The sequence below is a fragment of the Balaenoptera acutorostrata genome, chromosome 16, assembly GCF_949987535.1.
Source record: "Balaenoptera acutorostrata chromosome 16, mBalAcu1.1, whole genome shotgun sequence".
Classification (NCBI taxonomy): domain Eukaryota; kingdom Metazoa; phylum Chordata; class Mammalia; order Artiodactyla; family Balaenopteridae; genus Balaenoptera; species Balaenoptera acutorostrata.
This window is the reverse complement of record NC_080079.1, coordinates 20,152,312-20,416,247: the sequence shown is the minus strand read 5'-3', so window position 1 is coordinate 20,416,247 and position 263,936 is coordinate 20,152,312. Positions and strand designations below refer to the sequence as shown.

At 39.9% G+C, this 263,936-nt stretch overlaps 2 protein-coding genes and 1 long non-coding RNA gene across 8 annotated transcripts; 1 reads left to right on the top strand and 2 right to left on the bottom strand.

The window, feature by feature from the left end:
* Positions 1-75,357: 75,357 nt before the first annotated feature.
* On the bottom strand, positions 75,358-78,016 carry LOC130705051 (uncharacterized). Its single transcript, XR_009005679.1, has 3 exons — positions 77,925-78,016; positions 76,930-77,039; positions 75,358-75,696 (listed from the first exon to the last, which is right to left on the bottom strand). It is a non-coding gene; the product is annotated as an uncharacterized LOC130705051 (long non-coding RNA).
* On the top strand, positions 78,015-204,963 carry ADD3 (adducin 3). Of its 6 annotated transcripts, XM_057531112.1 has the most exons (16): positions 79,935-80,250; positions 171,967-172,028; positions 176,580-176,803; positions 187,528-187,666; positions 189,441-189,592; positions 190,556-190,636; positions 191,497-191,646; positions 192,131-192,274; positions 192,387-192,485; positions 193,942-194,124; positions 194,684-194,941; positions 196,239-196,358; positions 196,801-196,887; positions 200,083-200,206; positions 201,990-202,085; positions 202,690-204,963. In XM_057531112.1, the coding sequence occupies exons 3-16, from the start codon at positions 176,609-176,611 to the stop codon at positions 202,980-202,982; spliced, it is 2,121 nt and encodes a 706-aa protein (XP_057387095.1). In that variant the 5' UTR covers positions 79,935-80,250; positions 171,967-172,028; positions 176,580-176,608; the 3' UTR covers positions 202,983-204,963. The 6 variants fall into 6 exon arrangements, with proteins under 6 accessions (XP_007173126.2, XP_057387095.1, XP_057387094.1 ...); XM_007173064.3 differs by lacking the exons at positions 79,935-80,250; positions 171,967-172,028 and adding an exon at positions 78,015-78,114; XM_057531111.1 differs by lacking the exon at positions 171,967-172,028.
* Positions 96,638-96,901, bottom strand: LOC103003081 (ATP synthase subunit f, mitochondrial-like). The gene is given in 1 exon segment (XM_057531114.1): positions 96,638-96,901. A coding segment is annotated over 1 exon segment (264 nt).
* Positions 204,964-263,936: the final 58,973 nt, after the last annotated feature.

Below are 263,936 nucleotides of genomic sequence, written 5' to 3'. Positions count from 1 at the left end.
AATCAGTGGCTAGATCTTGGAGTCATCCCTGCCTCCTCTTTCACACCCCACGTCCAGCCTGTCAGAAAATCGTGTCGGCCATGTCTTCAAAACAGATCCCTAATCCAACCGCTCCTCACTACCCACACCTGTCCCCCCTCTAGGTCTGCGTCACTACCTTCTCACCCTTGTGATTGATTACTCAGGCTTCCCTAATGCCACGGGCACTCGCACAGTCTAGCCTAAACACAGCAGCCAGCTCAGTCGTTTGAACTCTGAGATCTTGTCCCTGCTCTGCTTAGGACTTTCTGATGGTTCCTCATTTCACTCAGGCTAAAATCTCTGCTTGATTTGCCCCTAACCATTTCCTGCTGTTCTCACACTGATCGCTCTGCTCCAGTGAATCTGACCTCCTTGCTTTCCTTGAAAAAGCCAGGCACACTCATGCCCCAGGGCCCTTGGACTTGCTCTTCCCCCAAAATCCAGGGTCCCTTCCTCACCTTTCCCTCCCCTTGCCTTCTAATCTTAGCTCAAGTATCACCTTCTCAACAGACCTACCCTGATCACCCTATTTAAAATTGTAAACCACCCCCAACATTCCTAATCCCCCTTAACCTGCTCAGTTTTTTTCTGTAGCACTTATTATCATTTAACATGATTTTAAAAATGTATTTATATGTATTGTATTCTGCCCCCTACTTTACACACACACACACACACACACACACACACACACTTCACACACACACACACACACACCATAGCCATCAGTGCAGGAATGGTATCTGTGTTGTTTAATGATGAACGATACCTGACATGCAGTAAGTTCTCATTACATATTTTCTGCATCAGTGAATGTCCCCAGAATGTGCAGTACTCAAGGGTAGGGATGGTCGCTCTCTTGTTCATTGTTCTGACCCTGGTGCTTAGAACAGCTCCCAGAACAGAGTCAGCACTTCCGAAATATTTGCTAAATGAAAGTGACCACATTTTTAAAAGCGACCTGCACCTCTTGCTTTGACCTTGGTGAACCCCTGATACACCTGTATCACAAGTAGGTTATGCGCCTGCAAGAGCTTAGAGTTCTAGTTGTTATTCGATCAGCATTTAGACAAGCTAAATTAGACCCTGTAGAAAAAGTATAAAAGAACTAAAAGATGTGGTGCCTTGGAAAGCAGCAGACCGTCTGCTTCATTTCCCCAAATTTATGGAGCCAAAAAAAAAAAAGAATGTAAATATAATGACTGGCTCCAGCCCACATCTAAAAGATGGTAGGAAAGATCAAGTTGTACGAAAAAAAGGAGATGTCTGAGAGACAGATAAGTGGGACCTAAAGGGAACAGGTATTTCGTAATCACATCGCCTAGGAGGAGGCTGCTCAAGATTTATCGCATCTGGCTTTAGTCGAGAAAGAGAAATACTTTGTATTCCCTGAACTGGATTTGAATTTCTGTTTGCAGGATAACAAAGCATCCCTCCCCTTCTTGAATTTCTTTCAGGAGAAACTCAGGGAGAAATTATTGAGCCGAATTATCAGCAGAGGGTGAGAACACTGAGGCTATGTCAGGCTCTTCTCCTATCTCTGCAGTCCTCACATGTTTGAAGAGGTGGAACAGTCACACTAACATTTACTGAGTGCTATGTGCCTAGCCAACAACAACCCAATGAGCAAAGGACTGTAATCCTCATTTTACTGGTTGAGGAGACAGATTTACAGTGGTTGAGTCACTTGCCCAAAGTCCTCAAGCTAGTAAGTGGTTGGAGTGTTGTACACATACAGGCAGCAGGATGGATTCCTAGCCCCCAAGCACTTAATCATCACTAAGTTATATGGAAGGGACCCTAGAGGTCACCTCATTCAACCTCCTAGTCTACACAGTGGAAAGCGGGAGGCAACTGGATTCATCATTCAAACTCAGACTGGATGGGTTTTAAATGTAGCCAGAAACATTGTGTGGAAACATGTTATGGGTTGAATTGTGTCCTCCCAAAATTCATATGTTGAAGCCTCAACCCCCTGTACCTCAAAATGTGACACTATTTGGAAATAGGGTTGTTGTAGATGTAATTAGTAAAGATAAGGTTGTACTGGGGCAGAGTGAACCCCTAATCCAAATTACTGATGTCCTTATAAAAAGAGGGAATTTGGACACAGAGAAAATGCCATGTGAAGATGAAAACAAAATTCAGGGCAATGCATCTACAAGCCAAAGAACTCCAAAGACTGCCAGCAAACCACCAGAAGCTAGGAGAGAGACATGAAACAGATTTTCCATCCTGGCCCTCAGAAGGAACCAACACTGAGGATACCCTGATCTTGGACTTCCAGCCTCCAGAGCTGTGAGACCATAAATTTCTGTTTGAGCCACCCAGTTTGTGGTAGTTTGTCACAAAAGCCCTAGGAAACAATACAAGATGACTTCTAAATGTCCAAGTGTATGAATTGCAGAACTGTTATTTTGGCCACACAACATTCAACCATTATTCTTCTGGTAACCCTCCTCCTATTTCCCTCTAAGGACCCATCTTTTCTTCCATCCCTCCCTCTCTCATTCTCAGTCTATGTTATTTGGTGAAACACTTGGATTCCAGGCACAAGCCACAGTGATAGGCTCAGAAATTGCTTTGGGACCAGTGCAACAAAATTTCCATGGTGAGTGCTGGAAGAGAGCCTTGTTCACCTTTGCCAGGCAAAAACCTGGATGTATCCACTCTGGAACTGCTGCTTCTACATGCAGCATGTGGATGGCACCAAAGCAGCAGAAGGCAGAGCAAAGAGAAAGAAAGAGAAGCGGAAACCTCATAACATCATTTGATCCCTGAATCCTGCCATGCCTTAAACCAGATCGCCCACTAGACTTTTCAGATGTCAACCAAAAAATTTCCTTTTGTGTCTAAGTCAGTTTGATATGGATTTTCTGTCACTTGCAATCAAAAGACCCCTCACTGAATCATTTAAGTAAATTATGCTTCATCTATACAACTGGATTTTATGCATGAAGTAGATATAATTGTATTAATATTGATAATCTTAAACTAAGAAATGGAACAAGTATTGATAGATTGTAAAACAATGTAATATCCCATTTTTATAATTTTATATAAATATGTCTATACTGATATAGATTTATTTTTTCGAATAAAAAGAAAACGATCCACAAAATATTAATAACGCTTATCTCAAGGTGGCAGAATTTGGGGTGATCTTAATTTTGCTCTGCTTCTTTGTTTTTTTTTGAGATTTATTTTTTAATTTAAAAGAAATTCAAAGTACTAATCATTTCTCTGAGCCTTTCACCTCTGAAGAGAGAATGAGGAACCTGTTCCATCCTTCAAATCTGAGCACCACATGCAATAGTAGTCCTTCAATAGTCAACTTGATAACTGGTTGATGCCCAGACCAATGATTGCGGCGAAGGGCAACATCCTTTTTCGTAAACACCCAGATGAGAGGACTGAAAAAAAAGAGAGATTCCTGTAAGCTATCAAACAAAATTACAAACTTCAGAGGATGGTTTTAACCTTTTCAAACATTTCAATTTGTTCTAATAAAATTGATAGTTATAGGAACAGTGATGAGTGAGGCTCTCATAAATTGTTATAATATGGTCTTATTTTCTGTAAAGTTAACTGAACGATAGGCTTGTGGTTACACCCTAGAAAGGAATCAGAGAAGAAAAGCCAACTTTCAGGATTGTAGAGTCTGCCAAAACAATGTACTGTAAATTAAGGGCGGGAGAATGCATTTGGCTCAGTTCAGAATCCACTCACCCTTTGTATTCAATGAAAACTGAACTCAGACCTTTGATATCTGAGTTCCATTTACTCTTGGCAAAGTTCAGTTCTCTGGTTCAAAAAAAAAAAAAAAACCTCAGGAGGCCCAGAGGTTTTCTTGGACATCAAAAGTTTCTTGCACAAACAACATATTGATGAGCTAAGTGTAAATGAATCAGAAACATACAGAGTAAGTGAATCTAAAACACACACACCCTCCCATGTTATACAAAAAACTTAGCACTCAGGGAAGCACTATGTTTGTTTCTTCCCTTAAAGAGGATTCCTTTTTACCATATTTTATCCCTTTCTCAAGAAGTCTTTGAGGGACCTTTGTAAAACGTAGCAAAAGAAAGAGAGTATATCCAGCTGTTCCTGATGTTGACTTCTCACAGTCCCTTCCTGGCTATGCCCTGAAACCTAGGCTTTGGACAGAGGTAGCATGGCCTAGAGGTCAAGGTCAAGAGACAAGTACTGGCCCTGGCTCAGCCACTGAAAAGTCATGTGACTTCAGAACTAGCAGAGCACCCTCTTCTCTGGTTTCCTAAGAATTTGGGTTGGACCAGCCCCTTCCAGACCTGCTATGCATTTGTTCAAGTCTTAATAAGAGGACTTGAAGTTGGCAGCCTGGCAGATAAGTTTTATGTGGCCCTCACTGTATTCTTTTTTCATAATAGCTTTATGGGTACATAATTCACGTACCATACAATTCACCTATTTAAAGTATGCAGGTCTTTAGTATATTCATAGAGTTGTGCATCCATCACCACAATCAATTTTAGAACATTTTCATCACACCAAAAAGAAACCTACACCCTTTACCATCACTCCCCAATTCCCTTCACCCTCTCCATTCTAGGCAACCACTAATCCACTTTCTGTCTCTGTAGATTTGCCTCTTCTGGACATGTCATATAAATGGAATCATAATATATGGTCTTTTGTGATTGGCCTCTTTCACTTAGCATATTGTTTTCAAGGTTTATCTATGGTGTAGTATGTATCAACTTGATTCCTTTTTATTGCCAAATAATATTCCCTATAATGTTTATCCATTCTTTAGTTGATGCACACATGGGTTGTTTCCACTTTGGGGATATTGTGAATAATGCTGCTATGAACATTCATGTATAAGTTTTTTTGTAGACATATGTTTTCATTTCTCATGATTATATACCTATGGAAATATTGAGTCATACCATCAGTCTATGTTCAACCTTTTGAGAAACTGCTCAACTGTTTTCCAATGTGGCTACGTGTTTCACATTCCCAACAGCAGTGTATGAGGATTTCAGTTTCTCCAAATCCCCACCAACATGTGTTATTATTTTTCTTATTGATTCTGGCCATCTTAGTGGATATGAAATGGTATCTGACTGTGGTTTTGATTTGCATTTCCCTGGTAGCTAATGATGTTGAGCTTCATTTCGTATGCTTTTTTGGCCATTTCTATATCTTTGATGGAGAAATATCTATTCAGATGCTTTTCCCATTTTTAAATTGGATTATTATTAGTGAGTTGTAAGCATTCTTTATATATTCTAGATGGAAGTCCCTCATCAGATATATGACTTGGAAATATTTTCTCCCATTCTGTGGGTCGTTGCTTTTTTTATTCTAATTAGACAGCAACATTTAAAAAGGAGATGTTCGCTATTTAAAAATCCACATCTTGGGAATTCCCTGGTTGTCCAGTGGTTAGGACTCCACGCTTTCACTGCCGACGGCCAGGTTTGATCGCTGGTGGGGCAACTAAGATCCCACAAGCCATGTGGTGTGGTGGCCAAAAAAAAAAGGATGTAAATTCATTCAAAAATAAATAAAAATAAGAATCCACATCTTCAGCTTCTTCTGGAAAATCAGAAGTTTGGTTTTAGCAACACTGGTCCTTCCTTCTTGTTGCTGGTTGTTTCAGCAACACCAGCGTGAATGGAGCACGGGCTACTCCCTTGAGATGGGACAGGGAGCCCTCCATTTGACCACGTTGTCTTTTCTGTTTTACCTGCTAGGCCTCTGTACACATCCCAGTTAGTGATTCCTTCTCCTAAAGAATTTGACAAAGCACGGACTGAATTTCCACTCCACTGAAATTGCCCTGGCAATTGAGTTGAATCAACTACTTCTTGCTAGAATGTTTTCACCTTTGGCACTTAAACACAGACTCCCCCAAACTTAGCACAAACAAGCAAGTCCCCCACTCTTCCTGTTTGGTGATTTAGATTGTGTAAGGTGTGAGGCAACTCACTGGGGCTTGGCAAGGCCTCCAGGGTTTTGGCAGCCCTGTTGGTGCTGATGTTATGAGTGTCCCTTTTGCCATAATGCATCCTTATTACTAACTCAAACCAGTTAAACTCAAAGAAATGGAGTTGAAAAATACAGTAACAGGCTGCCTGAGCTTCAAAACACTGCCTAAAAATACCAGAAAAACAATTTTGTGCTTAAGACCATAGCCAGGAGTGAAAATCACAATTTCTGACTGTTGACCATCCCTTTCCCTAATCATAATTTGCCTTCCAAAAGCAGCCCCCTCTTAGAATAAAATGAGAATGTCTAAAGAGATATATTAGTAACTTAACCTAGTCATATAACATTCTTTTCCCGTTTCTCATCAACCTTTGTTTAACTCTTTACTCATCCATTCCTTCATTTAAATATGTTTATCCTTACTATTCTTTTTTTAAACAGTTTTATTGAGATATAATTCACATACCATACAATTCACCCATTTAAGGTGTACAAATAAGTGGTTTTTAGTATATTCACAGAACTGTGCAACCATCAACACTATCTAATGCCAGAACATTTTCATCACCCTCAAAAGAAACCTCTTATCTTTTAGCATCAGTCCTCATTTCTCCCATTTTCCCCAGCCCTGGGCGACCACTAATCTATTTTCTGTCTTAGTAGAGTTGCCTCTGCTGAGCATTTCATATAAATGAAATCACACAATGTGACATCTTTTGTGTCTGGCTTCTTTCATTTAGCATAATGCTTTCAATGTTCATCCATTTTGTAGCACTTATCAGTGCTTCATTCCTTTTTTACTGCAGCATAATATTCCATTGTGTGGATATGCCACGTTTTATTTATCCATTCAAATGGACATTTGGGATATAAAAGAAACTCATACAAACCCATAGCAGCAGCAGCAGGAGCATCACCATCGTCATCATCATCATCGTCCAATTAAAACATGGGCAAAGGACCTGAATAGAGATTTTTCCAAAGAAGACATACAAATAGCCAACAGATATATGAAAAGGTATTCAATATTACTAATCATCAGGAAAATACAAAACAAAACTACAATGAGATATCACCTCACACCTGTTATATGGCTATGATTTTAAAAAATTAAAAACATAACAAATGTTGGCAAGGATTTAGAGAAAAGGGAACTTTTGTATCCTGTTGGTAGGAAGGTAAATCGTTACAGCCATTTTGGAAAATAGTGTGGAGGTTCCTCAAAAAGTTAAAAATAGAACTACCATGTGATCCAGCAATCTCACTTCTGGGTGTAGAGGCAAAAGAAATAAAATCACAATCTCAAAGAATAATCTGCACTCCCATGTTTATTATAGCATTGTTCATTATAGCATTGTTCATAATAGCCAAGATATGGAAACAACCTAAGCATCCATTGATGAATGAATGGATCAAGAAAATGTGGTATATACACACAATAGAATATTATTCAGTCTTCAAAAAAGAAGGAAGTGCTCCCACTTGAGACATGGATGAATCTGAAGGGCATTATGTTAGGTGAAATAAACCAGACACAGAAAAATAAATATCACATGATCTCACTAATACGTGGAATTTTTTTTTAAGTCAAGTTCATAGTAACAGAGTAGAATAGTGGTTACCAGAGGCTGGTGGGTAGGGAAAAGAGGATATATTGATCAAAGGGTATCTTAGTTATAAGATAAATAAGTTCTAGAGGCCTAATATACAGCATGATGAATATAGCTAATAATAAGCTATTATACAGTTGAAATTTGCTGAGAAGGTAGATCTCAAGTGTTATTACCACCAAAAAAGGTAACTATGGGAGGTGATAGATATATTAGTTTGTTGTAATCATTTCACAATGTATACATATATCAGAACATCACATTGTACGTCTTAAGTATATATAATTTTTATTTGTCAAAGATTAATTAATTAATTAAATTTTTAATCAATATGCGGGTTGTTTCCACTCTGGGGCTATTATGAATAATGCTGCTGTGAACATTCATGTATAAGTTTTTTTTGGTAGATATAAGTTTTCCTTTCTCTTGGATATATATCTAGGAGTGGATTACTGGGTCACACGGTAACTCTATGTTTAATATTTTGAGGAACTGCCAAACTGTTTTCTAAATTGGCTATGCCATTTTATATGCCCACCTGTGATGAATAAGAGCTGCAATTCCTCTACATCCTTGTCTATTCTTACTATTCTTGATTGATATGTTTGTCCTCCTTCCTCCATCAACTCTCCCCAGATTGCAATGAAATTCTAAATGACTTTTGCCACTGGGGAAGTGAAGTGGCACTTCATTTTAGAGAGAAGCCTTACTTAGCCTCTCTTTTCAGGGAAGCCATTGGAAAAAGTATACTTCAAAGGTCCCCATTACTCTAGTAAATCCGATTTATTTCTACAGTGTGTCATAAACCTGAGTCTCTAAGCACCTAGTCTACTTATTTTAGCTACAAACAAAAGAAAGTAATTCAATCACGTAAATTACAGCCATAGATTTATGGAATTTCGGAACTGGAAGCAACCCCCCACCAAAGATTTCGTTTTATAAATGAGGATGCTCAAACCAGGAGATTCATGTGAGCGATGCCACATAGTTGGTTTCTTGCGGAATGAGACTGGAACCCAGCTCTGATGATTCTCTACTATTGGTCTTGTCAGTGCAATCCGGTCACTCAGTGATCGGAGCAAACCCAGCTCAGCAAACGCTGGGGCAGTTATAATTTCAAGAGCAAGGGCTGCATCCATACACACACCAAGCAAAGTGAAGAATTAGGTGATTCCCTGGATAATTCCTAGACAAAAGCCACTCAGGTCAAAACCTAGATTGAAGGTCGTGAGTCGGGTACTTGAGGGCTGACTCTAGCCCACAGGTATGTTTAGCTTAGGCTACACGGTATTTTAAGATTTAAAAAAAAAAAAAGTTGCCAACTCATAAAAATGAAGAGATTTCACCTCCCCAAAAGATCTATTAACATTGGGCCTGTGGTTCCTGCTTAATTTTTGCAACAAACAGGCTGGAGCTGAGCAGCACCACCAAGAGCCCACCTAGTGGGCCCCACTCATCATGCTGCAGGCCATGTTCCTGAATGTATTTGAATTCAGGGCTCTTAGTCCAGATGACTGAGACCTGGGTGAGGTGTTGGTGCGTTTGCTGTCTGCAGGAGTATTCCCACTCTGTATGGCCCTGGTTAAAGAGAGAAGACAGACACCAGACAGACGGCTGAATACTGGTGGGCAACTGAGATCTCTGCAAGGCTTATCAGGGCAGCAGATGATCAAAACAGGAACACCAGAGTGCTGGGAGAAGCTGTTGGGCCTCTGCGGGGCCTCCTTTCGGCCACAGTTCACAAAATAAGCAGCAGATGCTGCAAGGCCGCCACAGATTTCAAAGAGAAATCAAGACAGCATGTAGCCTCAGAGCACAAGTCCCCACAAGAGAAAGTCTGGGAACAGCATGCCGCCTCGTGAGCTGGGGCCCTTCACCTCCCCCGGTATGAGGCGCTGGGCTTTGCTTGTTTCCAGGAAGTGCCATCTAGTTTGCTCTGCCATGCAGCATGGCAGCTCTTCTAATCAATTGCTAATTGGTGGCCCCGGGGAAAAAGAATACCTGAGACCCTAAAGGCGATTCTGAAGACTAAACAAAAGAACACAAGACAAGCACTTTGCACTATGTCTGGAGCCCAGAAAGAATACAAGAAATGTTAGTTCTATTATTACTGGTGAACTCCCACAGTGCATTTTAAAAATCTGATACCTATACATCTTCATAAAATCACGACTGTCAAAACCGCAGGAGTTGTGGAGACCATCTAGTTCACTAAACTTATGAGAAAAGCAGTCTCTTCCTCCCTCGGATGAGGTGGTGGCCCTGACCAGTGTGTGGTCCCATCAGTCTAGGGTTTTGTCAGTGCCTCTATTGTGTAAAGCAAGGCACACCTGTAGACTCCAGGGTCCATTGGCCCACGGGGTAGGCCTCACTGTTATGCTAAAGAGTCACCTTTCCTGGCAGTTTTGGCTCACTACTTAAGAGTCAGGACTTAAGAGGCCCTTGGGTGAGGCTCAGAGACAAATGAGCTCGGAACACATGTGGGAGGGCATGATTTACGTCCTTTCCCTCTTTGCTGGAGTTGCCCGAGTGTGTGAAGAGTGGGATGGAGGGCTCTCAGGTTGGAGTTCAGCACAGCTGTAAAAACAGCCCGTCCCCCTGGCCTCCCCCAGCTCTTTGGCACAAAGCAGCCATGGAGTGGCTTCAGGAAGTAGGAGCAAAGGAGGAACTGCTCTTCAACAGAGAGAGAGTAAAACAAAAAGTTTCTATTGTATGACCTCATCACCAACCAAGTCTTTCTTCCTTTCTTTGAAGTTAGGTGGAATTGGAATCATGTGGGTGTTAAGTAATAAAAAATAAATGTAATAGATTAAAGCTCTCTAAGGAAGATTTTGTTGTATGACATGATCACCTGTCAACTGCAAATGGGCTTTAAAAGTCTAAAAACCTTAAGCTGCTATGCTGGGCAAGGCTCTGTCCAACCCTTCACCTCACCAATGCCCTTCTCTCTGGGCTCCAGCCTCACCATCCAGTTCCTCAGAGGGACCTTCCCTTGTGTCTCAGGACCTTTGCACACTGTGAATGCCCTAAGAGGCTGCAGGTTCCCTGGAACAGCAACTGTGCTCCCAGGTGTGTGTGTGTGTTAGGGGGCAGGGGAGACTGGCATGGAGCTTAAAGAAAAGAGGATCCAGCTGATCTCTCAAGAGAAGCAACAGGATGAACTGGAAGAAGAAAGGGTCTTAGGAGACCTGCTTCTGCCAATTGCTGAACTGTGTGACCTCAGGGGTCATTGTCCCCACTGGGCCATAATCCCCTTATCTGTAATATGGAAGAATGGATGCCCTCCAAGCCCTGTCCCTGCTCTAGCATTTGGTGACTCTAATATCAAGTGAAGAATGACCACGATATTCTTCTCCTATGTCTGCACAGTCAACAGACAGACAGACAGACATAGGTTCACCAAAGGGCACATACAATTGCAGCACTGTTCATTGCAGCCCCAAATCAGAAACTACCCAAATGTCTATAAACAGTAGAATTGATAAATTGTGGTATATCCATACAACTGTATAGAATAAAGCCATGAGAATGAACAAACGACTGCTCATGCACAACGTGAATGAATCTTACAAACAGGACCCAGACACCTAAGAGGTAGATGTTGTATGAATCCGCCTTTATAAAGTTCAATAACAGGAAAAACCTATTTGTAACATTCGAAGTCAGGTTAGTGGTTACCCTAGCAGGAGAGTAGTGACTAAGGGAGATGAAATGGGGCTTCCAGGGAACTGATGATGTTCTTTCTTGATCTAGGTTCTGGTTCATGGATATGTTGACTTTGTGAAAATTCATGGAGCTGCACTATTACAACTTACACACTTTCCTGTATTATTCTTCAATTAAAATTTTACTTAAAGACACTTTTAGAATAGAATACAGAAGACTATCTTTAAGATTTTGGGGTAGGGAAAATTTTTTAAATAAGACACAAAGATTACAAATCATTAAGGAAAAATTGATTAATCTACTACATAAATTTTTTTTAATTAAGAGGGAAACAGAAACAACAGCAGTGAACCTGTAAATAGCTTCAGTGTAAGGAATAACATCATGAATAGGTAACATTTATTTTGCCATGAACTATGCCACACCCCTTGCAAACATTATCCATTGAACTCTCATGACTACCCTGTGAGGTCAACGCTATTATCATCCCTATTTTGCAGATGGGTAAACTGAGGCTTGGAGTTAAATTGCTCGGCTACAGGCACTTGGCTAGTGAGCCAGTACTTGAATTCAGGTGGGCCTGACTTCTAAGCTTCCCCACTCCCTGCTCAGCCACGGAGGTTTAGAGGTCAGGTCATCAGATATCCAGGCTGGAGGGAGAGGGAGGTCACAGGTCACAGGTCCAGATTCCCATCCCAGTCCATTCCCAGCTGTTTTTTCGAAAAGAGCAGATGAGTTATGATACCAAGATGCCTGTCTCCGGAGAGCAGGAGCTGCAGTCCCATCAGAACCCTCTCCTCCTGAGGGAGTAGAGTGAGTGTGAAGGATGGGATGCGGGGTTGAGAACTGAGAGGAGGGGGACAGCCTCCTCCCTTTCATTCCCTGTGCTGTTATCATCAGTGGTGATGGCTTCCATGGTTCCTCAAAAGGAAATCTCTGTCCCGCTAGTCCTCTTCCCCTGGGTGTTGCCCCAAACTGCCAGGTTCATTCCAATCTCTGAGCACAGTTTCACAGTTTCTCCCACCTGGAAGACCCTACCCCTCCTCTTCTACCTAATTCTGCTATCTGTCCAGGCCCAGCCCGAGCCATACCTATTCTATGAAGTTGACCTCTATTACTCTAGGCCAGCACTGCCCAATAGAACATTCTGTAGAGGAATAATATTCATTTGCTCTGTCCAAGAGGGTGGCCACTAGCCACATGTGGTTACAGAGCACCTACTATGGCTAGTATGACTTAGAAACTGAGTTTTTAATTTTATTTAATTTTATTTTACATTTAAATAGCTACATGTTGCTAGTGGCTACCATATTGGATAGTACAGCTCTGACTCCCTGTATTGCCTTGATTTTATTCCTCAAAGAACAGAATACAAAGTTGATTGGTTCTCTAAATATTTTATTTGCCTAAGTGTTGCCTTTGGAGCTGAACCATTAGCATAAAGAGGGAGTTAAAGGTAGGGAAAATCTACTTTAATGGCCCTACTATGCTCACGCTGAGCACAGAGCAGGTTGGTCTCTTGCTAAAATCAATTGTCGCCCAGAACAGGCAGAGATAGAATGCAAGGCCTGGAGTACTTGGAACCACAAGTAATCTGATGCTCCACTACAGAGGGGAGGTGCGAGGTGGTGGTGACTCCAGGGAAGAAGCAAATGCTCCCCTGTCACAGAAGCAGCGCCCAGTGTCCCGATGAGGGCAGCTTTAGTCCCAGCCAAGTATTTCAATCCCTCTGAGGCCTCCTGCATTTCCTGGAATCCTCTTCTTGCACCTCAGAAGTGGCTCACGCTTCCAGAAACTGCCCAGGTCTGAGGCCCAGTGCAGAGATGATTGCAATGCAGCAGGACAGTGAGTGCAGGAGCGCCTCTGGGCGCTAACTAGAGGCATTAATCTTAGCATTCCTGTGAAGCATTCCTCTGAACTCTCCCTTCCCTTCTCCAAGTCCCAGAAACACCCTGCTTAAGATTTTCTCTCTGAAGTGCTGACTGACCAGCACGGGCCCAGTCCCCATAGCTTGAACTTAGGCACTGCCCACTGGCCTAGGGTGTTTTCCATGGGGACAGGCAGTGAAGAAGTGGGTCACAGGAGTACTACCAGCAACAGCTAGAAAGGAGAAGGGCCTGTGAGTCCCTTGAGACAGGAGGATGAAAGACACGCAGGGGCTAAAGCCTATTAACAATGTTCATCAGATGCTGCGTCCCAAGGCCCAGATGCTCCCACAGCTCAAATAGGGATTTTTGAAACAGATGAAGGTTGAGCGGAGAGATGAAGATAGGCATGAAAGGGAGAGGACTGGGGAAGATCGGACATCGTGGGAAGTAGTCTACACACTAGACAATCTGGGAGGTCCTCGTATGGAGTTGGAGGAGGCTCAGTACTTCCTTTAGGGGAAGGTGGGAGTGGAGAGGAGTGCAGATACCCGCTACCACCCAGGATGTCCAAGCTGCCACTCAAAGATGTCCTGGGGCTGGTCTGGGTGGAGAGGAAGAGTAGGAAGTCACCTGGGTTCCTGGGCGCTTTACGGATGGTCACCCTGGGGCACCACCAGTCCTTACCTCATCTAGGAGAAGGAAGGATTTAGGCTCTGCCAGCTATAGTAGACCCCAGCCTCCACCTCCTATGCCCACACTTGCCCTCCTTGTCCAGAGAGAGGAGCATCAAAAGGTTAAATGGCCTGATACAAAAAGCACTAACCCATTTAAGACCCTGCCAGGAAAAAGATAGTCTTCTCCCTCTTCTCTGAGTTCCGCTCTAGCTCCCCCTGACCTTCAGAGACAGGCTTACAGGGTGAGGAGCCCTGTCACTGCCTTCACCACCTCCCTTCCCCGTCTCTCCTCACTGACTCTCTTCCACCTGCCGCATCCCTCCGCAGACCTCCCAGCTGCCAAACTGAGCACACACCGCTGAGGCCTCATCTAACTTGGCCTCTGAGATGATCCCTCCCTCCTCCGTGAACTACTCTCCCCCAGGCCTTCTTGATACAGTGTTCTCCTCACTTTCTCCAGTCCCCAGGGTTCCCTTTCCTTTTCCTACTTCTGTAGGTGTCAGGGTTCCTTCTCACTCACCCTGCACTGCCCCTGGGCACTGGCCCTGCACTGCCCCTAGACGCTCAACCTGAACTTACTTGTCTCCACTGTCATGTCCTTAACCACCTTATCTAAATCTCCAGCCCAAACCTGACTTTCTGAGTAATGAATGGGTCCTTATTCCTAACTCCCTACTCAACAGTACTGCCCAAATAATTCTGTGGGCACTTGAAACTCAGTATATCCAAAATTAAAATTATCTTCTCTTTTCTCCTTGAAATTTGATTCTTTTGTTGTAATTACAAATATTCAATACCATTCTATTCATTAATAAAAAGACAACCCCTAACGAGATGAATTTTTGCGTGTATTCCCCTTCCTTCTGTTGACAGATTTACACTCAGCCAAGACCCTTATCCACTCCCACCCCACAACCCAGCCCATCTTATCTTCCCCAGTGTCTGGGAAAGAGAGTGCCAGGTATGGTCCTTGTTTACCAGCATATCCCATCCTCCGGGCCACAAAGTTTGGTTTAGGAATAGGCAGTACATGTCCCAGTTTGAACTAGTGAGATGGGAGGAGATGCTCTGGGGAAAAAAAATGCCTCACCCTTATAAATTCCTTGGACAACTGCTTTTCTCCTGGTGGAAGTAAATAAGGAAGCATGTAGCTCTCAGAACATTCTGGCAGTCATCCTGTGATGCTAAGACAGCCAGCCTTAGGGTGAAGCAGACAGCCTGGAAGTCTGAGAAGAAAGAAGAAACTGGGTCTTTGGTGAAGTTCTGGATCAAACCTCACCTGAAGTCCACCTTACCACTGGGCTTATCAATAAATCTGTATTATATTTTAAGACCGTTGGAAATGGATTTTCTCTCCCTTGCAACCAAAAGCACCCTAAGTGATACAGCTAGTAATAAGTCCTCAATAACTATTTGTTGAATTGAACTGACCCCTGAAAAACATTAATTATACATTGGCCTCTAGGCGATGTAACGCCTTGATCCAGTTAAACTACACACATCTCATTAAGAAAGCACTTCAGTGGCACAAACTGCTTGTTTTAGAGGTTTCCAGAAATAGCAGGCCTTGAGAAGTGCCTCAGTCATACTGTGGAGGTAGTTAGCCATTGCTGCCTACACATAAGCCTGGTTTTCTCTCTTTGTTTCAGTTTCCTTGTCTCTAAATCCAGGTGACAGAACTTGCACTTCCTTCTACTGTTCCTGCATATGAAAAAGTTGGGAAATCAGAGGCATTAAATTTTGGTAAGGTTTTCTTCACATAGCAAGAAGTACAGATGCAATGTATATAAAGGAGGCCCTAGCAATCCTCTCACCTTTGGAAGGACAGTTTATTTCTTGGAAAACTTGTGCGAAGAGCCTTTAGGTTGGCTCCTTATGTTCAGAAAACCGTTAATGAGGTGTCAAAATCACAAATAAAACTTCAACTCATTATGTCCAAAAACAAACTTACCAAGCTACAAGAGTATCTGGAAAAAGAGAGGATCAAACTAGATCAGAGGTTTTCAGTCAGACTATTCTAACACCCTGGTAAATCGCAACCCATGTGTAATGTACGTTTTAAGTAATTTCTTAAAAATAATTGTCTAAGTATCATGTTTACTGTAGAGAACATCTGTTGGTTTTGCCCACCCAGCTTCCATTCTCCTAGTTTCTTATAACAGCCCTTCAATTTTCCTTTAGGGAATACCCCACACCCACTCAGTCTATGTGGTTCAGACAAGACTGACCCCACCTCCATCCCCCATCCCCCCATAGTGGAAAGAGTGGGAGACAGTATAGTCCCAGCCAATCAGCACCTCCCATTGGCTTGAACCCTGCAGCTGATTCAGGAAGCGGGCAGTGCTTCCAGGTCAACCCAATGAGTCTTAATCCTAGGATTTATGCCAGAATTACAGTATTGAGAAAATAAAGCTCTCTTTTCACAGAGGGTGCTAATCTTTGAGAATACAAACCTAAGGCTGCCCGCAGCCATTTATCACTCATGAAGCGATTCTGCCTGAAAATGTCAACACAAACTAAAGTAGAACCTAAAGATGGATAAATAGTCTAAGTCCCGATAAAACCATTTGTGCCTCTGGATCCAGCCATGACAGAAGCATCTGCCCCTGCATATGCTTATATGACACAAGTCAGTGCATTTTATCTTTTGCTTAAGTCAGTTTGGGTTGGGGTTCTGTTACTTATAAGAATCCCGAGTTTGCATTTTTGGAAAATAAATTGAATGAAAATAAATTGAGTGAAATCAAGGTTACCCTTATAATAACATCTCACTTGCTTGCATTCTGATACACTTTCTTGAGTGAAAGAGAATGAGGTGGAGAAAGAGCCAACACAGACAAAGGCATTTGACCTACAGTTTAGGCACCCCTTGAAGTGAGAGAGCAAAAATCTGAACCGACAAAAGAAATGTGTTCTGTTCATGACCACCATTCATCTGTCGTCTTCACAAGAAAAAGCTTGAAAACCTCTTTACTGTTTTATTTCTTAAATTCTTTCAAGAGTGTGTAAATGACTTTTATCATCACAGCACATTTCTGTCTGTAAGCATACCTCAGAGATATTTCAAGTTCGGTTCTAGACCATGGCAATAAAGTGAATATCACAGTAAATCGAGTCACGAGTTTTTGGTTTCCCAGTGCATATAAAAGTTACCTTTACACTATGCTGTAGTCCATTAAGTGTGCAATACCATTATATCTAAAAAAATGCACACACCTTAATTTTAAAATATTTCATTACTAAAAAAATGCTAACCATCATCTGACAACGCAGGGTTGCCACAAATCTTCAATTTGTAAACAACACAGCATCTGCGAAGTGCAATAAAGTGAAGCACAATAAAATGAGGTATGCCTGCATAGCTTTTTGGATTTCCCAAAGCACTTCCCTGCTTTGGGATACACAGGCACATTTGTACGTATCCAACCCTAAGCACCCAATAGCAATTCTGATACCACTTTACAGATGGAGAAACTAAACCTGAGAAGGGACTTGCCCAGACCCAGAGAAGGAGAAACTCAGGTTTGCTCATCCCAACCAGCTCCCTTTCCTCCTCCTGTGAGGGCAAAATGAGATCAAAAATAGGAAAGCACTTGGAAAGAAGGAAACTCTATCGATGCCAGATGTATTATTATAAAGCCAAACCTAAGTACAGAATGACCTTGTTATCACCCCTGCAGTGGGAATGCTTACAGATCAGGCCTGCTTAATCTCCTGGTACCCTGGGGAGAGCATCTGGGGCCTTCTCCAGCAGGGTTAAGTCTTGCATGTTCCTGACATCACTTTCTCCAGAGGGAACCCATCAGGAAGAAAAGAGTGACATCCCCTTCATTCCTTAAAAACATCACCCCCAAATGATGCCCAAGTCAGGCCAATCCAAATGTCAGAGGATAGTAACATCGATGTCAGGATTCAAAATTTATAGACGCTGTGGACATGTGCGATGTTCTGTTTGGGGAAATGGATTCTTCATGTGCATGATATATGGCACCAGATAAAACATGCTGACAAGATTACACGCTTGGGGAAGTGGGGGGATACACAAGCATATTATTTTGAAAGTACACTGTTATGACATTTAAAAATTCCAGAGTGAAGGCTGAGCAGATCCAGAGGTTAATGCGATGCGGGAGCATGCAGCTGTGCGGGACTGTGAAGAACCATTCATTTCGCATCACAGTGTGCATTTTCCATTTTCTTCTCTCTCAAATCACAGAGCACAGTGTATTTTAAGCAAATTTGATTGGGGGTATATTTAAAAGTGCATAATGTGAAGGTAATCATAAAGACATTTTTTTTGAAAATACTCGAAAATTAAAAATCTGTTCAAAATTGCAAAATTTTTCACCCGAGAGCCCAGTGAATTGGAAATTCTGCTTATTCTCTTGCCAGCTGGCCAACATGATGGCTGCTATCCTTTGCCAGGAAGAGTCTTGCTTCACGAAATTTGTTTGTTTTTTTACTTACATGAGGTCTTACAGAGTGCAACCCTCATATAACATGTAACTTCCTTATACTCAGATGCACTAAATGCTTTTAGAGGGCTCATTAAGTACAGGCTTTCACACATCTGCTATTTTAAACTTCACAACAGCCTAAGAGGTAAATAATACCACCCTCACCTTAACAGAGAAGAAAATGGAGGCTTAGAGGATTCCAGTAACTTGTCCAAGGTTACATAGATAGGAGGATGCAGAGCCAGAACTCACAGTCAGGGCGTCTAACTGCTCATACCACAGACACCACAACCCAAAAGAGATGGAGGACATTCATATGTGCATCCATTGACCTCTAGCTTGACCCAGGTGCTGGGCTAGGTGTTAGGTCAATGGGGACAGGATGATGCCAGGACCAAGATTTCCAAGGGGCAGGCAGAGGTACAAGATACAGGATCCAAAGTTCCAGGCTGGTTCCAGCTGGCTTCAGTATCTAGAGATTCCCCTGCCAGTATGAGCTGAGGGGTTGTGGGGTGAGGGTTGTTCCTCCTACCAACTGACTCTCTCACTTTCTCTTATTGAGTTCAAAGCTCTGAGAGAGAACATCTGATTGGTTTACTTAATCACTATTAATCCTCTTGTGCAGAACTTTTGTACCAGGCTACCTTATAGGCTGCTTTGGGGAGCCTGTAGACTAGCTGCCCTTATGACAAGTGTTCATCTGTGATCTAATCAGCTATGACTTTGGCGTAGGAGATGTTAGGGATGTTGTCCAGTTCCAAGGATAACTTGGTTTACAAGATCTAGGCACCAGGCAGCACCCCAGCACAGAAAGTACAGCGAAAAGTTTAAGCAAAAGCCCAGTTGTTTCAATTAGGCAAAGGTAGCAATAGGCTGCAGTTCAGGGAACAAGTGAGTCTCTGAGACATACCTAGTGCCATTGGGATATCGGACCCTGATGAGCACAACTAACTTGAAACCCTACTTCTACAGGCTAGAGACTCTGACTTACCATCTGCCAAGATAACGGTGGGCTCAGGAACCAAAGAGAAGTGGACAAGAGAGGGCTGGGCTTCAAGACTCTGACTGCTGTCTTTTGTCCAACTTTCCCTTTCTGGGGATGCTGGAGAGTCTAACCAGCCTGGACTCCCCAGAGTTGGAGCTGGGCATGGAGCTGAGAGGAAGACAGTCTGAGACATGGGTGACTGGGAAGCAAGAACCAGATACAAAATAAAGGGTCAGCTAAGCAGATCAGGTGAGATGGCAGGAGCAGCGGGGGAGACAAGGTCCAGAGACACGCTATGAGATACATGTCCCAGGGCACCTGCATCAAACCTGTGGCTTGGCAAGTAAGATTGAGGATCACCATCTGGTTTGGATTTTGGTTTGGCGTTTTGAATTTTTTGTACCATAATCCACACTTTATATACTGATCCAGTATACAAATAACTAAAACATAATTTCACAAAACAATGTTTACCATTATTAGAGGTGGCTTCTCTGCTTCTAATCTTTTTAATTTCATTTTTATGTTTTTAAAAGTGTGACTCACTAAATTGATTTCACAGCTCATTAATGGATCATAGCTCACAGTTTAAAAACATTGGCTTGACTATATTTATATGCCTTTTGGCTGTTCATTTTTTCTGTCACTAGCCCTTGGCAATGCCAATGCCAAATTCTTTTAGTAGATGCCATGGTTTGAGACATCTACCCTTCCCATCTAATACCTTCTCTCCCGTATAACCCCAGTGCCCCCATATAGGCTCCCCAAAAGGACTGAAATTCTGGATCCATGTGTCTATAACATAATGTTTCTAACTTGGGCATATCTGATTGGACAGGAATGAACAACTGACACACAATGGGTGACCATTTTGAAATTAGACCATTGAGATGACAGTTGGATGGTGGATGGTTCTTGAGATAGGTCTGTAACATATGGTTGTACAGGTTGTGGACTACACAACTCTAGGGATTACCAAGCACATAGACCATAGTGTAAAAGGTGCCCCCTAGAGCCACTTGGTGTACAACCTGTACAACAGTACATGACAGCCCTTCTGGAGCTCAAAGTTAATTGCGTTCCAGGGCTAAAAGGGTCATATTCCATCATGTCCATGTAAAATAAAGTGAAAAACATTTTTATGCTATTACCAGAATTCATGTTAGGGAAAAAAATTATCTCTGTATGGGAAAGTAACTTGATAAGCTACTTAGGGAATCCTTCAATGACAAACATAAGTTGGTGCCGAGACATCAGAGGAGGAAGAAAACCACACTGCTTGAGACAAAGGGAGATATTTCTTGGTTTTTCTCCTAAAATGGAGACAGTTAAGCAATGCTGTCTTAGGAGGAAGTTGGTAGGCCACAGCCTGGAATGCCAACCTATAAACAGTAGTGAAGCCTCACTATAAAAATGCCACTGGAAATGTGAAGGAAATGGGAAATTTGAAATTCCCCAAACTTCTCTCAGATACAAAAGTGTAAGTTTGTAACAGATACTCTGATAAGCCACATAGGTTGGGATGAGCCACCAGGAACATGATTGTATAAAAACAGAGAATTGGTTTTAAAACAACTTTTTAGGATAGTGGGTCAAGCTAAACACAATACTTTTATTTTACTCAGTGAGCTGTGCATGTTTGGGGCCAGAGTGGAATTGCTCAGGAAGACAAAGCAGAGGCTGAGTATGATGTTCCTCTTTTGTTCTCCCCCCATGCACCCCATGCAAGGCATTGCCTCCCCTCCAAAGATGGATTTGAAAAGTCATCCAATTATCAGTCTTCCCAGGGTGACAAATTGTTAAACTGTCCACTGTATCCAAGAGCTTTTGTCTGGTTCTTGGTGTAAGTAAAGGGGAAAGAGAAAGAGGAAGGGAGAAGAGTAAAAACTAAGGAGATAAGGTGAAGTGAAGGGCTAGTGAAACTCACCAGGGGTGGGTGGTTTAAGAATGGTGACACCTACTGTTTCATTGAAGTTTTACAGCTTGTGGTTGTAAGCTCTTCCTCCATTTCTTCCTCACCAATTTCTCTGTACAGCCTCTCATGCTCATAAAGAATTTGTGTGAATGAGAGGTGTGTGTGATGTGTAGGTGTGTGTATAAGTCAGAAAAGGGTTGAGTTTCTTGTCTGGTCACTATGGAACAGAAGAGAGAACTGAGGAACTCAAAAGGGAAAGGAATCCATAAGAACAGAAGCTCCTCTGGGAATTCAGAGATATCTTAGAAAAGTCTTTGGATAACCACAGGACAAGGAATTGAGAGTTCATTCCAGTTTCACCTAGAACTCAAGGAGAAGGGAAGCTCCAGCTAACATCTGAGTTACATACAGAGGAGCAACGAAAGCCAGTCTTCAGAGAGAGAAAGGGTTAAGCAGACACAGAGACTATTTTGTTTCTTGTATTAATTAAGTAGGCTAAGCTGGGGTGACAAAATTTCATAAATGCTCAAAAACAGTAGGAGTTTATTTTTCGCTTACTCAACAATCTGAAGACAGCTCTTTTCCATGTGCTGATTCAGAAACCCAGGCTCCTTCTAGCTTGTGGCTGCACTATTCTCCAGGGTCTAAGATCTCATTATTATCTATATCCAGCCAACAGAAAGGGAATGAAGCAAGGATGTGACATATGACCTTCTTGGCCTGGAAATGGCTTATGTTACTTTCACTCACATTCTTTTGGCTAGAACTCACTCATGTACTTGTGTTCTACTGCATATGTAACCCTGGAAGTGTGGTCTAGCTATGCATTCAAGAAGAAGAAATAGATTTTTAGTAAATAGCTTCAATCTATCACAGTCCACCCTTCCAGACACTAACTGACCATCTGCACCCTTCTTCCCACATAAAGAGCCTGCACTCATGTCCTTCTCAAGGAAGACGACCTAAAGCTCCATTTAGTCACTCCATTCACCTCAGAGTCTGGGATTCTTGAGGATGCAATGTTTTCTCAACCAGGTCTGTATGTGGCTCCTCACAGTCCAGTGATTTATTAACTAAAAGACCAGTCACCTGGCCTCTAACACACATCCACTATAACATGATGGAATAGGACTTGATAACCGCAATAAGACTCCAGTTCAGAAAAAGGAAGAATGGGAAAAACAGAGTCCTGGGTTAATAGCATGATGGAGCCCTGCTAGGTGGACAGTACGAAGACATTCTGTCTGGTAAGAAAGGGTAAGTTCCCTGCTTAGTCCTTTAATCGGCTCTTTGGGAGGAATTCACTGTCTACTTTTCTCTAGGCCCCTTTACTCCACCCTCCTGATATCCTTCCTTGCCCATTATTATTATTTTTTTAATTAATATATTTATTTATTTTTGGCTGTGTTGGGTCTTCGTTTCTGTGCGAGGCCTTTCTCTAGTTGCGGCGAGTGGGGGCCACTCTTCATCACGGTGCGCGGGCCTCTCACTGTCGCAGCCTCTCGTTGCGGAGCACAGGCTCCAGACGCGCAGGCTCAGTAGTTGTGGCTCACAGGCCTAGTTGCTCCGCGGCATGTGGGATCTTCCCAGACCAGGGCTTGAACCCGTGTCCCCTGCATTGGCAGGCAGATTCTCAACCACTGCGCCACCAGGGAAGCCCTGACCACTATTCTTTTTGGCCATTTCTGACATGCCCTCCTTGAAGACTGCACAGCCTTCATAGTCTACTTTCTACTCATGCAAATTTAGGACCAAAGGGTAAGGCTTGACCAGTTTAAGATTATTTCACCCAGGTTTGTGACTCCAGTAGTAATACAATCCCCTCAAAAAATTTGGTAAGCTTCTCATTTATTTGCTTCTAGTAAATTCCAAATGCCAATAACCACACCCAAAATTCTTTCCTGGATGTAGTTCTGAGTCTCTGTAGCTTTCTCACAACTTAATGGCAGCTACCTTGAGGCCAGCTGAACAATAGGCCCAAGTGGAAAGGCTACACCCTTAATCTGATCTTTGCTGCAGGGGTTGAACTGCTATATTTAACTGAGAATTCTTAATAGGCTTTTGTCCTTTCCAAGTCTGGGGTTTTAATTTTTTTCTTCTGGTCTTATTTCTTACTGTTTGAGACCCAGAATCAGGTTTTTCAAATTCAGAGGCTTTCTTCAGTCCCTTCTATTTCTGCTTATAAACTGGCCAATTATTGCCAGGGCTCATATTTTTCTAGTAGTAACTTGTTATAAGTAGCAAGGAACTCAACTCTAACACACACTAACATTCTGTCTCTTTTTAATGGCTTCCCCTAGAGCTACAGGTTCATCTTGGTCTGCATTCCAAATGACTGCTGGCAACAGCTGAACAAATATTCTGCCACTGCATGACCTGGGTCACCATTTTTGCAGCCCACTCTATTTTCTTGTCTCTCATTGCACAACTGCTAAATGAGTGCCACATAATGTAGGTGTTTCTTACTTAGCAGTCCCTTTCTAACACCAATTTCTGTATTACTTAAGGTAGGTAAACTGCTGTTAAAAATAGACATGAAGTAGATAATGATTTGAGCAACATAGAAATTTATTTCCCACTCTCCTTGTAGTCTGAGGCAGTTGTTCCTGGTCAATTGAGTGACTCCCCTCCACACGGTGATTCAGGAATCAGATTCCTTTATCCTGTGGCTCTGCCACTCCTAGAACTTCCTCATCATCTGTGTCCAGTCTCAGAGTGAGACAGGCTGGGACCTGGGATCCTCTACCGGAGTGCTTTGCACCTGAACAAACCTCTCCCTGAGCAATAGGATACAAAGAAACTATAAGAGACTAAAAATACTGCATGCATGCACAGTTGGGGCCATTATGAGCAATAAGATACAAAAAGGCCACAAACAAACTGCCATTTCTGAGGTGCCGGGAGAAAAAGCAGGGTGCTTCGCGTGATCCCTGCACACAGCACCACCAAGAGGGTGGACAGACCACCTGAGCTACACCTCCTGCCTAACCCATGGATTCACCCTTGTTGTTATCCCATTTAAGGACCCAAGCACCTCCTCTCGGGAAGCGGGCAAGGGTACCTGTTTCTTGCTTTCGCTCCCTTGTGCTGTAGCATGAGCCCCATTAAAGCCTTGCCTGAAATTCTCATTTGGTCTCATCAATTTCTGTTGATTAAAGAGTCCGAGGACTAGGATCGGTAACAAGAGGGTAAAGAGAGTGTGAAGGGGCATTGCGGCTTATTAAAAGATTTGACCCGGAAGTGGTCCACATAACTTCCACTTGGGTTGTGTTGGCTAGAACTCAGTCATGTGGCCACACCCAATTATAAGGGAAGCTGGGAGATTAGCCCCTGGCTGGGCAGCTATTTTTCCAATAGCAACTCTCTAGTTCCAGGGATCTGCAAACTATAGCCCACAGACCAAATCCAGCCCACTGCATGTTTTTTAAATAAAGTTTTATTGGAACACAGCCATACTCATTCACTTATGTATTATCTATGGCTGCTTTTGCACTTTAAAAGAAGAGCTGGAAGCTGCAACAGAAACTGTGTGGCCCACAATGCCTAAAATATTCCCCATCCGTCACCTTTACAGAAACGTTTTGCTGACCCCTGATTTATCCTATGGAGGCTAGAACTATTGCAGCCACCTTCCTACCACAAGGGGGAGTCTGGAACTGCTGGGGCCCACCACATGACTGCTGAAAATGAAGCCAGTCAAACAGAAGGCAGAGCCTAGAGATGGAGAGAAACCAAGTCCTGCTGACCTCATTTGAGCCGTGAAGCCAGCCATCCCAGAAGCCAGTTTAGCCTTGGGCTTTTTAGTTACTTGATCTAATACATTTCCTGTTTCATTTAAACCAGTTTGAATTGGGTCTCTACCTCAACAGAAAGGGCCCTATCTGATAACCTCTCCCACCCTAGAGTGGCAGACCACGGGGGAGAGAGTGATGCTTACCTTATAACTAAGAACAGTGACAAAACTTCAGTCTGACTTAGCACACCGATGCGTCAGACCTGAACTGTGGACAAATGCTACTGAGGTGTAACCAACATGTGACACGTCCCCAATTTAAACACTGCAAGCTGTTGAGACACTGGTCGCTGGGAGCTTCCTTTGAATATTTCATGTCTCTCTCTGAGTCGATCAAATTTCTCAAAGCAGGTGAAGTGAAAGGCAAGGGTTCAGCGAGGCAGCTGCTTAACGATCCCTCAGCCCTAGGAGACCTTGCGTAAAACCTGGCCAAGAAACAAAGCAGAGATTTTTTTCCGTCTGGCTTGTCCTGGAAAGGCCCTGTGTCATCTACACAATGAAACATAATAAGCGGCCTCTCTTCCAGGCCAAGCCCTTGGAGTTCTCTGCAGGTGTACTGGCAGAGCATGGAGGGGTTGGCAAAGGGCAGGTGGCTTTGTTCCCCCTGCTGCCTCCTCCTCAGAAGTTACTCATTACAGAGTGAGATGGTGGTGTTATATAACGCAAACTCGGCCTGATTCCACTGCAGCACAAGGGAGAACAAAATGTATAATGTCTTCTAGACACAGCAGACTGAGAGGCCCTATATAGGACCCTTTAGATTCCGACAGGCAATGCACTGAAGTCAGAATATGCCCTAGTGTATGTATAGCTGATTCACTTTGTTAAACAACAGAAACTAACACACCATTGTAAAGCAATTATATTCCAATAAAGATGTTACAAAAAAAAAAAAAAAGAGAATATGCCCTAGACTTCCTGTGAGGTGCCCCTTATGAAGGCAAACACTTGTATAATAAGAGTCTTCTAGAGTAGAGTCAACAATAGCAAAGCCTGTGTTTCTAATAATTCTTGGCATTGGCCAAGCAACCGCCCTTTGTGGATCTCCAGGAGCTTTGCAAACATTTGCTGTCAAATAACTTTACACACAGGCATACAACTATACTTAAAAATCTCCCTTGTGAATAAGCGAAAACTAATTATACATACTCCCTTTTAATTAATAAATATGCCCTTCTATAACCACATATATCCTGCGACATGAACAAGAAATACAATACTCAGGAGATGGAAATGAGTCCAGCTGCTTTTTAACCCTTTGTAAAAGTATGGGGACATTGTGTAAAGAATGTGGTTTCTGAGCAGAAGTATGTAGGACAAGAACGCCATAAGCCGCTGAAGCACAAAAAGGCAGGAGCCCTGGAGGCTGTGAGCATGTGGACAGTTGTGCGTGTACCTAGCTGAGTTCAGTCATACCTGTTCAGATCTCTTGGGGTCACTCAGTAAGGTCTCAGAGTTGGAGACAGATCAGAGGAAGTTTTATTCAAGGAAATAAACAGTAGCTGGGCCAAAAAGAAAGTTTAAATCTTGGTCATCTAGGAGAAAAACACAAGGTTGGAACTAGAAATGTAGAGGTGAGAAGTGAAGCAAGTTCATGTGCAGAAAAATAAGCCAGAAACTGAGAAGGTCACATAGGGAGGTCAAGTGCAAGGTGAGTCAGGGCAAATGGTCCAGTAGGAAATATATTTATCTAGAGAAAGAGGAGAAAGATTTATTTTCAGAAATTGACTCATGCATTTGTAGAGGCTGGCAACTCTGAAATCCATAGGGAAGCCAGCTAGCTGGAAATCCAAGTAAGAGCTGGTGTTGCAGGCTTGAATACTAAATATGTGGGGCAGGCCAATAGGATTTCAATTCAGGCAAGATTTCTACATTGTAGTCTTGAAGCAGAATTCCTTCTTATATCACAAGAAATCTCAGTCTTTGCTCTTAAGATCTTCAGCTGATTAGATGAGGCCCACCCGCATTATGAAGAGTAATCTGCTTTACTTAAAATCAACTGACTGTAAATGTTAACCATGACTGCAAAATACCTTCACAGCAATATCTAGACTAGTGTTGACCAAACACCTGGACACAAAATTAACTGTCATGTGTTGTTTAAAGGTACCCAGCAGAAACAAGTTCCTCACATCATAAAGATTCAGGGCTAGGAGAGACTCTATAGATGAGGAATCTAAGAAGCAGAGAATGGTGAAGAGTGACCCTGGGGCCAAAAAGGGAGTCTAGGATTTATGTCTCCTAAAGCCCAGTCAATGCTTTTTCTCAAACTCTGGAGCTAGGCACCCTAAGCCCTAGTGCCAACTCCCACACAGTTTCTTTTTTTGATCAAACTTGGTTGGGTATAAAAACAGACATGTGCCTTTAAATTAGTGCCAGCTAGATCACATTCTATTCTTCCAAATATCTATTTCTTCAATAACTTGAGGAGGAAGTTAGGGATAGCAGAAGGCTAAGGACAACAACAAAATGCAAGAGTTTCCAAGAGTCTGGAAAACATATGTGGACTTGGAGCCTTGCCCTTACGGGTTTTAATTTTGAGTCAACTGCATCTAAGCAGTATTTACTTTGGGAATTCTCATTTGCACTCATGTTCATCTATTTGCAAAAATGAGTTGTCTCAACATGGGCCTGCTTATCAAGATAGGGTTGTTCACTTTTCCATTTATTAGGGTTATAGTGGAAAAATCAGCTTATTTCTGACTTCTGTCAATGAAATAACAGTGCTTGCTGTGTGGAACCATCTGGCCCATGCAGAGCATGGATTGTTTGCACCAAACCCTGCCTGGCATCCCTCTGAGTTCAGAACCCTCCTGTGACTGGGGTGCCTCCAGGAAGTGCTTAGAGCAACAAAAATTTGGCAAAAATAATCCACAAGAGCATCATGAATACAAAAACTCTCCCCACAACAGAACAATTACCAGACAAGCCAAGTACTTTTCTATGGGAACCAGGGTGTACTTGAAGAAATCACCCAGAGACGAAGGCAGAGAGAAACAATCTGTTACCGTTCTTCTAATTTGGCCTGCTTTCATTTCTCTAAAATCACAATTTGCGGTGTGTGGGTGTTACCATGCTGTTTTTTCCCCCTAGCAGAAATGATGACCACGAGAACCTCCACCCTGCATTTGAGCAAGTATCTGTCAATTAGAGTGGTGTATATTGAATATAATAATAGCAGCTTCAGCGCTTATTATGTGTCAAGGAATGGTCTGAGCATTTTAAGTGAACCAACTCACTGAATCCTCACAACAACCCTACGAGGTAGGTACCATTATTATTTTTATCTTTTAAGTGGGAAGGTGAAACAGAGAGAGGTTAAGTTAAGATTAAATTTCCTAAACAAGTGCCGTTGTTCATCAATTCTAAGACAAATTTTTGTCATATTTTAACATCACTGAAATTAGGATATTTCCTGCAATTGATGGCATATTAGCATTGTGTCATAATTTGGTTGGCAGCTCTTTTTCTTAGTGAGGCTTAAAATAATGATTGTTTTACAGTCAATGTCATCTTAAATGTGATGAGATACAGAAGGTGAGAGAGCCAGGGTAGAGTCCAAACAGTTTGGTTCTGGCGTCTGTGTGCTCAGGCCATACAGTGAGAAGCTCCTGCTGCCCCAGGGAGGGGGTAGGGGAAAAATACACTTTGATTTCAACCAGGAGTTCAGAAAGTGCTGTGAATAGGATTTCCAGAAAGACCACACCACTTACCTAGTTCTTAAATTGACCATTAAAAAGCAAAACTTTACTTACTTGGTTTTGAAATGGGAAAAAAAAAAAGCCAAGACCGTCTAAGCTAGTTTCTCAGTCTTTTTTATTTTTTTAATCCTCAACACTTTTTGACAAATCTCATACCAGTTCCCTCCCTCTGACACCTCCCAGGAATTCTGATATGCTGACCCTGCCATCACCCCACTCAGAGTGAGAGTCTTCAGCCTGAAGATTACCCCAAAATGTTCTTGTTCTGTGTACAGTTATGCATGGGATTGGATCCCTTTCTCTTTCCCTATCTTCTCGAGCATAGTAATATTCACACAGCACTAAACGTAAATTTTTTTAAAAGAGTGAGGCTGAGTCACAGGGTGTGAGGAAGAGTTAAGTTTATGTGCGCGCACGCGCGTGCGTGTGTGTGTGTGTGTGTGTGTGTGTATGCTGTGTGTGTTTATATGCTGTGTGTGTGGTTTGAATTTTTTGTTTGCTTTTTGTTTTGTTTTATATTTTCGGTTGTTGGGCAAGAAATCCCTATTTTAGAAAAAGAAGAAAATCTGTAATGTAAACCAATTTATTGTTCCCAGTTTTTCTATCAACAACACATTGATTTTGTTGCCCAGGAAACTAGAGGGAGTTTCTGGAGAATTAATTACCTCATTCCAAACCAAGGGGTCACGAAACGCTCTCTTTTCAACTCTGTTTTCATAGGAAACAAAGGCCATTCCTTGTAGCTCACCTGAGTCTCTCTTGAGTCTGAAACCTGAGCCTCTACTCATAACTGGGATTTCGCACTTCCTGCTGCAAACCATATGTCAGGTTATAACGGGAAAACCCTATAGTTACAGTTCGGGGGAGGGGGAGGGGGAGGGGGGGAAAGAAAGGATGAGGTCACAAATCCCTGCAGGAGGCAATCACAGCTCTAACCCAAAGCTGCTAGAAAAACATGTTCCAATAAATTAAATAGATTGTTTTCATAGCCCTTCAACTTCAACATTTGGCTCTTTATGGTTGGAAGTGTCTTTCCCTCTACTCCTTGTCATAATTGGGCTCTTTCTAGACATCTGCAAAAGCAGCTAGCCTGCCCTTGGCCTGTAATCAGCCTGGATTTTGTTCCCTTCACCTGGAAAGTTACTTTAATTAGATGCATTTTTATTCCTCTTCTTCCTTTGGTGGAGGCACCATATACAGAGGATCTGGGGGCAGGTGGGGTCTTCAGAGTCACTAAACCAGATGGAGGCCTCTTAGGGGGCTTCCGTGGTGCCGAGGACCCCCCAGGACTCTAGAAAAAGATGCCTGAGGGATCCAGATGAAAGCACCATGGAAGAATTTGCCCTCCCAAAGGCACAAGGATGGGAGTGAAGACTCACGGACGTGCCCCACTGTCAAAAAGGAAGTCTTGAGTACTCAGGAGTAATCCAGTTACCAATCTGAGCCAAAGACGACATTCACCAGGAGTGAGAACATAGTCATTGTCACATACGTGGAGGACGACAGACGACAGGAGTGTTTCCTTAAAAATGACTGGCAGAGAACTGACTCACATGCGGATGGTGGAGGAGAAAGGGAACAGGACTGGAAATCTGGCAGACTTAAATCTGCAACCTGGCTCTGCCACTTGCTAGCTGAGTGATGTGCAGTGAAATATCTGAGCTCTCTGAACCTCTGCTTCTTCTTCTATAAAGTGAGGATTACAATAGACAATAAGATTCTTATGAGAATTAAATTATGCCTTGTATTCCACAGGCACTGAATAAGTGCTCTGCCCTATGCAATGCATCATGGGATCTTTAAGCAGAAGGTCCTTACTCTCCACAGGAGAGGGTTAAGGCAGCACCTTTGCCTATGAGGGAGCATCTTTCCACGATAGCAGTTATGCTCTCCCCTACCCCCTCACCCCCAACAAAGGACAAACTGCTCCTACTCTTCAGCGCATCTGAACTCCTTTACTCTGGGGCCTAGTGGGCCTCAGAGGTTAGAGCTGTGCTTATTCCACTTCTCCTAACAAGAGACCAGGAATGTGGACACCTCTGGCCTTGCAGGAACCGTGCTGTTTGAACACATCTGGATCAATGTCATGGACAACTTACCATCTTGTGCACTTTCAAAAACAACGTAAAGGGACATCTCCCTTTCTTTCAGCTCTGTTCTGTGAACTTATTTCCATAATAAGCACATTTTAGAAGGCACTTGGTCTATTGCTGCTTAATCCTTTCTTTGGCGTATAAGCCTTTAAAATGCCCATTCTGCCTGCTTTGGGAACCCCACCTCCTCTATGAGGCCCTCTCTGGTTGCCCAACACCCAATCTGCCCTCCCTTCTCAGGACTCCTGCAACACTTCTAATAAGCATCATATGGTTGAGCAGGGAACGCTCCCCCTCCCCCCTCCTCCTCCTTCTCCTCCTCCTCCTCCTCCTCCTCCTCCTCCGTAGTGCTGTGGTCACCTCTTTGACTGATGTTAAGTCCCTCAACTAAGGCTGCCAGATTAAATACAGGATGCCAGTTAAATTTGAATTTCCAAGAAGCAACAAATACCTTCCCAGTATAAGTGTGCCCCATGTATTGCATCCCGTATTTTTATCTGCTACATCTGGCAACAATAAGGCCAGACTATGATGCTTCTGCATCTACCACTGCACTTAGCATGGAAGTGAGACTATTCTGCACCAGGCAAAAATAATTGCTGGTAACAACAACAATAATAATAGCTAACATTTATAGAGAATCAACCACCTGTATTTGCTAGATACTGCACTAATTAATTTTATATAGCCTATGTTAAGGAGAGGGTACATATACATACACATGTTGTTGATACACAGGGTAGGATATGATCTTTTTTTAAAGGCAATACAGCTTAAAGATTGAGGGGAGGTCCTCTAAGCCATGTGACCCAGCTCTGTCATTTACTGTCCCTGTGCCCTTGGCTGTTTACCTACTCTTTCCTTATTCCCCTCATCTATAAAGTGATGTGTTTTTCTCCTGGAGCTGTTTAATGGAGATAATACACTAAAGATAAGTGAGATAATACACTAAGGATGAAGAACAGTGCCCAGCACATAGTAAGTTCTCAGAAACTGTCAAAGACATCCTGGTGATGGAGATGGTGTCACTCTTGTTGGAAGTGAGGAGGGAAGCTCTTCGGCCTGAGTAATCAATAGAACCCTCAAGGATAGGTAAGTTTGACAAGTCATGGGTGATTCCCAAGACAGCAGGAAAGTTGGAAGCAATTTTAGGAAATGTCGAATAGACTTGTTAGCCAGAAATCAGCAACCCTACTGCTTCAGTTTGCATGGGATTGATTAAAAATTTTCTTTACCATCTAAAGTGCTCTGTTAAACCTGAAGTCCTCATAGCTAAAAAATTTGCTATCTTGACTAGCGCAGTTTATAGGTCTAAAGATGCAAGTTGAATATTCAGTTATATGGTGGATTTTTTTTTAAAGAGGAACCACCAGGTACAGTTCTACACTTGATTTCTAAGCTTAACACAATGAGATAATATTCACCAAGGCACTGAGATATTCAATGACTATAAATCTATCAACTGATAGTCTTTTGGTAATGAACCTTGGGAATCCTCTCCAAAATATCTTTTTGCCCCCTTCTTTTCTACAGGAAAACTAGGGTACCAAAGCACGGGCCCAGCACTCGGGACCTTTGCAAGATCTGGGCTTCCGCTGAGGTTTCTACTCAGAGCTGGGGCTGTGGGAACGAAACCAGAGAGGGTGCCAGATGGCAGAGTGTGGGAAGTCTTGGGCTGGAAAGGGATGGCCAAGATAAACAAGCGACTGGAGGTCTGAAAAATGAATGGATAAACATCCAGACCAAAGTCAACAGTGCTGGAGAATCCAACCCGGTCTCCGCAGCCGGCGAGGTTTGGACACATGAATTCAGCCTCAAGTCCTTGAAAGAACTTTTGTGCATCTGATTCTTAAGCAGCCTTGCCTTGGGGCATTGGGGGTGAGGGCAATCACACAGTTCCAGTAGCAGCGCAGGAATTGTTAGATTTTCATCAGCATGACTTTCTGGAAGATTTCTGCTTAAAAATCAATAGATGACTGGATACTGGTTGATATTAAAGAGAGAACGTTAATTTTTATAGTATGATAATGGCATTGCGTTTATGTTTTTAAAAGAATCTTTATCTTTTAGAACTACATACTGAACATTTATAGATGAATGATATGATGTGGATTTGCTTCAAAATAAGCTAGGGGTGGAGGCTGGGCATTGGCCATAAACTTAGAGAGCGTTATATGAGTCTCTCTACCTTTATATATGATCCTTGAAATTTTCCATAATACAAAGGTTTAAATTAAAGTTATCACAGACATATTTATTTTGTATCATAGAAAAAGATACAAACAAGGATCTAATAGAATATATGTCTGGGTTGTTTTTAATTTATTCATCATAAGGGACATTGGTTTCAGGTATACATAGAACAAAATGAAATGGCACACTGGCAAAATTAAGCCATTTGGAGCTATGGATTAAACCTCTTGTATATCAGAATATTTCATGACAGAATGCCTAGGCTTTCCTGTAAATTCACTGATAAAGTGTTTATAGCACTGTTTGTATTCTCACTTTCCGGGATAATTGGATTGTGTAGACTTAATTTTGGGGAACAGTAAATTCAGGCAGTAGGATTTATGGTGTGGACCTAAGAGATGCTTCAGACTAGCAGTTATTCCTTGGTTGGCTGGTGTCCTGTTTGCCATGCAGTGGGATCTTGACACAGACTGGGGCAAAAAGTGGAAACAACTGCTTGAAAGTAAGAAGTCTAACACACTGACCAAAAAGTCCCTGCTGGAATTCTTCTCTGACTCAACTCGTTTCCTCCCAGGCTTCTGGTACGATGGGGGTTTTTTTGTTTATTTGGTTTGTCTTTTCAATCTCCGATAAATTTGAATTATAGTCACTCTATGATGTGTGTTATGGAAAAAAACAAAAAGGCAAACTCTTTAGAATCCTTGTTTAAACTGGAATAACGGATTCAACTTTGAAAGTAATACATGTTCATTTCCTGACCAGCAAAAGATCCCAAATCCTGTGTGACCAGAGTTAGTATTCATGCAACTGCAATGCCTCGAGTCTGTTTGCTGTTGTTGGGGGCTGGGTAGAAATGCCCTGCTGTTTCTCTAAAGTACGGTTGGCACAGTCATTGACTATATGATCTTACTTAGGTTGCAAATGTTGTTAGAAAACCAGCACATGTCATATCACATTGTTTTTAATGCAGTAAAGAATCAGATGATCCTGCACAGCTTGTGCTGTGCGGGAAGGCCATGTGCAGGCCTGCCTGCTCTGCTCACCGAATCCAAATCAATTATGCTCTAATCAGGACTGTTTCCGGAACTGGTCGGATGGAGGTTCAGAATGAAAAGGAAAAATTGCTATTTCTCTCCAGATCCTGTTTGCATCAGTGGACTCCATCTGAGACACATCCTGTTTGACCTCTGGCGTAGAGGGGGAGGGGAACTGTTCTGTTTGACTTTTGACTGTCACTGATCCCAGGACCTCCACTTTCTGTTGTTGTTTTCTTTTTTCTTTTTCTTTCTTTTTTTTTTTTTTTTTAGGAAAAGCTTGAATTAGTACTAAAACTCAGTCATCATCCTCAGTCCATGAGGATACACAGTCTGAGCTATTCGTGCTTCTCAAATAGTGGTGCATCAGAATCCCCAGGATGCTTGTTTAAAATTCAGATTTCCAGCCCTACCTTGAGACACAGTCTCTAAGAGGATGCTAGTCTAACAAACTACCCAGTTGATTCTGAAGTGTGGTCAAGTTCAAGAATTTGCATCAGGATGAGAACTGCTCAAATCCAGGTTCCTAATCTCAGACCACTGACTCCAGTGAGGCCTAACTCCCCTATTTACGTTCTAATGCTGGGAAAATTGTTTTGAATTTTGGGTGCCTAGAAGGGACAACCAAAAGAGATGCCTTCACTTGTGGGTCAGGCAGACTTAAGGACATCACATCTATACATTCCCGGGGAGTGATCAGTGAGAACTAGAGGGTCAGCTAGAAGGCTACTGTCAGACCCTAACCAAGTTTTCACCAAGCCATGTCAAAAAGAGAAAAATAAGGGTAAAGTTAAATTTATTCGAAGTATTTTGTGATTGTGTTCGCCATATATTTCTGGAAATGTTAAAATACCTGTCTTAGTCTGTTTGGGCTGCTATAATAAAATACTACAGACCGGGTAGCTTATAAACAACAGAAATGTATTGTTCACAGTTCTGGAGGCTGGCAAGTCCAAGATCAAGGTGCCAGCATGGTTGGTTTCAGGTAAGAGCTCCCTTCCTGATTCATAGCCTGCATCTTCTCGCTATGTCCTCACATGGTGAAAGGAGCTAGGGATCTCAAGGGAATCTCTTTTATAAAGCCCTAGTCCCATTCATGAGGGTTCTACTCTCATGACCTAAGCACCTCCCGAAGGCCACACCTTGTAATCACCTTTGGGGGTTAGGATTTCAACAAACAAATTTTGGGGAGACACAAACATTCAGACCATAGCAATATCTTTTCTTTTAGAGATTTATTTTGCATTTACTTACTTATTTTTGGAGTAGCTAATACATGAGGCCCCTAGCACAAAATTCAAAATGTGAGAAAACCTCCAATATTGATTATGTAGGCCACCTCCCTCCTACCCCAGAGTTCTAGTTCCCAAACCCAGAAGCAGCCACTGTTACTGATTTCTTATTCTTCAAGATATGCTCTATGCATATACAAGCAGATATGTTTATAGAAACTCATTTTTAATACAGCAGGCAGCATCCTGCATCTTGCTTTTTTCACTTAATAACAGATTGTAAAGATATTTCCATATCAATACATTTGGGAAATCTTTTTTTAATTAAATGATAGTGATAATATATTGTCATTGAATATATTTTAAATGTCCTAACGACTATACATGCATACACACACACACACACACACACACACACACACAGCAGCCTCACATTAGAGACCCAAAAAAGTTGAAAATTTTTTTCTAGTCCATGAAATCTGAAAGCTGAATCCACTGGCATGATAATAATAAATATGTAATATATATAATACTAATATAATAATTATAGTATTATAACATTTTATAATTAAATGTTTTTATAGTAATAGTTTATTAAACTATTAAATAATAATAGTAAACATTTCAGAATCAACTAGTTCTAAGCTTAAGCCTTACTTCTGTCATTTTCTAGCTCTAAGAACTTAGATGAGTTACTAATTTCTCTGAGCCAGTTTACTTATTTAGCAAAACTAAATAAGGGTGAGGTGGGAAATAAAACCTCCTTCCTAAAGTTGTGAGGATTAAATAAATAATGAATAGAAAGCACCTGGAGCCTTGAACCTGAGGATTGTCAGTATGTGGGACAGCTATCAAGAGTTGGCAGCAGACAAATGCTGCAGAGAGGTGACATTAAGTAAAAGCTGAAAGTATGCATTGACTTTAGCGGTTAGAAGATCAGTTAGAAGATTCAGGCAGAGCTCAGTAGAGTGTTGCGGGCAAAAAAGCAGAGCTGGCAGGAGGAGAGGGGTGGCTGGTGGCGAGAGGAAGAGGTTGGTGGTAAGTACATGCATTGTTGCTAAAGTTGGATGCTCGGTGGTCCAGGGGAGGTAGGGTCCTTGCCAAAGAAATACTGTCTGACAAATAAAAAGAAAATTCAGGAATTCCCTGGCCAGCCAGTGGTTAGGACTCCACGCTTCCACTGCACGGGTTCAATCCCTGGTCAGGGAACTAAGATCCCGCATCCCGCATGCCATGCCGTGGGGCCAAAAAATTAAAAAAAAAAAAAAAAAAATCAACCCTCTGGTCCTTTACTTGCATTTTCTGAACACCTAAAAGGGAAAACAGTGTAGAGTAGTATTTCTTTCCTTTTTTTTTCCCACCCAAATCCTATCTGTAATGGGAAGAAATGGAGAGTGGGTATCTTCTGCAACTCCACTGGGAAAAAATAAAAGTGGTATAAGTGTTATTGAACAAGTGTTTTTGAAATAAGTTTTAAGAAGTGACTTATGCCATCTTGAAAAGTGAGACATTATAAGATTTTTTTTTTAAACAGTGATGGCAGAACTGACACGTCATGTTCTCCTGTTTCTTCACTTTCTGTTTTGTTGAATTTTTTTTTAAGGAGAATTTCAAACATATACTAAAGTAGAAAGACAGCATAATGAACCTTATGATCACCTTCAACAATTATCAACTCATGGCCAATTTCCCGGTACATTCCCTGCACCTCTCCTCAGTATTATTTGAAGCAAGTACCAGAAACCATATCATTTCATCTCCAAGTATTTCAGGATGTATCTCTAAAAGATAAAGATTCTTTTTAAAACAAAACTGCAATACTACTAACATCCCTAAAAAATTAACAATAATCCCTCAACATCATTAAATGTCCAATAAGTGTTCCAATGCCAATGGTCTCATGAATGTCTACTTTCTTTTAACAGATTATTTGAATCAGGATACAGATAAGATCCACATTACAATGGCCTTTTCAAAAAATCAGTAGGATCTCCTTTCATTTCTCTTCCCCCGTTCCCCCTTGCAACTTATTTATTGAAGAAGTGTCTTTCTTTCCTTCAGTATGGATTTTGCTAATTGCCTCCCTGTGACATAGTTACCATATTCCTCGCACTCCTTCCTAACCCCTAGATTTCCTAAAAATTGAAGACTACAGACTTTTCCATTTTTTTTTACAGTTCAGTGGATGTAAAATAGTATTTCAGGTTTTCCCTGGTAGCGCAGTGGTTGAGAATCCGCCTGCCAAGGCAGGGGACGCGGGTTAGAGCCCTGGTCCGGGAAGATCCCACATGCCACAGAGCAACTAACCCAGTGCGCCACAGCTACTGAGCCTGCGCTCTAGAGCCCACGAGCCACAACTACTGATCCCAGGTGCCCCAACTACTGAAGCCCACGCACCTAGAGCCCATGCTCTGCAACAAGAGAAGTCACTGCAATGAGAAACCCATGCACCGCAACGAAGAGTAGCCCCCGCTCACCGCAACTAGAGAAAGCCCACGCGCAGCAACAAAGACCCAACGCAGCCAAAAATAAATAAATAAATAAATAAATTTTAAAAAATAGTATTTCATTATTTGCTTTTTCCTGTTTATTGATAAAGTTGAACATCTTATAAAAAATTGAAAATTACATCTGAAGCCTTGATTAGATTCAGGTTTGATTTTTTTAAAAGACTATTTCATAGTGTTTATTTTCATCAGAAGGGAATTAATGTCTAATTCTTTCCTTTCTGTGCTGTTAGCAGCCACTGACGTTTGATGCCAAGTCTCTTAATGTTTTTGGTTTTTCCATCTCTTTTGTTCACTGTCTTTTGGTGAGCTGTTGCTTCTGGGCAAGGCTGAGTCACAAGTTAAGTTCTCCCAGCTTTGGACCACTAACAATTTTCAGAGACCAATTACCCCAAAGTTATGCTTTTCCAGAATGATTTTTCTTTCAGTTATATTGAGATATAATTGACATACAACATTGTATTCGTTTAAGGTACAACCCAGTTATTTGATACATGTAAATATTACAAAATGATCACCACAATAAGTTTAGCTAACATCCGTCACCTAGCATAGTTACAATTTTTTTCCTTGTGATGAGAATTTTTAAGATCTACTCTCCTAGCAATTTTCAAATAAATAATACAGTATTGTTAACTATAATCACCATGCTGTACACTGCATCCCCAGAGCTTATTTATCCTCTAATTGGAAATTTGTACCTTTTGACCACCTTCACCCATTTCCCCCACCGCCCCTCCCTGCCTCTGGCAACCACCAATCTGTTCTGTTTCTTTTTTTTTTTTTTAATAAATTTATTTATTTTATTTATTTATTTTTGGCTGCACTGGGTCTTCATTGCTGTGCGTGGGCTTTCTCTAGTTACGGTGAGCGGGGGCTACTCTTTGCTGTGGTGCACAGGCTTCTCATTGCGGTGGCTTTTCTTGTTGCGGAGCATGGGCTCTAGGTGTGCGGGCTTCAGTAGTTGTGGCTCACGGGCTCAGTAGCTGTGGCTCGTGGGCTCTAGAGCACAGGATCAGTAGTTGTGGTGCAGGGGCTTAGTTGCTCCACGGCATGTGGGATCTTCCCAGACCAGGGCTCAAACCAGTGTTCCCTGCATTGGCAGGTGGATTCTTAACCACTGCACCACCAGGGCAGTCCCTGTTCTGTTTCTGAGTTCAGTTTTTTTAGATTCCACATGTAAGTGAGATCATACAGTTTTTGTCTTTCTCTCTTTGACTTATCTCACTCAGCATAATGCCCTAACGGTCCATCCATGTTGTCACAAATGGCAGGATTTCCTTCCTTTTTTATGGCCAAATAATATATATAATTATCTATTATATACATAATAGATATATCCCACGTTTTCTTTATTCGTTCATCTGTCGATGGACACTTAGGTTGTTTGTCTTGGCTGTTGTAAATAATGTTGCAATGAACATAGGCGTGCAGCTATCTTTTCTAGTGATTTCATTTCCTTCAGATATATACCCAGATAGAATTCCTGGGTCATATGGTAGTTCTGTTTTTAATTTTTTGAGGAACCTCCATACTGTTTTCCATAGTGGTTACACCAATTTACATTCCTGTCAACAGTGCACAGGGTTCTCTTATCTCCAAGGGAACCCTTGGAGATAAGCTGGAGTTTGGCCTGCTTTAATCCAACATTCATTCATTTGTGAGGAGACAAGAATTATTACACAGCAGAGTTCCCACCCTTTCCCCCCTCTTTACAGACAAAAAGGATTGTGTAATTGTGAACTCTTCTGCCCTTGGAGAAGGATTCTGTCAAGAGATAACAAGCATTGGTGAGAAACAATATTTGTTATCTCTTGCCTTTTTAGGACAGGTGTTCTGACAGGTGTGAAGTGATATCTCCTTGTAGTTTTGATTTGTATTTCCCTGATGATTAGTGATGTTGAGCATCTTTTCATGTACCTGTTGGCCATTTGTGTGGCATGCAGGATTTTTAGTTGCGGCATGCAGGATCCAGTTCCCTGACCAGGGATCGAAGCCGGGCCCCCTGCATTGGAAGCACAGAGTCTTAACCACTGGACCACCAGGGAAGTCCCTGTGTGTCTTCTTTGGAAAAATGTCTAGTTCCTCTGCCCATTTTTTAATTAGTTTTTTTTTGCTATTGAGTTGTATGAGTACTTTATGTATTTTGTATATTAACCCCTTATCAGATATATGATTTGCAAATATTTTTCCTCCCATTCTATAAGTTGCCTTTTCATTTTGTTGATGGTTTCCTTTATTGTGCAGAAGCTTTTTAAAGTAGTCCCACTTGTTTATTTTTGCTTTTGTTGCCTTTTCTTTTGGTGTCAAATCCAAAAAATCGTTGCCAAGATCAATGTCAAGGAGCTTACCACCTACGTTTTCTTCTAAGAGTTTTATGGTTTCAGGTCTTATATTCAAGTCTTTAATCCATTTAAGACTGGTCCTGGGTCTTCCCTGGTGGTGCAGTGGTTGGGAGTCCGCCTGCCAATGCAGGGGACACAGGTCCGGGAAGATCCCACATGCCGCGGAGCAATTAAGCCTGTGCGCCACAACTGCTGAGCCTGTGCTCTGGAGCCCACGTGCCACAACTGCTGGGCCCACGCACCACAACTACTGAGGCCTGCGTGCCTAGAGCCCATACTCTACAACAGGAGAAGCCACCGCAATAAGAAGCCCGCGCACCGCAACGAAGAGTGGCCCCTGCTCACTGCAGCTGGAACGAGCCCGTGCACAACAACGAAGACCCAATGCAGCCAAAAAGCAAAAAAAAAAAAGACTGGTCCTAAATGTGTATTATTCTGAACACCAAGAACGGAAAAATAGTACAGAGCGATATCTCTTTAAGCCCCACTTCTTTCTTATGGGCCTTAAAGACTGTTCTTGTGTTTCATTCCCTAAAACTGCCCCCACCCTGCAATCTTCTTCAAAAACTTTCTTGCTGGTTAATATGCCTCTTCCTACTCTTCCCCTTCCTTTTTGATTCTGTATCTAGAAAGCCCAAAGAACCATTCAGCTGGCAGTGACAGAATCCTTCTCAAAGGGCAGAGCAATTCACAATTACACAATCATCTTTGGCTGTCAAGACGGGGGAAAGGGTGGAAACTCTGCTGTATAATAATTTTTGTCCCTTCCCAAATGAATGAGTGATGGACTAAAGCGGACTAAACTCCAGCTGGGATGCACAGACCCATGGAATGTGTGAAGGGGTGTACCTAAGCAAAATCGTGAGGGGCTGTGAGAAGGATGTGTGCCATGACAGATGGTGCACTGCATTTAACATGAATTAGTTGATCACAGGCACTTTGCTGGACCTGTGGGAGTGATATTTGGGAACAAAGACCATTCTAGGGCCTCTCCAGTAACTGTATTAAGGGAACCACTTACTCTCTCTCTCTCTGCATATAGAGCTGCATACTTGACCCTAGACCATGTATCAAGCAATGGCATGCTACTTTTTTCCATTTCTGAGTAAACAATCCATGGCCAAAGGCCGACTAAAAAGTGCTGGGCGAATCCTGGGCATCAAGCTCAGCATCCCAAGGTGAGCATATGATGGGCAAAAGAAGACAGGAGCCGAGGGGAAAGGGCCAGTTACTTAGCTCTGCAAGCATCCTAAGCTCCTTGGAATAGATGCGTTTCTCAGCCTCTCCTCCCAGCCCCCTCCTCCAGAAAAATTAGAGCCCAATTTAACAAAGCAGAAAGGTGGACAACTTGACCGTGTGTTAAGTCTGGTTACTTTCAAAGTGATACTCTGGTTTACTTAAAGATGCAGTGTAAATAATTGGCTTCATGTTTCACCAACTCAAATGAAAGATGGGTGTCAATGTGAGTAAGTGATAATTCTCTTTTACCCAGAGAAACTCAAACTGAGGCAAAACAGTGGAGTGGTGGAGTTGCTGAGAGCCCAGGCTTTGGGATTGGACAGAGCTTGTTACATCCTGTCTCCATCAATTTGTATCTGTGTGTCTTTGGGCAAGTTTCTAGAAAATGAAGATAACTAACCACACCTACTTCATAACAGTTCGTGAACACATGGGTAAGACATTTTGCAATATGCCAACCAGCGTATGGGTTCAATAAACAGTTTCTGTTGTTGCTACTAGGAGTTCTTGGAGAATCAGACTTCATGAATGTGCAAGATATTTTTAAATAAACTTAAAATTTTTTGGATAATTTTATATTTATGGAAAAGTTGCAAAGATAGTCTAGAGAATTCCCATATATGCTTCACCCAGATTTTTTTTTTACATTAGCATCTTATATTACTGTGGTACATTTGCCAAAACTAAGAAGCCAACCTTGGCACATTACTATTACTATTAACATATCTATTACTGTTAAACTCGACACTTTATTCAGATTTCACAGTTTCCTATTCCAAGATATAATCTAGGATATCACACAGCATTTAGCAGAATGCTTTTAATTGGCACAACAATCAACATTATTAATCTATCAATTAGTGACTCCATGGTCAAAACCTAAATATGCCTTCCTAAAACACTTGAGAAGTTCAGTAAGTGGTGCTGGGAAAACTGGACAGCTACACGTAAATGGATGAAATTAGAACATTTTCTCACACCTTACACAAAAATAAACTCAAAATGGATTAAAGACCTAAACGTAAGACTGGAAACCATGAAACTCCTAGAAAAAAACATAGGCAGAGGGACTTCCCCAGCGGTCCAGTGGTTGGGACTCCGTGCTTCCAATGCAGGGGGCGCAAGTTCGATCCCTGGTCGGGAACTAAGATTCCACATGCATACCGCAACTAAGAGTTCACATGCCACAACTAAGAAGTTCGCGTGCTGCGACTGAGACCCGGTGCAGCCAAAAATAACAATAAATAATAAATAAATTAAAAAAAAAACATAGGCAGAATACTCTTTGACATAAATTGTAGCAATATTTTTTTGGATTTGTCTCCTAAAGCAAAGGAAATAATCATGGCCTGCAAAGCATCTGGCACTTAGTAGGTGTTCAAAAAGTGTGTGTTGCTAAGCTACATGTAAAAGGGAACTCAGATCTCCTGAAAGCTTAATTTGCTTACAGGCACAGTTAGGTGTATTTTGCCTTGATCTGGGTCTTGTTTTGAATAATCTCTTAGAGCGTGACCTTACCTTTGCCCATAGAACTTGTTTGTACAAGACTGTACAGAAACTGAGCAAATAAGAATTACTGTTTGGCAAACCATTAACTTCTTTACCATCTTTCACTCAGCAAGGATTGTCGCTTGGGGGGATCAATTCTGATGTTGAAAATATATATTTTACTTTTATCTGTGAAGAAAAAAAATTCATGTGTGTGAATTCAATTTCTTGGAGGTTGGTTGTGGTAGTTGCTATTTTTCATAAACAGTATTAACCAGGGATGATGAGAATCACCAGGATAGCTCTGGCAATGAGAAGGACAAAGATAAGGATGTCCAGCCAGCCATGAGCTTCCTGGTGTGACCAGGTGGGTCTGCTGTAACCACACTGGGACCTCAGGGGTAAGTTATTACATGACAGGTGTGGCAAGGGCATGGCTTCCTCCACCAGTGTTCACAAATGCAGCATTGCATCCAAGTTGTTCATTTAATCATTCTTTTATTCAACTTAAAATACCTATCAAATGACAACTATAGACCATCTACTAGATTTCTGCTACTGAAAGTGTGGCCTGTGGAGTGTCCATTTACTTGAGGGCTTGTTAGAGATGCAGAATTTCAAGGTCCACCCCAGTCCGCTGAATAAGAATCTGCATTTTAACATGATCTGTGGGTGATTCTCACGTGAGAAGCACTGGACCAGATGACAGGGTTAAGAGCCAGGATCCTGTCAGGAGGCAAATGATGTATTTATTGGAGGGACTATTAATAAAATCTCAGTCAGAAGACTTAAATAGACGTTTCTCCAAAGAAGACACACAGATGGCCAACAGACACACGAAAAGATGCTCAATATTGCTAATTATTAGAGAGATGCAAATCAAAACTACAATGAAGTATCATTTAAAAGTCTACAAATAACAAATGCTGGAGATGGTGTAGAGAAAAAGGAACCCTCCTACACTGTGGGTGGGAATGTAAACTGGTACTGCCACTATGGAAAACAATATGGAGGCTCCTTAAAAACCTAAATACAGAGTTACCATCTGATCCTGCGATCCCACTCCTGGGCATACATCTGCAGAAAACTCTAATTCGAAAAGATTCATGCACCCCAATGTTCATTTCAGCACCTATTTACAACAGCCAAGACATGGAAGCAACCTAAATATCAATCAACAGATGAATGGATAAAGAAGACGTAGTATATATATATATATGGAATATTACTCAGCCATAAAAAGAATGAAATAATGCCATTTGCAGCAACCCGGATAAGCCTAGAGATTATCATATAAAGTGAAGTAAGTCGGACAAAGACAAATATCATATATCACTTATATGTGGAATCTAAAAAAATGATAGAAATGAAATTATTTACAAAACAGAAATAGACTCACAGACATAGAAAACAAGCTTATGGTTACTAAAGGGGATAGTTGGGTGGGGAGGCATGGGGGTATAAATTAGGAGTTTGGGATTAACATATACACACTACTATATATAAAATAAGTAAACAACAAGGACCTACTGTATAGCACAAGGAACTATACTCAATATCTTGTAATGACCTAAAATGGAAAAGAATCTGAAAAAGAATATATATATATAGGGACTTCCCTGGTGGTCCAGTGGGTAAGACTCCGCGCTCCCAATGCAGGGGGCCCAGGTTCGATCCCTAGTTGGGGAACTAGAATCCCACATGCATGCCACAACAAGAGTCCACATGCTGCAACTAAGAAGTCTGCATGCCGCAACTAAAACATTCCACGTGCCACAACAAAGATCCTGCGTGCCGCAACTAAGACCCAGTGCAGCCAAAATAAATAAATAAATATTCTTTTAAAGAAAGAACATAATATACATATGTATATGTATAACTGAATCACTTTACTATACACTTGAAACTAACACAGCATTGTAAATGAACTATACTTCAGTTTAAAAAACATTAAAAAAAACTCACTCAGTTACAGGACACCAATAAAGAATGGTGAAGCATCGTGGAACTAATACTAGCAGAAAGCTATTACATCCCAGCAAGAGCTATAGCTGTGGGAGAGAGCTGCTCAGTAGAACCAATGGTCTTCGTTAGAGGGAAGCAAATATTACCAAACTGTGCCTTGGCAAGGAGTAAGCTATGGAATAAATACCCCAATCTTTCTCTCATTTTCTTTCAGCCCAGTGCAAAGCCAGAGGGCAACAGACCCCGGTTGGTATAGTCTATAAAAGTCCCATGTCCTGGACAGAGAACACAGGGGGAAAAGGTAGAAAGTGTCTCTCGTGAGGCCAAAAAAATATCCATCACACCATGAAACACGGGTTCTGTTCTCAGTTGAGTTTGGTCTCTATAAGGCTATGGGTTGGAGGTGATGATAGCCCCTATTGTTACAACTTAAACTTATTTTCAAAATGGCCTTGAATTTGGTATTCTAGGATTCTCCTAGATCAATCTTTACCAAGCTAACCGTATTTCTGAATAAGTATTATGTGAAAGGCACTCAACTAGAAACTAAGAAAGACATAGAAGTGTTAGATTTGGTCTCTGCTTTCAAGGAGTTTGTGACTTTAGGTAATCGATGTTTCTTACATAAAACTTTGCAAAGAAGCTCAAACAGTCAACCAGAATCCAATGAAGCAGTATACAAAGTTGAGACTCTGGAACCACACTGCTGGGTTTGAACCTCAGTCCTGATACTTACTAGCCATGGGGCTGGGGACACGCTGCCTAACTTCTCTGTGTCCCCATTTCTTACTCTGTGAGGTTAAAATGATAAAAATAGTTGCCTGCCTGAAGAGACTTTCTAAGGGGACAGCTTCCTACAAAGCTTTCTGGTTTAGAGGAAAATAAAATGTAAGTATAAAAATAAGAGTGCTTTTAAGGAATTGAAGTTGGTTTGTACTCAAAATTGATCAAAGGCAAGAGGGAGGGGACATGGGGATATATGTATACATATAGCTGATTCACTTTGTTATACAGCAGAAACTAACACAACATTGTAAAGCAATTATACTCCAATAAAGATGTTAAAAAAACTAATCAAAGGAGTTCTAAATACATATGGGGGTGCAGCTACTCTGGGTATCGAATGTGTTATGCAGCAGTGCCGATGGAGTCCCATATATACTAAGGGCAGAAGTCAGTTCTTAAGATTTTGTTTAGTTACCTCTGTGTCAGAATTTCCAAAATTGCAGGCTCCTTTTGTTAGATCCAGCACTGGTTATTCTTTGCTTTTTTGATGAACTTTTGCCCTAAATTTTATTTCCAATCTCCAGTCATTTAGTGGAAGACCATTCGTGACTGGTTAAACACACACGTGCCTGCGCACACACATGCATTCATATATTACATTTCAGGCCAATTGAATTACAAAAGGAACCAATTTGAAAAGTTATTGAATTAAAACCCTAGAAGAGAGAGATGGATTTTATTGTTTGTGGTTGGCATGACAACTCGATATGCTGGAGAGTAATATGTGCTGAGTTCACATCGTTGGAGACTATGACAAGTTCAAGGCCAGGACCGTGCCTCTAAATCTTGTTGCCACGGTAATGCTGCATAATGCCAGAGTCCACTGAAATGGATACCTCTGACAGCTCATGCCAGCAGGAGCTATCTGATTAAAAGGGATCTTTTTAAAAAAAAACCAACAACAGTATTTTAACAGGGGCAGGAGCAGAATGCAAAGGCGGGATATTGAAATATGGGCAACAGAAAATGTAAAAGGAAGGCAGCCAATGGATGCCAAGAAGTAACTAATAAAGGATCTGTTTTATTCTCAAGGGGTTGGTGATGTGTGAAGGTCTGCAGGCAGGGAGTCCAGCCTGCTGGGCCATTTTGTAAGTGAAATGATACTGCCCCAGTTTGGTTCCCTGGCTCAAGTTCAGCAGAACGATTTCACTTGACTGGTGGCCACCTCCCTTCCCAACTCAGACTGACAGATTTTCTTCTCTGATAATGCATGAAAGAAAATGATTTCTGAGGGACTTTATAGGTCACACATATGTCCCAAGATGAAAAAGAAGCCCACAAAAACCTCAGCCCAGAGTAGAGGCCACCAAAATGCCACGGCCTTTAACCACTAGCATGGCCTTTTGGATATTCTCCTGATTCATGTCCCAGTAACTTGTCAGTTGATGATTTACAGGATAATAGTCTTAGGATCATGATCTTAGGGGATCCTCGTTTCCTAACTTTGTGTGCCAGTTTATCTTGGATTTGTCCATGACGAAACCGTAGTCTTAGAGTTTCTTATGCTCTAAGAGTGGAGAAGAAGAAAGGATCCTCAAGTTCATGAGCATATTTCCCATAGGGATTTGACCCAGGCTCCACAGGAGCCGACTCTCTTTTACACTTCCAGGGATTTAATGGGGGTAATTGGTAAATGGGGACATGCAGGTAAGAGGGTGAAAGGTGGAATTTAAAAGGAATTCAGAATCCCAGATCAGCAGCTCTAATTTAAAATTCAGATCAGAGTATTATGTCATAAGCAAATAAAAATTTACTATGTTTATCCCTCCCTATACAAGTAGCTTCTACAGTATAAACTGTAGCGGAGAGAATATTGACCTTAGAACTACCGACCAAAATCCAACTCCCGCCTCCACAAATAATTCACTGAGTGACCTTGGCAAAGTATTTAACATGCTTGGTCTTTTTCTTAAGATATAAAATAAGGTAGATTATCCTAGCCTTCACCTGTTGTAACAGTAGTTTGGAATGTACAGCCAAACTACGGAGAGAACTTTTTAGAAATTCAGATTCCCTAGGCTCCACCCTAATTTCTACTGAGTCAAATTTTGTAATTTTCAAGAGCTCTATACATGATTCTGATTTGCATCTCTGTTTAAGAATCACCAAAGATCACGTATAACTTATACTTACATATATTATGTAAGCTAATATATGAGTTGTCTTAAGCTATCAATCAAAGAAGGGTACTGCTAAAGTCAGGGTTTTTTTTCAGCTTATATGTTTAATATTTAAAACAGGGCAAAGAAATTAGGAATGCAGGAAAGTTGGCATACATAAAGTGGTTATAGTTACTTCTATCATTTGAAGTATTTGGAGATGTCCAAGCTTTAAATGAAAAGCTCCTTGAAATAACTCTCTTGTTCACAGTTTGCAGTATTCCCCTCAGTTTTTATTGATCCAGACAGAATGATAATTGATGTTTATCTAATGCTTTCTGGCACTATTCTGAGTGCTTTGTAAGTGTCAGCTTATTTGATCTTACCCCCTCTTACACACATGCTGTAGAGAGATTAAGTAAGCTGTCTGAGGCCTCACGGATAAAAATAGGTGGAGGTGGGCTTTGAAGTCAGGAACTCCACTCCAGAGCCCCACTCTTGATCACGGTGCTGTTCAACCACTTTGTAGGCCATATATTTCCAAAGGAAATTGTTCAACTTTCTGAAGTAAGAACAAAAGCCTAAAAATAAAAGTTTTATTGGCCTATATCATCTCTTAAAGTGGGGTTCTTAGACTTCCTACATCTGAATCATCTGAGGTGCTTATTAAAAATGCAGTTTCTGAGGATGTGGAGTAAAGGGAACACTAGTATGCTGTTGGTGGGGATGTAAGTTGGGGCAGCCACTATGGAAAACTGTATGTAGGTTCCTCAGAAAACTAAAAATGGAACTACCATATGATCCAACAATTCTGCTCCTGAGAATATATCTGAAGAAAACAAAAACACTAATTTGGAAAGATACATGCACCCCAGTGTTCATAGCAGCACTGTTTACAATAGCCAAGATATGGAAGCAACCTAAGTGTCCACAGACAGATGAATGAATAATGAAAATGTGATTGATACATGCGCGCACGCACACACACACACACACACACACACACACACACACACACACACACGAATATTACTCAGCCATAAACAAGAATGAAATTCTGCCATTTGCAAGGACATGGATAGATCTAAAGGGTAGTATGCTTAGTGAAATAAATCAGACAGAGAAAGACAAATGCTCTGCGCTATCACTTACATGTGGAACCTGAAAAATAAAATGCATGAATATAATAAAACAGAAACAGACTCACAGATATGGAGAACAAATTAGTTGTTACCAGTGGGAAGAAAAAATGAGGGAGGGGCAAGATAGGGGTAGGGGATTAGGAGATAAAAATTACTTTGTAACACATGAAAGGATGCTCAACATCACTAATCATTAGAGAAATGCAAATCAAAACTACAAAGAGGTGTCACCTCACACCAGTCAGAATGGCCATCATCAAAAAATCTACAAACAATAAATGCTGGAGAGGGTATGGAGAAAAGGGAACCCTCCTGCACTGTTGGTGGGAATGTAAATTGATACAGCTACTATGGAGAACAGTATGGAGGTTCCTTAAAAAACTAAAAATAGAACTACCATATGACCCAGCAATCCCACTACTGGGCATATACCCTGAGAAAACCATAACTCAAAAAGAGTCATGTACCACAATGTTCATTGCAGCACTATTTACAGTAGCCAGGACATGGAAGTAACCTAAGTGTCCTTCAACAGATGAATGGATAAAGAAGATGTGGCACATATATACAATGGAATATTACTCAGCCATAAAAAGAAACAAAATTGAGCTATTTGTAGTGAGGTAGATGGACCCAGAGTCTGTCATACAGAGTGAAGTAAGTCAGAAAGAGAAAAACAAATACCATACGCTAACACATATATATGGAATCTAAAAAAAAAAAGAAGAAGAACCTAGGGGCAGGACAAGAATAGAGACGCAGACATAGAGGGTGGACCTAAGGACACGGGAGGGGGAACGGTAAGATGGGACAAAGTGAGAGAGTAGCATGGACATATATACACTACCAAATGTAAAATAGATAGCTAGTGGGAAGCAGCCGCATAGCACAGGGAGAACAGCTCGGTGCTTTGTGACCACCTAGAGGAGTGGGATAGGGAGGGCGGGAGGGAGATGCAAGAGGGAGGAGATATGGGGATATATGTACACGTATAGCTGATTCACTTTTTTATACAGCAGAAATGAACACAAAAATGTAAAGCAATTATACTCCAATAAAGTTAAAAAAATTACTTTGTATAAAATAAATAAGCAACAAGGATATATTATTGTACAGCACAGGGAAATATAGCCATTATTTCATAATAACTTTAAATGGAGTATAAGCTATAAAAATATTGAATCACTGGGGCTTCCCTGGTGGCGCAGTGGTTGAGAATCTGCCTGCCAGTGCAGGGGACACGGGTTCGAGCCCTGGTCTGGGAAGATCCCACATGCCACGAAGCAACTAGGCCCGTGAGCCACAATTGCTGAGCCTGCGCGTCTGGAGCCTGTGCTCCGCAACGGGAGAGGCCACGATGGTGAGAGGCCCGCGCACCGCGATGAAGAGTGGCCCCCGCTTGCCGCAACTGGAGAAAGCCCTCGCGCAGAAACGAAGACCCAACACAAGCCATAGATAAATGAACAAATAAATAAAAAAAAAAATTAAAAAAAAAATATTGAATCACTATGTTGTACACCTGAAACTTATATAATATTCAATTTTTAAAAATGCATTTTTCAGGGACCACTCCCAGACCTATTGCACTAGAATCTCAGGTATGAGTCGGAACTGTTATTTAGAAAATATACTCCTTAGGTGATTCTTCTTTTTTTTGAGCTTAACTGAGGTATGATGGACAAATAAAAACTGGTTATATTTAGGCTGTGATTTTTAAAAGGTATGCAACATGATTTAATGTAACTGTATACACTGTGAAATGATTACTAATCAAATTACTAATTGATCAAATTACTAATTGATTACTAATCAATTTAATTAATACATCCATCACCTCACATAGTTACTTTTGTGTGTGTGGGTGTGGTGAGAACATATACGATTTAGTGTCTTAGCAAGGTAGGTGATTCTCAGCTCGGTAACGTTTAAGAGCCACTGGCCTGGATCAACATTTGTGGGTCACCACTGTTGGGGATGAGGGTGGGTAGAACACTTGGAAGCCAATGAACCAAAGCTGTTTGCTTTAGAATCAGATGTTGGTTGCTGCCTGGGGTGGAATGTTCAGTCTTGTGACTAATGGGTGGTCTGAACAAGGCACAGCTTCTGCCCAGGAACAACTGGCTGTTGTCTGTCAGGGAGGGAAGCCAGCAAACTGACAGTAGAAGTTTGCCTTCAGGGCCCAGATCTCAGTTCCCCTCGGTGGGTTTCCGCTTGTTGCTAGCAGGGCTAGCACTGGCCTGGAACTTTGAAGTTTTCCTTTTCAATATCCAAATGCCAGGGAGGCTTCGTGTCACTGCACACACCGTCTCCGGCACGATGGCAGAGTCAGGGAGCAGACTGCTTGGAATGCAGTCTGGCCCCACTGGGGCTTTGAATTGGACTAGAACTTGCAGACTCATAAGAGTTCATCCTGGTATCTTTTACAGATAGGCAAAGAAAAGGAGGCCAAGAGGCTAACCCAGAAGCGCTGGGGATTTGTAGACTGGAAGAAGTCCATGGTGATTCTTTGAGGAATTGAAAAAATTTTAGTGAGGCTTATTGAAGTATAATTTATATGCAGTAAATTTCACTTTTTTTGAGTGTACGGTTTGATGAGTTTTAGAAGCTATACTCAGCATCATACCACCAATGCCAGTTCTGAGTTTTGACTAATGTATACAATGAGGTAATCAACATCAAATAAGATATAGAACATTTCCATCTCCCCCAAAAGTGCCCTTGTACCCTTTTGCAGCCAATCCCACCCCCTTTCCCCCAGCCCCTGACTACCGCTGATTTGATATTACTGTATTCCTGAGTATCACATCAATTGAATCTTACAATATGCACTCTTTTGTTGTTGTATATGTCAGTAGTTCTTTCCTATTTATTACTAAGTAGCATCCCATGGTATGGGTTACCACAATTTATTTATCCATTCACCAGATGATGGGCACTGGGATTATTTTCACTTTGGGGCAGAAACTGAGATTTAAATGAGCACTAATTCAGCAAGTATTTATTGAACATGCATATAAGTAGACTCTGAAAACTGAAATTGTTTATGCTTGCAGCCTCTGGTAAAAAAATAATCATCACACTGGAAATTCTAACACCTAAAGAAGAAGGAGCTTCATTTGTGGCCCTGGAAACAAATGGGAAGGAAGAGAATGCCATTAAATGGTGTTGGTGTGACTAGAAGAGCATTTTATGCCCTTTGAAAACCCTGAAATGATACTACCACGCTGAGACACATGAGGGCGCTCTAACCAACAAGCATTACAAACACTTTTTTTTTCATTCTAACAAAGGTTGTTTGTTTTTTAATTTATTGGAACGCTTTGTTGAAAACCCTGGTGAATTCCCACTCCCACCTTTGGTCTCGTTGGCCACTCTTGGGTGATAGAAAAGAATTTGGCATCAAGTGAATCCGTCTTTGACTAGTCCTCAGGGGTTTATTGTACCCAACCACCGTTTTATGGTGAGGCTCCAGTCGGCTTCCCTACTTAAACTGACAAGAAGAGGCTTCCAAAGAAACCCTAGTGTAGAATACCTCGTGAATCACAAAGAGAACCGAGATTGGCCCTAAAGTTCTTTTTAAAATTATTGTTGTTTTCGGACCTTCCCGGAACAGAGCACACAAGTGTTAAAGATAATTCCTGGGCAATATTTTACAGAGACTTGTGAGGTGCTTCTTTCACCTGGTCAACAGTTTGGCTGGTTGAGAGTTGCTCATTCCTGTCAGAGGAACCATGGTGATCCGTACAGAGGGAAGCTATCTTTACAGCAAAGCAATGCGGAGACAGGACAGGGTTACTGGTTTTGGCTTCTGAGTGGCTGTTCAAAACAAAGACCAAAAAAAAAAAAAAAGGGTTCTGGATACATTTTAAATTTTTTGAAAATCACTGACTCATTTGTTACATGGGAACCAAGTACAAAATAAAAGACACTTTATAAAAATTGCATTAGAATGCTCTGATGGGACTCTAAATGAATTTAGTGCTGGGGGCGCATGATTTTCTTGCAAGGTCTGGGAATTCTTAGGGATCACTCTCTTAGGGGAAGAGCTGGATTCCATCATTTGCAAAAATGTCTCCGCAAGGACTTTCTACAATGAACAGCATAAAATGCTCACTTGAAGAAAGAAGTCTTTTACCCCGTCAAACCTATCCAACATAAAATAGGATTGTCTCAAGCAGAACATTACCTCTGGCTGTTATATCCAAATTATATAACAGTATGGCCTTAAAACTGGGAAGAAGACAGTAAAGAGATGATTCTAAGGACAGGGTGTGGCCCTGGCCTGGATTCATGGATGCTTGGCACCAGTCAGGAGGACCGCCCCGGGGTGCTCTGTCTCCACATATGGGTAAAATCCTGAACCACTCAACCAGACCTGGGCACCTTTATATGGTCCCACTGTAGATCTTCTCAATCACCCCCTTCAAAAGGCATTCTCCCATTCTATCTTTACCTTAAACCTTGGATCCAAAGCTCATCATCATCATTATCATTAATATTTGTAGTTTGGCTCCTCTCAACTATGATCTGACCTCCCCATCCTGGTAATCCATCTTCAGACTACTGTGGGAAGAATCTTCCTAATCAACAAAGCCCTTAGCCTCTTCTGCCCCTGCATCTCCCCCAGGAATGTCCTCCCCTCCCATGAGGGCTCACAAAGAAAATGCAGCCTACCCTAACAATCTGGTACCTTCTCATATCAGAGTTGTGTTAAGAATGCCAGGAATGTCAAGTGGCCATCACATTAGCTAACCATCAATTTGGAGTGGATTTACCTAAAAGGTGATGTGCACTCCATTCTATTATAAATCCCTACACTCTTCATCCAGGGGAGAAAAGTGACTTCAAGAGCATATTCTGTACATCAGCAATTGTCTTCTTACAAGTGAGATGCAGAAAGAGTACAATGTGAGAGGAAAGGTGTTCTGTTTATGGAGAGGAAATGCTATCTTTTAGCATTTCAGTTATGTCCCCAGCAAGCAACAGAGTCAAGGGCCAAGCTGACAATTATAACTCCAAGTTTTTCAAGAGAAATGGAAAGGAGGAAAAGGAAATCCAAAGAGTTGGTGACCTGAGTTGGTGATCAAGTTCTGCAAAAGATGAATGAGGAAACGCAAAATGCCTCAAAATAGATCTGTTAACATTTTCTTTGAAGAATGGAAGGGGGAGTTTCCTACATGCAGTTCAGAATAACTTAGAGACTAATTGTATTTTAAACAAGTTTTCTGATTAGATGGTGTAGTGTTTAGAAGTGTAGATTCTGGATCTGTCTATCTGGATGAAATTCTTCCCCTGCCCCTTAATCTCCATAAGCCTTAGTTTCCCCATATGTAAGATGGGGATAACACCATTGTCCACCTTATAGCATTGCCATTAGAATTAATTACAATAGTCTATTTATACCATCAAGCACAGTGCTGGAAATGAGAAGGGGGATAGGAGATGAAGGAGAAGAAAATAATAGAGTAAGATAAACAGAGAAGGGCCTTGTCCAGACTAACGAAGAAAGACTACGTGAACCCGAGTGTGATCAACACAACCCTGTGCACCTGAGGTCCCAGGAAAGCAATAACGTGAAGGAGCTTTAATACATGGACTTTGATGTTGTGCTTGTCCATTCAGCATCTTTTGGCTTATTTCTTCATTTTCCACTGTGTCTGATTAAGTGAGTTTGCTTTACAGCCAAGTTCCAGAGAAAGTAAATAGCGAACAAAAAGCAATTATAAATATGCATAGAAGTAAATCCACAAACCAAAGGGATTTTAGAGGCTCTTTAGGTCAACCCTGTGAGGTTGGAGAGTTTAAGTGGTCTGCTCGACTCACTGGCAGCCACGGAGTAGCCAAGCCAGGACTAGACGCTAAAGGATCTCCCTAGTACATTAGACTGCAAGAGAGATGGAGATAATAATAATAATGTTACCTTATTTCATATCGTTTGTCCAACGAAAAATGAAACAGAAACTTTTGTACAGACGTCTTTTGAAGTTCAACTCACAATAGGCCTTACACTTTAAATGGGTCACTCTCCATCACCATGGTGATTCTTCCAAGTTTTCCTGGAATCATCAGCTGTTTTCTAATGAGAGCACTCCCCAGAACTTGCAGCTCTACCAAATGGATAAATATTTCCTAGCAGAAAATACTTAGATCCTTAAGCAACTTAGTCAGCAACTGCTTTTCCTTCTCCACTTCTCAGGGAAACAGCCTAGAGAATACTCCTACATTTGCTTTAGGCATCATAGAGTTCTTTTTTAAAAAAGGTCTTGATTCTACTGATGGCAAGGCTACTTCCCTGGGTGTTGTGTGGTTTATATCTTGAAAAACAGCCACCTTCTTGCTTTCTATCTTTCTAACCAAGCAGTAAGTATATAACAATTTAAAAGCCTTGTGACAGTATGGCAGCTCTTCAAAAAAAGAATTACATGTGATTCAGCAATTCCATTTCTGGGTACATATCCAAAAGAATTGAAAGCAGGATCTTGAAGAGATATTTGTACACCCATGATCACAGTAGTATTTTGTACAATTGCCAGAAACTGGAAGCACCCCAAGTGTCTATCAATGGATGAATGGATAAATAAAATGTGATATATATAATGGAATATTATTCACCCTTAAAAAGGAAGGAAATTCTGACACAGGCTACAACATGGATAAATCTTAAAGACACTATGCTAAGTAAAATAAGCCAGGCACAAAATGACAAATACTGTATGAGTCCACTTATATGAGGTATCTAAAGTAGCCAAATTCATAAAGATGGAAGGTAGAATGGTGGTTGCCAGGGGTTGGGAGCACTGGGAAATGGGGAGTTGCTGTTTAATGGGTAGTATAGAGTTTCAGTTTTGCAAGGTGAAAAAGTTCTGGAGGTTGGCTGCAGACAATGTGAAGATACTGAACAATACTGAACTGTACACTTAAAAATGGTTAAGATGGTTATTGTTATGTGTATTTTACCACAGTTAAGTTTCTTTTAATTAAAAAAAATAATAGGAAAGAAGAGAGGAGAGAGAGAGAGAGAGAGAGAGGGAGGGAGGGAGAGAGAGAGAGATGAGAAGTGTCTAACTCCTGTACAGTTTGTTACAGGCATACATACGGTTATTATAGTCTCATTATACTTCAGTAAAATTGTGAAGGTTCACTGGTAAAATCTCAGAGCATTCAGGCAGCAAAAAGCATTAGCCTGCTTTAAACCAGGGTAAGTAGACAGCAAATGAAAGAAAACCAAAACCAAGTATTTATGTATTGTTCTTCTCAGTATCTCAAGCTTCCACTCAGTTCATATTGATCTCCAATCAACTTGAGATATCTGTTCTTCCAGTTTTTTCAATATTCCCAGAGTTCCTTTGCATAAAATATGATTTTGACCAAAACTTTAAAACTAGTGTGTTGATTATTTCACAGGAAAAAATTGGTTTATCTCTAAAGTGGAGATACCCAAAACCCTAAAGTTCAAATCTTTGCACACCACACAGATCACAAAAAATTTTATATCTGCTTTTATGGGTTGAATTTTATGTCCTCCTTCCTGGCTGAAATATGTACATGTTGAAGTCCTAACTAACCCCCAGTACTTCAGAAAGTGACCTTACTCAGGAATAGGGTCCTTGCAGATGTAATTAGTTAAGGTGAGGTCATATTAGAGTAAGGTGGGTGCCCAATCCAATATGACTAGTGTTTTTATAAAAAGAGGAAATCTGGAAACAGGCACACACCCAGGGAGAATACCATGTGAACATGAAGGCAGAGATCTACAAGCCAAGGAATATTAAGATTGCCAGAAGCTAGGGGAAACGCAGAGAACAGCTTCTTCCTCAAAGCCCCAAGAGGGAACTAACCTTGCCGATACCTTGATCTTGGACTTGTAGTTCCCAGAACCATGAGACACTAGATTTCTATTGTTTAAATAGAAACTAATAAGAAGTAAAAAATAAAAATAAAAGCCTTGTCATGAGCTTCCCTAATGCTATCATTTCTCCTTTCCTTGATAATTTTGCCTCTTAGCTCCTTCTGCTTTTTTTCAACTCTCTTCTCTCCTGTTTCCCTGTCCTTGGGACTTTTACTTACTCCATGCATCATGGAGTGTTAAAAAAAAGGCTTTATTTTTATGCAGTTTATTAACTTGTTTCCTTTTATTATGAAAGTAATACATAGTCACGTTTTAAAATTTACTTTCACATAATTTATAAAGAAAATAAAGTGGAAAAAAGAGACCTCTCTCTTCATTCCCACCTGAGCAGATTTTCACATCACCTCCCCAGAGGTAATCTCTGTTAAAGTTGGGTAGTCCTCCAGAATTTTTGGTGCCTATACATGCATGCATATATGATTTATGCATTTGTTTTTTAAAAGAGAAAATGTAATCAAATAATGTATGCTGTTCTACACTTGTTTTTCTTCAACTAACAATATATCCTGAATAGCCTTCCGTATCAGTATATATAACTATGCCTCTTTCTGTACGGATGTTCCTTAAGTTATTCAACCAATTCACCAATAAAGAATATTTAGATTATTTTCAGTTTAGTGTTATTGTAGTCAGCACTGAAATGAACATTCTTGCGTTCGTATCTTTGAGGACCTATTTCAGTATATCTACAGGATTATCGATTCTGCACCAAATTTACAATGTGGAGGCGGGGTGTGGTATTCCCCACACCACCAAGCAATTCTTTGACACCAACTGAGTGTCCTACAATTCAACTCAATTCTGACACCATCTACCCTAGAGATAGCATCAAATTCTACAGGTTAAGGGCTCAGTCTTCCACTTCAGACACCAATCACAATTCCAAATGCTTCTGACCTGTGCTTCTGACTGACCACTATAGATTCAAAGTTCCAATGACTCCCTCCTTGGGTTCAATTTATTTGCTAAAGCAGCTCACAGAACTCAAAGAAACATTTTACTTACTAAATTACTGGTTTATTATAAAAGGTACAACTCAGGAACAGCCAGATAGAAGAGATGCACAGGGCAAGGTATGGGGAAAGGGCAGAGAGCTTCCGTGCTCTCTGAGAGTGCCACTCTCCCCGAAACTGCACATATTCACCAAACAGGAAGCCCTCTGAACCCCATCCTTTTTGAGTTTTTAGGGAGGCTTCATTACAGAGGAATGAAGATCATTGTCCATTGGTGATTAAGCTCAAGGTGGGGAAAGGGAAGGGGCTGTGACTCAAAGTTCCAACCCTCTAATCACGTGGTTTGCTCCTCCGGCAACCAGGCTCCATCCTTAGGTGTGATACACAAGTCACCTCGCTAACAGAACAAAAGACATCTTTATCTCTCCCATCACTTAGGAAATTCCAAGAGTTTTAGGCGCTGTGTGCCAGAAATGGGACGTAGACCAAATATATGTTTCTTATTATAAATCACAAGATCACGAGGATAAATTCCTACAAGTAGAATTACTGGGTCAAAGGGGATATGCATTTTACACTTCCATAAATGTTCTCCATGGACTTTAGCATCAGACAAAGCAGGGATTGAATCTGTGCTCTGTCACTAACTGTGTTACTTCAAACAAGTTACTTTATTCATTCTCAACCTCAACTTCCATGGCTATAAAATGGATATAATTTAAAGTCTATCTCAGAGTTGTTCATGGATGAAACAATATGTTTGGTTCATATGGTTAGCAGTTAGTTCACATATACTCATCCCATTCTCTCTCCTTTATTGTCTCTCTCCTAACTTCTCCACGGGTTTTTGCAAAGATCTCATTTCATTTCACGTCAACAAATAGAACATCTGATATATGCAAGATTTGACAAATGCTAAGGGGACTCTAAGTTGTGTTTGTTTGTTTGTTCGTTTTAAGGCACAGTCCTTTTTGGAGCTTACAATATTATACGAGAAAAACAACTCTCAGCTCCTCGTATGTGGTAAGCTCTTACTTAATATTGTTGGAATGAATGAGTAAAGGAAGAGAGGAATGTTATTGAATGAGTAACAACACCCAATCTGGAACTGAGTTCGGTGGAGGTCCTAGTATCCTGGAGTGCAGCATGGAGTTGGGAATGATGGAGATGAGGCTTCTTAAAACTTTTCCTCTGAATTCCATGTAATGAATGCAAAGGGGAGCATTGGGCCTGAAGGTCAAAGCATTTTTTTTTTTAAAGCAGAGGCAATGCTTTATTTACTTTTTTGGGGGGGAAGGGGCTGTGTTGGGTCTTAGTTGCAGCGCACTGGCTTCTCTCTAGCTGTGGCAAGCAGGCTCCAGAGTGTGTGGGCTCTGTAGTTGTGGCAGGCGGGCTCTCTAGTTGTGGCACGTGGGCTTGGTTGCCCAGAGGCATGTGGGATCTTAGTTCCCCAACCAGGGATCAAACCGGTGTCCCCTGCATTGCAAGACAGGTTCTCAACCACTGGACCACCAGGGAAGTCCCCAGTCAAAGCATTTTGGCTAGAAAATTATTTGAAGTCTTGTGTTTTATCTTGACACTTCACATAAAATTTGTATTCTATTCCATAACATATTGTTTGCTTTCATATACATGGCATCCTTCTCCTCAACCCTGGAGACACTCCAGCAAGATGTACCATATTTATCAGATGACTCAGGTCCCTCCTGACACGTTGTCAAGGGTGTGCATACCTGAGTTTGAGAAGCATAACAATAAGATAGATGCTCTCACTTCATGCTTCACCAGCTATCTCCCCATCTCTCTACCCTACATACCCATCTCATACTCTCATCAGCCTCATTTCTCCCAAATTTCTGCTAAAATTCTCCCCTATCCCTGCTGTCTCTTCAATCCTGATTTTGTTTTTCTAACTAATCTAAATTTTATGTTGAAACTCCACTACTCAAAAAATATTTAAGAAAAATAGCTCAACGGCAAAAGTCCTCCAATGTCATTTGAGACCATTAAAGTCTCGCGGGATAGGCTTCATTTATCCACATTGCTTTGGCTTTTGGTCTGTCTCATCCTTGTCATCTATGACAATAGACTCTTAGAGGAATGTAGCTTGTTTCACTTAAATCTTGACAAACACTGAAACTAATGTTGTGGTCAATTAATGTTGATCTGGTTCTGAGCTCTCTCCTCTGTGTTTGAAGGACACTGTAAATGGCACATATGTTTTGAATTGCTTCTGCAGAGCTCAGGGTGACTCTGATCTGTCTGCCTCTTCTCCATTCCCACTGCCTGCACCCTGGGTCAAGCCCTCATCATCTCTCACCTCGATTATTGCTCTAGCTCCCTGCGTGGAACTTCTTTCTTATCTTTCCACCCCACCCTCCTCCAAGCTGCTAGAGTGATTTTTCTAACACAGAGGTCAGCCCAAGCCATTCTCCTGCTTAAAACTTAGGTGGCAATGATCCATAACTACATACAATGACATCATGTTTCACTTATCAACATGAGTGAAAGAACCAGACACAAAAGAGTACATATGGTAAATAAAGCACAAAACCCAGCAAAACCAATCTATGGTGTTAGAAGTCACAATAGTGGCCAACAGGTATGTGAAAAGGTGTTCAACACCACTAATCTTGAGGGAAATGCAAATCAAAAGCACAATGAGATATCACCTCACACCTGTTAGGATGGCTATTTCTTTAAAAAGTCCCAAAAGATAAGTATTGGTGAGGATGTGGAGATAAGAGAAGCTTAATACACTATTGGTGGGAATGTAAATTGGTGCAGCCACTATGGAAAACAGTATGGCGCTTCCTCAGAACGTTAAAAATAGAATTATTGTATGACACTGCAATCCCACTTTTGGGTATTTATCCAAAGGAATTGAAATCAGGATCTCAAAGAGTTCCTGCACTCCCATGTTCATTTTGTAGCATTATTGTCTATAGCTAAGATAGGGAAACAACCTAAGTGTCTGTCGACAGATGAATGGATAAAGAAAGCATGATACATACACACAATGGAATATTATCCAACCTTTAAAAAAAAGGAAATCTTGCCTCTTGTGACAACATGGATAGACCTGGAGAACATTAGCTAAACCAAATAAGCCAGACACAGAAAGACAAATACTGCATGATCTCACTTATATGTGGAAGCTAAAATCGTGAAGCTCATAGAAGCATAGAGTAGAATGGTGATTGCTAGGGAAAGGTGAAGTGGGGAGGTGATAGTCAAAGGGTACAAAGTTTCAGTTCTGCAAGATTAAATAGGTTCTAGAAATCTACTATATAATATAGTTCTTATAGCTAACAATATTGTATTGTACACTTGAAATTTGCTAAGAGAGTATGTCTTATGTTAAATTTTCTTACAACACACACAATGATAATTATAATAAAGGGGGTGGGAGAAGATATGGGAGGTGATGGATATGCTTATGGCTTTAATGGTGGTGATGGATTCATGGTGTATATTTATCTCCAAATTCACTGAGTTGTATACATTAAATATGTATAGCTTTCTACATGTCATCTTACCTCAATAAAGTGAGGAGCAATTGTTGGGATTGGTAGGGATTATGAAAGGGGCTTTTGGGATGTTGTTAATGTCCTATCTCATGATTGGGGTGCTAGTAAAATAGATGTGTTCAGTTTGTGAAAATCTATCAAGCTGTATACTTATGTTTTAGGCACACTTCTCTATGACTTTTCCTTCAACAAAAAGTAAAAACAAACAGCCAGTATTGGTTGCTTCCCCTTAGCATGATACACAGTCTTTCATGTATCTCCCACGTGTCCCCCTCCTCCCCCATCCCCAATTATCTTCCCCAGGATCCAGCCACACCAGATGACTCAATGTTCTCCAAACAGCATGCTTCCTATATTTTTCCTGATGCTGCTCCCTCTGACAGGAAGCCCTTTAGTTGAAAGTTGAGTTATCCTTTGAGGTCCCACTCAAATATCACCTCCTCCATGAGATTCCTTTCTGACCACCCTTGACAAAACTAATGGTTCCCTTCTCTGTGTTTTCACAGTAATTTGTAATTCCTTTCCTACAGCTGCAGTGACCATACTTTCAATGTACAAATACAGGATTCTTGGTCTCAAAAGTATGAATTATACTTAAGAGATCAATAGAATACTGGGATCAGGAAAGGCCTAGAACATCTAGGGTGTGTATGAAACCTCGTATTATAGTAATTTCTCTGGATTTGTGTCTCCACCTAGACCAGAGGTTCTTAATCTTTTCTGTGCCATGAATCCCTCTGGTAGACTGGTGAAGCCTATGGACCCCTCTTTTTAAAGTAAATGTTTACCAAAGTACAACAACAACTATAAATAAGTGCTATAGATGGATAGCTCAATTCATTTGTGTAAAGTGAACACATTGACATTGCTAACATCTGGATCAATAAATAATCCAAAAGTCCCATACCCATCCCAGCCACCACCCCACAAAAGGGTAAACACTATATTGATGTCTAACTCCAGAGATTAGTTAGCCTGTTTTTTTTTTTTTTTTTTTTTTTTTTTTTAAAGATTTATTTTTTTATTGATTAATTGATTGATTGATTGATTGCTATGTTGGGTCTTCGTTTCTGTGCTAGGGCCTTCTCTAGTTGTGGCAAGCGGGGGCCACTCCTCATCACGGTGCGCGGGCCTCTCACCATCGCGGCCCCTCCTGTTGCGGAGCACAGCTCCAGACGCGCAGGCTCAGTAATTGTGGCTCACGGGCCCAGCCGCTCTGCGGCATGTGGGATCTTCCCAGACCAGGGCTCGAACCCGCGTCCCCTGCATTAGCAGGCAGACTCCCAACCACTGCGCCACCAGGGAAGCCCAGTTAGCCTGTTTTTAAACTTCTTATGAATTGAATCATACAGTATGTTCCGTTTTACATCTGGCTTCTTTTTCTCAACCTATGTTTGTGAGATTCACCCATGTTGCTGAATGTAGCAATTGTTTATTCAGTCTCATTGCTGGGTGGTATTTCATTGTATGAATATACCACCACTGATTTATCCATTCTTCTATTGATGAAGATGGAGTTTTGTTCTGTTTTTCATTGTGATTAATAGTGCTTTTATGGACATCCTCATACATTTACCATGTCCTCATATATGGTAAATTTATGTTCTGTATGCATTTCAAAACAATGTTTTCAAATGCATAAAGTACAATACATAGGACCACAAAATAAATAAACTAATATATAGTTTTCAAATTATAAAATTTTAGATATAGCTATGTATATGCTTCTTTATTAACACAATTCCCAGAGCCAGCAGTGGGTCTAATAACTATTATAATTTTGAAGTAATGATGCACTAAATAAAATTTCAAAATTTCTGCAAAACTACAATGTGCTATGACAATGTGATTTCTGTGGGTGACAAAGTCACACATATTGTGAATTCTTCTGTGATTTGTTGTATAAATTCATAATTAAAAGAATGTTAAATTTCAGTTAAGTGGTTAGTGAAAAATAGATATGTGATTTTTTTTTTTTCCCATCCAAGTTCAGGAAGTCCCTGAATTCACCTCTGATCTAAGCTTAACCCTCTTAAAAGCAAGGATCATATCCTAATCATATTAAAAATTCAGAATCTGACACAAAACTTGGCACACCATAGGTGCTTAATAAATATTTTTTTAAATGACAGTAGTAAATTTTGGTTGTGTGTATAATATGTGCCAGTACTGTGCTAGGCTCTTTAAATGTTCTTCTAAAAATCCTCACAACAACCTTTTGATAACTACCCCTATTTTGTAGATGAGGAATGGAGGCTTCGATAGTTATGTAATTTGACAAGATTCTATAACCAGTGTCAGGCCAGGAATTCAAACCCAAGTATTTCTGACTCTAAAGCCGCCAGCTGACTGCTGACTACAATGTTTTACTGCTGACAATTGAATGAAGAGATATATGAATAACTGAATGAACAAATTGATGACTAACCAATCACACACACCCTCTAGTTCCCTAACCTTTACAACTAGTGGAATAGTTTCAAGATGCAACCAGCTGGAGTTAGTGATGAAGTCTGGTTTAGTGAAGAGTATTTTTTGTGTGTGAGGCAATTTTGTCCCTTGGGAAAAAACTCAAACCCAAGTGCTCATTAACATCGTTCTTTAATCAACTGAACTCTCATCTGGCAAATGGTAGGTGACGGATGTTTCCAGTGCTGAACTTGAGAAGGCGAGCTCCTGGGCCACAGAGCTTTATTCATAGTAACCAGCACTTAACCCCAAGTGCACACATCAGGTTGTGGAAAGTTATCTGATGACCAAATCTCACTTCCTTTCAAGGAAAACACTTGCACTCTATAGTTAAAATTTTGGCCTTCTCTGAGGTCCAAAGGAAGCAGTGGAAATGTATGAAGAAACCCTGGGATGTCAGGGGTTCCAGATTCCTCCCTTGACTTGAGGATTTGGATAGGAGGGTATATTTCTAGGGAGTTAAACAAGATGATTTTTCAATTCTGAGACTCTTTTCATCCAAAAGAAACAGATTAACTTTATCCATTTCCCTTAAAAAGGTATTCTCCGGGGAGGACTCCTGAAACTTAGGAAAAGGTAACTAAGAGCTTAAATGTATGTTTCTGAATTTAGCTATTCTCATGTCATTGTTTTTCAAAATGATAGAAATAATATTTACACATATAAAAACATTCAAATATATAACATTTAAAATAAAAAATCAAAGTGTCCCTCACCCTCCTAATCCCACTTCTCAGAAGTAAATACATACTGTTAACATTAACCGTTTCATGTACACATTCCAAACCTTTTTCTAAAACATATAACATATATTTATACCTATTTGCACATGCAAATATATGTACATTCACATATGTATGTATGTATATATACAAATATGACATTACTCTCAGCATGTTATTCTACAACCTACTTTTTTCCTTTAACAATATATCACGGGCACCATGCCAGGTTAGTATATCAAGGTCAACATCATGCTTCATCAGTGCTGCATAGTATTGTTTTATGGATCCATTAAAATTGTTTTTACTGTTCTCCTATTTAAAGATTTAGATTGTTGTTTCTTTTGTTTGCTATTAGAAACCACATGGCAGTGAATATCCTTGTAATTATCTCATTCAAATGCTCATACAAGGATTCCTGTAAGGTAGTGTCTTTTAAGTGGATTTACTTAAAGAGTCATATGTTTTAATTTTTGACAGTTATGACCAAATTTAAGAGGATACACTTTGAAGCTTCTACTCCTAAGGAAACTCTCTATGAGGTTTTGACTGACAGTGGGATCCACAGCTCTGGGTTAACTCACAGAATTCCTTTCACCCCAGTAAAGTGAACATGTTCCCTATATTGCCACAATCTCTCCTCCCGGTGCACATTTTAGCAACTATGCTTTGTTTCAGAAGCAAATGATTTCTTTACAGCAAAACTCAGAAGCTGCTCATGTTTCAAAGTGAAGATTAAACTCCACCTCTACTGTGGATTTTTTTCTTAAATGGTTAGCATACACTCACCTACAATTTCACTAAGTCCACATTCAAGCTCCTTTCTCCTTTCCTAATTGTACAAGGAAGAGAAGATTTATTGGGAAGGGAAATGCATTGAAATATATAGGAAGTGGTTATTTATTTAGGACTGGAACAAGAGGAAAAGCTAACAAATTTCAGAACAAACCATTAACAAGGACATGCCATAGACTCCTCAGGCCTCACTAGATATTGATTTTATTATATTCTAAGAAGAAGAATCCTCTTAATGGTCTTTCTATTAAGCACTCTCTATGTGAAGGCATTTTACATAAATTATTTCTAATTGTCCCAACAAATTTGCAGGGTGGGTTGCAATTTCTCCATTAGACAGATAAGGAAACTGAGCCTCATAGAACTGATGCAATGGTCAAGATTTCACTGCTAGGTAAGTGCTTGAGTTGGGATCCAGACTCAGGCTCATCCGATTCTCTTTCCACTGTATTGTATTATCTCTGTTGCCATCCAAGTTGCCAACTCAGAACTTCATAGGAAAGAACCATGGCCAATGAATGGAGGTCCTGACGTACCTCCTGAGGTACACAGAACTTAGCTCAGTTTAAGGAGAATAAAGAGATTATGAGTGCCCTTTCATGGGAGGTTGGGTGATTGGTTTTCTGTCAAAAATACTGTAGACAAAATTCTTGCAGTGGATCAGAGGCTGGATCAAATGACCTCTGAGTCCCTTTCCAAGTCTACAAATGTATAATTTGATTCCCACACCCATTTCACAGATCAGAAAACAGAAGTTGAGAATCCTTAAGTAACCTGCTCAAGTTCACAACTAACTAGTGTGGAACCCAAGCATCATGGTGACTCTTCCACTGACCTTTCCATTGAACACACATACTTCCATGACTGTAGTCTTTCTAGCACTTAGCTACATAATTTTGAATCCCTTTTACAGACATATTTTGTTTTATTGCACTTTGCCGATAATGCATTTTTTTTAAAAAAAAAGAAGGTTTGTGTCAACCCTGCGTCGAGCAAGCCTATTGATGACATCTTTCCAACAATACTTGTTCATTTATGTCTCTGTGTCACATTTTGGTAATTCTCACAATATTTCAAGCTTTTTCATTATTATTATATATGTTATAGTGATGTGTGATCAGTGATCTTTGATGTTACTATTGCAAAAAGATTACTACTGACTGAAGGCTCAGATGATGGTTGGCATTTTTTTAGCAATAAAGTATTTTTAAATTAAGGTATGTACCTTTTTATAGACATAATGCTATTGCACACTTAATAGACTGGGGTATAATGTAAACACACTTTTATATGCACTGGGAAACCAAAAAACCCGCGTGACTTTCTTTATTGTGATATTAGCTTTATCTTGGTGGTCTGGAACAGAAGTCACGATATCTCCGAGATATGTCTGCACTCCTTTGTTTGTGCCTTTAGCTAACCTAGGTTCCACCTTGATACCCCACAACAAATACATGACTAGAGGCAGGGAGTCATGCCTTTGTTTTGCCCTCCCATCTCTTCCTTTTTTTCCCTCCTCCTGTCTCTTCTAAGAGCAAAGTCACCAAGGGCAGGACCATTTGGTGTCACCCTACATTCTCTCTTTTTTTTTTTTTTAACGCCTTGGATTCCTAATCCAATAATAAGAGTATTAATGTTGTATGTAAAGAAAGTAATGGCATGAGAGAAGAGGAGCTGGCATACTCCCAGAAAAAAACAAAAGCCAAGCCCAACTAGAGGTACATCCTGTAAAAACTCTGGCAGTCTTTTAGACAGCAGTCAGGATTGGATCAATTCTACAACTCATTTCAAGGAAAAGAAAAAGAAAAAAGACTAAGAAGAGTCTTCAAGAAACTACCCGCCTTCTGGGCTGAAGCATCCTGTGCCATGGCCAGACTGCAGGGAGACCGGCTCAGAAAATCTACGCTGTATCTGCAGAGCCTCTGAATGTTCGAGAATAAGTTGTTTAATGTATGTGTCACCCTCACTCCGTACCCAGGTGAGTACAGATGCAAGTCCCAGGCTGGTCTCTCAATTATCTCTCTGGCAAAGAAGTAAAAACCACCTATCAGAAAAAGAACCCACTTTTCTGTGAGAGATCGCCACCCATTCCTCCATCCCAAATCCACTGTAACAACGTATAAACCCTTCAACAGAATCTGAAAATCAAAGGCCTTGCTCATGCATTTGGAGACTTGACTTGGTTTAGATCGCTAAATTCTTACTATTTTACTTTATCTCTAAATTCTTACTATTTTATTTATTTTACTGTAAAATCTGGCTAAGTAAATTTCTGTCAAGCCTGCTGGAAAGGCTCACCATTTAGTTAACAATTAGTATCCAAGTAATTTGGCATCTGGAAAGCCTACTTATTTTGGTTACCTGGTTCACATAGTTTTCAAAATGTAGTTTTAAACATTCAAAGTGAGGGTTAGAAGGGCCTCAAGTACAGGTGGAAGGAAAGACCAGGTGTTATTTCACTAATTGGCTAAGCAGTGTTGGGAGGTGGTAAGAGAAGGAGCTGAGAACCCAGATTTTGTAGTCATTTTACTGCCTGGATTTAAAACTCAACCTCTGCCATTTACCAGCTCTTCGATCTTGGGCAAATTACTTAATTTCTCAGTGCTCCAGTTCCCTTGTTTGTAACAGGAATAATAGGATAATACCTCATGGGGCTGTTGTAAAGATTACATGAGACACCTATATTATAAAGCACTTTGAATAGTACCTGGAATATAGTAAGTGCTCAGCAAATGCTTGTAATACTATTTTATGCTTTAATAATGAGAGTGGTGATCCACCCCTCTCATCTGAGAGGAAAATGACCATGCAGACTCTGTACAGATTTATAGCCAAATATTGTTATGGCTAGTTTTCACAAATAGCAACCGCTGTTAAAAATTAAAATGTTTAAATTAATGAGACTGTTTTTTACATTTGATCTCCACTTACACTGCGTACAATCTGCAAGTGATTAGATTTCATTTTTATTACTCCTGTTAAACTATAACGTGCTCCTTATCCTCCGTGGATGTGGTTCACACTCAGCACGCTCTTGGCTTTGTTCAGCATCTTGTCTGTTGTGGCTTAATCACTAAGAATGAGGGTGTGAGGAACTTGTTCAAAAAAATATTGCTTACAACACATAAATTATTAATTTTTTAAGAGTCTTAAAGAGTTATAGGTCTTTTTTTAAATGGGGGGAGGGGAGAGGTCAACAAATGACTAGGATTTAACAGAAATGATTAAAAGGACAGGATGTTCTTTTTTCCCCCTAGGGGCCACAGAAGGAAATGAGAACTAAATTTAATATTACGAGTTCTCATGTTCATAAATTGATGTGTTAGGTTTACGTGTCCCAGTAATTATGCCCTGCTTTGGAAAGGCTTACTCTGAAAGTTTAGCCTGAAGACAGAAATTCAGAAGCTGGGAGAGCTGAGTAGGAACTATGAAATAAAAGTGTTGAGAGTTTCCAGCAAGCTGTTTATCTCATGTGTAAATTCAGGGCAGATTTGTAAAGTGGGATTTATGTGTCATGTCCCAGCCATCCTTTTCTTTCCTACCTCGGTGGTGGAACCAATGTCAAGCCACGGAGCCCTTTCACTCTCATCTGCCTGTTCAGTCTCTACTATAAGACGTTTACACTTTAATGAAAACTTAGGTCAATGTATTACTGCTTTCAGGAAGGGTTTGTTTTGAAAGTTTTACCTCGAATGACAGATTGCAAGGTTTTTAATTGCTGTGTCATAGATTATATTGCAAGCAACTGAGACCAGTCTAATTAACTTAGGCAAAAGGAATTTATTGGAAGAATAAGGCTCACGGCTCATAAAATTGAAGGTAAAGCTGAAGAATCAGGTCTTGGAAAGGACAGGAGCCAAGTCAAGCAAGATCTTTGCAGCAGCATCTAATCACATTCTCCTCAGGGGCCTCATTCAAAATGAACTCTCATCTCCTTAAGTTTTTGTGTCATTCTATTCAATATTTAAATGCTAGGGAGAGAACATCTGGTTGGTCCAGCTTGAGGCCAACACCTTGCTCAGGGAAAGGGAAGGTTGCCACTGCAAGAATGGGATGAAAAAAGGTTCCACAAAGGAATACTGAGGCGCTCTTAGTGGAAAAGGGAACAGATGCTGTGCAGACAGAAACATACATTTACTATAATCACCAAGTAAAGACATTTCACATACCTGTCAATGGGTGCAGGACACACTTTGGAGATGTGGAAGAAGAGGAGGATTGTCTCCACACTCAGGTAGCCATTGTTCTTCACATGAAGGAGCCTCCTACGAGACCCTTTGCAATGAGAGCACATAAGTCAAATGAGGTGGGAGGGATCCCAGGATTCTTTCAATGGTTTTCTCTCAAAAGCTTTAAAAGGAACACCTTATGATTTAACTGCACTTGAGAATACCATTGAATTCTTAAAGCCACACTCTTCAGTCTTTTGGGATGGTGCTGAAATGTGGTTTCTAAAGTAAATATTTGAATGAATACTAATATACCTCAACCACTGGTTTAGATTGTAGACCACTGCCCATCTCCTGTCCTGACTAAATATGCAGTTTCCTGAGTGCAATCCCAGACCCACTAAAGCCGAGTTCTGGTGGGGAGGGCTTCGGGCAGGGGTTGATACTGAACGTTTAATAAGCTTCCCAGGTGGTTTTGATGTATGTTTGAGAACCACTCACTGAACGGGACTCAACAAATCCCAATAGCTGTTGAGCACATACTCTGCACCGGTCAGTGTTCTGGCCTCTAGGGATCCAACAATGAACAAGATAACCAAAGTTCCTGCTCTTTCAAAGATTCTTACAGGGAGGAAATTAATGATGAACAAATAGAAAAAATAAACAAGATAATTTTAGAGTGGAGCAAGCATTCTGAAGAAAGAGGGTGATCTTAAGCTTAACATGACCAAACAGAAGTGTTCACTTGTACCTGTCATGCTCTTTCTTCTCAAGTCTTCTCTGTCTTTGATAATGGTGCCCTCTCCACCCAGATGCTCAGGCCAAAGGCCTAGAGGTCATTCTGGGTTGATTTCTCTCTTTCCTTCCCTTTCCTTACCCACCACATGAATCCATTCTCAAGTCATGTCAGCTCTACTCCCAAAATGTGCCCCAAGTCCATTCACTTCTCCTCATCTCCACAGCCACCCCTGCAAAGAGACCCCATTTCCTCTTGCATGGATGGCTTTGATAACTTCCTAACTGGCCTCCCAGTCCCTAATCACTTTCCTCTTGAGCCCATTCTCCACACAGCAGCCAGAGCAAAATGCCAAAAATGTAAATGAGACCCAATCCCTCCTTAGCTTAAAACTTCTCAAAAGTCAAACTCTCACCCTGATCTCCCAGAACTGCATGATCCAGCCCAGCACCCCCCCAACCCCACCCCCAGCACTCTGGCCACCTCTGGGGAGCTTTGTCCCTTGCACACAGTGTTCAACCACCATTCCCTTCTCTCAGTCTCCCAGACATACCAAGATTATTCTGCCTCATGACCTTTGAACTTGCTTTTCTCTCCAGATGACAACTTCAGGTCATTTGGGTCTCAGCTCAAATGTCATCTTCTCAGAGAGGCCTTCTTCATCCTTCCTAACTAGTCATTGTCAATGGTATGTTTTCTTTTCTTTATAGTCCTTAGCATCTGAAATAACCTGACTTGTCAACTTGTTTACATGTTAACATCTGTGTTTTCTCAGTACAATAAAACTTCATGAGTACAAGGATTTTTGTCTGCTTTATTCATTGTTCTATCCCTAGCACCTGGTGGCTGGCACATAATAGGAGTTCAAAGAATGCTATTGCCTCAATGAATGAAAAGAAGTGAGTGTATTAACGGAAAGTAACTCGAGATGGGGCTACTTAAACAGGCTATCCATAAATGAAGGTTGAGTTTTCAGGGTCATGTTTGGGGACTACATGTATTCTAACTTTGCCCCACACAAACTTTTCATTCCAGGCAGACAGGTTTACTTGCTGTTCTGCCAACATTCTTTACACTTTCCTGTCTGCTCAGTGAAGAGACCCAAGTCGTGCTTCACCATGAGTACGGCCTGAGCAAAGTGCTAGGGGACCTGTCTCAGGAAACTCACACACATACCTTTGCTCCTGCCACCTCTGTCATCAAAGGCCCTTCTCCTCCATCTTTCCCCTGTCACAGTTCTGCTTTTCATATGCCCTGTTTTCTCCAGCAGGAATTGATCTCTCTCTTCCCTGACTCCTTCTGGATTCTTTGAGTACACTATTTACCTTGACTCTGGAATAGGTATCAAATATGTGCCTTGGGCAAGTTATTTAACCTCTCTGAGCCTCAGTTTCCTCATTTAAAAAATATGGTTAATGGCACTAATTTAGCAGGATTGATAAGATGATTAAATATATATATAGATATAAAACACCAAGCACAATACTTGGCACATGATCACTCATTAAATGGTAGCTATAACAATTATTATTTCTTCTTATTGTTAATAAAACTATAATAATTATGACAACGATTATTGAAATAGAAAATATTATGTATAATAATTGATAATATAATATTGGTAATAATATTTTTGATAAAATTTATTGCTTGTTTACTTTTCGCTAGGAGCTTTACATTTATTACCTCATATGTAGTGATTTTGCAGTCTGGTTGCTTCATGCATTTGTGTTTTATTTTCCAGCTGGGTGTTTAGGGCATAGGCTAGCTATGTCTCAAGGTTTTGTTGCTGTGTTGTTTTTTTTTTTTAATAATCCTCTAAGTGCCAAACTGTGCATAGTTCATTGCAAGTGCTCAAGAACTATTTGTTGCAAATGATAAGATTATCCATAGCTCTGAAATTTAGTGACTTGTATTATGTCAGAATATAAGCTGATCTAGAAAATCTGGAAAATTTAAAACTTGGGCTTAGATATGTCACCTGCTTAAATAGTATGCTGGTGAAAGGTCTGCTGTACATCTATTCAATACTTTTGAACACCTACTATGTGCCATACTCTGTTACAGGCAACTGGCAAAGGCTTCTAAGATAGGCAAATGATGGCATTCATTTGTCTGTATTTCTGGCAGGTTTATAAACTCCATTTTTGCAGTTGCTTTTTTCTTCTAAGAGACTGGCTCCTATGTTGGAATCTAAGCCACTTAGAGAATATTCAAAACATACGGTATTATAAACAGTCAGGCTCTGGAGCCAGAATGCCTGGGTTTGAATCCCTGCTCTGCTAATTCTTTGCTCTGAGATTCTGGGCATGTTACTTATCCTCTACAAGCCTCAGTTCCTTTAACCGAAAATAATAATAGTCCCTATGTTTAAGGATTATTCTGGGTATGAAATGAAATAATGAGTATAAAGTATTTAGCAATGGCATACCATAAGTACTCAGAATATTAGCTCTCATTAAACTACCAGTTTGTATTCTTCTACCAAGCATACTAAAACACTGGACAAGAAGAAACCACCTGGAAACTCATTTTTGAACAAGGAGAGAAGGAATGAACATATACTTAAGTTCCATTACGGGCCAGGCTCTAGAGTAGAAGCTCTCCATATGTTATGATTGACATGTTGTGTGACATAATCCTCACAACAACACGGTTGAACAGGAATTATTTTATGGATGAGGATACTAGGACCTAGAGAGATTAAAATTTTTGCCCAAGTTTACACTGTAGAAAGGGTGGAGCCGGTGTTAGTCCTTGTCTGAACTCTTCTCACATAATAAAAAAGGAGCCACCTATGTTTCTCTCATCCTGTCTCTGAGATTCTACACACAGTACATTGTTTCTGTAGGATAGCAGTACTCAAATTTGGTGCACATGAGAATCACCTGGAATGCCTGGAAAAAACCCTCAATCTACAGCCACATCCTAAAAGATTCTAATTCAAGGATAGGGTCCAGGAACCAGAATTTCAGGAAACACTCCAAGTGATTTTGTTGCAGGTAGCTCCTGATCACATTCTAGAAATAGTGTCATAAGGATTAAAACACCCAGTTTTAAGATCATGTAATATATATTAAAGATTAGCAGCTGGGCTTCCCTGGTGGCGCAGTGGTTGAGAATCTGCCTGCTAATGCAGGGGACATGGGTTCGAGCCCTGGTCTGGGAAGATCCCACATGCCGCGGAGCAACTAGGCCCGTGAGCCACAACTACTGAGCCTGCGCGTCTGGAGCCTGTGCTCTGCAACAAGAGAGGCCGCAATAGTGAAGAGGCCTGCGCACTGCGATGAAGAGTGGCCCCCGCTTGCCGCAACTAGAGAAAGCCCTCGCACAGAAACGAAGACCCAACACCAGCCAAAAGTAAATATATAAAAAATAAATAAATAAAAGGTTACTATTAATTTAAAAAAAATGTTAATATAACAGCCACACTAAAAAAAAAAAAAAAGATTAGCAGCTGAAATTTTAAGGCATGAGATGATAAGATATATAGGTAAATGATGTATTTTAGGTTTAACATAGCAATTGCCTACTTTGTATTCATTTTACATTTCTCTCCACAGAAACTGGTAAGTTGCTTTTTTGTGAGTTTTTATCCTACCTATGTGTGGGCCTCTCATTTGGAGTATCTTATTTATAGCAATTGTTTATTAGTTGTTTGTGTATTAGCAGTTATTTATTTAGCCATGATGATTTTAAAAGACTCACCAAATGGAAAATGAATAAATGACAAGAAATACTTTTAGGAAAAAAAAGGAGGACTCCGAGGGTGATAGTTTATAAACGTTACAGAAATTTATCAGGCCTGATTACTTAAACAGTTGTATAAGGACCTGTCAGGCATTTAACTGAGGTAATTCCTTTAAAATAAACCATATAGGTCACATAGTGCTAATAAAATATGTTGATGAATCCTTGAGTATCGCCCTGATTCTATCTCCTTGGGGAGAGGAGAACTCATTAGCATGAGTTCCATGTCAGTCCTTCCTGCTCTGTTCCCCAAGTACTTTCCAGACTCGCTTGACACAAAAGGGTGATCAAAACGTATGTATCATGGCCAAGTTTCAAAATGAATGGTTCATCTAACCCCACTGATTGAATACATGACATTAGGAAGTATTAAAAGGCTGTTGTGCTTCACTGAGTTTACTTTTCGGTCTGAGAGGTTTAAAAAGGTAAATTTGGGGGAAAAGGATGGAAGAGGGATCTCTATATAAATTCTTAGCTCTTCATATTGCAGATGTTATTCCCGACCCAAGGGAAAAAGCTCAAAGCTGAGAAGTTGTTAAATTGGGAGCAGCAGGGTGCATGCGTGTGTGTGTGTGCGCGCGAGCCTGTGTGTGTGTGTGTGTGTGTGTGTGTATGCATGCACGCACGCACACAGGGAGAGAGATTAACCTGTTTGCTTTCCGAACCAGTAAGTAGTAAAACAGGTTGTTTAGGGTAAAGTCCCTTGAACTAGATAGTTGATTTTAAATACATCTGCCTATAATAATACCTTCTATTTACAAAGTACTTTGAAAAGTTCAAAGCATTTTTTCCTTTATTATCATTTGAACTTCATAACCACCCTATGAAGCAGGGACAGCAGGTATTATAAGACACCACGACCACTTAAAAGATGGCTAAACTGAGGCACAAGCATGTCGAGAAACTTGTTCGAGGTCACATAACCAGTTGGTTTCCCAACTAGAACTAGAGCACCGGAATTTTGAAATTTAATCCAGTGCTTTCTTGGCAGAGAGACTCTCCCGCTACTGCTTGATCTACCCAGAGTTCACGTGGAGATTTGTGGCTACAATTTAATTGGAGAATACAAATCAGGCATGCCTAAAGAGCTCTCCAGAAAGGAATTTGTTTCTCTTAGGTCATGACTGTGTTAGAAAAAGGAAGTAGAGAATGGAGTCAGTTGTTTTAGACAATCCAAATTACAAACAAACAAAAACACTTTGTAATCAGTTTCTGGATATTTTGGGGGCTATTCATTTCATTAATTTGTGTATTCATTTTTTAAAGTATCTATTAAGTGCCTTTATATAAGAGACTGTGCTCAGTACCTTGGGGAAGATACAAAGAAATGCATTTAATTTTGAGCGGTTGCTTTGAATTATACAAATAACAGCCATTTTATTCATTGTCCATTACCACCTGGTAGATGAAATGAAATGCCTTCCTTGCAGAAGAGCAAGATAAAAACAGATGAAGAAACTGGGCAACTAATTTCCTTCAATTCTCTCCCTATAGGAAGCCTTTTTATTTATTTATTTATTTAATAATTTTATTTATTTATTTTTTGGCTGCATTGGTTCTTTGCTGCTGCTTGCGGGCTTTCTCTAGTTGCGGCGAGCAGGGGCTACTCTTCGCTGCGGTGTGTGGATTTCCCATTGCGGCGGCTTCTCTTGTTGCGGAGCACAGGCTCTAGGCGCACGGGCTTCAGTAGTTGTGGCACATGGGCTCAGTAGTTGTGGTTCGCTGGCTCTAGAGGGCAGGCTCAGTTGTTGTGGTGCACTGGCTTGGTTGCTCTGTGGCATGTGGGATCTTCCCAGACCAGGGCTCGAACCCGTGTCCCCTGCATTGGCAGGCAGATTCTTAACCGCTGCACCACCAGGGAAGTCCCTAGGAGGCTTTTTTAAAGAAAAAATGTTGGTGACAAATTGTCTTGCCAGGTATATAAAACACTGATTTTGCTATGTCATCTAATCTAAGGTAATGCCCCTTTGAAACTAGGGAGAGTGGGCTTAGGTTAGTGCCAGGTTCCTTATCAGGAATACCAAATCAGGATTTAAGGAAAAATGTTAGAATCTAGCCCCAAAAGCAACTTCCAAAAAGCATCTCTGAAGGCCAGAATTAAATCTCTACAGTACTTTCCCCTGCCTGGCTCCAAAATGAACTTCTCCTCTTGGCAGGTATGCTTGAGGATGTAGACTAAAGGGAACAGAGGCACCAATGGGTGCAAGGAAACAAGGGCAAGGCCCTGTCATTTGTGTGGAAGATAAGTAAGAGTTTGCAAATAATTGTTGTGAGTTTCCTTAGAGGTCACTTAAAAAAAAAATTCCCCTGGACAAATTTCTTTACTTTCTAGCATAAACATCTCCAAGCCTGAAGGCAAAATTTGTGTTAATATTTACACACATTATAAGCACTTGTTTGATATATCTCTTTAGTTTATACTACATGTACACCAATAGTGTCACTGAGTGAAACTACTTTTTTGTTGTTGTGACAGGTCTTGCTCAGCCCCCAGCGTGGGTGTGTGAAACAGTGTATACGGTCATACGTACTGTTTATTTGACTTATGTGTATGGGAAGAGTGGAGACTGAGTTAACTTCCCTGTGTCCCCATTTTGCTTCCTGGGTTTCCATTTTTTCCACTTGTGAAATTACAGGGCTGGAGTCGGTGAGCTCTAAATTCTGTTCCAACTCTACCATCCAATGATGCACCAGTTTTTTTAAACTATGTTCTCATCGCTATTAAACATACATTTTGTGCTCCAGCCAGTCAGTATCCTTAGCAATACTGTAGGGTCCTGCTTCAGGAAAACTTGTCATAGTTGGGTACAAAATCATACGTCAGATGAAACTGTTTTTTCACTTTACAAAAATGATACTTGATTTGCAAAATAATTTTGGAATGGTGGTAAATAACAAACTCTGGTTGCACATTTAAAATAAAAATTTATTTTTAATCCAAGTTTTCAGGAAAAGTAGTGTAGACTGAAAGATACATGCATTAAATCACACACAAAAAAAGTTTAAATCTCATAAAATCATAGTCTATTGGAATGCTAAAGGAAAATTTCAATCCAACATCCTCAATTCACAAAGTAGGGAACTATGGAACAAAAGAGTTTACTTACTTGCTCAAGATCACACAGGTAGTTAACAAAGGCTGTGCAAAAAAATCAATTGCAGAATATTTTCCATATTTTCCTCTATTCATATTTTGGGACCACACCTCCTCATTTACCTATGAAGAAAAAAATCACAGATGTTGAGTGCTTAAATTGAGGAATATTGTCTAAAATAAAATTTAAAGTTATAATGCAGACTCTCAATTTCCTCATATGTGGACACATCACATTCTAATAGTGTAAACAGTAAATTTGCATGCATTTAAAGTTATCTACTTATGAGCTCCTTAATTTTGCTGAACTTTGAATTGCCACTGAAATAGTACCCTGCTATTATTTTCTTAAATTATTTTAGATTTTTTTGTTTTTTCTATAAATAATATTGTGATTTTTATAAGTACAAAGTGGTATCTGTCAGTAATATATTTTCTCTTTTTAAAAAATTGAAGTATAGTTGATTTACAATAATATATTTTCTAATACTGACATTCATTGAAATTCCAGATATGCTTATAAGTATTAGTAAGATTGGACTCTGTTGTTTCTAATCATGTAAATCAGTTTTATTTTATGTATTATTCTTTTCACATTCTTGTATTAAATACTAAGTAACCTTCCTTTATATAGTTATCATTGTAGTGCAATGATTGGAAATTAAATATTAACACAAAATACTATTCAGTTTCAAGGCACATGGCTTTATTTTTGCCATGGACCCCAGTGTTTGAAGTTAGGAGGGCTCTTTAAAACTAATGCTTCTAGCATTTCATTGACTCACACTAAATTGGTCCCTCGATCACCCAGTTAATTTTAACCTTGACCTCCTACAGCTGTACTGCCTTACTCAGTCCAAAAAAACTCCCTGCTTCCACCCTTTCTGCCTTTTATGAAGCAATAGTGGAGAGGAAAAACAAAACCCATTCCTTTAAGAAAGATTCCACCTCCTCTCTCATAAGCAAGTGCCTAATGGTAATTGTGGAGTCTCTACCAAAGTCACTCACTTTACTACTCAGTGTTGGGAGAAGCTGCTGCCGCCACTGCTGCTGCTGCCGCCGCCGCTGCTGCTGTTGCTGCCGCCGCCACCGCCGGTCTGAGGCTGCAGTGGGTTTCCGTGCAGCACTGCAGAATCCACACCTAGAAGATACACACGTCTACTACCCTGGACACAAGAAAGCCTTGGATCCTCAGTGGGTAAGCAAATCTTTTATCCATTTTGTCCAAAAACTGTGGGAAAGGGAGTGATCATGGAAAGGATTGCTCATCAGACATGCTTAAAATGGATTATGTTAATTTGTCTTCCTTTGAGGGGGGGTCTAGATTTGTGACTGGCAAATGTCCTGTAGAGTGGAGACTATTGTCTCATATGTACCCCTAACACATTTTGGGGGCGCTATTCATAAAAAGGCTAACCTTGATGCGTGCCAAGCTTTTTTCATTTTTGGCTTTTTAAATGCAAGAAAACATCTAGCCACTCCCAGTATCTCTCTCAAATACTGCAGATATTTTAAAACGCCACATAAAATGACAGGCCGAGCGTTTTCTAAATATTTTCTTCCCAAAGCCAGGAAGCCTTACCCACGATCCTTTAGGGGTATTTAAAAACCATAAGGCATGGTTAGATTTTGAGCATATGGGAGATGGTGGTAGACTAAAATTTCTGTAGCTTTAGTCCAGTGGGGAGAGAAAACGAGGATAAATGAATAACAGTTTGTGCCAAGCCAAGATTCATTTCCCACACTTCGTATGTGGGAAGAGGAAACTACATTTTAATTAGCACATTTTTAGGGAAGAGGGAGGGAATGAAGATGAGGGGGATGGCATGAAGTATTTGAGGGGGAAGAAGAGAGTCTGCAGAAGAGGAAGGAAATGAAGGGGACTGTCGCCAGTACCTTGGAAACGCAGGGAGATAAGCTTGGGGAATGAAGTTTGTTGTTGTGTGTTAGGGTGGGGTTGACCCAAGGGACCATGAATAACCGGAATGCCGCTCGGAGGGTGTGCTTGGTAGTGGATTCGTGACTGTGGAGGACATGTATGCGGGAGGGATGTGCAAGTCGTGGGTGGTAGAGAAAGGTGTGCGTTGCTGGGAGGTCTATTTCTAGAGCAGGTCGTGTCTGGGCGGCCGGGGTGGGCGGCCCAGCGTCACCTGTGGATGGATCCACATCCCTGCCACTGAGTGCAAAGTTTACCCGGCCCCGAATTCATTTTGAAGGCTGTCGGTGCCTTGACTTTTCACCTCCAAGAGATCAGCTCTCATAAGGTCTCAAGGCCAGGGGCCAACGTCGGGGTGGAAACCCTCGACAGATGCAAGTGGAGCTCATGGAGAGAGCTCTTGCCCGGCCTCTCGGTGGAGGTGAGCAGGGGAAAGAGGCGCCCCCAAAGGCAACTGTGCTGAGAATACCCAGGCCCCTCCTACGGGGGGCGTGCGGAGGTGGAACCTTAGCAGTGGCCTCCCGCTGAAGACCCAGCAGCCGGTGTGGGCGGCTGAAGCTGACTCTGAAACCTGTGTCTCGGCCTCGGGAGCTGGGCGGGGGTGGCTCGCTCAGGTTAGGGAGGGCGGCATCTCCAAGGCTCCCCTCCTCCCGCTTGTAGTCTGGTTTCCGTCGGGGTCGTTTACTCCTCCGACCCTCAGGGGACGCCGCTAATCGAAGCTGCCTAGCGGGGAGGACGTTGAAGAGATGTTAGGCAGCTGCCCCACACCAGGCCCTCCCAGAGGCCAGGCCAGTAGGGGCCCGGGGCCGCGGCTTCAGAGACAGGGTGAGGGAGGTAGGGAGGGGGCCGCAGAGGGCGGGACCAAAGCTTTGGAGGGGCGCGAGAGGGCGCGAGGGGCCGCGCGGGGCGGGGCCTTGAGGAGGCGGGGCCAGGAACATCCTGTGATTCCGAGGGGCGGGGCTATGAGCGTTCGGGGGCTGCGAGGGGCCGGCCTGTGGGGGTGGAGCCAGGGGGAGCCTGGGGGCCTAAGGGCGGGGCCTTAGGGGCGGGGCCAGGAGACGCTCGGTGGGCGCTCGGCCAGTCCCGCCAGAGCGCCAGCCGCCTGCCGGTAACGGTCGCGGGACCGCTGGGCGGGAGGGGAAAGAAGGGGGGTTTAAATTATATTTTTTAGAAACAGAGAGCGAGAGCTAGAGGCAGAGCGACCCAGGTGTCGCCGCTTCCTGCTACACAGGGCTCGGCGCCCAGGTCCCTCCCTTCTCACGCCCCCTCCCCTTCTGCCCTCCCCTCTGGAGCCGTGCGGCGCTTAAGAGGCGGCGGTGGAGGATCGCGCGGCGGCTGCAGCCCCGGCGGCCGCGGAGAAGGAGGGAGGGAAGCACAAAGCCGGCTTCGCGCTGCGAGGTAATCCTGAGGGGAGAGAAGGCGCGGCCTTCCCGCCGGTCCTCCCGGCGGGGACGGCGGGCGCCCGCGCGGGCTGGGCTGCGGGGACCCTTCCAGGAGGTCGCGCGGGGGTGGGGAACGCAACGGCTCGCGGGGTGGAGGGGACTGCCTATTGGCTGCCCCTGCGGCCTCAGGTGGACCCCTCTTCCTGCGGGACTGGAATGGGAGCCTCGGGCTGGTTCGAAGAGGGTGGACCTGCAGGGGAGGATCTCGGGACGCCGGGGGTGGGCCCGAGTCTTTCGGGCGTCCTCTGGTTTCTCCCGGAGGACGGAGAGTTCTAAAAATCAAGAGCTGGCTGAAGCGTCGGTGGCCCGGGGTACTTTAAGCACTGAAGGTGCGCTCCAGGAAGGTGGTAGGTTCCCGCGCTTGGAAAGGGTGGAGGTAAGGGAGGGAGTGTTGGTTAGTTTTGTTTTCCTCATTTAAACAACTTCTGTTACAAGTTGAAAGTATTCAACCAAACCTTTCTCCTGTAATTTGCGTTCCCATCCCCCCCGACCCACACCCACCCCACCCTTACAAACGTATACATGTTAGGTTGCGCTTCCTGCCCGGGGTGACAGAGTTGGCAGCAGGTCCGCTTTGCTGGTGTCCAGCCTCTTTGGGGGTATGCTATTATAGCTGAGGCAAGACCACAGAGACAGGTAGAATAAGCTAGGCCTCTGTTAGAATGGCAGGAATGGCCTCAGGTAAACTTTTTTGTTGCAGAGATTTAATTGCAAGTAGGTGCCCGTTTAAAATGGGAGCGTGAGTAAAACCACTCATTTCTTTGGCACATGTGCTGTTGCAATTGACCTGCTAGAAAGGTATGGCGAGAAATGGAATTTAACTCAACCAAGAGGCTTTGAGTGAGGATTATATGCAAGTTAGGTGAAGGAGTTGATAAGGTTTGGGGGGGGTAGGAATCAGCTACATAAACGTGCAGGCACGTTTATGTTAAATTGTACATGTTAGATTTAGCAGTATGAAATGGTTGATTTTCTTGGAATGGAGTGCAACTGCATCATACCGGGTACATCCTAATTTTGACTTTAGAAGACTTCTAATGAGACTGTTAAAGAGAGTAAACTAAGAATACAACGTAATTTGTCGTTTTTAAATAAGATGCTTGACTCTTTTTAAAAATGTGTAATTAAGATATGGGACCTATTCATTTATAGGGTTAAGTTACTTTTTAACTATGTATAAAGTTTTTATATCTGAGTCTCCATTGCATTGTAATTACACTGTAACTCACTCATTTTCCTCTGCTTATATTGAGCAGATTAACTTTGCAGAGGGAAGACCAGAAAAAACAATGGCCACTTTTGCTATATTTAAGTGTTCATTTTTCCAAAGAATTCAGTCTGTGCTCTTAAAACTCTTTAAATTGACCGCAAATGTTGGCATGTTGGTAATAGTTGCTTTTAAGGAAAAAAATTGGTGTATCTGTTTCGAATGTTAAACATAATTTAAGAGTTCTTGAGGTAGTTGGGTATGAGGCATTCAATATGTTGCAGCTTTTTACAGGTATGATAGAAGAAAATGTTTGTTGGTAAACATTTGACATATGACATAGGTGATCATATGACATCTAGGAACTGTTTTGCATAATAGAAAGATTGTATTTTCAGAACATAAGTTTTACATTCCGAAAATGAATGAGAAAATTATACTGTACACTTTGCTATTTCTAACCCCCTTTTTCAATAATGTTACACTGGGATGAATGTGGGTTCTGCTCAATGATGTTTGAAGTGTGGATTTGGTCTTGGTAAAACCAGAACATCTTTTGAGACTAAGAGGACACAGCATCAGCCAACCTCCTATACACAATCCTAAAACCTAAATACAGGGTGGGGCCCAACCTCTGGGGTTGTGAGGCCTCCTGAAGTAGGTCTGTCGTGTCTGAGTGTTTTTGTCACACTCAAGCCTATACAGGTTGTTAGCTGTTTAATCTCTCCTATCTCAGAGTAGTTGGTTAGCAGTACAGGGCAGCACTTATGTATGTCATCAGAGTAAAAGAAGCATTTCTGTTGAAGGAAGAAGTCACATAAAAGCATAAAAACCCAACTCTGAACAAATTGGGTTTGTAAAATGTTGGGGAATGATAATATCAGAATCTTAACTGAGTTGTTATATGTGAAGTGCTTAGAATATAGTCTGGTACTCAGTGTTTTATGTGTTTATCATCGTCAGTATAAGATGACATTTTTTTTGAAGGTGGCTATATCCTGCAACCCAGCAAGTGAAGACTCAGCAGATATTTGTAACAGCCAATATTTATTTGCTCTACCTCTGTGCCAGGCACAGTTTTATATGATTTAATTTACTTGATCCTCATGACAACCCAGTGCCTAAACAGACATAGAGAGGTTAAGTATTTTGTACAGCTACTAGGCACAGACGGGCTGGTTCTGAACCCAGAGCCTGGCTTGAGAGTGAGCCCGCATAACTAGTAGCCCCTGCTGCTATTACACTTGTGGTAATTCTAGCAAATCAATGAAGTACCTTCACAGTATCTCCAAGACTACAGGTGTGCATATGCCTTGTTTAGTAACACCCTTCTGTGTTAGTACCACCAAGTTGTGTTTAAATGTGAATGGTGGTAATCTGCGTTAAGTAGAATCACCTTTTGACTTTGGAAGAGGATTCTCTTTTCACACAACGTATGTTTAGCTAGGATGCTAGAATTTGGGCTGTAGTATGTTATCTTTTTAATTACTAAAGATTAAAGTCTTTTTTGTTTTTCAAGCTTGCCAGATGTGTAGGGCTCCAGATGGTCCAGCAGGGCCCTTGGAGGGATTCTGGTTCTGCACTAAATCGGTAGGCCTCATCTTCTGATTACCAACACCACCATATTAACCTGAGGTGAATTTTAACTTAAGTTTGTTCGAAATTCCACCTGAGTTGCCTCTTAAAATTAGCCTTACATGGAAAGATGTCACTTGTGGCTTTTACTTTGTCATTCACATTCCTCAAGGAACTGTGTGTTGCTGCTTCACCAGTGTAGTGGATACATCAGGCAAATTAATTATAACCTAAATTAGTAGCTGTTTTACGTAATGTGTAGAATAACTATTGTAGAGAGCTAATATGTCCTTTGTTGGCAAGTTAGTGAAAGGTAATATTAGGAAAAAATGTTTAAAAACAAGCATACGTTGAATTAAGAAAGCTCAAACGGTACTGAAGACACAGGTCACTAATCTGTTTCTCATACTAAAAATGCTAATATGTTTTTGCTATAATTAAAATTCACTGCTGTTTCAGATTCCTTTGGAAATATTAAACTTGTAGAGTTTGAATAGAAAACATTTTAAATGTTTAATCAAGAGTACTATTCTTTCTTTTAAACATAGACACCCTATTTGAAATTAATTGAGCAGTCATAGACTGTGTCTTGTCACTGAGATTCAAAATGGGTGCCCTGATACTTTATTTCATGTCTTCTATGTTAATGATTTGTCATTTGATCTTGGGGTCCATGCCCCAGTATTTCTAGATGCGATTGTTACGAGGTGTTTCAGGTCCTGCTAGTGACTAAATTTTCTTGGCCGAAAGCCAAGACAATCTCAAATTTTTACTGCAATGGGTTGTGTATATTAAGAATCTTCTCTAAATTATATGTTATCAGCCTTTCATTGACTATGGCTTGAAAGAAAAAAGTCTGTTATCCCTTGTATATCCCTTATGTATAATAGTTAGATGAATTTATTTTTTTTCTTCTAGCAGTAGCTAGTTATGGACACACATGAGTGTAACCATACTACTTGGGGTATGCCCTTCCTTTCAGGTTAGTTAGAAATGATTCACTTGGCATTCATGCAGTGAATATTTGAATACCAACAGCATGCATAGAACAGCAACTTTAACTGAAAATTAACTGAAAGTGTTGGAGAAGAAAAGGTGTGTGCGTTTTTTGTTTATTTCATGTGTATTTTAATGTTGATCTGTTATATGTGGACTAGTCGCAAAATCAAGTTCAAAAGTAAGTTAATTGGGGTTTCCCTGGTGGCGCAGTGGTTGAGAATCTGCCTGCCAATGCAGGGGACACGGGTTCGAGCCCTGGTCTGGGAAGATCCCACATGCCGCGGAGCGGCTAGGCCTGTGAGCCACAACTACTGAGCCTGCGCGTCTGGAGCCTGTGCTCCGCAGCAAGAGAGGCCGCGATAGTGAGAGGCCCGCGCACCGCAATGAAGAGTCACCCCTGCTTGCCGCAACTAGAGAAAGCCCTCGCACAGAAAACGAAGACCCAACACAGCCATAAATAAATAAAACTTAAAAAAAAAAAAAAAGTTTAAAAAAAAAAAAAAAGTAAGTTAATTGCACAGTTGAAAACATACTTGAATGTCAAGAAAGTACTGTTTAACTTACCCTAAAGTCTTAGATGATAGCATAGATAATGAGAATCAGTCTCTTGTTTCTTTAAACTATTTTTTGTTGGGTATCTTTGAAAAGCTGCGTTAATAATCTCTTTTAGGTTTCTAGGACATGACTTACTACACTGAAGGCACAATTTAATAAAGAGTATCCTAGAAACCTTAAAGAATGAATGTGGCTTTCAGAGTTGTCTAGCATAGCTCAAAAAGTAGTTGCATGATCACCGAAAGGTATAAAATGGATGAAACCCATCCCTGATATTAAAAGGCTTTTTGTTTTTGTAAATTTCCTTCTTAGGAAGATTGTATAGACTAGTTTTTAACTATGCCATAGCTGAAATGTTATTATGAAAGATGTTTAGGCTTTGACATATAGTTATATCTTTATAATGAGGTTAGATCTAAGTTGAGCTTTTTACCTGATGTCAAGCTGATCTGTTTCACCACCATATACTTTACAATTACTTGTTTTAAAAGTTGGCTTTAGTTAAAGCTTAATTGGAAATGGTAAGGCTCCCTGATATAAGATGAACTTTGAAACCTCTTGTTTTAAATTGCCTGAAACTGGGCCTAAGGATATTGGTGTATAGCAGTACATTAACTAGCATTTAAGATTGCTACCTCCTCAAACAAGACTACAGTTTGAACCTTGGGTTATGCAGCTCACTTTTTCTGCCATAGGCATACTGACTTCCATAAGATAAAAAATTTCCCACAACCAGCCAGCCAGGGGGTAAAAACACTTTTTATAAACTTAAGGGCAATAACAACAACATATGTTCTTAAAACCAATGTCTCAAGAAGCACACCGTATATATTAATAAAACAATTTAAAAAATTTGTTGCTCACAATGTGCATTAAGGCAAGTAATATGAAAACTTAATTCTAAGTAACATACATGAAATTGTTACTTTATTCTTTTTGCTAGCTCTTATACCCCTTTGAATTTGTTCTTGTAATTTTTCACTCCCCCACCAAGGAAGTGCTTACTTTGGATGGAAGAGGAAAGGACAGTGCATGTGTGAGTTCAGGAGCCTGTTTAATTCAGCTCTCATGGCTATTGTTGTTTGCCTGCTAGGGGAGCTGGAATTCCAACAATGTAGAAAGCAGTCAGGTTGGAGAAGTGCTGAGTTTTATCAGTGTCTTGGGGACTTAGTATATGCCTTTAATTTGTCACCATCAGCAATGTTTCTGTGAAGTTCTTCCACAATGGCTCAGCTCATCCTGTGCAAGGACAGCATTTCCTTTTCCCCTTTCCATACAGTATTCTTATCCTGTCATCTTTTGATCTGCTGGAATGACTAAATGCCATAGCAAAAAGATAGGTTTACTCAGTATCCTCATGGAGAAGGTAGTTAGGCTTATTTGGTATGTCTAAAGAAGTATATTTTGGGATCAAGGCCTCCCCAGGGACTCTTCTTTAAGAACACTCTACTTTTAATCCTACAGAAATTAGAGCCAGCAACTGTAAGCTGCGTTGTTACTTCTAATCTCATTTGTCTTATTAGTACATAAGAAAAAGATTCTGTAAGGTCAGCCTTTTAATATCTAAGGAAGTGGTTGGGGAAGGGTGATAGAGCTCAAGTGGAGTTGTGAATGGGCTTAAGTGCATAGGGCGAGAGTGGACAGGGGAAAGAGATTGGCAATGAAATCGATATATTTTTCTTATTTCTTGTCCCTACTCCCAATGCTTTTTTTTCTTTTTTTAATTTTAAAACAATGTTCCTTTTACCTTGCCTTTCTCCTTTGACTTTTATTGCTAGGACTGAGTTTTCTCTCTCCTAGAGAAAGGTGGAATTTTTAAGGTGATTCCTGTGTGACTGCTGAAAAGTTTGGCTTTCACCTGGAGGTTGCACTAAAAAGAATTTCCTTCCATCTCTCTCCACAACTGTCTGCTTTTTAAATTAAAAAAAAAAAAAATCTCTGAAACAGAAGTGTAAGAAACCTTACTTGTCATGTAATAGTTGGGAGCCATTATGTATTAAAGTAAAAGACATATCATTAATGAATCAGAAATCCATATTATTTAAACCCTTTTTTTTGGCAAAACTAGATGTACAGTAATTTTATATTAGGATGTTTGGTTCTTTTTAAGTGGGTATCAAAGATTACATGAATTTTTTCAACCAAAAATGTTGAAAGTAATACAAAAGTAATATATCTTTCATTGGTCTTAGTGAATGTTGATAATGACAAAATCATAGTTCTCTGAACACTTTGCTGTCGTTAAATACCTTAATGAGATATTTAATAGACAAGATTTGGTCACTAGCCACTGAAAGACTGTCGCCTCTGTAGCAGAATGTAATAGGAAAGGAAAATTTTATGCCTGAATAAAAGGTGTATCTGCTTGACATAGAAAAGGCTCTGAGAAGCTGATTACTTGGTAATCACTTGAGTTAGGTGATTTTATATTGTATTTGATGTTTTATAATCTGAACTTCCTTGGGCTCTTTAAAAGTGTCTGGTTGGACCATCAGCTTTTGATGAATGGGTTTCTGGAGGGATTGTGACGACCAGTTAAGTGCTTTGAAGAGGGAATCCCTGTTTTGTATCACACCTGAATGTCACAGAACATGCTTCTTGGTGCTTTTGTAATTTGGGCCCAAAGGAAAGAGTGCCATCTACTGAATGGCCAGCATGGAGTAGAGCAGCCCCAAGTTTTTGTTGCAGAACTTTCAGCTGGCTCCTGGAGAAACCAGACTCAACTTCATCGAAGGATTTGACAGGATCTTAGCACCAAGTGGAATTGTTGCTTGCTTAATTTTAATTATGCTTCCCAGCAGGAGGCCTAACCACATGATGAAGAACTAATTCACTCCTTGTTGGAATGCATGGGAAAGGAGAAACTTGAAGAAATTGTTGAGACTTAATGTTAAAAAATAGTCTAGCAATGGTTAAATCATTGTTAAATTAAACGTGTTAGAGAAAGGTATTTTAATGAGGCATGTTTCATTAGTAGTGCTGGTTATTGATGGTCCTGCAGACAATAATAATGTTGTTTAAAATTTGTTTGGGCTTCAAATTGTCAATCATTTGTTTAACTGGAGGTAAGGGTTTTAAGAGTATTTGAATAATTTGGTTTGTTTTTTTCTTTTGCCTTTTTCTTTGTCTCAGGTTCTAAGGCAGTGATTCCTACTTGAGTGAATTCACTGTTTCAAAGTGGATTTTGTTGTTGTTTTGGCTTGCTCAAGTGGCCTCCTGTTTTGTTTTTTGTTATGTTTTCCCTAACTTCCAGAAACTGCTTATGGTAGTAGCCATGGGTAGAATTGGAGGTTGTAGAACCAGTTATAGGTCAAGAGTGGAGGTTTATGATACCTGGAATAGACCCGTCAGAGCCAGACAAGAAGGAATTGAAAGGAAACTTTGTTATGATAAGAAGAATATCTTTGTTATATATCTATTATATATAATTACTTAATTAATCAGTAACCACTTTTCTCAGCCCTTAAACCTGCCAAGGATCATGTTAAGCACCTTACATAAATTACCTGAAGTTTAGTTAAGTAACTTGCCCAAGATCATACAGTTAATAAGTGACAGAGCCAAGACTTGAGCCCAGGGCTAATTCCTTTAAACGCTGTGCTCTACTGCTATTTATTTAAGCTCATTCTTGTTGGTGACTGCACAAAGGACTTGAACTGAGGTTAGAATGATATTTCTACCTCTGCTGGAAAATATTGGTGGTTTTTGTTTGTTTGTTTTAAGAGGGTGATGAAATGGGTAAATGGGATTGAGATTTCACTAGAATCAGGAAATATATGAGAGATGGACTTTCAATATTTGCTATTTGGTTTGTCTATAATGTTCTTTTTCCTTTTGCTATATTATTTATTAACTTACAACCATAAGAAAAGTTTATTATTGAAACATTGAATTGTTTCACATTGCTTAAAATCTGCTGCTTCTTGGGAGGAAGGGTTAAGTTACTGAAGGATTTTATGCTGGATTTGGGGGGAGGAGCAGAGTTGGGGGTAGGTAGGGATTTGTTAGTCTTTCTATATTTTGCTTGCTCCTAAATACTTTTAGGTAGTAGTACTTTTTGATGTGGCAGTAATATTCCATGTCCACAGCACAGTAACGTTCAACCATGTGCCAGTCTGGTCCTGGAGGAACCTCAACTTGTGCGCATCAAGTATGCTCTGTAGACCAAATGAGTACCATACCTCACATTGTGTACCTATACTTTTGAATGCATGTATTCTCAGTTAAAAGAAATTTAACACCTGACTAATATTGAATATGTTTTTGGTGTTTTAAAACATATTTTGATCTTAAAAGGCATCCTTATTACTTTAAAAGGTTGGGAATCATTATTTTGGTATAACCCAAAGCTTTTAAAATTATAGTTCAGTGATGGTTGTGCTGTGTATTGTAAAACCCAGTTACTCTTTTGGGACTTCTGACTCTTTCCCTTCACATGTAAGAGCATAAAGCATTATTGTCCAGAAAATCCCCATAGGAATATCAATTATGTAACTCTTTGGGATTCTGACTCTATCCAGTCAAATGTAAAAGAAGCCAGCAACAACTAAGACGACTATACAAAAGATGTTACTTGCCAGTGTGTGATGAATGCTAAATGACAGGTACAGATGACAAATGCCATAGGTCATCTGGTCAAGAAAAGAGCACCATGGATGGAATGGTCAGAAAAAGGTCCCCAGGAAAGAGGAATAAGGGTGGGCCTTTAAAGGCACAGTAGGATTTCACTAGATGCAGACCATGGAAAGGGTTTTGGCAAGAAATTACTGTCCATGAAAATAGTAATCCTTTTCGTGTAGCATGACAGGAGATAGTTTATAATCGTGGTTCAGTCTCGTCTCACTGTAAGGCACTTGAAGGCTGCAACATACTCGTATCAGAAACAGTGCTGAGGACACACTTCCCTAGGAGGTGTGTTAGAATATTGCAGGGGAAGGGGGAGAGAGTGGTAGGTGTGGTGAAAATCATGTACCTTTTAACAGATGTTCTCTCTGAATCCCATGTGAAAATGATTGGTTCATAGAAACATCCTTCTACTGCTATTTTGAAGCCAGTAATGCTTAAGAAAGTTGGTACTTGAAAAAGACTTTAGAAAGCCTCATCATTCCCAACACTGGACAAGGAAAGCCTCCTTTGGGGAAGAGGTGTACATTTTTTTAAAATCCAAATTTATCCATCATTTACTGTTTGCTGAATGCCAGAGTAAAGTTTCATTGATGGTTCTGTTATAACTTTTTTTTTTTTTTTTTTTTTAAAGGATTTTCTTTTATTTATTTATTTATTTATTTGTTTATTATTTTTGTCTGTATTGGGTCTTCGGTTCGTGCGAGGGCTTTCTCCAGTTGCGGCAAGCGGGGGCCACTCTTCATCGCGGTGCGGGGACCGCTCTTCATCGCGGTGCGCGGGCCTTTCTCTATCGCGGCCGCTCCCGTTGCGGGGCACAGGCTCCAGACGCGCAGGCTCAGCAATTGTGGCTCACGGGCCCAGTTGCTCCGTGGCATGTGGGATCTTCCCAGACCAGGGCTCGAACCCGTGTCCCCTGCATTAGCAGGCAGATTCTCAACCACTGCGCCACCAGGGAAGCCCCTGTTATAACTTTTAACTTTAATGTGTGGATAGATAGAGTTGTTGATACTATGAGGTATAATTTCGACTTAGCTTTTATAAATAACATTGTCTGGTTTTGGATTTTAGAGAATTTGTTCCAAGTGTCTGAATTCTCTTAGATTTAATAGTATTTATCACTTACTATTTGAAAAATACTTAGTGTAACTATTCAAGTTATTTTGAGCAAGTCACTATTTCTTTTTCACTGTAGTTTTTTAAATATATAAAATACGTAAGGGGTTGAGATCATTTTAAGATACATTTTAGTTTGAAGATGCTGTGATTGTAGTTCTAAGGAAGGTGAGTTTACCAATTAGTGGCTTTAGCTGGAAGGTAGCCAAGAAACCTATGATTGTACTATATGATGGTCCTGGGAATAGATCTAATAGAAAGCCAAGACCATGAAAGTCCTTGGCTCCGTGTATATGTGGCAGTTTAGAAAAGGACATCATCATTCTAGGAACTTGTCAACTCCCAGAGTTTTTTTCAGTTCTTCAGAAGCTAAGGGCCCTTGGCAATAGACAATGGATGGGCCCTTTTTGGAAACAATGAAATAGGCAAGGATAGCAATTTTTCTTAAAGCCAACTATAGAAACATTGTAGCATATTTTTCTAGAAATGGTGCTTTCCAGTCCCATCACAACTTTATTATGTTTAGTATATTAGTTCCTCATAAATATTTCTCTGGCCTCTTTTTAGCTCTTCTGAGCAGCTTTATGCTTCCTTTCACTTGTTCATTTGTTCAATCAACAAATATTTATTGAGCACTTACTATGTGCCAGGCCCTGTTCTAAGTGCTGGGAATACAGCAGTAAGCAAAACAGACAAACCCTCCTGCCTTAATGGAGTTTATATTCTTGGAGGTAAAGAGAAATAAATAAGTGAAGTATATATTTTGTTAATATAAATATTATGGAGAAATATAGAGCAGGGGAGGAAGATAAAGGGAGTGTTAGTGGGCAATGGCAAATTTAAATAGAGTGGCTAGGTGAAGTCCTCACTAAGAAGGTGACATGTATGCAAAGACTTGAAGAAGGTAAGAGAACGTGTACAGTCGGTATTCTGTATCTGTGGCTTCTGCATCTGCAGATTAAATCAACCACAGATCAAAAATATTTGGGAAAAACAATTCCAGAAAGTTCTGAAAAGCAAAACTTGAATTTGTTGTGTACCAGAGCCTATTTACATAGTATTTATAACTATTTACATACCATTTACATTGGATTAGGTATTATAAGTGATCTAGAGATGGTTTAAAGTATATGGGAGGATGTGCATAGGTTATATGCAAATATTAGGCCATTTTATATTGTGTAAAGGACTTGAGTAGCCACAGATTTTGGTATCGCCAGGGTCCTGGAACAAATCTCCCTCGAGTACTGAGATGACTGTGTAATATCAAGGGGACTATCATGGCAGGCAGAGGGAATACCAAGCATGTGGTACTTGGTGTTGGGAAGCCACTGGATGACCCTTAGAAGTGGGACACGATCTGACCTATGTTTTAAAAGGATTGTTTTGGCTGTGTTTTGACACTAGACCATAGTGGTACAGTAATCTTGGTGAAAGATTGTATCTGATAGAGGTGGTGAGATTTGACTGGATTCGGAATGTATCTGGATGATAGAATCAATAGAATTTACTGACTGGGATGTTGGGTATAGGTGAGTGGAAGAAGTCAAACTTGACTCCAAGGTTTGGGATGTAGGCAAAAGTTTTCAGGAGGAACTGTTTTGGGGAGTAGGAGAGAACAGAAGTTCAGTTTGAGACATATTAAGTTTTTTTTGTTGTTATCTTTTTTTTTTTAACTATTTATTTATCTTTTGGCTGTGTCGGGTCTTAGTTGTGGCATGCAGGATCTATCGTTGTAGCACGCGAGCTCTTTGTTGTGGCACACAGGCTCAGTAGTTGTGGTGCACGGGCTTAGTTGCCCCGTGGCATGTGGGATCTTAGTTCCCTGACCAAGGATCGAACTGGTGTCCCCTGCATAACAGGACGGATTTGTAACCACTGGACCACTGGGGAAGTCCCATGAGACATATTAAGTTTGAAATGTCTATGAGTGATGTTGGAGTAGATGTTTCTGTGAGTGGAGATCAGTGCATAGTTATTGGCTGACTGTATAAAATTGGGAGTTGTCATTATTTTCCTCTTTCATTTAAAAATATTTGCATATTTAATGCCTTTGATGACTAGAATAAACTTTGCTGTAGTAAGGGTTTGATGTATTGCTGTATACATCTTTATTCTTTGGAGGGGTTTAATCTGTCTTGTAAAATCTAGAATTTACTTTGACTTCTAAGGACACTTAGTCCCAAAGGAAATCTTTTCCTCTAGGGACAGAACAATTTACTTTTAAGCAAAATGTGAAAACAAAAAGTGTTGTTACTGCCCTTAAAAATGTGTATGTGAATGTAAAATGGAACAGTTTGACTGATCTTCCAAAAGTTAATGTGGTTTAATGGTTAAAAGTAGTAACATATTGATAGTTTCCATTATGACCCAGCAATTCTATTCCTACATTATACACTCAAGAGAAGTGAAAACATGTTCACACAAAAACTTGTACACCACTGTTCATGGCAGCATTACTCATAATAGCCAAAAAGTGGAAACGACCTAAATGTCTATCAGCTGATTAATGGATAAATAAATGTGGTATATCCATGCAATGGAATATTATTCAGTCATAAAAAGGAGTGAAATGCTGATACATTTTACTACGTGGTTGAACCTTGAAAACATTATGCTAAGTGAAAGAAGCAAGACACAAAACGCCACATATTGTATGGTTCCAGTTGTGTGAAATGCACAGAATAGGCATATCCATAGTGACTGAAAGCAGATTGATTAGTGGTTGCCAGGGGCAGGGGATAAGGGAAATAGGGAGTGTCTGCTTAATGTGTACTGGGTTTCCCTTTGGGGTGATGAAAAAGTTCTAGGGCTAGATAATGTTGATGGTTGCACAACATTGTGAATATACTAAAAACCACTGAATTGTACAGTTTAAAAGTGAATTTTATGGTGTGTGAATTATATCTCAATTTTTAGAGGAAGATACCAGGAAAAAAAGTATATGTGCACACCCATATGTACACAAGAACAACTGAAACAACTTACATGGATCTTATTTCTAAAATCAAACTGTTTTCCCAGTAGAAAGTTGATGAAGCAAGAATTACCACACTAAACTTGGTTTAGCTTGGTTTGCTTAAAGAGGCAGAGTTAAGGTACTTAGATTATTCAGGTAGAAATCAGGAAGCAGTTTGTGATCCTATTGGTGGCAAGTCATGGGTGAATCTAAATGTTTTTAAATACCCAATTTCATGGAGATGACCTAGATAAGCAAAAGAAGGCTCTATTATTATCATTTCTATGGGTTTCAGAGAGCAGGAACCAGTTTATAAATAAGCTTATTAGGTCTTAAGTCATTAAAGATGGCTTAATTTTTTTCTGCATACCTGTAATTAAAAAATATGGAGAACTCAATTCCCAGCAATTTTTTTCGACAACCCAAGATGATATTTACCTTCTTAAAAACATTATTACCATCAAAGAGTTGCCTGTTGAGGAAGTACAGGAAAGGATTGTCTTTAACTTTCATGTACCACTTACCCTAATGTTATTTTTTTATTAAGACATAATTCACATACCATAAAATTTACCCCCTAATTTTATTATGAATATACATATATTCATATATTCCTTTATTAGAATAAAAACGTCTGGAGAACAGAGGTCCATATTATTTGAGTGGCTTGATATGTTTTCAGCATTTTAAGGGAAGCATATGAGAACCAGACCGGAACCATAGTGGGAAAAAGAGACACTTATGTAACTGACTCCAGCACCAACCTGAGAGCAATGCTATAGCAACAGTTTAAAGGAAGTGCAGGTGGGCACAGAAAAGGGAAATGTTTATTCCAATGGGAAGAAATAATTCATGGAGGAGGATGGAATTTGAGTTGAGCTTTAGAGGATCTCTTAAATGTTGAAGAGGAGAGTAAATTACTGACCGAAATAATAGGCTATGCAAAGGCATGTGGATCTGTGGATGGATGTGGTGGGAGAGAAAAAAGGAAGGTAAGGTTGATAGCACCAGATCATGAAGGCCTTGGGTGCTATTTTAAGAAATTTAGGTTTTATTCTGTGGCACTTATTTTAGCTAAAGAGAGGCATAATCAGATGTGTCTGAGATTTGTTGTTGTGAAGAATGTGGTGATAGAGTGTTGGCAGAGAGGCAAGTTAGGAAGCATTGAGAGATAAGCAAATGAACTGAGGCAATGGCTTTGAGGTTAGAAAGGGAGGAATGGGACATTTTGGAGACAGAAATCCATACAACTTGCTGAACAGTTCAGATGTTGAGAGAACATTTGATCACCAGGGATAAAAATTTAAATATTGTGTTTTACTCCATTTCGAATACTCTGATTTATGACAGAGGCAAGATGCACCTGTAAAACTAGAAATTAGGTGGATTCAGCAAGTCTTGAATGTATCTTTTCCTTACTATACATAAAAGACTTTAGAAATGTGACTATTTCGTAATCTTCTTTAATTTTTACTGCTTGTCAGCTATTACTCAATTTTCCAATCTTTGGATATGTTTTCATTTGTGCATTTGGAAATGGTTGAATAGTCATCATTTTGGCAAAAGAATAGTATTTTTGTTTCCAAATGAAACTGCCTCCCTATGCTGTGCTTTTGTGTTTCGTTTTAAACTTTTGTGTAGTGGAATAATAAAAAAGAACTGAAGGTAGTATTGGGCATTGCAATATTAAGTATTGTACGCTGTCATTACAGGAAGTCATTGTGCCATTTTGAAGTTTCCCCTTTATTACATTTAGTGGTTTATCTTGTAAATTCTAAAGTAACACATGGTAAGCACCTGTAAGAAACAAGTAGAAATGTCAAAAGAAGTACGTGCAAAGTCATTTGTTTTTTTCTGTGTAAATTTAGTGGAGAATCCAATCCAATAAGACTTTTTTGCACATTTGTTTAATGAAACAACTAATATACGATTTGGCTCCTCTGATGTTTCTCATCGCTTATTTACAGGCATGATGGGCCATTTTTGTTTGTTTGTAATTCCCTTTAATAAAACATGTACAAAGAGAGTGTTATATTAGGACACAGTGCTTTTATAAATGGCTGAAAGAAGATACCAGATTTGACAGAACTGACTTCTAAAATATCACAGTATAAAACTTGCTTTCGTGCTTAAAAATTCTAAGTATTAAGTAATGTTTAAAATAACCTATTCAAAAGCAACTCAATAAAATTAAAAAATATTTTATGGACATTACAATATAATGAGAGTTTAAAAATCAGAAACAAGAGCACTCGCTGATTTGTTTTTAAAGCAAGAATGATTTTATTAACTTGATTTCTAAGGTAAACTTACTATTTGGGTCACATTTTTACGAAATCAATTTCATTTAAAAATATTTGAAATTAACTTTTGAGTATGAAATATGAGGACATGAAACAAAATCCAAAAGGCACAAAAGAGTATAAAGTGAAAGTAAGTTGTCACTCCATCCCTGAACTACTACACTTTCTTTCTTCCTTGTATATTATTCAAGAGATATTTTTCATTCTTTATTTTTAAATTCCTGAATCAAGGCTTTGCCTGCCTACACCTGGTGGTTGAATTACTGCAAAAGAAATATAGCTTTAGGCTCAAAACAACCTGGGGAAATAGCCAGCCCTGTTCTTCTCATAGGTGTGGTTTCTAGATTCATTGTCTCTTTTTATTAAAGAGTGTGCTTTCCTAGCTTCCCCTCCACTTAAGGCAAAGCTATGGAAAGTGGGAGGTGGTAATTGTAATCATCTTTCACTCATATTTTACCCTAGGCAATGACAAGTAACTTTTATGAAGTGATACATGCTAACAAAGCAAATTCCAGCTGAGAAGTGCTCCCATGCAAAAACATTCTCTAGTACCTAAGAAAAAGAATGGTCAGCCTTTCCCATCTTTGTGCATCTACCCTGTTATGCCAGCTGGACTGGACTACTTCTAAAACTTTACTTTTAGTTTTTTAGTGCTTGGCATTATTTTGTTGACTCTGCCTTTGGCTGTCCACCAAGTCATAAGATTTTCTCCCAAGCCTTGGGATTACCTGACTTGGTTTCTTTTCTTCTTTCGATGGTATTTAATAGAATGTCATTCCTATGGAGATACTGTAAATAATAGTTTCATATTTGTGCTATGTGTGGAAAGATCCTTTTAAAAAGTTTTCCAATGTATTTTTAAATTTTTGCACTGGTTATCTTTTATTGGTCATTGTTTTCAATTAACATATGAAAAGATTCAGCAGTGATCAGGTTCCTCAAGGAGGAGTGTCGGGCAAAGGTCATGGTCAGGAAAGCACCGTGTGTCCTCTGCACTGGGCCTTCTTCAGTGGTATTTGCAGAGCTGCTCATGTTTGAGTTCCTTCTAAGAAAGGCAGTAGTTGAAAAGCACCTAAGCTGCCAGTACTGTAGAAACCCCAGCAGTGTTTCCTTTCTTCACGTTGACATACCTGTTGTCATACCACTGGTAACCTCTTTGGAACACTCCGGCAATGCCCTTAGGGGCAAAATCCTGCCTCAGTATCCAACTTGGCAGCTCCCCTATTTTAACATCCGTGAGTTTCTTCTTCACTGGTGCAACTGATGCCATCTTGGAGTCCTGGGTGTCTGCCAATACTTTTTATTGTGCTAAAATACACATAATATAAAATTTACCATTTTAGCCATTTTTAAGTGTACAGTTCAGTGGTATTAAATACATTCATAATGTTGGGTAAACATCACCAACATCAGTTTCCAGAACTGTTTTCATCTTGTAACACTGAAATTTTATACCGATTCAACAATAACTTCCCATTCCCCCTCCTATATTCCTGGATCAGAAATATTAAGATCAAGATTTTGGGTGATACAAAATCTGTTATTCCTGTTCCTAATCAAGATTGTAATTTGAAACCCTCTATACAGGTCTGTATTATGCAGCAAAGATTGACATTCAATCTTGAATATATGATTGACATTCAAGACCCAGGAATTGAGACAAGGGGCACAGAACCTATGGCCTTTGATACATATTTCAAAGTGAAAAATTTAGCTGCATTATAATTGGAAGAGACCTCACCCCTCAGCTGTGTAAATTATATGTTGGTGGATGGGAGAGGGGGTGATAATTATGGGAGAGGCAGGGATCAGCAAACTGGTGCTAGCTGACCTCTGCCCCCATGACCCAATAAAAAGGAATTTTCCCCAGTAATAGAAATTGGGGTTCCACAGGTTTGCAGGTTTCATTGGATGCTAAAATTCTGCCTTTGCTGAATCATTCAGACTTTCTATTATGAGCAGAAGTGGGAATTCTCTGTAAACTTTATCATTTGGAGAGGCAAAGTTTGGGAGAGTAAAGAGGAGGATGAAATCTAGACTCATAGAATTTTGGAAACCCTCACCTCATTTTTATGGGCGAAGGACTTGGTTTGATTGAGTGAAATGACGTGTTCAGAGTGGCTGATCTAGACTCACAACTGTGATTCCTGACTCTCAGCCTAGTGCTTTTTCTACTTTATCACATTACCAGCCATCTTAACCCATTCATGCAATTCTAGGGTGAGGGAGTTCACCAGAATTCCACTTGACCTTCCTTAGAGCAGGGTTTAGGCAGGATGGGAGACCTTCATCTCTTAGGGATTTGAAGCTGCTTTTCAAGAAATAGTTGGTACCTTTCTTTGTTTTAATCTTTCATTGAATTAGGGAGTGTATTGTAAAGAAGTTTTTCTTCTAAAAATCTGGACCATGTCGTGAACTTTCTTGTTATCTTGATGAAAAGCTATGCTGATCTTCTATATATTGTTCCAGTTGAAGCATGCTCACCACTGAAGCAAGTCATGTACATGGTAAATGTTACTGACATGTTTAGGAACATTATATTAAAAACTCAAACTAGATGTGTTTGGCTGCCTTGATTTTTTTTTTTTCTTTCTGGAAAAGAACATATTTAAATGAGAAACAGTTCCACCCTCTGATGAAAAGAAAAAGTTTTAGGTCATTTGTTTCAGTAAAATAGATGATAGAATTTATGGCCCCAATTTTCCATTATTTTCAACTAAGTGTCCCATTACATAAGGCACAGCGAAGGAAGAAATTGGTCATATTAGAAATGTTAATGTTTTAGTATAATTTTGTGATTAAACTCATTTATCAAATAAGATTTTTAGCCATCATATGTTGCATCATACCAAGGACTTTGAATGGAATCTATCAGATTTTTTTTTCAGTGTTTTGGTATAGCATTTGGTTTCATGACAACAGTTTCAGTAGGCAGTGTTCAAGATAACCTGGTCTTTTCAAAATATTTACTACATATGGCCTTATGTAATACATCCTTCTCAGGAACTGAAAAGACTCATTATTATGGTGGGTGTGTAAATAAAATATAATTGCTTTTGATTTTACTATGAGTATAAAAGATGTGTTTTGATCTGATTTTAAGCCAATGTTAATAGGAGTAGGTACAAGGTCAGAGTACTTTCTGGAGAACTTTGAGTTCAGTATTTAAGTTGATTTAAACTACTTGGGGGCTAGCTGTGTTTCATGATGACAGTATTTGTATTTAAAACCTTATAGGTCAATTTTATGAAAACCATGTCATGTTTCTTTTAAGTTAATTATTGATTTTTTAAAAGCTTCTATTGGTGCTTCTCCCTGAGATTTTGGTCTGTAGAGAATAAAATGTCTTTTAAATAGACGCTTCAATTACCTGAAATTCCTTGGGTCCTTTAATGGAAGATAACCAAATGATTAAGCACACAAGGGAGTTTCAGGGATGTATTGGAAGCAATGACTTTTAGGTGGGTGCTAAAGTCAGCGCACTTTGACTCCTGTATCTTCTTTGGTCTACTGTACTTACAATCAACATTCAGAGGGAAAACTGTAATATTTTGCACAAGTCTTAAGCAATAAAGATAAATGTATTCACGAATGTATATGAAACCAGAAGTTGGAATGATGGCTTTTAGATTTTGGAGGAACATAAGTGAGAAGGCCACATGTTTGGCTGGTTACTATAAGAATTGACATTTATTTACCATTTATGATCAGAATAATTAATTATGGGTTTCTCCAAAGTGTTTTGATAGCCCACTACATTTTCTTTTAAGAGGTTTAGTCATAAGGGTTTGGACCTTCTGTTCAGGGATGGCTTTTGTACACAGTTTGATTTGAAGTCTCATATGAAGGCCCTAGACTACTGCTGTCCCCTTCCCCAAAATACAAGTGTAATTTAAAATTTTCTAGTAGCCATGTTGAAAAAAAATAAAAAGAAACGTGTGAATTTTATTGAACACAATTTAAAAATATCCAACATGTAATCAATATTAATGAAGTGTTGATTAATTGAAATATTGATTTAGTGAAAGATTAATGAAGTATTTTGCTCTTTTTTCAATATACCAAGTCTTTGAAATCCTGTACTTATTTTACATTTTAGTACATCTCAGTTCACACTGGCTGCATTTCAAGTACTCAGTGGTCACATGTGGCTGGTGGCTACCAAATTGGACATTACAGCTCTAGAACATCTTTCTCTTTTGTCCCACATCAGTGTTGAGGATTCTTCCACTAGAAATTTATTTTGGGGGGACTACAGTCTTGCCATCTATCTCTATGTATGCTCTTCTATAATTGAGTGGAAAATGAAAAACTCCATAGAGAAAAAACAATTCTCAATCATATTTGTTTTAACAATTTTTCGCCTTTACAGAAACTAGTACTGCTGAAGAAATGCCAGTATTACTGAATGAGAACTTTAGAGGGCAGCTTCAGTTGGTGTGCGTAGGTGAAGAGAGCTGGGGTAGAAAAGGAAGAGTCAGCGCTGCGTAGTGGAAATAGGACAGATCTGACTTTGAATCCTGCTGGCCTTGAGCAAGTTACTTCACTTCTCTGAGCCTTTTTACTTTATTCATGTGTAAAATTGGGATAAAATTACCTATCCCTTGAGTTGCTATGAAGATTAAATAAGATGATGTATGTGAAGTATGTCCTGTGTATCTGGTACCTATGAGGTGCTCAATAAGTTTGTGTTGAGTAAATGATTGTTGCTTGCTTATGTCCCCCACTCCCAAATCCCTGCTTGTGAGAGGAATAAGGAAGGAGGTAGGTATGCCTAAAATAAATGTCGAAATAGAGTAAAGAAACCTATCCCGTTTACTAAACTGATTGGGATTCAATGTTTGTCCAGAACAAACTAGTCCCTAAGCATTGTGGTTAATTGAGATTTTAATTCAGGACCATTATCTGAAAGATTCACAAAGTAATGATGTGAAATAGTTCGTACCCTACATTGTTGAAATAGAAATGAATTTTGCCAATTTTATTTCAGTATACTTATTTCAGTAATCAGTAAAAATAGCACCTGCAAATATTTCTAAAATTTGTTTCAATTATTTAAGAGAAAAATCTCAATTATTAAAGATACCTCTTTATCTTTTTACTGCAAGGGATTTTGCAATTTGGAATTTTATGTTTTGCATCTACTTCAGAAGGCTTGTCTTCAGAGTAATAGTATACTGATGATTGTAAACTTGTGTAGTAATTGGAACTGAGGAAAACTTCTAAATGGAAGGAAAGCTGCCACTTGGTGACTAAGCTTTATGTTACAATGCAAATGACCTTTTGTTCTTGCTCAGGCATTAACATCAATTTGTATTTTTAGATAGAACGGGGACTTTCTGTGTCATTAGCTGTATAGCATGTTCTGAATCTATTTAGGAGGGAGTTTTCAATCATACATATATTTCTGATTTGCTATGCATTTTGAGAAATTTATAATTCATTGAAATGTGGGAAAGCGTGGAGTGTTCTGAATAGATGATTAGATTAGATATGAACTTTTCAAAGCTTTGTGTGCACCCAGTGTGTAGCCCACATCTGTGGTAATGTTCTTGGAAATCAGTCACGTTTGAAGATTCAGTTCTTTGCCAATAGCATCTGGTTGCACTTTGCATTACAGACTTTGAAAGCAGTTTTTGAATTGCAAAAGAGCAAACCACATGACACATTTTCTTACCTGACTGAAAGTTGTTTACAGTTATAGGTGAACTTTAACAAACAACGTAACTAAAGGCATAGTTGTCCAAATGCATGGATTGTTGTCACTGACACCTGAGATAGAGGATTCTTATAGTTACCAGCTTTTCAGGTTGTCCAGACTTTTTCATTATTCTAGTGACCCCTGACAGAGGTCTTATTTACTATAAAAGTTCTTAAAGGTTTGTGGAATTTTGAAGGCACTGACCTGGTTGGAATACACTGTGCTGATTGGCAATCAAGAAATGGTGTTAATTGACGTGATTGGCATTTCTCTACCAATTTCTTACAGCTCCCTACAGGTGTTACTAGTTACATTCTTGTGTAGATCTTTGTCATAACTGATTGTGTGAGCTTTTGATATAATAATAGTAATCTAGGGCTAGGCAACCTAGAGAAGATTTGTGCCATGTATTAAGTGGCATGAATCTAGGCTAACCTGTGAACTAGGCAAAATATGCCCTTGGTTTCCTTAAGATTCCCTTCTCAGCACCCCCTTTTTTTGCTTTCTTTTGCTTTCTTCCTCTTGAGTTTCCAGGTGGCTAACCTGTATCAGATAATCTCTGTTGAAATGTTAGTTAATTAGTTCACTGCTTTTCCAGAGATGTTTACATTTTAAAAGTGAGATCTTTTAATAACAAGGCTTTCAAGGTCCCTAGTGGGGTAGTGAGTAACAAGTATTGGGGTTGATTCTGTGGACTGGGCCCAGGCTTGGTGTCAGGATTGTAGGGCCCCACTGTCCAATACAGCAAGCACTAGCTGCGTGTAGCTACTGACCACCTGAAATGTAGTTAGAATTAATTGAGATGTACTGTTAAGTGTAAAATACACACTAGATTTCTAAGACTTAGTACAAGAAAAAGACTGTAAAATAACTCAATTTTTATATTTATGACATGTTGAAATGATGATATTTTGATATATTGGGTTAAATACAATATATTATTAAAATTAATTTACCCTGTTTCTTTTTACGTTTTTAATGTGACTACTAGAAAATTTAAAAGCAGTTATGGGGACTGCCCTGGTGGTGCAGTGGTTAAGAATCCGCCTGCCAACGCAGGGGACAAGGGTTCGAACCCTGGTCTAGGAAGATCCCACATGCCGCGGAGCAGCTAAGCCCGTGCGCCACAACTGCTGAGCCTGTGCTCTAGAGACCGTGAGCCACAACTACTGAAACCCACGCGCCTAGAGCCCGTGCTCCGCAACAAGAGAAGCCACCGCAGTGAGAAGCCTGCGCACCGCGATGAAGAGTAGCCCCTGCTCGCTGCAACTAGAGAAAGCCCACGCACAGCAACGGAGACCCAACGCAGCCAAAATAAATAAATATATAAATTTATTTAAAAAAAAATAAAATAAAAGCAGTTATGGCTCACATTTTATTTCTATTGGACAATGCTATTATAAGGACAAGAGAGTTTATGTTGTGTTCTTACTGTTGGGAGCTTGCAGAGGTTCAGGGAAATGCTCCCTCAGGATGCCTTAGCTACAGCTATTCCAGCTGACTTGGCTGGGCCACTTTGTATTACAGTGCTGTTTTGAGAGCTGTTACCTACAAGCAGCCACTGTCTCTCCTTGTTCTCTAACTCTCCCAATTCTTGAAGTAAGTATGTATGTATTTATGTATTTACTTATTTTCATGAGGAATTAAAAAAAAAATTTCTCTGCCTACAACCTCTAACGGTTGTTATCTCCTGACTAGCTTCTTCTTGAAGGTAGGTGATTAAAAAGATAAATTTATAGCTACTATTTATTGGGCACTGGCCATGTACCAGATACTGTGCTAGATACTTTACATAAAATCTTGAATCCTAACATCACTTCTTCAAGATTGATAATTATAAATGACAAAAGAGATTCAGATACATTGTGACTTTGCCCTGGGTCAGCTAGTGGCAGCTATGTGGCAAAATCAGGATTCCATCCCAAATCTCTCTGATTCCAGAGCCATTGTTCTTTCTGCTTTATTATGCTCTACTCATGTTTTCCATTAACTATGTGTGTACTTTAGTCTGAAACAGAGTGCTCTATGTAAAGGGATCTCTTGCCAAATGGTGTTGACTGATCTTTAAGTTGATTTCCTTTGTCTTGGTGAATGACTTCAGTGCTCCTGACTCCAGGTCACTTTCCTTCCCTGTCTAGTACCTAGTGAGTGGCCCAGACATTAATGGAGAGACTTAAGCTTATTGACAGCTTGTTGAGCAGGACAGATAATCTAAAAGCCTCCTGTGAAAGAGCATCCCTTCCACCTTTAAAGTCAATCAACAAAGAATGTTTCAGATGCCTTCAGGAAGAGATACAAGAAGAGAACTCTGAATGCCAGGAATATAAAATCTTAGACTTCAGAGACTGGCCGTATAAGGAAGGGGCTTTTTATAGACAAAGGGGGTGAAGTAAAATAATGGGATAGAATAAGTGTATTGAGCTGGATAAGTCTTGTATAATCCTAGGTCATCGTTTAATGGCTGTGTCCTTGACATTGTTGCATTAAGAATGAGAGCAAGGGGAAATAGTCCATGTGTTGGCATGCTTGTCTATAAATTAGAGTAGATATAGTCATAACTCATGAGTGCTCTGGAAGGCTGGATGCTGCATTTACTCTGCTGCCTTCATTTGGGCTCAAGCAAATTTTTGAAAAAAATAAGGGGAGAAAAGGAAGATCAAAGAGGTTCAAGGAGTGAAACTAGACTGGAGGTGGGCCAAAGGGAGGTTTGGGCAAATTCAAAAATGCAAAGCCCTTTTATACATGTACACACATTATATTGATAATACTAAAAGCTGTGTAAACTGTAAAATACTGTTATTTCCGGAAAGAAACTGTGATATACTAGAAAGAAAATAAAATTTCTAACTAGGTGGTGTAGATTCAATTTTCCCAGCTCTACCACCCCTAACTGTGTAACCCTAGGAAATTATAGAATCTGAGATAATCATTGTCTTTCTACCTCTCTGACTTTCCTTCATGGTTTAATAAGATTGTGATGAGTTTGGAAACACTTTGGGTATGCTCATGTGCTGTATGCATGTTTTTAGTGTTTTTATACTGTAATTTACTCTTCATCTGAAGTGTTGCTTACCTATGAAACTTCATTGAGAGGAAAAAATGGGTACCCAAGAACACACATGATAAAGGGAAGTTAGAGTTAAATGGCCAACAAGTAGGACTAATTTGGCTTACATCGCTAGGCTTTATAAAAGGGACAGTGGCAGCCTTGTGGGTGAAGGGAATGTGGACCTAATTGCTTATTTAATTCATTCATCCTTTTAACCCCTTTTAAAACTTGACTTTTGTAGGTTGATTATATAATGCATGAGTGTGCAAGCACACACGATGTTTCTCTTTAAGTGAAAAGCCCTATTCAATGACTAGTTTTAAAAAGATTTTGATATATTTATAGTAATAAACCTGGTTTGCATTTCTTTGAGGCTCATGGTCTTCAACTTCCGACCAAGTTAGTAAAGGGTTGCTATAACTACCAGATGGCAGTCTTTCTTAATCCAGTGTTAGACATCAACAGACTTACACAGAATGAATGTAAGCAGAATTGAAGCAAAGAATTTGAAGTATTATTTAAACTGCTCATCTTGTAAATTTAGCATAAAGAGGATAAGTTGAATGTATTCATCTTACCATACAATTGTTTGGTTCTCAGGGCAATCCCGGAATGCATCTTTAGTTTGTATTCCATGTAAAATGCTGGCTACAGGGATATTTTGCCAAATGCCAGTTTGAAATTTACTTGGGATCCATCCAGCTGGCAGATCAGTTGTGCTAATCAGATGAGCCCATTTCTGGGGAATGGAATTTCATAGCAGGAGCAGTATCCTTGAAGTATAGTTATTTTTAAAATAAGTTAAATTTTAATTTTAAAATTCTCATGTGCTATATTGAAATGTATATAGTATAAACATTGTATTATATGTAGTGCAGATACTTCATGCATTTTTATAAATAATAAACAGCAGGAACAGTAGGTTCATTGTATTGTATTCATTTGTTTTTCATTTCTATTTTGAGTTCCTGGGATCATAACTTGCTTCCCCTTAATCTCTATGAACAAGAAAGATACTGAAGTGCAGATGGGTTAAACCTAGTAAAGGTAGGCAACTCACTTTCTGTGTAGAATTAGCTTTAAACTAATACTCTGTTTAAGGTGTGGTGGTAGATAGGCTTAGTGAAAGACAACTTGGCACAAATGAAAAAGAATTCAAACAACATACATGGGGATTAGACCTGAAGAACTAATATGACTCCTTTTTATCCTCAAAGTTAACCTGTATAAGTGTTAATATACACTTTCATGTTCACATTAGAAACCTCGTGCCCTAGAGTAGCATTTCCCACAGTATGTTCTGTAGATCATTAGTTCTAAAAGATTTCCCAGGAAAAATAGTTCCAAATATGTTTGGGAAACTATTTTCTGCACTCTTTCTCTTAAAGGCTCATAATGAACATCAGCATAGCAAAGACTGAGAAGTATTGCTAAGTACTGGGTTTACCTTAAAAAAAAAAAAAAAACCTCAGTGTATCGCAAATTAAATATGTCACATAGACCAGGGAAATCAATAAATCAATCAGTCTCTCTGATAAAATGTATTAATATCCCATGGAACTCTTGTTTCTTAGAATATACTGGGGGGAAATAATGCCCTTAAGTAATGTGTTAGCAGATCTCAGAGCTTATTTTTGTGATTACTCTTTTTTTTTTTTAATTATTTATTTATTTATTTATTTATTTATGGCTGTGTTGGGTCTTCGTTTCTGTGCGAGGGCTTTCTCTAGTTGCGGCAAGTGGGGGCCACTCTTCATCGCGGTGCGCGGGCCTCTCACTATCGCGACCTCTCGTTGCGGAGCACAGGCTTCAGACGCGCAGGCTCAGTAATTGTGGCTCACGGGTCTAGTTTCTCCGTGGCGTGTGGGATCTTCCTAGACCAGGGCTCGAACCCGTGTCCCCTGCATTGGCAGGCAGACTCTCAACCACTGCGCCACCAGGGAAGCCCTGATTACTCTTTTTTTTTTAAAATCACAATTAAAATTATATTTGGCAGTTATAGCTATCTTAGCCTGGGGGATAGAATGCTTGTGTTTAAAACTTTTGTTTTAAAATTATAAGACAACTTTACATAGAAATTTTATAATTTTACATAGAAACGTTCATTTCTATGAGGTATGTCTTTACATTGATATTCATATTTTAGGGGCATTTTGATGTTTCTTGTAAATGTAATTTTTCTTATACTTTAAAATTTGCATTTACTTTTGATAGGCCAGATAATATCTTTAGCAAGCTATTTTCTAATTTTATATTTTTTCAAGAATAAAATAAAATGTAATTGTTTTAAATTCAACTATTAGGTAAAGAGACATTTTAGTAGCAATTAAACTAGTCTGTAATTGTTTTTACCTGAACTGGAAGGAAAATCAAAGATTTCAGTAACCCAAGTTACTGCTGTGAAATTTGTTCTATGAAATGAGGTTTTGAGACTGTCAACTTAGACAATGACACTCTACAGATAAACAAATTACTTATCTATATCAAAACCTACTATTTATATTCTCTAACCTGAATATACATCATGGATTTTAAGCATTTCTTGCTTTTCATGAATTCCTTAAAAATGACATCTGAGAATTTTAAAAAATGTTACAGCTAAATGTGGATCTTGAATCATCCCCAGGTTGGAAAACTGGAAAGTTGTGTCGTATTGTGAGTAATAAAAAATACTAAATATATTCAAGCTTAGTGTGAGCCAGTGCATACATTAAATTAAACCAAAAAAGCTTAACCAGCCATGTTTCAGGTTTTGGGATATGTAATGTATAAATATAACCTCCTACAAGAAAAGAAATAGCTGTCTTACCCATTAACCACCAAACTAAACCATGAGACAATATTTTATTTTCAGTTGTATTTGGAAGACCATGTTTCTGTTAGCTTTGGCTTGCCATTTGCTGAATAACTAAAAATGGCATGTTTAAAACTAAGTAGTATTTAATGACTAGACCATCAAACCCCAAATGGAATTGAGGGAGACATTCTTTTACTGAAATATAAATTTTTTTTTCCCTTTAGTATTATGTTAGACAGTACAAGATCCTTAAACTTACTCTCTTATGGAACATAAGGTAAATATCTTATCCACACAGTTTACTTTCATCCATAGGATTGCTTAGTGAGGAAGCCTAAAGATTATAGTGATAACTAACTCCACCAGAAAGAAGCTGCTCAGCAACAGCAACAGGATCAAAAATTTTACAGCCAAGCTAGACGAGCTGACGAAAGAGAAACTGCACGTGTGGAACTAACTTTCCCAGTTACCTGTAGAGGGACCGGCTCTCTTACTGCCAGTGATAGTGTGAAGCCTTTTAGACTGATGGTTCTCAGACATCAGCCTGCATTGGAAGCAGCTGGTGGGCTTAAGCCATAGATTGCTGGGCTGCACCCCACACTTCCTGGTTCAGCAGTTTGGAGTAAGGCCCAATAATTTGAATTTCTAATAAATTTTCAGGTGATGCTGCTGTTCAGAGACCAAATTTGAGAACCACTGTTTTTTTCCTAGACTAGGAAATCTTTCTGAATCTTCTCTTTTCCTTTCGTTCTTTTTCCTCCCTCATGCCACCCGCTGTCCCCAACAAAGCCAGCTGTCTTCTGTTATGGAACTGTTCCAGAAGCCCTCTTTTCTTATTAGCTTTTCTTATATTGGTTTCCTTTATTTTTTTTAACCATCTACAGTGAGACAGCATTGTACAGTGGAGTCAATTTATAACTGTACAATATTTTTACCAGTCTTGGAATTCTTTATACTTTCTCCAAGCCTTGATATTTCTCATGTAAACATCCCCTTTCATAGTTTAGAAAATACATCTTCCTTTTAAAGTTTAAAGTCTTGTTTCATTTTTGGGGGGAGGTGATGGATGTGTTTATTACCTGGACAGTGGAGCTGGTAAAACGAGTATATACATACATCCAAATTCATCTAATTGTACTCATTAATTATGTGCAGTTTTTTTTTTTCACATCTTTATTGGAGTACCTATCTTTCTTTGAGGGGGAAAAAATATCACCATTGGAAGCCACATTTTTTTTTTCACATCTTTATTGGAGTATAATTGCTTTACAATGCTGTGTTAGTTTCTGCTTTATAACAAAGTGAGTCAGCTATCCATACACATATATCCCCATATCTCCTCCCTCTTGCATCTCCCTCCCACCCTCCCTATCACACCCCTCTAGGTGGTCACAAAGCACCGAGCTGATATCCCTGTGTTATGCAGCTGCTTCCCACTATCTATTTTACATTTGGTAGTGTATTTATGTCCATGCCACTCTCTCACTTTGTCCCAGCTTACCCTTCCCCCTCCCCGTGTCCTCAAGTCCATTCTCTACGTCTGCATCTTTATTCCTGTCCTGCCCCTAGGTTCTTCAGAACCTTTTTTTTTTTCTTTTTAGATTCCATATATGTGTTAGCATACAGTATTTGTTTTTCTCTTTCTGACTTACTTCACTCTGTATGACAGACTCTAGGTCCATCCACCTCACTACAAATAATTCAGTTTCGTTCCTTTTTATGGCTGAGTAATATTCCATTGTACATATGTGCCACGTCTTCTTTATCCATTCATCTGTTGACGGACATTTAGGTTGCTTCCATGTCCTGGCAATTATAAATAGTGCTGCAGTGAATATTGTAGTACATGTCTCTTTCTGAATTATGGTTTTCTCAGGATATATGCCCAGTAGTGGGATTGCTGGGTCATATGGTAGTTCTATTTTTAGTTTTTTAAGGAACCTCCATACTGTTCTCCATAGTGGCTGTATCAATTTACATTCCCACCAACAGTGCAGGAGCATTCCCTTTTCTCCACACCCTCTCCAGCATTTATTGTTTCTAGATTTTTTGATGATGGCCATTCTGACTGGTGTGAGGTGTTACCTCATTGTGGTTTTGATTAGCATTTCTCTAATGATTAGTGATGTTGAGCATCTTTTCATGTATTTGTTGGCCATCTCTGTGTCTTCTTTAGAGAAATGTCTATTTAGGTCTTCCGCCCATTTTTTGATTGGGTGGTTTGTTTTTGTGATATTGCGCTGCATGAGCTGCTTTTATATTTTGGAGATTGATCCTTTGTTAGTTGCTTCGTTTGCAAATATTTTCTCCCATTCTGAGGTTTGTCTTTTCGTCTTGTTTATGGTTTCCTTTGCTGTGCAAAAGCTTTTAAGTTTCATTAGGTCCCATTTGTTTATTTTTGTTTTTATTTCCCTTACTCTAGGAGGTGGGTCAAAAAAGATCTTGCCGTGATTTATGTCATAGAGTGTTCTGCCTAGGTTTTCCTCTAAGAGTTTTATAGTATCCGACCTTACATTTAGGTCTTAATCCATTTTGAGTTTATTTTTGTGTATGGTGTTAGGAAGTGTTCTAATTTCATTCTTTTACATTATCTATCCATTTTTCCCAGCACCACTTATAGAAGAGGCTGCCTTTTCTCCATTTTATATTCCTGCCTCCTTTGTCACAGATAAAGTGACCATAGGTGCGTGGGTTTATCTCTGGGCTTTCTATCCTGCTCCATTGATCTATATATTTCTGTTTTTGTGCCAGTAACATATTGTCTTGATTACTGTAGCTTTGTAGATAGTATGAAGTCAGGGAGCCTGATTCCTCCAGCTCTGTTTTTCTTTCTTAAGATTGCTTTGGCTATTCAGGGTCTTTTGTGTTTCCATACAAATTGTAAAATTTCTTGTTCTAGTTCTGTGAAAAATGCCATTGGTAATTTGATAGGGATTGCATTGAATCTAGATTGCTTTGGGTAGTATAGTCATTTTCACAATATTCATTCTTCCCATCCAGGAGCATGGTATATCTCTTCATCTGTTTATGTTATCTTTGATTTCTTTCATCGGTGTTTTATAGTTTTCAGAGTACAGGTCTTTTGCCTCCTTAGGTAGGTTTGTTCCTAGGTATTTTATTCTTTTTGTTGCGATGGTATATGGGATTGTTTCCTTAATTTCCCTTTCTGATCTTTTGTTGTTAGTGTATAAGAATGCAAGAGATTTCTGTGCATTAATTTTGTATCCTGCAACCTTACCAAATTAATTGATTAGTTCTAGTAGTTTTCTGGTGGCATCTTTAGGATTTTCTATGTATAGTATCATGTCATCGGCAAACAGTGACAGTTTTACTTTTTCTTTTCCAATTTGTATTCTTTTTATTTCTTTTTCTTCTCTGATGGCCGTGGCTAGGACTTCCAGTACTGTGTTGAATAATAGTGGCGAGAGTGGACATCCTTGTTTTGTTCCTGATCTTAGAGGAAATGCTTTCAGTTTTTCACCATTGAGAATGATGTTTGCTGTGGGTTTGTCATATATGGCTTTTATTATGTTGAGGTAGGTTCCCTCTGTGCCCACTTTCTGGAGAGTTTTTATCATAGATGGGTGTTGAATTTTGTCAAAAGCTTTTTCTGCATCTATTGAGATGATCATGTGGTTTTTCTTCTTCAGTTGTTAATATGGTGTATCACATTGATTGATTTGTGTACATTGAAGAATCCTTGTATCCCTGGGATAAATCCCACTTGATCATGGTGTATGATCCTTTTAATGTGTTGTTGGATTCTGGTTGCTAGTATTTTGTTGAGGATTTTTGCATCTATGTTCATCAGTGATATTGGTCTATGATTTTCTTTTTTTTGCGTTATCTTTGTCTGGTTTTGGTATCAGGGTGATGGTGCCTCATAGAACGAGTTTGGGAGTGTTCCTCCCTCTGCAATTTTTTGGAAGAGTTTGAGAAGGATAGGTGTTAACTCTTCTGTAAATGTTTGATAGAATTCACCTGTGAAGCCATCTGGTCCTGGACTTTTGTTTGTTGGAAGATTTTTAATCACAGTTTCAATTTCATTACCTGTGAGTGGTCTGTTTATATTTTCTAATTCTTTCTGATTCAGTTTTTCAAAGTTGTACTTTTCCAAGAATTTGCCCATTTCTTCCAGGTTGTCCATTTTATTGGCATCTAGTTGCTTGTAGTAGCCTCTTAGGATCTTTTGTATTTCTGCGGTGTCAGTTGTAATCTCTCCTTTTTCATTTCTAATTTTATTGATTTGAGTCCTCTCCCTTTTCTTCTTGATGAGTCTGGCTAAAGGTTTATCAATTTTGCTTATCTTCTCAAAGAACCAGCTTTTAGTTTTATTGATCTTTGCTATTGTTTTGTTCATTTCTATTTCGTTTATCTCTACTCTGATCTTTATGATTTCTTTCCTTCTACTAACTTTGGGTTTTCTTTGTTCTTTTTATAGTTGCTTTAGGTGTAAGGTTAGATTGTTTATTTGAGATTTTTCTTGTTTCTTGAGGTGACCTTGAATTGCTATGAACTTCCCTCTGAGAACTGCTTCTGCTGCGTCCCATAGATTTTGGAACGTCGTATTTTCGTTGTCATTTGTTTCTAGATATTTTTTGATTTCTTCTTTGATTTCTTCAGTGATCTCTTGGTTATTTAGCAGTGCACTGTTTAGCCTCCATGTATTTGTGTTTTTTACTGTTTTTTTCCTGTAATTGATTTCTAATCTCATAGTGTTGTGGTCAGAAAAGATGCTTGATATGATTTCAGTTTTCTTAAATTTTCCAAGGCTTTATTTGTGACCCAAGATGTGATCTATTCTGGAGAACGTTTCATGAGAAGAGAGTGTGTTCTTCCGCTTTCAGGTGGAATGTCCTAAAAATATCAATTAAGTCTATCTGGTCTATTGGGTCATTTAAAACTTGTGTTTCCTTATTTCTTTTCTGTCTGGTTGATGTAAGTGGGGTGTTAAAGTCCCCCACTATTATTGTGTTACTGTCAATTTCTCCTTTTATGGCTGTTAGCATTTGCCTTATGTATTGAGGTGCTCCTATTTTGGGTGCATAAATATTTATAGTTGTTATGTTTTCTCCTTGGATTGATTGATCCCTTGATCATTATGTAGTGTCCTTCCTTATCTCTTGTAACTGTCTTTATTTTAAAGTCTATTCTATCTGATATGAGTATTGCTACTCCAGCTTTCTTGTGATTTCCATTTGCATGGAATATCTTTTTCTATCCCCTCACTTTCAGTCTGTATGTGTCCCTGGTTCTGAAGTGGGTTTCTTGTAGACAGCATAAATAAGGGTCTTGTTTTTGTATCCATTCAGTCAGTCTGTGTCTTGGTTGGAGCATTTAATCTATTTACATTCAATGTGATTATCAATATGTATGTTCCTATTACCATTTTCTTTTTTTTTCATTTTTTTTAAGTTTTTATTTTATTTTATTTTTTTTAACTTTGGGTTTATTTATTTATTTATTTATTTATTTATTTATGGCTGTGTTGGGTCTTCGTTTCTGTGCGAGGGCTTTCTCTAGTTGTGGCAAGTGGGGGCCACTCTTCATCGCGGCGTGCGGGTCTCTCATTATCGTGGCCTCTCTTGTCGCGGAGCACAGGCTCCAGATGCACAGGCTCAGTATTGTGGCTCACGGGCCTTGTTGCTCCGCGGCATGTGGGATCTTCCCAGACCAGGGCTCGAACCCATGTCCCCTGCATTGGCAGGCAGATTCTCAACCACTGCGCCACCAGGGAAGCCCCTATTACCATTTTCTTAATTGATTTGGGTTTGTTTTTGTGGGTCTTTTTCTTCTCTGTGTTTCCTGCTCAGAGAAGTTCCTTTAGCATTTGTTGTAAAGCTGGTGCTGAATTCTCATAGCTTTTGCTTGTCTATAAAGCTTTTGATTTCTCCATCAAATCTGAACGAGATCCTTGCCAGGTAGAGTAATCTTGGTTGTAGGTTTTTCCCTTTCATCACTTTGAATATGTCCTGCCAATCCCTTCTGGCTTGCAGAGTTTCTGCTGAAAGATCAGCTGTTAACCTTATGGGAATTCCCTTGTATGTTATTTGTTGCTTTTCCCTTGCTGCTTTTAATAATTTTTCTTTGTATTTAATTTTTGATAGTTTGATTAATATGTGTCTTGGCATGTTTCTCTTTGGGTTTATCCTGTATGGGACTCTTTGCATTTCCTGGACTTGATTGACTATTTCCTTTCCCACGTTAGGGAAGTTTTCAGCTATGATCTCTTCAAATATTTTCTCAGATTCTTTCTTTTTTTCTTCTTCTGGGACCCCTTATAATTAGAATGTTGGTGCGTCTAATGTTTTCCCAGAGGTCTCTGAGACTGTCCTCAATTCTTTTTATTCTTTTTTCTTTATTCTGCTCTCCGGCACTTATTTCCCCCATTTTATCTTCCAGCTCACTTATCTGTTCTTCTGCCTCAGTTATTCTACTATTGATTCCTTCTAGAGTATTCTTAATTTCAGTTATTGTTTTGTTCATCACTGTTTCTTTGCTTGTTAGTTCTTCTAGATCCTTGTTAAATGTTTCTTGTATTTTCTCCATTCTGTTTCCGAGATTTTGGATCATCTTTACTATCATTACTCTGAATTCTTTTTCAGGTAGGTTGCCTATTTCGTCTTCATGTATTTGGTCTTGTAGGTTTTTACCTTGCTCCTTCGTCTGTAACATACTTTTTGTCATTTCATTTTTTTGTTGTTGGTGGTGGGTGGGGCTGTATTCCTGTCTTACTGGTTGTTTGGCCTGAGGCGTCCAGCACTGGAGTTTGCAGGCAGTTGGGTAGAGCCGGGTCTTGGTGCTGAGATGAGGACCTCCAGGAGGCCTCACTCTGATTCATATTCCCTGGGGTCTGAGGTTCTCTGTTAGTCCAGCAGTTTGGACTTGGCGCTCCCACCACAGGAGCTCGGGCCCAACCTCCAGCCTGGGAACCAAGATCCTGCAAGTTGCGTGGCATGGCAAAAAAAAAAAAAAAAGAAAGAAAGAAAAAGGAGCGGTACAATAACAAAGAATAAAAAATAAAATAAAATTAGAGAGATAAAAAAATATATTAGGAAAAATAAAAATATAATTGAAACAACTGCAACAAGGTAAAACAAAACCACAACAGAAAAAAGAAAAAAAATGGGGGGGGAACAAGTCAAAAAGAGCAGACCATTAACAAAGTATAAAGAATGAAATAAAATTAGAAAAATAAAAGATTTATTAGAAAAACATAAAAATATAGGGGGTGATGGTGGTGGGATGAATTGGGAGATTGGGATTGACATATACACTAATATGTATAAAATAGGTAATAAGAACCTGCTCTATAAAAAAAATAAAATTCAAAAATATAAATGAATCAACAACAGCAAGGTAAAACAGAACCCCAACCTAAATGAAGGAAAAAGGAAAAAAGAAAAAAAAAGGCCTTGGCTATGGGGAAAATGAGTATATACATACATCCAAATTCATCTAATTGTGTTCATTAATTATGTGCAGTTTTTTTTAATAAGAATTATACCTCAATAAAACTGGGAGGAAAAATTAGTCAAACATCAAAAATGGGGTCAGACTCTTTATTTCAGGGGAACGTTAAAACCCCCCTGGCCAGAGAAGGCTTAACCCAGAGAAGGCTCCACCCATAGAAGGCTCGGACTGCTCCTCAGCATAGGCTCTACCAGAAAGTCTTTAGGCAAAAGTCATGTAAGTAGCCTTCCTGAGTCATGTATATGCAGCATCAACAGCGTCCTTTATGGTTTAGAGAGATTAATAAGAAAGGTGCTTTGCCCCTGCTTGAGAAAAGGCAAAAAAGTTAGTCGTTGAGAGGTGGGATTGAGCTTCTGGGTCTATGAGATGGTTGACGGGAGTGGATCCTGCTCAGCCTCCAGGGTTGGGCCATGCCGGGAAGCGTGACTGTGTGTGCAACAAAAGGTAATTCTATAGAGCTGTAGTAATAGTTGTAGTAATGACTTGTTAGGCAGTTGCCACTGGGCGTGCCCAAGGAGATTGGTGTTACTTTCACTGCTAGGGAAGGGCTCTGTAGCACCGGCACAGGGGCCTCAGCTTGCACTGCCATGCCCAGGCTTCAAGCTTCAGGGACAGCCTTGTCATTCTTTTTTTTTTTTTTAATTAATTAATTTATTTATTTATTTATTTTGGCTGTGTTGGGTCTTCGTCTCTGCGTGAGGGCCTTCTCTAGCTGTGGCAAGCAGGGGCCGCTCCTCACCACGGTGCGCGGGCCTCTTACTATCGTGGCCTCTCCCGTTGCGGAGCACAGGCTCCAGACGCGCAGGTTCAGTAATTGTGGCTCACAGGCCTATTTGCTCTGCGGCACGTGGGATCCCCCCGGACCAGGGATTGAACCCGCGTCCCCTGCACCGGCAGGCAGACTCTCAACCACTGTGCCACCAGGGAAGCCCCCAGCCTTGTCATTCTTAACTTCTACCATAGACTTCATGAAATTCGTGAGCAGCTTCAGATCACCTGTGCTGCTTCAACTCCATACTGCTTGTCCTTTCCAGAAAGACCTATATTTCTTTTTTTATATGTTTCAGGTGTACAGCATTATAATTTGACATCTGAATATACTACAAGGTGATCACCATTAGTGTAGTTACCATTCATTTCAGCTTTTAAATAGATGATTCCCACTCTCTGTGGTACTGTCACATATGTGATCTTCTAAATTCATTTTGGCATTTTAAGGCAGGAGGATAGTGTTTCATAGAGGGGTGTGCAGGTCATTGCCCAGCAATCAAAAGTAGTGTCACGACTAGCCTACTGGAGTGAGAATTTAGGTAAGGAGAATCAGACTATCCCTCTTCAAGCAACTGTTGCTTTAGCCTCAAACAATACAGATTCTTTTGTTATCCCAGCCCCTTCCTGGCCCGTGGTTAATCAGACTAGTGCTTTTTTGCTTTACAGAAATGGCCAGGTACTGAGTTCTGAGAATGAGCAGGTGGGTTTCTGGGGGACGGAGAGTTATAGGAGCACTAGGTGCATCATAAGAAAGTAAGAAAATGCTACGTGCAAAGAACTGTTCATAGATGTTAAAGGTCATCTGGTTCAGCTTTCTCACTTGACATGGTAGGAAGTGGAATGTTTCCCAGACTTGCCCAAGGTCATAGTCATATAGCCAGCCATTTACAAATCACTTGACCACTGTTTCCGTCTTGCTGCAGGGCTTCTGCTGCTCTTTGACACTGGAATGAAGAAATTTTGTGGCATACTGAGATAGTAACTAGCCACATAGTTCAGCTTAAGAAATTAATGGCATATAATATTTATTTTTAAAATCATAATTTTTGGTGATTTAAAAATTATGTAAATCCAAAGAAATTGCTGCCATATCATAGCATATATTGTGTGCATGTGTGTATTTTCTTTTTTTGAAATAATATTTGTTTCTGACTGTAAAAATAATACAAGCCCATTGTAAAATGTTTAGGAAATACAGATACAAGTTAGTAAATAAAAACCAGGAATAAATCATCCCACAGAAAAAGCCTAATATATTACAGTAGGCTATCGGTGCTTATAAACATCTCCAAAATTCAGTGACTTAATGCAGTGGTTTACTTTTCACTATGTGTAGTTCAGTGTAAATGGGGAGAGGGGTGGTTCTGAGATCCAGGCCCATCCAAACAGTGGCTCCATCCCTCAGGGCCTTTGGATCCCGCACTGGATCTTGGATCTTTTGCAACTGGCCAGTAAGTGAGGGAAGAGAGAGACAATGAAGGAACCCATAGTAGCTTTTAAGAACTAGTGTTCAAACCTGGGACAGCAGTGTAAAAACAATTTTATATCTTGTTTATTAAAACATTTGCTTATCATTTGCCCCTAGTCATTAAGTACTACTGGAATATTATGCAGCCCTTACAAACTATCCCATTATTAAGTGTTGTTTTTAAACAGATGTGAAAGACAGCTGCTGTACTCTAGATGCTCTTGAAAAGCACATTGTCTTGATGCACCCTTTCTGAAGGTTTGCATGTGTGTTAAAATGTTTTATGCTCTTTGACTAAATCCTACTCCAAAGAATTCAGGAGCAGAGCAAATATGTAAAAAGTTGTATGCATAAGGATGAAAATTATATCTGTAAAATAGTGAAAAACTAGGAAAAAAACCTGAATTTGTTTGAAAAGAACTGATCAAGTAACTTTTGATAAGTACATATGACATTGGAATACAGTACTGCTGTTAACAATGATGATCTTTATTTGCTTAGAAAGATGTCACAACAAATGAGACTGCTAGGTTTCAGAGTAGCATATATAGTATGTAAAACTGAATATATGAATGTGTATGTGTATAAGAAGAGATAGATGTCCTTATGTGTGTTTGAAGGATGTTTACCAAAATGTTAACAGTAGTTTATCTCTGAGTTGTTAGATTTGTGATTTTTATCAACTTTTCAGAAATGTTTTAGTAGTTTTTAATTTTAACATTGTGCATGAATCATTTTTATAAAATCAATAAAATTAGTAAAGTTATTATTAGAAGATAAAATATGGCCAGGGTTATTTATATATTGATTTACTCAACGTTCCGTATTGTGTGTTTTGAGGATGAAAGTTATACATTCTTCTAATCATTATGGGACAAAATCATAAGGTCACATGTTTGGTTCTGTTTTTTTAGTGTTTGGGTTTTTTCCTTTAAAAGTTGGTGTATTATTCAAGTTTGACAAATGCTGCTTTAAGGAATTTCTGGTAAAATATTAGAGATGGGTAAAGAATTTGTGTGCCTCATTGTTTCCAAGAGGAAAGCATACATGAGCACTCTCTGATGTTAAAATAAGCAAAACCCAAAATACTATATATTAGTTACCTACTGCCATGTAACAAATCACCTCAAAACTTAGCAGTTCAAGACAACATTTATTATTTCATGGTTTCTGTGGGTCAGGAATTCAAGAACAGCTTAGCTGGGTGGTTCTGTCTCAGGCTCTTTCTTGAGGTTGCAGTCAGGCTGCTGGCTGGGACTTAAGCCATCTCAAGGCTTGTCTGGGGCTGGAGAATCTCCTTCCAGCCTCATGCACTTGGTTGTTGGCACACCTGAGTTCCTCAAGACTGGAACCTCAGTTCCTTGCCACGTGAGCCTTGCCACAGGGCTGTCTGAGTGTCCTTAAGACATGGCAGCTGGCTTCCCCCAGAAGGAATGGGTGGGGTGTAGCGGGGGCAGGGAGGATCTAAGATGGGAGCCACAGTCTTTTTATAACCTAATCTTGCAGGCATACCATCACTTGTCATATGCTATTATTGCTTTCTCAGGCCAAGCATAATACAGTGTGAGAGTGGACTACACAAGAGTGTGCACACCAGCAGGGTGAACTCATTGGGGGCCATCTTAGAGGCTGCCCACCACAAATACTAATGGTGTTTTTAGGTAAATCACCAGGGAAGTTAATATTTTCACACATTTCCAACCTTTATCTTATAAAGAGATGTTAGACATTGCCAGCAATGCTTGTTTGAGTGAGCTTTGGATGAGAATACGCTCAGTGGGAAAATGTGATATAGCTTTTTTCTCTACCTAGTGAAGATAGATCACGTAACACTTTTGCCAAGATTGAGAGGTGATTAATAGGCCAGCTTACCTGAAACATGATTGAACAAATTCACACTGGCAGGATTATATAGCACACATCGACAACCAATTAATATATGTACCAGTTGATATATGTATACTTCTACAGTAATTTTTTAATGGTTATCCATAATTAGGAGTTAATTGCAAATTTAAGTATTCATTATTTCATTGCAGTATAAAGCAGATAGTAATTTATAGCAAAGATTATATCATGGAGAAATTTACTTACCATGTTAAGGAATTTGGATTTTATTCTTTGGAAAATGGGGAGCCATTGAAGAATTTATGGGAAAAGGAGTGATGTGGTCAGAGTGGTTTAAAAAATCTCATTTTGGCAGCAATATTGAAAGTAGATTGAGGAATGAAAGTTTGAAGGCAAAGAAATTATTACAGTATTCCAGGAGAGAGAGAATGAGTGCCTGAAATAAATCAGCAGTCTCAGGGATAGAGAGAGAGAGAGAGGAAAAGCCCTGAGAGGAAAAATGGTAAAATCAGAAGGAGTTGGTTATTACCCAGATGTAGGAGGTAAAGGTCCAGTTAAAGAAACTCTGGGGTTTCTGGCACAGAGAAAGAAAACTGTGGCAAAGATCTCTTCTGTCTCTGTAGAAGGATGTGTGGGAAATAGGAGTTTGATTTTTCAACATGTGAAGGTTGAGAGTTGGACAGCAGTAGGAGATATAAAGTGAGCAGTTGGACATATAGATCTGGACCGCAAGCAAGGAGTTTGACAGGACTGGGAATAGAGATTTGTGAATGAGAGAGGAGAGTGATAGTTGAAGTCGTGGGAGGCAGATGAGGTTGTCCAAGGTGAAGGTGAGAGTGAAAGAAGTATGCCCAGGATGGAACTTTGTCAGATATCAAGGTCTAAAGTCATTCTTTTTATAGCTACAATCCAGACTAAAAAGTACCCTTGTAGGGATCCGTTCTAATCCCAGCCCTACTTGAGGTTACATAGGTAGAAGTACCAGGACTCCTCTGTGACTTTGAACAAATCACTTAAAATCTCTGAGCCTAAGTTTCTTCATCTATAAAATGAGGACGTTGGTTCAAATCAGATATTCTCAAGCTTTTTTCTGCAGGATTATGTGTAACGTAGGATGTTCACACGCACAGCACATTTCTACAAGTGTGCTCAGAATTATGGTCAAATTCATTGTTCTGAGGCTCTGTCATATAAGAAATGCAAGTAAATGAGAGTTATGTTAATATAAAGATAATTTTAGGTCTGCTCCATTATATATTTCAAAAAGCAAATATTTCACAAACTTGAGTACTTAAATCAGCAAGAAGTTACCCGTGATAGATAACCTCACAGCTGATAGGCATGTACCAAAGAAGCCATACTTAAAACTCCCAATCTAGTTAGATCACTTCCTAAACTCTTCTGAGGTCGCAGGCTACTTTGAGAATTTGATGAAAGCTATGGACTCTCCCCAGAAAAGTACACATATAATTTTTGTATTTAATTTGAAAGAATCCAAATTAATTTTTCTGAAGTTTATCCATGGAAGCTCTTGGGATCCATGAGCCCTGTATTAAATTCCTTATCTTAGAAAAATCTTCTCCTCGAAGATTTTATGGCTTTATATGTTGCAAAAGGAGGCCTCATTCTTTTTGAAAATATACTTTGTGATTAGATAATTGTAGGTAAGGAATTCTGTCCTAGTTTTCAAACAACATTGTTTCTTAAAGGCATTATTACTGTTTGTATCGGAGCTTGTCATAATTAGAAAACAGTTGCCTATTCTGTGGGCAAACTAGAAACCACATTAACATTAAGAAGAATAAGGTGATTTAAAACACAACTATATTAAAATAACTATTAGTTAGTTTATACTAACATTCTATATTATCATCTCGGGAGGGAGGCAGAGCCAGAAGGTTACAAAGAGCCCAGGCATTCAGGAGGTTTGACTAGTACAAAAGTGTTCTGCTTGTTCATGGCAACGTGTTTGTCAAATTCGGTTTGACCCAAGTGACTTGGAGGTGTTTAGGAATATATGTTAGGTGAACTAGAAAAAAATCCTATAAATAAAATAATCCTATAAGAGAAATCCTATGTGAGAAATAATCCTACAAATATTTTTACAGAAAAACCTCATGTTTTAAAAGGAGAAAAAATAATTCATTTCAATTAAAATAATGCTATTATTAGTCAGGGAATATTCTGGAATTACATGTAATGTGGATTTTAGTTTAGATTTAGCACAGTAATACAATATTAATAATAATCTTACTCATAACTGATTTTGTCTGGTAATTTTTTCCATCATTTTTTTCACGTCTTAAACTCAGGAACCAAATCTAATTATCCTGGTAATTACAAATAAGTACTTCTTCAACAATTTCCATCATCCGGTTATTTCATAAGAAAGTTTCCACTAATGGTAAAACAAATTGATTGTGTTCTTTGTCTAAAATTATATACCTACCAAAGAAAATTTAAATTAATTTGACCTAAACTAGTTATTAAAACTTTGAGAAAAAAAGTAGAATGCATGTTTTTTTACTTCAGAGTTTTAATGGGTCACTTTTTATTTTGTTTTTCATGAATTAGTATGTATTTCAGCTTTTCGGCAAATTACATGCACTGGGCCAGTAATGATTAATCCTGGTTCAGTGGTCAAGAATGTTGATTTAAAAAACTTATTTCCAGGCTGTGGAATAGCCTAGGGAGGACATAGTAATTCTGTTTGCACTTCAGTTGTGTGCTGGAGACCTTGGTCTGTATGGTTGTTGGGCCAGTTCAGTTTTTAGTCAATCTGCTTGCTCTTTACAGGTGGACATCACTTTCTGCTCTTGTAGTAGCTGTAACTTTACTTGAGATTGTCTTAGCCTTTAAATCCAGATGAATTTTTTTTTCTTTAAATACCTTTAAGCACTAAAAAAAATAAGATTAATATATTCATCAAGTTTTTTGATATTTTAAAATCATGCAGTAGAAACTTTTCAAATCTGTGCATGTATATTTTTGAAAGAAGGAGGATTTATTTTCAACTGTATCTGAATTAATGTTTTCAGAGAAAGCTATAACATTATCATGTAAAGAAATTGATCCCCCACCTTAGTATTTTCTAACAACACTATTTCTAAAGTATAGCTAGTCTTTCCTTATGATGTTCTACCTTTACTGTGTAAGTTATATTTGAGTGTGTTTATATATTTTACTTACCCATTTGCTGTTACTCTATTTTTATGGTTAAATTAGTCCGATGTTTTATGTTTCAACCAAGGAAGAATGACATGGTGAAAAGAACCTATCTTTCTTTGAGGGGGAAAAAAATATCACCGTTGGAAGCCACATTTTTCCCCTGAATAAGTTCTCTCAAGAGTAGACTAGGAAATTTTAAAAGCTACAATAATCCCTTGAAACTAAGATGTTTTTTTCAAATTATTTCATGGGGTTCTGAATTCTTCATTCAATAAATATTTTAATTCTTTAAAATATTTTAAATATTTTAAACAGGATAAAGGATACAAAGATAAATCAGAAATAGATCCTTTCCTCAAGGAATATCAAGTCGCTTGGAGAGGACATGCTGTGTACTTAAATAATTATGGTATAAAGTACAAAGTGGTAAGAAGGTACAGCTCAACAGCTGTGGTAGTTCAAAGGAAGGATTGATTTTTCTGTTTTAGAAGGAATGAGAATTAGGGAAGATATTCTTATGTATCTTTTATAAGAAAATTTGCTAAATACTTAGTAGAAAAAGGAAACTTATGGTTATAGAAATTAGACTTCATAGTTTGAGTATATCCTATGGGAGACCTTATGCGGGTATTTATCATTTTGTATTATTGTGTCTTCTGGCCTATTAGACCATTGGCTTCTTGACAGTAAGAATCATATATTTTTATGTTTGTGCTTCCAGAACTTCATACATATAATGCTTGATGAAGCATTATAAAATACTGGTTTGAAAAATATTGGTTTAAAATATTGGAAAAGAGTAAAACCTGAAATACTGTCATAATCCAGGATAATGTGTCCCTTTTTTCGTTTGTTTGGGGTTTGTATCCAAGCACTGCTGAGATCCGGTATGATTCTGAAGTACTATTTACCATATGCCATAAGGCTTGTCCATAGGTCACAAATTGTGACTACTGAGATGAAGTATTTGTCATCCTAAAGACAGTGGAATCCTGGGTCTTTACCCAAAGAAAATGAAAACACTAATTCCAAAATATATATACAGCCCTATGTTCATTGCAGCATTATTTACAATAGCCAATATGGAAGAAGCCTAAGTGCCCATCAATAGATGAATGGATAAAGAAGATGTGATTGGTATATTGATATATATATACATATATATATATATATACACACACACGTACACATATATATATAATGTTATACATATTATATATATAATGTTTATATAATGGAATATTACTCAGCCATAAAAATGAATGAAATCTTGCCTTTGTAGCAACATGGATGGACCTAGAGGGTATTATGCTAAGTGAAATAAGTCAAACAGAGAAAGACAAATACCAATGATTTCACTTATATGTGGACTCTAAAAAACAAAACAAATGAACAAAGATAAAACAGAAACAGAGTCATAAATACAGAGACCAGACAGAGGGGTGTTGGGGAATGGAATTTCATGGCAGGAGCAGTGTTCTTGAAGTATAGTTATTTTAAAAATAAGTTAATTTTTAATTTTAAAATTCTCAGGGTAGCCCATGCTGTAAATCTCAGTCTGAGAGCAGGAGGTGAGATGAGATGTCCCAGCTCAAACAGTAAGGCAGAAAGAAAAGCGAGTTCCTCCTTCCTCCACCTTTTGTTCTATTCAGGCCTTCAAAGGATTGGGTGATGCCCATCCACATTGGGGAGGGCAGTCTACTAAATCCACCGATTAAAATACTAATTTCATCCAGAAACACCCTCACAGGCACACCCAGAAATAACATTTAATCTGGACATCTGTGGCCAGTCAAGCTGACACATAAAATTAACTATCACAGGCACTAAGGCCCTTACAGTGACAGGGTTGCTGGAGAAGTTGGAGTAGGACAGAGGAATTTCCTTACAGCTTAGAGAAACCATTGTTCAACTGTAGTGCAGAAACAACAATATTGTAAGGAAGTATAGCATATTCTGTTGCGTTAATAAATAATCATGAGGCCTTAAAGAATCCATTCTGAGGTGGGCAGAATACCTGGCCTGGCACATGGGAATAACTGTGCAAACACAATAGGAAAGACAGAGCTTTTACTTTTGTTAGTGAGCAAATGTAGCTTCCCAGTAGGACAGTAAATGCAATCCAGATGGCTGAGAGCATAAGATCATAGTAGAAGGGGGAAAACTAAACTCAACAATTTACCATTAGTCATCTTTCTACATTTTCCCGTTTAGTTCTATAGTAATAAAAAGGATGCTTTTAGATTCACTTTAAGGTAGGTGAATTTAAATAATGCCAGTTTCTGTTTGGACTTGATGTGAATATTTCTTTTTTATGGCAAATAATATGGAATATGAAAGCTTTTCACTTTTCAATGAGCACTCCTCAATATACTGTCTTTTTGGTTATTGCTATTAGAAACTGTCTATCTGGATTCTATAAGGTCACTGTTGGGTGTTTAGGTGTATTTTATGTCAGCATTTCTAGTAATACTCTATTAGAATCAAGTGCTATGCTCTAATACCAAGACTATTCTTTTTCTATAAATTTAAAGTAGCAAAGTTTATATCACAGAATGTACTTGAATTATTTGTTTTTTTAGCTTGATTTTTTTTTTAACTTAAAAACCGTAAATGGAACGTTCACTGATAATTAGTAGTCTAATCTTGCAGGAAAGTTAATAGAACCACTGATTCCTTTTCCTTGAGCATTAATGTTTTCACTGAGTAAAGAAATGAGTAAGATTCCCCTGGAACAGAAATTATAAGTGAAACTTTAATTCTAATGTGTACAGTGGTGATGAGACTGTTAATAAGTCCAAATTTCACGGAAGGTTATTTGTCAATATTTATCAGAGGTTAAATGTCCCTAACCCTGGACCCAGCAATGACATTTCTAGGAATTTACCTTACATTTTACTTCCAAAACGTGTGCAAAGTTATATGTACAAGGATGTCTGTTACTGCAGAGTTGGTTATGATTTAAAAAAAAAAAAACAAACCTGAAAATGGGGGATGACGATGGCATAATCATTCACCGTGACTATTAAAGAATGGCATCATTCTGTTTATACTGATTTAGAATAAAATGTCCATTACATAATTATTAATTTAAAAACTAAGGTGTAGAACAGAATATACAGTATAATATGAGGTTTTCTTTAAAAAAGTGTGAACAAGAATGTTTCTGTTTCTATATGCTGAGAAAATGTATGAAAGGAAACCTCGGAAACTGTGATTAAATTTATTTCTGGGGAATGGTATGTAAGTATGGTTTTTATAATAATACATTTTCAGAACTCAAGAACGTAGTATAAAATGTAAGAGCTGTAACTCTTAGTCACAAATTATTTTAGTACTATCAGATAATGCTAATATTATTTGTGTGTAATGGATGGAGCACTGGATTTACAGTTAGAGGTCCTAGATTCATATTCTGGAACTACCACCCAACTTGTGACAAAATTTTGAAGAAAGCCGGTCTTGAGGAGCTAATTTTCTCATTCTTTAATGAAATCCAAGTAAAGTGTTTAGCATCTAGTGAGTTCCCAATAGTATTAATTGTTATAATGCTGCTGAAATCTTCCTTGATTGACGTGATGTCAAACTGGAAAAAATACCAGAAAGACAAGAAACAGGAGAAAGCTGTAGTGATAAAAACATCCAGGCAGATGTATTCACAGTATTTGATTGAACTGTTGAACTTCTTGCCCAAGTGTTCTGAATTATTTTGGCATTGTGTGGATGTAGAAAATAGTGGTAAATCAGTGTCTTTACATAGACCACTCAGCTGCTTATCACTCTTACCCTTAATTTCAGAGTTACTACATGTGGTACTTCCTGAACATTACTTTGCTTTAAAATACGTGTATTTTGGGCTAAGTGCTGAGTACAGTGGTCCATGTTTGGCAGAGTCAATCAAAAATCGGGTTTGCCCCTAAATGTCCATCAATGGATGAATGGACAAACATAATATGGCATATTCTTACAATAGAATATTATTCATCCTTTAAAAGGAAGAAAATTCTGACATATGCTATAACATGGATGAACCTTAAGGGCATTATGCTAAGTGAAATAAGCCAGTCAAAAAAAGGCCAATACTTTATGACGCCACTTATATGAGATTCTACAATTTTCACTTGAAGTGACAGAAAGTAGAATGGTGGTTACCAGGGGCTGGGGAGGGGAAATGAGAAGTTATTTCTTAATTGGGATAGAGTTTCAGTTTTATAAGACAAAAAGGGCTATGGAGATGGATGGTAGTGATGGTTGCATGACATTATGAATGTATTTAATACCAGTGAACTGTACACTTAAAAATGGTTAGGATGGTGAATTATATGTTATGTGTATTTTATCACAATAAAACAAAACTGAAAAAATTTCACAATATAAATTATTGGGGTGGTGGGATTATCTAAGGTTCAAGTCTTTATAAATATTTACAATGTTAATAACTTATTATTTTTACTTGATTTTTCATATTGTAAGTTTAAGGAAACCTTAATTTAAAAAACTGATATGCTGAAAGTTTAAGTTTCTAAAGTATGCCTAAGAATAAAGAGGCAGGCATCAGAAGACTTGGATTCCAGTCCTAATCATGCTATTTATTAACTCTGTGTCCTTGATAGATTTTCATCTGTGTAATGGAGGTATAATTTTAGAGTTGTTTTGAGCATAAAATGAAACAATAGGTATGAAAGTGTATTGTAAACTAGAAGGCACTATGCATAAAAGGGGCTGTGTAATCTTTTTGCAATCTAGACTTTCTTTGCACAGTATGTTTTATTAGATGACATAAAAGCTGATCATACCAATTTTCTTAATGGAATTAGACAGTAATGGTAAAATGGAGCGCTTATTGTAAATCCAAGCTAACCACTATGAAATCTTTTGGCCTAGCTAAACATGCAGACAGTTATAGTGCCTGTGGTAGCATACGAGCTTATGACCTGAAGGCTGTTGAATTGCAAACAGGTTTTTATACATCAACAAAGACATTAATCCAAAAATCACATCACAATCCCAAGTGTTCTTAATGAGATGACTAGCTGCATAACTGTCACCCTCTCTCCGTTCCAAGGCTTAGACCTGGAGGGAAAGCCTTAATCCTTGAGCTGACATAATTCAAAAGGGTTCTGATGAGCCTCAAATAATTAGTTCCATGAATAAATTGCATACCAGAGTGACTTCCATTTTGCATTTGCAAACTTTCTGTTCCTGGATTGAATGGTATGTTTTCTAATCAGCTGGTTCCTTTAATGATCAATTTCAGGCACAAACAGTAATACTTATAAAAAGCAGGAAAGTACAGGTGAGACTTAGCAAGGTTTAAAAAAATTAGTCTTGACCTCCTTTTATATTGGGAATTAAAATTATTTTGAAGGTTACAGCCCAGCTGAAGTTGAGGATTTTTTCCCCCTTCACAAACAATAGTAGGTACAATTGTTAGAAGTAGGAGAAGACCTTTCCTTATGCTGTGGGAAGAAATAGAATTTTTTGCAAAATAATTCCAGGATTTGGTATAGAAAGTGAAAAATGCACTTTGTGGTTTAGGGTGTTAATTTGTTCTGACCAAGCATTAACAGAGGCAGTGGGAAATGGACAAATCAGATTTTTCATCCAGTCAACACTGAATAGATTCACAAAAGTATTGAATTTAAAACCACTGGCATAAATTTAAAATCCAACCCTCCAACCCCTCCCAAGTGAAACTTGATGAAGTTACTTTATAGCTCACCTTCCTCAGAGGTACCCTCATCATGTATCTAGAACAAATGGAGAACTCTTTCTTTTGATTGGTTTTCTTCAGCTTCCAAAAGGACTGTTTGGACAGTGGCGATACTAATGGGAAGATAAAATTATAATTAGATTATTTTGGTTCTTTCCAGACCCATGTCTTTATTAGAAAGTTGTTTGGATTCCTGTGGTCAGTGTTATAAGGAAACACTAGGTTATTAACAGTGGTTAATAGGTTATTTCCAATGATTTCCTCAAGAGTTCCTTTGGCTGAAAAATCCTTTGATGCCTTTGTTGATAAGAGGTGGGGTGAGGGTAGCGACTCAGTGACACAGACTCTTAAGAAATCTGTGATACTTGCATATTCTTCCCTCACACCCCTAGCTCTCCCCTTCACTACCCCATCCCACCCAACACTTTTCTAATTGGTTATTATATGACAACTAACTTTTCTCTGTGTATTACATTGTTGCTATGTATCCAAAAATAATTGCCAGTAATTTTCCCTAATAGCTTGCTCTGGAAACTTCTCCTTCCTTTGAAAAGATGTGGGAAAGCATTTTTACTTAACCAAGAGGTGTCTTTGTTTTTCGCCGCTAGATCTCTTTATCTCTCTACTCATAGATGAAAGAAAGATGTCTTCAACTTGGAATGTATTTTTTGTAACGTGGGTTGAACTTTGTACATAAACATGTCAAAAGAGATTAAATGTATTGTTTGGTTAACAGGCAATATACTGTAATGAATGGTTCTACCATCTTAGAAATAGTGATTTTTGTGGTGTCTGTGTATGATGTTACTTTTCCAATAGTTATTTTTAAATCATGGACTATTACCAAGTACATTCTTGGGACATACTAATGGGACATGCTTAAAGCATTTAGAATATTTACTTCGAAAAGATGTATACTAAAAACTGAGTATGGTGGATATTACATCACATGGTATAAATATTGAGAAATGCTTGTGACTCACATGTGAAATGAAAACAACCAGGAATGGATCAGTGACATGCCTGAAGGATTTGGCTGTAAAGTCTGATGGATATAGTGAACTGGAGGAGCACAAGGGTTTGTAAACTAGGTAATGACAGACTTTCTAGATGCAACTTTTAAGATATCATCAAGTATATTCTCTAGAAAGATCTGTGCAGGTCTAGAATGGGAACTCTTTAGAATTTTATAAATCAGCTTTTATGAGATATTTAAGTGCAGGGAATGACCTTTCATGGTGAAAAATTTAGTTCCATTTTGCTCTTACTAGTTAATTTAAGTTGCTTTTTAAATAAACTTATATAGAAATATGAAAATTAAAGGGACTATATTTTGCTTTATAAAGGACTTTAATTTTGTCTGTCTTTTGGCTTTTGTTCCCTTTAATTCCACAACATTATTAATAATACCTACCTTTGGATTTGGGCATTTCCTAATGATTTTACCTGTATTCTTCCCATTGAGAACCAAAACATCTTGATTTTGGATTATTTTTTTTTTCAAACGTATACTTGAGTTAATGGTGCCTAAACCCTTCTTGCTAATTTGAACCTCAGTGTGACTTTTTGATCCTAAGATATAAAAAAATGATCCAATAAGCAGAATTTTTTAAACAAATTCTTATGCTATGATTATCATATTATAGAAGCACCCCTATATGCTTCATGTGTGTCAGCATATTCCAAGATGACTCTTTTGTCCCCACTTATCCCAGATGTCCTAGCAGAAGGCAGAAACGGCAAGCTTGGTAGCCCCCACTAAAGGAATTATATTTTGACTAGGGTGAGGGGTGTAGGAGTTGCTGATGTGGATAGCAAGTAGATCTCACCTCCCCACTAAGAAAATTGTCCTGTACGCCCAATGAATCTTCTTGCTTTGGGTTGGTAGGATTAGGAGAAGAACATAGAGGAATCTATTTCTAGGGATTCTTTATTTTTATCTTCATTTCTTCAGTGAGAACCAGTGTGCTAGTTCACCAGTACTCAAATATGACTATTCTTTGAAGTCATCTGGGAAGCTTAAAAGAATACTGATGTTTGGGTCTCACCCCCAAGATTCTGATTTAAATGGAATGGGATGCAGCCTGGGATTTTTAAAAACTCCTCATGTGATTCTGTTTTGCAGTAAAGTTTTAAAATCACTGCTACTATTCAGTACAACAAAACTAGACAAAGCAATTTTTAAAATATACCCTTCACCGTTGTGAGTAGTGTAAGTTCATAGAGGGCAGGAAGCTTGTACTCCACTGTGTCTCAAACATGTAAACTGGTATCTAGTGCAGGATAGGCACTCAGAGAATACTTTTTGCTGAATGAAAGAATATGCTTAAGAATTAGTATAATTTATTTAAAGAACAAACCATTCAAGCATCAATTCTTTGAAATAATCTTAACTATAAGAACTTGTGATAAGTTAGTGATGAAACATGGATCCTTTTTGTGTGTGTGTGTGGAAGAAAAACTGAAACTAGACATTTATTTTTTAAAATATATATAAAAATCCCTGCATGAATATAAAGTGCAAATATGTTCTTATCATTCCCCTTAAGCCTATTTGCACTTGAGATAACCCACTGGGGCAAAATGATTATCCCACTAAGGCTAACTCCTACCATGTGAAACATTTCCTTGGTTTAGTTGTTTTCTCCTTTATCTCTTGAAAAAGATTTTTTTCTGCTTGCTGTATTCATGTATTTTGCTTTTCGTATGTGTGTGTGTGTGAGTGTGTGTGTGTGCATGTGTGTGTTTTAATAAAGGCTGTGCTCTGTCTCCTTTCTTCAGGAAACACCTTTTTTTCTGTGTGATACAGTCAGTTTTTGTCATTTCCACTTTAATGTGAACTAAGAACTCATCCTTTTCCTGTGAAAAGGAAATTTCCCAGCTGTTCATAAATTGTGGAGCCTGTGGTGGCAGAGAGCAAAATCTCAGAAAGAGTTCCTTCTCTCCATTCCACATGTTTTTTTAATTGTTTTTTTCATACAGCTGATCTTTTCATTTCTAATGTGTACCATCTAATTGACAAGATGGTGACTTCCTGTTTGAGAGTGAGCTCTGTTTTTGTGAGTCAGACCCATGGTGATAACACTTTGTAAGGATTGTGGCAACACTGGTGTGCTCTCCTCCTATTGATTTAAAAGGTAAGCTGGGAAAATCAAGCAATTAAAAGGGGTATTCTTTTGAAAGTAATTCTATAGTGTTTTCTTGGTTAAAATGCTCACCGCTTCCTCCCTTCTCTAAGCACACCCATTTGAGCATATCCCTATTTCCTTTGTTTTGAGCCTCTCTTATTTATATACGCAGAATTACCATTTGGAATATGATCTCCTGTTGATTCACTTGAGCACCTCTAATCAGCATCCAAGTATCCAGCTAACTGACTTTTTCAGTATCAAACCCATTCTAAAGTGGAGCTATGTATAAAATAGATAACTAATGAGAACATACTGTATAGCACAGGGAACTCTACTTAATGCACTGTGGTGACCTGAATGGGAAGGAAGTCCAAAAGGGAGGGGATATATGTATATGTATGGCTAATTCATTTTGCTGTACAGTAGAAACTAACACAACATTGTAAAGCAACTATACTCCAAAAAAAATAATTAAAAATAAATAAAGTGGAGCTCTAGGGAGGATCTGCTGTACTACTGCTAAATTATCGTTGGTCCCAGATACACCGTTGCTTTTGCTCATGCTGCTGCTAGTGCCTGGAACACTCTCTCACTGCTTCTTTGCTTGGCTAACTCTTATCCTTTGAAATTATAATTTATAAATCAAATATATATAATTTATAAGTCTCATATAAATTTTATATATTACAATCACACGTTGGCTCCACTATGAAATGCTCCCTTTCCACCTCTGTTGCCCTGGGCCTGGGTTAGGTGTCTTGTTTGTGAGCTTACATAGTGTCCTGCAAAGGATATGAAAGGAAATTCTATTTTTTTTTAGTTATATTTTGATGCCATGGAAACAACTTTCAGAAATGGGAAACTAAAGATCATTCATACAAATATGAATTTCTTAAGAGCCAAGGCTGGTTTTGTCATTCTTACTACAACCTCTTTCCTCAGAAGAGTACAACCAACATAGATTTTTTATTTGGGGACGTCATGGTTAAAGGTTATTCTTGTGGACTCTCAAAAATACTTGTCATCCATAGACTACTGACACTTCATCAAGGCTAATTGAATGCGTGTGTTCAACACAGGCCTGGTCAAAGGGTGAGTGTGTGCTGAATATGTGAAGGGAAGGGAATAGAATTGGGCTTGGGAACATTTATACTTTTTAGGTTGCTACTTCCTGTTCAGCTAAGGAGTGTCCTGTAACTTTTCTGTTAGCTAAGGAGATAGTCCCATAAGCTTGACAGATCACAGCTGTATCCTGTACTTTGTGTGAAAATATATTTGCTTTCCCTCCTGTTCATTTTTCTAATTTCCTAATATATTAAAGTTTATTCCAGTGTTGCATGGAGCAAGGGCTTGGATATATGCCCAGATTAGAATGTGAACATTAGTAAAATACTGGGTTAGAGGCAGAGAGTGAATTAAATATGGAATATGTGTGCTGCAAAGACTGAATGACAAGGAGAAACCCCTTCTGAATAAATTTTTTAAAGAAGGTCCCAAGAACATTTGGAAGTTTTCATGCTATAATTGAAGCAGTTCTATTTCTTTTATAAACCAGACAATTCCTTTACAAAGAACTAAATACTTGCTCTGTATTGTAACCATTCTACCACTTTATTCTCTCTTAAAGCTTCAGAACAACCTCAGGATATTACGTCTTTCATCTTACCATCCTAAAAATCTTTGATTGCCACTGGAATAATACTAATTACCCAGAGCTCCTTCCTTCTTTGGGATTTATATTCTAATGTCTGTTACACTGATAAGTTGCTCTCAACAGTGCAAATTCATTTTTTGACATTAAACAGATAGCTTGGAAATGTTTTTCAGTATCTCATCTCAGTTGGGATGGAATGATTTGTTGATGATTCAGCGGAATGACAATCAACAAGTTCCATAGGAAAGAGGATTCCAATTTGAGCATTCTTTCCTTAATGGCAACTTTAACTTTTATGATAAGAGTGGAAAGAGTACTGGCCTGAAGTCAGGAGATGAGTACTCTGTGTGACCTTAGGTAGCAGCCTTAGGGCCCTGAATTCTCACAGGTGAAAAGAGAGAATTGGACTAGATGACCTTAAAGGTCCCTTCAGCTGTATTTTACATTTTTGGAGCATGAGTTCTCTGCTAGAACAAAATGCAGGTGTCTCTCTCATTATATTAATGGCTATTTCTTCAAACACCCACTATATAATACGAAAGGTGAAAAGAAGGTAAGCCAGTTAAGCTTTTTGATTTAGAAGGATGAAGCCACAGTGTTACAGATGGTTAGGCTCATCCAGCAGAGCCACAAACTACAGCCAAAGTAGACACAGGTAAGGCTGGTGGCCTCCTGACAGTGTAGGTAGTGGACTGGTGGTAGGGGCTAATGGATTGACTTATTCAGTGACCCTCACTTTTATTGGAGTAGGACATTGCAGAAAAGGATTGTCTTCTTTTTCTCTTACTGCTAGTTGGCCTTGGGGAAGTCTAAGTGAGAGAATTGACTGGAGTTAAGCCTTCCTTTGGGAACACAGAATGAGAGCATCTTCAAGAAGTATTTTTATAAGGAGTGAAGCAAATTGGTGCTATACTTCACACAGAGTAAACTTCCTGTAGTGCACATAGTTGCTGTAATACACAGATGAAATCCAGGTGCTTGTAGAGAAATAAGGAATATCCATTTGTATGGAGATCTACCATGACAAATAGACTGGATTAATGAAGGATTAACTGTTTGCTTTTTAAAAATATATATATTTATTTATTTTATTGAGGTATAATTGACTTACAACAGTATGTTAGTTTTAGGTGTACAGCATAATGATTCAATATTTGTATATGCTTTTTTTGCTATAGAGAGGAGGCTTTTCTCTCTTTTAAGCTGTTTTAATTTTTTCAGGTATAAGTTAAACATAACATAGAAAAATGCACAAATCATAAGGTACTACAGCTTGGTGAATATACACAAAGTGAACCCTGTGTAACCTCACCTAGATCAAGAAACGGAACACCAGGAACACCCTGATATGCCTTCTCAGGCATTTCCTCCTCCCTGCAAGGTAGCTGTAATCCTGACGTACCATAGCTTAGCATTGCTTGCTTCTGAGTTTTGTATAAATGGAATCACTCACTGTCTACTCTTTTGTATCTGGCTTCTTTTGCTCAACATTTTTTTCCCCATGTTGCTGCATGTAACAATAGTTCATTCTCATTGTGTGTATTCCATTACATGAACATACAATAATCTACCCATTTCGTTGATGGCCATTCAGATTGCTTCCAGTTTTTAGCTATTAAAAACAATTCTGCCATGAACATTTTTGTGTTGTTTTTGGTGTTCATATGTATGTTTTTCTGTTGAATCTGTTCCTGGGAGAGGAGTGGCTGGATTACAGGGCAGGTGTGTGTCCAGCTTTTGTAGATAATGCCAAACAATTTTCTAAAATGTTTGTACTAATTGCACAAGGATTTGTGGTGTTCAGGAGTCCCAGATGCTCCACATCCTTGCCAATACTTGATATTAACAGTCTATTGTGTTTGTTTTCATTTTAACCTTATTGGTAGATAGCAGTATCTCATTATGATTCTAATTTGTATTTCCCTGATGACTAATGATGTTGGGCACTTCTTTATGTATTTATTGGTCATTTAGATACTCTCTTTTGTGAAGTGCCTGTTCAGATCTTTTACTAATAGGCAGAATTAGGGTGTCATGTTTTATTAGTACTGATTTTAGTGGTTTTGAAAATATTCTAGACAAAGGTAATAGCTCTCTCTCCCCTTCTGAACAATATAAGGATCTTAAAACAGTTTAACTCTTATTCTCCATTCCAATCTTATGTGATGGGGTTTTAGTTCTTTCTTGTTTTAACCCCCTACATTTGTTGTTGGAATTGTTTTGTTTTTTTTTTTTTTTAAAGGATTTTCTTTTTTTTTTTTTTTTTTATAGCTACTTTATTTATTTATTTATTTATTTTTGGCTGTGTTGGGTCTTCGGTTCGTGCGAGGGCTTTCTCCAGTTGCGGCAAGTGGGGGCCACTCTTCATCGTGGTGCGGGGACCACTCTTCATCGCGGTGCGCGGGCCTCTCACCATCGCAGCCCCTCCCGCCGCGGGGCACAGGCTCCAGACGCGCAGGCTCAGCAGCCGTGGCCCACGGGCCCAGCCGCTCCGCGGCATGTGGGATCTTCCCAGACCAGGGCTCGAACCCGTGTCCCCTGCATTAGCAGGCAGACTCTCAACCACTGCGCCACCAGGGAAGCCCCCTTAAAGGATTTTCTTATTTATTTATTTATTTATTTTTATTTTTGGCTGTGTTGGGTCTTCGGTTCGTGCGAGGGCTTTCTCCAGTTGCGGCAAGCGGGGGCCACTCTTCATCGCGGTGCGGGGACCGCTCTTCATCGCGGTGCGCGGGCCTTTCTCTATCGCGGCCCCTCCCGTCGCGGGGCACAGGCTCCAGACGCGCAGGCTCAGCAATTGTGGCTCACGGGCCCAGCTGCTCCGTGGCATGTGGGATCTTCCCAGACCAGGGCTCGAACCCGTGTCCCCTGCATTGGCAGGCAGATTCTCAACCACTGCGCCACCAGGGAAGCCCTGGAATTGTTTTATATAACATTTTTGAAATTACTCACTTGTTTACCAATTTCTTCCCTCACTCCTTCTTCCATCTCAGCTCTTCCTTCCAGTTTTAATTTCTTTCTGAAATTGAAAGTTCCTTTAATGAGCTTATCGAACACTTTAGTGAGACAGTGTTTTATTTTACTTACTCTTGATAGTTTTGTTCGATATGCAGTTCTAGACTGACAGTTATCTTCTCTCAGCGCTTTGTAAATATTATTTGTCTCACGACATATTTATTTTTTCTTTTGACGTCTACTGCAAATCTAATTGTCAGTCCTTTACAGATGATTTGTCTCTGGACAGCTGTGGAAAACTTCTAGGCATGATCTCCTCGAACATGACCCCTGTCCTATTTCCTCTTTAGGAATTCCAGTATGTTGGACTTCTTTATTTTCTATGTTTCTTAGCCTCTCTTTTACATATTCCGTCTCTCTGTGCTTCAGTCTGGCTAGTTTTTTCAAATCTGTATTCCAGCTTATTCTCTTTCCACTTGGGTCTAGTCTACTGTTTATTCCATTCATTACATTTTTTTCAGTTATTCAGTAATTTTTCAAATCTGCTGGTCTTTATAACATCTTGTTTCTTTCTCATGCTTCTAATTCTATCTTTAAGGATTTTGAACATGGTGAAAATACTCATTTTACAGTCTATGTCTCAGTATTCTATTGTCTGCAGTTCTGGGCTTGGGGGAGGTGTCAAATTCTATTCTGTTGTTTCTGCTGACTTTTGTTTAATGTGGTTTGTTTACGCATGTGCTTTGTAATTCTGAATTTTGAACTTGGCAGGATTTTATCTGTGGGAATCCTTAGGTAGCCCGCTTTTGAGAGCACCTTTCTCGAAATATATGTTTCCTTTTCGCCAGGTGTCTGCTGGGGGTGTAAGACCACTTCAGGTTATTCTCTGGGCGTGGGGTTTTGTGGACCATGATGGTGTGTAAATTCAAATCCCGAGTTCTTGGGAGGATAGACCTGTTGTTACAGATTCTCAGGAGAGATTTTTCTTTTCCCACTCAGTGCTCTGGAGAAGACAGATAAGGCTTTTTGGTGGTTGTGTGTGTGTGTGTGTGTTTTAAATTCCCTCTGTTTGTGGACAGATTTTTTTTTTTTTTTTTTTGGTCTACCTTTTAACTGAGGGTATTACCCTTCAGGATTCTGACTTTTGAGAGGAGGGTGGTGGCAGGGAGGTCTAATAACAACTCCCTACTTTCTGGAAAGAACTCTCTTTCTGTCTACCCCTGTAAGTTGTGACTTGAAGAAAACCTGATTTCTAATTTAGCAATTTTTTCTTCATAACATCATTTTCAGAAGACTAGGCAACTTTTACTTTTTCCTTTTGATCCAGTTTACCCTGGTAAATTGATTGACTCTGATTAGGAATTCTTTCATAAGTTTTAAGCTGTTTATATTGCTTTGCGATGTAATTAAGTGTCTAGTTTTTTTGAAATTACTGAAATAAAAGAATAGTTCCATGAGTATTTCTTAATAGTGGTATGATCTGTGTAATGACTTTATATTGAGAGAGGTTTGCTCCTTTGAGCCTTACCTACAGATTTTTGTTGTTAAACCAACGAGTCAGAATGCTAAAGCTGCAGCTGGTTGCTCTGTTCTGACTGTACTAAAAACACTAGGTCTAGGTGCACTGATGGCTTACTGGTTATCTAGGTGCACTGATGGCTTACTGGTTTATCAGGTACATCTTTTGTGTCATGACAAAGGCAAACACTTGACTATGCAGTATCCCTTTTCCAATTCCTGTAGGAAGGTATTCATTAATGCCTAGACGAATGAAGAGATGTGATTAATGTAGTAAATCATCTGCAAAAAGCTTGAAATATCTCTTATGGGGGGGGTTGTTATCAGCTTTCATTTCTGAGAGTGTAGCAAATGTAATAAATAGCTGTTAAACTTTAAATTGAAGAAAGTAATTTGCTTCTGGTAGAAGGCCTATCCAAAATCCGTTCTGTAATTTCTAGCCACATGATTGAAAAATATAGTAGTAAATGTGTATTATCTTATTGCTTCCCACTTCCAGTTTTTTGTGTTTTTTTTAACTTAACAGCAACTTCAAAGGTACTGTTTGGACCTTCTTTTTCCCCTCCCTCTCCCCTTTTTGTTTAAAACATCATGTCATTTATTATATTGGACCAGCAGGAATCAGTTTAAAGGACTCGAGAGCTGTTTTAGATTAATGGCTTGGCAACTTGGAAATAGCCCACTGGAGTCACAGTCCTGCTTATCTTGGAGTAAGTTTTTAAAACTCAGCCATTGAGAATTGTTTCTATAAGCTGCCAAATCAAAAGTTGGATTGAAGAAAAACTACACTGATCCACATCCCCCCAAATTCTTGTCAGTATACTTTGCCGGCATCTTGTTGTTTGAAGGATGGTGTAGTCCACAGGATAAAAAGCTTTATCGTGACAATCAATAAATGATGTGGCTCTGGATTTACATGGACTTTATAGTGTTTTTCCTCAAAGGTCTCAATTTTTCATTTTCATATATAAGGTATTTACTTCTCTTTTTCGTTTAATAGTTTTAAACATGATAGCCATTTATTATATCCTAACTTTTTCTATATTAGAAAAACACCCCTTTTTCCTTCTCCCATTTGTAGGATTGCTCAACCTTTCAGTTAAACAAAACCAAAATTGTTCACTTGCTCAGTGTTCCACCCCCTTGAAATAAGCCGCATAGCTCCGTGTGGGTGTGCCGGCCTCAGACTGCTGCAGCAGTTACTTGATCCTCCTTATCTCTTGGCTCCTTAGTTGTCTCTTCATCTACTGTCTTAGCCCCTCCTTTTTCCTCTTCCACCCAGTTTTTATACTGCTTTAGTCACCTCCCTTCTCAAAGGCTCAAGAGCAGTTCTCATAAGGTTTTTTTTTTTCCCCTTTTCTCTAAATATTTTGAGGAAGTTACTTATACACTGTCCAAAGATACATGTTTCATTGAGAAATTCCTACACTAGGATTAAACCTCTCAGTTCAAACATTTTGCAGGAGGTCTTTTTTTTCTTTTTTGTCAGAGCTTAGGTATTATATGTGTGAATTCATGAATATAAAGTACAGATAGTGCTTGCTTTATGTAAAATATGTGCTCTAAAAAATTGGCTGTATCCTAATATATTAAATGCAGGCGAGATTACTATTTAAAAGAACTTGGCAAAGGAATCTTTAGAATAAAGAAGTCACATAATGTAAGTAATCCTACTTTAATTTTTCTGTTTTAGATTTTTTTCACTCAGGTTGTCATATAGTGTGCATTGTAAATGATCTTCATAATATTCTCCATAAAAATGGGAGATTTGTTACTTATGTGTACTTTGATGTGGAAACATATCTTAAATTTTAACTTTACGGCATTTTCACATCAGTAGTAACTTGATCAAAATGGGTGGTCTATTCTCAGCTATTTAACATGGCATTCTTTTCACCTTTCATCAGATTAGCCACATTTTCCAATCCACAAAAGTAGTCTTTCTCGTATGTATCAGCATCTTTCTGGGCCAGTGAACTTGAGCATTTAGGTGCCTTACAAACACAATGCTTGTGATCAGTTGTGTTTTTCTTTTTTTTTTCCTAGCCCCTCCCATTGAATCAACCATGCTTTATACTTGATACCATTAAGGCTTTGAGCTCATAGGGTGTGGTATATCTGTGCCAGGTGGACCAAGTCTTTGTTTACTGACCTTTGTGTTAACCTAGGGCATTCTTAAGCCTCCTTTCATGATGATACGGTGGCAGATTGCAGTTGGACTGGCTTCAAGATAATTGGTCTTAATTATTTCTAAGTCATTGGTTAGTGCAGTGTAAGAACAAGCATTGTTCCAAGAAAGGATATAAATGGCTTTTGAGTTTCTTTTCTTAGCATGCAAGTCAAAAGATTAGGGTGAAAGCAAAAGCACATGGTACAAAACTATATGGTTTGCTAGTAGATTGTAGGGTTCCTCTAGCTTAAATTATATGAACCACTGTTAAGCTGTTAACTAGTGACAATTTTGATTTCCTTTTTGTATTAATGGCAATCTGTAATACTTTTATTTAAAGTAAAACCGTGTGATAAAGGACAGGTTTATTAAGTATGCTGCTTACATTTCCTTTCTGTATTAATGGCAATCTGTAATACTTTTATTTAAAGTAAAACCGTGTGATAAAGGACAGGTTTATTAAGTATGCTGCTTTGCATATCTGTCTGCCCCCCACCCCTCATACCTACTCATCCTTTTAAGACCAGACTCCAGTGCAACTTCTCAGGAATCTTTCATATTGGCTCCTTTCTGAGTTTGTAATACATCTATAATAATACAGTATACTATATAAATTTTTAAGAAACTGTCTCTCCCTTCTTCCTCCCCGAACCCACTAAGTTGCTAGTATTTTAGAATCAGGGATCATGTCTCATTCATGTCTTGCATTCTCCAACTGTACCACCTCCTCAGTTGTAGCACATGATAGGTGTTGAATGAGTTGTTGTTCAAAGAATAAATGAATTTAAGCAGAAAAGTAGAGAAATTAGTTGATGAATTGACTAACCTACTTAGAATTTAAAGATAATTTTTTAAAATCTAAAATCAGAGTAGATTAAAATCAGTATAGTATAGATTTGGCACAGAACAAGTTGATATTCTCCAACTTTAGTAACATTTGGGGGCAGGAAGTATGATGCAGTAAACTGAAGTGTCTCCAGATGCAAAGAAGAGATGTGTTTATAGGCTACTTTTGTTTTTGTGTTTGTTTTTATTTTAATTAAACCTCCTATCATGCTGTCAGTTTGCCTGAGGAAATAGAAAGTTGGCAAATCTACCAACCATCCATGGATACTTTCACTGAGGCGTTGAGGAATGGGAGTGAAGATGGGGAGAAAATTCCTAAACCTGTCTCTTGCCCTGTCTTGGAAAGAGCTTATGATAGGATTTGGTGACTCAAAGCTGTTTTAGTTTTAGAGGATGGGATGTGGTTCTTGTCATGGTTGGGCAGCACGTGCTCTAGAGCAGCAGTCCCCAACCTTTTTGGCACCAGGGGCTGGTTTCCTGGAAGACAGTTTTTCCACAGACCGCGGGGTTGGGGGAGGGGGATGATTCAGGCAGTAATGCCAGCGATGGGGAGCAGCAGATGAAGCTTTGCTCACTCGCCCACCGCTCACCCCCTGCTGTGCGGCCTGGTTCCTAACAGGCCACGGATACTAGACCCCTGCTCCAGAGCTTGATCCTGGAGAAGTAAGATTGTTAGTCCTGTAAATCCTGTGATTTGTCAGCTTGGCCTCCTACCTATCTTATTAGCAGTCTTTGAAGCTAAGTACTTGAATCTGGAAGGAAGAGAATACTTAAATTCCCCAAGATTAAAAAACTAATTTGGTATGTCTTTTTTTACTGGGTAAGTCATTTGAAATATGACACATATTTTTCCAACTAAAGAGTTTTTTCCTCATACTTAGAAAAAGCAACAATTAAAAAATGGCTGAGTGATTTAATCAATGCCTAAGTAATGAAGCCTCCATAAAAGCCCAAGTGGATAGGGTACAGAGAGGTTCTGGGTTGGTGAAAACTTGGAGATCTTGGGGGGGGGGCTTACTCAATCAGAGAGAGCATGGAAGCTCAGCACCCTTTCCCCATTCCTTGTTCTATGTATCTCTTCTATCTGGCTCTTCCTGAGTATCCTTTTATAATAAACTGGTAATCTAGTAAGTAAAAAAAAAAAAAAAAAAAAAAAAAAAAAAAAAAAAAATGGCTGCATAGTCCCATACCCTTAGATGGTGCAGATCAAAACAAAAGTAATACTTTTAACAAGAAATTGCACGTGTCATGAATGTTTCATATGTTGCATGGCCATATTACATTTTATTTTTGCTTGTTTTCTGTTCTGTTTTTGGACTTTTTCTCAAAGCAAAAATTATTTGTGAATGCAGGTTTTTTAATAGCACGTAAATATTTATTCTTCACTTTTTTCTGTGGTTTTTTTTTTTCTTTTCGTGTAGTCTTTGCCATCTTTTAAGGGGTGGTTAATGAAATGCATTGTTTTTGGAAGTATTATGCCATAGTTGAGTCAAAGTCATATTTTTTTCCACTTGGAGTTTGGCAACCTTCAGATACAATATAAGCTCACTAGTTCGGTTAATTTTTGTCTTAAATTGGGATCATGCCTAATCTTAGACCCAGTGTTTTACTGAATTTCAGCCTCAGCTCCATTAGACTTAACTCGCCAATCATTGTATGTTATGTTGAATACATTTCTTTTTAATCCAGAAAAAAAGACCTGTTTTGAACATTAACCAAGTCTGAGTTATCCCCAACCTTTTCTATAATATGACTTTTTTATAATTGCTTCCTCTTTAAATCCTGTATTACCTCTTTTGACAGATAACCATCTATCAAATATTAAATAGGCAAAGGACATTGTTCATTTACCATCCATAATATTTTTTGAACTTGCCCTGTGCTAGGTCCTGAGGGACCCTGCCTTGCAGGTTCCCACAGCACATGTGAGAGCTATATCCGTGAACAGCCAATTGTGAGTCAGTGTAATGAGTGCTATGTTGGAGGTAAGCCAGAGGGCTGTGGGACTTGAGGCTTTAAACTTCAAAGTGGAGGCTTCTAGGAAGCTTTCCTTCATAAATCCATCTTTGCAAGGGAGGCAAAACCAGAGTATTCCTAAAGGAGAAACTACAGAATGTAGCCAGAGATGCCTGCAGACAAGAGTTCATTTCACCAACTTGGTGAGGCTCTCATTATCTTCTGAAGCAAGAACACCATGGTCAGCATTTTTATCAAGGAGTTATCCATGTTGTATTATCACTTCTGAGAACAATTAGTTTGGGGAAAAAAAGCCATGCCGAGAGTAAGAGCCACTCTTTCGCACTCCTGCATGTTCTCGGGCCATCTCTGGCTTATGTTTCATAACTCCGGGCGGCGAACTGTTCTGTGAAAATAACTCCTACGTAGAAGTCACACACCTCTTATCACCTCAGCTTTGGTTTGTTTTTTGTCTAGGCCTTTTTTTCTGCCATTGAGTTTTGCTCCCTCTGTTGAATCTCTTGCACTGTTTGGTTACCCCTCAACTGTTTGGGTCTTCTTTAATGCAGAGCCTCCCCATGCTGTGTGTAAAATAGGCCTAATATGAAAATGACTTGTAATGAAACATCACTACTCTGCTTTTTATCTCCATTGCCACTAGTTGTGTGACCTTATTTGCTTAACCTCCTTGAGTCTCAGTATTCTCATCTATAAAAGGAGCATAATAGTACTGCCTGATAGGGTTGTCGTGGGTGGTGCATGGGATAAGTATATAAAGCACACAGCACACTGAATTATTCCAGTGGCACTTCAGCTGCTTAGTGGCAGTCACTTCTTTGAGAACACAAAAGTTTACACACAGTTGGCTTTTATTTTTTTATTTTATTTTATTCATTCATTCATTCATTCATTCATTCATTTTGGGCTGCCTTGGGTCTTCGTTGCTGTACGCAGGCTTTCTCTAGTTGCGGCTAGTGGGGGCTTCTCATTGCGGTGGCTTCTATTGTTGCGGAGTACGGGCTCTAGGCATGCACAGGCTTCAGTAGTTGTGGCTCTCAGGCTGTAGAGCGCAGGCTCAGTAGTTGTGGCACATGGGCTTAGTTGCTCCGCGGCATGTGGGATCTTCCCGGACCAGGGCTCGAACCCGTGTCCCCTGCATTGGCAGGCGGATTCTTAACCACTGCGCCACCAGGGAAGTCCACAGTTGGCTTTTAATCTTTTCTAAATTTCATGCCTTTTAATATGCCCTGTGATCATCTCCCTGCCCCCCATTTTTCTGGCACTTTGCTTTCCTTTTTTGGTGAGTGTTCAGACTTAGTTGTTTTGCTACTTTGACCGTAACCGAATACGGATTTACCCAGGCATATCTATTCAGCAGATACTTACGGATGGTTTCAGTGTGCTAAGCTCTGTGCTAGGCTTTGGGATACAGAGGCCCTCCCATTCAAGTAGGGGAAACACATGGAAGCAGCCTGCTGGGATGAGGAGTTCTGTAATGCTGTTATTTAAAGCATTATGGAAACACAGATGAAGGAGCTTTAAATTTGTTCTGAGTAAATCAGGAAAGTAGGTTAGATTTTAACTGGACCGTCTCATTTGGTGGATAAAAGGAAGATCAGTCCAGGCAAAGGGAGCCGTTTATGCAAAGACAGGTAAGGATATAAGGTACATATAGTCACTATGAAGTCAAAAGTCTGTGCTTCTCTCCCCCCACCACTCCAGTTCTGTCATAAAGGCAAACAGAAAAAGAGTAGCCTTTGTTTTTTTTTTAGATGTGAAAAACGGCTTGCCTCAGTGCTGTTATTTTCTTTGCATATATATGCAAAATGAGAGCAAATGTCGGGGTAGCACAAGGACTTAGAAGCAATATGTGAAAGTGCATATTCTTGAACTGTGCTTCGTATTGTCAATCTTCCCTCCACTTCCTGTGTTTCCTTCCTTTGATCACTTACAATATGCCGGGCACTTTACAAATGTTATCTCTTTTAATCCATAAAACTTTATGAATTAAGATTTTCCTTGTTTTGCAGGTGAGAAAACTGAGACTCAAAGGAGTTTAAAAAAAACAAAACCAAAAAACTTGTTTAAGATGTATAGCCTGTAAGTGGTTGAGCTCTTCCTCTGAACCAGCATTATCTCCAAAGTTTGTTCTCTTCACCCTAAAATGAAGTGTAGAGCTGCTGCCTAAGAGCCTTAGACTAGGTCCACCCAGTAAATTACTGAGTAGTTGGATGACTGGTACAGGCAGCCAAAACTTTGTAAGTTTTGTTTCCTTCACCTAAGAAATTGAGTAATTGGAGCAGATGAGTCTACACTTCCTTTTAACTTTATGATTTCTTCTTTGGCTCCTTCCATCTATTTGGTTCATATCTGATCATTTTGTTCAGCCAAGTATAAGTTATGTGACGTAGTGGAGAATGTTCTGATGCACAGGTTGCGAAGGCATGACTACTTGGAGTTGTTTAAAATCACTTTTAAAATCAAAATAGTGATTGCCTCTGGGAATGTGGGAGAAGGGTATTGCCTGGGAAGAGGCATGAGAGAAGTTTTCTGGGGTGAAGGTAATGTTCTATATCTTGACAGGAGTTGGGGTTATACAAGTGTACACTTAGATTTCTGTATTTCATTGTATGTACATTTTACATCAAAAGAAAAAAGCGATAAGCAAATACTGAACTCTAGGTAATGATATGTATGCTGAAGTATTTGGGGGAAGTATACTAATGCTTGTAATTTACTTTAAATGCACGAAAGGTGAGATAGATTAATGGATGGTAAGATGAATGGGTAGTTGAAGAGATACGTGATAAAATAAGTATAGTACAGTGTTAGCTTACTGTAAAATTCTTTCAAATTTGCTGTATATGTAAAATTTTTAAGAATAAAATAGTAAATCCATATATATTAGTATTAAATATTATCATAATAAATTGTTGAGGGAAAAAAATCACTTTAAATATGAGCTGACAATTTCATATCTCCAGCCTCCTCTCCTGAATGGTCTTTGTTAATGCTACCCAAGGCTCTAGTTAGACTATCATGAGTTTAAGTGACCTGATTTCAACAGCTCAGAGAGACCTTTTCTTTCCTCAGCCAACCTTGTAGGTGGGGAAGTTCCTTCCCTTAGACATTTCAAACTAGTCTGTGTCCCACAGAGCTGAAGTTTGCCAAGCAAAGCTCGTCTCTGTGGCTGTTTGAGTCACTAATAGTTATACCATATTTCTATAAGTTAGTGTCACCATCAGCCAAAGGTTAAACTTTTCTTCTCCTCCCCTTTCCTACCCCAGATATATCCTCGATCAGATGGTGTTTGTTAAGGAAAAAACCCTTTTTTGGTTTTGTGCTTTGTTTTCAGTCTACCACTTGTTTGAGATGCCTTCTATTTCTTTAACAAATCACACTTCGTGCTTTCACAGCACTTTAGTTGGAGACAGCTTCTCATTGTGCTGGTTTGAGTTCTGGCACTTGAGAGCATCTTCATTCTGAAGATTACAGAATGTCTCTCTCATACTTGGAGCAGAGAGCTTTTCTTCTTTTCACTGGTTAAGCCCTATCCCCTAGTGGTGCCCAAATTGAGTGTGCCATCCAAGTTGTGCTTGAAAATATACTGGCATTAGGAGTACGTGAACTCTTGTGCAGCAAAAGGGGAGAGGGGAGGTGCTTAGAACAATGAATTCAATCATGGGATACCTAGTGTCATATAAAAAAAAAAAACAGTAAAATAGCTTAAATATGTTTTGAATTATTTTGTTCTAAAAATGTCATCTTTTTCTTTTCTCTAACTTTCAGGACAATAATTAACCACAAGTCATTTTACATACTGAAAACACAAGTTATTTGACTCACTGTATATTTGAAAATACAATGTAACAAAACGACATTTTACAAGACTTAAGTGAAACAGACATTTTGAGATAAAATTGGAGTTGGAGTGCAGGGAGAGAAGGGGATAGAATACTCCTTGAGTTGCACATGAGTCTCTGGCACTCAGTAGAGAGTATTTTTATTTAAAACCCACAAAACTGAATGGGAGAGGAAAGGAGAAGTTTGATTACTTGACTGTTACACTAGAAGATTGGATCTGTAAATTTACCTGAATCCCTGAAACGGGCAGGTATTTGTAGGTGCCAAATAATGTCAGAACTAACCAAGAAAAACTTGCTTTTCTGCATGACTGGTGAAAGCATTGGTTCCCAACAACTTTCACGTTTATAAGGATTTTGTTTTGAGACTAACTACACATTGGGCAAGCAGCTGTGTAGTCCAGAAAGTATTGGCTGGATTTAGTGTGCTAGGGGCATGTGGATTCCGAGCAGTGTCACACCTTGTCTATGCCAGTAAATCAGAGTGTCTGTTCTTGATACTAAATCTGATGTCATTGGCAGATTTTCCTCCTTATTGGTAGGGTGATATTCAGACAGGATAATTTTTTTGTGTGTATTTTCCTCTCTCTGTGATTGAGGTGTTTTTATGGTTTCTTTTTCTTTTCTTTCTTTCTTTCTTTTTTTTTTTAAGCTATGAAATAATACTGGCAAGTCCCAAGAAAACTAGATCTGGATTTCATTTTGTCTCTTCAACTCTGTGTGATCTTGTGCACATTCCTGACATGTTACAAACAGCTTGTGTCTCTGAATATGCAGTATCAATTTTCAGTGGTGAAAGCCCCAAAAGGAAACAGACTGATTCTTCCATGCACAAACAGCTGGGCAGTTGTGGATGGAATTAATTGCTGATATGTATTGGCTGTGTTTTTCTTCTCTTGTCATTTCCTTTGCAGCTGTGAAAGTGAAGTTTGACTTGAAAACAGACATTTCCAGCAGTGCAAATCCAGAAAGTATCAAGATGGGATTCTTCAAATGTAATATCCAACTGCTACCTTTGAGTTGTTCAGTTTGGGGGTTAGGTGGGGAAGAGCAAGGGATGGCAGCAGGCAATTCATAATTATATATATGGATGAAAAAAATAATTATATCAGGCACTTGGACTATGAAAGGAGGATTTTGGAACGGGTTAACTTATTATGGCAAGAGTGACCTCATAATCCAACAACAGACGAAATCAGTCAGCACCTACCCGCAGGATGCTGAAAGAGGGTGTTCTAGGCCATCTCTCAAAATATTGAAATATTCAATACTCCAGACTGATTTATTGTTCCAGTGTGAGGGAGTAGCAGTTGGAGAGGGTAATGTGACAACATGTATCATTAAAAATATTTTCCTGGTCTTCTCCCAAAGCTTTTTCCATTGTTTGTTTTAAATTCTATGTAAATGATTATATAGCTTATTTTTTACATGCTTGGGTATTCTACTGAGAAACCTATTTTTTTATTTCATGGGTTATAAGAGTTCAGTTAAAAGTAACTGTTGGTGCATCTCTGAACGTGCATACAGAAAGTAGTATTGATTAAAATCATTTTGAACAATAATCGGATGTTTAATAATAGTTTCAATAACTGAAATTTTAAACGCTATTAAAGATTTTTAGACAGTACGTATACATCCTCCTGAATATCTTATTTGGAAATAAATCAGAAAAAAATTAAAAATCAAAACTTATGGAATTATTTGCAAAAGTGGGTGATTGCAAATTTTTTAAAGCATAGTATGCGTATTAATGATTTTCATCAAAATGATTTCCCCTTTTATGTGTTTATTTCAATATTAAAGCATCAGTCAAATCCCTTATTTTTGAAGGCAATTCTTGCTAATTAGTTGATAAGAAAATGCTTTTATTGTTTCTGTATTGCCAGGAGAACTAGAGCATTGGTAGAGAAGGTTAGGTAATGCTTGATAATGTTCAGGTCCCCTGTCTTGGCCACCTAGGCCAAAGTCAAGTTCTAGAGTAGCGTTGCTGACACCTTGAGATATGCAGAAGCTGCTGTTGCTAAACTTAGCAGTTGGCATGGTTGGACTTCCTTTACAGTAGTCCACTTCCACCTAACATTCTGTTGGCTGAGCTGCATGATCTACCTTGCATTTTATCTTTACTTTCCTCACGAAAAAGAAATGTCTATATTTCATTCCATGGCAGGAAAGCTGAACTTTCCCCCCATTTCTATGAAGAGGGTTTAACCCAATTAATTTTGACTCTGAGGCACTGAAAAACGTTGTGGCAACATTAACGTGCCGTTTGCTCTCACTGAAGTCGGCCTGGGTGTGTTGTTTCCCCCAGAGTGGGCTCCACCCCTGCTCTAACCGCACCGTGTGGATATCTCACTGTTTAAAACAAAGTTCATTTTTAGGGCAGCATTGCATCAGAATTGCCACACAAAAACCAGCTTAAGATATGTGCGGCAGCTTCCATTCTTCTTAATAAGTAAGTACAAAATTGTCTATTGTAATACCGATAGCTCACAGCTTAGGGGGAAGCATAGATAAGATAGATGGTTAATTTTGTGCCAGCTGCTAGCAACGTGCAATATTCTTCTTGGGGAGGAGCCTGTGGCTTTATCACTCACTTAAATTTTTTCCTGTTAGTTTGCTTTTTACCCCCCTTGAACTGTTTACTGAATTGTTCTTAATTGTTTGGGGGATGACATTGACTGTTTAAGGAAAATACTGGTAGTCTCTCAAATGTGCTAGTTATTTAAGATAAAAATGCTTAAAAATATTGCACTGAATTTATTGGACTCATTAATAGCATAATCTGGCAATACTGTATTTCGAGACATCGTGGCATGAACTCTGTGTGTAAGAGTGGGTTCATTGAATTAAAAAAAGGCAGCATCTAAAGAGCCTTTATTTCTGTCATAATGATGCTTTGTCCTCCTGCTGTTGGGTATTTGTCAGAGGAGTTGGGGAAGGCTGCAGCCCAAAGTTCTGCTCTGTGCCTTGTCTGTGCCTCTGTGTTCTTTCTAGAGTTTGTGAAGTGAACGGTAAGTTGAACTATAGGAGATTGATTGTTATTCAGTGAGGTCCACATTCAGCAATATTTCTTTGCAAATGGGGTCTAACCTTTCTTCTCGCATATTGGAGTTCTCTTTGTAGTTGGGTTTTAAATGCCTGTGAAGTGTTTAATTACGCACTGATCAAAGTGGGCACGTTGGGAGAGAGGTTGTGCTTTGTGATGTCCCTACTGTTGTCTTCCTCTCTTGCGTGTTCATTGTGTCCCCTTGTGGGGCAAACACACCCATTCAGTACAAGCAAGTTGAATCATTTGCCTTAGTTGAAATCTAAAGCTGCGGGCTGAAAACGGCAGATTTCTGTAAAGCTTGCAGGGGTGGCATTGTGTCATCCTTTCTGGACTTAAACTTCCTAGGATTTCCTTGCTTCAGCTTCTTCTTGGCTGAATTACTACTCTTTGGTAGTAGTAATGTGTTTAGCTATTTTCTAACATCACAAGGATGTAAGAATAAAGTAAAAGCCTGATATCATAGAAAAAAGCACTAGGCTGGGAATTAAGAGGCACCAAGGCATTTGTCATTCTTACAAATGACATGAAAACTAAAGCTTTGCTTCAAATAAATTGTATATATCAGAAATTTTGGAAATTTACTGTTTAATATCTGAGCAGTAGAATTAGTATATAAGTGATGTCCTCAACAAGAAAATAAATTTTCAGGCAGGAACTAGGTGAACCTCTTGCCACAGGTGTCATGTAGACATTTATTAAACATTGCCTGTTATACTCAGTGTACAATTATTAGTTGTATAGCCTTGGGTAAGTGGCTTTCAATATTTTTTTTTTAAAATATATTTTGCATCACGACCCAATACATGTACCACATACACACCACTTAATCTCTAAAATAAATTTCTCTTAACAGTGCAAAACACACACTGCTATATTTTCTGTTCTGATTTATTTTTTAAAAATGTGTTTCAATCCACTGAGCTAGATGACCTCTACTGTCCCTTTGAACTCTAGGAGAATATAGTTACTCCTAGACTTTTATAGTTGCTCCAGAGCAAAGCTTGCCAACTAGTTTGCTGTTAAATACTGAAATTAGAAGATTTTCTAGATAGATTTTTATTTGGAAATTTTGTAGAAAGTCAATAGCTAATATCTAATAATACTCTATCTTATTTTTTTCTTGTAATAATTATGTAATATAGAGAAAATGGAGTGGGTTTTTTTTTTACTTAGCCCTATTATATAGCTGCCCCCAAACCCCCTCCTCTTTACTCCAGTATGCTATACAAATTTTATTTATGCACACTGTATTAGTGAAAACTAACGTGACATGAAAAGGGTTAGGAAGTCTTTTCTAGAGAAATAAACTGTGTATCACGTAGATTAGATACAGAGTATCAAATTACCCTTGATAGACCCCATCTTTGTCTTCCTCAGAGTTTTCCCAGGGCTCTAGAGAAGTTCCCTTCTCTGCTTTAATGTACTTCTAAAAAGTATTCATTTTATAACTTAAAAAATGCACATGGTAAAAAGATGAAACAATATAAAGGGCATATGACAAAACGGCTCTTTCTTACCCTAATCTTTGAACGCTGTGCTCCAGTGGGGAGTTTCTTCTCTGTTTTTCCAGAAAATTTCTGTGAATATGAGTGGATTTTAAAAATCCAAATAAAATTATACTACACACACCATTATGTATCTGCCTCATTCTTTTTAATGGTTGTATGGTACTTCAGTGTATGGATGGGTATACTATATTTAATCATTCATCTTTTGATAGGTATCTGGATTATTTCCAAGTTGTTCCCTTTCTCCCCATCAGGTATACTTAGGCCATCAGCCTTCTCTCCTACCTCCATTTTGGGACAGAACCCAGAACCTAGGTGCTATTGGAAAGGGGTGATAGTGCTGTGTGGAAATGGAAAAACCCCTCACCAACTTAACCTCCTCTGGCTAGAACACCAAAAGTAGGCCCCACTGTCCCAGCCATTCATGAGTGGGTAAGACTGCCCTAAGAGTCATTTTTCAGCAGATTAATGAAATAACATTGGGTTCAAAGTCTGGTAACTGGAGTGTGAGGTTGTGAGCCTGTCACTTAACCCCCTTGATCCTCAGTTTTACCGTCTATTGAGTATAAAATGAAAGATTGGAATAGATGAGTTTTAATGTCCCTTCCAGCTGTAATAGTTACATAGTATTTTTTTTAATATTGACTTAAGCTGTATAACCCAAATTGTATGAAGTTTCTGTTATTTAAATTAAAAACATCTTTTGTGTATATTGTGTGGTCTGTAATTTGTTTGACCTGCCATATGGCCTAAGCTATTTGAAAGTTTAAGAATGTGGGGAAAAAAAAAGAGAGAGAGAGAGAAGTTGAATAGTATACTATATTTTACATAAACTCTCCTTTTCTAAAAAATTACTTTCAAAAGTATAAAATCCATTCCAGAAGTAAAAGCAAATCTTTTTATCAAGTTTGAATACTTGAGGAGAAGATTCTGAGGTGATGTTTGTTTTTAAAGTGGATCTTTGTAATTTTCAATGAATCCAGCCATTCAGAGTTAATCCTGAGGGCTTTGAAACTTGGCTTCAGTCCCCTTGTTTAAATTGTTTTCACATTCTAGCCCTCTAATCCATCTCTCTGTTTCACTGAATGCTAAAATTGATGTTGCTTGACATAGCTAAAGTTTTCTGACTTCGTGCTGAGGAAGCAGCCTTAGAGGTGAACTGTGCACTACCATCCTGCCAGCAAAGTTATCAAGTTACACAGCAAAGTTATAAAGTAACCGAAGCAGGAATTTTTGCTGCATCACATGTAGGATGTTTAACATTACCTGTTTCACAATTTTATTCTTATAATTCCATCAAACGACAGCTGTCCTGAAAGCAAAATGGAATAAGAATTCATCGTTTGATTTATATAATTACAACAGGAAGATAAAAAGACATTTTCTTGGCCTGGAGGTAGGGGAGTCTGTGTGTTTTCATGCTGGTGACACCCTAGCTTCTTAGCAGAAGGCTTGACATACCTTGAATAAGTATACTTCCCTAAAACCCGAGAGATTATTTGTTATCCAAATAATGCTAGAATTCTGTGTCAATTTTCATATCAATTGTTTGACATAGTTCAGTTTAGCAAAATGTGTTGAGGACCTTCTAGGAGGCAAGCACTGCATTAAAAGGTGGGAGAACCTAGATGACAGAGACAGTCTCACTGGAATGTACCAAAATGACAACTGTTCTTAGTTCTTCTATTGTTGGAGTGTTCCAATATCCACTGGTAAGTGGAACTGGGCAGAGAAAGTTCTCCAAGTTTGAGTCTGTGAAAATAGATGGAAAAAAAGTACATTTTCAGTATTTAAAAAGGGGTACTAATGTCTTGTTAGGGCAGTGTCAGTTACTCTTCTGTGTCTGGATCTGCTAGTGACATCAGTTTCTCACTAATCAAATTCTAAATGAAATAAGCCCATTTGTGATGTGTGGATTAATTGAGCCCCAATTTTTGCCTACCGTTGCAATTATTGTACCTTGTATGTTATAATGGCTTGAACAATTGCTTGTAGGAAACTAACCTTGAAAATGGTCACACTGTGTCTTTATGACACATTCCAATATCTTCTTTGTCATGTTACCTTATCCATTGTGGCATTTACGACTAAGGAAATTCTCCAGAGTCAGAAATATGCAGGATACTGCTGCCTACAGGATGTTGAACAAACTTTGTCTAAAACATTTGAAACCATTTTAGAAAAACAGTCCTATGATAGCAGAATCAGTCAAATAGACTGTAGTTTGAGCTGAAGCAGAAAGCCTTTTTAAACAAGAGAGAAGAAAAAGTCTAATCATTACTCTGGTCTGTTATGTATGCAATCTCAGAAGGGACTGCTTTTTCTCCTTTAAAGCCCCGCTTTTGGCTAGGGTCCTGTGACACACAGTGGGAATTCACTTCCTATCAGGAAACGCTGTTTTTCAATGTATTATCTTGTTGAGACAACCACAGTGGACAATAGGCTATTAATGTATTAGAACAACAAGTGTCATAACTAAGCCAATATTTGTTTTGTTTTGAGTGTTGCCCTAAAAAAAAAAAAGAAAGAAAAAAAAAAACTTTGGCCGAGCTTCAGAATACATTTGATCATCCGTAACTGCTGGGTACAAAAGCCATGACAGTTAAAAAGAACAAAGAAAAAAGTGCTTTAATAGTGGTGATGAACTTTTGCAGGTTTACTCTATTCACTTCCTATCCACAGAGAGACAAGAATAATTTAAATGATTTCAAATACAACTTTTGGGTATGAAAAAGTGTGCACTTAAAAGCCTGTTTTGAATTTTGGAAGCCACACCAAGAAACTGGTATAAAGAAAAAAAGCCTCCAACTCAAGTTCTCTTACAAAATACCAAACCTTCTTGTGAGATATATCACATTCGGTTTTGGATATTTATATTTAAAATAATTTGATAATACTGCTTACTTGAGGACTGACAGCTTTTTAAAAGCTGTTACTTTCATAATGATTAAGAAGAAAACTCTATTCAGGGGGTGGTTAGTTAATATCAAGTCACTATTATTGATATAATTATGTGATAAGACTACAGTAAAATTTCAGATTTGGAAGGTAAGCCCAGAGGTCATCTATTTCAAACCACCTCATTTTATACATCGTGAAACTCAGACCTTACCTCTTCATTGAAATCTTCCCTTACTATCTTAATCCATAATTCTGTTTATCAGCAATCCTCAGCAACTCTTGGATAGCTTACATTTATCTTTCATTTGGCATTTGTTATAAACTGGTTTTTATGATCAGTTTTCTTTCCATGAGGTCAATAGAGAATTTTAGTAGAGAATTTTAGTTCTCAATAGTTAAAACTGGGAAGTCTTGAAGGGCAGAACCTAGATCTGTGCTTTATATCTCTTTATACTCTTTACCTAACAGCTGTATTAGTGTTTGCTGATTGACTGAATAAGTAGTTTTTTGGTTATTTTAAGATGACATTTTGTAGCACCATTTGTATCTGGTCTCAGAACACAGCAGTAGGTATAGATTTTTTTTTAATTGCTCTTTTTATACCTTCATACTTTTTTGTGATTACTTTTTCATTACCTCAACCATCTTGGGTAGCTGGCCATTCTGATCAAACCATGATTAGCCCACTTTTCAAGAGTTGCTCTAGATTCTCTGCCCTAGTTTACTCTAAGACTAGAGAATGGGATATTATGAGTCAATAGCCCTACTCACCTCACTCAGTTTAATAAACCCTTATTGAGTATAACTGTTAGTAGACAGTGAAGAAAGGAAAAAGATGTTGGCCTAGTTACTGGGGCAGAAAGACATACTCAAATAATTCAAAAGCAACACAGACTATGACAAAGTGCTTTGGGAACACTAAGGAGGGGGGCGGCGCTAATTCTGATAGAGGAGATTGGGAAGCCATCGTGGAAGGAGTTGATTTTTGAACACACCACAAAGTGTGGAAGATTTGAATGGATGGAGGTGAGCAGGGAAAACAGTCCAAGTGTGTGAGAAATAAGGTGAGCAAAGCATTAGTTAGAGAAATGGCTTTTGTTTGGGAGGGTCATCATTTTCCTCTAAGTCTGTGGGGTATATTTAAAGCCTTTTCCATGCTATTTTCAGAGCCTGAATTTTAAAAAACCCCAGCCTGATTAAGATGGGTCTCCAGGATGCTTAAAACACAAACAAACAAACAAACAAACTTGGGAATGACTAAGAAAATGGTGTGTTTGGAAAATTATGGTAGGGGGCTTTGTGCTTCTCAGTTGTAACCATGAACCTGAAGGATTGTAGTATCCATAGTACCTTTTAGATGTGTAAAATAATACTTCACCACTCTATAGAACCCTTCCTTGACAATAGATATAAAAAGTAGACACAAAATATTTACCAAACTCTGGAGAGCTACTTAAGTTACTAAGCTCCATGAAGATTGCTTTTTATTTTGACAGTAAACTACTTGATGTAGGCTTTAAGTCCAGCTAAATAGGCACTGTAGAACTAAGCTGTGAGTCTAGTCTTTGTGAGCCTCAGAGAAACAAGAATCCTACTCCAGGCCTGAATTTAAAATATAGCAAGCAATTTAAGTGGACCATTCAGGCATGTGTGAGTGAGCACAAAAAGCTGAGTCATAAAATTTACTCTCTCTAGTGAATTACCATGAAAGCTTAAAAGAGAAGTGTTCTCATTATTTTAAAATGGTATAAATGACTCAATTCTTATGAAAGCACACATCAAGAAAATTTGTTTTGTGTGTTTTTAACCCTGAATGCATACCTACAAACCCCTTAAAATCAAGAAACCGGTGCTTGAGGCATTAGGTGATTTTCCTTTTTCATGAAAGTTAACATTTTATTTAACGTACAATAGCTTTTGAAATTAGTTTATTGCCAAAACCTTTAGTTAAAGGAATTTTTTAAATGTAGTTCATATTTAAATCTTTTCTTACATTGATAGATCATATGATCTACATTCTGTGTATCATATGCTGCTCTAGATAATATGAAAAATCTTGAGTAAGATAAATTGAGGGACTTGGGCAAGTCAGATTCTCTCCTGGGACCTGTTTCTTCATATGGAGAAATGAGGGTAGTACTAGATGTAATAATACCTTATATCCTATTAAGCTCTAACCCCTTTAAATTCTAGAGATGCTATTCCTCTTTGGGCTGTAATTAGATAATATTAAGGAAGACAGTATTTATTTCTTGGAAGAGTTGTTATATGGACTTATAAATGTTTTGTTTCTCTGTTATTCTTACAAAGGTATTTTTCAGCCTGCTGTTTTTGATAAACTTTCCTCCATAAATTAAACGATGAGTTATTTTAATGCTTTCTCTTTTCCCGTGAATTGGACAGTTAGCCTTTTTAGGTCTTCTTTCAGATTTTCTTTTACTTTTTATTAAGACAAGTTTCCAGCTGTGGCTTAGAGGCTTGGTTGGTTGTCTCTTTATCTTCCCATCATCTTCAGTCTCCTCAATGTTCATGTCAGAAAAGAATCTCGATCTCGTTTCTCTTATATGAATTGTCATAAAATATCAAAATGTCTGCACACATTTTCAGGATTCTTATTCATATTGACTAGGCCTACTTTGCAAGGCTAAGTCTTATTTTATACCAGGTCAGAGCCTAGACCTCTTTAAATGAATTGACAAACCTATATGGCAGTAAATGTCCAACACAGTTCTAGATGAGATAATGGGGCATATATAATCTAGATAGTAGGATCCAGAGGACTCCCCTCACCTCTTTCTAAAGCTCACAATTATAGTTGTAATTTAGATTACACTTTGTAGAGGATGAAATTTGATGAATGACCAGGGGATTTTACGTATTTTTTATTGATTTAATCATCAAATTCCTGAGTGTCACACCCTGTACTTCTTGCTTTTACATTCAGGTAAATTTCATCGTAAGAAAATACAGCCTATGAAAACATATATCTTGTCAAAGAGTTCACATTAGAGGTGGGGACTTAGATTTGGGGCTGGGTAGGGGAGGAGTTGGAAACATTTACCAGAGGATCTTAACAGGTATAAATTTGAAATGACTCAAAATTTGAAAACATCATTGGAGTTTAGGGATGGGGATAGGGTAGTAGAAGGTAGAGAAGCAATATAGTGTAGTGGTTAAGAACACAGGTTCTGGAGCCTATCTACTTGAATTTATATCATAGCTGCACAGATATTGGTATGTGACCTTGTACACGTAACTTCTGTATGCTGTTTCTTTGTCTGTAAAATGAGTATGGTAATAGCACATACCTGTCTAAGGTTATTATGAGGATTAAATGAGTTAAAACATGCTGCCTTCTTAAAACAATGTTAGGTAATAGATGCTCAGGAAATGTTGACTACTGGCCATTAACGCTCTCTCCCCATAAAAACATATTTTCATCAAAAATTGTGTTTTTAAAAATTCTGGTGTAATTTGTTTAATAGAAAAACACGAAAGCTAAATTACTAAGAAGGATGGTGTTAGTAACAGAGTCGGAGTGGCTGAATGCCTGACAAAGATTTGGAATCCAGGCAGACCCTTGAGGACAGGGCAGATTCCTAGCAACAGGCAGTAGGAAAAAGCCCAGGTGTATGGACTGTCAGGGAGGTTGGACAGTAGGTTTCAAACCCTGACCTGTAGGCAGTGCATAGGAACAGGGTGTTTTGGCAAAGGGTGGCAATTGGTAGAAGCCTAGATGGGGAATTAATACCAGGGAAGTTTGCATGGCATCAGAAATCCTCTACTGTAAGCCAGGGTGTGAGCCATCAGGTTACCTTAGGGAACGGTAGAAACTGATAGAAGGGTCTAAGACTGAGACCTGGGAAAGAGGGTTCAGGCATGGATCTTCAATTTTGAAAGTATTTGGAGTTACCTGATAGAAAAACAAGAAAGGGATTTAGGCTGCTTTAGAGTGAGTGGAGTAGCTAAGAGATTAACAGAGTTTGATTATTAACAATCAGATAAAAGTATGGCTAAGGTGAAAGTCAATCATCAGAGTGGGAGCAGCAGCAGCAAGACTAACTTGATGCTGAGCTGCTACACTAGTTTCTTAAGGTTTCTCATAATCCTGGGGGCCCAGAGCCTGGCATGATGCTGAATCTGCAGGTTAGGGTTTAGTGGTCCCTAATGTGGGGAGAAGGGCAGAAATGCAGCTTGTATGTACACATGGCAAGAAACCTGATAAACAGAGTGAGTGGCTTTTTAAATCCACTCTTGCTTAATGAAAAGACATTCCATCAGACTGGAATATTTTAAAATTTGATAACTGCTTTAAGTGTTTCAGCTATGATAGAACCAGTAGAGCCCACTGCATCTTTACTTTGTGGTTGATATTCATTGTGAATCTTCATGGAGTTTTACAAAGAAATTTCTTTTCAGAATCTGATATGACAAGAACATTCATATCATCTTGCTTCAGATTTTCTTGGAAACATTGTTTCTTGATCTAACATGGTAATAGTTTGTAAAAGTCATACCATTGTGGAAGACATCTATGTTGCGTTGCCCTTACGTATATCAAATGGTATATCAAATGTCATTCGGGAGGCTTCCCTGGTGGCGCAGTGGTTAAGAATCTGCCTGCCAATGCAGGGGACACAGGTTCGAGCCCTGGTCCGGGAGGATCCCACATGCCACAGAGCAACTAAGCCCGTGCGCCACAGCTACTGAGCCTGTGCTCTAGAGCCTGCGAGCCACAACTACTGAAGTCCGCCGCCGGCTTAGAGCCTGTGCTCGGGAACAAGATAAGCCACTGCAATGAGAAGTCCGTGCACCGCAACAAAGAGTAGCCCCCGCTCACTGCAACTAGAGAAAGCCCACGCACAGCAACGAAGACCCAGTGCAGCCAAAAATAAATAATTTTTTTTTAATGTCATTCGGGTTGCTATTTTGATTTCTGTTATTCCTAAAGAGCTGACTTTGATTTTGCAAAGGTGTGCTATCTGTCTACACTGTTGTGATGGTGAAATGCCTCCTAAAATAGGTATTATTAAGATAGAAATTCCACTGGAACAGTATGTATATTAGTTTCCTAGGGCTACCATAACAAAGTACCACAAAATGAGTGACTGAAGACAACAGAAGTTTATTCTCGTACAGTTCTTGAGTCCAGAAGTCCAAAATTAGGGTGTCAGCAGGGTTGGTTTCTTTTGGCTGCTCTGAGGAAAATCTGTTTTGTGTCTCTCTCCCAGCTTCTGGTAGATGCTGGCAATCATTGGTGTTCCTAGGCTTGTAGCTGCATCAGGTCGGTCTGTGCCTCCGTCCATCATCACATGGCTTTTTCCCTTGTGTGTCTCTGTATCCACATCTCTCTTACTTTTCTCTTATAAAGACACTAGTCATCAGATTTAGGGCCTACCGTAATCCAATATGACCTCATCTTAATTTAATTACAAATTAAGACCCTATTTTCTTTTTTTAAAAAATATATTTATTTTTTATAATTTATAATTATTTTATAAATTTATAATTTATAAATTATCTATAATATTTATTTTTTATTATTTATAATTATTTTTTGTATGCGTTGGGTCTTTGTTGCTGCGCGCAGGCTTTACTCTAGTTGTGGCAAGCTGGGGCTACTTTTCGTTGCAGTGCGTGGACTTCTCATTGTGGTGGCTTCTCTTGTTGCAGAGCACAGACCCCAGGCACGTGGGCTTCAGTAGTTGTGGAGCGTGGGCTCAGTAGTTGTGGCTCGCGGGCTCTAGAGCGCAGCCTCAGTAGTTGTGGCGCATGGGCTTAGTTGCTCCACGGCATGTGGGATCTTCCTGGACCAGGGCTCGAACCCGTGTCCCCTGCATTGGCAGGCAGATTCTTAACCGCTGCGCTGCCAGGGAAGTCCCAAGACCCTATTTTCAAATAAGGTCATATTCTGAGGTCATGATATGAATTTTAGGGGACACTATTCAACCCAGTACAGGATGTAATATCAAACTTTAGATTTAAAGGATAATTCATTTGAAAAAGCTAGTTCCACAAAAATAGTTTTTTTATTATAAAAACAGATTTTCAAGGTTGATAAACATCTCTTTGCATGGACTTCCACTTAAAACTGTTATCAGAGTTCTAAATGGTGGATTATGGCCAGTATTTTTGGAAATAATTTTCAAGTACTATTACCTATGCTTAATAAATTGCATTTTCATGCATTTTCATTAGACTTTCCATAGAAAGAAAACAGATGAGGTTGTGATGATCTTGAAATCCTCCTTACCAGCCAAATCTAGAGGTAGGAACTCCTTCAAATGACTTCTTTGCAGTAACGATGTACTGAGTTACCTACAGCTTTTGGATTGACTTTTGCAGCTGTATTTTATAAGTTATAATCATGAAAGCCAGAAGTCTTTAGTTGGGATACTGATAGTAGATCAAAATGAACTCTTGGAACTTACTCATACCTTGTGTTCTTTAAGATTTTTTTGTATATTTTCCTCCAATTTTTAAAATAAGGAACTTTGCCTCATATTTTTTGTGCCAGCCTCCCTTCTGTCCCTCACTGGTCACAACAATCACGTTAGGAATGGACCATTAGAAGTACCATCCACTATAACAAATCAGTTTTCTAGACCAGCCTTTTGGGTGAATGTTTTGTTTTGCAAACTCAACTCATTTTTAATAATGAGCTTTTGTAGGATCATTTGCATTTCTTCAGAATGAAGAACTAGAATTTCTTGAGTTCAGAAATTTTGAAAAATAGGTATATGTAAGATTGGAATTTGAGGGAATTAAGTTTTCTATATTACTTGTATTCTGATACTCACTTGGAAAATGTTTCCTGAGGTTTCAGAGTAGATATGCAGTAATAGGTAAGAGTGATTTTTCCTCAAACATTGCTCTCAAGAAAATGTCAAAAGCAATGGCTTTAAATTTTTCAAGCTCAGTGCTGCACATGTAATTTTGTTTTTTAAAAAAAAGCTATTTTCCAGGACTACTAAATAGTAAAGAGCCAAAGATTTAAGGTATCTCCAGAAATTGAGAGCAATGAATCTTTCTTTAAAAATCATAATCTCCACTGATTCCACTTTTTTAAACCTCTCATTTATCATGAGCTGTCAAGTTCTGGATAGTTTCCTGGATCTCAATTTAAAAATTTTCACTGATACCAGGGGACATAATAACAGAAACTAAATGTCTTAGAGGCACATCTGAGTAATCAATCCACTGGTCTCTGTCAACTTTCTCTTAGGGGAAAAAAAAAAAAAACCCCACCTTTTGGTTTTTTCCCAACCATTTCCAATACACTCCATGTTGAAGACAAATGATGACTGAGGGAATATATACAGAACGTTCATCATGTTTTGTAGAAAGGAGGGTAAAGGCACTGAGGCCATGTGTTTTTGGATTCTGCAAGATACTTGAGAGACTGCCTCTCTCTATGGTTGATTGTTTTACTCATCATTTTATGAGATATATATAGATATATAATCAGTCTTATATTTGCTTTTCCAAATGATTCACGTTGGGAACAATTTGAGCTAAGTCTAAAAATTGATAGAGTTTAGGCTTCAAGAAAATACACTTCTTCTGAACTTTTTGTACATGTTTTCAAGTTTATAACTCTGCCCCTCGCATGGCCATTACAACTGGTAAATTTGACCTATTTATAATGAAAATTTTTTTCAAGTTACCGGTGAACATTATTTCCAGTCCTACCAATGTCTAAGCAAGTGACTGACTCTCTTCTCCCCAGCCCCTACTCTTCACGTACAGAAGTCCAGCTCTCTGTTGCTTGCAACAGGTAATGTTGATCAATAAAATATTCTTCATCAACTACTGATACCTTAGTGAGAAAGAAGTTAGATTCATTTTCTGCTTTATCCAGCAGTGAATGCCTTTGGTCTTTGGATCACCCTGCTCAGTGTGACCTAGCAAGCACCTACTTAAACAACGTGTATTACGGTTATACAGAACTACTACTATGTTCCAATTATACAAGCACAGGATGTATTTTTCATGTTTGCTAAAGTAGTTTATGTTAATTAGCAGTATAGCGTTTATTATTAAAACAGTTTGAGACCAAAATACTCTCATAGCTGTGCCCTCCATTGATGCTTTTCTTATATCTGTTTTTTTTAATAAATGCTGAGCCAGCTATCAACTTCCATTAAAAGTACAAGACCCTTAGAAACATAAAGGGTTGCTGTTACTGTCATTAGTTTGTTTTATTATTGTTGGCATTTTTTCCTTGACATTGTCAGATTTTTTTTTTAATTGAAGTATAGTTGATTTACAATATTATATTAATTTCAGGTGTAGAACATAGTGATTCCCTATTTTTACAGATTATACTCCATTAAAAGTTATTACAAGATAATGGCTATAATTCCCTGTGCTGTACAATATATCCTTGTTGTTTATTTTATACATAGCAGTTTATATCTCTTAATCCCATTCCCCTAATTTGCTCCTCTCCTCTTCCCTCTCCCCTTTGGTAAGCACTAGTTTGTTTTCTGTATCTGAGTCTGTTTCTGTTTTGCATATACATTTGTATTTTTTTAGATTCCACATATAAGTGATATCACACAATATTTGTCTTTCTCTGTCTGACTTATTTCACTAAGCATAATATTCTCTAGGTCCATCCACATTGCTGCGAATGGCAGAATTTCATTTTTTCTTATGGCTGAGTGATATTTCATTGTATATATATATATATATACACCACATCTTCTTTATTCATTTGTCTGTTGCTGGGCACTTGGGTTGCTTCCATATCATGGCTATTATAAATAGTGCTGTTATGAACATTGGGGTGCATGTGTCTTTTCAAGTTAGTGTTTTCATTTTTCTGGATATATACCCAGGAGTGGAATTGCTGGATCACATGGTATTCTACTTTTTTTTTTTTTTTTGGCTGCGTTGGGTCTTCATTGCTGCACGCGGGCTTTCTCTAGTTGTGGCAAGCGGGGGCTACTCTTCGTTGCGGTGCGTGGGCTTCTCAATGTGGTGGCTTCTCTTGTTGCGGAGTACGGTGCTTGGGCTTCAGTGGTTGTGGCTCATGGGCTCCAGAGCACAGGCTCAGTAGTTGTGGCGCCCAGGCTTAGTTGCTCCGCGGCATGTGGGATCCTCCCGGACCAGGGCTCAAACCCGTGTCCCCTGCATTGGCAGGCGGACTCTCAACCACTGCGCCACCAGGGAAGCCCTGTTATTCTACTTTTAGTTTTTTGAGTTAAGTTGCATTTTTGACTCAGGCCCAGATTAATGGTATCTTTTGCTAATCAACTATAGATTCATTTTTTCCTAGACTTTTGTATTGAAGCTTAGAGTTTATAGTTTTATTTTAAAGATATACTCAGCAGAAGTCATTTCAGAAGAGCAAAAAAAGTATTCAGAAATTTAAGGACCATTTGGATCAATTTTAGGATTCTGGCAATAGACCACAGAGAGTTAAATTTTCACATTTATACCAGTTTGGTAACCATACAAGATTTTTTTATTTTACTACTTTGATAATATTTACCATTTCTGTTTTGGTGCTGAATATTGTGATCCTATAATATATTTTCAGGTGCCCCAGTAAAGAAAGACAGTAATTAAGTTTGTAATAACTGTGTATACTTCTAGGAAATAACAGTCCTTTGAGCCATTCCATCTTTTTTGGTCAACTCTTCCACACCTAATTAAGATCTATAACCGTGAATAATTCCTTGTTTGGTGAAGAATATTTGGTAGTCTGAGGCAAATTATTAAATCTCAGTTTTTTAAATCTATACAGTGGAATTATTGCCAACATAAACTTTTTCCGAGGGTTGATTTGTTTCATTATAAATAGTTAAAGGCCCTCAACTCTTTCAAAATGATGCTAAATTAACTTTAGAGATAAAAATGTGAACTTGAACATAATTTATTGTTACCCAGGGCACAGTCAATGTCATTCTGATAACTTCTAATTAAGACATAGCAGTCATCTGCTAGGTTAACAGTTACAACTTCCAACATACTGATCATTGCCCATGTGGTGGTGTTTTCAGATGAACTTGAACCAGTTTAAGGGCCCTTGCCCTGCATGTATTTAGTTCCTCTTTGTTTGGAACTCAAAATTTTATGGAATGTCTCATGATATTTTATGATACTACTCATCTTTGCCTACTTCATTAAGCTTCTTGGTCTGCCCATGTCCTAATACTCCTTGTCCTTATGTATCTTACTTATCTGGTTTGCTAAGTACTGATAGAAAACAAGGCCAGTTATGAGGAGGCAATATTGTGTGGCATAAAGAGCTAGGAGAACTTAGATCACCCTGATGATGTTAGGTGTATGATATTGGGCATGTCTCTGTATGAAGACCTCTTTCATTAGTTATCTAACCTAGAAAACAAGAGATTTGGACTGGTTGTTCTCTTAATTTTTGCTTCAAAGCCTTCAAAGAATTTAAGTGAAAAGACAGATCCTTCATTTACTGGTAATATGTTAGTAGATACTTCTTAATCATTAAAAATCTAGTTACTTAAAGAAAGTGTATTCCTTAGGTATTTAAGTCATGCAAACCACCACTATACAACTACCTCATTTGTACATCTACTTTTCTGTGCATGCTAGACAGACAGACAATCATAACATTAAATCCATTTAGAAGCACTAGGATTTTTAGGCTTTCCTTATAGTCTATTCTTCTTAGTCAATACTATTTATAAATTACCTGCATAAACTGTGTGTGGTGGGCCTTGTTTTTTTCTTATATTTCATTTGAGGGTAAATTATGGCCATGGGGCAGTCTGTGAATGATATGGTAATACTAATAAATGTCATTATTATTATTTTATAGCAATATCTGATACTTGAGCTTTAGAAAAATTGTAGCTTTAGAAAAATTATTCAACACCTCTGATTATAGTTTCCTCTCATCAGTGAAATGTGTTCCTTGAATCTAGTCTGAAAAATTCCAAGAGAGCTCTCATAGAATCAGTAGCCATTATAGCAATGAGATCCTAGTGCTTTGTGGGGTAATTAAATCTTATTCCATTTGGGCACTTAGAAAGTGCCATCTGTATTACTCAGTGCCACTCAATGCCTTTTTTTCTTTTTTCATTTTTCTTGACTTTTATCTACTTCTGTTCAATTTTCCATATCTATCAATTTCTATGTCAGCTGTATATAAAATTTTGGCTAGCAGTTGAAAGTAGTTCATGTATTTTGCAGTTTAAAATGAATAAAATTTCAGTGGTCGATCTGACGTGGCTTGTCATAGTTTATGCAGAGTCCAAGTTGTTTTCTAGAACTTTAAATACCTTCACAGTTTTATAGTAACTTTCATCAAGAAAAACTAAATAAACTAGCATTTGTTGTTGTTTTTAACCAAATATGCTGCTTTGAAGTCTTGGCATATCTTTGATTATTGTTTTAAATACCAAACAATGGGCCTGGTACTTGAAAGTACAGCCATCTTTTTGCTTATGTTCTAGAGAAAGCTGTTAAAACTACCAAGAATTTCAAGTTTGGAAAGACTTTTTATAAGTAATAACTTTTCATAGGGTTGTTTTTACCATTCCCAGTCTAGAAGTAACACAAACAAGGTTGTTTTGGAAGGAGCTGTGATATAGTAAAATAATTCAATTCAGCTGTTGCTGTGGAGTATTCTGCTGTTGTGGGGACTACAAACATAAGCAAAGAGGTCTTGAAAATTGAACTAGAAGTAGATATGAGTCAAGAAAAACGAAGAAAAAAAAAAAAAACCCTGACACTGGGTAGTACAGATGGCACTTTCTAAGTGCCCAGATGGAGGAAAATCTAGTTATCCCACAAAGCACTAGGATCTTATTGCTATAATCTGCCATAAATATTAAAAAAAAAAAATCAAGGAATCATTTCTTAGTACCTTCCATCCCTCTAGCACATATTCATTCCCCCCATCTCTCTCTCTCTCTCTCTCTCTCTCTCTCTCTCTCTCACACACACACACACACACGTACACACACATGCACACACACATTCTTCTTTTCCTTTCTATTTCCCATCTGATCATGACTTAGAGTTCCTAGGGCAGTGTTTTTCAAACTGTAGATTACAACAGCTTATTAATAGATCATAAATCAATTTGATGAGCATTTTTTTTAAAAAGGAAGAGATTAAAGTAGAAAATACCAGAATATACTACATAGTAAGGGAAAGTATCATGTCCTGAATTTGTTTCAGTTATACATCTCATGTATTTGTATGTGATTACAATATAAAATGTATTTCTTATTGTGGATTACCATTTTTAAAAAGTTCAAAAGCCATCATTCTAAAGTGTTTTATCTAATTTTGTCTTCAACCTAATGTTCTTTAAACATACATATTGGATAGTTACTGCATAAATATTTGGATAAGATTTTTAAAGCTAGAATTTTGTTTATGCTTGATATCTTGTTTCGAATCTGCATGGCCAGAGGAAAACCCATAGTATTAACAAGTTTTATAACATTATTTTTTTTAAAAATCTGTCTTCTGCATCATTTTCAATTCAGAGAACATTGTTGAAAGACTAATTTTTTTCCCCTAATGGAGTTCATACTTGTTTGCACTGGTGTTTATATTGTTCGGAAGTAGTAGAAAGCATGACTGTGTATATGTGGTATTAAAAAATAGGGTTGGTTAATTTTAAAGAGAAGGAGCCCTAGAACTGAGTTGTTCCAAATATCACCTGGAAGCAGGAATATTTATGCTTAGAATTAGTTGTTCAGGGTTAAGAGAAACTAGAATCTACCACTTACTTCCCTTAAAACATCTTTCCTTAGGGGGCAGTAGTGAAGATGCCTGACTCCCTTCTAAGCCATGGCAATTCTGGTACTTTTTCTTCTGGGGCCTGAGTAAAACCTTTTCAACCCCTCAGTGCCACCGAATAGCTGGAATTGGCATTTGAAAAGAAACTACTAGTTACCCCTGCCTGGGTCTGAGTTGTGATTAAGTCCATGAGCTTTAGAGATCAACAGACTAGATTTAAATCCCTGGTCCACCACTTGCTAGCTCTTGGACCTGAAACAAGTTACTTCTCAGTGACTTTATTTCCTCATCAGTAAAATGGAGATAATAACACCTACCTCATAGGATTATGAGGAGCAAATGAGCTAATGTATTTAAATTCCAGTGGCTAGCACATAGTAAGAGCTCAGTAACTGACAGTTGTTTTTAAATGCTGTGATGACCCATCACTAAAGTAAGGAATACCTAGTTATTGTTGGAAAATCTCTAGCTGTTATGAATACCGAGCTATATCAAGGTTCCTTATCTGCCTCATTACAGCACTAGATCAGGGGATACCAGTAGGACCATAGGATGTTAGAACTAGGAAAATCTGAAGGGTCTTTTGAGATAGCCCTTTTATTTTACAGTTAATCTTGGGAACTTTATGATGTAATTGCTTACTTACTTCTTCGTATTCCTCACTAGACTGCAAACCTCAGGAAGAACTGTGTCTTATTTGCTATTTTTATCTCCACATAGTAGGACCTTGGCACATAGTAGATGCTCAGTCACTTACTGATTGAATGTGCCATGGCTACTCTAAAGTCACACAGTACTTGGTGGACGTGCAAAGACTTGAGTCCTGGTCTCTTTGTCCTCAGTCCAGTACTCTGCACCACTCTACTTTCTTCTTGACAGGATTACATACAAGGAAATTTTTAGAATATAATTAGAATATTTTTAGTCTGATAATCAGCTAAGGCTCCTAGAACATTTTAACTATTTTCAACTAAGTGAAAATTTCTGATAGAAAACAATCATATTTAAATTGATCTGACCACAGCAAGATTTTTTAAAGTTCCTTTACAAAGCCAACAGTTGAGTTAATGTTTCCCCTTGCTGTGTCCCTTGGCTTATAAAGCCTAGTACTGAAATCTGAACAGTATCTGTTAAATGCTTTTTTACAGTATTTTATTTTGTCTCCCGGGGGCTTCTTATTCTAACTGTCCTTGACTTGTGTAAACTGCTATGTAAGCAGATGTTAAGTTCCAAAGTTGCTCTAGACTAATCATCATGAGAAGTATTTTGCAGTGACCAGTTGATGCTAATAGAATGTATGCATTTTTATTCAGATGCAATTTAGTTATATTGATGGAACTGCTTTTAAAATACATTCTGGTACAAAAGATATCTAAAAATAACTACAATATAAGCTTTATTTTGCTGTAGAGTTGATCACATTCTTATGGAATGGACTTTTTTTAAATTAAACTTTTAAAGTTTGAGATAATTGTAGATTTGCATGCAATTATAAGAATTAATACAGAGAGATCCTGCACCCTTCATCCACTTTCCCCCAATGGTAACATCTTGTAAAACCATAGTGTAATTTCACAGTCAGGATATTGACATTGTGGTAATCCACTGGTCTTATTCAGATTTTCCCAGTTTTGCTTGTAAGTCACTTGTATGTATGTATGTTTGTGTGTTTAGTTCTGTGTATGTTCATGTATCCACTACCATAGTCAAGACATAGAAGAATTCCATCACCACAAGGATAATTATCCATACCTCCTTTTTTTTTTTTTTTAAACTTTTGGGTTTTATTTATTTATGGCTGTGTTGGGTCTTCGTTTCTGTGCGAGGGCTTTCTCTAGTTGTGGCAAGCGGGGGCCACTCTTCATCGCGGTGCGCGGGCCTCTCACTATCGCGGCCTCTCTTGTTGCGGAGCACAGGCTCCAGACGCGCAGGCTCAGTAATTGTGGCTCACGGGCCTAGTTGCTTCGTGGCATGTGGGATCTTCCCAGACCAGGGCTCGAACCCGTGTCCCCTGCATTGGCAGGCAGATTCTCAAGCACTGCGCCACCAGGGAAGCCCCCATACCTCCTTTTAGAACCATACCTGCTTCCCTCCTTCCCTCCCTCCCTCCCTCCAGACAATACTCCTTTCCAACCCCTGGCAACCACTGATCTATTCCCCACTTCTATAATTTTGTCATTTGAAGAATATTATATAAATGGAATCATGCTGTATGTAATCTTTTGGTATTGGCTTTTTTACTCAGTGTAATTCACTGGAGATTTATTCAGGCTGTTGTGTATCAGTAATTCATTCCATTTTATTATAATGTTCCATAGGGTGGGTATACTACAGTTTGTTTCATCATTCACCTGTTGAAGGACATCTAGATTATTTCCAGTGTTTGACTGTTACAAATGTCCATAGTAGCTTTATTTGTATACAGATTGAGTGAACATATATTTTCTTTTTTCTGGATTAAATGACCAGGAGAGCAATTGTTGGGTCATTTCATAGTTGCATATTTAGTTTTTTAAAATGCCAAACTGTTTGCTGGAGTTGCTGTACCATTTTACATTCCCAGTAGCAAGGTATGAGGGATCCAGTTTCTCTGCATCCTCTCCAGCATCTGAGATTATCATTATTTTTTGTTTGTTTTAGCCATCCTGGCACCTGTGTAGTAGTATCTCATGATTTTAATTTGCATTTCCCTAATGACTAATGATGTTAAACATCTTTTCATATGCTTTTCTACCATGTATCCTTTTCAGTGAAATGGCTGTTCATGTCTTTTGCCCATTTTCTAATTGAATTGTTTGGTTTCTTTTTACTGTTGAGTTTTGAGAGTTTGTTACATATTATACATACTAGTCCTTTGTCAGATGTATGGTTTGCAAATATTTTTTCATGGTCTATGGCTTGTCTTTTCATCCTCTTAACAGGGTCTTTTGCAGGTAAACATTTAAAATTTGGGGGAAGTTCAATTTATCAGTTTTCCTTTTATGGACCATGTTTTGGTGTCAAATCTATAAACACTGCCTGGGCCTTAATCCTGAAGATTTTCTGTTTTTTTCTGAAAGCTTTATAGTTTCTATTCTGAGTTAATTTGATCTAGTTTGAGTTAATTTTTTATCATGGTAAAATACATATAACATAAAATTTACCATTTTGAAGTGTATGATTCAGTGGCGTTAAGTACATTCACAATGCTGTACAGCCATCACCACTATCTAGATCCAGAACTTTTTCATCATCTCAGACAGAAACCCAGTACCCATTAAGCAATCACTCCCCATTTCTGCCCCCCACACAACCCAGCCCCTGGCAACCATCAATCTGCTTTCTGTACCATGGATTTACCTGTTCTGGATATTTCATATAAATGAAATCGTATAATATGTGGCCTTTTGTGTCTGGCTTCTTTCACTTAGCTGATGTTTTTGAGGTTCATTCATGTTGTAGATGTATCTGTGCTTCATTTCTTTTATGGATAGATATTCCATTCTGTGGCAACACCATATTTATTGTTTATCCATTCATCAGTTGATGGACATCTGGGTTGTTTCCACCTTTTGGCTCTTGTGAATAGTGCAGCTATGAACATTTCACGTACAAGTTTTTGTTTGAATACCTGTCTTCAGTTCTTTTGGGTTAATATTTAGAAGTGAGTTAATTTTTTAATAAGGTATAAGACTTAGGTTGAGGTTCTCTTTCTCTCTTTTTTTTTTCTTTGCCTATGGATGTACACTTTCTTCACCTTTTTTTGAGAAGGCTCTCTTGCAAGGGCCATTTTAAACAATATTGTAAAGCTTTTGGAGAATCACTAGAATTTCTGTATGTATACAGTAATTTTGAAGAAAAGCAAAAGAATTTGTAATGGAGCATTGTAAAGATAGTTTGGTGGGTTTTACTGGGGTTTTCTTTATATTATATTTGTGAAAGTTTAGGCTGGGATGTTTCTGTTACAGACAAAGCAATGTATTTTCTATGTATTGAGGTGATGAGGGAAAGATAAACCAAGTGAGCCACGAATAGTTTTATCCCATGGATGACAGGAAGCCATTTAAGGTTATAAGAAAGACACATAGTCAGATCAAATTAAAAGATGGAATTTAAGAACGATAACTCTTGGTAGGATGGAATAAGGGCTCTGGTCAGGCAAGACTGACACAAATGTGTAGAAAGGTTTTCACACCCGGTTTAAGTGAACTCACATGCATTTTCTGTGGCATTTCTGACTTAGAAGCTTGAAAAACAACTTGAGAAAAATCAGCCTCAGACTAATAAAACTGGCACCATTTTACATATACTGCTTATGACTTGTTAGTTTTTGTTGAATTTTTTTAAGCTCAAGGACCTAAAATCTTACTCTTGAAACTAGCTTGAGGAGAAAACTTCTATTTAAAGAAGTCTACTTAGCTGCTATCTTTAGGGGCCTATTAATATTGTTATTTTCCTTAGACTACTTTATTCCCCAGCTCCCAGAAAAGAATATTTTAACATTAGTGGGTGAAATTTTAACATTAGTGGGTGAAATATTTTAACATTAGTGGGTAAAGTAACATTAGTGGGTGAATTAGTGGAAATCAAATAACTTGATTTCCTAGTCTTAGTAAAACTACTGAACTTTATTACAAAATACTATGAAAAAACTTCTGGGTCAACTTTTTAGTGAAGGAGAATAGAGTGTATGCATTAATAAGTAATGATTACTAGAGTAATCATTAAGTTTAAAGTTTTCACTTTGGAAACCCAATTTTTCACTTGATATTGTACGAAATTTGAGAAATGGTAGGAAATTACCACTTGGCTTGCCTTATCAGTCTGTTAGTAAGTTTGCATTGCCTTCTAAGCAAGTGTGAAATTCACCTGTTTCTTTAAAACTCATGTAACTTTTTATTATAACAATAATGTATTTAAATGTTTTAAGTTACCTGTAGGACTGATTTTTAACCAAATCTTTAAGCAATTGCTTCTGTAAGATGTGCTGTTTATCCCGTTGCTAACTTTATTTCCTGGCACATTGCTGTTTCCCTGGGCCTGTACCTTCCTTAGTGTGAGAAAATGTTATGTTCTCTAGGAAGCTTCCCCTTGTGATGGATAGAATCCTTTTCATTGGGTTATAGACACCTCTGAACTACTCTAGGAGCTCCCGGAAGGATTTGATTCAACATTCCATCCATACCTTTAGTACAAGGCCTGGCACATAGTAGATGCTCAATAAATATTTTTGAAGGAAGGAAGGAGGACCTCTGACATATATTTATATACAGCACGTTATTTAACTGTGGCCCATTTATCATTATTTCAGACTAATTTAGGAGTTCTCTCTAAGCATAGAAACCACTTATTTTTATATTGTATAAGCAAATTTATTAGGTTGAGTAAAAATTCTTTAGTCTTTTCCTTTTGGTATCCTAATCTTCCATAATGGTATTTGGTGATATGTGTCTTATGGGTAACTATATAATTGAGATATAATTGACATAACATTGTATATGTTTAAGGTGTACAATGTGATGATTTGATACATGTATAGTGAAATACCATAATAAGGTTAGTTAACTCAGCCTTACATCACATACTTATTTTGTTGTTGTTATGGTGAGAACATTAAAGTTCTACTTTCATAACAGCTTTCAAATATATAATACAGTATTGTTACTATAGTCATCCTGCTGTACCTTAGATCCCTGGAACTTATAACTGAAAGTTTGTACCCTTTGACCTACATCTCCCCATTTCCCCCACCCCTCAGCCCTTGGCAACCACCATTATACTCTCTGTTTCTATAAGTCTGATGTTTTTAAATTCTACATATAAGTGAGATCATATGGTATTTCTCTTTGTATGACTTACTTGACTTAGCATAATGCCATCTAGGTCCATCCATGTTGTTGCAAGTGGCAGAATTGCCTTCTTTTTTATGGCTGAGTAATATTTCACTGTGTGTGTGTATCACATTTTCTTTATCCATCCGTCTGTGGATGGACACCTAGGTTGTTTGCATGTCTTGGTTGTTGTAAATAATGCTGAAAGCTTCCCTTATTTTTTTTCTGAATTGTGTTTATTTCAGATAATCTTGTGGATCCTAAGTTTTTTCCAGGCTTGAAATAACACTTCAGTCTGTAGTATTTGGTATGTAAAATTGCAAATAATCAGTTGTTGCTTATGATTTGCTTAAAAATCTGTGTAAAACTCTTAGTGTTGAGTATCTAGGTATAGAAGAGCACCAAAATGGCAAACTAGTGTTCTTATTCTTTATTTCTATATCCTTCTTATAAATTCTCAATTCTTATTACAAGTACATAAAACTTTGAAACTTCTTGTATTAAAAAGCCATGCTAAATAAGCTTTTTTAAAAAAAAAATTTATTGAAGTATGGTTGATTTACAATGTTGTGTTAATTTCTACTGTACAGCAAAGTGATTCAGTTATACATATATATATATACATTCTTTCTCATATTCTTTTCTGTTATGGTTTATCATAGGACATTGAATACAGTTCCCTGTGCTATACAGTAAGACCTTGTTGTCTATCCATTTTATATATAATAGTTTGCATCTGCTAATCCCAGACTCCTAATCCATCCCTCCCCCACCCCTCTCCCCCTTGGCAACCACAAGTCTGTTCAATAATGAGCTTTTGAAGTTTTAAAAAGGTCAGAGTGTTTTGAGTCATTTCTAATCCTTTTTGGTGTCATTTCCTCAATTTTGACAGATTCTATAAACTCTGAATTGTTTAATATTTAGGACAGAATGTAGATGAAAAGTCTCAAAATTTTGTAGCCCTCTTATGTTTTATGATATGTTTCATTGTAAAGTGGACTAGGAGGCAGAAATTGTGGCTTTGAATATTGCCTATGACATAAGCAGTGTGATTTTTGGCAGGATGTTTAATCCCCTGAACCTCCAGATTATTAACCTCTATCTCATTGTGTAGTTGCAAAGGTAAAATAAGATAGAAAGGTGTAAGAGCATGGTATAAACCATATAAAGTGTTACATGTATATAATACGTTCTTTTATTATTAAAATGGGTGGTTAGATATATTTTCCTCTTTACCTTACTCATCTAAAAATGCATTCCTCAAGCGTTCTTTAAACTCTAAGCTTTTACTTATCAATGTTTCTATTATCAGTTTCTTAAACCAGTGCTGGGACAACAAAATGAATCTACTACAACAGTTCCTTGCTTTTCGCTGTGTTTTAATAAAATTAGTTTATAAGCATCAGCAAATTCAGTTAGACATAAGCTTATTATCTAACTCTGTTCCTCCATTAGGCTAAATAGAGCTTTTTGGGGTTGAGGAATAGGTTAAAATCCAACTGAAGGCAATATTTGTGGAATCTCTTTTTTAAAAATGATTTATTCATAGCCAGTGACCTAGTGTGGTAAACTAAACAGAATTGATTTCTTTATTAATTGATGTCCCATTTATTGAGTACCCACTTAGTCTGTACTTGGCCAGAGCAGCATGACATTTACTAATATATGTGAGTTTGTTTGTTTGCTTTTTTAAAAACTTTCATTCTCCTTGAAATTTTTATCTGCTAGCAGTAAACTATTTTAAGGAGCTCAAATGGCCTTATTATAAAAAACTTCTAAGAAAACTATGTTCCAAAGATTGGTTAGACCTTTAGACTGCTGATAACCCAGCTGGATGTGAAAATAAGTTTCTTACAGTTGGTGCTGTGTGCACCACATTTTTGGATAATAGCAAGATGATGATAAATACCATAGGCTAGGGCTTCCTTGGTGGCGCAGTGGTTAAGAATCCACTTGCCAATGCAGGAGACACGGGTTCGAGCCCTGGTCCAGGAAGATCCCACATGCCGCTGAGCAACTAAGCCCGTGCACTACAACAACTGAGCCTGCGCTCTAGAGCCTTTGAGCCACAGCTACTGAAGCCCGTGCGCCTAGAGCCCGCGCTCCGCAACAAGAGAAGTCACCCCAATGAGAAGCCCGCGCACAGCAACGAAGAGTAGCCCCCGCTCCCGGCAACTAGAGAAAGCCCGCGCACAGCAACAAAGACCCAACGCAGCCATAAATAAATAAAATACCATAGGCTAGTGCCAGTCTAATAACAGTGTAGAAAAACCTAATTTTTGGAAGAATATAATATGGCCAGGATCATTCCACTAATAGTGGATGTTATACTAAAAAGAAGAAAAAATGGCCATGTATCCTGTGGAGAACACATATAATGATCAGATATTCATTCTTTAGTTGAGTGTTTTCTCCCAATTTTTAAATTAATGAATTAGGATGTGGAAGACTCAGTTATAGAAAAGCTTATTTTTCACATTTCCTTCACTGATTAGTTGCTTTCTAGTCAAAAAATCAGAATTTCATTAAAGCCATATGGTATAAAGTGTTTTTAACCATATTTTATGAATTTTGGGGGTAGTACACTAAAATAATTTAGGTAGCTTTTAGAATGTTCTGCATGAGATTGATGTTGGCAAGTAAGAGAAAACAGTTTTTTTTTTTGTTTGTTTTTGTTTTTTTTTTTTAAACATCTTTATTGAAGTATAATTGCCTTACAATAGTGTGTTAGCTTCTGCTTTATAACAAAGTGAATCAGTTATACATATACAATATGTTCCCATTTCTCTTCCCTCTTGCATCTCCCTCCCTCCCACCCTCCCTATCCCACCCCTCTAGGTGGTCACAAAGCACCGAGCTGATCTCCCTGTGCTATGCAGCTGCTTCCCACTAGTTATCTATTTTACATTTGGTAGTGTATATATGTCCATGACACTCTCTTACCCTGTCACATCTCACCCCACCCCCTCCCCATATCCTCAAGTCCATTCTCTAGTAGGTCTGTGTCTTTATTCCCGTCTTGCCACTAGGTTCTTCATGGCGAGAAAACAGTTTTAACATTGTTTTGCAAAAATTATTTAACAGAATAAGTTTACATTTCCAGGACCAGAATTAACGCAAGAATGTTTAATGTTTTGCAGTGAGTTTACTTGGGCTAAGTTGAGTCAAGGCAGCTTTAGAAATGAATTCTATCAGAGAAGACTATTATTAGAGATAAATACAGTAACCTCACTGGTTGTCATTGTGCTTAAAAGATGAGATCAGGTATCTCTGGTCTTTATCAGGGATTCAGATCCCTAAGAAAAAGGTGGCCCTTGCCTTTTCCCTTCTGGATCTACCTAGAAACTATTCTGCTGAGAGGGAATCCAAGACTGTGAAGAATCTGCAGAGTTTCAGGTCCACAGATATTTCTCTCCCCTTAGTTTTCTACATAAATAGAAAAAGAATACTTGGAATTTTTCACATTTAATTTCCCTTATTATGAAGTGATTCTTCTTACTAGGCAAATAATCAGTTGAATAAATACCATTTTGTAGTGAGAATGTTTTTTTCTGTTGCCCAGTCATTTATATTGAACAGGTTGCATTTGTTACCACCTGTAGAGAAAATTGTGTTAAGCAAAACCGTCTTTACAATTTCTTTTTTAAAATTTGTTTCCTTTTATTCTTCCTTGTTGCACATTTTTTGCACTTTCTACATTCAGTTCAAAAGAACAACTAGGTAAAGGGATACACTAATCAGTGTTGTCCTGTTCTCTTGATTTAGGCTTTTGCCAAATCACATCTAAAAGTTAGAGGAAGCATTCCTTCAGTGTGCAGTGTCTGTTACTCTCTGCTAGGTCAGTGATACTCTAAGTGTGGTCCAGGATCCGGTGCCAGTCTGCAGACTGCAGTCCGTGACAAGTACAGAATATAATATTAAGTGTTTAGAAACTTCGTGCAGTTTGACATTGCCGTGACATCTAAATGCATTATTTTGTATTTTACAAAAATACTGGTTTACAGCAAATTGGAGAAAGTCCTTCACCACAGACAATCTGAGAAGCACCGGGTTAGATGACTTCATCAACTTCTAGCACAAGCCATCACAGCCTGGGGCTGGGGATGGATGTTAAATAACTGTCCTGTTGATCTAGCTACAGTTGGTTGATTAGGTGCTCAGCTGTAGCAAAGCCCAAATGAATTTGCTTCCCTGGCATAAAGTCAAGGATTATCCTAAGTGTCAGTAATAATTAAATGAATCAGCTGTTCCTGTGGTTTCTGAATGGCTTTTTATTTTTTCTTACTTGGATTTGAAGCACTATCTGCTAAAGTTATATAGTCTGGCAACCTTAGTAATTCCTACATTTTCCCTGGAACTTATTGAATCATTTGAAAAGCTTACAACTGTGTTTCTCTCATGTGTTAATAAACTAAAACTACATTCACTATAAAATAGTGATCATTAAATATGGCCAGAGTTTGGTCTAACGTAAAAGCATGAGTAAGAGAGGAAAGAGAATCTCCACTAACAGTAATCACTAATTGTGAAAATTTGCTGTCTTAGGTGTGACATTTTACTTTTGGATATTTTGATCATTGCTCCTTTTAAAAATTCATATAGCAGTTGATGACATTATTATAATTGAACCACAAGTTTCTACTAGCTCTGAAAATATCAATTTCCAATTTAGCATTGTAATCTAAGATATTTTTACCTTAAAAAATTGTTCTAATATTTTTTGAAAAGCTGCTTTTTAAAGAAAGTTGCCACTGTTACTCTGAGGGCAAAAAAAAAAAAAGTGCTGCATGACCTATGTAAAATTTGAATTTAATAATGAATTTATTATGAATGTCCTACTTTGTGTTTATTAATGCAGATAACAAGGAGAATTGGCAGACTTGAAGCATGAGTTCAGATGCTAGCCAAGGCGTGGTCACTACTCCTCCTCCTCCCAGCGTGCCTCACAAAGAGAGGTATTTTGACCGCATCAATGAAAATGACCCAGAATACATAAGGGAGAGGAACATGTCTCCTGATCTACGGCAAGACTTCAATATGATGGAGCAGAGGAAACGAGTTACTCAGATCTTGCAAAGTCCGGTGAGTCAAAATAATTTGAAGGCTATAATTTTTCTTCCTCTTTGGAAACCTTAATACAATGATACTCTCAGGTTAGAAGAGGGGTGGAGGAAGAGTGACTAGTTGTCCCCAATCTTTCAGAGGCAAAATAAGCACCTAATTTATAAATATAATTTGCAAGGCTTTAATAATAAACTAGTATCGTCTTGGTGGGATAAATTTTCTTGAGTGATTTCTGAGTGTAATGTTTCATTAAAGAAGGGCAAAAGATGCTACTGAACTCAAGGATGCCCATTACAGACTGAATATCTGTGAAGAAAATAAAGGTATGAGTGAAGTGTTAGGAACCAAGAAATAGATACACCCCATGAACATACTTTCTTCTTCCTTTGGGTATCTTGACACTCAGAGCAGCATAGGAAGACTTAAGGTTCATGAGGATGTCTGTGATTTGGCAGCCTAATGTTACATACACCTAATGTAGGCACACATATGTGCATACGCACCAAACTAACTAGATTAAACATGGATTCTAACCTTAACTCAAGCTGAAAATTCTGTCTGCACAGTAATATCCAGACTTTGTAAATCATATTCAAGTGATTTGTTAAGTTTCTTACAAACCTTTAGTGGAATTGTAAAGGTCACATATAAGTTTTAGAAAATGAGTGAACAGCTTGATTTAACATGCAAAATGAATTCATAGCTTTATGTATAATGAAGATCATGGGCCCCTTAAGACAGAGTTCAGCATACATAGACACACGATGCCCAGGTTGGGGTTATATTAGATTTCCAACTTAGGTACTGAAATAAACACCAAGACATAGAACTGCCTGAGGTGGCCCTGGTGAATCATTTTTGTTGTGCCCTTGTGGATTTAATCACAGAGGCTGAGTCCAAAGCCAAAGGGGAATTCCACTCCTGAGTAATTCTCCTATATCAGTGGCCTAGATAAAAGCAAGTACAAGTTATAAAAGCAAGGCAAGCTTTGAGGAATTTAAGTATAGCTTAAATGTAAAGCTATCCTTTAAATAAACCCTTAAAGAAACCTTTTCCCAATGAAAAGGAGACTAACCAGAAAATTCATCATGAGGGACTAAAAGTTCAGTGCCTTCTTTTATGCAGACTAGTTTCTATGTTTATAAATACTTGAAGAGCATGCTAATTATATAGATATATTTCCTTCTATAAAGAAACTCCACTTGAAGAACAAACTCATTAGCCAAAGGATTATGGTGATATATAGAATAAAGTAACTGAAAGAATGAGATGAAGTTCAGATTTTGTTCAAGATTATTACATATTGAGACTTCTTTGGAAAGTGCTCCAAAGAGGACCATTCAATTCTAACTAAAGTTTAAAAGGAAAAAGTACCAAACTACATTTCTATGCCAGGGTTTTTAAAAAATAATTTCTCCACTAAACTAAGGACAGTATAACAGTGAGGAGATTACCTAATGTTTTTACTTGTGTATTGCTACTTGTAGATTGGCTTAAGAGTATCAATTTTACTTATGCTCAGGGGAACTTAATGAAAGAATGGGAAAGGGCAGGTATATAGATTGTCATTTCCATGTTCATATAGCAAGAGTGATAATTTTTAGCCCAGAGAGAAACAAAGAAAATTTAAAAGAATTGTGGATTGATCATTTTTTTTCCTAGATCTTTGCTAGTGAATTTAAAAGCTTGTTTTTGAAAGACTTGGAAAAGTATATACATTTTGTCTTTCTGCCATGTTTTAGGACAATGGCTTTCAAATTTCTTCTAATACAACAAACTTTTCACCACAGGAAATGATATATGGTGGCCTGTATTGCTGAATAACAAAACCTAGCAGCTTAAAACAACAAGCTTTTAATAGCTTGTCATTTCTGTGGGTCAGGAATTCAGGAGCAGCTTAGCTGAGTGGATCTGGCTTAAGGTTTCTCATAAAGTTGCAGTCAAGACATCAGTCAGGGCTGCTGCATCTGAAGGCTTGACTGGGGTGGAAGTTTCTGGTCTTAAGATGGGTCACTCACAAGACTGTCAGCAAAAGGCTACAGTTCCTTGCCACATGGACCTTAACCTGAGGCTGTTTGAGTATTCTCCCCCAGAGGAAGTATCTGAGAGCAAAGAGGAGCCTGCAGTGCCTTTTATGACCTAATCTCAGACATTAAACACCATCACTTCCACCATATTTATTAGTTAGAAGTGAGTCACTAAGTTCAGCCCATACTCAAGGGGAGAGGAATTAAGCTCCACCTTTTGAGGGGAGGATTGTCCACTGTCTGATCATAATGTATTTTAAAAGTATCACAGTCTGCCACAATTTATTTACCTTCCTTCCACATGCAAAATACACTCACCATCTCCTAACACCCCTGCAAAAGTTTCATCCCATTACAACATTAGCCTGAATCCAGAATATCATCATCTAAATATGGTCCAGGTATAGATGATACTCAAGTGTAATTTCTTAAGTACAGTTCCTCTCAGTCTATAGACCGGAGAACTAAAGAGACAAGTTATCTGCCCCACACACACCCAGTGGTAGGACAGGCAAAGATAACTGCTATAGACATTCCTGTTCAAAAAGGGAGAAAATTGGGAGTACAAAGAAGTCACTGGTCCATAGCAATTCTGAAATTCATCTGGGCAAATGTTCGGCAGTTCCCTTGATGAAGACTCAGTCCTTCTACTTAGTAGGAATCAGTCTCCCTAGTTCTTGGCTCTGCCCTCTGAGCTTTTGGTTCCACTCTGAATCATCCTTCCTTTTCCTTAAAAGGTAGCCTGTGTTTGCAACTGTGTATTTTTCTCACCCTGTTTCCTTCTTGTAGAGGTTTTAGAGTTCAAAGACCTCTTTCCTTTTTGTACTCTCTTTGTTTCTTTAAGTCCAAGCTTGTAATGTTTCTGTGAATATAATCTTCTTAAAACCTTTGTGTGTCTCCTGTGAATATTGGGGTTCATTCTGTTAGACAAAACCCATAACCAATAAAGATCAAAATCAAAGGTATTACTAATTCATGTTTGTAAGAAACAAATTTGTAATCCTTCTATTTTAATTGCTGAGTTCATTTGGGAAGAAAGGAAATCAGGAGAGAAACTAATAAAAGCAAAGTATAATACTTTTTTTTAAAGCACTTACTATGTACCAGGCACCTATTATGTATCAAATCCTATTTAATCCTCAAAACAACTCAATCAAAGAAGTATTACTATCCCTAGTTTACAGTGGAATAAACTGAAACTTAGAGGCATTAAACACCTTGCAGAAGTTTTTACAAGCTTAGTTAAATGGTGGGGTCTGTATGTAAACTCCAAAGCTCACACCCTTACCCACTAGGCTGTACCACTTAAAGCATTCAATAACTATGAAAAAATTCCACTCATATATTTTTTTTTTTTAAAGGATTTTCTTATTTATTTATTTATTTATTTATTTATTTTTGGCTGTGTTGGGTCTTCGGTTCGTGCGAGGGCTTTCTCCAGTTGCGGCAAGCGGGGGCCACTCTTCATCGCGGTGCGGGGACCGCTCTTCATCGCGGTGCGCGGGCCTTTCTCTATCGCGGCCCCTCCCGTCGCGGGGCACAGGCTCCAGACGCGCAGGCTCAGCAATTGTGGCTCACGGGCCCAGCTGCTCCGTGGCATGTGGGATCTTCCCAGACCAGGGCTCGAACCCGTGTCCCCTGCATTAGCAGGCAGATTCTCAACCACTGCGCCACCAGGGAAGCCCTCCACTCATATATTATTGTTTCATTCTTCTTCAAATTCTCTTGCTCAAGTTAATTCAACCCCACTCAAGAAGAGTTTCGAATCATAAGACATTTTGGTGTCTGTAAATTTGGATAACAAGCATGACACCTTATTGCCTTCAGCTGAGAAAATACGAGCAATTTGTCTCATCCTAACTCCAAGTTATTACTTCTTTCTAGGAATTTCACGGCCTTTTGTCTTTTTTTTTTTTTTTTAATTTACGAAAGTATTTGTCTTAGAAATTAAGGGCTGGCGAGTAAACTTGTTTAGCTAGAGATTTTGTTAATGCACTAGGGAGAATCCATAAGTTTTCTTTGACCAATATATTCCTCATATATATGTCTCTGATGACATATATATGATTGCCCTTGTCTCGGAATGAAGTGTCCAGGGCAAACTGTTAGAATTAAATGATGGACCTCATCAAAGTTAAAGAATCATGTAAGTTGAAAACTAACAGCACATTGTGCATAGTAGGTATTTAGTAAATTCTGAATACATGGATGGATGGATATATGAATAGCTGAGTGGGCTTTGAGTCATTAAACACTTGAATGTTGTCCAACAAGCTCCTACTGAACTTGACTGCTTAAATGACAATCAGTTGGTGGGTTTCAGAAAAAGAATGAACGTTCTTAAGCCATATCACTATAAGAAGCAATTTAGACTTGTTAACAGAAGTGTGTAATGTTACTCTGAAAGATAGGACAATAGGAGTGTAGGTGGTGATTGCTCAGGCACATGACACACTAACATTTCTTAATAAAAGGGCAGTGTGTAATGCTTCAAACTTGTTTTAAAGGTAGCAGAAACTTCAAAGCCATATACATGTTAGAATATCACTGTATTCAAGGCCTAAAATGTTAACAGATCACCTCAGTTAGAATAGTTCGTCAAAATTACCATGATTTATCTGGTCACTTTGGAAGTTGCAGATGCAAGTATTCTTTATTAACTTTGTTTGCATTTTTATTTCATACCAGCTTTAAGAAAAGATATTATTCTAACCTTTAGCTTTATATTAATTGAGACACATAGATAGAGGAGAAAGATCATCCAGAAGAAAAATTGGTTTATTTGTGTTTTCTCCTTTCAACAGGACCAGTGGTAATCTATTTCCAAATGAATACATTTCTTAATGGAGAAATTCTAAGTAAGTTTGTTATGCTCCTAATCCCACTTTAGGAGAGATCTAAGAACATAATTGCAGGGTGCCTTGGGAGCAGCAAGTCCGTAATCTGTTTTTCTTTTTGCTCCAGTTTTTCTTTCTAGTAATTATTATGAGGTAGAACATCCAGATGCGGATATTTAAAATCCAGTTCTGATACTTATCAGTATTCTGTTAACTGATTTTCGTAAGTTAGACATTACTTATAGGTCAGTCTATGTAATTTTTTTTAGCCTTAACCAATATAATCACATCAAGTCAGTTTCTTTTATCAAATTGGTTCTCTTTTCTGTGATTTAAAAATAAAAAATCTTTCATCTATTGCCACTTTCTCCTGAAAGTTCTGATCTTAGATGCAGAAGCCTTAAGATCTGATGTTTCAAATTACTCCTACTTTTGGTGTATAGTATACATGAATATGTATATACTTAAAGTATATACTTTAAGAGTATACTTAAAGTATACTCTGACCTTACGTGAATCTCAAATCTCTGAATCTTTTGTGTTTTTACAAGTTTATTTTTATCCATACCTTTATGAATTCAAAGTTTACAGGATCACTCCTTCAACATTGACAGGAGAAGTATCAAATGAAACGGGTGAGATTCAGAGAAGGCTTTAAAGGCAGGCACCCTCTCTCTAACTTAAACATTTTGTTTTTCACCTAGTGATTTTTTTTTTTTAACCACACTTTTTTGGACATGTGTTTGATGAGAGAGCTGTCCAAACTATAATGTTCTGGGGACAAACCAAGTTTTCAAGTAGGATTTTCTTTGAGTTGAAGAATTAAATGACTTTTCAAAAATGTATAACCTTCTGTGAAGATTCATTTCTTATTTTAAAAAACTGAATTTCTCCCATTAGGTGATGGACAAGCCTTATTACACAGGAGGAGTTTCTCATTCAAGTGACAGACTGTTAAGACTGTTTTCTAGAACTTCAGATTCCAGTGCTAATAACCTATGAAATGGATCTTTGCTATCATTAACTCAAGAGGAGATCAGATTCTTTGCATTCTTTCCTTATATCTAGGAAAATATAGAAAAGAAGCTCTAACTTACGATTATAATAATTGAGCACTGAATAATTGTGTCCAGGAGACTCTAGAAGTGTGAAAGACACAGTCCCAGCCATCAGATATTACTGTATAGTAGAGTATGAAAAATAAATCACAATCATGGTAGCTACCCTAATTGTAGTATAGGCAAATGTTAAAATAATTCAAAGTGGGGTGAGAAGAGAAGAAGTATGGAGATCCCTCCTAACTGTGGTGATTAAAGGAGAGACTTCAAGGAGAAGGTGACATTTTAAGACGAGTGTTGAGTAAAGGGTAAGAATTCATCTGGTAGAGGAACAGTAGAAGCCAGCATTTCCATTTGATGAAATACAGTGAGCAAGGATAGAAAAGTACAAGTTGTGATCAGAGAATACTCAGCAAACCTCATAGGCTACCAGAGCATGAGGTAGTAATGGGAGATACAGCCAAAAATTGACCTAACTGATTGTAGAGATCCTGGAGTACCAGACTATTGTGACCTAAGTTAGAGGTCAGCCCATTTTCTCATCATTTCCAGTTTTAATCTGTTTATATAAATGTTTTATACATGCATATATGCATATAGTGTTTGTTTTGGATCTTGGCTCACCACCACTTAATAGCTATGTGACATTAGGAAACTCACTTAACTTGAGCTTCACTTTTCCTTGTTGGTAAAAATGGACCTCACATGGTGGTTGTGACAGTTTAATGAAATAACATAAAAGCATGTAGTGCAGTGCCTAGCACATAGTAGACAACTGTTTTTGTGGAAATGTATACATAGGGTTAAATACAATATCACTAACTTAAAGCATTTTTATGCTTTTGTGACAACATTTTGAAGATTATAATCATAATTCATTAGACTGTATTTTGGTTTTTGAAGGCCTTAAAGAATCTATCACCCCGATGGCACTCTGCCTTATTCATGTTCATGTATTCATGTATTCAGGAACTGCCTTCTCTTCTCTGTTCTTCTCTATCTGAGAAGGAAGACGGTTTATGCTGTAAAACCACATATGTGTATGTGTTGTTTGATATTTTAACCTGACTCTTCTCTAGTAGAGACCCTAGGGAATTGTTGGTTTAATCTGACTTCAGAAGCCCCAGCATGTGATCTTGCTGCCCTGCTTATAAGTGAGTTTCTCATTCTGCTTTGGTGGGAGAATTCCTAGCTATAAGAGGGCAAGTTTTGGTACTCCAAGATCTGCTGTATAATTTTTTTTGCTTTATCTATCATTATAACCTAATGCTCTAATCTAGCCTAAGAGGTTTACTCATATTTCTGATCACAGCACACCTGCTGCCTTATTAGTTGTACAGGCATACCTAAGAGATATTTCAGGTTCAGTTGCAGACCACTGTAATAAGACAAACGTTGCAATAAAGTGAGTCACACAAATTTTTTGGTTTCCCAGTGCATGTTAAAGTTATATTTACACTATACTGTAGTCTATTAAGTGTGCAGTAGCATTGTGTCTAAAAAAACAATGTACATACCTTAATTTTAAAATAATGCTATTGGAAAAATGGCACTGATTGACTTGCTCGGCTCAGAGTTGCCACAAATCTTCAATTTGTAAAAAACACAATATCTGCAAAGTGCAATAAACTGAAGTGCAATAAAACGAGGTATGCCTGTGTTTGGTTTCAGTGATAGAACCCATCTCTGATAAAATTAGGCAAATATCTGTGCCCAACTGAGAATTCGAGATTTGAATCTTTATTCCATTTACTTGTTAGCTGTGTAACCGTGAGCAAGTCATTGCCTATTTCAGGACTTTGTTGTGAGATTCAAATGAATCAGCTGTAAAGGACTATTTTATTATCATTGAATTTTAGTAGGAATATGATTAACTATCCACCATAAAGACAAGCAAAATTTTTATTATTTTAACGAAAGCTTAAGTTTACTGATAAATTTTAAAAACCAGCTGAAACAATTTTATATCATTAGTAAATTTTATACTGACTGTTTTATGGCTTAGGTAATTATCAGAACAATATTTCAGAAATATTTGAAACATAATAACTGAGTTATAAATGTTCATGACAAAAAAATATTAAATCTTTTGGAATAGAAGAATTCATATCTGTTGAAGCACTGTCAACTATATAAAAAGGCTGGGGACATTTCATTTACTTTGAAAATTATTTTCTTCTCCTATACTGCATGGAAGCAATTCACTAGCCTTAAAGGGGAAATTCATATTTTTTTCTTAATTAATTTCAGAAGGGCTTATACATTCCTCTGTGACACCATGGATCATCTCAAAGCTTTAGGATGGTACTCACCATACTATGGGATAAATGGAAGTAAAAAAAGCATTTTCACTGATAAAAAAAGCATTTGACCTGAGTCCTTGCCTCTGACATTTACCGGCTCTGTGACCTCTGTGAACGAATTTTTCAACCTTTCTTATTTAGCTTTCTCAATCCACCCAGCAAAAATTTCTCATCAGGGTCATAAATAGTCGTGATTCTCTTGAGCAACTAGTTGGGTTTTGTTTTTTTTTCTTAAAACTCTTGTAAACCAGCATATTGAGCGATTGTGTTGATTCATGTTGGCTGCTGGAGACTTTAGATAAAAGTTGGCCCATCTCTAGCAAATGATACAATTTTATAGTATGCTTTTTGTATCTTAACTTCATTCCTGGCTCTATCTTACCTTCATATGCCTATTTTCTCGTTAGCTTGATTTTTCTTACCTATATTTAATTTATTTTCGTGTCATGTTAATCTATGGAATCTGCCTTAAATTCTTCCTGGAATAACATAAGGTGCATTCAATAAAATAAATTATGCCTACTTCTCAGAGCTATTGTGATACATACAGTAGGTATAAATTTTTTTTTTGCACTGAATCAAAGAATATTGGTTATAGCTGCTTTGAACTGTGGAAGGTTTAAATAGAGTTTGGTTTTGAAGGGAAGATGAAGTTTCAGAAGAGCATTTTGGCCCATTGCCAGGTATCTAGAAGTTTTCTGTAGTTTATATAAAGATAAATGAGTATATCTGGAAGATTCTTTTCCTTTCAGCCTTAAACATGGTAAAACACTCATGTTATTCATCAGTATGAATGCGTCCATCCATCTTATATGCAACTCACAACCATTTTATGTTCACAAGGTCTTAGACATGTATTAATGGAGTTTTCTGATAAATGTAATGTGTCTTTGTAGAGAATATTTTATACGATAGTTTCTCCGGTTTAAATCATGTATTTAAATGAACTAGATAAAAGTCAATGGAATTAGATGTTTAGAATTTTTTTATAATTATGCTAAGGATTTACATTTAATAAGCCTTGAATTTGTAAAAGAAAAACCATGTTTAACTGGTATAAACTGCTCTATGAACTCAGAATTCAAATATGGTCACAACTAGTATTTTTAAAATTAATCATTCAAACATCCATTTGCTGTATGAGCAGAAAGTTTTCTAAAAGCAACACGAGCATGAGTCAGTACTGGTTCTAATATGTACTACCACCTCATAGCCTCACAACCACATTTCCACTTTCACCATGGGCTTCTCTGCCATTATTTAAATTTTTTTTAAAAGTTCTTCCTTCTGAAAACCTCAGAGGTATTCAGCCATCCTCTAAGCAAAGCTACGTCTAAGCAACTGCTCCAGGAGATCTTATTTCCAGCCTTACAGAGGAGGGCTACTCTCAGCGACTTGAAGGAGAGTCACTCTTCTAAGGAGGATTTCCCAGTGATCTCCATGGTGTTTATATCTACCCCTCTTGGAGGTAATGTTTCCAAAGCAGTTTTCTGCCTTCTCCCTCTTAGGTGAAGTGGGAACAAACTGAATTTAATTTCCAGCAGGGCATTCTGCTATACACGTAACCAATCTCAAACGGAAGAGCAAGGTCTAGATGGTTTATATTGCAAGAGTCTTCATGTTTAAGATGAATGAATATAAACATGAGCAAGAGAATAAATGATGAATTTAATAAAATAAGTGTTGGATGGGTGTGATAGAAATACAAAACCAGCTATTTCAACTAATGTGAAGGATTGGGAGATGTTTCAAATGATGAATCATATTAGCAACTCAAGGGTTACTGGAATAGAAAATTTTCTCTTAATGTTCAGTATTTTTATTTATATAAATACTGCTTCTGCCACACATACCCCGCCCCCCGCAAAAAAAAAAGAAAAGAAAAGAAAGAGAAGCAGCGCTCCAGAACAGGAACATACAGTACCCAAAGTTGGGGGGAAAAGTTCTTTCTTTATCACAGTGTTGCATAAGGGGAGTAATCAGCTCTCAGCTTTTATAAGTTTGCTTGCAGAGTTTATAGAGCTACGGAATTGCCATGGAAACCGTAAAATGGAAGCCATGATTTACTATGTCTTAGTGAAAACTTTTGCTGGGAGTTGCTATAGTCAGAGTCATGCCCCATTCAGATAAGAACTCTATCCTAACCTAGATAATGAGCTGCTAGGCAAGGAATGGGTCTCTTTTTACATCAGTCTGTACTTGGTGCTCTAGTTGCATATTATTAACAAAGTTGCTTTTACCTATACCTGTCTATTATAGATGTTGTAATAGCTCATTTGCTTTGAGATTAAGAATGCCTAATGATTTTCCCTCCCCTGAAAGCAAGCTTCTTGCTTCTTCTTCCAGTGGTTTAATTTTATTGTTTTGTGTTTTATATTTGTTTTAAAATAATGTACATAAAAGCTATTCAAGAGAGGGATGGGGGAAGAAGACTGATTACATCAGAGCAAGTTATGTTTGGGTCGTTCTGCTCCAAGCGAGATGCATGTGCTCAGTGATTATTTTTGTGTATTACAGGCCTTTCGGGAAGACCTGGAATGCCTTATTCAAGAACAGATGAAGAAAGGCCACAATCCAACTGGATTACTAGCATTACAACAGATTGCAGATTACATCATGGCCAATTCTTTCTCGGGTTTTACTTCACCTCCCCTCAGTACGTCAGTTTCGTAAAGTTTAAAAGACCGTAATTTCATCTCTACTTTGTACACTGCACATTTCTAGCAGCATATTCTGATCTGGTTCAGTCCTTAAGTTGATAACATCTAATAGTTAGAGTGACATAGTGTTAGGATCTCTTACTTTTTCATACCAACCAGACATTTATTAGACTTTGTGAGGATTACAAAATAGTTATAAAATGTGGTCCCTGCCCCAGATAAATGCATATTTGAATTGAGGAGACATACAGTGAATGCACAAAAGATTAAAACTGCAAGGTAACTGTAGAGGAAAAAATTACAAAGCAGCTCGTAAGAAATTGTCTAATGACCTTTTCTAAGTCATCTTGCCATGAACTCAGAGTTGGAATTGATTGTTGGCTGAAGTGGACTGAGAGAACTTTGTGGAAGAAGAGAGGCCTCAACTAACCAGACTTTAAAGGATGGAGCAGTTAGAACTTGGTGTAAAAGGGTTTAGGCCATTTTATTCATTCAACAGTTCTTTAGCGAGAGCACCAATTTGGTGGACTGAACACTAAGGATACCAAGAATCATAAGGCGTTGAGTCCAAGCACTTTACATCTCAGAGAGACATGCACAGAACTCACTGCTGTACCAGGGCAGGTACACAGAGTCCCAGACCGTCAGGGACTTTTCTTTTCCTTCTCTTTCTTCCTTTGTTACTTCCTTTTTTTTCTTTTTGGTTAAAGATTTACAAACAGGAATTCAACAAATTCAAATACTTCGCAAATAGAGGAATGGTATGAAAAGAGACATGATGGTGGGAACATGCAAGGTGAGGGTAGAACTCCTAAGTGGATCAGTATGTTGGGACATACATACTGGTTAAAGAATCTTTGAAAGAGTCCCAAAGTGAATTATAAGTGCTTGAACTAAAGTAGTAGTTGCGGGTAAAAGAAGGAAGAGATCAGTGAAAAGGGCATAGCCAAGGAAGAGGAGAGAAGACTTAGCAACAGGTTTGAATGTGGTGATGGCGGGGGTGGCAGATGGATGGTGAGAACGATGAGTTCCAAAATCACTCACTCTTCCAGCTTGGGAGAAACATTCTATCAGAATCAACAGGAAAGTTAAAATGTTGAGCTAGTTTGGTTCACTTTTTCTGTAACATTGATTATCTGTCATGTGCCATGCATCCTAACAAGAGTCCATAAGGGCTAAGGGATAAGAGGTCCACGATAGTACCACACAGGCCTGGAAAAGAAGTCTAGGAAAGAGGTGGGAAATGGGGTCCAGGAGAATGAAGACTGAGCGAAAGTTGAATTCAGCAATTGGGTCATTACAGATCAAGACTAGTTTTTGTTGCTTGGTGAGGGCAGAAACCAGACTGCTGTTTGACTGCATTCTTAAATATTTTTTGTTTGAATAAAAGTCAAAAGAGGTATTAGAAAGGTACAATAGCTTTCTGTTGAGATCTTTTCATCATAAAATTAGCAATAACCTCAGTATTAGTAACGCTTTTACCATTGGGATCCTGTGACCATTTTTCCCCAGTGGTGTGAGCCTGACTCCCTAACATCACTCTCGAACAAGTACTAGATGAAACAGCAAGGCGATAGCTGATACGTATTTTTACTCTCAGTGTACTTCTCTGAAGGAAGATAAGCTAATGCAACATTGTGTGGGCTGATAAGGTTCAGATCATCATTTACAGGCTGAGACACTCTCGGACTCAGGCTGCTTCCTGGCAACTAATTTTCAGGTAAGGAATTATTTGACCTGAATCTTTCTCCACAATTTTTCCTCTTTTAGGTCTCGGCATGGTCACACCTATCAATGACCTTCCTGGGACAGATACATCCTCGTACATGAAGGGAGAAAAGCTTACTCGCTGTAAACTTGCCAGCCTATACAGACTTGCAGATTTGTTTGGATGGGCCCACCTGGCAAATACATACATCTCAGTGAGTCCTTCGTCTTTCAGTTCCTTTTTCTAAAATCCCAACTTAAAGGCAGCTATACTCTCCTCACCTTTACTCAGAAGTCTGGTTTTCAGGCCTTATTCTCTGAACCTAGCACGCTGGACCACAACCTCATCCTGATATAAACCTTATGTTTAAGGGAGAGGCTGCAGTTACCCCAGCGTTCTTCTCCATTTGTTATCTGCGTTGTTTCCTTAATTCAGACCAGTCACAGAACCTATCCAGGAAGAAATCCTCCTGGCAGAATTTTCTCTCTCTGTGTTAATTATATCTGAGAGTCAGTGATGTTAAAAAATGCTTTAAAAAGCACTTGGGGCAGGGAAAATGAGGGGGCCATGGAAGTTTCCTCTCTCATCTTTATTTTTTTAATATATTTTTCCCATTCATCATCATCTTGTTTTCATGTTGCCACACTTGGACACAAGACAATATTTGGAAGCAAAAAGTATGAAAATATTGTGTGATGAAAATGGCACAGATGTGAGGTGCAGTCTTCCTACAACTTTTCGTCCCTTCCTCCAGCTATTCCTTGGTTTCCCCTTCCATTTCCACCTTAATTCGTTCCTAGGAAGAGAATCTATTCTCCTTCCTTTGCCCATTTCCCCTTAATTTCCATATTGTATTGGGTTGAACAATGCTGGCATTCGTTTCTTCTGCATGTAGCTGACCCTAAATAACCTTAGAACCCCCAAAATAACACTTTTAGGTAAGTCCAGTACATGAGAAACTAATGTCAGAATTTTTTAGCAAGCACTTGAGGGCTTGAGGGAAGAAAACTTTTCAAGGAAAGTTTCATGTTGCACAGCTTTAATTTCTGCTTTGTTTTTCCCCCCAGATATCTTACAGTTATTCATTGTAAATATATTCCTAGTCATGTTTACACTGCAAAATATGAACACCTCATAGTAAATCTGTATTGTTTTGGTTTTGTTTTCTTTCTCCCAGGTAAGAATAAGTAAGGAGCAAGACCACATAATAATAATTCCCAGAGGCCTGTCTTTTTCTGAAGCCACAGCCTCCAATTTGGTACAATTTTCATTCCTATGTTACTTTTTCTGTGATTCCTTGTACTTTTCTGACAGATTTTAGCTTTTAATACAGGACAGAACAAGAAAAGGTATGGATGGAAGAACATTTACTAGTGAACAGGGAAGAATTTCGAAAGCTAATGTTGATTTTTAAGAAAAGCTTTAGTGTTCAAGAAAAACAGGGTAGTTGAAGAGCCTAATAAATGAATTGGTCTATCAGTTAACCTATTCTTGTTTTGAAGAGAATCTTGATTTTTTTCACCCTGAACTCTCTGTAATTTGTTTCTTTAAAAAAAAACAAAAAATAAAAAAACTACACACACACAAATCTGTATATTTTATAGCTAGATTTAAACAAAGTTCAGTTGGTGTGAGTATAGGGTCTGACATTCTAGTATTTTATTTTTCCATGATTGTACCCCGAGCCACTGTCATTGGCCTCTAGAAAAGTAGGAACTACATTGGTTCTGGTGCTGTAGTGTTAGTTAGCAAATGAACATTTTCCAGCCAGTTCAGTAAATGCCAGACTTATCCAGACCTTCAGTGAAGAGCTTAAGTTATTCAGTTTCTTGGAAACTGTGCTTCTTGCTAAATGCTAAGTTTTCTTGCAGACTACCTGTTTTTGTAAATAAAATTTTATGGGAACAAAGCCACACCCATTCTTTTACAGTAGTTTGTGGCTGCTTTTATACTACAGTGGCAGAGTTGAGTAGTTGCAACAGAGGCCCACCCACAAAATCTAAAATATTTGCTATCTGGCTTTTGACAAAAAGTTTGCCACCCCCTGGTTTAGCTCATGAAACACAGGAAACTTTGATGCACGTGTGCCAGTTAACTGTGTCTTTCTGATTTTTCCAGGTGAAAGTCAATATAATAGGAGAAGTGGTTGATCAGGGAAGTACTAATTTGAAAATTGACCACACAGGCTTCAGTCCCCATGCCGCAATCTATTCAACACGCCCTGATGTTAAGTGTGTGATACACATCCATACCCTTGCAACGGCAGCTGTAAGTCACTGAAGGGCCAAAATCAACAATGACCCTGGGAAGTGTATTTTTTCATGGCTTTCATTACATGATACTTTATAATCTTCATTCTTTCAGACCCCACCGTTTGAAGTTATTTTCAAAGTATTAATCCTCTGCATATCCAGAAAGCCAAAGGCCCTTTGGAGTAAATGCTACTGTTCTAGGAAACAACTGGAGAGATAGCATTTGCATTTTTGAACTCATCAGTTTAATAATGGGGTCATTGAGTTCTTTAGAGCAAGGCTTCTTTCCTAATATCTGGCACAGCATGTAAATTGAGTAGTATCCCCAAAAGGTCTTTTTTATTTCTCTTGAAGAAGTGAAGAACTAAAGTGGGAGGTGGGCTGGAATGGTGAACACAGTGAATAGGCCAGTGCTTCCTGAGCTGACTGAAGAATCCAGTTCCTATGAAGGTGTAGTTAGTAACTAAGTGTGTTATCTTGGCATGAACCCAACCAAATAGGTATCCTCCATGAAGTGCGGGATCCTTCCAATTTCTCAAGAGTCCCTGATCTTGGGAGATGTCGCCTATTATGACTACCAAGGGTCACTTGATGAACAGGAGGAGAGAATTCAACTGCAGAAAGTTCTGGGGCCAAGTTGTAAGGTATGTAGTAGAGTTTCTATCTAAGGAGCTATTTTTGTTGCTCTTACTGTTGATGAAAGCAGTGTGAGCTATGCCAGTTATTTAAAGTGATTGCTTTGGGATTCTATTTTAGGTGCTGGTACTCAGAAATCATGGTGTGGTAGCACTTGGAGAAACAGTTGAGGAGGCTTTTCATTACATTTTTAATGTGCAGATAGCCTGTGAGATTCAGGTAAGAAAAATTGTTTACCTCCCTCTTTTTTTGTTTTTTGCTTTGTTATTTGTTGTGTTGGGTATTGTGTTTACTTATTTCCAGAGTTCTATCAGTTGGTGGCTTTTGTTTTGTTTTGTCTTTTAAGAGAAGTTCTGCTTCACTTGAGTAAAAAAGGGTCAACTGAGGTATCTCTTGAATTGAAAACAGGAGGAAAGAAAATTAAAATTCATATACAGACACACACACCAAATCTAAGTTCTTCATAAACATCATTTTCCTCATAATCCTACTTTTTAAGATGGTATAGTTGCACATTTCTCCATTTTCACCCTCTAGTGATGTGGTGCTAGTTGAGAAACAAAGGTGACTACCAGTTATCAGAGATCAGCTGTGCTGTGGCCACTTTTATAAAAAGTGTAAGAGCAGGGCCAGAAGTTTTATGCACTCATGCAGTTTCCAGCGATGCCACAGCCTCAGCCTCATTATGATAATGGATTACTTATTAGCCACTTTTTCCCCAGAGAAGCTGAATGCATTTAATGGCCCTAATTTCCCCCTTTAAGAAAAATCAAGGGCTTCCCTGGTGGCGCAGTGGTTGAGAGTCTGCCTGCCAATGCAGGGGACACGGGTTCGAGCCCTGGTCTGGGAAGATCCCACATGCCGCGGAGCAACTAAGCCCGTGAGCCACAATTACTGAGCCTGCGCGTCTGGAGCCTGTGCTCCGCAACAAGAGAGGCCGCGATAGTGAGAGGCCCACGCACCGCGATGAAGAGTGGCCCCCGCTTGCCACAACTAGAGAAAGCCCTTGCACAGAAATGAGGACCCAACACAACCAGCCATAAATAAATTAATTAATTAATTAATTAATTTTTAAAAAGTCTTTCAAAAAAAAAAAGAAAAATCAAGCAGATTCTCTTGAAGTAAATGGTAATAATCTGAATTTATTGGAAAGGCCGCAAAAAAGGGGGAAAAAACTTTTTCTACCAACTTGTCTTAACAACCACCTTTTTTTTTTTCTTTTTTGCTTTAATGGTCGCTCTTCTCAAATGAGGCTATGAAAAGCTTAATTATATTGAGATAATGAGCTGACTTCTGCCTAAATATTCTTAAATTCACAGTATAGTGTTTATATTCCTTTAAAATTATAACTGTCAACAAAAGTATTAACTGGATTGCCATGGGAAAACTACAAGGAAAGAACTTTAAAATTTGGCAAGAGAATTCAGTTTCTTCAAGTATATTAAAAGGTATGGCTCTAAATGTGTTTTCCATCAGGGAGGGTCAGAGTCCTGGAAGGTATAGATAGATGGAAAAGATACTTCAGCTGCCTGCTTTCACAAGTGTATTTCTTTGCTGGCAGCCCGGAGGGAAGTGTTACAGATATTTGCTGAATCAACCTTATGCCTCTTTAAAAGTGAAATACTCATTCTAGTCTTTACAGTCCTGTGCCTCTATATTTTGCCATTGATTACAGGTGCGGGCATTAGCAGGGGCAGGTGGAGTAGACAATCTGCTTGTACTGGATCTTCAGAAGTATAAAGCTTCCACTCACACTGTGGCAGCATCTGGAGGAGGAGGAGTGAATATGGGTTCCCATCAAAAATGGAAGGTTGGCGAGATTGAGTTTGAAGGGCTGATGAGGACTCTGGACAATTTGGTAGGTGAAAAATTGAACATAACCTTGATTTCATGTTTCCAGATTCAAGAGCAGATGTTTCCATCTCCCTTTGGTTTTGGAACACGCTCCTTGCTCCAGAGTGTGACCCTAGGAAGGAATTCAGTGTATTTTAAGAATCAGTGAAACATGCAACTGTCATCTTATCTTAGTTATTAGCCTCTTGCACTGAGTCAGAAGGCAGATTGCCTTCAGACCCAGGAACAAATACTTAAATGAGCACTGAGATTTGGCCTCCAGAAAACCAGTTTATATCTAGGAAAATGTTTCTGGTGAGCAGTTTTGAAATTACCTTTGTCAGGAACAGTTGTGTGAGTGGAAATCGCTTTGTCAGCTGAAATCAGTTTTAACCAGATCTTGAAATTTGCTTAATTTTCAACTCTAGTGTTATGTGGAGGTTATATGGAGTTTGGAAGGATCTTCCCTTTATTTGTTTTTCTGTAAAAGGGTCTTATTGAATCATTTGTTTAAAGAATTAGACTCTAAATGCTGTGTTTGGTACAAGTTTGATAGCTTCAAATGTGGTCTTTCCCTCCCCTAGGGATATAGAACAGGCTATGCTTACAGGCATCCTCTCATTCGAGAAAAGCCTAGGCACAAGAGTGATGTGGAGATCCCAGCAACTGTGACTGCCTTTTCCTTTGAAGATGATACAGTGCCACTCTCTCCTCTCAAATACATGGCACAGAGGCAGCAGCGTGAGAAAACAAGATGGCTGAACTCACCAAATACCTACATGAAAGTGAATGTGCCTGAGGAGTCTCGGAATGGGGAGACCAGTCCCAGGACCAAAATCACAGTATGCCCCTACTTTACGTGGTTTGCCTTTACTAAATATTTTGCCTAGTTACTGATGAATTGAATGGTCTATGTTGAAAATATTGGGGAAGTAGAATATAACATTAACAATAATATCGCTATAACTTATCAGGTAACCTTTGTGCAAGGCACTTTGTTCTAAGTGCCGTACATGAATTATCTCATTTACTTCTCCTAATATGGAAAGGATGCTGTTTTTCTCCTCCATTTTATAGATGAGAAAACTGAGGCACAGAGGGATTAACTAATCATTTGTGAATGGTAGAATCAGGGTTTGAATGCAGGCAGTCTGACTCTGGAGCCCAGTGTTACCCATTGCATGATACTGCTTTGTAGTTTATATTGTACTTGTGAATCAGAACTATAAAAGTTATCAACACCTAACGGTGCCAGATTTTGCGAATTACTGCACATAGGCAAGATCTTGTAGATGAAGATACAGGTTATCTTAAATTTTTCAGCATTTTGTCTCAGATTTGGTTTAATTTTGGAGTGCTTATCACTAAATATTCTATAGATACTCAAAATTGGTTCATCCTATCATATAAATCAGTAGTATTTAATATGGAAATACCTAGGCGTCAAAGTTTTTCTTTCCCCTAGTCTATATTGATTTCTTATCTTCTAGTAAAAGAACATAAGTTTCCCAGAATTAATTTTATTGACAGAAACTAATGACCAGTCATCATTAATCTTGATGACTATTAGCTTTCTTTAAGGGATATAATGGGTAAATGAGAAGAATTATTTAAGGCTCTTCCACCCCTGTGGTGCCATTATACTATAGACCACTACAAGATTATCCCCTTTGTAAAATGCTGGCCAGGGGCTTGGCCCATTCTGTCAGCCGAAAATAAAAATGAAATCTGGAAAACTAAATCTTAAGAGATTTCTTGAGTCCTTTTTGATGACTTCTTAGCCATCATCACTTAAAACCTGAATGCAGGTGGCAACTCTGAATGTGAGTTAATGTGAGATCAAGCTCTATGTGCTTGAAATATTTTCACCAACATATTTAAAATGCCAAAAGAAAAAAATGTAAATAGGCATAATTTAGTATTCATGTGAATAGTAATGACATTTGTTTGTTTTTAAGTGAATGCTGATTCTAACTAGTATGGGAGATACACTAATTGACCACTAAAAACTACTCAGTGAAATTCTTTAAAATATTAGCAGTGTATGCACCCACCCACTGGAGTCAATAAACAGTTGTCAAGAACCTACCATATTTCCTTAACACAAAGCTTCATTCTAGAAACTTTTTGATTCTTTAGTGGATGAAAGCAGAGGACTCTTCAAAAGTTAGTAGTGGAACACCTATCAAAATTGAAGATCCAAATCAGTTTGTTCCTTTAAACACAAACCCGAATGAAGTACTAGAAAAGAGAAATAAGGTAAGACATGGTCGATCTTCTGTGACTAGAGGAGGCCTTTTTATGCTGTTTTATGTTTAAATCACTGGTGACTGAATCTGATTAATGCTAAGCTTAGAGGTTTAAATACAGAAGAATTTGAAATTTAATTCTGTATAATTTTAGGTTGTATTGAATACCTCCAGCTCTGTTCTAGTTTCTGGTGAGCGGGCTGTACAGGGAAGAAAGTATTAGGCATATTTCTGCTGTATTAGTGAAAAATGTAGTCCTCTAACAATGTAAGACAATAGGAAATCACACATCAAGAAGAGTGGAGGAGATTAATGTGAGTTGTTATGATGGTAAAAGAGGGCTTTGTGGAGGTGGGAATTAAAGAGGCTCTTACCCTGGGGGGGGTCAAATAGTAAGCCAAAGGTCACCTGCAGAGTTGCCCCCAAGAACTTGTTACTGTTTTTCAATTCAGATTCGAGAACAAAATCGATATGACTTGAAAACAGCAGGACCACAATCTCAGTTGCTTGCTGGAATTGTTGTGGATAAGCCTCCTTCTGTAAGTCCATAAAGCAATATGATCTTTGTTTTCACATTAATTTCTTTGCTTTTTAAATATGAATATCTGTCTTTACTAAAGTTAATGTAAACACAAGTTAAAAAGTCAAATAATCCCCAAGACTTAAAATGTCACCTTCAGTTCCCAATTTCTAGGGGCAAGGACTTTATTCTAGCATATACCTTTGTTTCTAAAGAGCATCTTTATTCTGCTTTTTCTTGGTTTATCAGTTTTAGGCGTCAGCTGTATTTCATCAAATCTATTTCATCAACTATGAGAAGTACCATTATTTTATGTATCACTAAAAGAGAAAAAAACCTAATTGTAAGAAACCAATTATAAGATGAATCCCAATTTCAGGATCAGAAAATGTGGGAGAAAAGTGCATCTTAGAATTAATGAAAGACAGTAGTGACTTCTTTTATGGACTATGAGGACTTAGCCTGTTTACACAAGGCTTCCCTTTTTCATTCTCCCAGTAAGGTCGTACCACAATGTTTTGTCTAGTCAGCTTTCAGTGTTTATATTTTTAAACGCTTACTGCTGAGCCAGGTAGTATCCCATGATGACATTTCCTTTCTTATACAACTTTTCTCCCCTTGGAGAAAAAGTTGCCTCCTTTTTTCATTGGCTTAGTACTTAGGATACATTGGGCTTAGTTCTTCCCAAACTTTTCTTAATATTATTTTCCATAGGGTCAGAGGTAACAGGTAATCTCTCAGTTCTAGCCCTTTGTCATTGTCATTCTGGTCCAGATCTGGACTAGGTGCTCTTCAGGCCAGATGTACAGGCCCATCCTGAGGATTCCTGTGCTTCTCACCATGTAGTCCTGTTTCCTGCATCGTATGTCTCCTACTTAAGAAAGGAGACTCCTTTCTTACTCTTTTATCATTGAGCGCATCCTCTAATAGCTTTCTGGGAAAGGATACATAGGAGGTAACAGTCTGAAAACCTGTATTCTACCTTCAAATGTGCATGTAATGGATACAGAATTCTAGTTTACAGATAAAATGAAAAGCATCACCATATTATCCCCTAACTCCATATCATTGTTAAGAAGTAGGAGAGTATTGTGATTCGTGTACCTTTGTGTAGGCTTTTTTTTTTTAAGACCTTTTCTACATTCCTGCTGTTCTGAAATTTTATGATGGTGTGCTTTGTAGTAATTTCTATTTAGTCTCCACTTTTAGCATGTAGTAACCCTTTTCAGTCTGCAAAGTCATGTCCTTCAGTTCTGGGAATTTTTTAAAGTATTTCTTCAGTAAGTAGTCCTTTTCCCTTCAATTTCTTTTTCTGTCAGGATATATACATACTGTTAGTTGGATCTCTTTGACTAAGCCTCTGATTTTTTTCTTTCCTATTTTATATCTCTTTGTCTTTTTTTTTTTTTTTTTTTTTTTTTTTTTTTTTTGATTGATTGATTGATTGATTGATTTTGGCTGTGTTGGGTCTTCGTTTCTGTGCGAGGGCTTTCTCCAGTTGTGGCAAGCGGGGGCCACTCTTCATCGCGATGCGCGGGCCTCTCACCGCCGCGGCCTCTCTCGCCGCGGAGCACAGGCTCCAGACGCGCAGGCTCAGCAGTTGTGGCTCACGGGCCCAGCCGCTCCGCGGCATGTGGGATCCTCCCAGGCCAGGGCCCGAACCCGCGTCCCCCGCATTAGCAGGCAGACTCCCAACCACTGCGCCACCAGGGAAGCCCTCTTTGTCTTTTAATCCTACTTTCTGGGAGATTTGCTTGACTTTATTTTCTAAGCCTTCTATTTAATTTTCTATTTTGATTTTTTTTTTTTTACTTTTTAAGACGTCTTATTCCCTTAATGTTCCTTTTTTTTTTTTTTTTTCTTTTTAAATAACATCCTGGTCTTTCTGGATACAGTATTTTCTCTTATTGCTCTAAGGGAATCAATTTTAAATTTTCTTCGGCTGCCTTTATTGTCTGTTTCTTCTGAGTTTCCTTTTTCTTCTTAATTCTGGTTTCCTCCATGTTGGAAACTTTCCTCAAGTGTCTGGAAATCCGTGGTAGTCTGTCTGTATTTAAGAATGAGACACTGAAAGCTAGTCAGACGCTTCAGGTGTGTGCAGAGCTTGGGAACTGGCAAGCTCCACCGTAGGGTGACTGGATGTGGACCAGGTTGATTCTTTCAGGAATGCCCAAATGTTAGTATCTGTAGTTGTTTATCTGGGGTCATTTAATTTATCCAGAGAATTCTCTAGTCTCTTGCCAGTCTCCCACCATCATCCTGGGAACCCTCAGCTATGTTTTGTGTCCCCTAATCAGTTGTTCTGAAGAATAAGCCTCTGATCTTCTGCAGAGATGAGAAAGAAGTAAATGCTCAGCTGTGTGGAGCAGGAAAGGGGACCTGAGAGTCTGTCTGTTCCTTATTTACACTTCTAACTTGTCCCCGCTTTTCAGCTTTTCTTCACCGCACCTTCTGTGATACCTGAGCCTTACCAGGCCTCCACAGGGCAAATGAGCAGGTTGTTCCTTTGCAAGGCTAAGGCTTCAACTTTCTCAGCTCTTCCACCCATTCTTCCACCTGCTTTCCATCTTCCAACAATGTGTTACGACTTCTCCTCCTCTGTTGTCTCATCTTCCATTCTTTTGTCCTTAAAAGTTTATACGTTTTTGTTGTTGTTCCTTTACTATCATTTTAGTGGTGTTTTGGGAGGAATTTTTTTAAATGCATGGGTTCAATCTGCCAGGTTTAGCTGTAAGTCTCATTAATTTCTTTTCTAGAGCAAATAGGTACAAGTTTATTTTCATAGCACATTTAAAGTTCTTTTGGTATAGTTTCATTTTTCTAAGACTTTTTTCAAAGGCTTTTTGAAATTCTTGGTTTTTAAGATATTTCTTAGTTTTTAAGATATTTCTTAGTTATATGAAGCTTTCTAGAACTTGGCTTAGTTTTTTTTCAGAGTTATTAAAATTGACCTATGCAGGCTTATTGAGGAAACATCACTGGCAATTTTAGTCTGTTGGATCAGTAGTCTAAAAGCATTAATCTGATATGAATATTTTAAACAAAGCACGTTACTTTATCATTTCTTATGATTGTTGTGAGATGGGGCGTCACAAACATCATATATACATTTAAGTGTGTGTGTATGAAGTTGTGTATATATGTAAATATATATAAATAAATATATAGATATAAGTAAAGCTCTTGGTAACAAGCCATTGTTTTTCTTTGCAAGACCATGCAGTTTGAAGATGACGATCATGCCCCACCAGCTCCTCCCAACCCCTTCAGTCATCTCACAGAAGGAGAACTTGAAGAGTATAAGAAGGCAGTTGAACGTAAACAGCAAGGACTGGAAGGTTAGTTCGTTTTGAGATTAAGCCCAGGATAGCCACACTGCTGACAGAGCCTCTTGAGTTGGATGATAGAGAGCAGTCAGGGGTTTTTTTTTAATGTTCCTTTTACAATCAGTTTTTCCATATCCTCTCTCCCAGTCCTTACTTGAGTAGAAGTAGGACTGAAATGCAAGTAGCTACCACACACCATCTATGTTAACATGTAGAGAAGACTGTTTTCCTCAGAAAGCAATCTGATTGCTAGCAAAAAGTCTTCTATAGTAAAGTGAAATCCCCGGATGAGTAAAGAATCACTAGCTAGAGTAAATGTAGATACATTAATAGATTTAAACATTCAGAATATGTGGCTTTTTAAAAAAACTTTCTACTTTGACATAATTATAGATTAACAAGTATGTGGCTTTAATGCTTTGTAAAATCTCTATTGTTACTGGATGTCTTAAGATGTCAATATTTAATTTCAAAATCAAAATATAAAGCAAACTGCTAGAATTTTTATGTGACTTTCCTTAAGTACATGGGCACTCTAGTGAGGTTGCTTTTATCTGACTTCAGAACCCTAAGCAAGGGTTGTATTTAAGAATTGTTCATGAAAATGCCAATTGAATATTAGCTCCCTTTTTCTCAAGAATAAGAGATTCTTTATAGCAAGTGTTCTCAATCTTGGGTCTTTGGATAAGCTTCAGACAGTCCATGAGCCATCTGAAAAATATATGCTTAATTTTGTACAATACAGATTTGAGGAAGGCAAGGGTGCAAGGTGGAGGGCAAGAAGTCTGTAACCCCCAAAGAGGGTAAGAGCCTCTGCTTTAGAGCATCTTCAACATGCAGTTGAAATTTTTATGCAAAACAGAACCAATAGTTAAAGAATCTTTGTCCCAGTTAGATATCATGTAGAAAGAACTAATGACATCTGGATCATCCAGGGAACAGTTTTTATCAGTGTGTTAGTGTCTTTGTCACAAAAGGAAGTCATCCTGACTCATTAATGTAATTACACTAAATGTTAGGTGATACTATTCAACTTGTTCATTCTAACATAAGGTTGGAAACTTTCTCTGTTTTTGTATTTTGTAAAATGTCCCTCTTTAATCTCTTATTTTTTGAAAGCCTAAAGATGCCAGGTAACAAATATTGCACAATAGAACCATCACCTTTTATATATAACTTTATAGTTTCTTCCACGTTCATTATGACCTGAATTAGCTCACTAATATTGCTGACAGGAATCACTAATTGGATATTGATCAAAAATTCAGTGAGGCATTCTGCCTCATTAATGTAGCATCATTGGTGAAGCTTTCATATTTCTTTTCATTTGGCTGCTCAATGTATTTTGGTTTTCTAACTCTCTAGCAAAAGTTAAATGCATACATATCATTTGCCCGGGCTTCCAATAGCCATGCTTCCTTAAAGCATGTGTATAAAATTACCAGTAGCAGCCAGAAATGTTAACACATTAACCTCCTCTTACTGCATAATTATCGATATGTGGGGTAACTGTTAGCATGCTCAGCTCATTGCTGAGGAGTTTATCATCCCTGTGTATGCAGGTATTTGATGTTATGCACTAACCTTCCAACCAGTAGCAGCCAGAAATGTTAACACATTAACCTCCTCTTACTGCATAATTATCGATATGTGGGGTAACTGTTAGCATGCTCAGCTCATTGCTGAGGAGTTTATCATCCCTGTGTATGCAGGTATTTGATGTTATGCACTAACCTTGCTGAAATCTTATGCTTCTTTGTTTTGCATGGCTTTTAACTAAACTCTTATCCAACAGATGCTGAGCAGGAATTACTCTCAGATGACGCTTCATCTGTTTCACAAATTCAGTCTCAAACTCAGTCACCGCAAAATATCCCTGAAAAATTAGAAGGTATTCAATGTAATTTCCCATAGCCTTCACCGACTTAATCTTTAGAGTCTGTCCCTCTGTCATTTGTCTTCATATAAAGAAATTGAACACCTGATACAGTAAGTTTACCATGGATTTTACTTAAAGCTCCCAATAATTTTATATTTTTTATTAAATGGGGTGCTACTCTTATTCAACATTTATATTGACTTACCTTAATCTGGATATTGGGAACCTATAGTTCTTAGGAATTTGTGAAATTAAAATTGGTTTGTCATATGTCTTCCAATCAGAAGCATGAAATCTTTTTCAATTTTGATTGCCCAGTGACCCCAAAATTAAAGAAAAATGTACGTATGTTGTCTTCCTCATTTATACTGACTTGCTTTACAGTGAAACTGTCAAGTCATCAAACTGGACTTATCCAGCCTTCATTCTTTGGTCTAACAACTTTGTCCTCTTTATACCACTTAAGAGCATTAGCTTTATGCTAATAGGCCCATAGTCTATTAAAATAATGATCTATCTTTATTGGAATTAAAGTACATTGCTTAAACATGTCAGTTTTGTAAAATAAAGCAAGGATGTTGACTATATAAAATTTAAAAATCCTCCCCTTTTGTAGAAAACCATGAGCTGTTTTCCAAGAGCTTCATCTCCATGGACATGCCTGTCCTGATAGTGAACGGCAAGGATGACGTGCATGGTGTTGAAGACGAGCTTGCTGAGCGAGTGAGCAGGTTAACTACAAGCACCACCATAGAAAACATCGAGATTACCATTAAGTCTCCAGAAAAAATTGAAGAAGTCCTGTCACCTGAAGGCTCACCTTCAAAATCACCATCCAAGAAAAAGAAGAAATTCCGCACTCCTTCTTTTCTGAAAAAGAACAAAAAAAAGGAGAAAGTTGAAGCCTAAATAAAGTCTTTTTTGTAATTATTATTATTACAATGTGATGTTGCACATTTAAAAACCACATTTAAGTTGATCATTAATATGCAGTGGTAGATTAGATTGGGGGTATGTAGCAAACTGGACTTTAAGAACTGGAAAGAGGTTTTACTAAAAGAAAAACATATTATGAAAAACACTTTCAAATTCATCTCTCATTTCGTATGTCCAAAAAAGGTTTTGAATTTTTAAACAATTGCTAGTTTTGATTAGCTCTGCCCTCATAAAGTATTATTATAATCACCACAAACAGATATCTGTCTGAATTACTTCAGGCCTTCTACGTAATATCTGTTGGAAAGAAATTACCAGTGAACAAGTGAGAGAATTTTTGTTTCTCAAAACCTGCTTCACTTGGTAAGCAGAATATAGTTTTTTATCATGATTATTGACTGTCCCTTTTGGGTTCCCATTGTTAAAATGGGCATTAACAGAATGCTTTAAAAGCTTCTAAGATAAGAATCTATAGCATTAGTATACACTGGCACATAATTGTTTTTTTAAATTTAAGAAAAGATTCATTTGGAATTTTATTCATAGTATAAAATTTCCTCACCTGAAGTAACTTTGTTTGCAAAAAAAACACGTCATTTTAGTAAACTATAATTTTTGAAAAATTCCTTTTTTATTAGTTTAGAAAGCCCCTTATTTTTCAACAGAGGGGATTTTATACACATAACATGGGTTATTTAGTTTAACTCTGGCAAAAAAGATTTTTGTATGTTGAGATGTTTGTATACCATTCAGTATAAAAGTGTCTAAGCATATTATCCAATCATTTAACAGTAGAGCACATTTGAGGCTGCTTGGTACTAAGTATACTTAAATATAATTAAAGAATCCAGGGACTTGGTATCAAAAGGGGATTAGAGCATTTAAAGGCATAACAGGATTCATATTTGAACCTTATAATGTATTTTTCTCTTAGTATCGCTAATGAATGAAGAAGCCCTCATAAAGTAACCAAATGGAAAGGAAAAGAATGAGAGAGAAAGTGAAAAATGAAGGGAACAAGAGAGGTGTCATGAGAAGAAGAATTCTAGTTCGATAATGATTCATAGTCATGATAGGATTTGAAGTGTCATTTATTTGACGCGTGTCCCAAATTTCTAAAATTCTGCTTCTCTGCCAAAATCATTGTATTTCTTAGTTGATATTTGAGTTTTAAAAGGGTCAAATCCTCCTTTTAACTTGTGTATCTTCAGAAGGCAGCACAAGAAGAAATCAGTGGGTCTAATCCCACCCCCACTGTGAGAAAGCTACCACTTCTTAATTTTTACCAATTTTTCTTATCTTTTCAGTTAACTTTCTTTCTAATGTAAATACAAATTTAAACCTAGGCTTAATATAGTTTTTTTTTCCCTTTCACCCAAGTCATGTCACAAATCAATGTAAAATCAATGATCCAAAATAGTCAGTGGGTAAAAATAATCCAAAGTATTTCTGAAGGGTGAGTTGGTGTGTAAAAAATTACACTGATTATAGTGTGTTCTGGGGCTGGTTCTGTTTGACTGTGAGTGTATGATGATGCAAAGTTGAAACGGAGCCTGGAAAGTTCATTCTAGATCTCACTAACTACTGGAATCAGTGTTTTAATCTTAGTGGAAACTTTCAGTTGCTTAATTCTGTATTTGAGGATTCTTTTATGTTCTACATCATTTATGTTGTATTACAACGTATGTAGAAACAGTAACCTGTGAACTATGCTTTTCCATTACTTTTTAAAAATATATATAAAATGAATGCAATGTGCATAAATATTTTTTAAATGCAACAGTGAACTAACTATTTGCACCTTTTGCTAATGCCTCTATTTACTTGCTTTGGCATAAAGAATGAGCCAGTGAACCTCTGTGTCATGTGGAAAATGTATAAATGTTATCTGATATTGCTCTTAGATGTAATGCTAATTAATGTAAAATCACAAATAAACAGTATTTTAAATAGATGGACTTGGTATCAAGAGCTTTCAATTCAAGGGTGGTTACTTATCCTGAATTACTTTGTGGGCTGTTGAGTTTTGTACTGCAGTGAGATTTTGAGTAAGACTGACACTTCTGAATAAGGAATGTCCTAATACATTTATTTTCAAATTAGTTGAAAATCAACTATACAAAACCCTTCTTGTTTCAGCTCATTTTGGAGGAAATATTCCCCAAGTGACCTATTTTTTTTCTTGATAGGATATGGCAACCTTAACTATTTCTCTGACATCTAGAGATCTTTGAAGGACTTAGGATTCTGATTCTCAGTCTCAGAATCTATGGATGTAGAATAGAAAATGTTGCAGAATATGTGTTGAGTTTATAGATTACTTCTCTTTGATTTTTATTTATGTAACAATGTAACAATAAAGAAGATAGTAGAGAGGTTACAATTCCACCACATTAACATTCAACAAAATATTTTACTCCCTTCTAGCTCTTATTCAGCTGTGTATGTATTTCCTGTGTATTGGTTATCATGGGGTGAGTGTAATTGTATTCAAGATTTTTTTTTCTTCTTAAACATAGCATAATCTGTCCTAGAAGATTTTCAAACCAAATCCCTCACATGAGTGATTTCTTGTGATTTTTTTTCTACCATTTTGTCCTAAAAATAAAGTGCAAGAGGGGAAATCATGTTAATTGAGGGTTCTGGTTAATTGAAGTTTTTGCTATAATTACCCATTATTAAAATGAAGGGTTTGGGCAGAGGATAGATTCATAGTCTTGGGCATATTTAATTATTACCTTGGCTTGTAAATAATCCTTTGGTGAAAAACTGCTGTTTTAGAAAGATGCTCATTTCAAAATTCCCTTTCAGAAAGCAACAAAGGCAATTATCTTCAGTTCTCACTTGAGAGTCCATATAGCATGAAAGGTAATGTTGCCTGTGCCTTTTCCTCTATTGATTAGTATTTTCGTTCAGCAGGGAATAAAGAGAACCAAATGGATCGTATTGTGACAGCATTGGTTTTTCTTAACATCAGCATTTCTTTTTTTTTTTTGACATAGGCAGAAAACACATAGAGGCAAGCGGGTTATTTTTTAAACTCCAGAGTGAAGTATCAAAGTTGCAATCTTGACCAAACTAGGATTTTAAAAAGAACGATCTTCTTTGTGGCCACTAGAGGGTGCAATAGACCTAACAATCCTGTATGTTTCTAGTCCTTGAACTTAACTTCCCTTTTCTTAATTGCGAGGCACCACCATGTTTGTTGTGAAATACCCTGAACTTAGAAGACTTTGTTGCTTATCATTCTCCTCTCTAGACTGTTCTCAACCTAGTTGTCTCAGCAGGTCCCATTTCACCAATACCAATACCACCAGCAGGGACTCAGTGCCTATGGAGAACACATTGAAAATTGTTGAGGTGTGGTCTCAAAAAGAAACCACGGTAGAATATAACTCCTCAGAGGAGTTTTCGTGCCTGTGAGTGGTAATATAATGCCTGCTTCAATAACTGACATTTTGGGGGGAGATAACATAATATCTGTCATTTTTTGGTGCCTTCTGTTTATCAAAGATTATGCTAAATGCTTTTCATGTATTACCTCATTTGGCCTTCCCAACATCCTAAGAAAGTAGATGATACTATCCTCATTTTGTAGATAGAGACTAAGGCTTGCAGAAAACAAAAAGGGGGTGCTAGTATTTCACTCAGAGATTCAGATTTCTAAAATTGCTAGTGCCAGACCCTATGTGCCTCCAGTGTATGTTTTCTGGGGGGAGAGGCAGTTTACTTAATGTGGACTATTAAGTCCAGCCATGGTGAATTTATGTTTTGATATAAGATGGGATATAGATTTGGGATAAAGCATTAACTTTTGATTTGGAAGACTTTTTTTTAGCAAATTACCCCAAGAATGAAGAAATTGATGAATACCTGGAAAGTGGGAACAACCTGCAGTAACATCATCCTTTAGGATAAAGAACCAGCTCTTGAACCTTCACCATAATACCTGGAAGATAAGATATCTATATTTTTGCTTAAGATGCAAAAAAGGCTTGGGTAGACGCTCTTTATCTTTGCTTTTTAAAAAATTCCCAATGTTGGGGGCAAGGAGAGACATTCTAAGGAAAGTTATTTTAAAAACCTGAAAAGGCTGCTTAATCTAGTTACAGAAGCAGTTTTAAAGATAAGAAATATACTGTACCTACTTACAATTTTATTTAAATGAACATACTTGGAGATGATCTTTCTTGGAGAAAAATCTAGTGTACATGCTGGAGATCAGAACACGGATAAGCAAGCCTTTGGGAGAAATCTGGATAGAAAAAACAATTTGCAAATTCAGTAGTTTTCAGAGATTTCATTTCTAAGAGATGACCATTAGGGGGCAACCCTGGGTCTATATTTAGTTTTAGTTAATTGAGGGAAATTCCTTCAAAATATCTATGAGCTTGGATTTGCAACTTTTTTCTGATTAAGCATTACTAGATGCAGAATAAGGTTGAGGAAAGTTTATAAATACCAAATTACTTCATTCATGCCTTACAGCCTAGTTATCTTGTTCTGACTTAGGAAGAATCAGTCCTCCAGAGAAGTTGTGCTTGCCTGACATACAGTTCAGAGATGGCTTAGCCAGGATTCAAGCAAAGGTCTTCAAGTCTGCGTCTCACACTTGTCTGCTATGCTACAGTCTCCCTTGGAAGCCCATTGGATCGTAACCTAGGAACAGATACACAGTTATCTAAAATTCCCTGCAAATTAACGTTTAGAACTTTATTATGGGAATAGTTAAGAGAAACATATTGTGGAACGGAGCCTGTATATTATTTATCAATAATTGTTTTTCCTAAAATTTCAAGTCTGTTAGATGCTCTGTGACAGTCTTCTATGTTTCCCCTCAAGATGATGGTTTCTTTAGTGCTACAGCCTGTAATATTTTAAATGCCATTTATACCTTAAATGACAAAGTGATACCTTTAGATATTCCTTCCATAGCAAAAAATGTTATATGTCTTATCTAACAGATAGATGGATATGTCTCCAGTCAACAATTATTTTTAAGGCCTATATAATTTCTGGTTGGTTAAGTCTTGATGTTGAAGCAATGGTGAAGGTTATTGATTAAGCTAGCTTTTGTTTTATTCCTACACAAACTACTTTAGGTTTTGTCATTCTCAGGCCAGCATTGACCTTGCTTATAATAGTAAAAAAAAAAAAAAAAAAAATCCTTATTTTCAGTCCCAGGTAACTGCTGTCACTAGACAAAATACTAGTTCCTCACTATACCTTAAAATTAATAGCATTGATTTTATTAATCCAATTTGGATGTTCACTGAAGAATATCAAATTTCTAAGAAATCATTCAGTCTCTTGCCTTCTGAGACGGACCACATTCTGCCTGTGGAATGTGTATCTCTCTAAATAAACTTGCTTTCACACACACAAAAATAATAATAAATTTCTAAGAAATGATTCTAAATTTTTTAATATGCTTTTGAAATAACAATATGTAGCACAAAATCTTGTAGACAAGATTTTTCCTCATTATTTGTCTACTTATATTAGACTGTCCCTCAAAAGGCCAGTAAGTATGTGAGCCCTATGGAAGGACCAATTTGTTGTGTTAATTATTGGACTTCTTAGACCAAAGAATGTCCTATCAGGTTGATATTTAGACTTGAGATTTTTCGAGAAAAAACTTGGATTTCCCAAAGCAGTAATATCCTAACCGATGGGGATGGAAATGAGGAAGTGGTTTGGTTATAAGAGGTAGACTGTTCTGTGGATTTCCCACTGGTCCTCTTGACTTAAATGATATTTTCTGGGTTTAAAAAAAAAGTGGTAGTGACAGTCCCAGCCTGGACCTGGAGCTGCAGTGCTGCTAGACGCCTTTCAACGATTTGCCAGACTAGCATGTGTCCTTCCTTAATGTAAGGGCACTTTCTTTCATAGGCAGGATCTAAACTAATTGTTTTTTCCAAAAGCAATAGCTTCTGAAGATTCTTACTGAGCAGGAGCTATGGAGGAAGTCGTTGCTGCACTCTATAACTCAGCCCTTTCCTGTTGAGTAACGCTCTAGGCACTGGATTTCAGCGGTGACTGGTTTGGTAGACTTTGACTTCAGAGTAGATGACCTCCTCGGTTTTATGAGACAACATGGAGATACAGCCAACTTGCTGGCTGGCACAGGCCTCCTCTTCCAAAGGTGTTCACTGGACTAACAAGTTGAGGTTAAACATTACTTCCTACCTGATTTCTAATTTTGGAAATGTTGGCTTCAATCGTTTCAACTGAAATAAAGGTCATTCGAGGCTATTCAGACAACCAAAAATGTATTCCAAATATTATCTACCGGGCCTCAGTGCTGAGAGGAAGAGGGGGAGAGGGAGGGGCGAGGCTCCCACTGCATCTGGATGTTTGGCTGTATTAAGCCCTTTAAAATATGTTTTGCGGTAATTGAGATGTTTCATTTTTAAAATATCTTTTAAGTAATTTTATATTGTAGAACCATGCATGGGAAATGATTTTGTATAAGTATGGTCTCATGTCTCCATTTTGACCTTTAGGTGGATATTGAGCAAGAGTACATGCCCATATACTTGCTGAAGTCAAGCCGAGCGTGGCTCAGTTAACTGCAGAAGAACAGGGCAGACTGGGTGGGGCAAGCTCTGGAATTCTACCCAGTCACTGAGCCAAGTCAGGCGCTGGGGCAACAACTTAAGCTGAAGCGGCTAGTAGGAAGTCCAGCCCAGCAGGTGAAGCATGGAATCTGGAGACGTGGCAGTCAACCAAGAGCACAATCCGGTAAAGCGGTCTGCATCTGGGAAATGTAAGTCCCCGTCAGACACCGGAGCAGGAGAGCAGGACTGCAGAAGTCTTGTAGCACGTGTAGGAGCCCCAGCCCCAGGCTAAGCTTCAAGAGCAACGCTTCCTCCACTTCCTGTGGGGCAAGGGCAAGATCAAGGCAGGACCTCAGGCTTACGGGGCCTGAGTACAGTTCAGGCTTCAGGACAGAAACTCAGATGGAAGGAGAATGACAGATGGGGATCCTGTTATCAGAGCTGAGGTACGTGATACTGCTCAGAATCCCAGGAGCAAAGCAGGGTTCGGAGCCAAGACACAAGGTCATGAGGGGCCTGGAGACAGGAGTGGCTTCTTGCTGAGTGAGTCCCAGAGCCTGGAACTAGAGCCACCTTAGTTCCTCCTGCCTCATCAGGACTCGTCCTGGAGCCCACACCCACGTGAGGGGGTCCAGCGGCTCCGGCCGATGGGGGGAGGGGAGTGCTGCAGAGACAGGCAGGGGCCTGGCCTGACTCTCACAATGGAGGCAGCCCCATGTGACAGCAAGACTCAGCTGGGCAGCCAGAATGGGTTATTAATATTTCACACCAGAACCTACCTGGGAGGACAAGGGCCAAGCGCTACTGAAACACTAGCTGTGAAAATGGCCCTGTGTTCCTTGGGAACTCATTGTCTCTCTCTGAAGGCACAGCTTCACCCCAGAAAAATGAGCTCTAGTGACGAGTCTGGCCCCTCTTCTGGGGCTCACTAGGAGATGCTCCTCAAGAGTACTACCTGGAAAGGAGAGGATCAGCGCGTGGTCTGCGTTTCCTCCCCCTCCTCCTGCTGCTGCTGCTGGAATAAGTGAGGCTCTGACTTTAGGCTGGCGAAACAGCTTTGATTCCACATGACACGTCCTCCAGACCCTCCGGCTGTGGTAACAGCCTTTTGCCCCCGAGTCAGAAGGCCTCACTGATTTGTCTCGCCAAACTTGCCCGCATAGTGACCCCTCAGTCCACTCCTCCAGCCTGCTACCTGAGAGGATGGCTTCCTCGGGCCCTTACCTGTCAAAGCTCAGGTTGGTCATCATCTTCTCTTTGAATCATTCTGTCCTCTGCTCCAGTAGCTGTCCACAGAACACCTGTTCCCACTCCCTGGCAAACAGAACCTCTTTGCACCCATCTCCCGTAACCTGCTTACCCCGCAGAGGGCTTGCAGCCTCTCAGGTAGCTTCCCAGCTCTCCAGGCACCCTCCACCTGGCCCCATTGATGAAAGATGTTACTCTCACCAAAATGACTTCCTTCTTTACCAAACTCCAGTGGCACTTTAGGGTCAAACTTCTCTCAGCCTGTCTTAAATTACCATTGTTGATTATCTGTCTTCCCTACAAGATTGTGAACTCTGAGAAGGCAAAGACTACACCTTGTTCATCCTTTTGTCTTCCACCATGCTTGGTCAAACATAGAGGCTGCATTTTTGTTGCTTATGATGGACGCTACTGTACATGTTGATGACAAGTTAACGATATGTACATAGCAAAAAGATGTTCTCATATACCTTAAATGGCCAAAGTCAGGAAGTGGCTTGAGGTGAAAATCCTGATTGGAGTTCCTAGTTTGATCTGCACAGCAAATAATAATAATAATTGCTACGGTTTATCAAGTGCCTACCACTCATAGGCATTGTATTACATGTTTGAATTACATTATCTCATTTGATCCCCATTCCCTCAGTGACAGGAGCCTGAGGTTAAGGGAGAAGCTAATAAATTGTCTCATATCGCTACATAGTAAGTGGTAAATCCAGGATTCAAACTCCAAGTCTGTTTCTTACTGTTCGCCAGGTTATTCACCAAATGCAACCCTCTTGTCAGTTGGTAGAAAAATCAAGCGTTAGAACTTGCAGCAATGTCAGAGGAGCCTTCCCCAACCTATCTCTCTCATGGCTAGAGTGGCTTCTAAGTGACAAAGAGTTTACCCAGGGCAGACTGCCTGGGCAGCCCCACTGCAATCACTAATCTCCAGTGGGGGAGGGCTTCCTGTGCACGTACACAATGTAGTTTTGGTTGGGAACCCAAGGACAACATACAGGATCTATAAAGAATAGCAGACTGGGTGTTGGTCTTTTCTCAGCAAACACCACTACAGGTGTGATATTAAATTAACAGTGATACAGCCACTACATCCTGATGAGCAGTGTGGTTTTTTTAAATTCCTGTATTGTCCATTGGCTCTTTGCTAATTGTTTATTTAATTGAAGACTACTGTCATTGATAGAAGCTGTTGGCACATTATAACTCCATGGGTGAAGTGTAATAGCTAGGATTTACTGAGCACCATGGGCTTTAAATGGATGCATTAATTTAATACAACAAACTTCCAAGATAGATAGTATTATCCCCCATTTTACAGATGAGAAAACTAAAGTCTTAGAGAAGGTGCCTAAGGTGGCAAAAGCTGGGGTTGAAACCTACGTAATCAAACTTGAGAGCTCATACTTCTACTGTCTTTGATTCCCAAGGATAACTGCTATCTTATTCACCTTCTTCATTTACATGACTTTCTGGGGGCAACAGACATCAGTTAAAGAAACTATTACATTATACAGGGTTCATGTTTTCTTTCCCTCTCAGTCACTTTGGTGCTAGAATACTCTATCTATGGCACATGATGTGGTACATATTATCTAATTAAACAATTGTACCAATAATACCCTGAAATTTCCACATTTGAAATTGTTGTAGCATTTTTTTCTTTGTCCAGTAATAGAACATGATAGTCTAATAATTAAGAGCTTATGCTCTGGAGTCATAGAGACCTGAGTTTGATTTCTGGCTCTTTACTTTTCTCTAAAATGGGTATAATAATTGTACTCACCTCTTAGGATGATTATAAGAATTAAGTGAAATTGTAATATACACAAAACTTAGCATGGAGCTCAGTATCAGTAAGCCCTCAATTAATGTTGGTATTGTTAGTATTATCACTTTCTTTGGTCTCCTTTATCTGCCAGAAGAGAATACATATTAGAAAAAAAGATGAAACTATAGATGGTTTATCCCTTTCACTGTTATCCATTTGAAATGTTGTCATTCCTGTTCTTTTCAGAATTCTCTGTACAACTATGACCAGATTTCCAGTCTTTGAAAAAGAAGGGCAGAAGTTGACAAGGAATGAACACATAACCATATGTAACTTGCTCTTTTCTAGTAAGAAACTTTGTTGTTGGAAGGTATGGTTTGTGCCCTGGGAAGGTGATGGTTGAAGGAACTGTTCCATTGATTCCTCCCAGACAAGGCTACTCCAGAGCAGCAACTTCAAGATCAGTGGGAATGCCTAGACCTAAGGCAGCTTCCTGGAGAATCCTGTAGGTTCTAAGGTGTATTCGTGGAAGCAACTAACTTTGGGGCTCTTGCTGGAAAGGACTACATTTCCTAGCTCTCTTTGTCCCTTGAAAGCTGAGTGCCATCGCATAGGGGGTTGGTCATCTGCAGCCTTTGTGGCCCTAACTGTCTGACCTTGGAAATCTAAGAAAGTCCTTTATGAACAAGCTTAAATGATGCTTCACAATTTCAGTTTTCCATCTTGGGGATGCTCTGGTGTCAGAGGTTAGTCTGAGCTGTTCTCAGAGCACCATGGAGAAGTCCCAGAAAAGACAGGTTCATATCAATCCTGGGCTGGGCAAAACATTAGTAAGAAAATAAAGATGCTTCATGAGAAAAACCTGCATATGCTCACAATATAATTGTTAACAGTGGGGGAGAAGGAAAGGGGTTATGTAAAAGTAAATGGGAAGGGAGCCCAGAAAGTAAAATTCTTTCTACAGTTTGAATAATAAAACACATTATACACTTTCATATTCATAGGGGAAAGACAGGAAAGAATACACCCAAACAGAGTATATTTAACAGTGGTGATATCTTTTTTTTTTAAATTTATCTTATTGAAGTATAATTGATTTACAATGTTGTGTTAATTTCTGCTGTACAGCAAAGTGATTCAGTTATACATATATATACATTCTTTTTCATATTCTTTTCCATTACAGTTTTTCACAGGATATTGAATATAGTTCCCTATGCTATACAGTAGGACCTTGTTGTTTATCCATTCTATATATAATGGTTTGTATCTGCTAAGCCCAAACTTCCAATCCATCCCTCCCCCACTCCTGCTCCCCCTTGGCAACCACAAATCTGTTCTCTATAACTGTGAGTCTAACAGTGGTGATATCTTGGTACTGGGATTACATGTGCTTTTTTTTTTTTTTTTGACTCTTTTATATTTCCAAATTTTGAGTAAAATATTAAAAACTCAGAAAATCAAAAATTATAATTAGGGTAAATGTTATTTTTAAGTCATATATCAATATTGAATGATAAGCACAGAGCAGAACAGTGCCTATTGTATGCTACCATTCATGTAATAAAGGAAGCAAACAATACATATTATTTGTATATATATAAAATATCCCAGGAAAATTAAGCCAGAAATCAGTCACAGAAGATTGACCATGGGAAGGGGAACTGCCCTGTAGGAGACAGGGATGGGAGACTTTTCACTATAAACCCTTTTATATATATTTTTTTTTGTAAAAAGTTTTTTAAATACAGTATATTTTCCCCTATTTTTGTAATGTCAAGAGTTCCTGAAAACTGTCAGAAAGCACATCATTATAAGTGAACTATATGCTCACCATTTCAAACATGCTCTGTGTGATCTACAGTAGGTAGAATGTCTGCAAGATACCACGATACCATCCACCACACTGTGTGGGGCTGTTTATCTAAAGGCCCACATGTGAAATGCGGATCCTCATTTAGAGCCAAAAGAAAAAAAAATTAGTCTTAATATGACCCATCAAATTTCCACTTTTGCCTTGGCTTCCAAGAAGCCTTGAGCTATGTTTTGTCTTCAACCAGATTGTCTGGTTAAAGGGACAGTCAAACTCATAACTAAACCCACCCCATTTATTAGTCCACTCTCATCTTTCAAATCTTGTTCTAATAGCTTCCCATTTAGTTATAACTATGCCTTTCCCTAGATGCAGTTTCAAAACCTCTTTGGAAGGCAATGGATATGTATTAGTTAGCTATTGCTAGGTAACAAGTTACTCTAAAGTGTAGAGGCTTAAAACAACGATATACATTTATTGTATCTCACAGATTATATTTCTTTGGGTCAGAAATTCAGGAGCATTCTGGCTTGGGATCTTTCAAGAGGTTACAGCTAAGATGTCAGCCAGAGCTGCCGTCTTCTGAGGGCTCGACTGGGACTGGAGACCCTGCTTCCAGGAGGGTCGGCAAGCTGGTGCTGGCTATTGGTGGGAGGCCTTCGATCCTCCCCACATGGGCCTCTCCACAGGCTGCCTCAGGACAGGGTGGCCCATGGAGCAGACAATCCAAGAGAGAACAAGGCAGAAGACACAATGCCTTTTATGACTTTGCCCGGGAAGTCATACACCTTCACTTCTGCCATAGCCTCTTCATTAGAAGTGAGTCACCAAGTCCAGCCAGTCTTCAGGGGGAGGGCTATTCAGCTTCACCTTTTGAAGAGAGAGGTGTCAAGGAATTTGTAGTCATATTTAAAAACCACCACAGGGTATAATAAATAATCAGAATTAGTCAATTAATATCAAATTAGTTAAATGAGATGATAAAGACAATGAGAAATAAGGGAAGGTCGCTTTTAGAAGAAGGACACACCCATTCAGCACCTGCTATGTCCTAGGTTCTGTCCTTCACATACATGATTGTGTTTAATTTCATCAAAACTTATTCTCCGGGGCTTCCCTGGTGGCGCAGTGGTTGAGAATCTGCCTGCCGATGCAGGGGACACGGGTTCGAGCCCTGGTCTGGGAGGATCCCACATGCCGCGGAGCAGCTGGGCCCGTGAGCCACAACTGCTGAGCCTGCGCGTCTGGAGCCTGTGCTCCGCAGCAGGAGAGGCCACGATGGTGAGAGGCCCGCGCACCGCGATGAAGAGTGGCCCCCACTTGCCGCAGCTAGAGAGAGCCCTAGCACAGAAACGAAGACCCAACATAACAATCAATCAATCAATCAATCAATAAATCTTAAAAAAAAAAAAAAAACTTATTCTCCGTTTTACAGATGAGCAAAGTGAGACCCAAGGAGGATGTATAACTTGTCCAAGGTCACATAGTAGCTAGTAAGTGTCAGAGGTGCATGTCAAGCACATGTCAGCCTGAGGTCACAGCTGTGCCATCTCCATGGGAAATGGAAAGCTTTCTCAACTATTTGCTACCTGGACTTATCTAAGCCATGGCTATTTCGCCACCAGAGAGAAATGTGATTAATACTCCAAGTTGAATGAATTCTTACAGAGCTGTTTAACTCACTTTTAAATCCCCTGGAATCAAATGTGTTAATGCTCCTTCAGAAACACCTCCCCTGCCTTCTGCCATGGCCAGTATGTGCCCAGTCCAGGCAGGGCCATGCCTCTGCTCACCCCTGACTTTGAAAGCCAGCCAACTTCTCTTCCCATTGCAGCTGGCTGTGATACGGAGGCCAGTGGGGTCAATGGAGTAGTATGACACAGCACAGGAGTGTGTGAGGACAAGGCCCTCCTTCTTATGGGGACTGAACCAAGCCCAATAGGGTGGAGATCGGACAGCCCATCTGCCCTGGTGCCACGCTGGACTGCGGGGGCCTGATAAGCCAGGGAGTCACCCACCCAGTTCAGTGTCCTCTTCCAAATATAGATTTCTCCTGATGCTGCCCTCCCAGCCTTTGATTGTCACATGAGTACTTTTCTCCAAAGGTAGCTGGTGGCCTCCTCACTGCTGCGAGATGGGACCTGATCCAGGGCAGGACCAGCTCTTTGGCGTGCCAGGTTTACCGGCTGGGGTTAGAGGAGAAAGCACTGAATCCCTAACTCCCCTACCCCACTTTCCTTTTCAGCCTTGGCCGCTCCATTCCTCTTAGGAAACAAACTTCTGATGGATTCTCTGGTCAACACTGTCCTTTCTGCTGAGAATTCATGCCTGGGGAATCCCTGGAACTCTGCTCCATGGGTATCCCATCTCCTAAGGCACATTTCCTTGTATAGAGAATTCTCCTTGGTTTGGAAGCTAAGGAACCAGTGCTGTCATCAGAGGCAGAGCTGGAGTGAGATGTAGGTCAGCTGGGCCGTTAAGCGGGGCTCCAGTCCATAGGGGCACTCAAAACCATCCTTTCAGATAAAAAGGAAGAAGAATGTCAACTTCTTAGGAAGTATCTTTCAACCATTTGTGACTGAAAGAATACTGTGAGGAAATACTTCGAGGTAGGGGAAGGCATTGAGATCTCTCGCATCAATTTATTGCCAAAAGTGAAGATCTGGTGAACAGCAGGACTTTTTCGCTGGGTGTGGTCTGTGCATTTGAAGCTCATGGCTGCTCCCACCCCACCCTGCTTGGTTCTCCACCCTTCTCTCTGTGCTCAGCCTTCTCTCCAAGAAAAGGAGCAACAAATACTGAGAGGTTTATGGGCAGGGAACCGTCACCAAGCTGTCGGCTCATGGACAAGGACCCAGGGCTTGTCTGCCCTGGTTGGAGCAGTGTGTGCATGGGACACAGAGCAGGGCCTCTGCAGAGGACCAGAGCTGCCCTCGCTGGGATAGAGGGAGACTCTGGGAGGGACCGAACCCATAAACTAGCTGCTGGCTGTCCACCTTGGTCAGCAATTAGGTTGAAGTTTCCCTTTCTTTATAGCTAAGGCTGATCCCTCACGTGGAAGCCCCCAGGACATCTGACACTGATGAATGAAGCAGGTGAGCCCACAACCCTGCCAGGAGGGCAGCTTTAGGTCAGTGCCAGACCATGTTGTGTGCAGGTGAACACAACTCTGCCATGTTGTCCTGAGAGCCCACGAGTGTGTGGTGTGGCCCCGGGAGAGGTCAGTCTGGGGGTAGAAAGTACAGGAATGATAACCTCTGCTAGTATGCATGGTGCCCCTGCCATGTCCAAGGCAGTGCTCTGGGTGCTTTATAAAGCCGGTTGTGTTCCCAGCAATGCCCCTGGGGACAGGCTGCAATATTACTCACCCTGTTCTGAGTGAGGAACCTCAGACCCGTGGAGGCTAAATTACTTGCCCAAGACAGTGGTAAGTGGGGGTCAGGATTCAAAGGCTGGTGTCTCTGACTCCCGACCCTTTCGAGCTCCTAGGTCTCTCCTGAGAGAAGTCGCCTCTTCCATGCGTGGGACCCCCAAGTCTTGCCTCTCTGAAGCCATCTGTTCTGTTCTAGCTTCCTCCGAGGACGGAGGCTGGGCCCTGTCACGTTGGGAAGCTCCCGTGATCCCTGCTGTGAGGCAGGCTTTTCCAGAACAGATCTGGGGCCTGAAACCGGGCCAAGTGCGTCCCTGGAGAAGGCAGGGCCCAGCCTGGTGAGGAGGTGCCGGGTCGTGGGTGTGCAGGGCCGTGATCGTGGACTCCACTCTGGAGGAGGGAACAAGGCGAGGCAGAGGCTGAGCGGCCCAGAAGGAAGCAAACATGTGAACTCTGGAGCCGGAAGCTCTGCCGAGGACCAGCTGAGTGACCTTGGGCGGATTTCTTCACCAAGCTCAGTTTTCTCAGCTCTAAAGTGAGCGTGAGCATGTTTGCCTTGTAGGGTTGATGCTGGGGGTTAAGCAAGTGTGAGCCCAGCGCCTGCACTGGCGCTGGCCCGCTCCAGGCGTCCGCGTGTCACTGAAGGGCTTGTAAGGCTCCTCCTGGGACCCCCGGCCCACCCCGACTGTACCCCTCCTACTCCTGTCTCCCTCCTCTTCCTCCTTCTTCACTCTTTGCCTCCCCCTCCCTTCTTTGTGGCTGGGGGCCTCCGTGTGGCCAGAGAGATGTGGCTGAGTGTCCAGTGACACTCTGGGAGGGGTCACTGGACACACCTGTTGGTGACCTAGAACACTTCCAAGCAGAAGGGTTAACTGAGCCAGGCCCGGAGTCAATCAGAGAACACGTGTCCCATGACAGCCATACCCCGGGCCTCCGACCCACCACCCCGCCCCTCACTCACAGGCACCTGCTTGCCACCGACTGCCATCCCAGGAGTTCCAGCTATGGTCCAGCGGAAACAGCTGACTGAAAAGAGACCACGGCCATGGTCACTTTTAGCTGGAGGGGAGACTGCAGACTGCCTTTCTCTCTCCCCCCGCCGCCTCAGTCCCTGAACCCAGAGGAAAAGAGAGGCAGGAGAGGGGGCCCTGGGATCGCCACGCTTGGCTGGCTGGCTTTCTGTGTGCAGGGTATTGAGGCCGCCTAGTTGAAAGATAGTAAACAGGGATAAAGACCCTGGGGCAGAGAAGCAGGGGGTGGTTGGGATGAGGCAGGCGAGGCACTGGAGGTGGGGTCTGAGGGTCTTGGGAGAAGACCAGATGGCTCCCTGCCATGTCCCCATCTGGGCCTCCGCTAACTTTAGGCTGAGTGAGCAGGGCCTCGTGGACAAAGGCTGATGCACACATGAAGGGGGCCGTGGGGAGTAGGGCCTGGGGGAAAGTGGAAGCAAAGGGCTGCCCCGTTCTGTGTGAGGCCTGACAGCTTGGGACCCCCCTCCAGGTGCCCCTCCCTCATTCCCGACTCAGTCGGCGGGGCATCTTGTGCCATGTCCACACCGCCCCTCAGCTCACCTGCTGGGAGTGTTCATTTTTCCTGCAAGGCAATGGGGTATCCGCCCCCCTGCCCCCCACCGCTGCTGGCAGCATTCAGGAAGAGGCCCCAGGCTATCTGGGAGAGCCTGGCCTCAGCCACCAGCCCTGTGACTTCCCAGCATGGCCCCAAGCCCAGAGGATCTAGGTCTCACTCCAGGATGGGGTTCTAAACGAGGGAGGAAGTAGGGGCTGCCTGCCCTCCTCCCGGACCCACACGTCATCACCCTTACTCCAGACGTGGGCGAGCTGGGTCATGGTCTACCTTGAACACACTTCGTTTCCAAGGCTTCATGCTGTGCCCAGCCCCCAGGGGAAGAGAGAAGATCAGAAACATCTCAATTCCTTTTGGGCAAATCCTCTTATTTCACCCTCTGTCTTGCTCCTCGGAGAGGCCTTCCAGCCCTCAGCCTGCCCCACCTGAGTTCTGAGCTGCCAATCAAGCCAAGCCTCTCAAGGAGAAGAACTGTCCTCCCGCTGCTCTCCCAACCCTTCCAATGTGCCCCATACAGCTAAGTCCTGCCCAGAGAGACACCAAGACAAAGAGAGCAGGCAGACCTGGGTTCAGATTTTATACCTGTGCTATGACTTTGAGCAAGTCACTTACTTTCTTCAAGCCTCAGTTTCCTAATCTGTAACTGGGAAAGTGGGTACCTCCTTGCAGATTTGTGAGGATTTAGTAAGGTGAGATCTGTAGAACGCTCTGCCATAACAGAGGCCACATGGCCATCGTATCCATTGGTGCTACCTCCTAAATCTCTCCCCATTTTGGCCCCTTTTTCTATCCCCGTTGTCATGGCCCTAGTCTAGGCTCTTCATTTTTCACCTAAATTCATTTAAACAGTGCCCTTACTGGTTTCTCTGCTCCAGCCTCACACTCCTGGAGAGGGAGCTCCTTCAAATGCAAATCGTGGTCCTGTCACACGCTGCCCAGAATCTGTGACTTATGGCAAAGATGAAATCCAACTTCCTTTGCATTCAAGGAGCCCATAGGGGAACCAGCCTGGCTTTATTTCCACACTTCAGCTGCTCCCCTGGCTCCAGACACTTGCTTTCACACACGTGTCACTGCAAGTGCTCTTTCCTCAGAGTGGCGTGTCCTTCCCCAGCTCATCGGAGAACCAACTCCTCATCCTCCCAGGCACTGTGCTGAGCATTTGATTTGCATCATCTCATGAGGTAGGTTATCATGCTGTTATCATGATAACAGGTAGGATGAGGTAGGTGCTGTTATCATCCCCCACTTAACAGGTGATACAACTAAAGTCTCAAGCAGTTGATCCTGCTCCCAAATCCACGCTCTTTGTTACAACTGTCTTCCAGATTAAACTCTTCCTCCTCCACAAAGCCTTCCCCATCTCCAAGGATGGAGGCTGGACCTGGCTTGTGTCTGGGGGAAAAAGTGTGTAGATGAGTTTCGAAGAAGCAAAAATTGGTTCAGGAAAAGCACATGATCAGCCAAGCAAACATGGATTCAGCAGTTCCTATATTCAAGGGACAGGTCTGGGTGCTGTGTGGGGTTAAAAAGCAATTGGTTAAAAAATAAATAAAAAATTGGTAAACAAAAACAAGTGCTGGCAAGGATGTGGAGAAATCTGAGTCTCCATACGTTGCTAATGGGAATGTAAAATGGTACAACCACTTTGGAAAACAGTCTGGAGTTTTTCAAAAAGTTAAACATAGAGTGAACCTATGAGCCAGCAATTCCAGTCCTCAGTATATCCCCCAGATAACTGAAAAATACTTGCCCATAAAAACTTGTACACAAATGTTCAGAGCAGCATTATTCATAATAGCCAAAAAGTATAACAACTCAAATGTCCATCAACTGATGAATGCATAAACAAAATGTGGTATTATATGTACAATGGGATATTATTCAGCAGCAGCAGAAAGGCAGTACTGATACATGACACAATACGGATGAACCTTGGTAACACCATGCTAAATGAAGGAAGCCACATATTGTATGATTCCATTTATATGAAATATCGAGAATAGTCAAATCCATAAAGACAGAATGTAAATTAGAGGTTTCCAGGGTCTAGGGGTCTAGTGACTGCTAATGGCTATGGAGTTTCTTTTGGGGGTGATAAGAATGTTCAAAATTAGTTAGTGGTAATGGTTGCAGAACCCTGTAAGTGTACTAAAAACCACTGAATTGTTCACCTTACAAGGATGAATTTTATGGCATGTGGATTATATCTTAATAAAGCTGTTAAAAAAAACTAGATACAACTTAAATGTCCAGCAATATAAGACTGGTTGAGAAAACTGTGTTACAACTGTCGGATAGAACACTCTGCAGTGATTTCCAATAATATAAAATGTTGATATGAAAATGTCTTAAGATTATTGAGTGGGCATAAAAGGAGTTGCAGAACTCAAAATAGAAGATATGATTCCACTCTAAGCTCTAAGTAAATGTGGTGTGTGTGTGTGTGTGTGTGTCTGCATAGGAAAACAGAAAGATCACCAAAATGTTACAAGCCTTTGTGGATAAATATTCTTTTTTTTTTTTTTTGGAGACGAAGTCTCTCTGGATTTTCTGATATTTCCACACAATAAACATTTACTAGCTGTGTAATTTCTAAAAAGAGTGATTAAGAGGTCACGCATGCCCTTGCAAGTGCTCACGATCCAGCAAGGGAGACAGATATGAACGTTGCAAAGGGGAGGCTAAGAGATTGGGAGAGGGTGGAGTTAAATCTTACTGAGGGGCCTCAGGGAGATCTCCTGGAGGGGACGGACTTTGAAATCATGGCTGGAAGAAGCATTTGGGGGGGCAAATCAGAAAACTCGGCCAATGGTCCGTGGTTTTCTAGGGGACAAATGGAGAGGGGCAAAGGGCATTTTTCATCAACTGTCCCCAAAATCCTATGTCTTGTAACGTAGTCCTCCCCTAAGCTTGTGGAATAATTTCACCTAGAGTTCATGCCTTCCATGTCTCCACAACCACCGGTGGGACAGTGGGGACATATGTCAAACCAGTAAGCAAGATTCGTCCAGGTTGGCCCTGGCAGCCTTTGAGTTGGGTCTGGACCGGGGTTCCCGGGGGCATCCACACTGGCAGGTCGGAGGGGGATTCCCACTTTCCCAGCAAAGTGGATGAACAGAGGCAGGACATCGACACTCACTACCCTGCTGTTTCCCACCTTTCACCTTCTCTCAGCATTTTTTTTTTAAATGCTGTTTCTTCTCAAGCTGGGGGAGTGCCCAGTGGGCTGTGAACAGAAGTCAGAGGCTGTGAAATAAAACAACCTTCAAGATCAACAGGAAGCAAGGAGATAAATCACAAGGAGAATGACTTGGGGAGGGCGTGTGTAGGGTTTAGTCTTATTTTTAGTGGTCATGGTGGTAATGGTGGTGAGAAATTGAGGCCAGAAGCAGGAAGCCGGGTTTCCCAGCCTCAGCTTTTGATGGTTTCCGGGTCTCCTTGGGTCTGTGAAGAAGGGACTCAGCTCTGTGATGAACCAGCTCTTTTAAGTTGCCTTTGTCTTTGAGAGGCGTTAATATGTTCTTGTGAAACTGCTGCTCCTGGGAGGGGGTCCCTCAAAGCATGAGCAAAGCAGAGCATGTTAACCAGGGTCTGGGTATTGTCCTAGAACCAAAGCATTGTGAATGAGCCCCCAGTACACACACTCATGCAGGATGATCACTCACAACATTGGGAAGATAAGCTTTCATCAGACTCTCCAAGGGACCCACAATCTGCCCCAAATTAAGAACCACTGCATGGTGACTATAGTTAATAATACTGTACTGCATATTTGCAAGTTGCTAAGAGAGTAGATCTTAAAAGTTCTCATCACAAGAAAAAACAATTGTTTTGTAACTATATATGGTGACAGATGTTAACTAGACTTATTGTGGTGATCATTTTGCAGTGTGTACAAATATGGAATCATTATCCTGTACACCTGAAACTAATATAATGTAATACATCAACTATAACTCAATTAAAAAAAAAAAAGAATCACTACTAAAAGGAAAAGAGCATGAACTGGGAGTCGAAAACAAAGTCTGAACCTCTGCTTTGCAAACTTACTTGCTGTGTGAGTTTAGGCAAATGATTTAATGTTTCTGAGCCTTGGTTTCCTCATCTAGAAGTGATGTCTAAGTGAGCTATAGCATTTGAAAGCATCTGCTACTGATTCTTAGATGCTAAGGAATATTTGCTGTATCCAAGTCTCTCTGGAGAGGTGGGAGGGCATTCTGGGGCAAGCATGCAATGCTGCAGGAAGGAATGGGGTCGGTTGTAGGGCTCATAAACTGTACAGAGGCACTGCCACAAAGAACCACTTCTTTTTCCTGTTTGTTACCCCCCTGCCCTTCCTCACACCGACATGTCACCCAGAACCACTCCATACACCACCACCCCCAAGCATCTCGCTCCTTTCTTTGTTGGCCTGTCTAGCTACCACGTGTTTGAATTTGTGTCCTGACTCCGCCAGAATGCTGGAGTGCATCCAGGGTAGAGAAATGGCCTGGGAGGGAAGCTGGCAGAGTGGAGTCAAACAGACCTTGCTTGAAGCCTGGCTCTACTGAGCTGTGAGACCTCAGGCAACTCAATCCCTCTGAGCCTCAGTTCGTTCATCTATAACGGAGGAAGAATTAAAAGTTCCTTCCTCCTAAGATCTTGTTTGGAAGATTAAATGAGGTGTTCCACGTCAAGGCTTAGGCAGAACGAGGTAAGCTTTCAATGAGCCTTCGTTATTGTTTTTCTTTCTTCCTCTGGCATATGCGATACAGCCCTGAGCGGGGCATCAGCTCCCAAACCTCAGCCAGGTCGATTCCTGCCCTTCCCACAGCCTTGCCTTTCTGAAAGGCACTCCAGTGACTAGCTTATTGCAAATGTAAACCCTATACTCTAAATGGCCTCTAGGCTAACCCTATACTCTAAATGGCCTCTAGGCTTACTGGGTCCCACCCAAACCTGGCTGCATTCAGAATCACCTGCAGAAGCTTTTAAAAAAATACAGATTCCCAGGGCCCTCATCTTACCTACCAAATCAATCTGTGAGAATGGGGCCTGGGAATCAGCACATTTAAACCTCTCCTCGGGTGACTCAGATATAACCAGGAGATCACTATTTTAGAGGAAAACACTCTTCTCTTCTGTTAAAGCTCCCTTTTAGTAAGCTTTGAGCCATTTGTTCTATTATTCAGAACACATAATTGACAATGACAAGATGTGTTTATTTCTTCATTAATTTAAAAAATATTCACTGACTTTCTCCTGTGTAGAATAATAATTAAGAGTTTAGGCATTGGGCCACTTCACACCCATTAGAATGATTAGAAACAAAAAGATAATAACAAATATCGGTGAGGATATAGAGAAACTGGACCCCTCATACACTGCTGGTGGGAATGTAACATGGTGCAGTCACTTTGGAAAATCATCTGGCAGTTCCTCAAAAAGTTAAATACAGAGTTACCATATGGTCCATTAATTCCACTCCTAGATATATGCCCAAGAGAAATGAAAACATATGTCCACACAAACACTTGCTCATGAATGGCCAGAGCAGCATTATCCCAAAAAGTGATAACCAAAAAGTGATACCCAAAAAGTGAAAACAACTCAAATGTCCATCAACAGATGAAAGAGTAAATAAAATGTGGTATACATATGCAGTGGAATATTATTTGGCAATAAAAGGAAATGAAGTACTGATACATATTACAACACAGATGAACCTTGAAAACATTATGCTAAATAAAAGAAACCAGTCACAGAGGACCACATATTGTATGATTCCAGTTATATGAAATGTCCAGAATAGGCAAATCTATAGAGATAGAAAGTAAATTGGTGGTTACCTAGGGAATGACTGCTAATGGGTATGGGCTTTCTTTCAGGGGTGATGAAATGTTCTAAAATTGATTGTGATGATTGCAGAACTCTGTGAATGTACTAAAAACCGTCCAGTTTTACACTTTGAAGTGAGTGAATTATATAGTATATGAATCAGATCATGGTAAATCTGATATAAAAAATAAAAAATCTAACTTCCCAGGTTGGAATCCCATCTCTGTCATTCTCCAGCTAGGCAATTTGGGACAAGTAACATAACCTCTCTCTGCCTTCATTAACTCATATGGTTATTGTAAAGATAAATTGAGTTATTACATGAAATATCTCAGAAGAGTATCTGGCCTGTGGTAAGTGGTCAGCAACTATTAGCTATTATTGCTTTGATCCAGGCATATTCTAGACCTGTGCTGCTCACTGTGGTAGCTACTAGCACTTAAAATTTAGCCACTCTGAATTGAGATGCGCTAAACATATAAAATGCATACCAGATTTCAAAGGCTTAGTATGCAAACAAAATAAAATATCTCATTAATAATTTTGATATTGATTCCATGTTGAAATAACATGTTTGTTTTTTTTTTTGTCCACGTCACGCAGCTTGCAGGATCTGTTCCCTGACCAGGGATTGAACCCAGGCCATGGCAATGGAAGCCCGTAATCCCAAACACTAGGCCACCAGGGAACTCCTGAAATAATATTTTTTATATATTGGGTTGAATGAAATAGATTAGTAAAATTAATTTTGCCTTTTTCTTTTTAAAATGTGGCTACTAGGCCACCAATTTTAAATTAGTGCACAACTCACATCATAATCAGTGATAAAAGACTGAATGCTTCCCCTTAAGATCAAGAGTGAGACGAGGATGTCCATTCTTACCATTGTTCAACATTGTGCTGGAGGTTCTAGCCAGAGAAATTAGGAGGAAAAAGAAATAAAAGACATCCAGATTGGAAAGGAAGAGGTAAAACTATCTCTACTGGCAGATGATCTTTTACACAGAAAGTTCTATGGAAGCTACAAAAAATTACTCTTAGAGCTAATAAACAAATCAAATTTTCAGAATATAAGATCTGTATACAGGGACTTCCCTGGTGGCGCAGTGGTTGGGAATCTGCCTGCCTGTGCAGGGGACGTGGGTTCGAGCCCTGGTCCAGGAAGATCCCACATGCCGTGGAGAAACTGGGCCTGTGCGCCACAACTGCTGAGCCTGTGCTCTAGAGCCCATGAGCCACGGCTGCTGAGCCCACGTGCCACAGCTACTGAAACCCACACGCCTAGAGCCCGTGCTCCGCAACAAGAGAGGCCACTGCAACGAGAGGCCCACGTACCGCAGCAAGGAGTGGTCCCTGCTCGCCGCTACTGGAGAAAGCCCACGTGCAGCAACGAAGACCCAACACAGATAAAATATTAATTAATTCATTAAATTTTAAAAAGATCTATATACAAAAATCAATTGTATTTCTATACACTAGCAATGAACAGTCTGAAAATGAAATTTAGAAACAGTTGCATTTACAATAGTGTCAAAAATAAAACACTCAGGAATAAGTTTAACAGAAGGAGTGCAAGATTTGTACATTGAAACTGCATTACATTTTTTTAAACTTTTTAAAAAATTTATTTATTTATTTTCTGGCTGCGTTGGGTCTTCGTTGCGGTGTGTCGGCTTCTCATTGCAGTGGCTTCTCTTGTTGCAGAGCACGGGCTCTAGGCGCGGGGGCTTCAGTATTTGTGGCACGTGGGCTTAATTCCTCCACGGCATGTGGGCTCTTCGCAGACCAGGACTTGAACCTGTGTCCCCTGAATTGGCAGGCAGATTCTTAACCACTGTGCCACCAGGGAAGTCCCTGCAATCCATTGTTGAGAGAAATTAAAGAACACCTAAATAAATGGAAAGACAGCTTATATTTGTGAATTGGAAGACTTAATGTTGTGAAGACAGCAATATTTCCTAAATTGATCTGCAGATTCAGTGCATTCCCTATCAGAATTCCATATGGCTTCTTTGCAGAAGTTGGTAAGCTGATCCTAAAATTCATATGGAAATGCAAGTGATTCAGAATTGCCAAAACAATTTTAAAAAGAAAAACAAAGTTGGAGGACTCACACTTCCCAGTTTCAAAACTTGTTACAAAGCTACAGAAATGAAGACAGTGTAGTACTGGCCTAAAGATAAGCATATAAATCAATGGAATAGAACTGAAAGTCCAGAAAGAAACCCTCACACTTACGGTCAATTGATTCAACAAGGGTGCCAAGACCATTCAGTGGGGAAAAGAAGTCATATAGTCATATAGTCATATAGTACTGATCCTGAAACTATCACAACATTGTTAATCGGCTATACTCCAATATAAAGTAAAAAAAAAATTTTAAATGGTGCTGATGCAAATAGAGACTCACATGCAAAAGAATGAAATTGTCCTCTAACCTTGCACCATCTACAAAATTTGACTCAAATATGGACAAAAGATCTAAATGTAAGAGCTAAAACTCTAAAAACCCTCAAAAGAAAACATAGGGATAAATCTTTGTGACCTTGAATTTGGCAGGTGTTTCTTAGATATGGCACCAAAAGAGCAAGAAACAAAACAAAAATAGATAAACTGTACATCATCAAAATTAAAAACTGTTGTGCTGCAGAGGACACCACCAAGACAGTGAAAAGACAACCCACAAATGGGAGAAAGGTTTTTCAAATTATGTATCTTATCAATCAAGGACTTGTCTCTAAATACATATAAAGAACTATCACAACTCAATAATAAAAAGATAAGTAACCCATTTTTTTAAATGAGCAAAGGATCTGAACAGAAGTTATCCATAGAAGATATACAAATGGCCAATGCACATGAAAAGATGTTCAACATCATTAATCATCAGGGAAATACACATCAAAACCACAATGAGATACCACTTCACATTGGTAGGATGACTACTAAAAACAAAACAAAACAAAAACAAAAGCAAAGCAGGTGAGTGTTGGCAAGGATATGGAGAAGTTCATACACTGCTGGTAGAAATAATAACATGGTGCAGCCACTTTGGAAAACAGTATGGCAGTTCCTCAAAAAGTTAAATATAGTTACCATATGATCCAACGATGTCAGTTCTAGGTATACACCCAAGACAAATGAAATTTTTTAAAATCTATGGAGACAGAAAGTAGGTTAGGGGCTTCCCTGGTGGCACAGTGGTTAAGAATCCGCCTGCCAACGCAGGGGACATGGGTTTGAGCCCTGGTCCAGGAAGATTCCACATGCCGCGGAGCAACTAAGCCCGTGAGCCACAACTACTGAGCCCGCGTGCTACAACTACTGAAGCCCATGAGCCTAGAGCCCGTGCTCCGCAACAAGAGAAGCCACTGCAATGAGAAGCCCGCGCACCGCAACAAAGAGTAGCCCCCGCTCACCGCAGCTAGAGAAAGCCCACGCACAGCAATGAAGACCCAACGCAGCCAAAAATAAATGTATAAAATAAATAAATTTTTTAAAAAAAGAAAGAAAGTAGGTTAGAGGTTGTAAGGGCACTGGGGAGAGAGAGGAAAGGAGAGCAACTGCTCACAGATACAGGGTTTCAAACTTTTGGGGGATGACGAGAATGTTCTAGAATTAGATAGTGGTGATGGCTACACAACCATTTGAATATACTAAAAACCACTGAACTGTACCCGCTAAAGGAATTAATTTTCTGTTATGTGAATTATATCTTAACTTTTTGATGGAAAAAATACATACGTGGCTCACATTTTTTAATGGACTTTATTTTTTAGAGTGTTTTAGGTTCAGAGTAAAATTGAATGGAAGGTGCAGAGGATTCCCGTATACTCTGTGCCCCCCACAACCTCCCCCGCTACAAATATCCCACAGCAGAATGGTGCATTTGTTAAAACTGATGAACCCACACTGACAAATCATTATCACCCCAAATCCATAGTTTACATTAGATTTCGTTCATTCTTGATGTGGTACATTCTATCAGCTTTGACAAATGCATAATGACATGTACCCACCATTATGGTATCATACAGAATAGTTTCACTGCGCTAAAAATCCTCCGTGCTCCACCTACTCATCCTTCCCATCCCCCTCACCCCTGGCAACCGCTGATCTTTTCACTATCTCCATGGTTTTGCCTTTTCCAGTATGTCATATAGTTGAAATACTACAGTACGTAGCCTTTTCAAATTGTCTTATTCCACTTGGTAATATGCATTTAAGGTTCCCCCATGTCTTTTCGTGGCTTGATAGGTCATTTCTTTTTAGTGTTGAATAATATTCCACTGTCTGAATGTACCATTGTTTATGGATCCATTTACCTACTGAAGGACAGCCTAGTTGGCGTCTTCCAAAGAATAAGGCCAAAAACCTGGTCCCAACCAGCCATTTTATAAATGAGAAATGTCTTCAGAACAGAGATAAGACAAGAAGGTAAGAACAGTTCGTGCTGCCTTTACCCATTCCTGGAAAACTCAGCAAGAACACCTACCAGAATCACAAAGAATAAGGAGCTGGTAGGTCCTCATATCATGTGCTCCAACACCTTGATTTTACAAAGGAGGGGAAAGACTTGGGTTAGGCATGTGACTGACCTAAGATCACACAGCTGGTTTAAGACAGAGCAGAACTAACACCGCATGTTTCCTAAGTCCAGTGTCAATGTGTGAAGTTGGCCAGGATTAAACGTTAAACATGAGAAAAGGAAACCCCAAGTCTCCTCCTGGGATCCCCCTGCCAGAGCAGCGTCGCAAGGCAGCCTCCAACATCACCTAAAGAAGCCTCTGTATCTTGAGCCAGCAGTTCCACTTCTAGGACGTTATCCCACACACGCTCACACAGGTGTGCACAACTTAGGTACACAAGTATCCACTGCAGCATCGCTTCTGATAGAAATCGCTGGAATTGATCCACGTTCATCAGTGGGAGGCTAGTTAAATACATTATGATGCACCCATAAAGGGCCATAATATATATAGCAGTAAAAAGAGTTAGAAACCTCTTTGTGTACTAATAGGGAACAATTTCCAAGATCCATCATTAAGTTAAAAAGTAAGGTGCAGACAGGGTGCAGAGTATGTTCATTTTGCCCTGAAGACAAGAAGGGGATGTGAGTCTTGTCATCGCCTCCCCATCACCCCTGAACAGGGGTTAAGTAACTCACACAGCAATTATGCAGGCAAATTAGCCACCCACTCCTGACTTTTAGCTCCTGTTGTTTAGGGATGCTGAGCAGCTCTAGGTTCTTCAGGCTGAGCTTTGAACTCCTGGGACACTCGGCACCCTTCCACTGGCCCTGGATGCAGCTCAGGGTGGCCCTTCGGGAAAGTGGCCCTTCAGGAGCCATAGGGCTGCCCCAGGGCTCCCCCATCTGATTGAGAGTCAGGAGGTCTGCCTCTGGCCCAGCTCTGGCCCCAACTTGATGTGGGAGAGCAGATAAGTAGGCGAACTGACTGTTCCAACAGTATCCCATAATACCTGTCTCCCCAGCTTCACAGGGACAGGGTAAGGATCACAAAGGAGAGTGTGAAGCAGCCAGACCCTGACTGGTTTCTGAGGACACCAGTGCTCCTGGAAGGAATAAAGGGCTCTGCGTGGTTAAAAAAAAAAAAGTCTAGGAAAGCCTGGGTAAACAGAGTTAATCAGGTCCTTCACTGCAGACCTTCTCAGAGCCTTGAACATGCTAACTACATTGCGACATTCACATGTGGCTATAGTATGTATCATTTCCCAAACTTTTCTGACCACAGAACCACTTTGGAGGAAAATATCTATTAAAATCTCCCGGAATAAAGGTAATCCATGGGACACAGTTTGACAAATGCTGTTTAGATAAAAGTAGGGTAAACACAAAACACTATTCATAGGCACAATGGTAGAGATAATGACTCCAGTATAAATTCCTGTCATTAACACCCCCTATTCAGTTTCCCTGGCCCTGCTCACAATGCGAGGAGTTTTTTTTAAACTGTGGGTCATAAACAATTTGTGGGTAGTGAAATCAGTTTAGTGGGTTGCAACCAGCTTTCAAACAAATGAATCTGGTTACAATGGAAAATAACAGAGCACACTGCATTTAATATGGGTGAGTATTGTTTTTCTGAAACACAGGTACACATATGTACATGCTGGGTTATACCAGAAAATATATTTCTTACTGTGGGTTGTGGTCAGAAAGTTTGAAAAACACTGCTATAGAGTTCCTCCTCTTCCCGATAGAAGGAAACTGTCGTGTGAGATGTAGACTCATCTCCTGACTCAGACTGTTTGACTATCTGGTGAGGACTCCTGGGACAGGGGCCTCTCCCTGGCTGTGCGATTGTGGGATCGATTTTAGGATTAGCAGTGTCACCTTGCCGGACCCAGAGAATGACAGAGGCCCCTTTTGTTATTCACCATGCTCCAGAAATTCAACCGATCTTTCATTCCTTTTTCAAGTGCTGCTTATCCGCCCCAACCAGAAAGCAACTTTCTGTTTAGAAAAACAGGTTTATTGAAGCTCTCGCTTCTTGCTTCAACTTAGCCATTCAGAATGCAGCTTAAACTCTGAAGACTCACTTTGATGTCTCTAGTTGTTAGATTTTCCTTTTTTTAGAAAATGCTGTGCCTTGGCCTAAGTCATTTCTTCATGCTGGTTCTAAACCTCTGTGACAGGTGAGTATTGTTTAAAATGTTGGGGCGTTTCACATTGACCAATTAGAGCAAATATCCTGTGGATCTTTATTTATTCCTCAGTTAAGGTGTGCTTTGTCCAAGTCCCAGCTCAGCAATTGGCCAGCTGTGTGACTTTGGGCAGGTGACCTGCTCCCTTTGTGCCTCTTTCTCCTCATCCGTCCAATGGGGGTAACGGAACCTGCCTCACCAGGAAGTTATGGGGATTAGATGGGACAGCACCTATTAGACACTTATAACAGTCCTGACGCATAGTAAGAGCTCAATTAAGAACTAATTAAAAAAAAAAAAGAACTAATTTAGTTGTCACTCCTCCTCCTGTTTCTTGAAGTGTAATTCATCTGTTTACTTGAAACTTGAGGTGAACTGGTCCAGCCTCTGTGTCTTTCAAGGGACCTTTCAAGGTTTGTAAAACAGTCTGGCATATTCAGAAGTGGGTCCCCAAATCTCCAGATACCCCAGCTTTCTTTCACCTCCTCCCTGGATGGAGAGTGTCATGAAGAGTTCAGGTGGGCTCTCGTGTGTCTTGGGGGAACACTTGGGGCCTTCTGAAGGTGATCTCAACCTGCCTTCCCTATAGAGTCTGCCCAGGACTTTCCACTGAAAGTTCTGTGTCCTGGGAAGCCCTTCCATCCCCAGAAAAAAAGAGTCAGTTATTTACCCTACTTCCCAGGTTCCCCACCGTTCGCTTCTGTGCCCCCAACCAGTGTTCACTGCAGCCTCTCACTGGGAATCACCTCCCTTCTCTAACAGTCTGCTTCCCTGCCCCTGGGCTGGGCTCTGGCTCCCACAGTCCCCTGATTTCAAAAGCCCCAGGTTCACTGACATTTCTCGCTTGACTTATTCACCTTCTCAACGAGACTTTGGTCCCTTGAGGCCAGGAACTATGTCTCATCCTATCAGATTCAGTCTTGTAACCCTCAGCAGCTTTCACAGCTCAGAGCAGGGACTCAGGTGGAGGCCTGGTAAAGGCCAGCGACTGGTGACGGGGAGAGAGGAAGAAAGGGAGAGTGACTGATGTGGGGCAACCTGCAGGGACTCTGGGAGGCAGAACCAGGAAGAAGTTCTAGGACCGCCCCTTCCTTCCCTCCCTGCTCAGTGTACAAACCCAGGAGCCCCCGCCCTGCCCCAAGCATGAGTAGAATTAACCAAGAGTCCTCCTCTTAAGTGCAACTGCCAACAGGGAGGATAATGTGGACTCTGGCCTTGATCAGAGGCTTGGTCACTGGGCCATCTCGTCAGAAATACTCGAGGCCTTTATTAAAAACGTCTCAGATGGACTCAATCAGAATCTTTGGGGGGTGGAGCCCAGGAATCTGCTTTTGAACAGGTGATTCTGATATAAACTAAAATTTAAGATACCTGGGATCTAGTTGTAGAACTTTCTTCACCTGCCCCACCTTCCTGGACTTGACCACTGGCTCATACCCTTGCAGGAAGGCAAATGTAGGCCCAGCAGTTTCAGGGCAAGGGGACAGGCATGAGACGGAGTTGCCCAATAGCATGGCCTCTCAGAAAGAAAGGCATGGCTAGAGCTGACCTTTTCACCAGGCTGCAGGTAGACTCCAGGATCTAGGATTGGTGAATGGGGAAAGAGAGCTTCAGAGCAGCCGGGCCGAAGACTCCAGGCCTGTGCGCCCCTCCTCCAGTACGTGGTCTTCCTGGACAGGTAAAATTCATCCATAGTTATTGTTAATTGGATCCCAATTAATTGGACCCCCTAGAATTGGACCCCAACAGAGGATTTCAGAAGAGCCTTATATCCCTTGAAATTAAGTACACAGTAGTATGTGTATTGCATGGCGGGGGAATGCGTGCTTTCCTGGGGTAAAGCAGTATAGAATAATGATTAATGGTAAAGACTTTGGGGTCAAACTCACCGAATTTGAAGCCTGTCTATGCCAGTTTACAACCGTTGACACAAGCTACTCAACCTCTCTGAGGCTCTGTTTTCTCATCTGTTAAATGGGGATACCCTATAGGGTTGTTGCCAGGATGAAACGAATCAGTGCAAAGCACCTAGAATAGTACTTGGGCCATGGCAAATATTACTGATCACTAGCTGTGACAACAAAATAGTAGCTTTTGGCACATATTCAAAAGTCAGTGATCCAAAGGTAGGTTAAGAAACATTGAGGTTCTCTGGGGGCCTGAGAGGCAGTATGTGGTGTGGTTAGGAGTGCAGTATCCCTATCAGTGAAATCTGAAGGCTCTGCCAGGTACTGGGGGCTGGGGACAAGTAATCTTACCTCTCTAAGCTTATTAACTCATCTGTAAAATGGGAGCAGTCGTGGTACTTACTTCCTGAGACTTTCATGAGGGTTAACTGAGAGGCTGCCCTATAGGATGATCAGCATAGTGTCTGGCACAAAACAAGCACTCAGGGAGGCTCAGCAACCATCCCCGCCCATCATTTTGGTGCTGCAGAAGCTCCTAGAAACAGGACTTCTCTACAATGTCCCTTCTACTCATTTCCCAAAAGCCATCTTCCATCCCACCAAAGCAGTCAGGAAAACGGTCCATGGAAACATTCCTCCCTCCATCCATGCTTTCGGATAAGGGATAATTTCTCTGCAAGGGAGGGTTACAGCAAGGACAGGCTCTCAACTGTTGGCCTCAGTGTGGAAAGAACCAAGAATCCCCCTCAGAGCTGGAAATGAAAGGTCTTCTCCCTCTCACCTCCCCCACCCCCCTTCCACTCAGCAAATGTGGCTTCCCTCTGCTTTCTGCTGGCGCCCAGAGTTCCTCCCAGCCCGGCTCCTTGTATCTCTGGGGCATCAGGGCAGCTCTGAAGACAGCTCAGGTGCCCTAGAGCCATCACAAGGTGCCAGAAAGTCTGACACTTTGATTCAGGAAAGACCTGCCTAAAAATAGAATCATAAAATCTCAGCCCACACAGGAGTTGGGAGCCCTGAGGGGCATCTGGTCCAGCTTCCTCAGTGCTGGCTTAGTGCCTGTTAAAAACAAACTCTGGGGCCCTCCCCAGAGGTTCAGCTGTGGTTCCAGGGTGATGCCTGGGTGGCTGTATGTTGAGGAACATCTAGAATGATTCCTGTGATCAGGCAAGTTACAGCATCTCTGGAATACCTCTGAGAACGGGGAGCACACCATCACCTCTAGAGGGTGGGGAAGAGGACGGGCTTAAAGGTTAAGAGTGTGGACTTGGGGCTTCCCTGGTGGCGCAGTGGTTAAGAATCCGCCTGCCAATACAGGGGACACGGTTTGATCCCTGGTCCGGGAAGATCCCACATGCTGCAGAGCAACTAAGCCCGTGTGCCACAACTACTGAGCCTGCGCTCTAGAGTCCGCGAGCCACAACTACTGAAGCCCACGTGCTACAACTACTGAAGCCCTCACGCCTAGAGCCCGTGCTTCGCAACAAGAGAAGCCACTGCAATGAGAAGCCCGCGCACCGCAATGAAAAGCAGCCCCTGCTCACTGCAACTAGAGAAAGCCCGCGCGCAGCAACGAAGACCCAACGTAACCAAAAATAAATGAATTTAAAATAAACAAAATTAAAAAAAAAAAAAGAGTGTGGACTTGGAGCCAGGTGTGGATAGGGAGCTCAGCTTTCCCACTTGCTAACTCAGCCACGTTCAACCAGTTACTGATCTTCACTGAGCTTAATTCCTCATCCATGATGTAGGGACACTAATTAATTGTAGGCGTCTACCTCCCAGGTGGTCAGGAGGTTTACTTAAGGCAGTGTAGATAAAAGTGCTTAGCATAAAGCTTAACGCTGTCTTCAATAAAGGCAGCTGCGAGAGTAATAATAACAACAACAAGAAAGTAGTCTTACCTTCTTTCTTATGTTAAGCTGATACCCGCCTGCCTAGGGTGCACATCCACCGCACTCTCTGTGCCTTCTGAAGCCCTACTTCCTGATCTCTTTTTTGTGATAGGCTTTCAGGTATCTGGCAGTGGCTGATGCCACAATCCCCCCTTTTTTTTTCGTTCCAGCTTTACCGAGGTATGATTGACAAATATAAAGTGTACAAAGTGACGTTTTGATATACATGGACATGGTGAAATGATTACCACAATCAAGCTAATTAACAGTTATCTTGTGTGTGTGTGAACACTTAAGATCGACTCTCTTAGCAAATTTCAACTATACAGCCGTATCATTAACCACAGGCACCAAGCTGCACATTAGGTCTCCAGAACTTATTCATCTTATAACTGAAAGATGGACCCTTTGACCAAAATCTCTCCCATTCCCCCACCACCCAGCTCCTGGTAACTGTCATTCTACTCTCTGTTACTATGAGTTTGACTATTTTTTAGATTCCATACATAAGTAAGATCATGCAGCATTTGTCTTTCTATGTCTGGCTTATTTCACTTAGCATAATACCCTCCAGGTTCATGCATGTTGTCACAAATGGCAGGATTTCCTTTTTTTTTTTAAGGCTGAATAATATTCCATTGCATGTATATATGTATGTGTATATATACATACATATATACACACATACACACAAGCCACCACATTTTCTTTATCCGTTCACCTGTTGCCAACACTTAGATTGCTTCCATATCTTGGCCACACCCCACTTAATTCCCCTCTCCCCGACAAGATTTTTTTCTGCCCTTGAATGGGAGGACCTCAAGGCTGGGTGGCAACCTCTCGGGTTCGATTTGAGAAAAAGATAGAGATCTCCCCCTCAGACCTGCTGTGGTGCCCCAGATCCCTAACACTTCCCATTTTACTTCTAGAAGGCCTCTGGAGAAATGTTTGGGACCCAAAGGAGGGAACAGGTGACCCTGGCAGCCAATAGCCCATTCACACAGCTAAGCTTTAGAATGTGCTGGAGGAGGAGAGCTAGGTGTTGAGGGGAAAGGGCCCCAGGGCCTAGATTCTGCCTCTGATCAGCAGTCCAGGGGCCAGTAGCTCCTGGCAAGCCAAGGCCGCCGACCCCAAGGGTCCTGAACACGCAACCTCCGACCCATGCCCACTCCCCCTCCCGACATGAACATGTGCCCCCCGAACTCTGAGATAACCGCTCCCTCTTTTCTCAGGAGGGAGAGGGGCCTCTAAAAGCTTCCCATTAACTGGTCATCATGGAATGGAGGACATCGTGGATTTCTTCCACCTCCGAGAGGAACCCAGAGTTCCCTTTGGCGTAGTGGTTGAGAGCTTAGGCTCTGGAACCAGACTGCCTTGGTGCTTGTCTTGCTTCTACCTCTTAAAGTCTCGTACCCTCAATTTGTTCATCTACCAAAAAAAAAAAAAATAGGGATAGTAACTATTATCCACCTCACCTGGCTACTTTGAGAAATAAATAAGATTACCCATATGAATGTCTCTAGCAAGCCTTCGCTACTGTTACTAGTAGAAGAAGCTAAGGCTACTCTCCAGCTGTGTTAGAATGGTCCAAATGTGAGGTGTCTTTTGCTTTGCTCCCCATGGTTTGATGAGCCACAGCCGGTCTGCTTGTTTCCACAGCTGGGAAATGTTTGGTCTAAGGTTCTGGGTGTCAAAGCATCATACGGGGTCCCCTAGAGCGCCTGTTTGTCCATGGAGAGAGAGAAATAATCTGGGCCAAGGGGAGGGGTTCTGCCACCAACGTCACCAACCCTGAACAGCTGCTTGTGTGAGGCAGCTGAAGTGAGGACGCCCGGGGCTGTTCCTGGAGCTGCCCTTGAGCCCTCTGTGACCTGGGCTCTGTCCATGGCTGCTGCCCCAGGAAGGGGAGGATCAGTCTCCATGTCCTTTTCTCTGAGCTTGTGGTAGGCACTTTGGGGGCTCATGTGCAGGCCTTTTGCTGGGGCAGGAATGGGTGTGGCTTTGCAGCAGAAGAGTTGTTTTCTGGTGACCTAGGAGGCTTTTTTTGGGGGGGGGGGCAGTGGCAGGCAAAGAGGGTGGGGATTTCTTCTTTTCCTAACAGCCTTGAGCCAGAGGTTTGACACCGCCCAGGGTTGATTTTCCTTCTGTTTGCATTTGAGCTATGGGAGGTTAAGCCTGATGTGTGGTCCTTCCCAGAGAGGATCCCCGCCTTTCTGCCTTCCTCCCAGCCCATTTATTGTGTAGCCACTGGGGGTTGCTGAGGCCACCAGTGGCCAAAAATATTTTTTTACCGGCTAACAAAGAGACTTCCTCTATCCCACACTGCACTGAGGATCAGTAAAGTTTTGAAAAGAGATGGGAGATCAGGATCAAAATGTGAAACCAGAAAAAAAAAAACCTCATCCTGTTTCCCTGGTGGTTTTGCTGCAACTTGCTGAAATATTCCTGGCTTTGGACCGTCCATGCTCACCTCTCACCCAGGTCTAAGAGCGGTTGCTCTAAAGCTTGGCAGCGTGGGTGGAGGTGGGGCAGGTGTCCAGTCTCATGATGACTCCTCTTTGGAAGGCAATGATCCCTCTTGGAGAGCAAGATCTTCCTTTTCTTTCGGGTCCAGTGATTCCCCACTTGAGGTCTTGGTATGCTCCTCAAGGGTCTGAACTGGGAGGACCTTGACGGCACACAGGGAGCCCAACCCTGTTGTCATAGATGAGGAACCTGAGGGGAAATGACTCACCCAAGATCACAGCCAAATGAATCCTAGGGGAAGATCACACCTCATGTTTCAGAGTTAAACAGATTTGCATCCAAATCACTACTGTACGATGTTGTATATACAAATGATCTTTCTGAGATATAGGTTCATCCACATAAAAGACTACCTCCTTTTGCAGAGTTGTTATGAGGATGAAATTACTGTCTTATATGATGCCTGGCCCTTAATAGGCCATCAACTAATCATCCACGAGCCCGACCTTCCCCCTGCCCCCAAGCAGCTTTAGTCATTCCCTTTTCTGCCACAGTTCCTGCAATACTTGTATTATTCCCTCTTGAGTTTTGGGGGTGTTTTTTAATATAATAATTTATTTAAATCAGTCTCTCTCTTTCTATCTGTAAACACCTTGAGAAAGTTAGAGGATCAAAGAGGCAACCAGAGCCCCATTCCATTCCTGTGCCTGCCCCAGCCTGAGCTCCAAAACTCACACACCCCAATCCATTCATAACAAGATGGTAGACATCATACACCATTGGCCAATGGTGGCAGAGATGACATCAGTAAAGTTGGGTGCAAGGGCCTTGATTTCCTGGTCTTGGCCTCCCCTCTGGGGGAGGGAGACCTGCCCCCTTTTCCTCAGCATCCTATGCTCTTGGGTTCTTCCTTCCTTCTCCCTCCTGTTTCCTCATTAAAAAGTGAAAATGACCCATATGGCTTCAAGGAGGCAAATGGGGTGGTAAGTCTGGGTTAGGATTTGCACTTTAAAATAAACTAAATCTTGGGGCTTCCCTGGTGGCGCAGTGGTTGAGAATCTGCCTGCTAATGCAGGGGACACGGGTTCGAGCCCTGGTCTGGGAAGATCCCACATGCCGCGGAGCGGCTGGGCCCGTGAGCCACAGCTGCTGAGCCTGCGCGTCTGGAGCCTGTGCCCCGCAACGGGAGGGGCCGCGATAGTGAAAGGCCCGCGCACCGCGATGAAGAGCGGTCCCCGCACCGCAATGAAGAGTGGCCCCCGCTTGCCGCAACTGGAGAAAGCCCTCGCACGAACCGAAGACCCAACACAGCCAAAAATAAATAAATAAATAAATAAAGTAGGGGAAAAAAAAATTAAAAAAAAAAAAAAAACTAAATCTTGGACTTCCCTGGTGGCGCAGGAGTTAAGAATCTGCCTGCCAATGCAGGGGACACGGGTTCTAGCCCTGGTCTGGGAAGATCCCACATGCCGTGGAGCAACTAAGCCTGTGCGCCACAGCTACTGAGCCTGCACTCTAGAGCCCGTGATCCACAACTACTGAGCCCACGTGCCACAACTAATGAAGCCCGCGCGCCTAGAGCCCTTGCTCCACAACAAGAGAAGCCACCGCAATGAGAAGCCAGAGCACCGCAACGAAGAGTAGCCCCCACTCACCGCAACTAGAGAAAGCCCAACGAAGACCCAACGCAGCCAAAAAATAAAATAACTAAACTAAATAAATTTATAAAAAAACAAATAAATAAAATAAATCTTTAAGCTCCATACTTCTTGGAGTATAGTCCTAGGACCACATGCATTAGTGTCACCTGACAGGCTTGTTGACAAATAGTTTGTAGTCTGAATCAGGAGGTGGGACCCTGAATCTGCTTATTTATCAAGCATCTGAAGTCCATCTCAGACTAAAGTTTGAGAACAGATGGATTGAGTCTCAAGCTGTGCAATTTGGGGCACTAACCATTGAGTTAGAGAAGCTATTCAGAGGGGATACATGCACTGACCTCCTTTTGACCCCCAGAAACATCCTACATTGAGCATCCTGATAATAAAACCTGGCTTCTTCAAAGGAAATTGGATGCACAGCTCACCTTCTCACTGCTCATCTTTGTTCTTTCTCATCTTTATGCAGTGCTTGCTATTTATATTAAAAAACGAAACAAAAGAACTTGAATGCAGGTTGAGGCCAGTCTTCCAAGCGATGGATGAGAAATATGTTACTGATGTGATTTGAAAGGCACTAAATAGACCTCCTGAACTCCAAAACTCTTTCCTAATATGCTGGCCTTGTATCTGAAATCCCATCATAGATACTGCTGTATGTTCAGTGGGTATGACTTTGTATTTCAGGGGGTCCCCAGAAATATCCCTGGGAATGCCAACTTAGCAGCGATCTATCATTAAGCCACTCAAAGTCCACAATAATCCCCCCACTACTGTCCGCTTGTTTTCTTCTCATTTGCACTATTGGTGTTTTGCACAGTGTTCTAAAAGCAAGGCAGCATGTGTCTCTCTCTTGCTACTTTCTAGATTTCTCACTGCATATTAAGCTTACATAACCAAAAAATTACAATCAGTCCCATTTACCTTAAAACAACTATTTTTATTTTATGACATCTTCCTACAATCATTGTTGCTGTGCATATATGATTTTACACAAGTGTGACTACTTAGAAACTGTTTGGCACTTTTCTTCTAAGCAATATTATTTTATATGCACTTTTCCATGGAGCTACTTAAACTTCATTATTATCCTTTTTAATGATAAAGTAATATTTCATCAATTTGATAATGCAAAGTTTGCTTAACCAGCTCTCTTTTATTGGGCATTTGGGCAATTCGTAGATTTTCGTCACTCTGAATCACTGCTATAAATATCTTTGTCCAAATAGCTTTTTCACTTTTGACCAATTTCCGGGAGATGGCTTCCCCAGAAGGGCATTTCCCAGGACCCATTTGGATTTCGAGCTCCTGGAAGGCAGAAACCGACCTTACTGTTTCGCTGACATTTCATATCCCCTATCCCTACCTCTCAACCCCTCATCTCACCAAGGACAGAAATCTACTCACGGGGAGGGCTCTGTATGTGCGCTGACTGACATTGCAGGGTGTAGTCTTGTCTTTCCTACAGTCCTTCTAGAAAGGAGTTCATCTTTATTCAAGAAACACCCTAATCCTTGGAGAGTTCAGCTGTTGGGACACATTGTCCAGCAATGTGGCTGGAGGGGATGCTCCCAGTAATGGTGGAGGAAGGGCCCTCAGTGCAATCGGCTTGCTGCCTGCATGTCAGCTGCAGAGTTTGACTTGGATAGTTCTCCTTGCGAACTGTTGTGGGTCCTTTTTTTTTCCTGGCAGTGAGTGATGAGGACAATGAGAGTTTCTTCGCCCCAGAAAAAAAAGGCTCCTGGACTGAAAAAGCCTAAGACCTTGGTGCTGAGCCAAGGTGAGATCTGAGTTGTGTTTCCAGGAGATGAGGAACATTTCACTTTAAGCTATCTGCATTCAATAAACAGAAAAGCAGAGGTTAATGTACCATTAGCGGGACTCTTTATGGGCCCTCAGTGCTGCAACAGCTGGTTTACTAGGGGCAGCGTGGGCCCTTGGAGTCCCAGTCCTGCCACTTCGGAGCTATGTATCAAAGGGCGAAGCACTGACCCCCAGTGATACTCTTGGAGGCTGTACAATGGGGACAATGCTGATCCTCAGGGGCTCCACAAAGTGAATGTGAAATTCAACAATATAATATATGTGAAAGTGCTTTGTAAGCACTAAGCAAATGCCATGCATTTCTGTTATTTTTGGTATTTGGATTATCATCATTGGCTAATTGGAGAACACTCCCGTTATGCTTTTGAATGGGGCTATGACCTGTGCCTTCTCTTCGAGCATCAGGTAACTGAGCTTAACAGCTCAACCTAGTCAAGAAAGTTATGACTTCAGTCATCATGTATTGAATGTTATTTTATGCGCAAGACACTGAGCTTCCTGTGGAAAGAGAAGGAGAGTCCGGGTGCCAGACTCTTCCCTGTTCACTACTTGATTCAATCCCTACTACAGCCTCATATGATAGATGTTATTACTCCCGTGTAATAGAGCAAAATTTACTTGCTACAACTCCAAACTCTGTCCATGCCACAGCTGGAATTTGAACTCTGTCCGACTCCAGGGCCTATGTTCTTGCCCTGGTACCTTACTACCTTTCTGTCCCTGGGGACTCTAGTCTAAATGGGCAATAGATCAAGGTATACAGACAGTGAGTATGAGGGGAGGGAGAAAGTACACTACTAGCTTACTATTTGCATTAGTTAGCTATGGCTGCATAACTAACCACCTCCAACTTCAGTGGCTTAATATAAGAAACAAATAAATAGCACACGAGTCTATGTCTTGACTAGGTGGTTCTTCTGGTCTAAGATGGCCACACTTATGCTCCTGTGGTCAGTCGTGGGTCACCTGTGGGCTGCTCATGGCTGGGCTTTCTCCCATGCCTGGGGCCTCGGCTGGGAAAAGAAGGCTAACTCAGCTCTGAGTCTCTTATCGTCCAGCAAGCTGGACTGAGCTTGTTCTCATGGCAGAGGCAGGGTTCCAACAGAACAGAAGTGGGTAAGACCTCTTGGGGCCTAGAACTGGCCCACTGTTACTTCTCAAAGCCACTTTGCAAAGGGTTTAATTGAGGTCATCTGTGCAATAAATCTACAGTACAATAGTTCTGTTCTACATGCTTTATCTGTATTAAGGCATTTCATCCTCATAACACCTCTGTGAGATGGACACTACTAGTAGCCCCACTTTACAGATGGAGACACTGAGGTACAGATGGATTAAGCAAATTTGCCCAAAGTGGTGCATCTGCTAAGTGACTGTGTGTTACAATGAGGTGTGTTTGCAACACAGTGCTCCTCTGGGGAGGGGCAGACACCAAGGCCATGAAGGGAGATGGGACAGGCTACACAGCACTGAATGCCCGACTGTGCAGCTCTAGCAGGTGGTCCTTTTAACCAACTTATGTGACGTCCTTTTCCTGAGAAGTTCCTGTGGGAAGAGAGGTCAGGGGCCCTGGAGGGTGGCAGAGTCCAGCCTGGACCATTGGCCCCCATGTCACTGAAGATGTTTGTTTCGTTGCATTCAATTTTTTTGAAAGGTTCCCTGTCTGGGACTTCCCGTGTCTGGCTCAGTCTGCAAGCTGTTTGTCTGGGAAGAGCTGGGAAGCCCTTGGACCTCGGAGGCCCCGACTGCCGCGTCAGCTCAGCATTGTCACAAAAATAGCCCTTCTCAGGGAAGGCAGGTACTTCCTCTGGCTGCGTTTCCCCTCTCAGCCGTGCCTTGCCCTCAGAAAAAAAGAGACAAGAACCAACTGCACACAGGATCGGGATATGGCTGGTAAGAGGGCTTTATGAGGACTCAACAGTAACAAAGGGAGGAAATGAATATGCAGTATTAGTAATTATACTGTACGCGTCCCAATTTGTATTTCAATATGTCATTTCCATAATAAAACTGCCAAAGCAGTAACTAATGACACGGACTCACGTCAGGGAGTTGGGAGAGGATGGACGGGGGTGGGGTCAGAGGCTTTTTTCTTCCTAATAGCAAAATTGCCTTCAGTGAGAAACTCATGGCCACTGACTGGCTCTTTACAAGGCGAATGTATTCCAGGAGATGAAGCTGCAACCTAAGACTTCTATGGTAAAGGAGTCCAGGTTGATTGGCCAGCTGAGAGCTCCTTGAGTTCCATAACTGTGTGCAGTTGTTCCAGGGCAGAGATACAGCCTACAGGATGGTCAGGCCAGATCAGAACAAAGTGAGATGGACTTTGGGCTTTGGGAGGCCCGTAAGATAAAAGTATGAGCTGGCAACAACCTTGTGAATTTGGCTGTCCCATCAAAGGCTCCTGAACCTATGATATTGTTGAAAACCTCCATGCCTTTGCACATGCTGTTTCTTCCACTTGGAATGCCCTTTCCCCTTCCTTTGCCTGCCTGTTTGTTTGTCTGAACTCAGTATATGATCACCTCCCTAGAAGCCACCCCTGGCCACCAGTCCCCAGCATCAGATTTCCTATTCTGGGAGAATCTGCTCTCCAAAGATTCAGATGACATCTGCAACACTTACCACAACAGGTGGTAATTGTCACTTCGCTTCTCCACTCCCCCACTGGACTGTAAGCCCCCCGAGGGCAGAGAGCCCTGTGAGGTGAGCAGGGCTCACCCTTCTGCGAAAGGGGAGCCAGAGCAAATGGCTCATCCCTCACCATCTCCCCTATGGCCAGGTGAGACTTACCTGGCTTTGCCCAAAGCTCCTTTCCCTACTTTTAGATGGAATAGAATGTAATCTTCAGGAAAAATAACAGAAGTCTGGGCATGAAGAAAATAACAATAGTGCCCCCAAATTGTATGGTGCTTTACCAATTACAGTGCTCTTTGTGGACTGTTGCAACTGATTCTCTTATAACAACACCGTGAAGTGGGCAGGTATTATAATTATTCTCGTATCACAGAGAGGAAGCAAGAATAAGTGACCTGTCCAAGGTCACATAGGTGCGTGTAGCTGAGACTCAAACCCGGGTCTTCAATTCCGATTCCAGAACTCTTCTCACTGATATGGAAAGTGTCAGAGGTGGTTTCATAAAGTAAACTTGTCATAAGGCTCTTATGTCATCAAAGCACTGGAACTAGACGGCTTAAGTTACCCCTACCTCAAAATTTTTGAAGAAGCCAATACAAAAAGATTTAAAATAATATATACAGGAAGAGCTTGCCTCTTCTGAAACTGATATTGGGTGAACGTTTTTTAGAAATATCCTCTAGTGAATTTTTATCTTAGAGCCAGAAGTTTTGGGCAGAATGAAAGAAAATGAAGGCGGTTCCCCAGCTGAGAGACCCGGCAAACACAAGTTTTCGAGTTAAAAAATTACATAATATTTATTTCAATCTTTAATTTCTCAAAATCTCCCTTCTCATTCATTGTCTTGTGCCCTCAGCCAAAAATCACACTTAGGCACTTTATTTTATCTTAAAAGATAAAACAGTATCAACCAACAAGCAAATACAAGAAACATCTTCCTTCAGCTCTATCTTCCCTTTCTGTCTTGACTTCTAGAAAGATCTTTCTCAAGTTCTTCACATCTCCTCTCAAGTCCACTATCCCCTCCACTCACTTCATTTGGTCCCTTTCTTTCTCCTGGACCATCAAGTCAGCCTCCTGACAGGTTTCCCCTATTTAGCCTCTCGGGGCTTAGGCCCATCCTCCCCACTGCCCACCAAGATGAGCTCTCCAAAACCCACGTTGCAAACAGGGCTCCGTCCACAACTCAGCCAGGTCCAAGTCTCTGACATGGTTTAATTCAAAGGCCTGTGGTGGGCAGAATACAGGATACATCCTAAAATGTCTGCCTCCTAATCCCTGGGACCTGTGAATAAGTTACCTTACATGGCAAAAGGGACTTTGCAGAAGCTGGGGATCCTGAGATGGGAGAGTATCCTGGATTATCCAGCTGGACCCAATATAACCACAGGGGTTCCTATATATGAAAAAGGGAGTCAAGAGAGAGAGCCAAAGAGAAAATGACTTGAAGACGCTACACTTCTGACTTTGAAGATGGAGAAAGGGGCTACAGGCCAAGAAATGTAGGCAGCCTCTAGAAGCTGGAAGAGTCAAGGAAATGGATTGTCCCCTAGAGCCCCCAGAAGAAACATAGTCCTGTGGGCACCTTGATTTTAGCCCAGTAAGATCATTTTAGATTTCGGACCTCGAGATCTGTAAGATAATAAATTTGTATTGTTTTAAGCCACTAAGTGCTAAGTGCAATAGGAAACTAAAACAGGGCCCTTCATAGTTTTTCCTGACCTACTTTGCCAACCTCATCTCCTGGTGACGCCCCCCTTCCCACACCTGCCCAGCCTCTCAGCTCTCCAGTCACTCAGACTTCCCTCAAACGTGCCGTTCTCTTTCACACCTCTGTGCCTTTGCAAAGGCTGTTCCCTCTGACTCAAATGCTCTTCCCCTTTTGGTTGCCTGTGAATTTCCCCTTGTCCTTCAAGACTGATCTCAAGTATTGTCTCTATGTGCAGCTGTTCCCTGCCCCATCAGGCTGGGCTAGCTGCACCCCCTCCCACCCACTGTGTGTCTATCTGCATTTGTTTGAACCTCTGAGGTAGGTTCTATGCATTTTTGTCCATTTTGTTCATTGCCGTATGCTTTATACCTGGAGTAGGCTCTCAAGAAATACAGGTTAATGGCTGTGTCTTTCTTCCCTGATAGAACAGGGGATCCTGGCACCTAAACTTTTCCTTCTTTGTATCTCAAGCATCTAGTACAACGCCCGGTACCTGGTAACTCCTCAAATATAGTCTTAACTGACAAATTAATGGCAGTAAACCATGGTTTAAAAACAGATTGCTCTAAAGGCTCATCTGATTTCAGAGAAGTAAAGCTTTGACTTCTCCCCTACTTCCTGGAAAAAGTGGACTCCTCCACATCAGGGCAGTACACAGAGCAGCTTGCTCAGCATCCTGTCACCTGTTCCAACTGATTGTGTGCTTACCATGTGCCTGTTGCTTCCACACATATTCTCTCACAGCTTCTGCAGAACACCCCTGCGTGGTCCATGTGGTTGTCACCCACCTTTACCCATGAAGCAACTGTGAAGTCAGCCTTGGAGGCTGAAATCCAATCCACATCTACTAATGCCAAAGGCATGACTCCTTCCACCCAGTCTTATTGCTTGTGGGATGACCCGCATTCACGTGGACTGTTCTCTCCCTCAAAGCTCTGCCCCCTGCCAACTTGCATGGGGGTAGGAGGAGGGAATAAAGGAGGCGATGAGGGGCTGTATTTAAATCACAGACTGTATTGGCAGCTGTGCTTGTGTGTGCACGGAATATCTTCAAGATATACCGGAGACCAAGTGACTGTGGTGACTGTCCAGGAGCAGGAGGGAGGCACCCTTTGTTTACTGGGTCGCCATGTGTCAAATACCATTTTAGGTACTGGGTATACATCAGTGGACAAGACAGACACCATACACACCCCTTTGAACTGTTTTAATTTATCCATGCATATATTCCCCTTTCAAATTAAAAATAACCATTTAAATAACATAGAGGGGGGGAAATCACATTCATACCATCGAATACTATACACCTATTCAAAAAGATGGAAAGAACACCAAGATATATTTTTTATGTGAAAAATAATCACAATTTATACTATAAGATTTTTGTGCATGAAAAGTATACATCTACAAAACAATATATTTATGTTTGCACAGATGAATGCAAATGTTTGAAGGAGAACCTGGAAGGATTGCGGCGAGCGATGGGCGGGTGTGATGAATGAGAATTGTACTTTTTACACTATTTGCTTCTGTGTCATTTCAAATGTGTTTATGTGTAAAAATATGGAACTTTTTAGGTTAAAAAAGGACCCTGAGACCCTGAGGCCATAGGTGGTCTCAGAACACAGATCCCCATGGAAGGGAGAGTCCATCGGCCCTTGAAGGCTGATCCAGCTGCAAGTTTGGACTAGCCTCCCAAATGCAGCCACGGCCTGAAAGCTCTCCCTTCTCTTCTCTGGAAATAGAGAAAGCCTGCTGGCTTTGGAAACTGATAGTGCTCTACCTGCAGATAAGACAGGAGCCCTCAGGACGGCTGAAGGGGTAGGAGGGACATGGGCCCTGCCACAGTCACGTTGTTGATGGTGTCACCCAGGCCCCCACTCCAGGAACTGGCAACTTTGACATGGAGGAAATTGCTTTCTTCTGTAGGAAAGAGGAGTTCTGTTTCAAGGACAAAAAGCCACTTGCCCTGACAAAATGCTTAATTAGGAGATAAGCCAGGGAGCAGTGGGAGGGGTATTGTTTGCCAGGGGTCCTGGGGAGCGAGTACACAGATGCTGTCCTGGCGTCCCATGGTCACTGCTTATCAGGGCTTTGCGGGCCACTGGAGAAGTGGTGTGTGAGTGATTGTGATCAGGGCTCTCCTGGCCCTGGGACAAGCCATCAGATCTATCCAGACCTCAGTTTATTCATCTGTAAACCAGTGACTGTACTCCCCAGTTCATCAGGGGTGGAGGAGATTAAGTGAGACTCTGCATTTCAAGTTCTCAGCACCATGCCAGACACCCAGTTTATCTGTGTTCAGTGGCTGGTGGGTGATGGCACTGTGATTACTATACAGACAGTTTTGCATAGTGGCTAAGAACGTGGGCTCTGGGGTCAGACCACCTGGGTCAGATTTCCAGCTCCCTCACTTACCAGCTGTGGGACTTGGTCAATCTCTTGACCTCTACGGGCCTTAATTTGCTTACCAGTAAAACAGGGATAATGCTAGCACCTACCTCATAGAGTTTGTTAAGATTAAGTCAGCTAATACCTGTTAAGCAATATGTGCCTGGCCCATGGTGGTCTGCACTTGGTACGTGTTAGGGACTATTAACAAGAACAATGATAATAAACGCAAGGCAAGCATGTCCTGAGGGCTCAAAGTCTGCTCTCTCACCAGACATTTTCCCATTGTCCAATCCTGCTAGGTTGCAAGAGACATGGAACAGGACATCCCTTCTCCCTGTTGCCAGGATGAATGACACAGAAGAAAGAGGTTTTACTCCACATCCCTGGCTGCCCTGCTGAAGAGTTGAGATCCAAGACCCCTACTTCCTTGGTTTCAGAACCAGTGCTCTTTTCTCTACATGTGGCTCAAAGGCAGCCTGGCCAATCAGGGACCTGGACCACGTGTCTACTTGGAGGAAGGATGGCAAGGTGCAGATCCTGTGCGGAATTTGAACAGATCCTGTGCCTTCTAGAGATGGCCTAGAAGGGGGTGCTGCCACCACTGAAGTTGGTGATCCTGGAAGTAGAGGTGGTATGCGTCTGTCCTGGTGGGTGGGCACCTTGAGAGACTTAGGCTCTGCTGTTTTTTTATCTATTTATTTTATTTTTTAAGTTTATTTATTTTTGGCTCCATTGGGTCTTCGTTGCTGCACGTGAGCTTTCTCTAGTTGGGGTGAGCGGGGGCTACTCTTGGTTGCGTTAAGCCGGCTTCTCATTGCGGTAGCTTCTCTTGTTGCGGAGCACGGGCTCTAGGCATACGGGCTTCAGTAGCTGTGGCGTGCAGGCTCAGTAGTTGTGGCTTGCGGGCTTAGTTGCTCCACGGCATGAGGGATCTTCCCGGACCAGGGCTCGAACCCGTGTCCCCTGCACTGGCAGTCAGATTCTTAACCACTGTGCCACCAGGGAAGCCCTCTGCTGTTTTTTAATGGAATCACTCCTTCCTAAAAGGGGTGGAGACAGGGGTGCTCTCAGCAAACTGCCCTCCAACATGGTGGGTAATAGTTGGGGACACCCCAAAAGTACCTCCTCTAATCTCTGAGTGCCAGCAGCAGATGTTACAGAGGCAGAGTCCATTAAAAGAGACACACCACCCTCCTAGACACCCACATCTAAAATGCAAATTGCCATGGAAAGGTCCGAACTTTGTCATTAGCCTAAACCTTTAGCATCAGTTAAGAACCAATCAGGAATTAGTTGGCAGCTCCTTGAAAATTAGAATGGCACCCAAGTGTTGGGGACTCTGCTGCTGCTTGTGTGTTGGGGAGAGGAGGTGGGACATTTTCATATACAGAGAAAGGGAGCAAATTAACTGCAGGACAATGTGACAAAACCTTTTTATAACCTTAAAAATGTGCAAACGTATACCCAGCTATTCCCTTCCAGGAAGGTATCCTAAGGAAACAATTAAGGATGTGCTAAGATTTTGCTCCAGGATGTTTATTGTAACATTGCTTACAGCAGCAAAAAATATTTGGAAACAATTTAAATGCATACCTTTGGGACGCTGGTTAAATAAATTATGGTACAGTCATACAGTGGAATATTGTGTAGCCATTAAAATATTGTAAAAGCATATTTATTGACCTGGAAAGATGTTCATGATTCACTATTGAGTGAAGAAGAGGTTACAAAACAGCCTGTTCAGTATGGTCTCATTTTTTATTAAAAAAAAAAGTATATATATATATATATATATATATATATATATATATATATATATATATATATAAAATGTAGCTCGGGAGAATATTCTTTGCTAGAGGCACATGTGATATAGGACCTTATGCAGGAGGTTTCTGCATTATGATAATATACTTTTTCACTTGACATGCTTTGACTTTACCCTAGAGGGGAGGGTAGTACAAATTAAGGGCCTGAAGTGGGTAGAGTAGGTGTATTTGTGTGTATATATCAACCAAGGTATTATAAGTAGCAGCTGGGATTTGGATGGTTTTTATTATTTTTTTTTCTCCTCTGTATTTTGTGTTAATTCTTTACTTATTTAAACTTTTTTAAGTTATTGGGGGAAAAATAGGATTAAAAGAAATCCAAGCTAGATGGCTGGAGGACCACGAGAGCTGGGAGGGAGGAGAGGGGTGTTGAGAGAGCAACAGGCAAACCCCAGTTGCTTCCGAACCTCATCTGCAGTCTGGTCTCCCAAGGACAATGCCCATGACCTTACCTGGGCCCCTGGGACACATGCTACCAATTGCTGGCCCTCTTTTCTTTAATCATGTTTCCTTAGGGCAATCGTGTAGACATGTGCTAGATTCTGTTTCTGGGCAGACACGGTCACCTCAGCCATACTGCCATGTGGCCCACTCATTTGACATAAAATATTCTGCACTTATGAATGGGGAACACAGTTGTGTCTTCCAAGGGTAGCTCTGATTCCTTTTTTTCCCCCTGACCTATTTTTTTTTTTTTAAAGGAATTCCTTTATTTTTTATTATTTATTTATTTATTTATTTATTTTTGGCTGTGTTGGGTCTTCGTTTCTGCGCAAGGGCTTTCTCTAGTTGTGGCGAGCGGGGGCCACTCTTCATCGCGGTGCGCGGGCCTCTCACTATCGCGGCCTCTCCCATTGCGGAGCACAGGCTCCAGACGCGCAGGCTCAGTAGCTGTGGCTCACGGGCCCAGCTGCTCCGTGGCATGTGGGATCCTCCCAGACCAGGGCTCGAACCCGTGTCCCCTGCATTGGCAGGCAGACTCTCAACCACCGCGCCACCAGGGAAGCCCCTGACCTATTTTTTAAGTAAATATTTTACTTTAATATAATTACAGATCCTGTCTACCCTTTACCTGGTTTCTCCCAATGATAACATCTTACAAGAAACTTGTGAGTGTGTATATGTTTCTAGTTATTTTTTCCCAGCTTTATTGAGATATAATTGACATATAACACTGTAAATTTAAGGCATATAGTGTGATGATTTGATATACGTGTATATTGTGAAATGGTTGCCTCAGTCAGGTTAATTAACACATCATCACCTCACATAGTTACCTTTTTGTATGTATGTTTGGTAAGTACCTCTTAGATCTACTCTCAGCAGCTTTCAAGTATGTAATACAGTATTATTAACTATAGTCACCATGCTGTACATTAGATCCCCAGAACTTATTCATTTTATAACTGGAAGTTTGCACTCTTTGACCACCTTCACCCATTTTCCCCAACCTTGCCTCTGGCAACCACCAATCTACTCTCTGTTTCTATGGGTTCAGGTGGTTGTTTTTTCTTTTTTTTAGATTCCACATGTAGTGAGATTATACAGTATTTGTGTTTCTCTGACTGACTTCTTTCACTTAGTATAAAGCTCTCAAGGTTCACCCATGTTGTTGCAGATAGCAGAATTCCCTTCCTTTTATGGCTGAGTAATATTCCATTATATATGCGTATATATCACATTTTCTTGATCCATTCATCTGTTGATGAACACTTAGGTTGTTTTCATGTCTTGGCTATTGCAAATAATGTTGAAATGAACATGGGGTGCAGATATCTCTTTGAGATAGTGATTTCATTTCCTTCAGATATGTACCAAGGAATAGAATTGCTAGATGCTATGGTAGTTCTATTTTTAATTTCTTAAGGAACTTCCATACCATTTTCTATAGTGGCTGTACCAATTTACATTTCCATCAACAGTGCACATGGATTCTCTTTTTTTCACATCCTCACCAGCACTTCTTATCTTTTTGATAGTAGCTATTCTAAAAGGTGTGAGATGATATCTCATTGCAGCTTTGATTTGCATTTCCCTGACGATTAGTGATGTTGAGTACTTTTTAAGTACCTGTTGGTTATCTTCTTTGGAAAAATGTTTATTCAGGACATTTGCCCATTTTAAAATTAGATTAATTCTTTTTTTTTTTTTTGCTATTGAGATATATGAGTTCTTTATATATTTTGGATATTAATCCCTTACAGATATACAATTTGTAAATATATTCTCCTATTCTGTAGGTTGCCTTTTCATTTTGTTGATTGTTTCCTTTGTTATGCAGAAGTTTTTTAGTTTGATATAGTTCTACTTGTTTATTTTTGCTTTTGTTGCTTGCACTTTCAGTGTCATAGTCAAAAAAATCATTGCCAAGACCAAAGTCAAGGAACATTTTCCCTATGTTTTCTTCTAGGATTTTAATGTTTTTGGCTCTTACATGTAAGTCCTTAATCCATTTCAAGTTAATTTTTGTGAGTTGTATAAGATAGAGTTCATGCTAAGTGTTAATATCAAGCAGATGGAGTCAAAATTGTTTTAGCTATTCTAATTCACTTGCCTTTCCATATAAATTTTAGAATAATCTTGTTTATATCTACACTTTTCTCTGGCTGCTTTCAAGACTTTTTCTTTGTTTTTAGTTGTCAGAAGTTTAATAACAGTGTGTCTTGTCACAGATTTCTTTGGATTTATTGTCTTGGATTCACTCAGCTTCTTGAATCAGTAGTTTATGTCTTGACAAATTTGGGAAGTTCTCAAACATTATTTCTTCAACTATTTTTTCAGCCTTGCCATCTTTCTCCCCTCCTTCTGGGATTTCAATGACTTTAATCTTAGACGATTTGCTATAGTCTCATGTTCTGGGGCTCTGTTCATTTTTCTTTTTTTTAAATTCTACTTACTCTCAGTTGTTCAGACTAGATGGTCTCTAGTCTATCTTCTAGATCACTGATTATTTCTCCTGTCCCCTCCATTTTGCTGTTGAGCCCATCCACTGAGCTTTTTATTTTGGTTACTGTACTTTTTAGTTCTAAAACTTCCATTTGGTTCTTTTTTAGATCTTTGATTTCTGTTCTGAGGCTTTCCATTTTTTAATTTGTTCCAATCATGTTTGTAATTGTTCCTTGAAATACTTTCATCATGGTTATTTTTCTGTTATCTAGGTGTTGGCATCCTTTGATTGTCTTTTTCCATTTGCTTTGAGATCTTCCTGGTTCTTGGAATGAAGAATGATTTTTCTATTGAAACCTGGATGTTTTCATGTTATAAGACTCTGCATCTTATTTAAACCTTCTGTTTCATGTGGCTTCCTCTGACACCGCTATGGCAGGAAAAGGGGGTGCCGCGCTGCCTTGTTACTGCTCGGTGCAGATAGAAGTCCAGGTTCCCCTCTCATCCCAGTTGACACCTGACGAGGATGACCTTTTGTTAAGCTATGCAGAGACAGGAGTTCCCCATGTGATCTGCACTAACACTGTGGGGAAGGGCCCTCTTTACCAGCTGGTAGCGGTGAAAGTCCTGGCTCCCTGTTCTGCCTTCTCTGGGACCATTCTGGCAGGGGATGTTGGGGAGGCTTACAGCCTGGATTGGGTGGAAGTCTAGTCTCCCCACTTGGCCTTTACTGGTGTGGGTGTGGGTGGGGTCACAGTTTTTCTGCGGCTTTTGGCTGAAGCAGAGTGGTTATTATCTAAAAGTTTTTTGTCTTCCTAGGCTGCCCCTTTCCTGATCATTTGGCTAGAGAGGACAGACTTTTGTCTTTTTTTTTTTTTTTTGTCTGCACTTGGCATTTCCAGGTTGCTGGCTTCTTCATTTCCAAGTCTGGGATAAATGAGGCAAAAATAAAACCCAGAGAATTCACCACTGTGTTGTTCCTTGGGTCCTGAGATCCCTAGCTGGTCTGTTTTTCTCTCTCTGCCTCTAAGAGTCTTCTTATGTTTGTTATATACATAATGCCCAAGGTTTTAAGTTGTGCTTAGTAGGAAGAATGAGAAGATTATGTCTACCTCATCTTCCTAGAAGTGGAAGTTCTTTCCTCCCTGTGTTTACTTACACCTCTTAGCAAAAGCAAAAACCCACTGAAATTTCAGTATCATGCTAACTTTTAGCATAACTTACCAACACTTTTAAGTTATCAAAGTCCTTTGCTAATAGACTATCTCCATGAGATATTTTGGGGCCATCTTCCCAAAGAGATGATCAGTCTTGAATTATGCAAGGATCCTCTCTGGGTAAATCTGTTATTAGAATAAAATTAACCCCATTGAAGGATGTTAACATTTTGATAGTTCAAAGGGGGGAGGTGGAGATAGTTTTATACCAGAATGTCTGCCTTAAAAACACCAACATGACCAACAATTTGGTCTTCCTTCACCATGCCAAAACTTCAAATGGTTGCTGACAAGTTTCCCCCAAATTAATTATCTGCAACCCCTTCCAACCTTCTGGGTTTGATTTCCCACAGATATTGCCCAGATTCCTATTTTGTTTCTTTCAGCACAGCAATTTACCAAAACCAAATCAGGAACAAATCTCTGAATATTATTAATAAAGGAGGAGTTTCCTTTGAACTAGAGTCTTTTAAACTGTGTTTCCCAGAGATTTCCTGTGCAGCTTCAAAAGGAGTTCATGACCACTTTGATTAGGGCTTTATCTCCAGCGCTCATGGAGACAGGCGTGTTCTCAGACTATCCATCAGAGTGGATGTTAGCCAATTATGTCCCCTTGTAAAACAGTAACACAACCCCTCCTTGGGATCCACACTAATAAAGTGATCTTCTTCATCAGAGGTGAGAGTTGGCTGTTTCTCCAGCTCTGAGCCCTGTGGCAGGAAAACTTGGGGAAACCAAAGAGGACTTTTCTGTTGTTACTTGATTTATTTGTAGGTCCATCCTGATATTGAACACACATGGACAAAATGCTGTCTCTTGCAACCAGATTCTTCTATTGCACTATTATTTCAGTCATTTAGGGGTTTGGAGAAAGATGATGTGTGGGGGATGGCTAAGAGAGACAGATGGCCAGTGCAATTATCACTTGAGAAACAGGTTTGTCCTTCAAAAATGGCAACAGCAGTGGACTCTCAGTGGCAGGTGAACTTTGAAAAAGGATTAGTAAGGGATTACCTAAGAGAAAAAGAACAGGTGTATCCAGGGTGCTCCAGCTGGAGGGGGCACTTTAGCTTTTGAATGACACCCTCAAAGTCGCCCCTTCACATTTCAGGTCCATTTGCACCCGTGGACTTTGGCAGTGACCAGTGGTGATGAGTGTGGGATCATCTTTAAGAAGGGCAAAAGACAGACTAAACACTGAAGTTTCCCTCCATGCTTCGAAGGGAAAACATAAAGGGGAGGTATGTTGAACTTTGTAGCAGAGTATATATGTACCTGAAGAGAAGGCAGGAAACCCACAACTCTCAGAGCTCTCTGCCCAGCATGAACCCTGAAGCTCCACTTCAGAACCCTGGGAATAAGTAGAAAAAGAACCTTAATTTTCTGAGGAGAGTGTCTAGGGAGTCAGGGCCAGAATTTCTACAAGAGAGCTGATCACAGAGAATTATGGCTAGATGTGACCATCTGGCCTATATCCATTTTATAGAGAAAGAAACTAAGCCTTGAGAAGTGCAGTGACCTGCCCAAGACCATGACCAGTTAGTGACAAAGTCACAAGTGGAATTCAGGGAGTCAGGTCCCTTTTGTGTAATCTGCCCTTTCCCTTTTGCTATGAGTAATCCTGTCTTACAAGGCTTGGTCAAGGGCTCAAAGCCAGAAGGGTGAGAACAAGAGGGTCTGAGCTCATGTTCTGAACTCCTTGGGGAGCTCTGGGTTGGACAGTGCTATAGTCACCTGTATGAGCCTCTTTTGCTGCCAAGCCTTGGGAGAGGAAGATCTGCAGGGGCACCTGGGAAAGGCAGCAGCAATGCAATAATAATAACAGCTACATATTGAATGCTTCCTCCGCGCTAGGCACTGTGCTAAGCACTTTACAGGCATTATATCATTTGATCCTCACAATAACTTTGTGAGGTAAGTATAATTATCACTTCCATTTTGCAGATGAAAAACCGAGGTTCAGAGAGGTTATGTAACTTGCCCAAGCTTATATACCTGAGTAAATGACAGAAACAGAATTTGAACCTATCTCTGCTTGGCTTTAAACCCCAGGCTTTTTATTTATTTATTTATTAAAAAATTTTTTCATAAAAAAAATTTTTTTTTAATTTTATTTTTGGCTGCATTGGGTCTTTGTTGCTGCGCGGGCTTTCTCTAGTGTGCAGGCTTCTCATTGCGGTGGCTTCTCTTGTTGCAGAGCACGGGCTATAGATGCGTGGGCTTCAGTAGTTATGGCTGGTGGGCTCCAGAGCACAGGCTCAGTAGTTGTGGCGCACGGGCTTAGTTGCTCCACGGCATGTGGGATCTTCCTGGACCAGGGCTCATACCCATGTCCCCTGCATTGGCAGGTGGATTCTTAACCACTGCGCCACCAGGGAAGTCCCTCTCCACCACTTTCTGCTTGGGGGTTACCTACCCTGGGCCAAACCCCATTTCCCCTCCTTTACCCTCCACAATATTAGGTCCCTTCTATCAGTGATTCTCAAGCCCAGCTGCACACAAGAATCACCTAGGGAACCTTTTAAAAATATTGGTATCTGAACCCCATTTCCAGAGATTCTAATTTTGATTTTTTTGTTTGTTTGTTTTTGGCCGCGCCGCGTGGCATGCAAGATCTTAGTTTCCCAGCCAGGGACCCAACCCGCATCCCCTGAAGTGGAAGCGTGAAGTCCTAACCACTGGACCGCCAGGGAATTCCCCAGAGATTCTAATTTAATTGACTAAGTTAAGCTCCCCAATTAAGTTGCCAGATAAAATACAAGACACTTGGTTAAATCTGAATTTCAGATGAACAATGAATAATTTTTAGCATAAGTATGTCCCCAAAATTGCATGGGCCCTACTTATACTAAAATATTATTTGTTGTTTATCTGAAATTCAAATTAAAGTGGGCATCCTGTATTCTCATTTGATAAATCTGGTCATCCTATCTCCAAGTCATTCTAATGCACAGGCCCAGGCTGAGAACCTCTTCCCTATGTGGTCAACAATCCTTCTAAGTGCACTTATGTGTTGTACTCAGCTTCACAACTTCTGGCACGGGCAGCAAATACGTGTGTTTTCTTAGGGCCTTCTGTGGCACGGTGTCTGTCTTCTGGCTCAGCAGTGAGACTAATTGTGTAAAAGGGCAGATAGCTCATGAGAAGTTAGCTTGGGTGCCAAGGGGAGATGGGCAATGTCTGATAAATAACACTGAAGGTGCTGCCTACACCCTGAGTTGGTTCTGTGCGGAGTTCCTAGTAATTGAACAACGTGTATTGCAGTTATTTTACGCAGGGCACTTGTTAGGCACTGCAGGGGATGCTGTGGAAGCTGTGGAAGAACTCACAGCCTGGGAAGGGAGAATCCAAGTTTCCTTTACTGGAGAAATTTTTGGTCTACAATCTAATGAGGATTTGCAACAAGCACCTTGTTATGTACATAGGTGCGAGACTGCATAAACTTACACCCAACCCACATGGGCTGGACAGAACTGGATGAAGGTAAGTTGGTTATAAACAGGAAGAAGGAACATCCTGCTGTGCTCAACTGGAGACCAGGGAGCGCCCCAGCACTGCCACTTGCTTGCTGTGCCATCTGGGACAAGGCACTTATTTTCCCTCAGTCTCCATTTCTTCATCTGTAAAATGGGGGTGATGATAATAGCTCATGGAGTGATTATGAGGATGAAATAGAATGGGCTTGGAGAACGGGGCCTGGAATATTAGAAGCATTCTGTGAATACTAGCTCTTATACTTACAGTGTCTCAACATGGGACCCCATTACACGTAAGTATAGTACACTCAAAAGCGCTCATGTCCAAAGGATGAAAAACTAAACTTACAAGATGAGAAGACATTTCCTTAGCATCAGTTCAGCCTAAGATTTGATAGAGTTCAGTTCTTCCAAGACTTTGAAAAATGAACCAGGAAATGGAGAAGAATTTCCCAATTCTAGCCTCCGTGTTTGGTACTTTCTACTCAATTCTACTTTAACAATGATGCAATTAAGAATCAAAAGTTTAAAGCAAATTCTTGCAACTATATGCCAACATGTTATTCTCATGTGCCTGCCTGTCTGGGATGGGTGTTTTTAGGGTATAGTTATATGGAAATAGCCTCTGATTACATTTCTGACTTTTCCAGGTAAGTCATAATTTTAGACAGTTGTTTTGACGTGACTCTTTGGCAGGCCACACATATCTGTGAGATTTTCAGAACTCTGTGAATTAGAATAACATATGAAAATTTTTAAAAATTTAAGTATTCTGATACATAGTGTAGTATGCCTTACTATGTGAAAACACGCAAAAGGTCAGTGTATGCAAACAAAAGTCAATTTCCAAGGTAAGCAAGAAGAGAGAAAAGGTTTCCAGTGAGGGCAAACCCTTCTTTACTCTCCTTTATGACTGTTTCTGTGATACGTAAAAAGATATAACAGTCCCTCTGTATGAATCCCTATTACTCTGGCTCCAACGTGGAGTTTACATTTCGTTTTCTGAAAGATATGGGAGTAAAGGGTTTTGTGTGCATGTATGTGCCTATGTGTATACCTGCATGCATACCACTGGTCCTATGTCACATGTATACCTGGGTAAGAAATAAGTCCCATGAGGGTGGGAGTTTTGGCTCTTTGCTCACTGCTATGTCCCTGCACCTAGAAGAAGCCTGACACGTGGGAGACTATGTCTTCTGACGGAATGAATTAATCCATGTGTTGAGTATGTGCTCATGCATCTATTATCCCTGATAAATATACCCACTTCAGTGCTCATCAACCTTTTCACCCAGAACTGAGCTCTGGGTCAGGAAAGGGAGAGGGCAACCTGCAGACCTCAGTCAGGAGAGATGGAAAAAGAAGAGAGAGAAAAAAGCCTTCAGAGGGGAGGAGAGCGCGGGTGGTGGACAGGTGTCCAGCCAGAAGGTCAGGAACTAGAAGCAGCACCATTTTGGGCTGCTTCTTCCCTGTAGATTTTGTGTAGCCCCCAATGTGGGCGCTGATTCCCAGATTATTGAGTCTAGTGGTTCACAGACAGGGGTCCTGGTCCCCCAGACCTCTTTGAAGACAGAGATGGGTCTCCTCCACCTGTCTTTTGTTTGTTTTCCAAAAAGAATATCAAAGGGAAGCAGGTATTTTTCCCAGAGATAAGGCAGATAGGGTGACCTAAAATGCCAGTTTCTTCACTTTTGGCTAGAATTTTACCAGCTCAGTGCGGTCATCTGGTTCTCCCATGCTGACCCCAAACCGCATAGGTAGTGACATCCCTGTCTGTGATTAATGAACACGGGGAAGATGAATTAATGATGCTTTTCAGAAAGGGGGAAAGAGGTAGACTGTGTTCCAGTGGAACTCTCCCATCTTGGGTGGGGACACTGACACTGTAGATGGTGAGATTATTTCTCCAAAATTACACAACAGTGCAGTCGAACGGCTGGCCCCAAACTCTGGGGTCCTAACTCTTGCTCCCATCCTTTTGCCATTCTTTTAGTTTTCCCTGAAAATCTTCCAAGACTCTCTTAGCCCAATACTATCCTGACATGTGTACAACACAGTTTCCAAAGTTCCTTTATATAAACCCTTTCAGCAAGGCAAACATTGTTCTTCACTACTGAGGCTTTGAGTGACTCACACAATCAATCAGCTCATCATCAGGAAGAGGATCCTTTGCCACCTGCATACTGCCTTTCCCTTCCATCTCCTGATGCCTAACATTTCACCATTAGAACTGTATTCCTTCAGCTTAAGGCATTGGCCATCTTTTATTTCCAAATGCCCCTGGAAATGATCATATTTGAGCTAGTGTCAGACACTGGTGCCTTAATGTACCTGAATTTAGAATCTTTGTTGAATTCATTTAAAAAAATATGGAGATGTTAAAGAAAAAAGAGGCCTGAAGGACTCCCCCAACCCCTCGCCCCAGGTTACACCTTAGAATAAGAAGACATGAAAAAGTAAGCTCTGTATGATTCCCACTTTGGTTTCAGGCCACTGCTTTCATTGCCTGGTGATTTTGGAAGATTCTCCAGTAGAGGCAATTTATTACCTTGGAGACCCATCTTGTCACCAGATATGTAGAACAATAAGAACATGGGAGAAGGTGGCTGGGTTTCTGCACTTTTGGGGAAGGGAACTTCAACCATCTGGCTCAATGGGTTTCTGGCTTCTCTACAGAGGCAGCATTTTGATATTTAAACCTTAAAGTGAGTGACTCAGGAATAGTTTTGCAGACAGTGTCAAATGCCTCTTTTTGCCATGCTGGAGCAAGGAAGCCATGAAGGGCCAGCACCAAGTTCTGGCCAGGCAAGGGAAGGTCATTGATCCCTTTGACCCTCCTGGCCTAAGCCTCTCTTCTGTGTCACGCTTGTGCCATGCTAGGTGCCAGGGGCTGGGGATGCTGGGGAAGCGAGGTGTGCTCCCTGCCCTCGATGAGCTCATAGTCTAATGAACCCTGTAAGTACTGGGCGTTGTATAGGAGAAGCCCAGGAGCTGGCTGAGACAGGAAGGGCCTGCCAACCTCAGAGGTCCAGGAGAAGGGCAGAGTCCAGAAGAGCAGAGATAATGCCCAGGAGCAGGTGACGTCCGGGTGAGCTCCCATGTAGGACGGAGGCTCTTTATCCTCTGCCCATGTCTACACCCGCTGGTGAGTGTGGGGTTGGGGGTGGGGGCATGGGGAGCGGTTGAAGGAGACCTGGTCAGCACTTTTAAGTGGGAGCCAGTGGGAGCAGGCAGAGTCCCACAGTTCTCCTAGTTCCTGCCGTTCTGCTTGTGCCTCATCAGTCCCTAACCCCCAACTCCTGGGCTTTCCTTGAAGCCACTTCTTTCTTCTAAAACATGAAGGCAAGATAAAGGCTCCCAAGGAGAGAAGGAGCCCCGAGCCAGCTCATCAGATCATTACCGGACAATGCCTTTCCGAAGGGAAAGATGCCCAGGAAAAATTTGGCTAGGAAAACTCTGAGGATTAGGACTCAAGTGACAATGCAGGGGACAGAAGATCTCTTGATGGTGTTTACCAAGCCTGAGTGCAAAGACCACAGTTCAAAGACCGGAGGAGACCCTGACGGGGCTGTGCTGACAAGGTCCGAGGAAAAGCGAGATGTTTGAGGGTAGACTTAGGCGGAAAGGGCTAGTGAGGGGAGCACAGGCAAGGAGGAAGGGCAAGGCTAAGGAGCCCAGGAGAGCCAAAGTGGTCCAGGAAGGGGAAGGGCATCCCATATAAATGCAGGATGGGGAGGTCTGGGGGCAACTCATATCATAGCCTCAGTAATTAACCAGCTTGTGTACCTGAAGACATAATTACAGGCAAAACAACTCCTTTGATGTAAGAGTGTAGTGTAGTCTGGGGGAAAGGAGGGGCAAAAAAAAGAAAGAGTGATTTTGCTTTAATATGGAAACAAGACTGATGGAAAAATATTACCAAACAGGCAAACAGGCCAAATAAAGAAAACAGAAGGTTTAGAAAACGAGACCAGACTGAGTGGGCACTCAAGACATCTAGGGCCCTTGGGAGCATCATGGCTGGCTTGGCCAGGCACTGCAAAAATTCACTGCTTTCCTTTCATAGAGTTCACATGTTCTTATCAGGCTGGTTGCCTTCTCATCCCCTACCTGTTCTCTGCAGAAATTCTCAGCAAGTTTCCAAAGAGACCTGTTTATTTATGGAGTCAAAGCCCCAGAGAAAGAGGTGCAGAGGGTTTGAATGGCTCCTCCTGGGAAGCAAAGGTAATCAAGAATGGAGCTGAGCTTGTAACCCAGCATCCTGGATGCCTGTCCCAGGATATAACTTCTGAAACACCACCCTTTCTGTTGGGGCCAGCTTTATTAGAGAAATCTGTTAATTGAGGGTTGGTGAGGGAGGAGGGATGCTAACATGATTTAACACTTGGTGGACTCTGAAAAAAATAAGGAAGGACCTTTGAGCTTTAGCACATTCATCGTTCCACAGACACGTTACCAAAATGAATATATGCAACTATACTGTATGTGACACTCTGGGGCACAATAGCATAGACTTTGTGAAACAAAAAGGCATTTCTCCTGCTTCCAATGTGTCTCTTGTGGTGCCATTGTCTGATGCTAAGAAGTCACATAATAACAAAAAACAATGCCCCTATGATGGGGGGGAGAAGACTTGATTTGGCACCAGCAGTGGTGTTTTCCATGGGAATGATGGCGGGGGCTGTGGCTGACTGTGGGAATAGTGCAAATCAGCACTTTTTTGTAGATTTTCTTCAAGCCATTGTTTGTTTTGGCTTTGGTCAGATCCGTGGCCCAGCTTGAAGATTCCCACTGGTCTTTCTGAAGCTTGCAGACCTATGAGAGATGAAACAGGGATAAATTAATAATGACAAAACACCCTACCTCCACCCTGGCACTCATGTGTGGGGTGTGCCTATCTTGGTGCGTGTGTATATACATACATGCAGGTCACAGTACTGCATATGTGCACATTTGGCCCATGCCTCCACCGGGGAATTAAAGAGAGACCAAGGTTTTCTCCGGGCTTAGGTGGTTCGTCATCTCACTATCATCTTTCATCTAGGGCAAGGGAGAGCAGTTTTTGCAAAATGGCATTGGAAAAAACTTGTTTGAAACTTGTTTGTACTTCCTAAAGTCCTTAGACGTTTATAGACTTTTAAGCATGAGTAACTCAGATTGTGGTTCCAATAGAACAAATAGTAAGTAATTGTTCTGATGATGGAAGTAATTTACCTCACAGCTTTTAGGAGCTTCTCCTTTACCCTAGCCAAAGGATGCAGAGATCAATCAAGATGGAAAATGATTAGAGTATGTGTAGTATGATTATATTATGATCCCAAATGTGAATCTATTGGCTTTAAAATGCCAAATACTGATTGTTCCTGTCATATCAGCAGCAGGTTATTATAGACTACAAATACACAAGGCTTTGGTGAGGGTGTGTGTATTCTGTTTTACATAGTGAGTGTTTTTACAAAGAAATGTACTTTCATTTTTTCAAAAAGTTTCCATTTCCAGGAAAAGTCTTCCTGACAAATGTGTGTGAAGCTGACTCTAAGCAGGGTGGCTGGGTTGCGCAGCTCCAGGGGCCAGCGTTCACTGTGTCTTCTAGGTAAACGGTTTCCCTGGAGGAAAACTCCAGGTGACCTCGCAAGTTAACAATATTTAGGTGGGCTTATTGCAGATATGTTTTCCAACAAAGTGCAGAAGAGTCTTGTTTCCTGCAACTTACTTCCCCCCTTAGCTGCAGGTAGGGGACTCAGGCTCTTGTCTGGGTCTATACTGGAAGCAAAAGATCTTACTATGGGCCAGGCAGTGTACTAAGTGCAGATATAATTTAATCAGCACACGAATCTTATCAGAGGTTTCGTGGATGGGGAAACTGAGGCCAAGGGCAGTTATAGGACTTGCCCAGGCACACATGCAGTCTGTATGCAGCAGAACTGGGACTTGAATCCTTCTCTATGGCACTCCCAAAGGGCTCTGACTCCCACCATCCTTCCCGGGCCTGGAGAGCATCCACAGTTCCTGCAGACTCTCACTGGGTCTGCAGTAGCAGTGAAACAATGTCAACTGGGGCAGGGGTCTTCAGAACCAAAAGGTGGAATTCAGCTGGGGTAGGGGTGGGAGGTTCCTGGGCTGCCACTTCTGCCTTTCTGTCAAATAAAAGAGAGCCAGGTGTGGAGGCACCCTACTATGAGCTTTGCACAGCTG

Bases quoted from the DNA above. Each gene is read 5' to 3' on its own strand.
- ADD3 (XM_007173064.3), top strand. From the start codon at position 176,609: ATGAGTTCAGATGCTAGCCAAGGCGTGGTCACTACTCCTCCTCCTCCC. The intron at 187,667-189,440 runs GTACGTCAGTTT...TTCCTCTTTTAG, and splicing joins TTTTACTTCACCTCCCCTCA to GTCTCGGCATGGTCACACCT. The intron at 192,486-193,941 runs GTAAGAAAAATT...CATTGATTACAG, and splicing joins AGATAGCCTGTGAGATTCAG to GTGCGGGCATTAGCAGGGGC.